General features: G+C 42.7%; 3 protein-coding genes and 4 long non-coding RNA genes across 23 annotated transcripts in view; 4 read left to right on the top strand and 3 right to left on the bottom strand.

Moving 5' to 3' along the window:
• Positions 1-32,458, top strand: part of MICAL2 (microtubule associated monooxygenase, calponin and LIM domain containing 2) — a 119,040-nt gene extending 86,582 nt beyond the window's left edge. Inside the window, exons 25-35 of the mRNA XM_032445211.1 lie at positions 2,618-2,810; positions 5,517-5,689; positions 6,644-6,718; positions 9,966-10,063; positions 12,234-13,563; positions 20,364-20,461; positions 22,770-22,862; positions 23,906-23,999; positions 27,425-27,524; positions 28,400-28,473; positions 29,248-32,458. Coding sequence (XP_032301102.1) covers positions 2,618-2,810; positions 5,517-5,689; positions 6,644-6,718; positions 9,966-10,063; positions 12,234-13,563; positions 20,364-20,461; positions 22,770-22,862; positions 23,906-23,999; positions 27,425-27,524; positions 28,400-28,473; positions 29,248-29,432 — 2,513 coding nt within the window. The 3' untranslated portion in view covers positions 29,433-32,458. The remainder of the gene's footprint in view (positions 1-2,617; positions 2,811-5,516; positions 5,690-6,643; positions 6,719-9,965; positions 10,064-12,233; positions 13,564-20,363; positions 20,462-22,769; positions 22,863-23,905; positions 24,000-27,424; positions 27,525-28,399; positions 28,474-29,247) is intronic.
• Positions 30,907-36,094, bottom strand: LOC116653552. 3 transcript variants are annotated; one of them, XR_004307648.1, is made up of 3 exons: positions 35,888-36,094; positions 34,197-34,354; positions 30,907-31,506 (listed from the first exon to the last, which is right to left on the bottom strand). It is a non-coding gene; the product is annotated as an uncharacterized LOC116653552 (long non-coding RNA). The 3 variants fall into 3 exon arrangements; XR_004307649.1 differs by lacking the exon at positions 35,888-36,094 and adding an exon at positions 35,171-35,282; XR_004307647.1 differs by lacking the exon at positions 35,888-36,094 and having other exon boundaries at positions 34,197-35,276.
• On the top strand, positions 35,366-89,546 carry PARVA (parvin alpha). 3 transcript variants are annotated; one of them, XM_015863945.2, is made up of 14 exons: positions 35,366-35,482; positions 35,640-35,850; positions 68,867-68,956; positions 69,056-69,126; positions 69,758-69,860; positions 72,017-72,157; positions 74,086-74,201; positions 79,129-79,187; positions 80,260-80,279; positions 81,624-81,685; positions 82,351-82,419; positions 84,029-84,130; positions 84,906-84,978; positions 88,455-89,546. In XM_015863945.2, the coding sequence occupies exons 2-14, from the start codon at positions 35,715-35,717 to the stop codon at positions 88,529-88,531; spliced, it is 1,119 nt and encodes a 372-aa protein (XP_015719431.1). In that variant the 5' UTR covers positions 35,366-35,482; positions 35,640-35,714; the 3' UTR covers positions 88,532-89,546. The 3 variants fall into 3 exon arrangements, with proteins under 3 accessions (XP_015719431.1, XP_015719432.1, XP_015719433.1); XM_015863946.2 differs by lacking the exon at positions 35,366-35,482 and adding an exon at positions 35,509-35,527; XM_015863947.2 differs by lacking the exons at positions 35,366-35,482; positions 35,640-35,850 and adding an exon at positions 60,382-60,513.
• A 34,389-nt stretch (positions 89,547-123,935) lies between these two features.
• Positions 123,936-264,421, top strand: TEAD1 (TEA domain transcription factor 1). 12 transcript variants are annotated; one of them, XM_015863971.2, is made up of 14 exons: positions 124,077-124,201; positions 173,753-174,006; positions 221,533-221,597; positions 224,383-224,445; positions 224,534-224,596; positions 231,456-231,467; positions 232,632-232,766; positions 232,952-232,998; positions 233,621-233,682; positions 235,505-235,629; positions 244,083-244,256; positions 255,070-255,210; positions 257,377-257,529; positions 258,515-264,421. In XM_015863971.2, the coding sequence occupies exons 2-14, from the start codon at positions 173,859-173,861 to the stop codon at positions 258,626-258,628; spliced, it is 1,302 nt and encodes a 433-aa protein (XP_015719457.1). In that variant the 5' UTR covers positions 124,077-124,201; positions 173,753-173,858; the 3' UTR covers positions 258,629-264,421. The 12 variants fall into 12 exon arrangements, with proteins under 12 accessions (XP_015719451.1, XP_015719457.1, XP_015719449.1 ...); XM_015863963.2 differs by lacking the exon at positions 124,077-124,201 and adding an exon at positions 124,626-124,733; XM_015863965.2 differs by lacking the exon at positions 224,383-224,445 and having other exon boundaries at positions 123,936-124,201.
• On the bottom strand, positions 131,245-135,259 carry LOC107314587. 2 transcript variants are annotated; one of them, XR_001555510.2, is made up of 2 exons: positions 135,176-135,259; positions 131,245-131,366 (listed from the first exon to the last, which is right to left on the bottom strand). It is a non-coding gene; the product is annotated as an uncharacterized LOC107314587 (long non-coding RNA). The 2 variants fall into 2 exon arrangements; XR_004307654.1 differs by having other exon boundaries at positions 131,245-131,362; positions 135,176-135,258.
• Positions 263,640-269,050, bottom strand: LOC116653556. The gene is made up of 2 exons (XR_004307653.1): positions 268,680-269,050; positions 263,640-268,331 (listed from the first exon to the last, which is right to left on the bottom strand). It is a non-coding gene; the product is annotated as an uncharacterized LOC116653556 (long non-coding RNA).
• Positions 269,051-279,819: 10,769 nt separating this feature from the next.
• LOC107314591 lies at positions 279,820-283,128 on the top strand. The gene is made up of 3 exons (XR_004307652.1): positions 279,820-280,633; positions 280,794-281,445; positions 282,804-283,128. It is a non-coding gene; the product is annotated as an uncharacterized LOC107314591 (long non-coding RNA).
• Positions 283,129-288,358: the final 5,230 nt, after the last annotated feature.

Below are 288,358 nucleotides of genomic sequence, written 5' to 3'. Positions count from 1 at the left end.
TCTCTGAGAACCTAAGCACTAGAAAACTTAGATACCCAGGAGCTTATGTGGGAGTTGCCACCTTGAACTTAGGAGCTAAATGTCCACCTCAATTCTTCTGCAAAAGCTTGGATTTCCCCAGAGCACAAGGGAGGGGCCCAGAAGTGCCCAACAACTCAAGGCTCCCACAAGGCTCTTTCTGCACCTCTGAGGGCTGGTCTGTCAGCCTGTGGGGTACATGTCCTGAGTTGATGGCAGTAGTGACTGGAGATGTTCTGACTCTCAGTGATGGCAGTTGGGGGCAGTGCAGCTCAGAGCCTGGTTGCCAGATCACAGTCCAGCTTCCAAAAAGCAGTGTACTCCTATTCAGCTTTACTGCGGCTGCCACAGCATGGCTCAGAGTGCAGTCAGTGCACAGTGAGCTGTGAGGCACTTTAAGGAAAGCACTTTAAAGAAAACCCAGCTGTATTTTTAACTTTCTCATTTGTCTCAAGTCATCTTTTATCTTCTCTGTGGCACTCCTTTAAAACTAATGGCAACAAAGGCTGATGGCAGTTTCCCAGCAGATGGCCTATTTGATTTGTTCGCGTTGCTGTGGCAGTACTAGTAATAATTAACAGGTGGGTTCAGGTCTGTGCAGTGTTCAGGCTTTTGTTTGAGTTGGCCACTGCTCTCCCGGAGTGGTGTTTACACAGACCCACCAGTGGCGTGTTGCTCTGCTCTGTTCCCTTTGTTCTCCAGGACTGAAGCCTACCCTGTGTGAGAGCCCAAAGCGCTCCATTGGGCTGCGTTTCATCACTGCATGGCTCAGGGCCCATTGCCAGTGCTGCCTTTTAGGAGAGGCTGGTAATACTGAGTAATGTTGTCAAAGCCTACCTTGGCTCTTGGCATCTTGGGCACCTCTGTCTTTGATACAGCTGGTTACCTAGGAGGTAACCTGTTCTGCTCTGGAGAACAGCTGCAGCTTCCATCTCTTTAAAAGTCCATGGAGTTGGTAACCCAGCACTTAGGTTAATACAAATGTCTCTCACGTGCAGAAACATGGAGGTAGCTCAGCTTCTTTCCACTGTTGTGGAATTGAGTGCAACTCCATTTATTCAGCTTAATACGTCACAGTGCAAATACTGACTGCGTAAATCAGTAAGGAGTGGTTTTGCTTCTTAAGGCAGAATGTTGAACTTAGTTCAGCATTAGTTAGTTAGCTATGGTTGGTTCAGCTATGAATGCTAGTTGATCTCTTTCAGAAAAGACTGCTTATCTAGCAGATTCCTGAGAAAGCTGGCTTCTACTACACAGTTCAAAAAGGAGAGTACCACAATACCTTAAAGAGCAGCAGAGAAATGCAGCTCCTTAAGTGAATGTGGCTGCAACTGAGACACAGTGTGGCCTGGGTGATAGGCTGAGGTCCACCACCAGCTCTGTCTGTTGTCATTAATGACACAAAATCTGGGGCAGCTGCGGGCTATTCCAGAGGGACTGGTTAACCTGAAGTGTTCACATTCAGGAACCACAGTGGGGGTGATGCATAGGACATGTACCTTCAACATGACCTGGGGAGAGCCACATGATGACAGATGGGAAGCGCCACTCGAAGCTGCCTGTGGGCAAGCAGTGGGGCTGCAGTGCAGGCCATCTCCCAGGGCACCTGCTGTGAAGGCTTGCTCATGGCATGCTTTTCCTGGCTTGTTTGCTGTGCAAGCACTGCATGTTTGAGTTAAAAGCCCTTGCAAGGTGGAAGACTAGGCTGAGTGAGGTCCTGTAATGATTGAAGGAGCTGTAAGTTAAGTAGAAGTTCTATAGATGTTGACTGCACACTTTTCTTTCATAGATAAGTTGATAAACCACATCCCAGATCTGCTTGTTTGTTTGTTTATTGCTTCCATTTATGCAGATGTAAGTTAGAAATAAATGTTAAACTAACTGTAGCAAAAGAATCACGCATGCAAGATGAACTGAGCAAAGCCATCCTCCTTGAGAATGTCATTTGTGTCTCCTGGGCCACAGGGAAATTGACAGGGCTGGTTTGCTTGTATTTGCTTGTGCAGGAGGCTGTGGATGGGTGAGGTTGCTCAGAAATTAAGGACTTCACAGGGAAAGATCATCCCCTGCCTTTGGCTCTGTGTGCTTTAACTGGGATAAGCTAGGAAACCTGTCTTTGTTCTTTGTTCCTTGTTCCTGAACACGAATTTCAGGGGTTGTGCTGCTTAGCTGCTGCCACATTTTGTCTTTTCCCAAATCAGTGCTTAATTTTTTCTGCATACACTCAAAAACAACCTTCTGAAGCGCCTTACACACAGCAGTGGCCTGAAAAGAGACTGCATGCCTCTGCCTCATGCGGGTGGCATATGTCTTTGGTACCTCCACCAGGCATCCAGCGGATGGCAGTGCAACCAAATGGAGCCAAGAGCCTGCAGCTGCAAAAGCCAAGGCTGTCCTGCAGATTCCATCTCCTTGTGTACCAACTGGAGAACCCTGTCAGGACTGTACCGCAGAGCCTGGCTGACTGGTCTCACTGCACAGGGCTGCCAGCGCTCCCAGCAACCACTGCCAGTGGCCAAGGGCCACCCAAAGCAGAGGTTGAGGTCCCTGACTCCATCTGACTCCTAACACCTCGCTGTTACCTTTGTGCCTTTCCTAGGCTTCTGCCAGCCCGTGGCTGACCAGCCTACCTCCCCAAAGAAGGCAAAGAGCATCCTGGAACACTTCAATGTGGAAAGCTGGTTCTCATCCCCTGACCCTGAGTGGGCCACCGTAAGGGTCATCCCCGAGGAGGAAATGACAGAGCACAACCTCCTTGCTGTTCGGGTCATGGTCACCAGTGATGCAAGCAGGTACTTGAAAACATAAATAGACCTTAAAAAAGGGGGAGAAGCCTGGTTTTCTCTAGGAAGATATAGCAAAATATGGTACCAAATACACATATAGTGGGGCTTAAAATAAAAATAAAAATAAAAATAATAATAATAATAATAATAATAATAATAATAATAATAAATGAGAGGGGGAAAAAAAAAGAGAAAACAGAAAAACTTCTCATAAAAACAATTGTTCTTTACCACAGCCATAAATCCCACCAGACATATGACTCACTTTGCAGGAAATATTCAAACACTTGCATCCCACACAAGAGCCTGAGTCAGAGAGAAAAACATACCCCAGTCATCTCGGGTTCAGCTGTTCTTTTCTTCCAAAACCTTCAGAAATCAGGCTGTGCTGTGGCAAGGGTGCATCCTGCAGCCCCAGTCTCCTGCTACCTGGTACCACCAGGCTGCAGCCTCAGTACCTCCCTGGTCATTTGATGGCCTGCCCACCCCTAAGTCATCTGAAACCCTACAGCTCTCCAAGAGCTGTCAAAGGAAGTCTGATTTCTATGTAAGAACAATGATATTCTGGCATTTGGGACAGGATTCTGTGGGAGTTCACCCTTATTGTAGTAAAGATTAGATTGGTATCTTCCAAGTAAAGTAGTTTTCCTTACTAACAGTTAAAGAAAAAAAAAAAACACAAAGCAAACCCAAAGCTATTTGAATTGCATACTCTGTGAGGAAGCTTACTCCAAATCTTGAAGTCCTTTAAGCACTCACTCATGGTAGTGTGTGTATAGGCTGTTAAGGGCAACTTCTTTAAAAAATGAAGTTTTCTTCTGTTCCATGTGGGAGTTTGAAATGATCTTTGTGCTCTGCCACGCATCAGGGTGTTTTTAGGGACGTGATTAATTTCTGCTGGGGTTTCTCCCCACAGGGATGTGGGAGCTCAGGGTAGGGCTTTCTGCCTGTTGGACAGATCTTGCTACAGCATGTCTGTCTGTGTCCATATTAATACCCTGAGGCCGTTTGTGCCTCACACATGAGCAGCACGCAGAGAGAGGAGCCAGTTAATCTCCCTGATCTGAGGGATCAGCTCCTTTTCCTCCAGCTGTGACAGTCCTGTGTTTGCAGAGAGGCCTCTGGTTTCTGTCCAGGGTGACACTGCTGTTGTCACCGGAACGGTGTGTGCCAGTGCCCCTGAGATCAGCCTCCTGCACTGCTTTCAGGGACCACGCATACTGCTCCAGCCAGCGAGCCATTGCCTAAAAAGGTCGGGCGAGTGAAATAGCAAGTGACAAATGGCACTGCAAGGTCTGACAGAGTGTGTAGCCAGAAAAATGACTGGCTTAATCAAACAGCTTGCAGTTCAAGCTTTAGTGCTTGTGGATAATGACTGCCTATCAAGCAGAGCTCAAAGGACAAGCCCCATCCTACTGCACTTGTGTCCTTGCCAGCCAAGGGAAACTGATGTTTTGCTTTTTAAAACGGAAATGTAGCTATCAGTATTCATGGCATGTTCTTTTTTTTAGTGTGGTGCTCTGCCCAGTGTCAGTGTAGTGTCTTGTAATCTCAACTATCAAAGACTTACATGTGTGAATAAGTGTGTGTGTATATACAAATATAGAATATGTATTTAAGTGTATGTACTATTACCATCACCAGGGAACTTGCTGACCCTCCAGCTCTTCCAGTGCCAGCTGGATCTGGGTGAAGCAGGGGTACAGGACTGGCTGCTGCTATGTATACCATGTATATATGTCAGCTTCAGACTGTCTGCAGCCAATATCTGATCTGGTTATGAGTGACACAGTCTCAAGTTATCAGAAAATGCCGCCCAGTCAGAGCCAACCACAGAGGTTTTGTTCCAGCCTCTGCTGCGGTTACTGGCCACAGCCCTTCCTTTAGCACATCTTCCTCGTGTTGTGTGGGCTCTGTCCTGGGGCCGTTGTAATTAATCTTTACTTTCTACAAGGCAATGAATGATACATAAATATGAAACAGCTTTCTCCCCTCATGCTAACGTAAGAGGGCATGAGCTCTTCATTTTCAAGTGGAACTACTAGTCATCACAATAAATCTAAGAATCAACTTAGCAGCATTGTTTTCATTAAGAATAGGCTGAATTGCATAGTGGCATGCTTATTTATGGTGGTAGGATTGCGACCACATCAGAAGGCCTGAAAGTGCATGTTTCCTACAGTTTGGCTTTGAGAGATTAAAGAAATTCTCTTATTACTGGAGAAAAACAAAACAAAACAAAAAAAGTCTAATAACTGACTGCCAAGGTCATTCTCCTGCCCAGAGGCAAGGTCACAATGCACAAACACCCTGGTTGTTTGTGTGGCATACTTTTAGTTATGTTCATCTCTGGCCACTCCTTGCACTTGCTGTGCCATCCCAGTGGCTCGCTGATGTACTGAAGCCAAGGCTGCCTGCAGCAGGTGAATTCCAGCTTCTTTGCCAAACACAGCAATCATGGGTCTGAATCTGGATAGCAGAGATATTATGGGAATGTGGATGTTTGAGCTGCGTTTTATCCACAGTAAACTACAGGGCTGCAGTAATAACAACAAAAAATGTAAAATTAAGATGTCATCTCTGTCTGCAAAGCCTCTGTTGTTGTCAGTGCTGATGCTGATGCATGTTGCACAGAAGGGGAAATGAACACCTGCATTCCATGTGCCTTCTGAACTGTCCCACTCTCTTCCTTTCTTGTCCTCTTCTCCCTAGCTCTGAGGGGGAATCTGATTTTGATGGCAACTCCTCCAGCTCTGATGTGGGTGAAAGACAGACCCCGTTGCTGGAACCCCCTGCCTGCCCAAACCCCCCACGCCGCTGGACATTGCTTGCCAGGAGCCCTGTGGCACCAGAGGAAAGCCACAGGACATCCAAAGTCATTGATGGTAAGTGGCATCTCCCACACCTGGGGAGCTGAAGTCAGGGTTGAGGGAGAGACTGTGAAGGAGAAGGTGCTGCCAATGATATGGCCAGGTTGTATTCTTTAACAATGTCTTCATTTTGGAGCACCTTTTGAGTGCTCTAACTGTTCTGCACGTTCCTTTCTTCTTTACTCATTGGTTGAATCCTAACGTTTCTTTTGGTTGAGTTGCACCCAAAGTCATACAGTTTGCTGCAAGGCACTACTCAACACAGTGCTCCTGGGACACCTGAGGCAGCAGCATCTCACACCCAGCCTGTGGGGTGTGGAGCACTCTCCCTCTGGTAAGACTTTGGGATGTTTTTAGCAGCCTATGCCATATCCGTGGCATTGACTAAGCAAGGGCAATTTTTGGAAGCACTGGAGAGCTCTGCTCTGTTTGGTTCATTTATATTTATATATAGCTGCTTGAACTATTTGTGTCCACAGAAAGTACGCTGTGGAAAGGATAGAACTAGTAGGGAGGCAGTGAGAGGTTTAGGGGCAGCCTGCTTCCAGGGGAAAACTGCTTTCTGGAGCTGGAGGTCGGACCTCCATGGTGAGGACTGCCATGTTTTAGGACCTCGTGGTGATGTGTTGGATCTGTGGAGAACCTGCTTGCCCTCAAAGGCTTCTTCCTTTGTGTGAGGAGCCTTCTGCTATGACGGAGGAGCTGGGAAACAATTTTTACTGCAGTAAAGGGCCATCAGCATTCATTCCTTCCCGCCTCCCACCACCCCCGTATGTGCATTTTTAATTGAAACAAATAAGAGGGGATTCTGCACGGCATTTTAAATTGACTCTCGAATAAAGAAGCCTTGTTTCGAGAGCAGAGGCCCCCGTGTCCCCGCGAACGGAAGCCCTTTCCAGCCCCGCAGTGCCCCCTCCCGGTCGGCCCCGTGCTGGGGTGAGCTGATGTCTCTCTTCTGCTTCTGTCTAGCGCTACAGAGAGCCAACAGCTTCCACTCCACTGCCTTAAACAAGTATCAGAGTTGGAGGAGAAAAATCCAAACGAGTAAGTACACCCTAAGAAGCAATTGCTTCTCACTTGCACTGCATCCTGTGTTCCTTCCTCATAAATGTCTGTTTCTTCATCTCCTTTCCTTAAAAAATTGTATATTGGAGTTGCAAGGTGAAGAAGTAAGGCTAAAACTCAACAAATATTTTATTTCCACTTTATTGTCCTGAAAAGATCAAATTCCCCTTTCGTGCAATTGCTTCTGTATTTACGACTGATAAGGGAATCCACACATAGCTTATTTGTCTGTGTCTAATTCATATTACATCTATTCATTTACCACTGTAGCACCCAGATAATGAAGTAACCAGCATTACTGGTTCTCTTTTGAGAGTTCCATGTGATTTGGGCTGAACCTTCTCTGCCCATGGTGCTCAAACAGGAATGCGCTGAGTTCAGTTGCAATCTGGTCTATCTGCAACTCACCTCTGAATCTCAGGGCGGTCACTCCTTGCATCCAGGGCATCTTCCTTCTGGGCTGCCCAGCCCTCCCCAGTTAAACCACTGCTGTTTGCATTTACCAGCATCTCTTAAAACAACTGTGTCTGTTAGACTGGAGTACTGACAACCTGAAGTATAAAACAGATAATATGCAGGTATCCACTCTGGGAAGAACTTTTTCACATCTGGTGCCTTCAGCTGCATAAACATAAATGCTGCCACTACAGACCTCGTGGTCCTTCTGGTGCAGGAGACTATTTTGTGATCAGATGAAGATATTCCCACCAAGCTCCACACAAACAAACCACCCCTTCCAGGAGGCTGTCCTCAGAGAGGCAGCTGTGGCAAACAGACAAGCAGAAAAACCAGGATGGTGCTGTGTTCCCTGGGATTAACTGCACTTCTGAGGCACGGGGAAGGACTTGCTGTTCTCCAAAAGCGATTCATTCATTAATTTGATTCATTTGCAGCTTGTCAATAACTGTATTACTTTACGTTGGGTTTTGTTTTTGTTTTTGTTTTTTTTTCCAATTTATTTTCCCGTTTTCCTATTAAAACGTCCTCGTGCCTCCGAATGGCACTAGGGGGAGCCAAAAGTCTTTGAGAGAAAAGCTGTAAGCTACGCGAATTTGTCTGAACCTCCAGTATGCTTTTAAAATGAGGTGTAAAGTACATTCGGCATATACTGGGAACAGAATAAAGGCAATTTCTACTCTCTGGAGGGACATTGTAAGCCATAGTTTCTATATTTAATCCACTTAATATTTAGTTACAACAACTCATATGGTCATCAGTCACATTAAAGAGAAACCTGTCTCTTTTTCAGACTTATTTCCCAAAACAGTGCTTCATAAACAGCATGAGGTATGCCGCCAAGGAAAGGAAATTGGAAATTTCTATATTGGCCAAAAGATTCAGGACAGGATATTACCTTTCAAAATCTGCAATCCCCATCTTGCATCCATAGACAGTGCTGCACTCTCATTTGTTGTCTTGGTCACGGTGAGGAGCCTTTGTGCCAAGCAGGTTTTTGCAATGCCCTAGGGACTGATCTATTTTTCTTAAAGCATGTTTTGAACGTTAAGCTGCAAATGTAGGTTCAGCATGTCACTGGGAATAAGTCAATTATCTCTGCACAACAATGAGCTAGGACGCTGTGCAAAGTGATGCTCTCACACATACAGGCCCTGTCATTGTGCACTAAAGCACTTCCACAGGAGCTGCTATGGGAGGTGCTGCTGTCCCACTGAGCCCTGGGGCTGCAGAAAGGCAAAAAGCTATTTCTTCTCTTATATGTGGTAATGGAAAAGACATGCTCTGCTGCAGCTTCTTTCTCCAGTCTCACAACCAAGTGCCTTGGGAGGACATCCCCTGGCTAGGGCAAACCTAGGAACTGCAGGAAGATCTCCATCAGCCTGCAGAGCTGAATGGGACAGTAAAGTCACAGCTCTGCATATGTCCTGGGACATGTGATGAAGGGAAAGGAAATCATGCTGTTAGTGGAGTGTAAGAACTGGGGTAGTATGAGATTGTCTCTAAAAGTGAAGATGGAGGAGCCCAAGTTTTGTTGGTGTTTTCTTGGAACACCACTACTAGACTCCGAATGTCTGATATTATTTGAAAGGGCTGTTTCCCCCTTTTCCTTCCCCTTTTCCTCCTATCTAGAAAACTCATTGCAAAAAGATGTAGCAAGACTGTGTGCAGATCAGAGTTGTGGTATCCTTTTTAATTGGGTGACAAAAGCTGGATTTATCTCAGTTCAGCCCCTTGTTGCTGGTCCCTATGGGAGTGCTTTAATGAACTCCAGCTCACCATCTCTCTCACTTTCTGACTGAGAGTTAACAACTTGTATAAAGATTGGAAACATACAGGTGAAACACTAAGAGGAAAGGACATTTGGGCTCTTTCCCTGGCTTCCCTTTTCTGAAGTCCATATGTAGGAACAGTATTGTGTGTTGGTTTTGCTCATTTTTGCCCTGCTGTAGCTTTTAATTTCTGTATAAAACCAGTGTTTGCACTGGGAGCCTTTGTTTAAGAACTAACAGCTGGGTTTTTGGAGTTAATAATTCAGCTATAGATATATTTGTCACGTCAAAACTTGACATGGTATGATCTTGGCACAGGGTACTTTTCTATCATCCAAAGGCTATTTATTATTTCTGTTTCTCAAATGCATGAATATTAGATCTGCTGACTCCATTCAGGTGCAAGTTATTTACTTGCTGCTTCTTCCAGTGATGAAGTTTTGGTTCCAGACCTTTGTCAATTAATTATTCTGCCTCATCCTAAAAATGTCTGTTTGCCAGTATGCTGCCCTTAGGCTTGATTTGAGAGTCTGAAGAATTATATCTGTCCTTACTGCTTGTAGATGACTGCATTTCTCATATCTTTTTGTGTTCAGATGGCCATCCCTCTCAGAACTTACCTACTTTTCTTTGTTTCTCAGAACTAACCAAGGCTACAGAAGTAGCTGGTTGTTTTGATTGTCTCTGTCTTGAAGGTCTGAAAGCTGTTTGAAAAGGGCTGACTTTTATAAGAAAGTTTCCCGTAACTCAAAATCTGTTTCACTTCATTCGGACACAAAGAAGAAGTTAGGTTCATTGCTGAAAATGTCAACATGTGTTATGTATAGTGTGCACACATATGCAAGGAAGGCTATAAACTTGATTACTGTGGGTCAGCTCTTCAGGGTAAAACTGTATCCAGATGACTCTTTAACTTTTTACTGTCATTCTTTAATTGTGAACTTTATTTCAGTCAAAAATAATATGAATACGAAGGTAAAAGTGTGTGTCTTTGGCAGATTTCCCTCTACTGTCTAACAAGAAGCCTGGGCTACACTGGAAGGACAGCTCAGCCAGCTGTCAAAGCAGTCTTGGAGAGGATCACCCCCAAGCACAGGTAAGAACGAGAACCGAACAGAGCAGCACAAGCCTAACTACTCTTGGGGCAAGACTACTCTTTGCTCTCAGCAGGCTGAGTGTCCTCTGCTATTTCAGATAGCTTTGGTCCTTGCAGTCAGCGGCTAAATTTGGAGTTATACTTTTGTTACACATAGGGAAAATATTTTGATGCTCTGATTGATATAACCATTCCCAAATCATGTAGCTAAGTCACTTTTTCTTCCTGTGTGAGTAAGACTTTGATTGTCCTGATGTTTGGATACAACAAACATGTGTTGTGTCAGCCAACATGTAGGCACCACCAACTTGGCCTTCTCTCACAGCACATGACTTAGTTGCCACTGAGATTTGATTTGTTCCACAGTTTCCTCCCAAAGAGCAAAGCCCAAATCTCTGATCCTCAGTGCTCTGGAGCTGGCTGTTGGTCTGTGCACAAGCTCCTAGCTTTGGACAGGAGGTGGGTCTTCACGTGGTGCATGTTGGCCAAAACTGTATGACAGCAGTGAGGGGTAAGAAAGTATCACTCCCAGGTCACTTAAACGTAACTTCCATTGCTTCGTCTCTCTGCTGGGGAAAGGAAAGCTGATCTGGTAGCATAGGTCTGAGAGCCAAGTTAAGACACAAAGTAAAGGCTTACATAGTACTGGCTCTGGAAACTGCGGGATCTTAAGTTACTACTGCCCTTAGTGTGCTCATCTCTAATGTTTACTGCTTGCATCCATTGAGCAGAAGACGCCTTTTCCTAATTTGCAGTAGGCTCTTGATTCCATACCTCTCACAACATCTTCATCTTACTTCGAGGCTCAGGGTTCTCTCTTTTGTTGTTTTTTATTAAGGATGAGGAAAGGTGGGCCTGTTGCAAGTTATTGCACCGCAACAGCAGTAGTGACCAGCAGTCCCAAGCACAGCACAGTCAGTCCCCACCACAACTTGGAGCCAGGCCATGTCCCTTGTGTCCTAGCCTGTTGTCCTTGCTCTTGGATCAGAAGTGATTGGAATTGCTTGACCTCAGGCTCTGCATTACAATAAAATCAAGTCTTCCACATCCGCGGTGCTAGCTGTGTTCCGGTCTAGGACAATAGGGCCAGGAAGGGAATATCCCAGGAGAGCAGAGCAGCACAATGCTGTCTGGTCACTGTTCGCAAGGAGGGGTGAGACCATGCTGCAGCTTACACTCATAATGCAGTACTTGGAGGCCTTTCACTTGCTCTTACAAGAGAATTTAAGAAGGTGTTTATGTGTTTATTGTTTTTTATAACATTTTTATCTGAGATCCTGGCCAATGTTCATTTCACTCATCAAACACAGCTGTAAAGTAAGGAGTAGTCACTATTACCTTCCCATGCATCTAGGAATTGAGAAGTCTGATTAATGGCTTTACCCATGTGAATTTGGGAGTCTGGCACAGGAGTAGAAACAGACATTAAGTATTGTAGCCAATCATTATCATACAGCATTGCGGATAAAATGCCCCACTTTTAAAAAGTTAAAAAATCTCTAGAATTTGTCCTTTGGTTTGGTAAAGTAGGCACTTACTCTTGTTACTGTTTACAGCAGAAGATTTCAGTGCTTGGAATAATCAATTTAAGTCTTCACCAGAAGGAAAATCATCATAAAAGAAAACTAATTGAGTTGTTTAAAATACCATCTTTCATTTTACAGTTATTTCTGGGTCACTTCCTTCATTCCAACCTTCAATATCTGAGTGTGCAGTATTGTAAAAGCAGTTGGAGAGAATGGATTGTGGCCTCATGTGCTTTCTGCAAATTCTAACATGATGCAACAGAAATGCACACAGGAGAATAGAGCAGATTCCTTTTTGGTTATTTTCCCATATTTTGGTCTCTTTCTTTCCAAGAAAAACATTAAAGGCAATTCATAAAGAGATGGCAGATTGTTAGTATGAATTATCCTATTTGTAGGCTATTAAGTCTTCCAGTAGAGTATTAGTTCTCCACCCATAGAGAAATATTATTCTTCTGTGGAGAAAAACCTTTTTTCTTAGTGTTTTGTCATTTACATACATTTGTGAGTAGATGCACACAGAAAATAAATTTAGTGTTTACTAGCATTATGTTAAGATTGAAATTGATTAAAGTATTACATAGAAGATGCACTAAACTGTATTTTTCCACTGGCACAATTATATTTTTTAATGCATTTGACAGTTGGCTTCTTACAAGAAACCACCAGAAGTTACGAGGGGACATGTCAAACCGTGCAGCCCAGAATTTCAAAGAAAAACCAGAGAGAGGCCTCGAGATGTCCATCCCCATGTGCCTCATTGTCCACTTCAGAGCAAGGTCAGAGGTTCTCCACAGATCCCTCCTGGGAATGGGGCATGGGCTGCTGATTTTTCTGAGCCTGAAGATATAGATGCTGATGCTGGGACATGTACAGGCCAGGGCTGGAATGAAGACAAAAGGAATTATACTTCTGAATCAGGAGATTTTAATGGGAATACAAAAGTGATGTCATCTCTGCACCTGAAAGAAAAAGATGAGAAAAATATGAAGCACCCAGAGGAAAAGCTTGAGCAAGAAGTAAAGGAAGCAAAAAAAAGGCCAGCTCTTCGCACAGAGCAGCTACCCAAGTTGTATGATTCAAATGGGGTGTACTTAGGTGGATCCACACTGCAGTGTCAAAACAAAAAAGTGCTGGAGATTTCAAAGGAGAAAGATGCTGAATGGAGAAGAGGTGTTTTCAAGCCATCTGGTTATCCTGTGCCTCTTTTATTTGTAGATAATGTGCCACCAGCTTTGCCAGTTGACAGGAAAGATGCTCTGAGGAGTCCAGACAAAACTGCCAAGGAGCATTCAGCTGGCCAGCCAAAATCACCACTGAGGCTTATTGCCAGTGCAATCCGGAGGTCCATTTTGGAACCTCTGACTTCATCTCCAGAAGGACTAAAGCAGGATTCAGACAGCAAAACCAAAGCCTCTTCAGAACAAGCTTTCTTCAGCTTCCCTAGTATTCTTGGCCATAGGAACACTAACAACAACAATCAGCCACAGGACCTTCAAGTAGGGAAGCAGGCAGGAGAATATTTAGGATGTGGGAGCCTTGTCTCAAGTGCTTCTAAGTTTTCTGCCAGCTCTGAAAAGATATCTCCAAGTGGTTATGCTAAGGAGGTGTCCTTCCCAGTCTACAGTCCTCACAGCAGGCCTTCCAAGACCCATAGTATACCTCAGAAATCAACTTGTGCTAGAATGGAGGATGTCCCAGGACTCCTAGAGAAGTTTACTTTTAATGAAACTCCTTCAGTGGCTCCCAGGGATGATGTATTTATCTGTAATGAAAAGTACCCTCTTGCTTCATCTCGGGAACCCTGGAACACCCCTAAGGACAGCTTGCATGACTCTGCACAGAAGGGTAGTCTTTCACTCTTTGAGAGACTAAGAAGTAAAGTTTGTGAAAGAGAAGGGAATTTCTTCACGTCATCTCTGCCTTTCAAGAAGGACCATTCTGCAGAAGACAGGCTACATTATCCTTCCACAGGTGAGGAACTGAGTGAGATTATTTATTCCTAGCGCTTAACATTTATAAGATTGATGTGCTGCTGTGTTTTATGTTTCTTTTATAGTTACTGACTACATAGGCAGACTTAATAAATCTTCCTTAAGGTTTAGGTTTAAAGCTGTTAAGGCTTCTGGTTTAAAGCTGTTGCCATGAGTAGGGTGAATATGCAAGCAGTGCACAGCACGCTGGACCCATGTTTGGTCTGCTGCTTACTTCAGATATATTTGAGACAGGAAAACATGCTGACCTAGGAGCAATAGAGCAGAATGGGACAGTGTGCAGAGCAGTTGCTGTCATGACACTGAGTGCAACATGGAGTATGTTTGATATCTTCTCCATGAGGAGCTCAGGCACTGAAGCAATTGGGCTGCAGTAATGAGCTTTGCTGCAGATGTCTCTTTAATTCTGCTTACTGCCATAGTGACCAATCTGTAGGCATGCTTTTGGGAGTGATGTGATGTCATTAATATCCCCCATTCTGTTTCTTGAGAGGAGATAGCACCTTGCTGACCTGCTGTGACCTATTTGCAAGTCTGCTTAGGCAGTTATTAAAAGGCATCTATTTTCATGTTCACTTGTAAGAGCAAGCTTAATATTAAAATTGCAGATAAGGCTAAGAAATACTGACGTGAGACCGAGAACAACTGGGGTAATCTGAGCATAGGCTCAGAAAGAATTAAGTGCAACACAGTGTAAGATGTGAAATATGAGGTAGGAGAGAGACACACGCCGTTTTCCAAAATCCATCTTTCCAGCCGCCCACTAGAGAAGGCTGCAGTTATCTAACTCCATAACCTGTTGAATTTTATTGCCATTCCTATTTGTGTCTTATTTTATGAAATTGTAACCCACATTCAGCATGAAAATTGTAACCCACATTCAGCATGAAAATAACAATCTGTATGTAAAATAATACGCATACAAGTAATAGAGTGTAGGTGAAGTTGATGAAATGTTCCCCTTGAGTTGCCAGATCCCCTTTGTGATACTCACTGAAATTGACAGAATAACTTGGGCTCTCATTCCTGAACTTCTGGATCAGAGTCTTGGAGCCTCCTTATCTTGCAACTTGCAAAACTACACTTTCCCATTAAGCCAGAAGATGCTAAGGGCTGCCTCAAGGCCACAGAGTATTGGTACTATTCACACCTGTCACTATGGTCTTAAATGAAAGGCTTATTCTGAATCGATACCAAGTCATCAACTGTAGACTATGCCAAGTTGACTTGCTCTTAACTGAATGTATTGCAGCAACTGATATGTTCCATTCCTACAAGAATGGAAAAGATTCTTGTCAGATTTGAACAATACTGTGCTTTATTTGCATTTTAAAAATCATGAAAACATGATGATTTAATAATGTGCTGCATTCTCCTGCTGTGCGAGCCAAAAGAGGAATTATTTAATTATTATAGTCACTGAATATGGGCATTGCAAATTCTATTCAGAAGAAAAAAAAAATGCAGCTTGGATTCAGCCATTCGCTCAATAATCCGGTGTCTTCAGCATTTTAGCACTGCAGCCCCCCGAACTTTCTCAAACCATTCATATTTTGGGAAAATTAAATTGGTAGAGAGCCAAGCGCTCACTCTCTGGGATGTAGTTTGCCTCGTACTGGCACTTGCCTGAGGCCCAGGCTTGGCAAGCTTCAGTCATGAAGTGCTGATGAGTTTTAGCCTATGTAACAAATCTTGATTTTTATTTGTATAGCTTACCATTGATCTTAAAAAGTTTATTTTCTTTAGAGGAAAAAAACTTACTCCCAGCACCTTTCAAGAAAAAGTTTAATGAGACTTGGCTCATTTTCCCTCTTGGTCCTTTCCAGTAGTGTTTTTCTGTCTTATTCAGGGCCAGACAGTCTCATTCTGTGCAAGTATGGTTGGTCTTTCATTACTCTGCTGATTTCTCCTTCAATGGGATGTTGGTCATGGAGTCAAAGACTGAGCTGTGTAAAAAAGTCTCTGGGATTGAGATGAGACTGGAGAAGCTCATTGAAGAGAAATCCACTGAGGATTAACCAAGTGCATAGAAACCGCACCCAGTTCAGAGAGCTCCTGAACTGAAATGTGCTTGACGGCTGGGTGAGTTATTAAGGGGATAAATCACACATGACTGCCCAGTGCTCATAATGCTCCTTTAGACATCCACTGTTGGAGAGAGACAAGAAGGACCTTCAGTCCCTCCCCCACATACGATTACTTCTATGTTATGTTGCTCATCTTTCCCTATGCCTTATCTGTTACTTCATCTGCAAATACGTGTCCAGATGTCTTCCCTGTGCTGTTGACTTCTGCATTTCAGACCCAGATGTCTGTCCAATCTAAAACTGCATTCTGTCCTTCTGTCATCTCCTGCCAACTGTTCAGCCACCAACTGAAGCCCAGCATGACGAAACAGAGATCTTAATTACTCAGCAGCAGATTGCCTGTCATTCAAGCTTATTCCTGAAGTTACATCTTCCATATGGGTAATCTCAAATTCTTACCCAGACCTGATTTGAAGGCTTTCTGGCTAATGTTTTCTTTCTGTTTTATAAGAGTTATTCCTCCTTACTAAAGTAGTGGGAATTCATGCACTGATTTCAGTGAGAAATTGGTTTTTTAAAAAATTCCTATTTGAATATACAGGTGTCCCCAAACAGCCAGGTGTTCTAATTTGATCAGTAAAGCAAGTCTGTCTGGTGGCTAACTGATCTCCTTTCAGCCCAGTGGCCCTTTTGAAATGTAAAGAAAAATAACAGCCAAAGAGCTGTTTTACTTACAGGTATTAAAAGTCTTTAACATCACAAAAACAACAACAACAAACCAACTTAGAGGGAATGAAAGCAAGGCAGTTTGTATGGCAGAGGTGCGGTTACCATAGTGTCTACCTTCTCTTGGTGATGGCTGTGTGCAGTAGCCAGCTGTCAGGTACGTTTGCAGTGAGATACAGGGTTTAGAATGGGTGATGCATGAAAACCTTCAGTGTAAATGAGAGTTATTGCAACTCAGTTTATGGCTGTGTCTTGTTTACATGGCTGATTTAATTAAGCAGAATTACTGCTTCAACTGATTAAAAACAAAACAAAACAAAAGATATGTCATGAATTCACTTTGCTTTTTTTGTGCACATTTAGATTGAAAAGGGATTATTTGCAAATATGTAAAGCTCTTGCACAGTTCATTTTATTGCATCTTTGTACAACTGTAAATGTTTATGTTTGCAGTATTTATGTCAGCTAGGACACTTTTATTTCAGTGATTTCAGACTTCAGGGAATGCTACAAGATTAAATTGCATATATGAGATCCCAAGAAAGATCTCTGAAAAAGCAGAGGTCTGGAGCCAAATCACCCTTGATTTCTGCTTGCCTTTCTTTCATCTCCTACCTCATGCAAATTCCTATCTGGCTTGGGACACTGGTGCCCTAAGAGATGTGTCCTTTTGCCTTTCTCCTCTGCAAAATACTGAAATACTCAGGGGCCACGATCAACTCCAATAACCTTATAAAAATATGCAAATCCTGGACATTTACAGAGAAAGCCAACAGATTAATGTAACATTATAAAAATTCTGCTATAAAAATAGTTCCTGTTCCAAGAATTTCAGTGTAGTTAAACCACAGTCATTTGTGTGACACAAAATTCTTCCAGGAAGCAGAGGTGAGCTGTGATGTGCATAGTTTCTGTAGTGGGGCTTCTTCTGTAAATCTCCGGGACAGTCAGTAGTGCTTCCTCGTCCTCCTGAAGCTGTAACTGTCTCAACAGGTCTTTATGACATTTCCTTCTCCATTCAGAGAGCCTCATCTTTTCAGAAAAATCAGTAGCCTGGATTTATGTGTTGAGGGGGATTTGCAGAAGTACTGTACATGAGTCCAGATGTTTCTACTGAATGCGGTGGGGGCTTTCCTACTGATGGCATCCAGTGCCAGGGCCCTTAGGCCAGAACAAAGTATCTTTAGGACTCACCCTTAGATTACTAAACTATAACGAACTCTCTGTGGAAGAAATTGTATCTTTACAGACACAGTTCATCTTGTACCTTGAGGATGTCAAATCCTGGTATCAAGAACTGGAATCTTTCTCCAGCTTTCTACTCTGAGATGCTGAGTTAGTATTTGGAAAGCATGTATGTCACTGAGACCTTCTCAGTGGCTAGTGAGCCTTAAGGCTCGAGGTATTTGAACAGAGAAATTGCTTTTATCTAACTTGACCGTGTCAATACTAAGTTTCAAATTTAAATGGCCGATTAATGTAAAATGCCCTAAGTAGAACATTATCTGAAAGCTCCTGGTCCAAATTCCCACAGCTGGCAGCAAAATTCTGCCTATTTCACCTCTCTGGAAAAAAAGGTAAATGGAAAGTTTAATGCTCGGGTACCCATAGTAGTATAGGTAGATGCTGTAATGCAGAGCAGTGGTCTTTTCAAAATTAGAATGAATGGTTTCTAGTTTTGCATAAAGCAGAATGTTCACTAGAGTATTTTCTTACTATGCTCGTTATTATTGTCTTGATGTTGAAATTTGCACCAGGACAATTTCAAGTATGTTTTTTCTGCTCTTCAAGAAAAAAAACAACAACAACAACAACCAACCAACCAAACAAACAAACAAACAAAAGCAAAAATAGTTGAGAACACAATGGCTGCCCCTTTACTACTGGAAGTAAGGCACTGTTTCACTAACTCTGTGCCCCTGAAATGAGGCAGTGCGGTGCATCTGAGAACCAAAGACATGCCTTTTTACTCCAGTTCTTTCACTATTCACTGTGTGTTCATGGGTATCACTCTCTGGAGCACCAAGATCTTCAGTTTTCCATGTTTTATCAGTGGAGAACTTCAGTGGTGTGAAATATGCATGCTGCATGTGATGGAAGTCATACCCCAACACGCACAACTCGAGCTATGGGATAACCTCCATGAGTGGGCTCCCAGGGATCACCTTCTTGGAGACTTTGCAGGTGGTGAATTCTTCAGCAGCTGCTGGTGGTGGCCACTGTCTCCCAAGACTCTGGATGCAGCATCCCTTCACAGGCTGTCTAGCTGTTTTGGAGCAACTTAAATGGCTTTTCTCTGCAGAGCAAGGTGCTAACACATGGCTCCCTTAGCTGACAGGCACTAGTGTGGCTGTGGACATGAATTTATTCCATGTCCTCATGCTCATGAGACTTTGTAACACTGCTTAAATTATTGATGATGCTCAAAGAGAAGGGCATGGAGAAGCCATTGCTTATTCCCAGAGCAGAGAGAAGAAAGGGAGCGTGTAATTGCTTGTGTGGCCGGCTCTGCCAGAGCTCCCCAGAAGGTTCACCCATTGCATATTATGGAATTTGATTTCACCATCAGTGTGACTGCAGGATCTGTGCTTGTTTGCTTGCACAAGGAAAAGCAAGATAGGTGAGTTAACTCCTCAAAAGAAACAGTGAATGCAATACCATCCTTGCCTTCCTCTGTCTCCTGCACTGGCAAGGCTGGCTGTCCCTGCTGTCCAGCCAAAAGACCCTTTGAGCTTACAGCTTCACTGAACGCAAGGACTGGGTGCTTCCAAAAATGAACTGTTCGGGGGAAATATCAGAATTTTTGTCTCAGATTTCTTGGATTTGCTGTCATCTCTTTACCTCCAGGGATGAACATCTTTCTGGTTTTAAATCAGGGTTTGAGACAAAATTGCTGTCTCAGGACTGAGATGAAGGAGAAGGCAAAAAAAGAAGAAATGTTCCCACTGAAAGAGTGGGAAGTGATTTTAATCTGAATGTGACTTGCACATAGAAAGCCAACTGTTACCTAGCAGATAAAAATAAATAAATAAACGTCGGCTTTAAATAATGTACGTTTCCAAGATGTTGCCCAGCTGTTAATCATTAACACTGTAGCAGGTTGGAGTGTAGAGACAGATGTTCCAAAAGCAGTTTTATTTCCTTAAATAAAGAGAATGAAGCTATGAATTAGACAAATTAAAAAGAAATTCAAATATTTACACCCAGTTGAAACAAGATGCTGGGAAAACAGGCGTTATAAAATTGCTGCAATTAAATGTAATTTAATTTGTAATTCTGAAAGCATGCTTCCTCTAAAGGCAGCCTTTGAGTTTTCCTTATGAAGTGCATTGTTGTGATGTATGGATTTTCCTGACTTATTATGGCATTTTAATCAACAGCTCAATGATGTGATAATATTCGTAAAGCAGGAAAATAAGTGACGTTTGTTTAGACATAATTAATTAAATATTTATGTTGCATGAGGCTGTGTGATAAAGCCTTGTTCTCATAGTCCATTTGCTTCTGATTACATTTGTGATTTTTTTATATGACCAGACATTCTGACGCCAACTATTTTACACTGAGCAGATGTCATGTAGTAAAAATGGGTGCCAGATGCTACAAGCCACATAAGGGTAATTTGTTTAAGAGCTGGCTCAGACTTCTTGCATTCAATTACACTGTATAGTGAGCCTTACACAATCATTTGGGTAATATGGCTAACTTCAGATATGCATTTTAATGAATGCTGAATGCATTCAGAACAGCATGCTACATGGAGAGGGCTTGAGGAATTAATTTATTTGTCTACAATACCTAAAAAAAGTAAAAAAAAAAAAATAAAATATATATATATATATATATATATATATGTATAATAAAAAAGATATACCAGACAGGGTTTTTGACAGTGACCAAAATCCAATTAATGTAGTGAGCCAAGCTTCCAAATTGCTGATGAGGACTCAGGGCAGGTGCAAAGTGTCTGTATATGTTAAAGAACGGCATTTTTTGCCTCTTTAATGGCTTTGTTCCCTCTTCCTAGGATGTGAACTTCCACCTGTCAGGAAACAGACTGCTGAGTATTTCACTTCTTCCTCTGATGAAGATGAATTTGAATCCAAGCCTTCATTAACATATAAGGTAACCTTTTCTTTGAAGCAAAAATGCATTGCCTCGGTTGGACTATATTTAAGATTCTTATGACTTTGTTCTAAGCACTCCACAGTTTCTTTACAAGGGGACTGGAACATTTTAACAGCAAGGGTTACATGTCATGGATGTAAAATACACTAAAAACTGTGACAGATGAACATGAAAATTTCTTTCTCCTCCTTGGATCTGTAATTCCCCCAGGTTACACCAGTGTTGACAGAGAAGGTCTTAATTGGACAAACAGACATGTTTAACTGAAACCACTTTGAAGCAGCATTCATAAGTGGCTTTAATATGTAGACGACAAGCAAACCATTGAAAAAATTAAAACAAACAGATGCAGATTTCCCATGGGGAAGTACAACTTCATTTGTGAGGCAATACAGGCAGATTGCATGGAAAACTCTATGTTTATCTTAATGAGCGTGGCTACGTGAGCTACAAAGTCACATCCAGACCACATACATGGAAAGAACGTGCTGTACACTGGCATCCCCCAGCCCTAACACAGCTCTTGTGTCTCCCTGGAGCAATGGGTTTAAATCACCAGTGAACTCTTGATACCCAACACTCATCTGAAGAAGCAGCTTTTATTGCCTGACTAGCTCATCAGATATATATTTAACTTTTTTTCTGTTGAGGGAATGTAAGTAAATGGAAGTAATAGTGAAAGGTGGCCTTTTGATTTGTTGCTTTTTGAGGGCAAAAGGAGAGGATGAGCTCTGGAGGAAGCAATGCAAAGCAAAGTGTAGCAGTGTTTGGCTGCATGTCCCACCAGTGATGCTGGGTAAGGATGCACTGAGATTGCAGAAACCCTCTGAAGCAGAGCAGACTTTGGAAAGTTATCAACAAATGTAGGAGCAACCACTGTTTAAACTTTCTGTTATCCTAGAGCACCTTCAGTTCATTTTCAATAGAAGACTTTCAGATATGAAACATTTCATGGTACATTGGCATTTTCAATTATTTTTCTTACACTGTTGTTGCCCACTCCCCACAGTTTGTCTGGCACTGTGATGGAGCATGGGAGTCCCCCAGCTCTCATTCTCTTGCCCACAATACTCTGCTCAGGACAGTGACACTGGGGAAATGGGCCTTGACACGTGGCCAAGTCTTTCAGCTGCTCAGCCATGCTGTGAGATAGCCTACAAGCAATGACCTTTAATAAAATTGGTTGTTTAAAATACCAGTTGCTTAGAAATGTGGGAGGAAAAAGGAGTAATGATCAATATTTAGGACTTCTCAAGCTCAAATGTTAAAAAAATACGAATTCTGCTGTGTTTCTATAAACTAAAGGAGTGTTACAGGAAATATGGTATTTAATAAGACAATACAATGGTGAATTAAATGAAATGCAAAACCAGAAAATAAACAAAAAAGAGAAAATGGAGATGGAGAGAGACAGGAGAAAACTGAATAGGGGCAACTGCCTAGGGTGCAGTGTTAGATGCACACTACCCTCTTACCTTGCCTCTCTAAGTTACCTCCAAGTGCCTCTGTTTATCCAGTGCCAGTGTTTTTCATTGGTAAAACTTTGTGGAAAAAAATGCTGGCACCTTCCTGACCTATTAGTTTTTCAACTTTCTTGCCTACTGTGTTCATATATCCTGTCTCCTCCTGAGTGAGAAAACCACAGCCTTGAAGCACTTCCAGATAGCTTAGACCAAGAGCAAGGTGAAGCGTTTCCCCAGCAGCCCTTCAGTGCATGCTCCCTTCCCACTCCCAGTTGCACTGCACAGGTGTGAGTTACAATCAGACCAGCTAGATTTTGGAAGACCTGTTTCTACATGTAAACCCACTGGGGTTTACACCCACCCATCAAGGATAGCATTCACGCCTCAGACTGATTTTTCTACTCCAGCAATGGGATTGAGTGTTCTTATTCCGGTGCTTCCTGCTGCCCATACCTGGCTTCTCCCTCAAATACATAATGTCTGCACGTGCCATAGGCAATGCTGCATTGTGTACAGTCCTCCCTATCATTTGAACCTTTCTGTTGGTAAAGACACTTCATGTTTAGTGTTGCAGTAGACTCTGTGAAGATTCAAAGCTCATGCAGGGAAGTGCTTGAAGATATTCCCTACACAGATATTTTCGTTTCAGTGAGGCTGCCCAAGCAACTAGCAGTGTCTTTGCTTTGTGCAGCGCAGTTGGATTAGCCAATCTCCAGAGACCTCTCTGAATCTCAGTGATACTGTAATTCTGGCAAAGGCTTGTGGGGGCATTTAATAGCATACTTGTACTTTGTTTATTGTTGTGTTGGTTAGTTTGATTTTTTTTTTCTTTCCTTTTCCAGGCAAAAAGATCTCTTAGAAGGAGAAGAAAACTGGAGAAGGAGACAAAGCAATTGATTAAACAAGAGGAGCTGAAGCGGCTTCACAAAGCACAGGTGACAGAGTAGCTCACAAATGGACATTTTTCTCCCAGGAGTGCTTGGCAAGGACGGGGATAGAAAATGTCTCCTCTGCACCCTTGCTCTTCACTGGGGCTCACTGACTGCTACACTGAAATTCTCCCAAAACATCAGGTGCAGTAAGATTCGTGTGGCTGGGCCTCACACCTCTGCGTGATGAGTTCAAGTGTGCCCCAGCAGATTGTCACAGCTTTGTCAAGCACATGAAGAGGAGCAATAGTGACTGACAATAGCAGTAGAGCACACTGAATCTGAAGGACAGAGAGAGGAAAAGGAAATATCATCCACTGAGAAAGCAAGAAGCTCAGCTATCATCCTGGTGTACTAGCAGGACTCTGGTAAAATAGAATTAGGGTCCTCTCTGCCTTAAAGGTGAAAGTGAACCTTTTAATTTGTTAATTGAATTTTTTAAACACTGACACTAAGTCAGTTCAGTTTATTCAGACCCTGAAAAATCATCATGTTTGTTGAAGTCAGAGTTCTACATCATCCTCTGTTGTATTACAATAACAAGTGGATGGTTTTGGATGGATCCATGTATCTAACCCAAAGAAAAGAACGATTGTGTTATCATTTTTATTTTGAGAGATGTAAATGATCTCCAAGTAAAATTATTTTCTCTGACTACTTTGTGGAAGTAATCAAGTCCAAACATTTTGAACCATCTTTCTTGTTTGCTAGGCTGTTCTGAGGGTTGGGTTTGGCATATCCGAACACAGCCTGAAGTGGAAAAACTTCAGTCTTATAAAGGTGTTTTGTGTCCATTTTCTGTAAGGCACCCCTGAAAATACCTGCAGTATTCTGGGGTTCTTTTAGTATCTGAGATACTTATCCACACCAAAATGTATCTAGATAGTAGAACTGTTAAATTGCTTAGGTGCCAGACGCACTTGATGAGTTTGCATATCCTGTGACTCCTCAGAGACCTCTTCAAGCTGTTTCTCTAATCATCGAGGCTATCTCTTGTCTCTGAATCCTTAAGCTATGTCTGCAACTTCTATATATTTTCAATTCTGCAGGCAATCCAGCGCCAACTAGAAGAACTGGAAGAAAGGCAGAGAGCGCTGGAGGTTTTCGGTGTTCAGTTGGAGAGAGAGCTCAGAGGAGAATCTGGTAAGTGAAGGAGTGTTTGTTCTTGATAGTTGGGGTTTTTGGTTGTTTTCTTTGTTGCTCTTTGGTTAGTTTGTTTTAAGGAGAAGGTTTTTATTTTTGTCGTAGAATTCAGTGCAAAATTTTAAATGAAGAAAGGAAGGACAGAAATCCTTATTTACCCCTTTCCTCAAGGTCTTTTAGCTCAAGCACCCTTTAGCTGAACACTGTAACATTCTTTGGGTTATCTTAGATTTAGAAATATTTGCTTTGATGTTGAGTGTGAATCTGTATTTCCCTCCCACCACCCTACTCCCATTTTTATATGCATATATTTTTAAATCCCAAAGTGACCTTAGTTTCTTCTCTGGGAAGGAACCATTGCAGTTTCCAGGAGCTGTGTCTCAGTTACCAAGCTGACAATAGTCCTTGCCTGGTAACAGAGTCCTGAGACATGAAATGCCATTCATACAATTATGGTGATGGCCATACTATAGCAACAGCACCCTGCAGTCCCACCACTCCAACCAGGTGAAAGATAATAAGAGCATCATCCTGCATGAGGCCTGAACCAACAGTGATGACCTGAAATGCGGTGCTCTCCCAGTGCTCCACAGCGCTGGCAGGTTGAAGCTGGGGAAACCTTCTGCAGCAGGGTGGGACGGGACAAAAGGGGATGAAGGAGAGATTAGTGTGTGTAAGTGACTTCAGGGGAGACTGTATTTCTGTGCTAAAAGAATTCTGGGGAGCAGACAGCCCAATTGAAAGCATCTGTTTATCTTTGTTTAAGAAAGGTGGACCTCAAGCTTTTGGGTCAGGCAGTTGCACAGCGCTGGATATGTTTTGGCACCTGACGCTGTCATCTTAGTTAGGAAACCCAGCAAAATCTCTACACACCGGATGTTTTAATGCCATATTTCTTATCAGTTATTGCCCTTATTCTAACATCAAACTGTCCAGTTTAACGAGAGTATTTTACATTTATTAGCAAGTTTCATATAACTGGCAATTCATGTTTATTTCAAATGTTACTTAAAAGTCTAGAAACAATTTCTTTTTCTTAAACAAAATCACTAATATTTATCAAATAGCACCCATATTACCACCTGTGAAAAACATTCCTAAGAAGACTGTGAGCTCTGGTATATTATTCTTTACTACTCATTTCAGTGAGAGTGGGTGCTTTGGAAGGTATAAAAAATATGAGGAACAAGAGGTTTCTAGCTCTTGGGATAGATGCAGAGTACTGGGATGGATGGCCTAGAGCTAGCTCTTGTTTTTGCTGTTTTGACAATCGCATTTCCTAAAGAAGGCTATCTGCCAAGAGATTGATGCTTCTCATTCTCTTCCCATCCTCAGTAATTGGATTGCCCTCATTAAGGTGAAAGTACAATTTTTTTCTCCCTGCTGATTGTTTGCGTGTAGGTGGCCGGTTACAAATAGGGCAGATACTGAAATGTAGGATGTTACTGTCTCTCAATAACTCTTCTGGTGCAAAAGCATGAAGCTGTAAGTTTCCCAAACAAAATGTAAGTGCTTTGTCACTTGAATTATAACATGTGTAATGATGCAGGAATCAGTGAGTTCAGTGTTCCATTTGACCTTCTTAAAAATAATGGGCATTATTGTTTAATGAATGACCAGTGTTTATTAGGTTAAATTGTATTTAAGCAGGTCTGTGCTTATGTAATTCAAGTGGTTTAATAGGTATTATTAAGGTGATTAGAAAACGATCACGGTTCAGCAATAATATTGAGCTGGAAAGGTTGTGAATAACCAAATTTAGAGACAGGCCTGCAAACACTGGTCTTCAGTGACATTTACGCAACTCTCCTTTAATAATTCTGTAAGCAGAGGATGAATGGCCCCTTTGTTAGCGGGGGTTATTCATTAGCTCCTCAGCTGAATTAGAAGAGAACATGTGTGGGTGTGAAACAACTGCCATGAAGACTGATGAGCAAAATGAGGCTTTCATGATCTTCTAATTGTAGTGACAATCCATGCATTTTTTATTTTTTTTTTCTCTAAAGAAAGAAAGAATATCAATCCAAGAGTGTTTTTTCATGGCCCTATTTCCCTTTATCCTGATTCTAAATAACAAATAATAAATAATTAATGTATCACTGCTTTGTTTTCCATTGACATTTGTGGAGGCTTATAGAGATCTTTTGCCTACAAGAAAATACAGAAATAAAAATCCCCAGGCACGTTTTCCACTGAAATTAGCATAACCAATCAACTGACTGAACAAATCACGAGGAATGGTGGAAAAGGAGAAAATTTGTGTAGGCAGAACATAGAAAAAAATCCAACTCTGATCTGGGAGGCGAACAGACATCTGCACCTGTGTGGACCATTTCTGATTTCATGAGCATCTATCCAAGGTTTCTCAGAACTTCCAACAGAGTCTAAAGAGATCATCTGAAAACCTCCATGAATAAGGAATATGAGGTTTAGAAGTTCTAGGGAGGAGCAAACTTGCAGATCCCCTCCATGTATAACATAGAGACAACTATTTTCACCTCTTTTCACTTTCCTGTTGCTTTATCTTCCCATTTCATGGTAACTTCAGACTGGGGTCAAATCCCAATAGGAAATCACCACACACTGTGCAAGTGAGCATGACTCCTGATCTTGGTACAGGGACCCACACCCTTGTGATGCTCAAACAAGCTGACCTGGACTCTCTGGGATAACAGTACCTGCCTGCAGTTCTTCATGAGCACAGGGATCATGTAGAAAGGTGGCTGGGTGCTTCTGTTTTGTGGCAGAAAAAAAGGATGGAAGACGTGAAGTGAGGAGCATGTTAAAACAAACCTTGAGGAAAAAAAATAATAACTAAAATAAATAAAACAAATTCCTCTTGAGAAGGTGGATAGTCTCTGCTCGATTAGGAGTATCACTGGACTTAGATATTCTCTTGACAAGCTTGACTGAGGATTACTGCTGGTAAAATCAACTTACCTGCTCATTCACATATAGGTTTGCAAAGGAAAAGGAGAGCAATAAGTAAGCAGGAATCCATTTCTGATTAACACAGGTAGGGAAGTTACTTACCATCTCCTCTCATCATTTATATAAACAGATTTGCTATTAACATAAAAAAAGTGTTATCAAAGGCAGAACTAAAAGAAAGCAAGTGACCATTTGGGGGAAAATAAAGAAAAATCTATTGAAAGAAAAAAAACTTGATTTCCAAATAAGCAATGTTTTTAAATCTAACACAACTTTAATTGCAATAAACTACAGCACTCAAATAACCATAAACAGTCATATACTATATGTGTTATGATTGGATATTACTCATGTAGGTTGCATAGAGAAGAAAAATAAATCTGCTTTGTGGCTCACCTAGCCTTACAAATGAGGATTATTTAAAGTGACCTCAAGTGACAAGAGCATTGGAAGGAAGCCCAGTCATGCATATTCAACTTTGCTATTTTAAACAGTTTCAGGCATGCGGGATGAAACTCAGATGCTTCATGAGTGGTTTGAACTGGTCCTGGAGAAGAATAAATTAATGCGTTACGAGTCTGAGCTCTTGATTGTGTAAGTAAGGATGAATGTTAATGCAAAAGATGCAGAGGGGATACGGAAACTTGTACTCGTAGCACATCTGAACATGTTGCTGTGAGACAGAGTTAGGAACTGTCAGAATAAACATAGAGTACAGTCTGTTTTGAATGCAGACCTTCAGTTGAGCCCTCCTCACTGTTTCCTTCTCACAGTGCTTCAATTTATTTCATTCCTATAGGATACTCAAAAAAATACAGCACTCAGATTTTCTGTCTTTATGCAACATGGCCCTAATGAACACTTAGGTACTTTCTCTTGTATAAGAAAAATAATCTGACAAATGTATCTCACAAGAGAAAAAGCAAAGGAATTCAGCACTGAGATTAAACAAGTATATACACCAAGCCAATAACAGCTGCCTCATGAGCTGCTGTTTGTAGCTGATGGAAACAATATTGGGTCATCTCTCTGCTTCATCTCTCGTCCTCTGCAGTGTGCTCAGCAGATAGCTGTAGGTGGCACCCAGATGTTTTCTCCATTATCTCTGGATGATGTGGGAATGAATTTAAAGCTGCAGTAATCATTATTCATTCTGACTGGACTCTGTTTGTGGGAGGGCTCAGGCTTGTCCAGAATGGTGGTGTGGGTACGAGCAACAAGCTTTGACATAGCTGGTCAAAGCCCTGAGTGTTGCACTGTGAGAAGGAGCTTAATTCGATGCATAAAGTGAAAGGTGGTAGTAGTACTTCCGTCAGTGTTGTGCACAGGCAATACTTTTAGCCCTGACTGCCCATGAAGAGAAAACAGTGGATAAACAGAATACATGAAATCAAGATTGAAATAATACTTATATTTGTATGGCTTTATTTAAAATTTTTATTATTTAATTTATATTTTATTGTACCCAGAGCCCAAGAATTAGAATTGGAGGACCACCAAAGCAGATTGGAACAAAAACTGAGAGAGAAGATGGCCATTGATGGTAAGTCAAAGTGGGGAACATGAGCTGTTCTACAGTTATGGACCATGCCCATCTGAGTACCCACTAGCTTTGAGGAGTGGGGAGGATGATACTTTTCCTTCTGTGCTCTTCTGAAAGGTTATGTCACCTGCGGAGCTGCAGGTTACCATTGCATTTTGGAACTGTTTTTTTGTACTTGGGTCTACAGTCTGAATTTGTCAGTATTAGAAAAGAGAGTGGGGATGACAAATACAGGCAGATGAGTGAATTCATCGCACTGAATACACCACAGTATCCTGTTGGTTCTTAGCATGTGGATTGCAAGTGACTACAGCTTTCAGTATTTTTTCTGGAAAACAGTTTCTATTTGTACAGATTCTACACTTTGTGATTGGGAATTTTGAGATTTATAAACTAATCTTGAAGTCTGGCACAAATGTTACATTAGGTTTCACACCCTGATACAGTAACTGCTGCCTGCCATATAGCATTTTATTTATGGTGCAATGCTTAGGCAACATTTGCAAATATTTTTGTAAATAAGTAGTATTCTTACTATTAATTCCACAGCCTAAGTTTTGCTAAAAGTTCTACAGCACACTTTAGGGGCCTTAATGGTCAACTTCTAATGGCTTGAAGGCAAGATAGATTTTCCCTGGACGGTAACATGAAAAATATTAACAACTATTGACTTCATTTGAGTGTAATATTTAATCCAAGTACAACAACTGTTAAAATGCAAAGCATAACAACAAAATGATCTGGATTATGACCTCTTGTTTTGTGATCTTTCAGACAGCCTTAAAAATGAGATGGATCTAAATGAGGAAGATGAAATTTTTATTGAGATGATGAAAGTGGTTGAAGAAAGGGACAAACTCGTGTCTACCTTAGAGGAGCAGAGAGTGAAAGAACAAGCAGAAGACCAGCACTTTGAAAGCATTCTATTATCAAGGGGCTGTCAGCTGAGTGGGATTTAAACTGCCATCTGCAAACGAATGTAATTTCAGCAATATTAGTACTATCTTCCAAAATTTAAGGTAATACAAATTTGAAGTCAGTTTCTTTGGAAAGGTCATTCCGTTATCAGGAGCTTTTAAAGAATTTCTGTGCTCACACTGGTGGGAATTGCTTCACTGTCACCATCAAAGATCACAAGAATAAAGATGGAACGGATTTACTTGTCTGAGAGACACCACAGTCTGTGAAAGGGAAACTGGCACTCCAGTGTTTAACTTGGAATGTTATTTTAGTGCTGAAAATAGAGTTCTTAAGCAAAAGGGTGATATCATATAGCATTTTTTGAGATGTCATTATTTTCCATCTGCTTGTCTCACTCTTTATGTGGCTTTGCTTACATTTTGGCACAGCAAAACTATGATGAACTGTTTAAAGATGGAAAGCAAGCATCTCATGTAGAAGTAAGGTTAGTTTTATTTTATTTTTCTGGTGGAAAAGTCCTTTGACTAATAACTATGTGTAAGCACTCATTAAAACCATTAAAATACAATGTCAGAGATGCATTTTCTAGGTATTCTCACATTTGAATGACATGTTAAGCATCTCTGTGTTTTGTAAAATGATAAGGGGCCATCAAGTGGGTAATTCCCCTAAGACTGTTACATACTCCTGTGTGTCACAGGTTAAGCTCTTCTATAAAGTATGCTGAATGATAATTTTAAAATACTTATCCAGACCTGCCTCATAGGCTGTATCACAAGAAGGATCATGAGAGGTATAGCAGTTTAACAAATCTCCCTTAAAATAATTCCTCGAAAGGACTGCAAAAATATTGAGTTCTGCAACAGCAACGTTTGGTTGATAATGTTGTGAGTATGTTATATTTCTTTTGTACTGCTGCTCAGAAATGTAGGTGTAGATCTTTTGCTTAAAGGAAGTGCCTGCTATCTCTTTTTGTTTGTGTTTGTTTGATTGTTTTTCCTGTAGTCGTGGCATAGCAGATGTGCAGAAATTCTTGTTGGTGTTCAGGACAACTTTATGTACTTTCTTAAGTCTGCAATTCTGCAATCTAAGATCGGTAATATTTCAGGCTTGTACATATGATGCACTTAGTGCTCAAACTGAAAAACCAAGGAGACCAAAAGACTGTTTCTTCTTCAATATCGTTTTACCTCACACTTTGACACAAAGATTTGATGTTCTCATTATTTCGTGACTGGTGCTTATTTGCAAGAGCTGCCTTCTTACAGCCAAAGCTACGAGCATTCTTGTTATGAGAAAATTAAGCTAAAGAACCTCTTGGTAACTAGCTGTAGGGTAACAGGTACACTGGATCTTGGTACGATAACTTAGCAGTGATCTTAAGTTTTTGTTGTATTGTAAGAAATCTAAATCATCCTTTTTAAAATTAAAAACAAAAGAAGTTTTCACTGTTGACCACAAAGACATAATATACCTCTGTTGCTGCAAGGACTGTACTACTGTTATGCAGTATTTATGTATTTATACTTATTTATTAGTCTGTGTAAAGAGGATAAGAGTGTCATGTTACATTTTACAGTTCAGATGTTGTCTCCAATTTTCACAAATAAGTTCATTTCTAACAGTTATTTATAGGTAAAGGTCTGCAGAGTAGATTAGGTAGCTTTATCCATTTGGAAATTATTAGTAATAAAGTATAAATTAAGACATAAATAATATCTCAGTGGGATACCTTTACAACATAACACGTTGAGCTTTAACAGTATAATTTGTCTTTCATTTGGGTGGAGAGACATAGCAGGATCCCTGAATGTATTCCAGAATTACCATCAGCCATTTCTGTCTGTCATTCATATGCTGAGCACACCTTGTTCTTCACGTTACATTTTTATTGAGATGGATTGCAGTGATTTGTTTTAAGAGTAACTCTATTCCTTTAGATTGACAGAGAGCAGAAGCAAGCAGGACAGCAATAAATATGTTCATTTTCTCTGTTGAAATCTGCTGGCATCCCTAGTTTTGTGGAGAAAATGGATGGACTGCATCAGTTCCCAGAAGCCTCATGTAATCCAGGGGAGTGATGATACTGTCTGGATCATCTGCCATTGTTTTCTGTAGGAAACAAAGTCATAATATTTTCACTGGATTCTTTTTTTTTTTTTTTTTTTTTTTTACAAGTTGTTACAGCAAACATTTTCTTAGTGCTTTGCACAGTAAGGCAGTTCAGCACAGAAGCCCTTGGTTATATCAGTTGGTGATTATTTATTCACTTAATTTGTACTAAAAGCCCACTTCTCCTCCTCTGTACAAGAGAAGGAAGGGCAGCCCCAGAGGTCCTCTGCCCAAGTCTGACGCACTCACCCAGTGCAGGTGCTGTGCTCCAAGAACCTGGGCTCAGGTCTCCCCGTGGAGCAGACAGGCCATGAGACTTCACCTTACAGCAGATATTTGTTTGGCTGCTGAGAGCCAAGAGATTAGAGGCAGGAGGAGTTGAGAGCCATCAGCATTTAATGGACTGCGTAGATATTCATTGCCAAAATGATACTTTTCTGCATGCCACCTGGTGATAACACTCCATCCACAACCACAGGTCCCACATGTCTACTCTTGGGTGGAAAAATCTGGCAGGTTACTGCTACCCTGACTGGTTCTGCGTGCCTCACAAGCTCAGATCCACAAACATATTGTGCAGGCAAAGCAGGAAAAGAATAAATTCTTGAGCAATTTAAAGCAAGTCTTTGTATTGTGTGAATAGAGGAGGCAGAAGAAATAAGCTACATGCCCTGGTTGCTGGTCAGTTTAATATGGCTGGCATGTATTACAAAACTGTCTAAATGTGTTTTGTTATGAGTGTTCTTACTGCTTGATCTTTCTTGTGAATTGACTCATTAATATATACTGGATTTGTTGGGGTATATTTTTTTCTTTATTTTTTTTTTCCAGTCCTTGGTACCTGTCACTGTTGGGTATAATGTGATGTGCTGGAATGTATTGCCATGTCTAAATGGACTGGATGTGAGCAGTTTTGTATTTGAAGAAATAAAACTGTATCTCACTCTCTGAAGTGCTTGTGAGTCATTTCCATAGTAATTTCTCTTCTCTGGTACCTACAGTAGAATAATAATGTGTGTCGGTGGGTAAGAAATTATATCAGTTTCTTAATCATATACTAGGAAGTAAATTACCCTGTGTTGCAGCCCACAGTTGCATTTTGTAGTTTAGAAATAATGACACCCTGAAGCTGGGTGGCATTCTATTCTACTTCTAACTTAACAGGTTGTGAAATCCATGAAATCAACAACTTTCTTACATAGGAATTCACAACCTAATTTCCTTCGACACCACACACAAACTGTAACAGCTCCCTGAAGACTCGAAGGAAAAGCAACCACATGGATCACTAAGAATTGGTGATTAAAACCTTAAACGCCATTTTTTCAAATCCCCACTATTTTACTTATATTAGATCATCTCATTTTGTTTCTTTTTTACCAGCAGGGAAGCCTTTCAGAGCAAGACAACGTGCTTTTCAAGATGAGAGAAGCAAGACTGGAGCTTATGTTAGCATCTGCGTTGTCATTCCCAGCTCAGCAGCTTAGAACTGCTTGATAGTTCCTCCTCTTCAGATGGCAGATGGACAGCAGCAGCTTCCTTTTGAGGTCAAGGTAATCTCTGACATATTTGAACTGAGCTTTTTCTTCTGCTGACGCATACTTTCCTTTCCATTTTGTGTGCCTGAGAGACAGGCAGGTGTGGTAGTGACGCCTCGTGCTGTGACACTCACAATATCTCAGAACAGCACAGGAATTACAGGCCTGCAGGGTTTATTGGAAGTAATACATCAAACTATTGTCTGTGTTTAACACCTCTCAGGCAGCAGGTAACCACTTAGGGGGTTTGGGTGTCCCAGAGCACAGTGTGGAGAGGAATGTCACCAATGAATTGACTGAGGCTTCCCTCCTGCTTGCTCCTTCTATCTTCAAAAGATTCTGTATCTAAAAAAAGCCAATTGGGCAAGGATTTCAGGGAATGGATTTTGTAAGCTATTACTTGCCTCAAGATCAGTCTGTTTGCCCTCAAGGTAAAGGAACGCCTTGCTGGAATATTGATGTAACAGATGCACAAAATCATGGGCTCAAGTGAAAGGCACAAGTGATGCTTATTGAGAAAAATTCCTTATACTAATTTTTCCTAAAACAGTCTCAACACAGTTAGATGTGAATGCATATGAATTTGGCCATGCACACATCGATGACTAATTGACAGAACTACCACGTGGCTGGAAGCATTAAGCACCAGAATGATGCTAGCATCTGAGTGACAATTCCCTTTGGAACTTCTAAAATATTTCATCTCTGTAGCTGTATACAATACATACTCTTTTGTTAGGTTTCTAAGCAGCCTCTTTTATGGTGCTGTTGACTGTTACTTGGTGGGGAGGTATAGTGGAGGGCACGTTCAGTAGTTAACTGTGCAGAATTGTCAGTCAAATGTGTGGGAAAATGAAAAGGGTGGACTTTGGTCTAGTTCTGTTCCTCCTCAAGTCAGTGAAGAGATTTGCTGAAAGCAGTTACAGCAATAGCAGTGGGGCACTGAAGCATCTGCCTTCTGTGGTTTAAGCGACCAATCAGATAAAAGGCTCATGCAGAGGCACACGACAGAGACAAACGCTGAACTTAAAGACAGAGCAAGAATTTATTGTATGGCCTTAACCAGCTTGGCCTTAAGCCTGTGTGTTTAAAAAATAATAGTAATAATAAGCAAAAGTACTTTGAAAAACTAGACAGGACATCAGAGCTGACCTCTATCACAGGAGCCAGCCATCTCAGGTTAAGTATATGGAATCCTTTCAGTGCTGAAGTGCTCCTTCTCATTAGCCTGGCCAACAGCAAGTATAGTCTGAATCATGTCTCTTCTACCTCAATCAGAAGCAAGAGTCTGTTCCCAATCACTCTGAGTCCTGCAGTAAAAGAAATAAAAGAAACGGGTGTGCATGGATGGCTGTGCAGGTGAATAAGGATGCATGTGAAGTGTGCTGATGTAACCAACTTTATTACCTGGCAATAGCATGAACATGATGAGGCTATACAATTAAAGTGAGCTATCGGTTGGCTCACCAGTAAGAACAAGGTGCTGACAGGGAGCACGGTGAGAGGCCTTGAGGTCTGCTCCAGGTTTCGGCAGCCTGCTTGGAACCAGAGAGCAAAGCCAAGGACACGTGGAGCAGTGGTGGCAGCCTGGGCTCGTTCTGCTTTTAACTGATGGCAGTATGGATGAATAAAGCTTTTCCCCAGGGCATATACTAACTGCACACAACAAATACTCATTGATGTCAGCTAACCGATGCCACCAGCTTGTGAAAACACAACAATTATGAGCTGATTTAGAAATATCCTCGCGGTAATTTCATTTCGCTCATTCCGCCTAAAGGACAGCACGGTATTTGCATGAAGCGTGGGTGGCTTTTTGCCCGAACTGTTAATGGAGTGATTAAGCGGGGAAGGGAAAGCAGCGCCTCCAGCTGACACCGCAGCCCCGGGTGCCTTCCGCACCAGCTCCCGAGCTGCAGCACATCATCTGCTTTAAAGAAGCTTCTCTCTAAAGCAACTCATCTGCAAATGACAGTAGTGCTAAGTCACCTTGCTTCCCTACTTTCCACAGCGGTTATTATTTTATTTTATTTTTCCGTAGAAACCTCGATGCCCGCCTCCCTCAGCCAGAAGCTCTGGCGGTATCCCGAGGGCTGCTTAGCACAGCGTGCTCCCTGCAAACGTACGCGTGCCTCCAGCTGGCACAGGGCTATCCAGCGGCACGGCTGTTAGATGCTCACACAGTGCAGAAACACCTCCCGGAGCTGCCACGTGCGTGCAGGTACCGAGTTGTCCCGGTGCTGCCCGGCCCGCTCTCAGCTCGCGGCGGTCCCGTGCCGCTTCCAGGCGGCCATCAGCCGCCGCACCGCCCCGAGGCCCGGCCCCGCTCGGGCTGCCCGGCTGCGCCCTTCCCCTGCCAAAGCTGCGCCTCTGGCCGCACCCGAGCTTTTTGCTGAGCGGGTCGCCCTACGCCAGGGCCCGAACCGACCCGCAGGAAGGTACGAGGGGCGGCGGGGCTGGAGGGCCGTCCCCCGGCGGGACAGGTGAGGGCGGAGGGGCGCAGCCGGCAGCGGAGGGCGGGCGGGAGGCAGGGCAGGAGCGGGAGAGCGGCACGGAGCTGCCTCAAATGCCTGGAATAATTCCGCTTCCGTTCAGAGCCGGGAGCGGCCTCCCACGGCTCCGGGGCCTCGCAGCCGTCTCCTCCATCCCCGATCGCCGGCCGGGCCCGCCATGGCATCGTCCCCCCAGAAGTCCCCTTCTTCCCCCAAATCTCCCACCCCGAAATCGCCCCCGTCCAGAAAAAAAGATGACTCGTTCCTGGGCAAGCTCGGCGGCACGCTGGCCAGGAGGAAAAAAGCCAAAGAAGGTAAGAAGCGCAGGTTCGCGCGTTTCCTGGGAGTTACCTCGGGACGGGGAGGAGGGTGGGAGGAGACACGGGGAGAGGAAAGGCTCGGGGGAGCGGAGGAAGGGGCTGACGGGCGGACGCGGGTGGGGTGGGCAGGCGAGCGGGGAAGGGAGGAGCGCCGCGTCGCCCTGGGGCGCAGCTCGAGCTGGCGACGCGGGGACGGGAGAGCTCCGACCGGGAGCCGCCGGGCTGATGCGGCCGTGGGGCCGAGACGGGCCGATCGGCCGGGAGGGAGCGGGCGGCGCCGAGATGGTCCCGCGGGCCGGGGAGGGCCGGGCGGGGCGGCCGCAGAGCCACGCGGAGGAGCGGGCCGTGTCCCCGCGGCGGCCCGGGGCTGTCCGGATGGCGGGCGGGGCGGAGCCCACCGCTCTGCGAGACTTGGTGTGCGTGCCCGCTGTAGCTCGCAGGGCGTTGTGTTGTGTGCGGCCCGCCGTCGGCACGGCGCTTTGGGAGGGCAGGGTCACGCACACAGCTTGCAACAGCGCTCTGATGGTTACAGTTTAACCTGCTCGTTCCTGTGCCCGGCTGGGAGCCCTCGGCTCGTTGCAGTGGAGCTCGAAGAACGCTGAGCCGACATTCGGGTTCTTTGTCCGTGTATTTGAATTAATACCCACCCGCTACTGAATCTGCCGATTTAGAATCCCGTGAGGCAGAGAACTGGGGTTTAACCTTACTCACCCAGCGTTTTTGCTGCTGCTGTTAATTTAAACTCGGTACCAAGTTAGCGGTCATTTCCAAACTGTTTTTTCAAGCTTGCAAGTCGTTTGCTTGCAAAGGAGGGGGGCGTTCTGCTCAGCAGACCGTGCTTCTGAGGTACACAGCTGGGTACTGACAGCAGCACAGCATTTCACACAGGCCCCTGTGCTGCAGATACTGCTTTGGGCAGTTCATTTACTCTGTGTGTGATGCTTTGAGTAACCTAAGATACAGTTACTTGAGATACCATGGATGATGTCAGTAGGGATTAGTCATACATTAAAACGTAATATTTAATTACAGTGCATTTTATGGAGCGTTTCATGAGATCTAAAATTTGGAGCAGAGATTTGCTTATGTTCTGTCATGTCGTGTCTTGGTTTTCATTTAAAGTTCTTCGTCTGCTGTCATCCAAAGATGAGAACACTGTCGTTCGGTGAAAGCACAAAGCAGCTCTAACTTTAGATAGCATAAAAATGTTTTTTAAGTGACAAAACCCACAAATGATTAACTGTATTCAGTAGTAATAGCTTTTTATCTTATGAAAAAATGCAGAATATTCAGTGATCTGTTTACAGCTGAACTATCATAGCCCAGAGTTCTGTAGTTTTTGGTGAGATTCTGTCCTTTTTGTTCCTGAAAACCATTCCAAGACTGAGCTGCCTCTTCTGTGCCTATAAGGAGCCCAGGGGTTGCTGGGCAGGAGCATAACGTGTTCACTGGTCTCTCTGTGTTCCTCAAAACCAAGAGCAAATCACACATTTTTGATAGCGGTTTGTATTGCATATTAAGCCTATCTCCATACCAATGCAAGGAGCGAACATAATGATCTCATTTTCTCTATATTGTGTTATGTTATCTTGTGAATTTTACATGGGGGGTTCAGGAAGGCCATGTGTGATTGTCCTCCTTAGATTTACCTGGCTTGACAATGAAGCTTTGTAGTAGCTTAATCCATAAATAAAGGCAACAAGGGAAGCCTTAAGCACAGGGTGATGGGAGCATTTGAGATACTTGATGTAAAATTTGTGTCTTTCTGGAATCTGTGACTTAAGTGCTTTGATGTGTGACTCTGACAGAGATCACACCTCCACCTGGCTGTGGGTGCTCACCAAAGTAACAGGGTTTCTTTGGTCCACAAGTGCCCTATGTAAGGTGAGATTTTTGGCTTGTTTTCTTTGGACCTGTTTCTGTGACTTGTCTTTGAATTGTACAGGAAAAAAAAAAGTGTTGAAGAATTTGTTGAGCAGTGAGGAACCAGGTGAGGCTTAACAAAAGCAAGTGTAGAGTCCTGCACCTGGGGAGGGACAACTGTGTGTGCCAGTGCAGGTTGGGGGCTGACCTGCTGGGGAGGAGCTCTGCAGAGAAGGACCTGGGTGTCCCGGTGTACAACAGGTTGGCCATGAGCCAGTGGTGTGCCCTCATGGCCTAATATCCATTGGTAACATGTACCACAAACAAAAATGGGCTTCTGCGTGCTCATTCCACCCTGGTGCCCTGCAGGCATGCACTGTGTTTCCTTTGAGGAAGAAATGTCATGATGAAAGCTGTATTGGCACCATTCTATCTCTGCTTTCTGTTTGTACCGCAGCACATCAGTGCTGGGCTTTCCTGCTGCATCAGGATAGCTGTTGCTTTCTTTCATGTCTGCCATAATGTGTTTCCAACCTCAGTGCATAGCAACTGACATGTGTGCATAATCTTCTTTCCCTGCTGCTTCTGCCTACCATGTTCCCATGTCCCCAGTGTACCAGCAGGGCCAGCTGCGCAGCTGGTGCTGGGCACAGCCTGCCCCTCTGCCCCTGGAGGAATACTGCCTTGGTGCCAGTCCCAGAAAGCAGATGGAATGCTTCTGCTGAGTGGGAGGAATGGGGAAAGTGGAAAGAAAAGCAGAGGCGACACTCACCTGCTTCTTTGTTGTCATTTGTCACTGCAAACCTTTCTAAGCACAAGGGCAGGGCTTAGAAAAAAAGTGAGGAAGAAAGTACTCAGGAGTAGAGGTGGTTTTTGATCCTTTGAAAACCAGATCTCAGGATATCTGGACGGGGTCCTCTGCTCTGAGGGTTGAAAGCATTGCTGGGTGGAAAGCCAGATAATTGCCTCTGAAACGCTTCTGTCAGTGTGGACAGAAAACCCAGCTGTTGCTTATGCCGTGATGGCAGTAGCCCTCCCAATGCAGCTCTTGGGCCTGGACTAAGCGGCAGCTCTGGCACGCTATAAGCTGATGTCCCCTACCCTGCTGGATGTGCACAGGTGCTAGAGCAACTGCTGTGGCTTTTGGGTCTGCCCCTCTCCTGCCTTTCTGCCTGTCTGCCTTTGCAGTTGTGCTCTCTGCAACCAGCAGGAACCGATCAGCACTGTGAGATGCAATTCTCTGTTAGGTGTTTGTTACTCTCTGAATGCCTACAGGTGGGCATCGAGCCACTGTATTTGCATTTGACTTACATTACGTGGGTAAAATAGCTGCAACAGAAACGTGCCTGGAGTTTCCTGCATTTTCCCCATTTCAGGAGTTTCTTAATTCTTGGCAATTCTGCAGGTTTCACACAGGATAAAACTAAATCTGTTCTCAGTAAGTTAAGGAAGGAGGTGGGCCACATGCTGCCGGTGATGTCACAGAGACTGGCAAACTTGGGCTGCAGGTTCACTGAACAGTGGATGTTGAAAGGGGACCTGTGGAGATCATCCCAAGGTGGAGTGTTCGTGTTCAACAAGCTCACGCCTCTGGCTGGCCAGCTGTGGAGAAGGTGCAGTTACAGCATCTTTTGTCAATTCTTGTTGGTCTCTGCTGTAGTTGATTAGATGCATAGCAATTATTTGGATGAAAGGTGCGAAAAGATGGAAGTGGTGAAATCAAACCAGTATTAAGCAACCAGGTGAAGAGCTTCTGGTGCTTCCGAGTTACAGGGCAGAGCCATAGTGAGAAGAGAGCTAAATACCATCTCAGCCTCATGTGCCTTTATCTCCGTGTTAACTTTTTGTTTACATCTTCAGATTTAAAATATGCTATTCCTGATACCAGGAGCACACAGAAATATTCAGTCTTCAACATGAAAACTATAACAAAGTGAAGCTGTAGAAGACGATCAAGATGTCCTCACTTTCATCCTCAGTAAAGTGAGTGTGCCATTAAGAAAATCTGTAATTGTGGGTTGGCAGTATTTTCCTTAGTGTTTAAGGAATCTGTCCTGAGGATGAGAGAAGAGTCCAAGACTCTGGCCAGAGAGAAATTCTTCGTGAGGTTCTACATCTTGAAAACCTCCAACCTAAACCCAGCTTCCTCTAAGTGTGAGTCTGCACTTCTATGAGGGTCCCTTGTACTGAATAGCTGGGATATCTTTTGTGTCTTCTGCAACTGTTAAGCCACGTCCCATGGAGGATAAATCATTGAATGTGGGACTTTGTGCCTTTCTCACTGACATGACAGTAGGGACAGTTGGTGCTGTTGTTACTTCTCTGTAACTGCAATCAAATGCTTCTTCTTAACTTAATCCATAGTTCTGCAGTCTTCAGCCAAATGCTGATGCTGCTGGTGGTGAAGTCGTTGGCTGCAGAAGCACAGTTCTTTATAAAGAGAAGTTCTACAAAAGCAGTAGTTGAGGTGTTGCTGAAATATTGGTGCTTTCCCATCTACAGCTTCTGTTCTCTTCCTCCTCACACCAGTTCCTCACATGGTGACGCTGACTTGTGTTAACTCACTGTAGGCTCTTAACTAACATGCAGGCAAAGCCTGAAACAGGTGCACATTGACAGGACAGCTGACACTGTGCGAGATGCAGTCAATGCTGTGCTGGAAGCAGCATGATGCCACTTTGTATGAGAGAGCTGGAAAACAGGTTTTGTGGTACTTTGCCATTTCACATGCAGTTCTTGCAGTGCAGGGTGGGGTGGGACTGAGGCTTCGTGTGTTGTGTGTTCCTGGTGCCTTCCCTCTCCAGCTCCTGGCAGATCTGGTGCTTCTTTGAGCACAAGGGAGCAGAAGCTTTTTATCCTGCTGCTTTTCACTGTGCTGCTTGATGAAAGGACACTTGGAACCTTGCTCTGTATTTGTGTTGTCGCACAGCTTATGTTTGGTGTGCTAATACTTATTAATAGATAACATAACTTGGTTTTAATATGCTTAGCCCTCGTGGGACTGGGTGTGTGTGTGTGCGCTGAGTGAGCCTGTGAGTTAATTCATTTTGATGACCAGGCTGAAACACAAACAAGAAATGTCTTGGACCAAAAGCAAAATCAAAGCAGCGGTCCTGTGTGGCTCCTTAGCCTTCCATGCAGCTGTCCCTTGGCAGCCTGTGCTCAGGCCAGAGGAAACCAAGGGCCAGGGGAAAAAAATAAATAAATAAATTTTAAAAAAAAAAAAAAGAGAGAGAAACAGGGATGTGAGTGGTCAGGAGTGAGTTACTGAGTTGTATTGGCAGAGCTGTATTAGGAAGATTAGCCACCATCTGCTGCTCCTAATCCTGCACCTGGCTCTGCACTGTGCCACTGTTCAGCCAAGTGATGGCCTTGCTCAGTACTGGAGATTGGCAGGGTTAAGTAACAAGACCCTGCAGTCCCACAAATGTTCTGCTTTCCTTCTCATTTTGGAGAAGCCTGTCTGAAATAACTGCACGTGGTGCCATAAGACATTCTTACTTATGTAAATTTAATACAGAATTCAGTGTAGCACGCTGGTCATGATCGAGCAATACTGTTGTTCTTCTAGACTTCTCATTTCTCCTTGTGATTTCTGATTTGTGTACATATTAACCATCGTTTACCATTATTAAGTAATTAATATCTTGTTGATCTTGTTCTTCTTGATTATTTCTGCAAAAGAAGATTCCTGGAATATTTCTGTAAGTCATTCTTGCTATCTGGAGTCACTGGCGAGTCCTTTTAGCTCCTCTGGTTGTGATGCACATGGAGCTGATGGTGCCCTTCCTGTTGCTGGCGGAGCAAGCAGTCTGTCTCCCAGCCAGCACTGGGAAAGCTGAACCTTCACTAGCAGTGAACCTGTGGGGTTCCACTGGGAAAAAGGGAATTGAGGGAGGGTGCAGGAACTGAGGGCTCAGGAGGGATTGTCTTCCTGGAATCGCGGGCAGGCTGAGACTTGGGTGCTAAGCAGTTGTGGGGTATCGTTGGCCATGTGGCTCAGCAATGAAGCAGGCATCGTTCATAAGTAGATGGACAAGACCACAGACAGCTTCGAGACTGAGTGTGCTGCAAACGTGGGTGTTGAGGTCAGAATTTCCCAGACAAGGATGTCTAAATTGCCATGCCCTACTTAGCCAACTGTGAGCTGGATTAATGAAAGGGAGAGTTTAGGTGGAGAAGTACTTTGGGCACATTAACTGGGAGAAGACAGAGATGTTTTCTTTTGTATCTGTACAGGTGGCCCTTTTGAAGCAAGCCAAAATAAGCCTCCTCACCTGGGTAACGGCCTGAATAGGTTGGCAGGGTGTGAATCCATTTTCAGTGTCTGTAAAGAAAAGCGTAACGCTTTGCCAGCATACAGCCTTCCATTAATGTTTTTCTTACCAAGTTCCTCCTTGGCCTGTCGAGTCGGGCTGGGGCCTAATAACTTTGGATTTCTTGTAACCGTAGGCAGTTCTAAAGCAGCAAACTATCAGTAGCGAGATATTGGTTTAGAAGAACACTAATGCACGGGGAATTCTAGAGCAAACGAGGCAGTGCTGTCAATGGTTCAGATTGTTCTTAATTACAATAATGACATTATAGGAGCCGCGGTTGCTGCTGGGCACAAAAGAAGATAATGATAATGTCAGGGCACTCGGAGTAAATGCAGCATAATGTATTGCAGCGCTGAATCCGCAAGATAATGCGCCTGACTTGTCGTAGGGGCGCACGAGGGAGAAGAACGGGGAGAGACCGGAGCGGTTTAATTGTAACAACGCAATTCAGGGCCGCAGTTCTGCTGTCCAGTCAAACACTTGAGCAGTTGGGGCGCTTCGCTTGTCAGCGGCAGCTCGGGGGGCGGCTCGGGGCCGGCTGTCCGTGCTGCCCCGGCGCAGGGTGCAGGTGCTCCGCGGGGCGCAAGGTGGCTCCAGCTGCCGGGGGAAGCCGCCGCCGCCTCGGGAGCCCGGGCCGCCCTTCGCTTCTCGTATGTCGTTCATGCACCGCTTCTCCCGGCGGGTTTTGTCAGACGCTGTGAGCTAAGTTGCTTTGTCTGAGTCCAGGGTAACAGCTCCGCGTCGTGACTTCGTCCCCGGGCTGAGTTGTGGAGGTGGGAGAGCTGCGGTGTGTGGCTGCGGAGTCAGAGCTTTGTGAGAAAAACACTAAGAACACGATGGGTGAGGGAGGAGCAGGATAAATTGATTAGAGGGTCAGCTTAATAAAACCTCGAATTCCTTGCCGGCCTGTAGTCTGCAACAGCAGCATTTTTGTTTTCAGTGTCTTTTAAAAGTGAATTATTTCTGTTTCCATTTATTGCCATTTCTGTTTCCAACGTAACGGTCGCTGCTGACAGCCCCTCCTTACACAGAGTGCTTCCATCCATACCCTTGTGAGCATCCAGGCATTTTTGCAGCAGGTCAGGAAGAAGCAAAAAGCTGTTGTATTACTACCAGCTGTGGAGAAACTGAGGCAGGAAAGGTTCATTGACTTGATGTGCTCATGAGCCAATCTGCAGCTTCCAAGGTGGAAACAGAGCAGTGCTTCCATTTCCTAATTTGTCTTTAATTTTGCTTCCTTATTTTCTTTAAAGTTTGTTTCCTAAATGATCTTTTGTATGCCTTGATAGTGGTTAGCTTTTTACATAAAGCTGACCTCCCTCTATCTGCATACACATATAAAAACCAGCTCACTTGGTACTTTCTTGATAAAGTATCAGGTGTTAAATTTGGAAACCTGAATCTGCCATGTTATTTAAGTCTAAAAGCATGTAGTTTTCCTCTCTGATGTTAAAGAGAGCAAAATAGATGAGCCAGAATTACTGCTACTACCTGCAGTTGATATTAAAACAAGACGGCACAAAGCCCCATGTAGAATTATTAGCTACTTGTGTTTGCAGTTTTCCAAACTGATTTTGTCACAAGTTAACTGTGGGCAGGAGTACAATGAGTAACTCCCCAGATCTAATCCCCTTGTTCTCCATTCAGACCCACACCTCTTAAGGTCAAAGAAAGCTTTGCCTGAATAAGGAATGCAACAACTAGCCCTAGTCCTAGTACATATAGGGCCAGATTGTGGGTCACAGCCAGCTTAGAAGCGCCCAGCTCCAGAGAGCCCACATCTTGTGTGAAGGATCTGCCTATTAGGCACTTTACTGCGATCCTTTATTAACACATCAAATACAGGAGGAAAAAAAAGTGTGTCTTCGTGTTTTGTGTTTCTGAGCTGAAATGATGCAAATATGGCTTCAAAAACATAGCCATGTTTTCACAAGAGCATAAAGAAAATAGAAATAATCAAAAGTTACAACTAAATTCTCAGATAGTTTGGCCAATTAATAAATCTGCAGTCACAGAATAGGAGGTCTGTAGGCTGAAGTTGGCTCTTAACTTAATGTTAACTTACATTTAATTAGCCAGACCAGATGGAAGCTAGCTAAGCTTCACATGAAGGCTTGTGGGGAAAAAGGCATAATCTTCCATTTTGTCAAAGGAACTAATACCACAGATTAAAGGTTGGTGTTCTTTTCAGAATTTAAAGAGTGGATGCACAGTGGCCAATGGCAAGAAATAGCTTGAGCACTAACAAATTAGCTTAACCCCTGGATGACTAGTAAACAGCTCTGCTTCATTTGCTTCCCCAGTTCAAACCATTGGTCTCCAGTTTCAGGAATAAATCCCAGAGAGATAAGCGTGCTTGTATTTTGTTCTTTCATCAGGAAAGTAGTCCTCCATGTAGGCAGCTACAGCAAGATGAAGTTTTGGGTAAAGTTTTCTCATACAACTGAGCAAAAATTCTTGCTGTTCAGATGCTGAGTGCTTGGGATTAGTCTGAGAAACTGATTAGTTCCTTGCTTAATGATAACCATGCAAACAGACAAGTCAAGAGGAGTCAAGAAACCATTCATGTGCTTAAAGAGTTAAAAATATGGATCAAGCCCAAGTGCACTATTACAGGGCTTGAAAATGAAAAATAGTTGAGTGAAGTTCTTTGTAAGATATACTGAACTTTAAGCGTTGCTACAAGAAGCGACTCCTCTTCAAAATATGGTAATTAAATTTGAGCAGAAAAAAAGAAAACCAAAAACTCAGAAAGAAGGGGTCAGGCTGTGCTAATTACTCAGTTGTTTAACCACTCTTGAGGGATGTTTCCCTGTGATTTCAGCAAGGCAGTAGAGACTGCTTTCTGATCTGAAGTAAGTTCCATAGTAGAAAAATACAGAATGCTAGCATTGCTTTGAAACATCCAATGCTGTCTTGTTTGTGCAGAAAGTATGGAAAGTCTGCAGTAGGTAATAAGTAATTTAACTTTGATATGTCATCTTTGCTTATCTTGCTTGCAGGGGGTATACTTATGCAAAGTCTAGCGTGGGATAGAGGGGCAGCAAACAAGCACCTGTTTTTTGAATAAGGTTTGTGCCTGAGTCTGAGCAGCTGTTTTCAAGTCCAGCACTAGAGAATTAGATTTCTAGTGGACTGGGTTGCAGGCACCTATAGGGCCGATAACTGTCTTTTCAACACCCAAATGCATACGATATCCAGATACCTGAAAAGATTCTTAAGTTCCCACAGATGTTTCTTAGTCTAATGCAGGATATTTTAAAACACATAAAATCAAGCCTTTCAAAACTTTCTGGAGCTTTCTTACATTGTGTAAAACTTTTTTGCTACTAGACCATCTTGCCTAGATTGTCACATCTGAACTTTCCCATAGCAGCCAAAAAAATCCATTACCACTTGATGGCTGCATCACTTAAGTAAAATTATGTGGATGAGATCAAGACAGTTCTTGTGAAGAGTTAGAGTATCTCACAAATCTCAGTTAATTATCTGTACTTGCTGACAGTCCCAGGAGAGAAGACTGGGGAACTGAAAGAACGTGCAAACTGCAGCCTGTTTGTGATTGCCGTGTGTGGGTCCATGTAGGGTATGCTCAGGTGAGGAGATCTCTGCTGTTGTTTGCTGTAGCATTCTTAGAGCATGGATGAATGCAGCCCCACACTGTGCAAAATGTTTGATTTTAATAAAACAGTTTTAGGGCAAAAAACCCTTCTACACTATCAGCTGAACTAAAGCACGTGTGGATTTGGAATCCTACCAAGTACTTTGATAGCTTTTTTCACGTGTATGTGTGTTAATGATTTGCTACCTTTTTTATTTCTAAATAATTATATCCTGGGGACGTAGGACAAAGATTTTTCTAATCACCACTTACTAGGCCACATCCATCTACAGTTACTGAATGGTGGCACTGAAGACACCACAGTTATGTTCCTTTTTGTGTTATTGATGTATTTCAGATACTGTTCGGAGGCAAAATACATGAAGGGAAGGGAAATAGTAAATTTAAAATACAATTGTAGTTGCAAATGATGGAAGTAACATTTACATGTCATGTGGCTCACTTCAGCCTTTGGAAAACCCAGAGAAATATAAGAGTGCACGGTGTGCTTTTTGGTGAATGCAGATATTGTGTAAATACTTGTATATTTTCCCAGACAGGTGAAACTTAATGCGGTACATCTTAACAGCAACTTCTGTTTTCATATAAATGCCCTCTGCATTTGGAGGGTATAGCATAGCCCAGTAGGATTTGTCCCAATAAGTACATGTGAAGAGAGCATTTAGGAATAGGGCCATTCATTTACCCTTGGTAGCCACGTGTTGGAGATTGTCAGGTGAGAACCACGGTCTGTTTTTTAAGTGCGTGAGTAACACCAAATTCTGTGTTTAATAAACCTCTGTTACAAAAAGCATTGTAGAAACCAGAGTTTGGGAACTGTTCTTTTCATGGAAGTACTGTGCAGTGTGAAACTTGCCAAAAACTAATGGATCGTTTGCAGGAAATTGAAATTTAAAGTGGATGAGTCAGTCTACTTCAAGGCTGAACAGTTTCCACTGAACTTAAATAATGAATGCCAAGACCCAGAGACAGCACAATCAGCTACAGCAGTTTTCTTCAGTTGCTTCAGCCAGGTGCTGTAGTGGAGTCTGTGTTTAGCAGAGTTCCCCTTGTCTTACAGTTAGTTTAGCAGACTTTAAAAGTACTCACGTACATTCTTGTTGCCATCACTGAAACCTTTGCAGAAGCAGCAGCAGCTCCAGTGGTTTTATTCATTTATTTTTTACTTCATGGCAGTTACTACAGCACATGTGTCAGAATGTGCAGTTTCTGCTTTTTGGGATTTCATCTGCAGAACACTGCTACCTTTTTTTGTATCTTCATTCCCCAGAAAAGGAGGAGGTGGCTTCTTTATTCAGAAGGGATCTCTGTTAGCTTCATTGTCTCTTAAAAGAGACAGGCTGTTTACTTTCTGGCATGTGCAAAGATTCTGATACACTTAATGAAATCAAACGTTAGGAGGGAAGAGAGAAAGAAATCATTGTTTCTGGTTTTGACAAATGGTGTGCTCAGAGCACATTTATGCAGCACCAGTTTTGGCTTTTACTTAGTACCTGGGCCCAAAATGAACCTAACTCTTTGTAGGAACTCCAGATGAAGTGTACATAGATGTGATGTGGCTTAGATTTCTTTAATGTGAGCTATTGTTCTTGAAGCCTGTGCCTGTAGAGAGTGGCTGAGGACACGAATGATCTTCTGGTGAAACCTTTGCTCAGTTCTTTGCTCTTGCAGAGAAAGTCCTGTTCTCCAGCTGGCATCTGTAGTGGCACCACATGCGTGTTTCTGAGCTGGAGAGTCAGTGTGGGCCTTGGGCCTCTGGGTTCACACAGAACTGAAGGTAGTTGATGTTTCTCCATTCATTCACAGCTGCTTGTGGGTATAATTATTTTTTCCTGTCTGACATCTAAATAGAAACATTAGATCTGGATTGTTTACATTAATTTAGGATGTCACTTAATTAGCTCATTTTTGAGTTGCAACTGTCTCTCTCTAGTTAGCATAAAAATGGATTAGCACAGGCCTGAGCAGCATAGCACTTGCACACCAGGGATGTACAGCTGGAGAGGAGTTTGAGAAGACTGTGAACACATCTGATGGCTCTTGAGAATGCTTTGCCGTCCTCTAATAATTTGTCTTTGGCAAGTCCTGGCATGCACATCTACCAGACTTTCTCCCAGTACCTTTCTTGGGTGAATTTTCCTATTTGGCAGTTGACTGCATGGAGTTGTTGGCACGTTCACTGGGTTATGTGAGGAGTTTCTCAGTTTTGCCATGAGCTTTTTAGAGATCCATCCCTTAATATGGATTATATGCATTTATTTATTTATTGGAATACTACTTTTTGAATGTGTGTTCCCTGTTTACCTTCTCTAGTGAATGATCGTGTGGTCCTGAGGACCTGTGATTTTGTGTGCACGGCAAGGCCTTGGAAAGCAGGGCCGCCTTTATCTCCAGTTTGAGCACTACTGCTGTAGTTCCATTAGCCCTACAAGTGAAGGATGGAGTCCTGCTCTCATTGTAACTCCTGGGATGTTGCACCATCCCAAGTGTTTATGTGATTGTAGAGCATCCAGGCTGAGAGAACTGATGTAAGCATCAACTCTTGGTGGTGGTTGGTTACTTTTAATCTGAGACTCTTCCCTGATGTAATTTGCCATGAGGACCTGTGAATGTGCAAGAGATGATGGATGATCATGTGTGAGTGAGAACAAGCAATGAGTTTGGGAACAAGGGGTGATGGAAGCAGTGCTCATATAGTGGCACAGATTCCTGCATCAGATTTAGATTCTTGTGAGCCTCAGTTTCTAGCTATGTGAAATGGAGCGATGATGAAAATTCCTTTTCAAAGAGCTTTTTAGATGAAAGATGTTACAGGTTTAGTGTGAATGTGATGAAAGACGCCAGAGAGCAGGATGCTTTGGCAGGAAAACAGCCACTGGGGTATGTCTGGTTTCCACGCTGTGCTCTAACATGTGTACAAGCCAGGCTGGTTTTGGAAAAGTTACACACAGAAAAACTTGAATTCAGATAAATATTGCACTTTTTTCTTTTTTTCTTTTTTTAATGAAGAGGCTTTGGGAAGAGCACACACGGGAGGGCACTGCAGTTACTGTTTCACTCTATGATGTTCCTTTGAGAAACATTCTGTTTTTGGCTGGTGAGCAGTTGGGACTCACCAGACAGGGTTAATTGTTTCTGTGCGAGAGACTGATGATTTAAATATGAATTGTAGCTTTTTGACCCTATTAATCATAGAACTGCCTGATCTATCCTGCTTACTGTAACAAAGCTCCTTTTTTTTCTTCTTTTTTTTTTTTTTTAATGATGAGTCATGAGCATATTTTAAATTAGATTTTTTAAAGAATAAAAAAAGTACCATGATTGCATCTTAAAAACATTTTCTAAGCTAAGAATGTAGCGTATGTATGTCAGCATACAGTGCAGGGGGCTTACAATAAGCTGGCTTAAATGAGGACTAGATCCAGATGAGAGCAGACTTGTGAAGAAAGGCTGTGGGCACATGTTTTGGGGAGTGGCTGGAGAATTTCTGCTGTAGGGGAAGGTTCACTGGTGGGCACTTTACCTAGAAACCAGCTCGGGTGATGTTTCTGGTTAAAGCAAGATGTAGGATTTAAAGCAAGGAACCAATGGTTGTGAAAATTAATTCTTGTATTGTTTACTCTACAAGAAAAGCTCTAACTATGCTCTAATTCATTCGCTTTGCTTTGCTTTCCAAAAGTATTTTTAGAAATTAAATAAAAAACATTAAAGTACTTCAAGAAAACAGTTGTGGGGTATTTTTACTTTTTTTTTTTTTTAAATTTTTATTTTTAATAATGCCATTAAAACTACTTCGGAGAGAAGAAAAAGCCCTCTGGAGAAGCAAGCCCTGCCCTGTGTTACAGCCCAGCCAGACAGGGCCGTTTAACCCACTCTGTGCACAGCGCTTGTGGAGCTGCAGCAGAAAGACTGGCTGAAGCCCGACGTTTGTTGCTCAGTTTGAAAAAGTGCATTTTGGAGCCTGCAGGCCTTTAAATGCGTAAGGATATTTAACTCCTACGTGCCCATAGAGCAGCCGTGCTACACAGGCCTCCAGGAGCAGAAGTGAATCTCCCCGGGCAGAGCCGGGTGGGCCGCTGCCCCCGTGGGTGTGTGAGTCAAGGAGCAGCCGGCCTACTGCGGCCATGGCCCCACTGTTCTCTTCTCTGCTCTGCTCTCCGGCCTTCCCAAGGACTCATTGTTCACCCTGCCGGCTCGCTTTCTGCCAGCTAGTTTGGTTCCAGCCTTGCTCAAATGTGTTTTTCTCCCTGGGACCGGCCGCTTGTTAATTTATCTACCAGATAAGCAGTTGCGCACAATTAAAAGCCTTCTTTGGTCCTGTTCGCCCTCACCCCTCCCACATTTTTTCCTGCCATTCTGGTGACCCTTTTCTGACTCCTGTTACCTTTTAAGAAGTGGCGGGATCAGGCGCTAGGTTGAGTTACGAAATGCTTAACCCTCTGTCTCCCTTTGCAGCCCTGCGTAAACAGCTGGCACACAACTTCTTGCAGAGCATTTTAGAGGACTTTTTGTGGAGAAATGTGACGTCTGAGTGCCTGTTTCCAGCCTGGATTGCAGCAGATGTAGGATGCGGGAGGGGTGAAATAAGAAAACGAATTTCCTTATGCTCCAGATCCCACGTATCTCCGGGAGCTCTACTTCTAGCGCTTTAAAAATGATTTTGGATAAAAAAATTCCACTGCGGGGTTCCACGCTTTATTCAAGGAGTTAAAAGTCTGGAGCTGCGCTTGATGAGCCAGATGGTCTTTAACAGTAACATTGTTCATATTGTTTAGATTATCCTGTTGCAAGTACAGTGCCTCGTTTACCTTTTATGGAAGAAAGTGTGGAAAATTGACCACAGATGTAAGTAACCAAGAATGATGGCTGAGGCAATTCTTACCAGGCCTCCCTCTCTAACACGCCTGATCCTGCAGATAAAAATAAATAGAGAAATGGGAGGCAGCATGAGAAATATCTAGTGTTACCTATTTAAGTGTTTAATTTGAGCTCTGTGAGCTACTAAAACCTTTATTTTCTTAGACTAAGATTTCTTCACATTGAGCTGGTTTTGGTCTTTCAGTGTAGGCAACCTGAATGTGGATTGGTGTCCAGGTACTAAGTAACACACCATTATAGTTTTTTTCCATCCTTTTTTTTTCTTTTTTTTTTTTTTTTAAAAAAAAGAAGGGAGGGGGCACAGGAGAAACCAGCTACAATGACCTCAAACAGTCTGTGGTCCAAAAGTCTTCATGAGAAGGTTGGTACCCATTTTGTGCTGTAATGAGGGCACAAACTCCCCATTAATATTGATTTGATTGGTATCAGAAGCAAGGGCTGTGCTAAATTAATTAGAGGTAATTCATTGTTCCTCATAATAGTGGAGTGTGCAGTCTGTGAGGCATCTTGCAAGACAGTTCCAGAATGAAATGAACTTTTTTAGATAGGTACTTCTTTTGTGCAGTGTCTAGAATTGGGAAGTTCAGTGCCTAAACAGAACAAAGCAAAAATCCTACAAATGAAGGCAATAAAGCCCTGTTTTATAAAGTCCTTTTGTCTCCTATCACTTTTCTTTCTCTCCCTCGTTTCCTTCCTCTTATTAGGAGCTGCTGTCAAACTGCATTTACTTAGGGCAAGTGGTTCCCTCCGGAGCCCCTAAGCTGATAGCGCTGCATTTGCATGCAGGTGCTGCTGGGGCAGCACTCAGCCTCTGCCTGCCCTTTTCTCCCTGCTCTGGCAAGGCAAAGAGAGCTGTAATTATAAACCAACAGGTTTACTGTGTGAGTGCCCAGAACCTGGAAATCTCCTGTTTGTTCATCAGAGCAGGCTGGATGGCTGCTGCTCTTCAACTAAATAGCAAATTGCTTTTGTTGTTAAAGGTGACATCTTCTCTTTTTGGCACTAAGCTTCCATTGAAGCCTTGAATTATCTAGGAGGTATTTTCTCTTGCCTTCTCTTGGTACTTTTGAACTTTATTCTGACAGCAGCAGTTTCTATGAGCATAGAGTGAGCAGGATCTTTTTTTTAGTGTTTTTAAAATAAGTCTTAAAAAATTTGTCAGAACAGACTCATACAGAAATCACATGAGGCCACTGAGGGCTACACAATGTGACATTACTAATGTGAAACCCTGTCAACACTTCTTCCTTCTGAGGAGCAAGCAGACTTGTGGGGCAGAAGGTTCAGTCAATTTAAGCTGCCAGTACGTGGGCCAGGAGAGATAATAGCCCTTCTTGCATTTTTTTAACATTTGCATTCAAAATACAATAAATTGAATAGGCTGCATGGAGGGCTGTTTTTCACTGTTTAACTTCTGGTTCAGCTCCCCCATGAGACCCAGCAAAGATCTGCTGGACATACCAGCTCTGGCTCTGTGCCTCAGATCGTAGGGTAGGGAACCGGGTAGCCACAGAAGTGCAGGTGGGGAGGAAATGTCAGCAGCAGCAGCACTGAGGTGAGAGAGTGGATGGGTGACAACATCCAAAGGCTGGGGGTGACAGACAGATGTACAATTTGACAGGTGACCAGCTTGCTTCACAGTGAAGGGCTGAGCCCTGGCATGTTTGTAGAGCTTATTCAGGCAGAGAAGGGGATGGACTGCAGCTTGTGTCTGGGAGCCAGCAACCCCCATGTGCTGGCCCTGGTTCTGTTCTGAGGCTGCAGGCAAATTCTCATTTTTGTATGTTTTCCATAAAACAGTGATGATGATCATTATCTGCATCAGAGTGATACGGTGTGAGGCCACCACAGTTCTTTAACAACAGGGATTTGTTGGCCCTTGTTTGTGCCCAGAGTCAGCAGATGCTTACCTCCATGACAAGTGTGAGGTTTTACTTTGTTCTTGTTAATGCCATAGAGCAACCGCAGCTATAGAAAAAGGGTTTGAACACTATCCTGGCTGCTGCAAGACCTGTCAATAGCAATTGGGCTGCACAAGTGACTAAGGACCGCGGTTCTCTGACTTATGTTGCAGTACTAATGAAAATGGGTGTATATGAAGAAAAGCAGGAGCTTTTGGGTCTGTGGTTATGTCTGGAGAGCTAACAGGAAAAGTAGGGTTAATTTGTTCACAAATGTAATGTTTCATGGAGTTTTACAACTGAGTTTGGAGCTCCTTGGGAGATCCGGTTTTATGCTTGAGCTGAAGAGTCATTCAGCTGTGCATTCTCACCTACCTTTATCTCATTCAGACTAGAAATAAATACTCAGATGAATTGAAGTTTGTATTTCAGAATAGAGTTTTAAAGCAAGGTGTAGTGGTATTATGATTTCTTTTATCAGTACTCCGCATCATAACATCATGGCTTTCTAAGGATGGATACAGATTTCCATCTAGATTAAGCTGCCAACATAAGCTTTGCAATAGCCCAGAGATTGCCCATTAGATAAAGCTGAAATACTGATCACTGCCAGTATTCTAGAGAAAGTCAGATAGGAACAGTTCTCATTATTAGGTCAGGGCCTGCTGAATAGAGAAAGGGGGAAGAGCCACCTCAGGCGGTCAAGACTCCTTGGTGCTAGATAGTTTCAATTTTGCTGTTACAAACTATCCTAAAGGCATGTGCTGACAACATGTAGCCTCTATAGGATTTAGCTGCAGGGATAGATTCCTTCTTATGCTGTTACTCACTTAAGGGATTATTTGTCAAATTCTGCAGAAAGAGAGCAAAGAGTGCTTAATCAGTTACTGCTAACCGCTTTAGTAATTCCTGACTTGGTCTCTAGAGGGTAATCTAAAAGAAGAGGTGGAAGTCAACGTGACACAAGCATTATAGGAGCTTGATTTTTATACCTTTATAGTGGTTCTTACAGGCCTCCATCAGAAAGGAAACAAATGATCTCTTTAAAGCCAGTGAGACCTTCCTCTTAAACTTGGTCTTTCAAATGATATGATGTATGTTGTGTCAAATAGATCATGAAAAACAGAGGTTTGTGGACCCAACACCGCAGTCAGTAATGAACAGAGAAAATGAAAAGAAGCTTCTTCTGCTAGTACTCATCAAGGCAGACTGTGAATCCAGGTAGGAGCCCTGTGAGGCCGCATGATGAAGTGTTAGGTCACCCAGGTACTGACCATCAAACGGCTCCTCGCATAGAGCAATGCACTTGGAACACTGATACCAACATTTCTTGGATTAAAATTCAGAGTTCAGGGATTCAGAATCAGTACCAGGACTCCACAGTAGGCTGGAAAGTTACCTTTCATCTCACTGTTCCAGAGTGTGCCTGCATAAGGAAGCGCTGTAAAGTCTTGGAGACAGGCTGTCCAGCCCACAGATGCTCTCATGCAGTTCTGTAATGGCCTGCAGGAGTCTGGAAACAGTCCTTGATTTGGGATCGCCTTATCAGCTTAGTCAGTGGTGCTGACAGTGACAGGACAGCACCAAACAATGGTGTATGTAATGGTTATATACACTGACAAGCAAGTTAGAGCACTGAAAGTGGAATGGAATAGTCTCTGTAATGGATAAGAAGATCTTTGTTTTGCTGCGCCTACATGGCAGTTTGACTTGTTGCTCTGCATCTGTTTGTGTGTGTAGGGCTGGAGGAGTGGAGCCTTGAATACAAAAGACTCAGAAGACTTTGCAGCAGGACACAAGCCTGAAACTCAAACAAATGTGTCTTGATTTGTTGAACACAGTCAGATCTGCATTAAAAAATATGAGCCCTTCTCATGAGGTACTTGTATTTACAAAGTCTTGTACCCTACTACTCCTTGTTTTTGATAGGTATGCCGGGAATTTCCTTTTTCACAAACAATGCCTGGTAGAAGCATGTTTCCGTGACTAAAGCTGTGATGAGAGCATCTGCCTTGTCTGGTTCCAGGAATAACCTACACATCAACTATGTTCTGCCAAGAACACAGGGACTGGTTATTGAGATGAATGGTTTTGGTTAATATGCACCACAAATTAGGCAAAAAGAGATGCCTATGCATTTCAGTTCATAGATAATTATCAAGAAATTGTGTTTGGAGAAAAATAATGTACGGTTGGGGAATAGAAATGTAAGCCTTGGACTTCCTATCCTTAAAATATAAATCACTGCGAGTTCCAAAGTGCTCGCATGACTCATATGCGGAGGTCATAGACCAAATTTGCTGATGGAGGCAGGATGAAACAAACTCGGCTGCATTTTTATGATACTTTTCCTGCTGCTCCCAGCGTTTTATTTACCCAAAGTAATACAATTTTCCAGAGAAGTGTAGCAGCTCTAACATATGGAACTGCTATCCAGTTCACTGCATAGGTGCAAAACGGCTTGGAAATGGCAGTGTGTCAATAAATAGCTTACTGCACGTCAGGGAAAGTAGTCTCACAGGAACCATCTTGCCAGCTTGGCAATATTCTAGGAGAGGAGATCGCAGGATGGAGTTGGTGTATTAATGCAGTTTAGTGAATAGATCCCAGACCTAAAGGAAATCCAACTCGAGTAACACGGAGACTAAATGGAAGGCAGGGAGAGAGTAAGAATGAGGGGCTTGTTCATGTGCAGGTCTATAAATCAAGGATTTTTTCTTTACACTGGCACAAACTGTGAGCCTGTTTTGGATCCCCTTGTAAATCACTCGCTGTCGTTTTTTCACTTAGGAAACAATACCATAACATGGGGCGGACTATTTAGTAACTGATTATGCTGCCTTTACCCTTACTGAGTCATATTTTTGTGCTGTGAGAGGGATCAGCAGGAGCCAGGATTGGGGTCCGATCTGCAGACTGCTTTTATGTCACTTATCTTTCGCTGACTTTCAAGTCTTGTCTCTGTTTTCAGAAGCACTGTTGAGTTTAGATTTCAAACCAGTGTTATTTACACAGAAAATGAGAGGAGAATAATTCCAGCATTAGGTCTGAAATGTCAGCATGTAACAGCGAGCAAGGCTCTGGGTGAAGGTTTCACACCTGAGTAAAGCCTGGTTTGATGGCAGGGAGTGGCTCCTGTTGTTTGAGGCTGCTTTACCAAGCCTTCAAGTGGGCTGACTGTATGCACCTACATTTGTTGTAAAGTTACTGTTTATGATGTAAGCTGTAAAGAAGTGTGCATATTTACAGCTATAACATCATTCTCTTTCCTCCATGTGTTTAAGGAAAAAAGCTCCCTGCCTGCATTCGGTAACACTCGCCCCTTGAAGGTGTGCTGCAAATAGCAATAATGTGCTGAGGGAGCTGTGCCCCCCCCCCCCCCCCAGGTCTTGTCAGCATCTCCTGAGCCACCTGTCAGTCCAGTATAGGTGATGCAATTTTGTCAGCTAATTTTTTGCAGTTGCCAGGTAGATCTGGTCTGAATTGCCCCTTTTGAATGACATTTGTCAACGCTCTCCTGTGTTATTTGGGAGGGATAATTTTACATCTGTAAATATAACTGTGATGCTTGTCCCACCTCCCTTTCATTGCATGGTCTGTTTGAGGGTGAGTGATCCACTTCTGGATTTTAGCTCTGGTAAATGAGAAAGGGAGGGGATGTTACGTTGATGTCGACATAAAGATAAAATTAAGGTGTCTGAGAAGGCAAGCTTTAGCCAATAGAACATGCTTTGGAAAGTCACAATTAAATCTTCACATTTCAGTTTTGCTAAGTGAACAGTGCACTGCTTGGGCAGCATCTTGGCATTGCTTCACAGAGCTTCGTTCTGGTTGTGAAAGTGATGCAGAGGGGCCTTAAACTGGGGCTGCTGGAGAAGCTGGGAATTTCCCCAGCGCAGTGAAATCTCAGCCTAAGGTGTGAAAGTTTCACATCATACATGTCCTCACTTCTGTAGACCGTGGAATGTGAAGAGCTTTTCGGAGAGTTCAACAATTGGATTTCAGAAAGCGCAGCAGGCCCCTGAGACCTTCAGTGACAAAGCTGTGCCACTCATGCCCCGATCCACCCTTGAAATCTCAGATGCCAGCCTCACATAATCCTCGTGAGGAGTGGGGAAGGCAGGAAGCCTGTCTGGAGATGCCTTTTCCCTGACTGCATTTATGCCGTGACAGCATTTGGTGCTGCCAGAGATCCAACCCGTAATTTCTGGGTAGCTGAGCATTTTATGTGATTCCCCATTTGTATGACTCTGTGTTCTGCTTGTGTATAACATGAGTTCTGCTTTCTCATCCTCTGTGTACGTGATTCCTGGCATTGCAAATTCAAGCAGATTAGATTTAAATTTTTTTGCAATGAACCTGCATCGTTTTCTATGCTGCATGCTCCTGAAATAGCCTGGGGGGAACTTGATAGGCACTATTTGTGTCTGTTATGTAGAGATGTAAGAAAAGATCTGATTGCTTTCTTCTTTCTTTTGTTACCTCTTTCCTGTAATTCTAATCACCATTTTACTGTAGTATTACACTACTAAGGAAGGCATGATTTCAAAAGGTGGCATGGTTGCCGTATTTGGAAGTGGTCATACTTAAAGAAAAAAGGCTTGTTGGTCTTTACAGCAGATTTTCTCCTTCTGACAGCTCGGATCATAGTGTGCAAAGCAGAGACAAATGTGATGTGATTCGCTGACCACAGGTTTCATTCATCCTTTCCTGGTGCTGCTTGCTGACCTCAAGAGAATACGATATGGGCACCACACTGCTGTGCTGCAATGAGCTTTACTGCTGAAAAGCGGTTTGTATGAAACCAGAAGTGGATGCTGACACTGCGATGTATTGCATGTAGCGAGGGAGAAAAGGACTGGGGAGATTTGGCAACGTTTATTACAGCAGTGGTGAGATACTGGGAGTGTTCTACATCGCTCCTAGGTCTCTGTCACTTTGGCATAGAGCACAGTGAGTGAGGCAGAAGCATTAAGGAACTGGCCCTATAATTTTCCTGTTAAAATCAATCAGTAACAACAGTAAGCCAAATTCTCTTCTGATATCAATCCATGCTCTTCTGTTGGCTGTGCCCACTTACAGGAGCTGAGATTGAGGCTGCTGCTTCCTTCTCAGTCTTTCTGATGACCTAACACAAGTAAAATAAAAAAAAAAAACAAAACCACAAAGGTTTTAAACTAAGACAGGGGAAATTTAGCTTAGATATTAGGAGGGAGTTTTCACTCAGAGGGTGGTGACACGCTGGAACAGGTTGCCCAAGGAGGCTGTGGATGCCCCATCCCTGCAGGCATTCAAGGCCAGGCTGGATGTGGCTCTGGGCAGCCTGGTCTGGTGGTTGGTGACCCTGCACATAGCAGGGGGTTGAAACTGGATGATCATTGTGGTCCTTTTCAATCCAGGCCATTCTGTGATTCGATGAAAAGTCTCAGGTCTGGGTTGTTGGCCTGTATGTTCAAATTGGAGGCGTCAGTCCTCGTGCAGTCAACACTTTGAAGAAGATCCATGAATGAGGTTAGGTAAAAATGCCTTTTTTTCTTACTATCTGGATTTTCTCAGAACGTAGATAATTTTATCCCATTTGCATCAAACATGCAGGTAGCTTTAGAATCCTGCATCTGTATTGTTTCTAGGGAAGCAAAATAAAATTACAAATGACAGTAATTGACATTACATGCTTTAATTAAATTTCCTCCTCTGTGAACCAAAACCTTTTAACCAAGCATTGCAGTGCTATTTCTGTATTTATTTGTTACATGGGTTAATGTGCTATGTGGCAGATACGGTATTTATCCATTTTCACAAATTAAGCTATCAGTGTCATGTTGCCTTTGAATTGTTTCCTGTATTGATGGCTGAAGCCACTTGAAAAAGGCTTCAGTCCTCCCTGGCTACGCTTCTGTTTTTACAGAGATGAAAATGGTGGGCTTGGAAGCGAGCCCTTAGGAGCAGTTGGGGGAAACGGTCGGCCCAGAGCACCGTACCCATGTGCTGCTTTATCCTGGCAGTGATGGCTGCCGAAGGAGTGGGGAGGCACAACTGCCTGCGTGATAATTTCCTTGCTGCTGCTGTTGTTAGATTATAGGAGTTAGAAATTAAGGCCCGCTTGAGTTCGTGTTTGTGGTAAGTGAAAATGGATTGCCGAGGGTATAATTAGAAATTCCTCTCCTTGGTGTTCCTGTCCCCAAACCGTGCACTTCAGAGCTGCTGCTGTTAATTTCTCACCAGGTTACACCCCTTGAGAAAACAGCTTTGCTTGAGCCAATTCAGAGCTTTCTTACCCTGCTGTAACTATACCTGTCAAAGCAGTTTGCGTGGATGCGATCTTTTAGCTTTTAGATACAAAAGCTCATCATAAAAAAGATAGCTTTCATTTACTATTTTTGTAAAGACAGCTATTTTTGTGGATGCAAAAGAAGCATCACTTTATAATTAGTCACTTAGGAAATAGGTGTAATAGACGATACAAATTGTGGCTGCTTCAGACTTGGTGAATTTTTTTAACACCTAGAAATATCTTCAGCATCCTTCTTGATGGTTCCCAGTGGAACTTGATTTTCCTGAGCTGTGTTTACTTTATGGTGGCAATCCTGCTTGGGAGGTATGTGGGACACTTAGGATTCTATTCAGAGATGAAGAAAAGAAAAGCTTGGTAAAGAAATGCCAGCTCAGTATTGTCCTGTAATTGAATGCTCGTGTTAAGCAGTTCAGCAGTCCAGTTTCCCAGTGCCAGAAAGCAATGGGACTGCAGGAGTTGGAGTGGGGAATTCCATTACGGCTTCTGAGTAGTGCAGCAGCAGCAAGGAGAGGTGCCCATGGGAATGACCCAGTAACTGCAAACTGGTGTGTATCAGACTCCCCAGAGCTGGTGAAAAGTGTGACTTCAGGAAGGCTCGGTGTCTCTTTTTTTGCAGGAGATCACTTCTGAAATGAAACCTGTGGGGGGGAGGTGTTGTGTAACATGGCTGAATAACTCTGAATGAGAAATTTCTCTTGGTTTTCCATACTTGCCCTTGGGATGGTAAATGGAGTTCAGCTGGAAACTAGAAAGGTACCAATTTCTGCTGCTTAAAAGTGAGTTGGGGGTTTATCACCTTCCTCATCCCCCCTCTAAATGGAACAGGCACTTCACAGCTTCTGAAAAGTTTTAATTTGTGGAGCTCTTCATATGAATTTGATTTTTGTCCAAATAATTGCTCTAGATGATCTTTTCTTTACTGTCTGTCCTTGGGAGGACCCATAGCCAATGGAAGGCTAGTTACTATCTTACCAGTAGTTTATTATTCTTTTGATGGCTCTTTCCTGTTCTTTCCTCCTTCCTTAGATTATATATTCTTTTTCGGTTTTAGAACTTTATCTCCTTCCATCTGAGTTTTCCTTACCATTCATTAGTTAATAGGGAAGCATTTGTAGAAAAAAGAGTCCTAAGATCAAGACCTGAATTTGCTCACATCATGCATGCATTTCAATTCTGACAACAGGATTTAAGGATGCTGTAGCTTTTGTTGACTTCAGCCTTCACCCAGACTTGGTTTCCCCCCAAAAAAAAACCAACAGAAAAAAGCTTCTTCCAGTACTGCCATGTCTGTGCCCAGACCTTCCCTATGCTTTAAGGGGAGCTGTAAATAAGAAGTTATGTGCAGTAGGAACTGACTATGAGATGAGTAAAAACATGTGCCTTAGACGTGCCATTTGAGTGTTTTGTTCAGTTATGTGACAGATAACAAAAGCACACAGTCAAAGCTGCAGCCCGGCGTTCAGAATGCAACTCACCAAGCTGCAAAAAGCAGATTTAGCTTCTTTTGCAGATGGTCTATGAGTCTCATGTGGCATCATATTAAATTATATAGGCAGTCAGCCACTTGTTCTGAAGCGATGCTCCGAGCTCAGAGTTGCAATGTGCTTGGACCATTCTGTTGGAAAACAGGCTCTAACAATACGGCTCTGAAGAGCAGCAGTGAAGGGGCCTGCAGAGCAAGGGGCTTCCAACACCTGCGAGGCTGTGGTTCTCCCTTGGATGCACTATGAGGGTGGCCTGGCAAACCTACGATGGGCTGTGGAGCGTTTTGCCCTAAAGGTAGGAGATTAGACCTGGCTCATTCAATTATTTCTTGTCTCTGTCTGTGCGGTGTCTTAGGAATATTCCTTTCTGACCTTGTATTTTTGTCAGTGGTAGCTATTTTTGTTTGGTAGCAATTTGACGAGAAGACTGGGAGTTGATTTTCTCCCTGCTCTTGTCAGGTTTCATTTTCCAGGGAGGTACAGAAGAAAAAATCCAGTCGTTTGTTCATTCTAAAGGCTATTCCCTGAAAATATTTCTGCAACACGAGTGAGTTTTAATTAACTCTTTCACCTCATGGTATTTCATGTGAGTATATGTTTCTGCTAAGTTCAATTTGGTGCACATTCAGTCCTTAAGTAGTACTGGATCCAGTGTGAAAATAATGATTCTTATCAGCTGAATATCCACCCAGGGAAAATTGTCTGCTGTAGTCCAAAATGTGTTTGAGATGGGCTGTATCATGCACTAGGCAAGTTTAATATTCGTGCTTAATAAAGTGAAAATTTGATACTACTAAGCATTTCTTAATAGGACTAGTACCATAAAAGCATTTATGCCATCAACAGCTGAAGGATGTTGTGTACTTCTGGGCAATTCTAAATGTGTTAGTGCTGTAAAAGGAAATACATTTAAGGTTATTTGGATGCTTGGATTGCATTTGTTTTGTGTTCACCTGCAAAGTGCAAAATACTGTATCACAGCTACTACTGGTATGGATGTTTTGCTGCTGAAATTGATAAACTGGTAGTGCCAGGGAGCCGTGGATGCATTTCACAGGTAGGAGTGTTACACAGAAGTGTTTCCCACATCTGATGGATTTGACAGATGGTAGCAAGGAGCTGACTGCAGTGCATGTGCACTTCAGGTCTGTGGGTTTACCCCTACAGTGCTGGTGCTTACACTGCTTGCAATTCATTTCCTGATATAAAACATCTAAGTGCCATCATCAGATGGGCACCTCAGGAAGGTGGTTTTTTGAGATGGAACATTTAGACATGGGAGCAGCTTTTGGAGTTCTGTGAAGAAATAAGCAGGATCAGAAACATGCAGGAAGGTACCAGGAAGTGCCCTTGTAGGGCAAGGCACAGGGCTGGATAAAAATCACTGCTGCTGAAGGGAAGGGGGGGGACCTTGCTGCTTACAGCATGACTTTGGGAATTGAGAGGTACAGCTGTTACTGTCCATTCTGTAACACTGCAGACAGATTTTAAGGCTGTATTTCTAAGTGCCTACCCTCCATTCTACAAGTGCAGTTTGTGTCTTTAGAAAGGAGACATTCATTCCTTAATCTATAATTACATTGCTTTCTACTCTGGACAGTGGGATTAATGATACGGTCTTCTGTTGATAAGATATTAAACCAATTAATTGTCCTATACGGTCCTCAGCCTAGGTTGGTGACAGTTGACTGATTTTCTGAGCAAATAGAGAACTATCTCTGCTTTCCTAAGCCAAACAGAGTTTTCAGTTTGTTCCAAAACCTGCCTTACATCATCATCTTGCACTTTTGTGCAACTGCATGTTAGCAGAACGCCACAACCATTCTAGTGACCACAGCACAACTGGTTAGTAATCTCCTAAAACACAGTTTGGATGAATGCTTGGCCAGCTCTAGGAGCTGCAGCTTGGAAATTGTGCTCATGTATGATACATTAGCCAATTCTCAGTCCTTATTGTTGAAATGCAGCAGTTCTGACACTTGCTCTTTTTTTTTTTTTTTTTTTTTTTTTGCCTTCTTCAAAAATAAGGTTTATCTACACAAGAAGAAAAGAGCAAGAAATCCAGGAAATCCGCAGCTAGTTACTGGTGTACCCTTACATTCCTAAGAACTATTTTGGGGTTTTCTCTTAGGAATAGCTAGAACTTGTCGAGCTGGGAAAGACTGCTTGGAACAGTTATTTGGTTTTGTCTTTTCTGCGTGAGCACCGCTTGTTGATGTTGGAAGAGCAGCTGCTAGCTGGATGGTGATTGAGAGAACACAAGGCAAGAGTCAGCCCTTTAAAATCAGCTTCTCCACAGTGTTGTGAAGAAATCTACAGCAACCTGTTGGATTTGTAGAATGAACAATTACCTCTCCTTGGTTCTGAGGTGTCTCTGACTTTCTTTTGGATGTTGATAGCTGCTGATTTTATATAACTCGAGAGATATCGACTTCTGCCCTTGGTGAGGAGAAGACAGATGCTCTTCCTTCTGTCTCAGAATTGCCTCGAGTGCCTCACATAGTTTTGAGATGTGCAATATCTCAATTAATTGGAAGCTGTAGGTGTCAAAGGACTTGTTTCAATGAAATATCTTGTCCTAAGGGTTACCAGGTGCAGACCAATTAACATCCTGCAGGAATCAAGGCTGCTACCAGTGTATCTGAGATGAATCTTTGGAGTTTTCAGGCAGGGATCAGATTGAGCACAGCACATTCTGCTGTGGTCTTGGAACAGTTACAGCGTTTCTCATATACATGCTTTGTTCTTCCATGGGGGAAAAATAGACTCATTTGAACTCCCGTGTTCCTTCATTTGCAAAGCAGTTATGTAGTTTTTCTTCAGTCATATGTAAAACACTTCTGTAGGGTAAGAGGCTTTATGCAACATCTGCAGATGCTGCTTATATATTTTAAAAGCAATATTGAGAGGATGTGCTGAAAGAATGAATGGAATGACTGACATCTGCTTTAGCTCGACACCACACTACTTGTTACCTCTTAGAAATGACAGGAAAATTCAAAGAACTTTCATCCCAAATGAAGAATGTGAGCTTCAAGAAGCCTTGTGACATGGTGCAGAAAATTGCATGTATTTTATAGGTGGCTGAATTTGCTCCCTAGTCAGCAGTTTTTTACCCACTTAGACCAGAGTCTTGTCAATCTATAGAAAGTGTTTTCCCCACTAACTGGGACAAGGAAAAGTAGAATGAAGTAGGGACTGAGGCAGCGTTGCATGCATGAAAGTCAAATTAAAGCATTTCTCTCATAATTATTTCTTTTGTGAACAGCATTTCTGCTGTTCTTTTTGTCTATATGCCGTGTTTGGTTTAATGGAGAAATGAGAAAAGAAAATGTATTCATTTTTGGAGGCTGGGTACTAATGCAGTAACATTAAAGGCAGGCACATTGTTGTCAGCCAGTTTGCATATTTATTTACTTTTACAAATGGTTGGCTTGGAGTCAGCAGTTAATGGAATGAGAATGATGTTCCTGTACAGATCATTTCCTGAGAAACATTTTCAATTACAAACATATCTCTGCTTTTCTTTCCTCATTTGTTATGTCTTGGAGAATAAATGGGGAGTAGCATTTACAACTTAAGGTTTATGTTCTGAAGACAATTTTAACAATGATCCCAACATAAAAAGGGCCCTTTGTAGTTGCAGACATATGTTTATGATGTTTTGTGCTGTGAATATTGAATTTCTGGTGGACGCTGTGTCACACTCTGCAAACTTGTAAACATCTATAAATCCATTGGATCATTTTAGTACCATGTGTAATGCAGATTTATTGTCTTTTGTGTGGATTTCTTTTGTTCTGGAGTTGAAGCTGAGCTGCCAAAATCCATATTGGATGAATTATGTATGCAAGAAAATTAGGCAGTACCATTTTAGATTAATATTTTCTTTTCCCTTTGTGGACTCATAAGATGCACACACACGAGCGTTAGAAAATAGCATTTTGGATAGCCCAGAAAGTAATTGCATAAGTTTGCTTGAATAAACAGAATCATTCTGTAAAAGCTTAAACGTGGAGGTTTTGAAAGGAGTTTCACTGTCTGTTTTTCTCTCTCTGACCATCTTAGGTAATTTGGATCTCTTCTCACATTTGCCAATACAAACTCAGAATTACTCTGCTGGAATTAAATCAGGGGATAAAAGTGGAGTATGTTGAGAGGGAATAGGAAGCGTGCTGAGCCAGTGAGTGAGTATAAACAGCATCAGCCCACAGAAATCTGTGCAGATGCAGCCATTTACACAGGTCTGTGTTGCAGTCTCTCAAGCCAGTAGAGGTAATGCTGTCCATTGTGCACAAGTGGGTGTGAAAGCAAGGCATCAGGGTCATGAGCCTTCATCAGAAACTTGTGCCCAGGAAAGAGAATATGAAACCAAACCCAATTCATCTAAATTTGGCTGAGCTACAACTGATCAGATATCTATGTCTGTACAAGAACTGCAAAGGCATTTCCTATTAGAAAACAGCACGTTTCCAAATGGATGGTAGTTTCTGGCTGCTTAAATGTATGTAGCATGTGTGTGCGTGTTTGAACGTGTGTATATATACAAATATCCAGTGCTGCTCTGGCAACATGATGTCTGCGGCTGGCCTTCCATGTGGTGCTAGTTCCAGGAAAAAGTAGCTGAAGATAGAGACGCTGCCTATAAACCCTCTGTCTGCCATAGTAGTTTACAATGTGAGGTAGTCTTACTTGTTATTTGAAGCCTATACTCCTGGAGTCATATGAGTGTCAACAAGCCTCAGATTCCCAAAAAATAAAACTCCCTGAGAATGGCACAGAAGGCACTGAATGGAAAACTTTCGTATTAAAAAAAAAAAAAAGCAATTAAAAAACTCCAAATGCATGTGAGTGTGTGCACATATATATACTTATATATATTTATACATATATATTCTTAGAGTTATGTAGCTGTATATATTTAAATCTCCCTCCCCCACCCCCACCCCTTTTTTTTTAAGATTGAGTTTAGAAGTATTATGTCGCCATGCTCCTGCAGCATTAGTGTTCAGCTCTAGGTAATAAAAAACTAACAGAATTGATCCCTTCCTGTGGTAGCCCTGGAGTAACCTAGGTTTGCAAGTACGGAATCAATTATCTGGAAAAACATGGCTGAAGCACTTATAGGAGAGACCATCTAACACTGCATCTTGCTGTATTTATTTTGTGATTCTTTGGAATGAAGTACATGTAAGTGTGCATTGGGCAATGTGGCATTTTGGAGATCAGTTAAATAATAAGATGTGTTTTATTCAAATCAGGATAACAGTAAGCCATGAATACTAAGCAGGGCAGCAAAAAGCCTTCAGTACACAAAATAAAGGAGTAAAAAAAAAACAAATGAAACTCTAATAAATACAACGTGGAGCAACAGGCTGCATGTACTAGAGGAATTAAGCCAATTTAAACCGTATGGGCAGTACTCCACTTTCAGATGTGCTCAGCTTCCAAGGGTTTCAATGGCAGTTGGAAGCATGCATCAAAGGGCAGCGTCTGGCTCAGAGAACCCACGCTGGATTTGATAGCATAGGTTTATGACCTTGTAATCCTAGAGCATCTAAAACAGTAAGAACTTAAAATAGCTGCCGTAGTTGCTGCTGATAAAAGCTCGTGGGCTCCCTGGCTGTAGGGCCAAGTTTGGTGCTGGCGTGACACGAGGAAGTCTGTTGACAGCTGATAGCAGTGGAGTTGTGCTTGATTACATCACAGTGAATTTGGCGCGTGGAGCCTCATCACAAGTCTGAGGAGAAAAGCGTCCGTTCCTTATCCAGAGGTAAAATGGAAACTTCCACACTGCCAGTCCACAGAGATTTCTCTGGGCCTTGCATAATCCCTTGCTTTAAATGAATATTCTCTCCTCAGCTCCACTTGGCATCCCTGGGCCTTTATGCCGCAAGGCTCAGAGGGATCTCACTATACTGTGCTCTAAGTCACTCCTCAAAGTATCATGGAAAATGAGGTGATTTTATATTAATTTCAGCTGCTGCAAAAACCATCCCAAACCTGTGTGCTTTGTATTAAATTACTAAATCAAGTGGTTTTCAGGAAGAGTAATTAAAACAAATTAATGAAAGGCAGCAGAAAAGTAGGTTCCCCTGCTGAAACTGTGGTATGCAAACTAGTAACCTCAGTCACATTTTTGTGGTTCCTCTGTAAGCACCTAAGTGTGTAATAGTGGTTTGTCATGGAAGTTTTTCGATGGAAATTCTTAGAAAGCGTGGTTGTGTTACTTAATACATTTTCTCTCCCATTACGTACAGCTTGATGTGATGCATATGTTCTTACATCCTCAATTTAGTAGTGCTCTTCATCTGCAGTAAATCTTCTCAGTACTGGGAAGGAAATGAAAAAGGTACTCTTGGAGCAAGGGTTACTCCCTTGTGTTTTCTGCTCTTGGGGGCAGGAGGCAGGAATGTGGAGCCAACTGGCTTGGAAGGACTTGTTTTTACTGTGCTCACTGTTGGGCTCAGTGTGGAAGAAAAGCTTTCTGCCTAGGAACCCCTGTGTGGAAGTCCTTTGTGAACTAAATAGTTCAGAACAGAAAGATTTCCACTCGGAAGTTTTCTGTGCACCGATGTTTTCATGTCTGTAGCAATTTGGAACTAAAATGGAAAAAAAAGCAAAAGAGGTTAAGAAAAGCAACAAAGATTTTCTCTGAGGAGTGCTAGCAGTTCAAAAAATTGCCATTAAGTGTAAACAGTTGCTGAGATTGTACATATGAGCCCAAATTCATCCCTGCTACAACTGCTCAGAACTCCACGGAGTTACACAAGGGATGAATTTGGTTCATTGCCCTCAGCCTTCAGTTTTAGAGGCTGTTCAACAATCTAGGGGTCTGTTATTGTCAGTGTGATTTTATTACTCCTTACAGCTGCTTATGTCAGTAATTTAGAGGTGCACAGGCAGGGTGAGTGTGTGAACTTTCTGTTTTAATATCGAAAGTGGTGGATTTTTCAAAGTAATTTTTTGTACTATTCCAAGTAATAAGCATTCAAGTAGCCATTCCCATTCCTGCCATGAATCTTACGCAGACGCCTGAATGTAGCTACACAGACCCTTGAAATGCGCATAGGCATTTCATCTGGCAGAGCACAAAACATTTCACTGAGCTTAGAAAAGGTTTGGAAAGTTTCAGGTACTGTTATCACGCCAACTAGTTATCACGGTGTTCATGTGAAGTTTATATTGCTTATTGCACACAAGATGTTATGTTAGAGAGGCAAATCTGTTTTCCAAAAGCTAATGTATGGGGCAGTAATTGGGCCACGGACAAAACATAGGATGTCTGTTGTTGCTTTCTACTTCTCTGTTTTCATAAAATCACAGAATCACAAGGTTGGAACGGACCTGCAGCCACCTGAATCTGTAGTACTTATGCAGGATGATAAATTTACTGCGCCTTAACCTCTGATTGAGACAGTTGGGCTAGCAACCATTTCTGTTGAGTATACTGGAAGGGGAATGTTCCAAGGAATGTGAGTTATGGGTCATTCAGAAGACAGTGTGCCTCTTTCCTGGCTTTGTAAATCAAGTTGCACTGAGTCCTTGATTATGAAGCACATGCAAACTTGTGCAATCACCAAAGTGGGCACCCTCCTTGCACGATGATATGTATCCTTCCATAGCTGTAGGATCAGTGTACTGGCTTGTTTGTATTTATTATCTTCTATTCTGAAGGCATGCTTAGGCAGCAAAGGAATCCTTACAACCTGTTAGAGTTTGGGTCATCTAGAGGCATGAAGGTAGTTGCTCTGGACTTTGCCACATCTGCGATGGGTACGGTAATGAACTAGTGGCAGGATTATGTGATTACTTCTCTGTATCTCTCTGTTCCTATGTCTTCAGAGCATGCATCACAAAGGCATTGATTTTTGCAACTTTAGCTGAGTAAGAACTCATCCATCATTTCTGATAATTGTGGGGTTGTCCAAAATACGAGTTCTTGATTTACTTTCTCATCACCATGTCCAGCTTCTTTTGCAGCCAATGTCTAGACTCCACGTCAAGGTAGTACTATTGAGGGTTCATTATCTTCTCCCTGCATCCTTCTGCTGTATTTCAGCAGAACAGAGCTCAAGGATGCAGGCCAGAAGCATCCCACAGCCTTCTCCAGCTGGTCTCTGACCTGAACAATGGAAGGAACTGTGTCCTGGAGGACCATGCTGCCACCGTACCTTCAGTCCTAAATAGTTGGTCTGGAAACTCCTGTGTGGATGGATGGGTGGCCAGACCTGGCTGTTCTTAAGGAGCTAGACTTAAAGCATTTCCAGAGCAAGGGTGACATAGCTGACAACAATAATCATTTCCCTCAGGTGAAATGATTCATTAGTTTTAAAGTGTTGGGACCATTAATATGTGAGTGAGCCTCTTAAAACTTGGGACAACAGGCCTTGTTCTGAAAAAGCTTTGAGAAAATTTCATTGATTCCACTACCATTAGCCCTGCTGCTCAAATGAGTAAAGGTTTGTTGGCTGAGCTTCCCATTTTTGTTAGCTATACTTTATTGCTGTAATTACACCCAGCGGCTTATCTAATAGACTCATGTTCTCATAAGGAAATTAATACAATTAATACTACTTTTAGCAAGAGTGAAATAGCAAGTAAAATTGAATTGAATTTGACCAAGCTCTTCTTTTTTTACTTCCTAGTATCTGAATTACAGGAAGAAGGAATGAATGCCATTAACTTACCTCTCAGTCCGATTCCATTTGAACTAGACCCTGAGGACACTATGCTAGGTAATTCACAACGATTTTACATCTCGATGTAAAAGCTTAATGTAAAATAAAGTGTCATGCCTGTAATTGTTTCTGATGTCTACCTTTTAAACCTTCCAGAGGAAAATGAGGTCCGAACGATGGTCGATCCAAATTCAAGAAATGACCCAAAATTACAAGAACTAATGAAGGTAATGAAAAGCATGCAAACACTTTCAATGTATTTGCATGAAAATGAAACTATTTTTAATGCTATCCCTGCCTCTTTCATTTGAAAGCTTCAGAGCTCTGTTTATGTATTAATTAAACAAAACCACATGGTGCATACGTCCCAGTGAACCAGACAGGTTAATTTTTGCTATAGCTGTGGCACAGTAACACTTTGGATTAAACTCCCAAGTCCCGATTCTTGGTCCTATCCACCCTCTCAATGTAAAATCATGCTGACTTACCTCATAGTCTTTGTAATTCTTGGGATAAGAATTTCAGCAGGAAGCTTCATTAGAATCAACTTCAACACTTTAATTTATGACAAAAATGTTAAGATACTACTGAAATCAAATGGCAGATTTCACTTCAGAAAGCAATGTGTGAGTTGTCTGTCTAGACCTTGTGGAGCATTGACTCAGCCACCTTAGAAGTGCTTCCTGAATCCTTCCTATTTTCATCTGGTAGTATTTCAGACTGATTGTACTTGAAATTCAAGCATTGCAGCTTTGGTATTCTTTCTGCTCAGTATTTTCAACATTGTACAAAATGACATGTGTTTTAAATTGCAAATGAATAGCATATAATTCTGCCAAATTTGTGTTTCCCATATAGGTATTAATTGACTGGATTAATGATGTGTTGGTAGGAGAGAGGATTATTGTGAAAGACTTGGCTGAAGACCTGTACGATGGACAAGTACTGCAGAAATTATTTGGTAAGAAAAAATTTATGTGCACGTGTTGGGTCACTTTGTCAGTAAGTGGTTCACTTGTTCCTACTTAGGAGCCTTGGTGTCATCTTACATTTATGCCACTAAGTGATATAAAAATAGCTCTGTATTATGAGACCCTTGAGCAATAGCCTGCATGCACAGTCCTCATAGCTACAGTGCAATGTATGGTGCTCTGTAGTTGATGAGAACGGCATGAAGTCTACCAGGGGTGATAGAGGGTGCTGGGTTTCTTGTCTTGGCAGCAGAATTCACTCCAATTGAATTTATTATCTGCATATGTGCTGTACAAACTTAACAGTGTTAGAAGTGGAAAGTAAGTTTAAAAGCAAGGATATTTTCAGTACAATGGTGGATGTTTTTAATCTGGTCTGGTTCCATACTGTAGTTTAGTCACATCTTGGAGTTCCTCTGGAAAGCTGGAATTTCTTTCTGATTTGATGTCTGGCTCTTAACATTACTGAGGTAATGATACCCGGTGGACTGCAAACTGAACTTCAGCTGAGAAACAGATAGAGAAAAGAAACTGCTAATACAGAGCTGGCATATGCTTTTTTAACTGTTGGCTTGAAAGCCACTTTCTTAGTTATTACAGCTCATAAAATCTCCAGTAAATTTCTTTTCAGTATCTTAAATGAATCCTGAAACATTAAGAGCACTTCTAATAAAGACTACACAGACTATTCCCTTCTTTGAATGGCTAAGCTATTGAATAGGTTGTGGTGGAATGGATATGACCCAGATTGAGCAACTTGATTCTTATGGGCAGGCCTCCAGTGACTTCACCCAAACCCCCAAAAATGCAAATCAGATACAGTCTGAACATGTGTCCAGTGATCTGGCATTTATTGATTTCAGTGGAATCTTTTCCATTATCCTTGCTTCCTTGTGGATCGAGTCTGTGCTAACTAAGATTCTGATCTTGTGAGACTGTGCTTAGACTAATTTCTGTTGAGGCATGAGAAATTCATGGAGACAGCAACTTTTCAGGCAGAATTCAGAGGCTGGCAGATTCACTTTATTTGGGAAGATACACAATTGACTCCAGCTGAGAACAAGACCAGCTTTTACCAAACTTGATAATATATTCTTTTGCAGAAGAAAATTGATAGGTGATCAAATATTTTGTGTCCGATGTTGTTATAAGGAAGCTTTTATTGCTAAATTTTCATCACTTCATAATTAATGTTGTGAGGTTCCTGGCAGTTTGACAGAACATTAGCACTATCTTTTATAGCAATTATAATGGAGATTGTTTCTCTTCCCATGTCTCTGTTAAATGCATGGGGCAGTGTGCGGGTCCTCCTGAGACAGGGCAAACATCACATACATTTTTTTCTTCTCTGTGTGTATAAGAGTTATGCATTTCCTCATTGCACATCTGTCTTCAGTTAATTTCATGCTCACACTTTCTATAGTTTAACAGAGATACTACTTTTCAGTTGATCTATCTAAACCTTTATACACTACTGTGTGGATCCAGTTCATGCCAGGCTTTTATCCAGACTTAAACTGATCTTGCTTAAATCTGTTCAAAGCAAACTATGCTGAGTTGATATAAGCCAAGCAATCTGCACTGATAATTTACAATCCAAGTCATAAAATAATTTAAAATCTGCTGCAAATTTTGAATCCAAAAGGGCTGTGATTTCACAGAAATAAATTGCCCAATGTTTTTGTTGCTTCTATGCCTCCAGAAATACTTGCTCACATTTATTGGATGCATCTTCCACCTCAGTGAATACGGTGATATTTCACTTCTATTGCACCTGGGCCAGGACATTTTTTAAACCTCCTGAATCTGAGGGAGAAACCTTGAGGTTTGGACTGATTAAACTAATCTTGAAGTTGGTGTATATCACTCCTAGGCGTGCTGGTCTGCTGTACAAGCCAGTTAGATGAGGATTACTCTCTATCCAGTAGCAATTGAAGTAACAGGTTTTACCTCTCAATCTGATGGGATTTGCAACAAATTCTTATTAGGCTGTACTGTGTCTATCTTTACAACTTCAGAAAGGTAGAGGAGAGTGGTTCTGTACACAAAAGCAAATAATTTTAAAACTAGGAAGTCTGATACCTGTTGAACATTCATCTGGCTGCATGCAATGTGGAATTCATTGGCTCTTTTTTCTTCATTTCAGAGAAGCTTGAATGTGAGAAGCTGAACGTTGCTGAGGTTACTCAGTCTGAAATTGCCCAGAAACAGAAGCTACAGACAGTGCTTGAGAAGATCAATGAAACGCTTAAGCTCCCGCCAAGAAGCATTAAGTGGAATGTTGACTGTAAGTTGTTTGTTTTCTGTGCTGTTCCCATTAGTTGACAGCTGAGAGTTTATAGCTGCTATCTGGAATTCTTAAATACCTAATGCTAAGGGAAAGCTGAGACCTGGTATTTATGGTAGGAGCTATTCTTCAGTAGGAGGTAAAGGAAAGGGCATGTACATGCAGTACAGTCTGCTCTCTTTCCTTCTGCACAGCCTCCAGTTTAAACTTTCTTTTAAGGCAAATACCATCTTTCTGCTCTTAGGTCCACCTGCATACCACCTTATGTTTTCTGTTACTAAGGGACAGCTAAGTGCATAAGTGCTGAGGAAGAGGTAGATCCAGACACTGCATTTGTATAAGATGTACAGCTTATATGTTAATATTTTTGGTTGTTTAGGACAAAATCTGAGCTACTGCTTTTGATTACAAAACTCCCTTCAATATTAGTGCCATACCCTTCCTGTTCTATTGTAATATATGTGAACTTAGAACTATCTACATAGAAATGAACAACACAATGAATATGTGTTGCAGAAAGCAGGTTATCAGCAGTGTTAGAAAATTAAGCCCCTTAATCTTTTTAAGTTTTCATCCTAGTGAACACCTGGATCAGCATGTAGCAGTGTGCCTGTTTTCTGTACCTGTCTTGAGCTGAACAGTTTTATGTCACATTTTCTAATAATAACCACTCTATGAGAGGGACAGAAAGGGCTCCAGGGAGGAAGACTGAACATTTGACATCACTGACTTTCCCCTTTGTGTCTTCCCACTGAGTTTCCTGTCGTCTTCTCTCTCCAGCCTTTCTCTCTGGTTTGGGGCTTTTTGGATTTTCTGTTATACAGCTGGATACAGGGTGTTTGGAACAGCCCGCTGATTTAACTTCTAGTTTTAAACTAATGTTTTACATGTGTTTTAGAGCTGAAGTTAGACTGCAACAGCTGTAGCCAGCTGTAGCACACATCAATGCTAGGTAAACAGATGTCTTGTAGCATTCTGCTAACATACTTCATCCCCTACCATTGGCACCCCAGCAGAATTTGACAGTGATATCGCATTTTATATGTATGGTAGGTGGTGAAATCTCTGCTGCACAGTTGAGACTTGTGCTGGAAGATAATGAATAATGTGTGAATGAATCTGATCTTGCTTTACAATTAAGTAAGGTGGTAGCTATTGGTTAGTTCTTACATAAAATAGTTAAGCTCACCATTCTGTAGCTATCAAAAGCTGTTTTGGGATACTACTCTGGGGAAGACTATAGGTGCAAAAAAAAAAAAAAAAGGAGTGTGAAAGAGTAATAAGAATTAAGATTCATTTTGATGTTGCTGTTTTGATACTTCCAACATTACAGCTTTTGATATCTCATAAGTCATGCTAGTGTTAACTACCCATATGAAACCTGCTGTGAAAAAGCTTCAATAACAAGAACTGTAACAACTTCATGAGGAATGTTTGAGTCATTGAGTTTAGTAAGTTATTGCTTAAGGCTTCTGCCAAAACAGGCTCGTTTATTATCCTGCAGACTTTGTGACACTTAAAAATGAATAAGTGCATGTTATGAATACAAAAATATCTTTCTGATAGTCCATAAATCCTTATTGAAGTAAAGGGAATAAAATGAAAGGCAAGGAGAATGCGTAGGCATCACTGAAGCTGTCGTACATGAAATCTGGGTTTTGGATTAGCTTTAGATTTCCATCTACACTAGTCTATGGCATCCAGACGTTGCAAAAACTGATGCTTTGGTGCTGACAAATATTACTGACTGGGTTGCATTCACATCATTTCTTGAGCAGAAGAAAATTGAAGGAGAGTTTCCTTAAAAGTGCCCCTGGCTTCAGGTGGGAAGAGGAAGAGAGAGTCCCATAATCCTTGCATCCTAGAGTAAAGATGCATGCTCTAGTAACATTGCAGTTTCTAACTTGTGCTTTTAATATCTATTTCAGCTGTTCATGCTAAAAGTCTCGTAGCGATACTTCATCTTCTGGTTGCATTATCGCAGTACTTCCGAGCACCAATTAGACTTCCAGATCATGTGTCCATTCAGGTTGTTGTTGTGCAGGTAAGAGAGGTGTTAAGCAGCTCCTCACAGTGTTGGGAAATTGAGTGAGGGGTTTTTCCTTCAAAAAAGACATCCAGAGTTTCTGTTTGTGCATGCATGTGTATGTCTCTTTGGCTGACAAGAATCACACGTGCATCTTCCCTGCTGACATTGCTTCAACCACAGAAAGGCAGAAGTGCTTTCCCAGATTGAATTGTGGCTCAAAATGTCATATTTTGATTGTGAAGTGGCCAGGCTCTGACATTAAAAATACATGAAGCGTTATTATTGTTGGAATGCATTTACTTATCACCCAATATGATCTCTTGAATTTCTGTTTTTCCCATTTTTTGATGATATTCTCACTTGTGTAGAGATTCAAATCATTCTTGGCGCTGAATGATGAATTGTCACTGTTTATTACATTTAGATTCATGTGAGGTGACTAAATATTCTTTTTCAGCATTGCGCATGCTAATTTAGTCTAATTACAGTGTTGGCTTTCTTATAAGCATGCAAAAAAAACCCATCAACTAAATCTTTTGTGTCAGTCTCCTTATTAGAGATACATCCACCCAAACTCCTTCTGTTATTCTGTTTACCATTCTGGTTTCAGCTGGGCTTGTGCTTGCTCTGTCTTCTTTGGCCTCTTCCCATTTTATTTGCTTTTCTTTTCTTCCAGCTAACTTTGTCTTTTCACACCATAACTGTCACTATTTGTGTTCTAACTAATGTAACGCTGAACTATCAGCTGCAATGCTCTGTTTCTCAAGTATTGCTTTCTGAAAATAGGTGTCAAATTTGAGAAAGTAACTCCTCTTGTTTTCAGGATTCACATCAGACAAATTTTGTAATTTAGGGAGGAATCTGAAGGAGAATTTCTGGTAGATGCATCAGTGATGTATTCACTGACTATCACGTTCTTCTTGGTGGGTTTCTTCTCTGTGGATGATAAAGAAGCCTAGAAAATATGCAGTTATGCATCCAAGGCTTCAGAGGAACATCATTCTCAAACATTTTCCTTTAGATTATAAACATACTTGTCATCCTGGTTTATCTCAGAGTTCTAGTAAAAACAACTTAAGAAAGCAAAGGTGTAGCAGCCGTAGCATCTTTGCGATAAGAAACTAAAAAGGAACACTGTCCTTAAATAAAGAACCAGATCTTGCATTGTGCTGTCACTCCGTATGTCCAGACCAAACTCGCATTGAAATCGATGGACATAATTCTCCTCTTGTTTAATAGGCTAATGTAGTTCAACAGCAAATCCACTGAAGTCAGTGGAGATAAACCAATTTAAAAACAATAAGTAGTGGGAGAATCTGGCTGAGTGCTTTGCCTCTTAGCTACACAGCTGTAGCTCAGGCGCCAGCAGATTGCAGAGAGAGCAGTTGCACCAAAATAACTTCTAAGTTACGTAGCTGAAGATTTCACCCTTCAGACCCAGTCCTTGACGAAAGCCAATCAGTGGAACTCCAAGGATATGTTGATTCCCATTAACAGAGGGTGAGGGCCACTATTCTTACTGTAATTGTTGGAGACATTTTTCATTTCTGTTTTATGGGGGCTGTTTTTTACTTTTATTCTTTAAATCCACCTTTTGTATCCTTTGGGGTTGGTTCTGTATTGTTCATCACCATGTATGCTTTGAACCTAATGAAAACTTTAATCAGCAATCAGCAGAATGTGGAGCATAATTTGATGTTCAGACTTGCATGCCTGATGTTCTAAACCCTCATACATTCTGTAAAGTAAGGTCTTGCCTAGGGAAGCTCAGCAGACTCTGTTAGCTGGTTTTAAATTTTACTGTATACAGTTGATAAAGGGAGTGGGAGGAAAAAAGGGAGACTGCCTTAATTCAGTTATTATTTCATTAGGTTTAGAAACACACCAAATGTAAGGGTTGTGTTGGCTGGATGTAGCTTACTGAAATAGAAAGGTATTTCTGACACAAACTGCTCACGTCCAACAGGTAATCAGCACAGTTCTTGTGAAAGCTTCTGTTTCCTTTGGCTGTTCTTTAAAAAAAACTGTTAGCAATGAGAGTGCTATGAAATATGTGCAATAAACTGGTTTGTGAAAAACTGGGACTTGGATCTTTTGTAGCTGTTTTGTTATATTGCTTTCCTTTCCTTCTAGTCTGATAGAATGAATAACTCTGAACAAAACCCAGGCTTTGTTTGGTCTTGTCTACTGAAACAACTGAGAGAATTTGTGGAGAGCTGGATCTTGCTTTCATTTTAACTTTTTTTTAGTTAATTAGTTATGCCATCCTCAAATGATCAAATGACAGATTGTGTGAGTCAGAGAGTGTAAGAATGTGTTTGCAGAGCAGTCAAGGGCAACAAAACAGCTAGCCGTCACTTATAGTACACTGATTATGCACAGCTGATGCAAAGACAGGAGAGACACTTTCCATTTCTAGACATCCTACCTCGCTTTCAGGTGTTTTTTGTTTGTTTGCTCTACGTTCAGCTACCAAATTTGGACAATATGTAAGTAGGAAGAACTTGGCCTTCAGAGGAGTCTTTCAGCTGGAAAGGAGCAAAATGCTAAACCTGTCCAAATAAGTTTTTCAAGTATCTGGCAGGTGCATCTCATATTTGGGCAACCTGGAAACTCCATTAATGTTAGTAATTTTTCTTTTTTTTTTTTTTTTTTTCCAACAATAGAACTGAAATGCAGAATTCCTATTCATATTAACACTAGTTATCTAAAATGAAATATGTTTTCTATTAACATTTAATAAGGTTTTAGGTCATGTTGCACATTTGCAGAGGGAAAGCAAAGAATTAGAAACCATTTTCTTCCTTATATAAGCAGACTGGGCACTGAGAAGTACAGTTGCCATTGCTGTGACACTCAGTCACAGGAGAGTAGTGTGGTTGGGCTTTTGCACCAAAATGCATCATTGCCACATCAGAATCATCATCAGGAGGAAACAGAAAATTTCCTTTCACTCTGCATCAAAGGAAAATATACACAAATTGGGGTGTAATTCTAATTTGAGTTAGATCGTAACTTTGAGTTCAAGTGCTTATTGTCTGCACAACCTGGAAGTGAATATAGTCCTAAATGATGCAGTTTTTCCCCAGACATTTGAGATATACTATGGAAGGGATCCCAGCTGCTGATCTATGGCTCTTCTTTCAGTCTTTAATACACTGGACTCTGCTCTGGTTTTATGTTTAAAGTATTTTAACCACATGCAAGAGATTTATTAACAGCGCTTTAAAAAAATGTGAAGGAAACCCCCTGAAACTTTATCACCTCCCTAGAGGGACAATTCAGGTTATTCCAAGTACCAGCCTGAAGTGACCGAGAGGGTGCTATTCGTGGCTTTCTTGCAAGCCTGGCCAAATCTTCAGCATGTCATTCACCCGGGGCTGCCTCTGTTTGGGGCATGCGTTATCTTTTCCAAAGCAGGGAAGAGCAATAGCTCCAGTTTACATGCCATGAAGGATTTTTCCAAATTGTTATTCTCCTTTTTTCCACATGGAAGACAAGTCTGGGACCAGCATAAATTTATTTTTCTTATTTCCTTGTATGGCAAGGAGTGAAGAATCATGAATAATTGCCTAATGTCTAGACTTTACATGCAGTCGTCAGCAATTGCCTGGCTTTTCTTTCTGTATTGCAAAATTTTGCTAATTTCAGTGAATAGAATTAGCAGAAAGAACACAAAGAGAAGCAAAACATATGCGTGGTATGTATGCCACTACCAGATGACTGTAGTCAGCATCCTGGAAACAGTATGAAATTTTTTCAACTACTTCTTTTTCCAACTGACTCAAATTGCTACCATTTGAGTTGGTTTCTGCCATTTTGTGCACAGTTTCTGAACACAGGGTTCTAAACACCACATATAAAGGGCTTCTTGCATCAGAAGAGCATTGGAGCTATGGCATATGTTATCACCATGATGACTAGGGTCTGGAGCATGGATTATTTCCATAATACATTCACAGAATCACCAAGGTTGGAAAAGACCTACAAGATCATCCAGTCCAACCATCCATCCATCACCAGTAGTTCTCACTAAACCATGTCCTTCAGCACAATGTCCAAACATTCCTTGAGCACCTCCAGGGTCAGTGACTCCACCACCTCCCTGGGCAGCCCGTTCCACTGCCTGACCACTCTTTCAGAGAAGTAGTATTTCCTAATGCCAGCCTGAACCTCCCCTGGTGCAACTTGAAGCCAGTCCCTCTGGTCCTATCACCAGTTACATGAGAGAAGAGGGCGATCCCCCCAGCTCACAACAACCTCCCTTCAGGTAGTTATAGAGAGCAATAATGTCTCCCCTGAGCGTCCTGTTCTCCAGATTGAATAATCCCAGCTCCCTCAGCTGTTCCTCATAAGGCCTGTGCTCCAGATTATCCTCCATTTTGGATAAATAATCCATAAATGGATTATCCTCCATTTTGGTTTTCCATCACAAGCAGATAGGGGCCTTTGTGTGGAGAGAAGTCAGGAAAGGAAAAGACCAAGGTGAAAAAAAGAAATGCATGAGCAGGGCAGAAAGAACAGGTAGCTTAAGACCAGGATTTTGCCAAAGATGAAGCATGGGCATCATCTGCCAAGGTATTCATTGAAATATAAGGTTTAATTCAACTCACTAAGACATAAATCTACTAAAGTACTTACATGTGCATTTAAGTGTTTCAAATATCTCGCTGAATTGGGGCCTTTAAAGAAAAGTGAGTTAAGAACAATGAAGAAAAGAAATACTTCCTTCTACAGGTGGAGTTTCAAGTTTCTTGTTACTGTACAAGAGAGTTTTCTGAAATACTTCCAAGGTGAAATAACATATTACTGGAAGTTTGCTTAAAAAAAAACCACACAACAGTTCTTATTTTGTAGATTTCTTACCTGATGGTGCTTGTAGATCACAACTACGTTTTTACTGTACCCTGAGCATTAAGATGTCCTTCTTTATTTCTTCCAGAAACGAGAAGGAATCCTCCAGTCTCGACAAATCCAAGAGGAAATAACTGGTAACACTGAGTATGTCAACACCGCTTTTGCCAGCAGTTCAGTAATTGAACACAGATGCGTCTCAGAAATTCAAGCATTTGCTGATATTTAGATTTTGGTATTGGGGTCCAGGGAAGATGATGCATCAGCCAGTAATTGCATTTTAGCCTTTGCAAGAGTTGTAAGAGCTGTAAGCCTGCATCTAAAAATACAAAAGGGTGTGGAAATACAGAGCTGGGGAACTAAAACCAGGAGACCAAGATAATAGAGGAGAGTGAAGACATTCAAAAACTCTCTATTTTCTAATTATTGTTATTTACTTCTATAGTAATTGCATTTCTTACTTATTATTGATTTAAAAGGCCTTCAAACATGTGAATATGTCTGATTCTTTTATATTGATATTTATTTGATAAAGGAGAACTAGATTTTTTGGAATGCAACATGACTTTTATTTTTTGAGATGTTTTGACTTTGGGAATGTGAAAAATGATAGTGGTAGTCTCTGTATGTGCCATCTCACCAGGCAATTCAGAGCAGAGAAGTTATTCCAAACCAATAGAAAATAGTAAAAAGAATATCCTAGTTCCTAATAGATTGGAGAGAATTCAGACTAATGACTTTTTATTAAACTTTATAGATTTATTTATGTGCGATGTTTATGTGAGAGAGCAACTGGAGCAAAAAGCCATAGTTATTAAGAATGTAGTTCAAGCATTGTCCTGGCTGGAATTGTATTGCAGGTGTTGTGATAAATGAATCTAAGGCAAAGTTTTTCACAAAATCAACATGAAAATGTCATCTTTACTGAGGCAAGGTAGGTTGATTTGGTGGTTCAGCAGTAGGAAATCTGAGAACTGGCCTTCCTATGAGACTTCTGTGAATCCAGGAGATATTGTGCTGATTTACTCCAGACTAATCCTAAGTCTCAGCTGGAATAACTTGATGAGGATTTTCTTAATCCTATGAATTTCCTCCAGTTTTCACCAAGCTAAAGATCTGACCAGATACACTGTTTTATTTTGCAGCACAGTATCTGCAAGTGGATTATGTATTTAACTGTTTTGTTTTGTTCTGTTTTGTTTTGTTTTGTTTTCCATAGGGCATTTTCAGGAAGGCATGGTAAGTTCATTTCATTGTTATCTTCTTAAGTCATCCAAAGAGTACATCAGTTCTGGAATGAATGGTCAGTTTGATTAGTTTGCGAGGATTTAGAGGATTTCTAGTTGCCCTGGCAAATATATGAATATAGCTGCCACAGGATGTTCTGACAGTTAACAAAGGGAGAAAAGCATTGAAATCAGCGTGACCATCTTTAAAATGCATTTCAGTATTTCTCATCTCATGCTAGTCTGCAAGTGGTTTATGGTTTAGCCTCCAGAACATTATTGAAATAGTATTAATGATCATAAGCTCCTAGCATAATATTAAATGGTATCTTATGGTAAACTCACTGGTGAACATGTTGGCATTCTTGTATCCATTACCTGCTTACACTTTAATAACTTAAGGTCATTCTTCAGCGTGTTTCTGAGCCAGTAAGTCTCAAGGTTTGTACTGAGACTGGCCAAATGCCTGCCCAGCACAACACAGCCATCTGAGGAGCTTAGGTGGACACCCAGCTAGAATTCAGCATTTATTTCCTATATTGTCTCAGTTGTTGCCTTACTGCTGAGTTAAAGACTGGAGGCATGACATTTTCCCATGATATCTGAGAGCAGCCTTACTTCCTATAATGTCTGCCTTCTACAAATGCTCTTGGATGTACTCAGCATTTCTTTGACGAATATCAATGTAACTTTTTGTTGGGTCATTCTCTATCACTCATGTGGTTGTCCAAATGGCAATTGCTCTTTTTCTTTTCTCTCTTTTTTCCTCTTCAGAAGGTAACCACAGTGCTGCTGCAGTCATTTTACTTTATGTTGCCCGTCCTGCTAATCATGTCCTAAATTTCATGTCAGAATAGTCCAAAAACATGTATGCAAAAGATTTCTTTACAGCTGCGTAGTTGTAAGCTTGTTGAGGTGGTTAGTAACAGTGTAGCAGTCAGCTGAGCGATATATGCATATTGTGGCCTCTGGGGAAAATTTTCCTCTGTAGTAACTCCAGATGTAAAGTCATATTCTTCTGAACAAAATAAGTTGGTTACTTCAGCTCCCTGCATCTGGCTGTGTAAAGTTCAATGGATAAATATTCTACTCTTTGCTCATTTTTGAGAAACAAAGTTATTAAGTAGTCCAAGTTGTACTTGGAAATAGTGCTTTCTCCAAATAATAGAGAATAAGTTACAAGCAGCCTGAAGCAAGAGAGAAATATGCAAAATATATAGTACTTGGAATACAAAGGGACTATACTGAGACATTTTATTGATTCCGTTGTCTTAAACAATTGTGTGCTTAATCAAGTGTTTATCCTGTATTTGGACAAATGCTTCTAAGCATATTAACATCTCTGACTGTTTTTCAGAAAGAGATGCATTTGACACACTATTTGACCATGCTCCAGACAAGCTCAACGTAGTAAAGAAGGTTGGAATGATTCTATTTTAATAAGTACAGCTTGTGTCTACATGCTTGTGTGTGTATATGTAGTGTGAGTGTATGTATATAATATAAAATACTCATTGTTTGCATACATTAAATACAATTAAACTTAATGCTGAAAACAAAAATAGAGATTTATTATTATAATGTTTCTTTTTGATAGTATTTAGCAACATTAACTTAACTATGGAACACACAACAAAAAGTTTCTCAAAGTTTCCATCAAAAAGAAGTTCTTACTTCTTAGTGTGTGTTGATTAAAACCCAGCTGGGTTGGTTGAGTTTACTGATGCCAAAAAGGTATGGAGTTTACAACTGCCAGTAGCCTGACCTGGAGGATTTGGGCTCCTGTCAGATTCGAGTGAAGTCCAATTACCCACTTCCCTACAATCTGCCACAAGATAACTTTTTTGAAGCTGTTGTACTGTAACAGTGATTTTTTATTCATATACATCATGTTTATTTTATTTCAATTTATCATTATTTTTAAAAAAAAAATGTTTTTGAAAATCTCATAATTCAGTTATAGAGCCTAATTGTACCGCAGTCTCCTTGCTCTTGCAAGTTCTATTCTCAGTGCAGTATGTGCTCTGTGTCTGGAACAGGTGCTCAACTGAATAGACCTTCACTAAACTGTTTTCATGTTTCAGACTCTCATCACGTTTGTGAACAAGCATCTCAACAAATTGAATTTGGAGGTCACTGAACTGGAGACCCAGGTAGGATTTTGTAGCTTTTGTTGAAGGAGAGGGTCACTCATGCTGTGCAATGCACCGTGCCCCCAGCTTTATACAGAAATATAACTGAATTGTTATTGATCGTGCTCTGAGATGTTTTTTCAGTGGGAAACCCTTCAGTTTTAAATATATTCGTATGAGGAAAACCCTCACCAATTAAGCAGAAAAATCATAAGGGCAGCAACAGTTTTGTACTTTAATTAGCATAAAAATTAGTTAGCAGATGCTACCTCTTGGGTGCTGCTAAGTGCTGTAAGAAGAACATGTGCCTGTTTTGATCAGGAGAGGCTCTGTCTGCTCGGTTTGATACAGTTTCAAGATGAACAGTTGTTTCCTGCCTACCTTTACACTAGCAAGTAATCTCATGGGATTACAATGGTTCTATTCAGTGAGATGCATTCTTGAGACAGAAGCTGCTTGAGTGTATAGGCAGCTGTACAGTTGAGCTGCAGGCTTGATTGCACCACAGAAATAATGTAGTGCATGGTCTTCTTTTCCTGTTCTCAGATGCTAAATTGGCTAGAAAGTAGCTAAAAGAAAAGCTTTATTCTGTGGTATGAAAAAATCCCTATATGAACAATTGCAGCAAGAGGTCAGACAGGAAGGAGGCTACCCACACTAGAAGAAAAAACTGGTGTCTTCACAACAGGCTTTATTTAATGTCTTGATATGTGCTATTAAGGATCTCTGATTTATCTGACTTACTTTCACTCTGATAGAGGTTTTTTAAAGGTAAAATTGAGTTTTAGATGGAAAGGATCTGTAAGGGCTTTCAGACAAATGTTACTGTGCTTGCATATTGCATGGAAAAAAAAGGAAGTGTTATTCAAACATGCCTGGAAACACCTGAAGCATATATCCAAAAAGTACTCCCTAAGGTGAGAGGTCGTAGTTCTGTTGGTTGAACCAAAATAAGCTACCTCAGGAAGATAGAATGATAGAATCAATTAGACCCTTAAGATCAAAAAATGCCACCACTAAGCCATGTCCCTTAGTACCACATCCTCTTAAGTACCTCCAGGGAAGCTGACTCCTCCACTTCCCTGAGCAGCCTGTTCTAACACCTACCTGGCCATCTTTTCTGTGTAAAAGTTCTTCCTGCTATCCTGCTGAAATCTCCCCAGTGCAACTTGTGGGCATTTCCTCGTGACTTATCCCTGAGGAAAGAGACTGACACCCACCTCGCTTACCGTCTCCCTTCAGATGATTGTTTCCTTCTGGTATCTCAGAGTTTCATTATAGTAGACAATGCCATAGGGTTACGAGTGAGATGCCTTGAACGAAGTCTCATGAATGCTGTTATTTTTTAAATAGAGATAAATGTAGAACGTGAAAATTATCATTCTTTATTCCTTTATTTCCTTCAACATCCTGAATTTCAATGTAGTCATCAGGCTGCACCTTGGTTGTGCTTTTCTCCGCTCAGAGAATGCATGCTGTTTGATAGCTTGAAAACTGGTTGTTCTGATTTCCTGCAACTAACAGAAGAGAAAACAAAAACGCAGATCAATGTCACTGACCGTTGCTTTCTGCAGTAACTTTATTCTGTGCGTGTATTCAGAAAACATACTGAGAAATGTCTTTTTTACAGTTTGCAGATGGTGTGTACTTAGTCCTGCTAATGGGTCTCCTAGAAGGCTATTTTGTTCCTCTCCACAGCTTTTTCTTGACTCCTGATAGTTTTGAACAAAAGGTAATGAGATTCCCTTTTTCTCTTAAAGCAAAACAAAACAAAAACCTCCCTAGCAAACATAGGAATTGTTTTAGGGATGATGCTGACTTTTCTGTATGGGTTCAGTGTTGGTAGCTGAAAACCAAAGAGAACAGGTCTGAACTGGTAACCATTTCCAAGCATTCTTTTTTTTAAATCTCAGTGTTAATACTTATTCAGAATAAAAGGGATAATTACATTAATGATAGGGCATCTAGCAAATATTAACTGATTTTGGCAACCATTGCGTGGTGCTATCACTGAGCCAGCCTCAGTGTTCATTAAAATTATACACAAATTGATGACGGGACTGATTTTTTTCAGCTCAAAGTCAAAGAATTTGACATTTCAAAAGTTTTGTATTTTTTGAAAGCATGAAGATTTATATGTACTGTGTATCATTTTAAGACTGACCACTGATGTCTGTCGCTGTCTCAGCAATTCAGTTATCTAAGATGCGCACCACATAAGCCATCATGTTCTGATTTGTAAACTTGGGGACTGTTTTTTCTATGTGTAATGTCGGTTCACATGCTATTTTTCCATTACTTTTGTATTTCTGAAACACTGTCACCACTCAGGAAAAAAAAAGAAAAAAAAACCAAAATCAAGGATTGTCTGTACTGATATATGGAGGCTTGATTTTTTTTTTTTTTTTTTCCCAGATTATAGATCTGCAGCTTTAAATGCATCTTCTTTTGACCTTTTTTAGTATGCTTTGTCTAGATCATAACAACTACCTGTATCATATCACTAGGTCCTCAATGTGTCCTTTGCATTTGAGCTAATGCAAGATGGTGGACTGGAAAAACCAAAGCCAAGACCAGAAGGTATCTATTTGATTTATTTTTTTTTTTTTTTTTTGCGCATCTTTAAAAAATCTGAGTTAAATCTGGATCTCATAGGGTTTTGCTACAACTAAATAAAGGTTAAGATGTTAATGCATTAGAGTGATGTTAATGCATCAGGTGACTGGAGGGGAAGGTTTTGTTGCTGACCTTAGCAAGACCAGGATTCCATTTCACTTATATAAATACAGGATTTAAATCCAGCTTTTCAGGCTTTATATAGGACCCTTGATTCTATGTGGTATAAGGCACTCGTATGGTTTCTGTTGTTCTTGCCATGGAGGAGCTGGATGTGCAGCTTGTGCAGCTCTTTCCAATGGTGGTAGCTGGGTGCTGCAGGTTACCTACCACCATAATTAATGTATGTGTTTTCAAGATGCAGTCTTTTCCTACCATAATATTGGATCATTATTTCCTCAGGAGTGATAGAAACTGATGCTTAGACTTCTTATATATTAAGGACACTGGAGATTCTGACACAGTGCATCAATTTCTGCTCTGTTCTGCTTTTTTTTCCATTCCTCCTGACCTCCAAATTGTGCCAATAGCAGGCATGTGCACAGAGTCATGTCTCAGGACTAAGCCTATGCTGCCTATGCATTTTATCTGCATCTATCCAACCTACTTCATCACTTCTCTTGATTGCTTAACAATCATGCTTAACTGCAGCAGTGGTGACTGTGTCACAAACTTCTGTGTTTGAAACAGTCAAAGAGAGAAGAGGAAAAGAGTGAAATCTAGAGACCCAAGTAAAATAGAGAATATCTGTGATCCCTTGTTCCCTGTGGAGGTTTAAAATTCTTACGGCATTTAATTTTGGGGGTATTTATTGCTCCAGGGGACAGCTAATTTTTCCAGTATAAATCAAGCCATAAGGATATTTCAGCATATATAAGACATTTCTTGTGCAATTATTGAAATGCTTAATATGAAACTTCCTGCCCTATGTGAATGGAAAAACACTTCTGTTTTATGTGTTGTTACATTGGGCACAATGCCCATACATAAAATTTCCAGTGAGCAAAGGAGCACTGAAAAGAATTTTACCCCAAATGCATAGACTAAATAGTCTTTAAATTCCTACACTGTTTCTTTGAGGTTCTTGGGGGAAAAAAAAATGCTGAAAAGTGCTTCAGAATATGAAAAACATATTTAGTGGAAAAAAGAATGTGGCTAAATAAATGAGTATGAAAACCAATGATTTTTATGGGGTCAACAGTTTATTTGGCTTGTTTGCAATATAATTGAAAGAGTATTATAAAGCTTTCCATGACCTTTTACTTTTAAAAATGGCCAGAACATTAATCTACTGAGTCTATAACAAATTCATTTGCACTTTGAGCTTTTCAGCTTACTTCTTGAGACATGTAAATCAAAGCCAAACTTCAGTTCCGCTTCTTGAAAATTTTAACCAGTAAAATGTTACACACACCAGTCAAATACAATTAGCAATGGAAGTAACTCTTCTTTTTCTGAGAGTGCTTTGCTTTTTGCTGTGGACCTTGCTCTGGAATTCTGTTCTGGTGATGGAATCATCTGGTAATTTTGCAGAGACTTGTGGATGTGTCTGATCATTCATTTGAAGTTCTGTATTAGGAAATGAAAGCATTGTGCAGCTTGCTTCCAGCATGAAAGAAGGAACTTCCTGAGCTATATACGAACAGTATTAGAAAGTGGAACGTGATGTTGTGGGGCAAAATGCCTTTCCTGTAGATTTTGGCTTTTTTTTTTTTTTTTTCATTTTGTAGCAAGCATTTTTTTATCTGATTTATTAAGAATCACAAAACTTTTTGGCCGTGATTTCATGACTGTGCATAATCTCATTAAGAAATGTGGGTTTGTCTATTTTCAACCTTTATCCATGAATGTCATTTTGCCATGTGCCTAATACATAAGCTGCTCCAAAAGTAATGCCTCCTATTTATTTTCATGGAAGCTACAGCAGTTACAAAAAGCACAATAAGACTATCAGACAGAGAAAATTCTCAGCAACAGTACTGTTTTTCAACATAGTCACCAACAGTTAACTGTGCATTTTTACCAGTGACAAATAACAACCTTCATGCTACGCTTGTAAAAGTCTGCACCAGTGGAGGTGACCCTCGGTGGCCACTGCTGAAACGCACCACCCACCGCCTTACTGTGCTCACTTCTGCTCTTTGGTCTCCATACGCATTCAACAAGTGTCATTGAATGTCAGTGGGTGAAGGTTTTTCCCCTTCAGTGCCAGGCACCATTTTGTCAGAGTGCCCCTTTGCTGCCATCTGTCACACGGCAACAGCATGTATCAGAATATTGGTGGAAAGGTTCAACCTCTACTGCTGTCCCACCAACATCCACCTCTGACATTGTGGGTCGATGTAATAGCATAGGATACGTTACTTTCAGGGCAGCCCTGGTATCTTTAGCCCTTCACATCATGGTTTGGAACAACATACGTAGCTTTGATTGAATTCATTCTTCCAAGTATGACCCCTTCGCCATCTGTGAGAAACATCAGCAAAGGTGAATATAATGGCAAAACTGGTAAAGTCATCTGGTGATTGCATACACAGTTTAATGGGTTTCCTTGGAAGCTTTGAAAACAGTAGGAATGTGCACACCATCAGCTTTACACCTTCATGGCTAGCTCCAAGGACTAGAGTTAGGAGACTTAGTTCCTGTACAGTCGACCAAAAGAAAGGAGCCTTTCTGGTGGGCAATTCCTAAGTCCCTATTTGAGATTAAGTATTCCTTGAAGCACTAATGTAGCCTGCTGCAGTGGTACATGTCAGTTTGTTTTATAGATTTCTTGTGAAATAATATTGACTTTCTCAACAACTTCCCTTGGAAACAGCAGGTATTCATTACCTTTTGTTCCACATGAATCCTTTACTTTAGATGCTGAGTGTCCAAGGACTGATGTACATCAGCTTACCTAAAGCATTTTCTGAAACATCTTCAAGGGGCGCTTATACACTTGGTTTTTTTAGATACTTCAGAAATTTTAGTCTTGTCTCTAATTATCATGCCAAAATGAGGCCTAGTAATGGAAATTGCAGCCCGGTGTCCTGTAATCCTTGTGTAAGAGAAAAATTGTATTTTTTTCTGCTTGATAATTTTTTTGAGATCGATACGTTTTGGCCACAACTAACAGAAGATTTAGTCCTGTCAGTATATGTGAAACTAGGTACAATTTTTATCTTGTAGGCCTTGAAAATTTGGTTGCATTTCTATATCAGCAACTTTAGGTATTTGTAACCCTAAATAAAAGCGACTGAAGAAAATGATTTTTGAGTCAGAAGTTTAAAAATTGCTTTATTTATATTTTTACTCTTTTTTTACTGTCTTTATGATTCTAATGTTTATGGATATGGATCTGGGCAGAAAAAGGGAATAGGAGAATGGGGACTTTTTTTCTGAAAAATGTTTTGGACTTACCAAGTTGCTAATAATCTTTTTCTTATCTTTTTTTCTAGATATTGTAAATTGTGACTTGAAATCTACACTGAGAGTACTGTATAACTTGTTTACCAAATACAGGAATGTGGAGTGAAGAATTCATTTGGAACATAAAGAAGAGTTAACAAAGAAAACATCATAACTAGTGTATTTTTCACCAATATTCCTCTGAGTCATTATCCTAGAAGGAATGAAACCATTTATCCGAAGAATCTTTAATTGACTACTCTTGCACAACTTTTGCCATAGGGGGTTTAAAGCTAAGACTTTGTAAAACTAATGTAAATTCTGAAAAAAGTTTGGAGGAAGGTATTTGGATATCTTCTGGGAGAATCCATGTCTCAGCAATGACTCCATCTCTACAGTTTTATAGTTTGTGGAGCAGCAATTGAAAAAAAAAAAAAAAAAAAAAAAAGATTTATTAACTTTAATTCAGATCAGCTGTTGAAGCCAAACATAGGAAGTTTCTGTACTAAGCAGTTACTTTCAGTGTTTATGAAATATACCTTTTCTAATCTCAGGAGAGGAAGAATGCTTTTCTGTCCATGATAAAATGATTGCATTCAAATTCTAAGAAATGCGCATATAGAGAAACAGTAAAATACTCTTCTTCACATCAGAGCTGAAAAGAATAGTCTTTCTCAAGTACTTAACCTACTTAATTTGTATTTTCAGTGCAGTTAGGCTTGAATTTTTTGGGTACAAACTGAAGTGGCTACTTTTTCCTTCAGTCTTACTATAATGCAATACTCTTCTATAAAAATGTATTACCGAGCATTCCACGTAAGTACACTTTGCAGCTTGTTCACTTAGTTTTGTTCATGAAGGAGATCTTTTTTTATTGTTGTTTTTTTCCCCAAGTACACATTTCCAGGAAAGCACACCTGTACGATAGTTTCCCTGTAGTATTTTTGTTATTAGCACAGTGTTAGAAATTTGGCTTAGTTTTCTTTTTCCAACTTTTCATGGTTGGAACATGGATTTGCCAAGTTGTAAGTTTAGATTTATTACTAAATATAATTTAGAATCTATCCCTTTGATTGATGTTATGGTGAATGGATTTTGTTGCCTAATGTCCAGCATAAAAAATAATACTTATTTTCCAGAAACATTCCTCTAGCCCTTCAGCTACAAAAATACTTTTATGTAGGTTGCTCTGAAAGTAATGTCTCCTATTTATTTCCATGGAAACTACAACCAATACAAAGAGAACAAAAACAGAATCAAAGAAACTCAGTGGTTAGAAGGGACCTTGAGAGATCATCAGATCCAAACTTGCTGCTAAAGCAGGTACTCTACAATAGGTTGCACAGGTAGGCATCCATAACACTATTTGATAGAGAACATTCTCAGCTGTAGAATGCTATTTTTCAATATAGTCACCACAATTAACTATGCATTTTTACCAGCAATGAACAAGAGCCTGCATGCTGCGCTTGTAAAAATCTGCACCAGTGGAGCTGACCCACTGTTTCACAGCTGGTATGATGGTGTCATTGCTAAGAAAATGTTGCCCATGCAATTCATCTTTCATTGGCTTGAACAGATGGAAGTCAGAAGGCACCAAATCTGGGCTAAATGGTAGGTGTGGTAGGCTGATCCAGCCAATATTGGCAATGTGTTTCACAGTCTTCAGACCAGTATGGTGTCCAGAGTTGTCATGTTGCAAGAGAAAGGTTGCCAACTTCTCTGGCCTTACTCTGGATGTTCGAGCCTTCAGCTTAGTCAGTGTTATGATGTAGCTGTCAGAGCTGACTGTTTGTTTGAGTTCCAGGAAATAAGGAAGGCTCACCCCTTTCCTATCCCAAAAGACACTGCACATCACTTGATCCGTGTGAACTTTTTCATGAATGGAGAATTCACATGTTGCTACTTCATGGGCTGCTGTTTTGACTCTGGCTCGTAGTGGTGATGTCACATCTTGTCACTGGTAATGATGCAATCCAGGAAACTGTCACCTTCAGCCTCATGTTGGTTCACTGGGTCCTGACAAAGTTGCATTCAGCTTTTTTTCTGTTCCTCTGTGAGCATTCATAGGACATAGGTGATACAAGCTTGGTGATACTCTAATGTTGCCATCATCATTTTCAGTGCATTGAAGCCAGCATCCAGCTGCATACACAGTTCCCTGATCGCAATCTGCCAACTCTTGTGGTTGAGCTGATTGGGATGCAAGAAACAATTAGTGCCAGTTGGTGCTATTTTTTCCCACATGGAAGAATTCAGTTCCCCCCCTTTGCTTCATCATTCATGTCAGGTGCCATTTTGTCAAACTGCCCTTCTGCTGCCATCTGTCTTACACAGCAAAATATAATGGAGTATTGGTGAGAAGGTTCAACTTCTACTGCTATCCCACCACCATCATTTGCCTCTGATGTTGTGGATCCACATAATAAAATAGGAGGCATTACTTTTGGAACAACCTTTGTAGATCAAAACTACTCACATCTATAAAGACTCTGCTACAGTGTAAGGTTCTTTGGTCATTTTATGTGTCTATAAAGACTACTTTTTTTTTTTTTTTTTTAATCATGACCAACAATGAGCTGTTATCTGTTTGGTTTCAGTTTATCAAAGACAGAAAAGAAAAACAAGAATTGATTCTTTGCTTAGACAGCTATCAAACATCAGTTATATTTCCTTGAAGAAGCTCTAGAGGCTGTCTGACACAAGTATAAATCATCAAAACTGCTAAGAAGTAAACTAATCATGTATTAGACGCCTTCATGTCAGTTATAGCTATTTTCTTAAGTATTCCAGCGCACCACGGCTTCTAGGGATACTGGCTTACACACTAACAGTATTTGGTTACCTTGGTGTTTTTTACTGAGTTTCTGAAGTTAGAATCACAGAAAGTAACAGTTGTTTGCATTTTACACAGGTAAATAACTGGCCACTTTTACCTCTGTGCAAATGAACTTTTTCATTGTACCTTTAATATTTCTGATCTTTCTGAGAAACTAAACAATAGAAATTAAGCAACTTTTTTTTTTTTTTTTTTTTTGAGGAAAATGAGGTGGGGCTTCTCTCATTTAAACCAGCAGTAATTTCAATGTAGTTTACTATCTATCACGTAAGTTTTCCATTTGCAGAGCTAGATGATAGCAATTGCTGTAGTTCCTTAACAAATGCATAATGTTTTTTCTGCAGATCCTGTTTGGTTGAAGCACTCTTTCACATCTGAGCAGTGCCATAATGTTTTGATCGTCCTTGTTTTCAGGAGTGCACTTTCTGTAAAGAGGAGATTTATATATGTGGAAGGGAAAAAGGTTAGGAACCATGAAACTGTTTTTTCTTAAACTTGAAAATACATATTCCTGTGCTATATTGATAGAACTTTACTGGAGATTTTGAAGTCTATTCTACCTGTATGTTCAGTCTTTAAAATAATAATAATAATAACATTAAGCTGAGATAGAATTGTGAAATTCTAATATCTATAGCTGAAATGATGCTATGCAGAGCCATAGAAACATTTAACAGTGTCCAGCCTCTGCACAAATTCCCGTCCTATGTTAAGAATTTATGTAAGTTTAAATTGCTATTTAACCAAGAGAGTCCTACATAAATATAAACCCATATGATAATTTTAACACATTCACACAAATAGTGTATGCTGCCGGGTAGGAGTGGTCACTGCATATATATGACAATGTAGATTTAAATAGCTATCAGATAAATATGAAATCTAATAGATTATATCTAATATTTATTGCTTTGATACAGAATATTATAGAAACATAGAGTACTACTGTAGATAGTTGGCTCTTCAACAATTGGTGTAGGCCAGCACCTTCCTGCAGGGAAGTAAAATGTTAAGTTAGTTGGGCCGTATTCTGCTGTCATTTATGATGCTTTTGTTCTCAGAAAACAGCACTGTGTGTCAGTGTGCAAATGGATACAGAATTTCTCTGAGTTTGTGTTAGAATAGAAGTTGTTTACATTTTAGGTCAGTCCCTGTTTTATTTACAATTGGTTTAAAATTTGTTTTAATAGATCCAAATCAATAGATTTAGCTAGTATAAGACAGCAGCAGTCTCCTGGAGAGGCCCGTTTCACTGATGGCTCCAGAGGGAGCCTCTCATCTTGAGGATGCTGTCTCACACTTTGGCTGGGTTTCTAAATCCAGGCCACTGCCTTAAGATCTCATGGTGGTTTCTGGGTGTCATCCTCCAGACTGGTGTGTCTGTGTGTTGTGCTCTGTCACGCGAAGGCCCACAGTGAGCTGAGCCCACTGAAAACCAGCAGATGTTAGCCTGTTTTGAGGAACAAAAAGGCAGTAAACATTTCTGTTGCTGGGAAACTGCCAAAGGAACTTGAAATCCATCTATTTGCCATCGCAGCAGTAAGGTAGCCAAGTTTGTTTTGCAGTTGGTGGTAGGCATTCCCTTTCTATCAATGGATTCTGATAGCCACACAAAACTGGGTCATTTTTTTGTTTTGTTTTGTTCTGTTTTGATCTCAAAAAGGAGCTGTAAATTTTTATAGTATGTCAAAAAGTCATCATTAAAATCATTATCTAATATCCTAGTATTTTATGGGCAGCTCCCCATGTTTCTTTCACAGCTGACTGGCATTAAGTTGCCATCAAGAAAAGGTCCCAGAAAAAAAGGGTATCAAAGGAATCCTTGTGTAATTTCACCTGATACGCACATCAGGCTCACGATAGGGTTACTGTGTGTTGACAGTGGACCTACTTGCTTGTTGGCACATAAATCAGTGTCATTAGATCAACAGAGCACTTGGTCTTTTCTGTTTATAGAGGGGGTTACGGTATTTAGGAATGGTTTACATTCGGGCAAACTGTATCGATTGACCTAAGTGCTACTTGGTTGACCTTTGTTCTTTCTCATTTTCATAAAATATCTTTCACAATTCCTATATGTTTAGTTTTGCAGACATCTTTCTGCAGCCCACAGTGTTGTAAAGCAGAATGGCTTTTAGAAATGGTGGAGTTTATTTCATTAGATACAAAAATATATCATATTTAATACACTATATTTTAGCTTTAGGTCTGGTTTCTGTTGTTCGTGTCTTGTAAATCAGCCATTGCACCTGGCCTGTATGTATGTCAAACATTCAGAAGGAGAACGGTGCCTTGTAGACCTCTTGCAGGATTTCCTGCACTGTTACCTACTAGAGCTCTGCCATTTTGTTATGAGAATTAGTGTGGGTTTTCTCCTTGCAGTTAAAAAGCCAATAAAGGCGGAATAAGTTCTTTGTAGGAAGTTATAATTAATTTAAAGCGTGATTATTAATTTTTTTTATTGTATCACAGGAAAATGAAAATAGTGGCACTAAAATTACAGAAGTAAATGCATACCTCAGCATCCACAGGTTTTCCAAAGAGCTTTTGAGTCATTTGACATTTCCTAGGGCTAATGTTTTGTATTTTGATGATACTTTCTGTGTGCCTATTTCTTTTAGTAATGGTGAGATCTTTTCCTGTAAAATAGATCAATGTACACACTGTGCAGCAATGTTTGTGTCATTTGAATACAGGTTGCTAAATTTCAAGTGCAAATTTGAGGGGGAAAAAAACATTTGCAAAATTCACTTTGCAAGGTGTCTCACAATAATGCTTAGTTTGAATGAATATGTTCCCTTCAACAGAAGTTAGTAGCTTTCACGGAATATGTTCTATGTACTCTGTAAGTAAGCAACACTCCATTGCTCATATTTCCTGTGGCTTTTTTTCTGAAACATTTGTTATCATGCACAATAAAATATCACCTGAAAATCAATACTGTTGTTTTGGGGCTGAAGTATATGACGTGTGGAAAAAAAAAAGAATTAGGAAGGCTGTATGGTTTCATGTTCATATAGCTTCCAGACCTCTCTCTATGCATCCAACCTATTCTCAGTTACATCTCTGTGGGTGTACTCAGTGTTTATTATTATTTTCTGTGGAGGCCGGTGACAGCTGAAAGTGGGTTGGCAAAAACAGCCGTGTAAACATATGCTTGAATGGATTAACAGCAGCAGGTCAGGAAAATGCCGTATTTGACTCAAAACAGCAAAGTGTGCCTTTGCTTTGATATTGCTGTGTTGAGCTTTTTAGTTGGTATTTTGCAGCTGGTTGTAGTGCAGAATTTTGCAAGGTAATTTTGTCGACTTCAAATTTAACAGGATGTGAGTGGAATGTTAAAATAGTCAAAATTAACTTGTGCATTTCAGAAAATAACTGCATTTAAGATGCTTTTGATGTTGATTTTTTACAAACATGTTTTTGTTGTGATCCTTTAATGCAGGAGCTTCAGTGCAGAACTTGGAACCAGTCAGAAATATAGGCACGTAAAGTGCCACAGATGAACGTTTTTAGCCTCTGAATTACTGGAATGAATCCAGAAGCAGGTGTTTGATCTTTAGTCTGCTTGTAAAGCTGAAACTACCAAAATGACCTGCCTAATCAACAGGGAACACTAAGGACAGCGTGAGTTTTAATGCCATTCTTCAATCCCAGCCCCATTGCTCAGAGCTGGAAAGAAGTGTATCTGCTTTGAATCCACAGTGCTAAGCCACACCATCTGCCCTGACAGCTTTTGTCCCAAATTTTGTCCTGAATTTTATGGGTTTCACCCTGAAGAGCAAAACACTGTAGTACAATAAATAGGAGATAGTCTAGCTACCTCAGTTAACTTCACTGGTATTCACCCTGAAAGTGAAAGACATGGAGTTTTGCACCATTCTGCACCACTTGGAGTTATTTCTATTCCTCCTTAGAAGAGTTCTATGTTCATTTAAGGAAATGAGCATTTTTTCCCCCTGTTGGCCCTGCACTGTCTGCTTTCAGTTGAAGGTGCACTTTTGTATATACAACTGAAAGAGGGAGAAAGAGTAGAAGAAGGAGCATAATTGATACTTATATTCAAACAGTAGAAAAGGATTTAGGGAAAGAATATATCTTTTGGACCTCCTGTATTTTGGTCTATCAAAGGGTGCTGGAATGCAGAAACATTTTGAAGAGGGACCAAAATTGACATTACCTGTTTCAGTGGAAAATTACTGCTGATCTTTGGTCATGCTTTAACTCATCTTTTCTGAGACTCTGTGAGCAAAACAGCCCCAAGACAAGATTTTCATACCATACACAGCCTCAAAGCCTGAATTAGGTTTAAATGTCCTCACCAAAGCAAATGGCTTCATCCCCTGCTTTCTACCCATGCTCTAGCCATCGGGTGAGCTCACCTGGGAAGGTGAATACAACCTCCAAGCTGCATTTAGTGAAATTGGAAGACATGATTGCATTTTGTCTGTCCAGCCAGTTGAGGTTTCTTGAGCCTTCTCTGAGTGCAAGTATCATATGAAGTGCTACATCTCATTTCTGGATTCCAGTCAAATTAAAACTAGAACTACTCAGTCCCATTGAGGTTGGGTCAGCTCTGAACATGTGCAGGCATAAATGCTAGGGAATTTTTAAATGAAAATCAAGGGTGAAATTTAGATGCCTTCGGGGAAGGTGGTGTCTGAACAGATTTTTCAGGATTGCAACCTTGGTGCCTCTGTTCTGTGCGAGGAGCTGAAAGTCTGCCTGGGGCCATACCCCTCTCATGGACTGGGGAAGGAAATGAAGAGCATCTTCTGCTTCCTTTCTGAGATCTTCATGTTATGATAAACTGCACAGGCTGTTTTCTGCTTGGTTTGGTTTAGTTTTATCGGATACAAGCCTGAAAATATCCTTTAACTATTTCTCCCTCTCCTGGGTGTTTGCAGTGTTCCAGTTTGGTGAAAATTAATACAAAACCAGCAACTTGGGGCTCTGAAAGTCTTCAGCTGTGACTAATCAGCACCATTCATTGCTTAGGACTTTTGATGCTGGGAGGAATGAATGCTGCTGACTGTAGTTATGTCTCTGAATGATTAGTCCATTGGATCACATGCCAAATTTATAACTGTTATATTAGTTGAACAGTTGAGGACTATTAAATTACATACAAGGGGTGGGGTGAGGGGAAATTGCTGTGACCAGGACTTTTTGTTTGTTTGCTTGCTTGTTTTTTTACATAAATTTTTCCTTACTGGGTGGCAATATATAAGTAATAGGGGAATACAGATTTTCCTTTGCACAGTCTGACATTTGCAAGGTTATGAGGATTGTAGCCCCGATTCAGGAAAACGGTGAGTTAACCTTAAGTATGTGAAAAGAAATCCTTGTTGCTTCTTTGAGTCTATCGGACCTGGAATTGGATAAAAATTCATATAACCGTGGGAAGCCCCACTCTCATTTACACTGAGGTCTGAATTGTATTGTCTTCACAGCCTAGCACAGTCCTATATAATTGCAGCCACAGAGCCATTACCTTTAACAACTGCTTTCCTCAAATGATCTCTAATAGCCGCTTTGTAAGTTACCTCTTAAAAAGTACATGCTTCTTGTCCACCCTTGTATTCATTAATAGTTTCACCTGCACGAGGCTTGAAAAAGCAAGATAATGTATATCTTCTCTTGTGAGGCCCATAAATATCAGATACCTTAATCAACTTAGTTAGTTAGATTGCTGGAGGAATAATTTTGCCCATTGAAATGCTGCAAGAGCCATCAGCTAGGAGGAAATGGCCAGCTCTGTATGTGTCATTTTGACTTTCCTCTACATGGTAGTAACTCAAATAGTTTGCAATTGTAACCACATGTATTTTAGAGTACTGAAGGTGTCAGTCCTGGATTTATAACACTTCTGTATCTCCAGATCTTTCTGAACCATTTGCAGTGAGGCTTGAATTGATAGAAAGAACATCATTAATTCAGACCTTTATTCCTAACTACATAAAAACCTTCTACATCTACTGACTGAAACCTGCACTCAGTTCAAACAGTGTCATAACATCTAGCTTCATTTTTCCTGTGTTATCAGGACAAATTAACCCATTAGCTGCACGGACTCTATTGTGAGTCAGAGGTATATGACTCATGTGGATAGAACACAATTCTATTCTGTTTTTAATTAACTTGGCCTCCACCCAAATCCTCCTTGCAAGTGAAAAATACCAGATTAGCTGAAGCCTACAATACATTTTTATGGTTTGTACTAGACTTACATGTGTATTTTTATGAGACAATACTACAGAAGGAGATACCCATGAATGTGCTGGCTAAATAAATAAGCAACAGAACTGCATTATTTGACAGGCTGTTACAGTATTCCAGCTAATCTTGTTTATTTGCTTGGTTTGTGAACTGCAAGAGAACAAAGTAAAAAAGAAACACAAAATTTGAGCACATTGAGAGATTAGTCTTAGTCTTGACTCAGTTTGATGGAAAATGTGTTTATTGTTATATTTTCAATGGAGGAGCCAAAAAGAGTGCAATATTAGATGGCCTTTCCCTCTGTGATTTTCATAATTATGCTATTTAGAAACTTCTATTCTTTCTCATATGTGAAGATTGAATTGGTCAGGGTCCCTCTCAGTACTTCTAGTTGTGTCACTACACTTTCTCTTAAGAGAGCAATACCAGGCATAAATGAACTCCTCAAATGTAGATTGCAGAGAGAGTAATGTGAGCCACCACTGCGTGTAGCTTGTCAAAACAGAAGCAGTAGAAACTGCATTTATGCAATTGTAAAGGAATTATTTAAAAATAATAATCAAACAACAACAGCTAAAAAGCCACCCAGCACACTAGTAACTGCCCGTGCCTCTCTGATCCTCACAGAAATCAAGGACTGAGTCTTACTTAAAACTAAACTTCCTGCATGTCACTGTAGGGACTCAATGCAAATAAGAAGCAGGCACAGCGATCCTTGGAGCCTTCCCACAGCACCACCATCTATCTCTAAAGAAATCAGCTCAGAATTAAAACAGAGGGTGACAGGAAGGAAGAGAAAAGTATCTTTGTGTGAACACTTACTTCATAGTTTTAACATGCTCATGTAACACAATGAGGGTGGGCCAGCTGGCCATATAATAACCTAGACTGATAAATTAATCAGAAGTATGCTCCGTGTGCTACCAACTGTCCTGTGACTAATAAGTTAGTTTTCTACTTTGGCAGGTTCCATGGCTTTACTTGTAGCATGAAGAGAAGAGCTGGAAAGAAAAGGTCAGATTTTTAAAGGGGCATAGTTCAAGGGGCTCTGAAATGAAAACTTGTGTGTAGACCACTTCTTCTCAGTCTCTGTAGTCCCACAGTTTAATTCCAGTTTCTTAGGGCACTTAATCATTATATGCCTTTAGCTCTGCCTGCCACAGTTAGTCTTGATAAATCCCTAACTGGTCTTCTCATTGACTAAGTGGTGACATTAGGGCTTGCATCAAAGCAAAGAAATTTGAGGCACGTTTCAGACTTGACTTCATTTAGCCACAGCTCTGTGTCTAGATTGGGAGATTTTTCTGTCTTGGAGAGATGTTGTCCTCCCATGCAAGAAAAACAGTCTGACAGTGAATTTGCTACAGTATGTACTTCCCAGTCACCTTGGGAAGTTATCAAGTTGGTAGTAAGCAAATCTTACCTATAAATATTTTGAACAATTACACTGCTTTTCAGAAACATGTATATTTCTCAGCTGAAAGTTTTGAATGTTAAATTCTGGAATTCCATTGCTGATAACAAGACCTTGCTTTTAATTCTTCATTAGTCATGGTCAATTTTCTATGCCTGTAATTTTTGAGCTTGGATTACCAGAGCTGTCTGGATTTTTGTTTTACGATTACAATGTTCCCTCATTGAACAGAGCTCCTTTATGCAATTTGCAAAGTACTGTATGATACACAAGGATGCAGAGTGCAATATTAGTGTAAGATAATGATAAGTTAGTATAAGATAATGATTGGTAAATTTCTGTCAGTTAGGTCTGCCTCCTTTTGGGGAGATATTTACAAGAAAACCTGCATCAAACTTCAGGATATCCCAGTTGCTCTGTGCACTCAGTAACAGAAAAGATTCAGGGCTCTCCATCACTTTGTGGTTAAGGAGAATATGTGTGATTGTACTACTGGAAGGAGGAGGAAACTCGGTGAAGTTGTACCTTGATGTGAGGAGGAGAATGATCTTGCTGGGGCAGCACAGTCCCATCTCCTGTAGTATTCCCTTTCCTAGCAGACCCATAACTGTCTGTCTGAGCACTAAGCTCAACCGTCTTGTGTTGCTGGGTCTTTTCCATGCACCTTAAAACTTAAGACCAAGAAGTTCTGCAGTCATCTGTTCTGTCCTCTAGTATGACACAACCTCACCCAGTAGTTTTGGTATTGAGACTATAACTTCTGCTGCTACTTTGTCCTCTTTGCCCGCAGCCCAGTTACTCAGACAGATCTCAGAAACAGGGAGTTAAACCACAGTCAGTAACACCAACAGAAAAGTTATGTTGGCTTAAGACAGGAAAAATTTTCCATTAGGTGAATTCCCCTGATTAAAGAAAAACACCAAGATTTGTTCCAGGGAATCAAGACACGCCTGTTATTTAAATGCAATTGCTCTTTTATTGCTGGCTTATTAAAACTTACTATTCTCTATTAATCAGCATTTCTTAATTAACATAAAATTCCCAGGGCCTGGTACAGTTTCACCACCTGCAATCCAGTGCTATCCTGTTCATTTCTATTTAGACTACATATTGCTAGAGCATGTTGGATTATATTGCATGCTGCAATTCTTTTCAGGGAGGACTGTGACCCCTGGCCTTGATCTTGGCTTTCTCTGGTACGGAGCACTGTGAGTATCCTAATTTATTTATAACTTGGGGGGAACAACAGAGGCTGTCTGACACACCACGCACTTTCTTTCTCTTTGCACTGTAATTCTCAAATGTGGCTCAGGAATTACAGGGAGAAAAGCTTTGCCATTTGGAAAAAAAAAAAAACCTTACATTTTAATCAATTTTAAGCAACCAGCTAGTTCAGTCAGCCAGTCCAATTATGTTGTAGATTGAGCAAGACTCTGTATTCAGGATTCCCTTGAGCTGCTCTTAGTTATGAAATGAAAATAAGAAATTAAGTCAGTTATACTCCATTGACTTCTTCTAATCATACGGCTTCCAAGACTGTATAGTAGTGTCGCTTTGCCTAAATTAATATTTGGCATCTCGCTGCTGCAACTAGGATTTGCCACTGGTTGAAAGCTAAACTGGGAATGCTCATTCCAAATGACAAATTACATATGTGCTTGCCTCTGGACTGGATTTAACCCTTTCAGCCCTGCTGATGGGTACATGCAGCCCAATACTGGAAGAGCTTCATCAGCTCTCTCATCTCTATAAGTTCCTAGGTGCTTGCCCCCTCCACCGGCTGTTTCCTCCTGGACTGACACAGTTTCATATGAGCCTTTCCATCAAGGTTTTTTGTACCTTAGTTTAACCCTCCAAAAATGCCCATCTCCCAGACTTCCCTTTATTAGTTCATTTATGGCCTACCTCATCTTTTAGGTGCTCTGTCCCCTGGTTATGTTGTTGATTGACCAAGCATCTGAAGCATTTAGATTGTGCAACTGATCATGCCATTGTCTCACCAAATACCTATTTCCCAACCGACCTTAAGCACTACGTCATTCCTGTTACTTTTCTCCAGACAACCTTAAAAGCTTTGAATGATTTCTTTGTCTTGCTGCACGTGACAGCTGACAGAGCTTCTTATTTCTATCATCAACCTCTCACATTTTGTGGACCCACTTTTAACACTGACCCACTTTTGTGTTGCTGCAGTTTTCAAAGGTAGGCTTGAATGAACATGCACCATTCTACAGTATAAATCTACAAGGCCTTCTTCTTCTCCTCTAAAGATTATTCCAAGGGAAAAAAAAAAAAAAAAAAGAAATTACAAATTCTTACCCAGCAAACTGCCTGTGGCTACTGCTTCATTCATGGCTGGTCAAATACATGCCTGTTCACACAGACTGCAATTTAGGCAGTGCACGATATGGAGAGCATTTTTCTGCCCTTTACATTGCAGAACAATATTAAAGCAAAAAAAGTGCTAGGAAAACCTCAAAAGTGCCTGAGTTGGGATACATCCCAAACACTTTTGTTTCTTCTGTGGATTTGTAGAAGTCAGAAGAGGAAAAAGAAAAAGATATCTAAATGTGCTGTCATTCATTTCCCTCCTTTTAATTCTATGACCCTGTCCTTTTGGATTGCTGTAGTCTTTATGTACTCTTTCAGCCCCGAGTTGCAGATGCATACCACTTAGCATACAGTGCCATGGAAGCATATTGTTGAAAACTGTCAGATTGTTGCAATGTGAAAACAGGATTTGAGGAATTAATTGCACTTAAAGATTATGTGCAAAAAAAAAGAAAGGTAAAGAAAGCAACAAAAACCCAAGTGCATGGAGTTGGCACATATTAAGGTTACTATTTGCATATGCTGCAAAGTTAGAAAACAAAGAAGTTGCACTTCTCTCATGAAGCTGAATTGCACGTGCGTGTCTTTCCACATAATACTGTTGTGTTTTCCTTAAGCCCACGTGAAATTGAGTGATAAAATCTGCTTTTATACTATTAGTGCTATACATACATGAGGGCAGCTTTAGACACTGGTACCACACTGAAGTTTCCTCCTTTATGAGATAAAAGTTGTGTATCTGTGTGTTTAGAACAAAGTCCTCCCTGCTCCGCCTTTCTGTAATGTTTTTCTCTTTAGTAAGTTGTGCACTTCCAATACTTCACATGCCGACTCTTCATATTTATTGCACCGGCAGTGATAGTCTTTTCTCAGCAGCACTGGAGCTGGGTCAGGCCAGGCTTCCAGAAAATATAAATATTTTGTATTTTCTGTTATGTTATCCTCTGAAGTACTTAGATTATGTGGTCTGGGCAAGTAAGGAACTCGGAGATCATAGTGTACCGTATTAAAATAAAACTGTCTGCAGATGTATTTTGCTCCATGTAAGTTAGATCTTAACATTTGAGAATGATTTAAATATTTAGGATAGCATGAGAATTAAGTTCAGAAACAAGATCAAATCAGCTTACCTTTTTGGGCACTGAGCCTTGGTAAATATTAAAAATAAAAATAACTCATTTCATTTACTATGTAATTATCCACATTTTCTTGAATGGAACTGTAGCAAAGATCACATTTCTGGCACATTTGGGAGCAAAACAGTTAAATTGCTAACAAATAATGTTTTGTAGTTTGTATGAGAGCCAAGAAGATTAATGAAATGTTCATGAGAGAGTCTGGCAACTGGCCACATTCCTATGGGAACATTGCTGCACTGAGGTTTAACGGAGCATGAGGGACATTAAGAAACAAATGTGTGGGAGTTTTAGGGTGAACTGTAAATGATCAAGAATCTAGTAAAACTAGATACCGTCTATTTTGCCTTTGAGGCTTTCCAGGGGATCTCTGTAACATTTCTCATTCTTATCTAAAGTCTGCAAGGAAGAGGAGCAAAGCTCATCCTCCTTGGTTTGGGTTTTTGTTTTGTTTTCTTTCTTTTTTCTTTTTTTTTTTTTTCCTTTTCCAAAGAGCAGCTGTCAAACACTTGAGCTCTGCTGACTTCTTTGAATGTTACAGCAGATGTAAGCTCATTAAACAAATGGCTACAAGAAATAAGTCTTTTAGCCCGACTAGAGTTTTTGTGTAGAAGCTCCTCAATTTAATGCTTAATCTGCCCGCCCGCCCAAATCTTGCATATGCTTTTAATTGCAAAAAGCTGTGTTAATTTCATTCTTTTTAGGCAAGGCAAGAAGAAGCTGCACTGCTATAGTATTACTTCTGTTTCTGCTGTGCCTCCACCTCCCCTGTCACGGCAAGTGAAATACATGGTGGTGACTGTATGATCCACTAACATGCTATATTTCTACTTACTTAGTGATGGTTTTATTTTATCAAAGGTAAGGAGACAAGCTAAGGTTTGTTTGTTTTTTTCTATTTCCAAAGTAAAACTCTATCGGTCAGATTGCTAACAGCAACCTGACACTTCTTTTTTCTGAATGGGAAGCTATCAGTTTCTCTGAGAGCAGCAAATTAAGAGATGTATCGACTTTACTGTATGCTTTCTATAGGTTTTCCATGTTATCTAAAATAATCATTAATAATCATCTTGGATAGCAAGTCTGAGCGATTAAATTGAAGGAAACCTGTGTTCTTACTTACCTTTCCACTAGATGGCAATGGTACATGGTAGTTACATGGATTTTACTAGAGGAAATCTTTAAAAACAAACATTTTATTTGAGGCTCGACTATCTCCTTCAATGAGGACAGTCGTGTTGTTATCACATGCTGAAACTCTGCTGTCTCAGCAGACACAGTCTCAAGTAGTAAAACTAATTTTCTTTGCATACCCAGACTTTTCTTTGCAATATCCAGATTTACAAGTAACACAGATATGGTTAACGAGCCTGTTCAAGAGCATATACAGCACTGTGAGAACTGGGCTGTCTTAACACACCGAAGTGTGTGCTAAGTTTCTACTTTTCTGCTGGATGAGGCACTGTTTGGATATTAAAACCAAGAGACAAACCAATCCTTGGAAACATTTCATGGACTTCAGCAGTGTTACATTAGGGATGGATTTGGCTCAGGCCTTTTGTGTTACAAAATAAAGAGTGCACACTACTGTGTGAGGAGGGGAGTGGAATATTCTTTCTTTGGTGAGTCAGAACAGCATCCAAAATTGGAATCCTTTGTAAAAGCTGCCCCAAAGTCATTTGTGGGCACTACATGCTAAAGGAGATGATGTTAGAGGCAAAGGGTGAGGAGGGAAAGAGAGGCAGTAAAAGATTTTATTTTTTTTTTAATGTACACAAAGATCTGAAGAACTATGATGGAGTTTTGGACAGATGGGATACCTGAATGAGGCTACTGGGACTTGCCATCTATGGGGACAATGTGAGGCCTGTCTGCAGTTCAGGACAGACTGTGGTAGCAATGCTTTTTCCTACAACCTTCCCACTTGCTGTGGTGAAGATTAAACTGTTCTGCTATGTGATGGCTCTAAGTGTTTTACTTGACTCCACAGGGCCTGCTTCTAAGGCTAGATAGAGAATGTACAGGCATGAACACATCTTGATGTAAAGAGAACCTTTGATGTAATCAAGAATGTATATAAGCATAGAACATTTACCTTATGCTTCTGACTGGAAGGTTTTTGATGGACATGTTAGCCCAGGAATAGTGACAGCCAAACCTGCACAGCTAAAGAGTTAGCTACTGCTGTAATTCTATTTCGTACCATCACTTCACCATGTTACTATTCCATTTAGATATGCTTCTGGGTGCAGCGATGAACAAGCCATAAACATCATTATCAGAGAAAGAGTTTGTGAAGTGTTTGATTGGTTAAGTTCATCACTTAGGACCACTTGTGACTTTGGGAGTGAGGTGTGGACAGTAGGAATGTAAGCAGAGGGTTTATATGGCTGCTTCTTCAGACTAGCTCTGATATTCTGGGGGAAGGTAAAGTGCTGCACTGGCATGTTTCAGCCTTGGAGCAGGCACACGTGGTGCACTGTGCACATACCTACCTCTTTCAGATTTGTGCAGCACTTAGAAGAACCTGGAACTGAGTCCCTTCCACCTGAAACCTGCTGAGTTGGCCCTGGGTGGGATGATTATGCCCAGCGTGGAGTCCTAAAAGAGAAATCTGGACATAGAGTGCCACTCTTTTGGAGCAGCAGAGAGGCTTGCAGAATCCCAAAGGTCCCATTGTGCTTTTCACAAGCCTCAAAGTTGCAGCTGTATTAAATCAATGCATGTAGCTGGTGAAAAATCATTTGCAGTTGGAAGACATGGCAACACATCATGTTGTTTTTTTGGTTTTTTTTGTTTGGGGGGGGGGGGGGGGGGAGGGGGGGAAGGTTTTACTTCTTAATTCTAGTTGAGAGGTCTTTGCAAAAGTCCTGAAATATTATCAGACATAATCAATGTTAATAATATGATCAGGATCAGAGGACATTTTTGAGAACAGAGCTGCTGCTTCAGGAAAGAAAAATAATAAAAATCACATTATTATTATTATTATTTTTTGTCAAAATGGCATCCCATTTTTTGCCATAGAAGAGTGGACTTTATTACCTGCTCTAATAGGCCCCACAGGTAGAAGCTCTGTCTCTGTTATAAGAATGATGTGAGGGGTTTGTGTGTGTGTTGTTGTTGTTGTTTACTTTATCTTTCTATTGACTTGTGACTGCTAGTGAAAGGTGCTGGTTGGACATGAGGAAATGACAATTCTCACTGTTTCCCCCTGGCATTACCAGGTTGGCGCAGGCAGCTCTGCACAGAAAAGACCACATGGTGTGTTACTAATGACTGGACACAAGCAAAGGAAGAAATCTGTCTTTCTTCAGTAACTGAGGAAAGGAAAATGTGCTCCAAAGAGTGAGGAATTTTGTTCTAGAATACTTTTCTGTATTAGCAAAAAGGCTGACACTTCTTGCAGGATCTGTTTCCTTAACCGTGGCAGAGCATTGCTCTGACACCACAGTCAGCGGAGTAACAGCACCGTGCTTAGGGCTGCCGCTTTCAGAGGAAGTCAGGAAAATGCTTTTGACCTCTTGGCTCAGCTCGACGTCAGGGGGCTGTTTGCAGCCCAGCCCTTCCAGCAGGGCTCAGCTGGCGCTGAGGAACCAGAAAACTCCTTTCTGCCTTTTCTGGGAAGTTAATTTCATTTTGATCTTCAGCTCTTTACCAAAGCCAGTCTTTTTTTTTTTTTTTTTTTTTTTTACATCATGCCCTGACAGTTTTAGGTACCGGACTATATAAGCCCTCAAGCAAATCAACTGTAGAAATTGCAATGGACAAGCCATACTCTTGGAGCCATGTAAAGCACTCCAAATAAAAGTCTTGCATATTAAAAAAGACAACAAACTTGTACATGTAATTCAGCACCAGGGATTTTAAAAATCTGAGTCATTATTTTGTATATGTATCAACAGCAATTCTGCCTTTGATTGGTGAGTGCTGCAGATGTAGATCCTTGCTTTTGGTTTTACCTTGTGTTTGACTTGCTGGAAATGGTGACAGTTGTCAATGTTGTGGTGTATTGATGGTGTAATACACAATGAAAACATTGTACCACACGTAGCCAGAGTCCTTGTTTGGTTGTGTTTTTTTTTTCTTCAGCTCCACTGAACAAACTGGGTGAGCAAGCCTTTGGTGTTAATTGTGATTGAGGCATATTCTGTTTGCTTACTTTGTGTATCTCTACAAATTCAGTGAGTTTAAGAAAAGGAACTTGCAGGCTTTCAGCAGAATATTTGGAAGGCTGGTTCTGCCTGGCCGTGGCACAGAGAAGGATGGACATGGAATTAATTTCATGGTGTGAAGCTTTGCCATGTGCGTTCTGTTCTAGCTCATTTTCTTCTCATTTTACTTCCAGAAGTTGAGGCAGAAGGTGGACTCAGTTCTCTCTCCCTGAGGACTGGTTGGAGGAATGACTCTGGAACATAGTTACTCTTGGTAACTTGTTGAACTTGTAACATAGTTATCCCTGTAGAAGGCCCTAGATACTGTAGCACTGAATCTGTATCAGACCCTAGATAATGTAGCAGTGAACCAAGTAGGAGTGTGAAGGTTTCTTCCCAGCAGGTGTGGGACCTGAGGTGCTGCAGGAAGGCTGCAGCCCTGTTCCCCACCCCATGAGACTGCGGGTCAGTGTGTGCAGGGCTGCCTGCCGCTGCCTGTGGGCATCAGGCAGTAATGTGTGCCAGCTATTTATCCCTACTGGGAACTAGAAGTGAGTGTTACTTCTACAGCAGAGGGTTCCAAAAGTCATTTTTACTAATTAATCATGAAAATGAATAAGAAATGTGTTCTTTCCTTCAGAAGGCTCTAATCCTACTTGACCGAGTGGTATTAAGCAAGCCTATCAAAGAGAATGTATTTTTGAAGCAGTCCTTGGGGCAAAATTAGAGCTTCAAGAATAAGGAATAATGAGGGATGTAGGGGAGAGAGGCTTTTTTATTTTTGGAACAAGTATTAAAGAAGAGCCTTTGCTCCTGAGTCAAGTTCCCATGCTTTTTCATTATGTTCTTTGGCTGAAGTGGTCTTTAGATAACAAATGTGTCAAGCTGTTCTGTCTCACTAAGTTAGAATTAGGTTATGTCTGTGCAGAAGAAAGTTTTGGAATAGCTGCAAAAACAATTACCGTGCTGCTTGATTCACTGATGATGTTAATTGTAAATCCATATTAATCTGGGGCTGGGCAGGAGTTGCCAGAAGGATTCATTTTCTATGTACCATGACAGATGCTTGTCTCTCTAGGCTTTTTTTTTTTTTTTTCCTGGTGCTGTAGACTTCAGATATCTGCAGTGTTTTCTGAAAGCATAAACAGTAGCCCTGAGCAAAGTTACAGTTGATAGGAAGGTTGCAATGGCCTGTATAAATCTCCTTACATAACTTCAGCTCTCGTAAAAGTAGCTCATAATATTCATGATATTTTAGCCCTGCTTTGGAAGCCCTTGAATATTAGCACATAGGAAACATAGTACCAATAGAAAGGAAGCCTTAAGGTCAGTGTTTGTTACTTTTTCTTTTTTTCTTGAATGTGATCCTTAACAAGGGGCAGATATAAAATGCAGCCTGGGAGGGAGCCAAGAACAGAAGATGTAAATGTTTCTTCGCTGTGTTTTAAAATGAAGGTGGAAGGCTGTTCTTTCCAGACAGATTCCATGTCTCTTGTTGTCTACAGGAGTTATCAAACCCTGCTGCTGATCCAGGGAAAGCCCTTTGTGCACAAAGTATTTCTCTGTTTGGGGCTGCACATTTCTGAAAGCATTTCAGATTTGCAAACTCTTGCGTGCAACTGTTCAAAGCTGCTTAGATGTCTGTGAGTTGTGCTAGTGGTGATGAATGCATGGAAAATACTATACAGTGATTGATTTTGCCTCTTATAGATGGTTTGGCAATTTATCATGCCATTGTACCAATATATAAACAAGCTTATTGACACAGAGGCAATGTGTGTGTGCTGGGGGTTGATTGTAACTTTGGTGTGGGTTCCAGATAACTGGTGTGACTTCAGCATGACCACACTAGCAGGGCCTGAGCCAGAGGTGTGTTATGCAGCTGCCGAACCAAACAGGGAGAGTGGGAGTGGTGTTCCGTAATCCCAGATTTCCTGCTTGCAGGAAAGGGCGCTGGGACAGAAACAGCTGCTGAAAGATTCCAGCAGAGTACAGAGACAAAGTAAAATATTCCCTGTCTGTGGCAAAGCCCATGTGAAAAATTCAGTGAACTCCAGTTTGTTGTTTAAAAATGATCGGCTCCATGACTGCAAGACCAATGAAAGTACTGATCAGTGTGAATAGATCAGTCCATACTCACAAATATCTTACTAAGCTCTCCACAGTTCAGGAAGATCTTGCTGTTTCAAAACATGTTTGAATTGCATTTTTGCCCACAGCCATAAGAGCCAAAATATTTAGGGGAGGGAAGTGATTAATGAACAGAAAAGGTTGGGTGGAGCTTTATGTCACAGAAGTGAATGAAGATCACTGATCTTCCGGGCCCTTCTGTATCTAGCACAACAAAGTAAGCACTTAACTGTTCCTGTGAGGGAGACTGTACAGCCTGTGAAAGGGTCCTACGAAGTGTGCTCTTACTCAGAACATTTATGGCTACAGTTTCTGATGCCAGTTGCTTGGCATAGCAATTGATGGCTCGTTCATAAATTGGATGATTCTCCATTACCCACTAATTAGTACTTGTAAAGGTACTTTGTGAAATCATGAAGTCTTATTCTTATAACTTCACCATTGTTTATATGGCATTCTATATATATAAAGAGAGCGATGTAAAACTTGTCTTATAGTTTCTCTAGTGTAATGTCTGTCCCTGTAACTAGAAGATATCTGGAGATGGGGAAAGAAGGTTGTCAAGTGGTGTCTGTTCTTCCTAGTCTTAAAATTTGGAGTCAACCAGGGGTTCAGCTGGGGCTGCCTTAGCTCCCTCCAGCACCCAGTTACTTGGTGGCAGAGTGGAATGTGTCCCTGCACTGGTAAATGACAAAAAAAAACATTAATTATGGCAATGCTATGTCTTTGGTGGTTTCCCACACTCAGATAAGATCCTCATCTGTACAGTTCCAAGCATCTGACTGTGATTTCAGTTAGTAGATTATGTTTCCCTCCAGTTCTTGTGAATGCATTTTCTATAGATAATCAAAGGAAAAACAGGTTTTCCTTTTTTTTTCCTTTTTTTTTTTTTTTTTTTTTTGTCTTGTTTCTTCATCTCTCTTTTGAACAATCAAAGCTAATATTTCTGTCAATCCCTTGAGTTTGTTTTGGGTCGCTTAAACAAATTTCCAAGTCTGTAACCTTCTGCATCATCAGTACCATCTGCTCAAGAGTGACATTTTCATCTTGGCAGCCAAAGACCTGGTGTTACAGGCCTTTACACTGTTAATTACCATGAAGGGAAAAAAAAAAAAATAAATAGAAAAGCCTTTTGGAGCAGAAAGGAAATGTGAAGATCATACTTTATTTTGTAATTTGTTTTACATTTTGCATAAGCATTCAAGTATAGGGTACTATTGTCCAGTAGTAGCTCACCTTTCAAATTCTGTTCAGAGCTGACCATTGCCTGCAGTGAGACCACTTAAAAAGGATTTTGTCCTCCAAGGACCATACAACTGGAGGGTAACTGAATGGCAATCTTAACTCAGGCATTTTGCATGGATCGTTTTCCTTCTCTGGAGTCAGTGGCTTGAACTTCAAATCCAGGCAGGTCTGAAATTATCTGCAAGGGTCATCTCTGGCACACCAGGTCCATAGGAGAAATCTACAAGGTTTGGGTGTGCACGTAGTTAGTGAAGAGCTTTCCTTTCTGTACAATGTCCGCAGGTGTCAGTGTCAGGTGGAAACCTTTGGGAATGTCTTCACCATAGAAAACTGCATCTCCTGAAAGTTTGATATGAATACTTTTTAGCTAAAGGTCCCACTTAAACCAAGAACTTTGTACCCGAATATTTCTGTAATGACTAACTCACACAGATGTAGCACAATTACAGCCAGGTCTCTGTTAGTTAACCCAGCTTTCCCGCTGTTACATTATTTATTAAGATTGTTATTTCTTGAATTGAAATTTGAGATACTTATTAACACATGTTACAAGCTGAACAGATGGCTATACGCTTCTAACTCCAGAAAATATGTTTTATGCAGTCAATACAGCTGTTCTGACATTCAGTGGAGTCATAAAAACTGAGATAAACTAAACTTTGCTAACATTTATGTTTTTCTTAATTTTTTATTTAAAAGTCTCTCAAATGTAAATTTGCATTTACCCTGCAAGAATGCTAACTCTCGAAAGATGTTTAATGTGTTATAAAAGATCAACACGAGGTAGGGAGTAACCACAGACCAACCCTGATGACCAGCCTGCAGGGCAGTGTTTTAAAAACAAGGAGTTCAGCTTACAGAATGGCTCGTGTTGAACAAAGAGATGCAGCCATTATGAGGACAGAAGGTGGGGATGGACAGGTTTTCTTGTGATCCAGAACACAAAGTAGTGGCAGGAAGGACTGAGTCCTTTGCCACACTGAATGCAGCTTCTGGATCAGGGTTGAGCAGCAGAGCCCAGAGCCATGTTTAAAGCCCATTAAGTAGTTTCAGAAACAGCAAAAGGGCACTACTGAGGGAGACTTGTGGCAACAGGATGTAGGGATCCAGAGAGTCTGTTCACAGTGGCCTACGCTTCTTGGTAAATGGAAGGAGCATTGGTAAATTTGCTGTGTTTGATGTTATGATGTTAGTCATGCCAACTTGGTACTTAGTATCAACATTTTTGGTAACATTAAATGCTTTTATTATTTTTTACATCGAGTTTTATGGGGTTTCTGTCAACCAACTGCAATAACAACATCATATTAAAAAGACATGTTTGTTTAGTGAATAGAGTGCCAGGAAAGGTCCTGTGTTGGCTGCCACAGGAGCTGAAGCTCCTCAGGAGCATGTGTTGGGGGTTAGCAGCAGAACAGGCCGCCTAGCCTTGCTCCCAGGATGTGCTCAGCACACACCAGCACAAAGCATTAGCATGGAGGGTGTGCATCTCTCGTTGACAGGTGAGATAGGGTTAAACAAAAGGATTAAAAGACTTTTTCAAGTCAGTCCACCAAATGGTCCCAGAAGCTGGGAGTATAGCCCAGGTTTCTGCAGATCTCGCTAGCATACTTCACAATTAGGCTGAGGATTTTTTTTCTGATAGAATCTGCTAAGAAGTGCACTAAGACCTCTTTGTGTGTGATTTCAATAAACCAGCCATGCAACTCCATAGGGAGGAAATACGCAGTGCAAAATTATGGACTGCAGCCCTCGTTATACTACTCACCCAGACCGCAGCTCTGACCAACGGCTGCTTCATTGACTCTACCAAAGGGAAATGCCAGTTCAAGTCCAGCTCCTTTGGGGCTGTTGTCTCTGTCACAAATGTGACACTGCAAAAAGCTGACTTTAATGCACACACAAAATGAAATGTCTTTTTTAATCACTGAAAGAAAACTGGGAGCAGAACTGGCCTGTAAAGGTAACTGAGCCTTCAGGGGAGGGCATCTTGTTTGAGTGCCACAGGTGCAAGTGTTCCAATGCTTCTTCTCTAGGGCAGCATTATGACATTTAAAACACTCAGGTTTGAAACAGTCCACTTCCATGGAGAAGGGGAAGGGGGATGGTGGATGAACACTTGACATATACTTTGCTTTTGGTCTTAGATGCTGTAGCTGTTAAATCTGGAGATTCATTGGAGTTGTCATGAAGGTCCAAGGTCCCTTCCCAACAGTTGTTGCTGTAAAACAAATAGGGTCTACTGTGCTCAGAAACAAAGGCAGAAGCTTCGTTTTAAAATCAACATCTTTGAGGGGAAAGGCGAATCATAGTTCACAATTCAGCTTAGGAGGGCAAAGCAGGAATATTTGTTCATGCTGTAGCAAATACAAAAGACACAAACTTAAAAGGTATCCGAGATAATTTACTTCTGTTTGCTTTTCTTCAATATGTTGTTGGAAAATGAGCCAGTTTCAGGAATGTAGCTTTCTAATTTTCACCACAAGAGTAGGTAAACTGATAACCTTTGCGAAAGTATAGAACAATGCTCTGAGGATAAGAGTAGACTGCACGGACTGACACAAATAAATTATCTCTTTAGGAAGCATAACCCCTTTTAGCTGCAGAAGTGCAAAAGATTTCATAAGATCTCTCAGTCTAACCCTGCACTGGGGCAGGATCATGTCCTCCCAGGCCACCCTGGCATACGCTGCTCCCTAATTCTCAAACCTTCCTATGCAGGAAGCTTCTCTGTCTCCCTTTAGACTGCTTTGGTGTCTCACCATTCTAATGCCACGTAACAGTGCAGAGATTCAGAATGTTGCTGCGTTACATTTACCTAGGGACAGATTTACACTTATGTGACAACATAAAGGATTGCTAAAGTGGGATTCAAATTCAGTTCAATTTAAAGACCTTTTTTGTATTGCCAGAACAATATGAAGGGCCCACTAATGTAAGCTGAAGTGAGGCTCTCAGTTTCTGATGATATTTCTGTCACTTTAGAACTGGGAAAATTCCCAAGGACAATGATGGTGATAAAGAGTGCATAAAGAAATGTAGATCACATATTCCATCCCTCTCTCATGTTCTTGTACAGTTCCAAAATCCAAATTGTCTGGAAGCAATCAAAAGGAATTGTGCATTGATGACAAGAGAGTGCAAGAGAATCTGAAACCATTAGTCACAGTTAACACATATACAATAGACTTTTAATAGAATTTAATAGATTATTCCAACGCTTTCTGTACTCCATCTTCCTCAGCTTAACCTCTAAGGAGGGCTTTCAGATACACCTATATCACTGCCTCACATGGTACAGCCCGTGTCCAAGTGAAGCTGTACAAGGCCCACCTCACAAGGTAAGCTCTCATTGTCTGCATTTCACCCTACTCTCTCAGAAGGAACAAAACTTTGCTGGAGAGAGCAGATTGCATTCCTTTTCTCTTTTACTGAAACCAGTGCAGACATTTTCTTCTCCTTCCCTTACTTAAAATCACCTGTTGACCTCCAGGCCTGCATCTTATACATTCACAGAGCAACCTTGTAGCCTCCCCTCCTCCATCAGCCCATATGTTTGAAGCAGCTGGTTGCTCTGATCTGTGATCTATTAACCAGCTGCACTTGGCACACACTTACTGAGGAGAGAGGCTGCAGGTGAGGGTGTGCCTCTGAGTGTAGCCCCAGGCTGAATTCAAGGCACGCTGTTTAGCAGTGGCACAGTACTGGGTGGCTTCTGTCTGTGTGTGACACGTGCAAGGTATCTCAGTGCAGTAACAAAAGATGAAGGGGCCTATGAATCTGTTTTGTTATGCGATATGACAAAAATTGATGGGAAGGCATCTAGTCTTCTTCTAGAATGGCTATTTTTAAGGATGTTTCCTCACTCTGCAAGTTGAATAAACCAGTTTTGCAATCTGCTCCAGGCCCCGCCCGGCCTAACCCTGGCTAGTTAACCTGTAACAGACTGCAAAACTGGTTTGAGTCACACAATGAAGAAAGAGACGTAAATTAGCCGTTAATAGTTTAACTCTCCTCACCAATAACTTAAGCTATCAGTTGTTAATAGTGGTATCATTGAGGCACAATGCTTGCCACCCAGTCATTCCTTTGCTACATTATAATGGCTTCTTTTATGGTTCTGGATGTTAAAAGCTATGTAGAAAGAAGTAGAACACCCTTCTCAGTACTCCAGCCTGGATGCCTGATTCATATTTTCTCATTCCCTTCAAACATGGGTAACTGAACAATTGGTATATATTCCTTTCCTCTGGCGTGAATTCCTGAGACACCTACAGGTTAGCCAACAGTCACCTAGAGAAAAGACACCCAAAAGGTATGGACAGTGCCTCATACACATAGAGTGTTAATGCTTGTACGTTAATGAAATAATTTGATGCCACACAAGCTTATATTCCCTGTCTTTTTCCTATAACGCGTGGTCAGAAGAAACATGCCTAGCCTAGTTATACAAAACATCAAGCCAGTTTCTCTCCTGAGCCCATGGTCCAACCTTCTGGTTTTGGGTATTTCCCATTCCCTCCAAACCATTTTCAATCTTGCTTTCTTTTATTGCGAAAGGGAGTGGAAATAATCAGGAAGTGTGAGGTAGAGAAACCCTAATGGTTAATTCTAATCCAGATGAAACCAATTTTGCCTGGGACACACTGCAACCACAAAACTGATGAATCTCCCTCCTCTGTTTGAAAAGTTGTACTGGTGACCATGCTCCTCCTGGTCCCACGGGAAGGGCAGGCTGTGTGCTATTTCAGTTCCCAGATTTGGCAGCTGCATCCACCAATGGCTTGCTCAGAAAAGCTGGAACTGACTCACTGTTTTCTTCTGCAAGGAGGGAGAACTCACTTCTGCTAGCTATTGCTTTCTTCATGGGGCTTGGAGGAATGCAGTTGTTTCAGAGAAGGACAGATTTCTTCAGCCTCGATTGGAGGCATTAAAGCTTGTATACTTGGCTACCAGGGAAAGGCAGTTAGCAGCTATGCCTACTTCTTTCTATAGCTGCTGTAAAGCAGGGAGGTCTGCTGCGATTTTGAAAAACATCAGCAGATGTACCTTCAGCAGGTCTGCATTGCAAGAGGGGAAGACCTCCTGCTAAGCCAAACAAGGTGTCTTCATGCTGATGTGGCTGATCTCTAATTGCTTTCCTAAAGATTTCACTTCTATCTTGTTCCAGTTCCTCTAACTTACCAGTGGTGTATCTCATGTACCTGCCTTTTCCTATGTGTTCTCCCTTGCAGTCAGCATGAAGATAAAACTGTAAGTTTCAAAATGCTGTATTGAATGTTGGGAGGGGGTTATTCTGTGGAGTATTAGGACTAAGGCCAGTTAAACCACCGTGGGAGAAGTGTTCTTGAAAAGGAGAAAGGTAAAAGTAAGTGTTATGACCCAAATGAGAGGAAGGCTCACAGAGCTGTTGTGTGCTGAGGGGCTGGAAGGTGGTGGTGTACCTGCGGAGTTTAGCCAGGCACCACTGCTCTTTTCTAATATAGACAAGATTGTATTAAATTTTAAAAATACCCAAGGAAGGGGTTACAGGCCTCTAATTTTGTTTAACTGCCACCTTGTTCTTCTTACTTACTTGCCTTTGGCAGCTAGAAGTGACTCAAACCCTCCATCATTGCCCATAGTATTATGTATGTAAGGCCATTATTGTTATCAAATCAAACTGCTTCCTTTTGTATGTGCTTGGAAGGAGCTTGACATTGCTGAATACTCCACTGCAGCTAAGAATGCAGCTAGTCTAAGTTTTAGTTCTTTCCAATGGCTATTGATACTGGTTCTGAAATACATCTAGTTTATAAGCTCAGCTGTGGCCTGATTTTAAGTGAAACTCAGTTCTCACGATGAATTTAGAGGACATTGTGTTAAAAGAATAAATAAAAAATATCAGTGTTTTCTTTTTTTTTTTTTTTTAAAGCCATTAATTGTACTCGTTGTGCATTGGGGAATACAATGTCTTAGCATACAGAAGTTGTACCAATTTGGTTTTGGAAGATGACTTGTGGGCCACTTGGGAACTGAACTCCTAAGCCACACAGGAGATCAGAAGCCAAAGCCGATAGAGTGGGGCAGAGGAATTTTGTAGGTAAATCAGAAAGAAATACTGCAGGGTGGTGTGGTAGATGTGTTTGCATTAGGAAAGTGTTATGTGCTGGAGGAGGTACTGAGTTCTGGTGTTACCTTAGCTACTGTGAGGATTGCTTTGGCTTTGCGTAACAATTTCCAGGCAGTAAAATGGAAGTACTAATGCTTGGGGCACAGGGGTGGTGTGAAGATCAACTGCTTGGTGTTTATAAAGAGCTTTGAACATGACAAATGTTATGTAAATCAGTAAATGCTGACAGACATCATCCACCTGGGACTGATCAGGAAAAATAATAAATTAACTAATTTTTCAGGCTTTAGAGGGTAAAAGGAACACATAAAACATATGGAGCTGTGCAGGTGGCAGAGTAATTGCATTTGTGAAGTCACCTAGGATGAAGTCACATGTGAAATGAGGTTAAGATTCTTTGTGTATAAGCGTTTGCCCATTACAGCATCTCACTGTTCGATGCACTTATCCCCAGCTATTAGTGACCATCTGAGGAGCTGTGTAGGAGCTCTGTTTGGCAGTGACGCCTAGCATGGGCAGAGGGCTTTGCCCCTGTGTTGTGTGGCACACAGCTACAGGCAGAGTGCTTACTGACTGGGCTGTGTTGTGATTAGCATCACTGTGTTCCTTCTGCTAGGGTATTTTCTTCTCTCGCCTTTGGGAGGTGTTCCTCTTCCTACTGGATGCCTGTTTGAGGTGATTCCCCATTTCCACACTGGAAGTAATGCTTGCTGACTGGCTGTCTGTGGGATGTAACGTGTTATGGGTGTAGGAGCAGAAAAGCCAGAACAAAGAGAGTATTTGCAATCTGTGTTAAGATTCACAGCAGTCAGGCCATCCGCTGGGCCTTGCAAAGCTGCAAAATTCTAACAGTGTTAAACATTAAAGTTGTTTTAATATCAAGTAGCTAATGCTGTGAGCTCAGCTACTGCTTGTCATTACAGAAACATGGCAGAGAAAAAGCTGTGAGAGGAAATATTGTTGTATACCGGAATTATCAACGGGCATCAGTTCTGATTAGACTCTGTGGCTCCCACACTTTCAGATGACTTTTCCTTCTGTTTTCTAAGGCTGTCTTCCTAGATATGGGCCAGTTAAGAAGTATTTGTTGTTGTCCCTGGGAAGGATGAGGAAAGGTTGGGATTTACATGGTGATATTTACTGCTACGAATTGGGTAGTGATGATTCCAGAAACTCAGTTCAGTAGCTCTCTTCTAACTATATACCCATACACCACTTATGATTTCCCAGCAGTTTTAGGGAATTTTTACTTCTTTCATTACCTAACCAACTACAAATTACTCTTCATGAAATTCCTACCGAAAAGCCACGTAGGCCTGGCCTTCAAGCATCAGTTGCAACAAGGAATGCATTACCTCTCTTTAGATTTCCTGTTATACTCATTTGAACACCCAAATAGTCGAGTTTAACAGGAAAGACCAATATATTCTTCAAGAGTTCCTTTCCTCCACCTCTCCTCTCATGCTCCTTCTCCCTGCCAAAAGTAGGAAGACCGAATCCTGCCAGGTTTTCATCATGTCTGGAACAGTACAGAGCTCTCTCAGCTTCCCAGTTCTGTCCTGAACAGTGCCTGAACTTTGCAGGTGCCTGGAGCAAGGTTCTGTGTTATACTAGAAGAATATGCGCTAATAAAACAAGGAGGCAATGGGTACCTTTTGCAGGTAGATGACATAGAAGAGCTCAGAGCTCCTGAGCTCAAACTTCCTCCTTTTAGTTTTCTCCCGCTTTTGTTTACCATGTGTGATTCTACCTGCATTATGAAGAAATGGATAGATAAGTGTGAAATAAGGGTAACTGTGTTCTAACTGGGCCTTTGGTGTGCCAGCTGGCCTGCCTGCCTCAGTCATATACTGGGTAGCTGTCCCACTTCAGGTCAGATTTGGTTTTGTATCTGTCAGAACTTCCAATGATCCTTTGGATTCTGTGTGGGTAAGGAGCATTAAATCTCTGTCTGGCAGTTTTTTTTTTTCACCTCAGACACCGTCAGTCTTGGTTCACTGGTTTAGGTAGCTTTTCCCCAAACATGCCCTTCTCACATGACTTTTTCAGGATCACACAAGCTGAGGCATGCTGCTTTGGTGTGACAGGCAAGCAGCCTTTGTACTCCTGCCCTGGGGCAGAGGGGTTGGTGGGAAGCACTGCTCACCTCTGCCAGAGGCTCTGTGTCACCTGAGCACCCACTCACACCCAGTCTTGGTTATAAATAGATGGCTCCAGGTGCTGCACTAAGCTATGAGTTTTGCAGTCTTAGCAAAGTCAATTGTGGAAGCAGAAGCAGCAGAAGAAGCCATTTGGACCCTTATGTAGTGAAATTTTTTCCAATTCTTGTTTTAGGGTGGTGTTAATGACTGCTGTCTTTGCTGCTCTTTCAAATTTGGCTGTCAGGTTGGTTAATATCATTACTGTCACACAATTTGCTTATTCCTGCACAAACAATGCCCAGGCCATGGTTACAGAAGCTGGAGCTGTGGGATGCTTTGTGGTGATGGCAAAGTGTCCGTGGGCTAACCTGGAAGCAGCTGCATTACAGGGGTCAAAGACATGGGCTGCCTACAAATAGGAACTCTACAAGCCTCCAGGCAGAAGCAGGAGGGCTGCTGTGGGGTGTGCTGGGACAGACCACCATCAGGAACCGTGCCGGTGTATCCTCACTGACTGCAGGAGTCCTGCTTAGAAATAATTTGTTTTGGAGAAAAGGAAATCTGTCCCCTGCCTCTCTGAAGAAATCAGCTGCAAGGTGACGTGTGAATGGCCTTGTAGGACAGATCTCAGGGCAGAAGGTGCTTTTATGATTTTGAGAATCATCCAACAGAAACCTCTAAAAGTATGTAGATGGATGTTACGGTTCCTTTATTATTATATTATTATTGTTGTTGCTATTACAAGTATTATTTGAGTTGCCTAGATAGGTATTGTGATTTCCCAGAACGCTTATCCACCTAAAATTATTGAAATCAAGGAGAATTAGACACCAGGGTACTACAGAGGGTTAAAGACACCTACACCTATCTTCAAGCATCCCAATACCACCAAAGGCCTGGGCCGAAGTGAAGAGGGGGAATCAAACAGGCCATCTACAGATTAAACAGTCTGAGAAGTAATTTTGATGAATGACAGAAATGTGGGAATCTGAATAGGATTTTTTTTTCTCTCTTTCTTTCTTTCTCCCTGCGCCAGGAAATGAACTGTAGCACTACAAAATTTGTAGCGCAAAATATTTTTTAAAAGCCCAGCCACCCAAGTGGTTTTCACTGTAATTTGTTTCAATCGGCGGTGCGAAGAATTATTGCTATCAGTAGAAGGAATAAGCCGCTGTGCTTACATTGTTTGCTCTAAAGCAGGACAAGAGCCGCACCATTTTGATAGTAGTGATTTCATCAACAGGAGAAATACACAGCCCTGGACCCTGGTCGTGTAATTTTAAAAAGCTCTCAGTTTAGCTTTAGAAATAAGCAACCAGAATGGTCTGAAATTATATATTTCCACTCTCTGCACTATTTTAACTCAGTTGGGCTCTGAGGCTATGGTCTGTGTCAGGGCTTCCTCTCGACACAATTATTGTAATTCATTATTAAGTTGTTATTTGTTTTCATTCTTTCCACTGTCTGGTGCTTTACAAAGCCCAGCAGCTAGATTTATAATATGGAGAGCTCTGTTCCATTACATTACAGCTTCCCCATAGTATTTTTTTTTTTTTTTTGGCACTTTCAACAACACAATGATTTGGGTATTTAATTCCTTACATTCTATAGATTAACCCAAATCTATGTGTTGCTTTTAAGTATTTCCTGAGCTTAGCAGTTTTCCTAACCTGAACTGCAATCCAGGCACAAAGTTTTAAAATTATTTCAGTGCCTATAGCCAAAATACTGTGTCGAAGCACTGTCGAACTTGGGTGTTCGTTCCAAGTCCAAAATGGCCTCTGGATCTCATCTTGGTGAAGTCCATCTTGTTTTCACCTGCCAGCAAACTACTCAAGGAACACGTGAACTATTCTACTTGCTGCATGTCCTCGGGTACCACTGCATCTCTTGGTGAATTAAAAGCATCATCTGTCAGCGTGACTGGGAAGGGACTTAACAGTTATGAGCCCAGTACCTGGCACAACTAATGGCGAAGACTGAAGGGAACTGCTGCTCTGTTGTTGGGCTCCCTAATGCCCCCTGCTATCACTGGTCATGGTGGTTCCCACAGTCAAGGCTCAATTCAGCCACCATCTCATCTTTAAATACATTCACACTTGTTTCCTCCCAGCTCTCAGCAGGACTTGCACTCAAACTTCTTACTGACAAATCCAAACCTTTATTCTCTAATCACACATTTTCCTTACCTTACTCCTTCCGTTTATAAACCGCTCCCATTTCCTTGCTGCCATCTCCTCCTATTGCTTGTTTCCTACTTTCTTCTCCCAGACTACAGACTCCCCCCTCCTCCCTCCCAGGGCTTTCCTGTTTACTCCTTTCCTTTTTCAGGTTTCTCCATTAATATCCCTTTTATTTTCACTTTCTTTTTGATTCCTCCTGCCTGCCTTCGATAGATGCAAATATTTCTGTCTCTCTCCCTTCTCTCTTCTGTGTCTCTTCCCCCAGACTCGTTCCTTGAAGCCTTTGTGTTGGTGTCCTCTTGAAGCTCATTCTTTCTCTGTCTTAATCTATGTTCCTGTATTCTACGCTTGTAATTCTCTTTGCTAGCCAAGATAAGCATTTGTCCCCAGGAAATGTCCCTGTCCAGGCATGTCCCTACGTCCCTTTGTTTTCTTCAGCTTTTGTAATTCCCAGCGCACCTGTGTGCCTGAAGAAGCCATTCATCAACACACAGAGGCAGGCAGCTCATCAGAGTGAGCTCTCTGTGTGCAAATGTGCCTCCAGTATCTGTTCTTCCTTCATCCACAGAAGCTCTTGCTGGCATAAAGACGGGGCTGCAGGACATCGACCAGTCCCCTCCTCGCTCCTCACCTTCTGTCAGAGCACACAGACCTCTGTATCTGAACTATGTGACTTTCTTCTGCTGGAAATGTGCTTGGATTCCAGGTATGTACGTTTCAAAGTGACTGTTGTTCTGGTATGGTATGGTATGTTATGGTATGGTATGGTACGGTACGGTACGGTATGGTACGGTGTGAAATGACAGCCCAGAGGATGTATGACACTCTTGCAAGAAAGATCAACACTTGTCAGAGTTTCCCTGCCTTGGTTTTCAGAAGCTGTCATTTATTTCTGGAGCTCACTGGCCTCCAGGCTTACATTCAGCCAGTGCCATGATTTAGTCTCCACGCTGGTTTGCTGTCCATCTTGGCCTCAGGTTTTGCAGTTTTATGGTACAGTTTCAGGGCAAGGCCTGCCTTCATGTGGGAACTGTGGATGTGTGTGAGTGGGTGACCTTCAGCCTTCCCTGAGCATCTCTCTGCCTATGAGAACACCTGTGTACAGTTTGAGTCAGAACCAATCAGAGTTCTGTGAGCTGTCCCAGCTGCTCACAGCTTACAACAAAATGCACAGGCAGCAGGCAAATTTAATTATTACTCTTTGAAGAGGTCTGAATGGCAAAAGAGCTACAGAGCTGTTGGTCTGCAGATATGGGCAAACAGCTACAACCGGGATAACTTTTGTTGGTGTTTATCCACAACCATGGGTGTAGAAGCAAACTGCATTTTTATTTTCCACTAGGAGAGCATAATCAAGCAAGCATTCATCCGTTGTGAGAGCTGCTAAAGGTAAGATGTTTTCCAACTGTCCATTATCCTCCAAAGCTGCTGTTGTCCCCCGCTGTGCACAGAGCTGTGATTGTGGGTTCTGCACTGGCACAGGAGGCAGAGGCGCTCTTGGCACTTTGGCTACAGGCCTCGTGGAAAAAATGTCTTGTTCATGTAAAGTGCTTCCACATTTCTGTGCATGTGGTGAATGTATTGGACGGAGTTTTATTGCTAGTTTAATTCTGCTGATGTGCAGTAAGAAACCCGTGGTGTTCAGGAGGAGCAATGTTTTGTCTTGTCTGTTCCAGCTTTGGAACAGAGTCGGTATGGTTTGGGTACACTCAGGAGACTGTGGCTTTCCTATGGATGTATGCACGGTGGTTGAACTACAAGTTATGGGGGCACTTAGATGCTTACTAGGCAATAGCATTAGAGCTGTCTGGAAAGAGGGAAGAAAAGAGAAAAAACATTTATCTGTGTGTATGAGGGGATTTCTCCTAGTTGGCTTTTCAACAGAGATGGCGGGGGGGGGGGGAAAAACCCAGCCTAAACCATGTTCTTTCTTCCATTCTCTCAGTTCTTTGACCAACGCCTGCTCAAACTTTAGCTTTGTTTGATATTAATCCTTGTTGTGCACTGTTGCCATAGGACTGGGTTTAAGGAGATTTCCACAGTGCGATCAGTGGGAACACTGCAACTTCTTGCATGGCCCATAATGCGTGCCAGTCCTGGTTCACAAAGGTAAAAACACGAACTGCAGCCTCTGTGTGAGCTGCTGTGTGAGTGGCTCATTTTCATGAGTCTATCTTGGATCAGTCATGGGCCAACATGGTGGCTGCTACCAGCATGGCTGCCCTATGGGACTGCTGCTGGTGGGGCACGGAGCAGGCACGTCTGTGCTGTTTGCAGACACAGTGGGCATCTTTTCATGATATCATACACAAGTAGCAGGCAGAGTATGTGCTGTGAGCTCTGCCAGAGCGTGCTGTGTGGCCACCTGTGGTGTGAGCATGTTAATGCTGCCTGATGGCACCCACACGTGGTGCTGCTGTGGCCATCGTGTGGTTTTCCTGCCATCTCTGCGAGTGGTTGTCCTGCTGGGCAAACTTTCCAGCATGGATAGAAATGATAGAAATGTATGTTTGCACATCAAAATAGGCAATTTATTTGACAAACAGGCAAGGAGGTGTCCAGTTATCCCTTTTTGCTTATGCAAATACAAGTTTTCCCAGGCACAACAGCTGTGCCAGCACAGTGATTATTTCCATACGGTTATCAGATTGTTATCAGGAGGGGACGTGCCTTGTAATAATGCTTGGGAGCATTTCTGGGGCATGGCTGGTGCCTATGCGGGAAGTGTATGGACAGGCTCACGGCAGTTGGGCTCACAGCTGGAGCGGTGCAGAAGGTTCAGCACAGCACCTGGTGCCGGGGCTGGGGGAAGGGTTGCAACCGGTGGCCAATCTGTGTCTGGAGTGATTGAGGCTGGGATGTGCACGAAGCCTTCCTGCCCTGCCCCTTTGAGCAGCAGAGCTCTGCCAAGCCCTGGAGATACAGGAGACATTAGGGCATGGATTGAAGCTCCAGTGCCTGGCAGGGGCCCAGCTGTGTGGCAGCACTTCGTGCCTCAACTTGGGGGGGGGGGGGGTTGGTGGAAGTTGCACTTCTACCAGGGCCCAAAGCAAAGTCAGCTCTTGTGGGTGTTGCAGTAAGGGGTCAATACCTTGCTGCAAATTCGTTGCAAAATGTTTGAGACCACCACTGCAATCCCGTTCCGGACCCCACTGTGCACTCCTTTGCCAACCCCGTTGCGAGTCCATTACAAAACAGTACAAACGGAGTTGCCTAGCACTGTGGACCCCCTTGCAGGGCCACAGCTGCACAGTACCGCAGACCCCTTTGGAGGGCTCTACCGCACAACGTTGCGCATGCCACTATAGGACCCCCCATTGCGGGACCCGCACAGCATTGCGGGACCTCTCATAGGACCTCCGATGCACGGCGTTGCGGGACCAGTGGTTCCAGCGGTTCGGCACGCTGTAGCACACGCACTTGCAGGACCTGTTGCACACCCCGGCAGAGGCCCCCGGCGCGCAGCACCGCCCGCCCCTCCCGCGGGCTCCCCTATGAGGTCAGCTCTCTCGGAGGCCCCGCCCGCCGTCCCCCCGCCTCCCGCCCGCCCGCGGCCGCAGGGGGCGGCGGGCCGCGCTCCGCCCCGCGGCCGCCCCGCTCCCGCGTTCATTTCATTCCTCCCCTCATTCCGCGCATTCTTCGCATCGCTGGCGCCGCGCAGCCCGGCCGGGAGCCCGGCCCGCCCCGCCGCCGGCCGGGCAGCAACTCAGCCTCCGAGGGCTCCGTCCGCCGGCCCGCGGCCACCTACCGCCGCGGTATAAATAGCCGAGCGGCGGATCAAAAAGGGAAAACAACAAGAAAAAAAAAAAAAAAAAGCAGCCGGGCGCGGGGCCGCGGACGGTCCGGGGCGGCCCGGGGGGCGGCGGGCGAAGTTTCGCCGGCGGTGCGCGGAGGTAAGCGGGGGGCCGGCGCCCCGCAGGTGCCGGGCGGGCGCGAGGGAGGGAGGGAAGAAGGGAGGAAGGGAGGCGGGCGGGGGCCGCCGATCGCGGGGGCAGAAGTTGCGTCCCGCCGAGTTCGTGCCGCCGCGGGGCCGCGGCCGGAGCTGCAACAGGCGGCTGCCGCCCGCACTTAGAGCCTGAGTCACCGCGCGGCAGCGGCGCGCACACACACACTCATACACACACACACATACACGCACACACTCGCACACACGCCGCTTCGCAGCGCTCCGTGCCGCTTTGCACCTATTTATCCGCGGGAAGTTGGCGGCTCGCGTTGCGCTGCCCCCGGCCGCGCGCAGCCCCTCGGGGGATGGAGGCAGCGATGCCGCTCTCGCCGCCGCCGCGTCTCCTTGTCCAGAGCCGCCGCTTCGCCGCACGTTCGAGTGGAAAATTTTCGGGAGTCGGCAGCACCGTAGTGTCCAAAGCAGACAAAGTCGCGGTCGCGGCAGCGCCGAGGAGGCCGGCCCCGGAAAAGTTGCTCCCGGTAGGAGCCGCGGGGAGCGCGACCCGCGGGGCGGCCGTGCCGGGAGCTGCGGAGGGGCCGGGCCGGGCCGCCTTTGTTCGCAGACGGAGCGCGTTCAAAGGAAGTGGCGCTTCCAAGGGGGAGGGAAAAGTTGGACGGCGCGGCTTCTGCGGCGGAGACGGGACGGAACGGCCGAACGGGGGCGGCGGGGGAGGGTCGGGCCGGGGAGGGGTCGGCGGAGCTCCCCGCCGTTACCGAGTCGCCCTCCCGGCCCGGCCCGGCGCTCCCCGGCCGCGCTTCCTCCGCCCGGAGCGCGGTCGGGCTGCGCCGGTACGGGGTCGAACTACTTCGGAAACAATGGAACGGCGGCCGGCCGCGTTCCTCGGGAATGCCGCTAAGTTGCGAGAAACCGGCGGCCGCCTTTGATAGCGGAAGCGAGGAGCGTTCCCGGAGCCTCCCGGGCTCCCGGTGCTCCGGTGCTGCCGCCCGGGGCGAGGCCGACGCGGCTCCGGTCGCTGCCGTTCCCGACGGGAAGCGACGCGGCCGAGCTCCGGGAAGGCCGGGTGCAACGCGGCCGTACCGCCGCCGAGCGGGAGCCTGTTTGCTTCCCCTCGGCGCCGGTAAAGTCGGCCGGTTAGCGGGGTGACGGAGCCGGGCGAGCGGATAGCGGGACGTTGGGAGGCGGGCGGCCGAGCGCCGCTCTCTGCTCCCGGCGTCTGCCGTACGGAGCGCTGCGGGATGGCAGCTGGTAGGGAGCGCTCGGGCGGGCGGTACCTGCAACTGGGTGCGGAAACGAGCGTGGTTACCGTTACGTTAAGGGCTTCATTGAAATTAACGTACTACCCCGGAATAGGAGCGTGTGTGTGATGCGCGGTGCGTTCTGCCCCTATAAATAGTTGGGGAATACCGTTACAGGGAGATTGGGTTGTACCGCGGTAAGACGGGGCTATCGAGAATGACACGGACCTGTGGGTTAAATTACTTGTTGGGGCGGGGGGGTGAGGGGGCGGCATGTTTGTGTGTGTGCGTAGTTATCCGTGTGGGCACGCGCTTTATTTGGGAACAGAAATGCGGGAATTAATACAACGAACGTTCCTAAAGCGGAGCGTTTTGTGCGTGGATCCCATTTTAAGCTGAAAAGTTCTTAAGATCGACTTTGTGCAGTGATTTTGACCAAAGGTCAGCGTTCAGGCCGCAGTTACTTTCTGCTCCTGTGCCAAGCGGTGCCTTTTCACCCGGCGCTCCATGCGGTGAGCTCTGCAGGGGAACTGCCGGGTCTGCTGCAGGCTTCTATCATTTGACCGAGCAGAAATTCTGGCTGCTAATGATTTATTTCTGCTTTTCTTCTTAGAAGTCCTCGAATACTTTTTGGGAAATGCTTTGCTGCTGAATGCGCAGTAGGTGTATTTTGAGCATCGATTTTTACATGGACTGCTTTGGTGAAGTAAATCTCATTTGCTTCTGTACTCAGGAGAGTCTGGCAACAGCCCTCGAGTGGAATTATGGCTTTATATGCGGTGCTGAGCAGGATGTATGCAAGTAGCAAAGCAGGGGAAGAATGTTGGTTTGGTATTTCTTAAAAAAAGCCTCTGCCTAAAGGAATTGGGTGGTTTTTTAGCTGTTTCATTAAAAAAGAACAGCAGAAACTTAATTATGAGCCAGACCCTCGTGTGTCTCCAGCTAAAAGGACAGTGCATTGCGATGTGCCCGTGGTAACTTGGAGCTGGCGTCTGGTGGTGGGGGTGCTGCATGGAGCCCTGCCGTTGGGTATTGCTCAAGTGGGTTTCAGGCTTTGTTTGGCCACGCCTGAAAAAGTTAAGCTCGTTAAGTCACATGCAGAGGAAGAAAGGATTCTTCTTCTTTTTAAGCGACCCGCGTAGATAACGCTGTCAGCAGCGGTTAAAGATTTAGTGCAGGCATAAGTGTAAGAAGGGCTTCTGGAGCTACACAGACATTGCAGTGTGTTTTGTTTAATAAAAACCGAAAGGTAAAAATATGAAATCATGTATTGTGACATGACTGTAGTTTTTAATGTATGAGTAGCATGGCTACAGTGTTAGAACAACTTTAGTAGAAATAACCTGATTAGATGAGAAGATGTCTGAGGTTTCCAAAATGAGAAGATACTGCGTACGGTTCTGAATGTATCTGTGAGATGACCTTCGGGATACACACGTGCATCTCTGTTTTTCCACCCGCTATTTCTTGTTGATGTTCCTGTTGTATCTCAGCAGAGATGGTTTAAAAACTGCCTGTTGTTCTGAAGCCGTCGCCCTTACTCAGAAAGCAAAGATTTGCTCGACCCAATCCTTCCTCAGGTTCAAGTGACGGAGATGACTCATACGAATAAACATTCACGGGATCAAATACGAAGATATTTACAGTGTATGCTTTATGTATGCGATTAGCATGATATCTGATGCCTAAAGAAGGACACGGCTGCTGTTCTGCATCTTTGATTAAAAAGAGTATCAAATCCCATCTACGTGCTTTCCTTGGGTTTTGGTAAGGGGAGACTCACTTGCTGCCTTGCTTCTGATCTATCTGAAACTTGCGGGCATGTTTCTGTTAGAAGTTTGTTGCTGGTTCCAGTTGTATGTGCACACATGAGGTGCAGGCCGGCTGCTTGGAGCTGCCTGTTGTGAGTGCCGCTTAGCACTTGGACTTCATGTGGAAGGCACTGAGTTGGCTGCAGTCGGGGTGCAAAGTGGCTCTTTAGATGTCATTTTGAAATCCTCTTCGGAAGGAGCTGCTTTAAAACGCGAGAGAAACAGTAGCTGCTGCTTTCTGGGAGCTGAGATTTAATTACCACGTTGTCCCCGTGCGGCACCTCGCTGGTGGTGCCCGGCTGTTCTGTATTCCTCAACTACGGTCATCTACTATTTAAAAAAAGGTAAATCAAAACGTTAGAGCCAGTGGGAGGTAAATCATCTCCCTGAGAGGAAATGCTGGTGGGGGCTGTGCGGCGGTTTATATAAGCGCTGCGTAATTTACATTGTATCCTGTGATATATGGATGGATTAATGGTGCTATTTATTGTAAAGCCGGCCGACTCCGAGCCATACTAAACACACGTTTTTAGAAGAAAAACCTTGACAATAAATTCCCACTTGCTCTCTGTTCTTGCACACAACTCCTTTTGGTTTTTGCGCGTGGAACAGGGATGGAATAATATTTCTTGGAATAATGCTCTGCTGGGTTTTAATGGTTGCTTATTTCTAAAGCCCAGGAGTGAGAAGTTGCGGGCTGCAGTCCTTTGAGGCAGCACCTTGAAACCTGCCTCTGCTTTGTCATACAGAGCTGTGGCAGGACGTGTCCTATGCCAGGCCTGCCGGGTTGTGGTGTAAAATGTCATTGCTGCCTTGGGGATTGCCGTGCTGTTGCTGTGCCCCACACAGCCCTCTGTGTCCATTTAGCAACTTTTGTGCTATCTCTGGTTATTGAAGTTCCCGCAGAACTGCATTAATTTTCACACTAGCTGAACGAAGAGAGGAGGGGAAGGAGGTAATGAGCCAGGGTCAGGGTCTGGTTCCCAGCAGTGAATGTGGGGCATCTTGCTGCAGTAGTCCATGGATGTCTCAGTGAGCAGCCCACCTTGTGCTTGGTCCCTTATTTGTTATCTGGATTTCTGTATGTCCATCGGTAACTCAACGAGAATGCACGGAACGCACGAGGGGTCAATAGGCACTCATCTGGCTGGGCCATGGCTGCAGCCCCACATCCCGCTCTGCCCAGCATGGTGGGTTGGCAGCCCATGGAAGGTGCACCTACAACTTGTCCTTCTTTGTCTCTTAGCCGTGTAGCAAAACGGTACGAATCCTCCTGCTGCGCCTTCCTGAGCCTTTGTGACCCTCATTCAGCAGCCATCTCTGAAGTTGTGAGTCACAGATAGGCAGAGTGGTGTGCTGGTTGGTGGGTCAGAAAGTAGAGTGTGAGGCTGGGGGAAGGGAGGCAGGCCTGGAACTGTGTGTGGAGCTATTAAAGCGCTATTGACTGGGAATCTAAAACAATGACGAGTGCTGTTGTTTTTACAGATACATAAACTGAAAACTGCTGCTAATGATGGGAAATGTTAATTATGTGAGAACATATTGAACTTATATTCTCTGGCATGAACTTTTTTTAAATGCATCAACTGTGCTGCCTTTTATGCGCACAGCTTTCTAATTATCATAATTCAGTACAGCTCTGGCTTTTGGAAAGAGTTCAAGTGCAATCTCAACTTAACATGAAAGGAGAGTGGGGTTTTTTTTTTTGGGCTCTTTTTTTTTTTTTTTTTTTTTTTTTTTAAACAGAATGTTCAAGAACAATTTGAAAAGATAATCTCCAAGTGCTACGTCCTTAGCTGGGTCTAACTCAGAAAAGAAGCCTGTTCCCATAACTGCCTATCAAAGCAGAACATGTTATTAGAACTGTGGGGTTTTTTTCCCTCGTTATGTCTTTCACGCTCCTGCAGCACACAACTGAAACCATCTTTGCAGAACTGAATGCCATCTTGATATATCCGCGGACAATTTCAACGTTGCCAGTGTTTCAAATGTTTCAGTGGGTTGCTACATTGTTAGCAAAATCCTTCTGTTACTGTGGCTTTTGTTTTATTTTATATTTCACATGTAGTACGTAGGTAACAAAGATTTCATTTGCTTAAATGAAGCGAGAGGAAAAATGTGATGATTCTTCTGGCATTAAGCAATGGTGTTTCTGTACCGTATTAAAGCCCTGCTGCAAATCTTCCTTATCTGTCAGCGTTGACACCTTGCCTTCGTGGAGCTGGAGGGAGTTGTAAATACCAGATAAATGCCAGTTCTTTATAAAGCTTTCGCAAGTTGTTTTTGTGTATAAACGAGGGGAAGGTGGCTTTCATGTAACTCACACTTGAATTTTGGTTTCTCTGATGTTTTTTCCATGCGATCCAACGGTTAGTTGTTTTTTCCCTTATCTTTTCCCCGTATTTCCTGTCTTCCAGCCGAAAAAGAATCAGATTATTATTATTGTTATTTTTCATACTTGTCCTTTTCCCTTACTACAGTGCATGCTGCGTTTCCAAAATGCAGAGAAAGCCCCAGTGAAACAAAATGACTTCATTTGAGCTGGCACTTAAGAGCAGAATTCACTTCCATAGTGCTGAAATAAAAGAAGCCAAGTGTTTTAAATAGCCACTCCCCTAGGCCAGAGTGTTTTTAGAAAAGCTCATTGTCTAGATTAGAGCTGCAGCAGTATGCCTGCCGCTGGTAAATCTCCCGGAGCAGACAGCTCCATTTCTAAAGTTGACATCTGCTTTACTCTTTGTTCACCTGTTAAAAAATAATAATAATAATAATAAATGTAAATAGATGAGTGTGCCATTGCCCTGGAGCTCTGCAAAAAAAGAAATAGTGCTGCTGACAGTTTGTCACATCGTGCTCCCAGTCTAAGGCTGCAATAGCCTATTGTTATGCCAGCAACAGGCAACAGAAGTTGTGGCACCATATGGCTGGTATATGCGTCAGATAAGCTATCTGTTAATTTAGCTTATCAGTGCCGTTTTGATATGCTTCGTGTTTGAATCACCAACCGGTATGGCCTTGGGTGTTTTTGGAGCCAAATTATGCCTTAGCATTGTAGGCATCACAGTTATTCCCTTGGTGGAATCTCTTTCCTTTCGTTTACCTCTTGGTGCCCTGACCAGCGGTGTTTATTTCTGCAATTAGCTGGCGTGTTTTTTCACACGGTTGTTGTGTCAGGAGACTGCAGTTCAGGAATGACGCTTTGGTTTTGAGGAGGAAAACGTCGAGACAAACTTTGGAAGAAAAGGTAAATTCATAGAGGTTTAATGGGTCAAAGCTTCTGTTATATGTATCTCCATTAAAACATAAAGTGTTTGGAGACAAGCGTTTACTAACGACACAAGAAACCTCACTAGTGCTGGATGTCCTACCACCATGCCTTCCTACTTTTTGTCCCAAAGCTGTTTTACAGTTGGTTTTTTTTTTTTTTTTTTTTTTTTTTTAAGGCAAAGCTCTGCAAAGAGATGCATTTTCCACATTGCCGATTTCGCTTTTATTCTTTCAACAAGTTAACCCGAATGAAGTATTGCATCACTATATCGGGTGCACATTGATCTCCAGTTTTATTTTACTTTTTAATTTCAGTTCATTCCACAGCCAACTGGAGGCCCAGTAGAAGCCTTAAAGACTCAATGGGTGTTCTTTCATTTCTTTCATCTTTTTTCCCCCCCTTCTCTCCCCACCACCCTTGACTCCTTTTTCGGTACTAATTTTGTCATGGGGAAAAAAGCTCAAAACAAATACAGTTTTCCAGTCAGTGCTGCAGCGATGTCCGTAGGGTTGGGTCTGCCCACGCTGCTCTTTGACCTTGCTGCACATTCTTCTTTGTCTTTGCCCTGCAGGCTCAGTCTTGCTGTCCCTTACAGGGCACCACATCCATCTTCAGTTGTTTGCATTCCCCTCTTTCCTTGAGTGTGCAGTTACTTTCTTGCTCCAGGGCTGCCCTCAAGGAGGCTCTCCTTCCTGCACACAGTGGAAGGTTTTTGTTTCCTTCTCCATCTTGCCAGACCCTTCTTATAGTCTGTCTGACTTGTTACTGTTGCTTACGGATCTGAGCTTGCTGTCACATCTCTGTGCCTGTATCAGTGCGGCTGCTTCTTCACCCTGTCTTGTAGGAAGAAAAGACCGCTTGTGATTGTACGACTTTCATGTCTGGGGTTTTTGGTGACCAATAAAAGGGACAGATTGTCTCTCAAGGAAGAGACAGTCTTCTTACAGTCACCTTCTGATTCTGTTTGCTGACATGAAGCAAGACCCATGTTGACATGGTTGCTGTCAGAAAGCAAGAAAGCTTTCCTGCCTGTGGCTTGGCATCTCAGGCTACTAATGGAGGCCTGTAGTTCCTCTCCAGGACAGGACGTGCTAGCATCTGTCTGCTTAGAGCTAGGTTGCAGACCACCTAAAATTCTGAATGTCTGAAGTTCAGATTTAAGGCTCAGGTGTGTTTTGTAGGCAGGGACAGTTGAATGATGGAGCAGATTTTGTCTTCTGGCTTGGTGCAAGTTAAACATGTGATCTCTTAACATAGCGTTTTTTTTTTTTTTTTTTTTTTTTTTTTTTTTTTTTTTTGTGGTAAAGAAAGCAAAGAGGAAAGGGGAAGAGAAGTATTAAGAATTCCCATTCTCTGTGAGGCATTTGCACACCTTCCTGGGAGATATTTTTAAGTGCTGACAGTGAGAGGTAATTTTTGGTCAATTATGTTGTCTAGGTATTGTGTATACTAAATATGGGCATCATTGGACCAATGGGGCCATTAAAACATACCAAATCTGTATTTATTTAGTACTATAAGGTGCATCTTTCATATGGCTTGATTTATTTTATTTTCTTTATTAAACTCCAGAGCCTGAGTGAGGTTTTGGCTGATTTGATATCTGCTTGACTTGGCTTTCCTAACCTCTCATTGGTTCCAGTCATTGTTTTGTGACTGGAATTTCATAACTCCAAATAATGGACGTTTTTGTTTTTTTTCTTTCCACTTGCTGTTATTTATGTACAGTAATTTCTTTTTCTGCTTCTTGGCATATTTACTATACGCTTACCAAGCAGTTGTAGATAAGCAGTTATAAAATATGCAGCTTCCTGTGCCAATTCAATTTAGCTGCTCATGTTAGCAATGTTTTCTTGGTGGTGGAAAAAAATGACCCATAAACAACTCGATCTCCCCAAATCTCTAAAAACAATACCAAACAAAAAAAGGATAATAGAATTATCAAAGTTCTTGGTTGCCTGGTAAATCAACTAATATTCTGGCCTCGCAGATTTTGGAAACAAATTAAAGAAGCCTTTTTTAGGTAGCAGGCTGCTTTTAATGGTCCTTCTGTATTAAGGAAAGTACAGTATTGTAGGTTATTTATTTCTGGGCATGCAGTACAGGGTGAAGAGCCTGCAATTCAGCTAGCAATGCCTCTGTGCCCTGAGGTAAACTCTATTTCACAAAGGGAATTTTGATTATGGTCTACTGCTCTGTAGCATAGTGGAGGCTTCAAGAGGCAAGTGGTAAATGCTACCAAAGAAAAGCTGGATTGGAGCCACTGACGTCATCTAAGTAAATCTGCTGTAGGACTATAGCCATAAAATGACTGCCAGCCACTGAGCGCACTTTGGCCTTTTCTTGTCAACTGTTTTAACTGCTTTCTCTCTCTTTCTTTTTCCTCCAAGCAGTGTGCATTTTTGTTTCTTTTTTTTTTTGTGTGTGTGTGCAAGTTGTGTGCATGGTGAAGCACAGAAATGCAAGTATTTCCCCCCGGCTGCTGCCCTGTGTACGTGCTGTGTGAGGAGCTGCAGAGTGCAGCTCAGAAATTAAAAAGTAAACCAGTACTTTTCCATACGTGAGCCTAGCAGAACTAAGCTTCCACCTCAAGCCATGTTTTTCGGCACAAGAGCCTGGCAGTTCAAGTTACAGCATACTGATGAGATTTGTGTTGTGGGCAAAAAGCGTTTGGATGCACTGGAGGGCACGCTTCCCTGGGGACCAGCTAGCTGTGTGAAAATGGCCGGTTGTGAACTCTGAGATAGCACCAAATGTGCCTGTTGATGAGGGTTTAAGATCCTGTCTGTTAGCCACTGCTTTAAGCTTGAGCCCTGGAGCTAAAGTCACCCCTGAAACAGAATAACTTTCTTGTTTTGGGCATCCAAATGTGTTGTTAACAGCCGAGCTTCTGCTGGAACTCTTAATGCATAGTTAAAGAAACCATGTGCATTTATAACAGCAGCTCTAGGACGCCTTGATTCATATGGCAGTAGATACAGCTGCACCTCCAGGTACAGCTACAAATGCAGTTGGTGTCTCACCTGTCCCCAACCTGAAGCTTAGGGGTGTCAGCATTGCAAGAGGAGTCACTGCTTTTTGTGCTGCTGGGTTGAACTCCCTGTCGGCATTCTCTTGACATGAATTTCCAGGAATTTTAACGTGCTCCTTTTAAAATACGGAGTGTGCAGTAAAGCACACTTAGAATTATCAGTCAGCGTGTCCCGTGGTAACTTTTGTTTTCTTGATTTATGTACTTTAAAAACTTTAAAATAAAAACTAAGCATCACTGTTTTTGAAGTTTGAGTCTTATGATCAGAAATATATTAAAACCAGTATCTTATCCATGAATCATTAGATGAGTCAGTTCCTGAAACCACTGCAAGCCTCACAGTTCTTGGCTACAGCTGAAAGCAGGAAATCCAGGCTTCAATAACTTCCTTTCCCAGTACTGGCTATGGCAGTGTTAGTGGTTAGTATATGCTGCTTTTGTAAGCAATAGGAAGATGTATGTCTGAGGAACAAAGGCACTCAAGTCAATTTGCTGAAACTGTTTATAATTTGTGGTCTTGATTTGAACGTCAGGATACATCGGCGTATGCTACATTCTGTGCTGCAATGCATTTTCCAGCAGTGAAACGCAGAGTATGAAACAGAGGGAGAGCTCTATGGCACAGTTTTTGGCCAAAACCCATCTAATCAGTTTACCAGGAAAAGGAGCGGTGCGTTAGTGCTATCATCCAACCTCCTGAGCAGTTATAGCAGCGAGAACCCAACGCATAGGAGTAAATGTAACGTGTTTATTTAGCAGCTACTCGTCTTGTGCTTGTGAAACAAACTATTTTTATTCTGTTTCAGTGCTCCAAGAGAGCTTGAAAAAAACCCAACCCAAACTTGGAACTTGTAAAATAAAAACACATGATTTGTTTTTCAGTCTCCTTTTTTGTAGTGAAAACTGTTTGCCTCCTCATAATCAAGGACACATTGATTGTCTCAGTGTCAGTGAAGCATTGTTGGCTGCAGAATCTGTCTCTTTAAATGTGGAGTGCCTGTACTCTCTGACATCTGTTCGAGAGGATTTACTATTTACCTTCTTGTGCTAACTGGGCCAGATTCAGGTTTGGTACAATGTTGATCTTAATGTGTTTACAACTGGGAAGTATTCAGCTCTTTCTGTTTTTCTTAAATACAGTGAAAGATAGTTTGGTATCTTGTACTTATTATTTGGTTAATTTAACTGCCTAACCAGCAGCACATAAATGCCAAACCTATCTTTGATTATTCTTTGTGTTCTTTCCTCCAAAATGTTGTCTAATTATAAACTGAGAACGAATTGAGCAACAAACTAGTTAGACAATGCATTAAAAATCAACTTTGGACAATGTTGACTGAACGTTATATGCAGTATTGATTAAAAACAAATACAGAGTTCTTCTTTTAAATACCCACAGCAGTTATTATTGCATGTTAGGAAGCTTTTTCTTTTTTGCAATGGATAATATGTGAAACTGCTTTATTAACACATGCTGCAAGTTGTAGTCCTTCTTGGCTTGTGCATTTCAGTGTTGGTAGATTGGCCTTGAAATAGCTAATGGCCCTTTATGGAGGGTTGGAGCAGAGGAGAAAAGAGTATACCCATATCCATACATAATACAGACTTTTCTCACCTTCTTCCTCTGTCTGTGCAACTTCATTGTCATGGAGAGACCAGGAGAGGGTTGGTCCCTCTCTCAGACAGTCATTGGAGCCTGTAAGGGACTGACTTGAGTTCTAGTTGAGGTGGTCCTTTGGGGAGAGGAGCCTGCTCTCCAGGATGGCAGGTTTGTGTCTGTACTGTTTTCATGGCGCTTTGTAATGGCCTATGCCTGCTGCTCCTTTCTTCTCATGGCACTGGCCCACGTGGCCATCATTGTTGGCTCATAGTGCCCATCCTGGGTCAGGCCTCTGGACTAGTTTCATCATAAGGGAGCAGAAACCTCCTGTGCCCCAGCAGGTGTCCAGGCAAACTGCTTTGTTGGCTGTGTGTGAGGGGAGTCACAGCACCATTTTCTCTAGTACAGAACATTAGTAGGGATGTCAGTGTCGGGCATTAACCTTCTCCAAGACCCCACTTTGCTGTTTCTGGAGGCAGGTTGCCATCCAGCAAGGGAGCTCAGCATAGAGGCATGTCCCAGACAAGTGTGGATCTGTGCCATTAAGCTTGCTCAGTGCAGAGCATCATGTGAGCACAGCAGCTTGGGCTTAGCACGGTGCAGCTATATAAACATCTGGACTCTTTGGGAGGCAGGCTGGCTTGACTCATCTCCTTCTCTGCTGCATTTTAAGAAAAAGGAGTGGCATTTGAAGGAAGGGCTCAATGTTTGCCTTCAGGAAGGAGGCTCCCAGGGAGGCACGTATCTTTTCTTCCTTCCTCTTAGCTGGCTTAAATGGTGCTTTATCCACAGATGCTGCTGGTGTGCACAGTGAGAAGCCTCACTCAGGTGTTCTCTCTGCTGTAGGGAGCCAGATGCTGATGCTCCAGGGGTTGCAGTGCTCAGCATCACACCACCTATTGTGGATTAACTTACTGCTTTGTAATTAACTTCTTGTAGTAACAATAATTACCATAATTAACTTACTGAAATAACTAAGATGTTCTTTTTGGGATAGGCTTTTATTTATTTATTTTTTTAAAGGGACAATTTTAGCACTTTAGCAGCAGAGAATAGCAGTGAATTTGCCCAGGATCAAAGCATGTGTAAAAGTCATCGTTCATCTTTGTGACCGTGAGAAGTACAATTTTCTATTAATTAATGTTAACGGATTGTAAAAGAACAGTGAAACTGTTTCAAGTGGAAAAAGCATCTGAAAGTTTAGAAGCAAGCTATGGTCATACTTGACTTTATTTATTTCACTTGTAAAGTGTAAATGACTTCATCTTGTTTTCCTAGCTAAGCAGTCCTGATCATGGGTATCTTAATACGTACGATCCAGAGATCCATTTCTGTTAAGTTTGTACACTCCAAATGTGTATGAACTGAACATCTTTCTGTTCCTATTGATCAGAGAAATGTCCTGTTGCTTTAATGTGCATTTTGGTTTGGAATTAGAGGCCTGAGGCTTTGAATTGCCTACTGTCTGTAGACCAAGTCATCAGTGGCTGGTGATTGATTCGCTAATTAAAATCAATTTAAATGGATTTGTAAGCCTCATGTAACAGATTATCTTATTAGCAGGATGAGAAAGGCACTGTGATCTGCAAGGAATGTGTCACTTTAGACAAAATATAGCACAATTTTAATGGAAGAATTTCATGAATTGCTCCTGCCGTAAGCTATCTATGCAGATGAGAGCCTTGTTTAAGCCTTAATTTTATGAGTCTTCCTGTTGAAGTTTCATTGGTTTTTCCTTATTTTTGTTGTTGTTATGACTGTTTTCCAAAATACTTACGTTTTAATGTGTGTGTGTGCATGCTTGTGCTGATGTATGTATTCATGGTTACAGAGCTGTATTCAGTATTGCCGTGCTTCAGATGTATTCTGAGCCTTGAGACTCTTTCTTTAACATTACCCTCACCCCATTTTTAAAAGAAGTCCACCCCAACAAAAATAGTATTCTAAATGACTGATAACGACATGTCAGAAAGAACATGTAATGCTGTTTAATCCACACTGCACTTGCATGGACTCCTAGCTTAGTGTGTATATATGCATGTGTATGTTCTGTGATCAGGCCACAAGAGTATCTAAGCAATGGACTCAGCAAAACTGATGGAAATTCTGGATTTGGTTTCAGACAGCACTGCTTTTGTCGCCAAATCATTGCCTTGCCCACAATGTCTCAGTAATGTGCGCACTTGCCAGTCTGATTTGTATCCCAGGCTTCTGCTGCAAAGAAGATACAAAATGGTGCATGCTTTTGTGTAGGAGGATCACTTAATGTGCATTTCTTCTCTTGTTCAAGGTCTGGGTACAAAGTCTGGGTGATGGGGGGGGGGGTGGGGGTGGGGGGGGGCAAATTAAATTTGGTTATGAGATATTGGAGTATTGAAGTATGGGGTATTCATTGAAGCTGGTTTCACTTCAGATTTCCTTTGCTCTATGGAATAAATAAAAGACTTTAAAAATATGTAGTCATAAATTGATGATTTGAACTGAGTTGTTTTTTTTTTTTAAGAACTCTGTTTAAAAAAACAAAAGCAAGTCAATACTGTGTAGCTCAGAAACACAAGTCATTTAAGAAGAGTTCTGTTTATTGGATAATCCCACTATCGTCTGCAGTGTAGTTTACAAGTCCTTACCCAAAAGAAGGTCTGGCTCGGGATTGACACAGTAAAACCAATTTTATCTGGGATTTGATGAGATTAAGTGCACTGCCTGAAACATTGGGTGCTCTGAAAGTAATGTCTCTTACTTATTTTCATGAAAACTACAACAGATACAAAGAGCACAGTAACTCTGGTGGAGTAAAGTTTCAGCTACAGAACACACATTTTCAACAGTCACCACCATTAGCTGTGCATTTTTGCTGGCAATGAACAAGAGCCTGCATGCTGTGCTTATAAAAACCTACTCCAACAGATCACTGTGCTCACATCCACTGGTTGGTCTCATGGAAACATCCAGCAATCACTGATGAATGTCAGTGGGTGCAAATTTTTCCAAATGGGGGAAATCAGTGACACAGCTTTGCTTCATCTGCACTTCTATGTCAGACACCATATTGTCCGAGTGCCCGTGTGCTGTCATATGTCACACAGCAGCAACATGGAATGAGATATTGTTGGGAAGGTTCAGCACACCACCAACATCCACTTCTGATGTTGTGGCCAACATAATAAAATAGGAGGCATTACTTAAGGAGCAACCCTCATACAGCTGTGTAATTTTCTATGATAGAAAGTTTTTCATTGCGTGTGGAAAATTGAGTAAGATATTCAGGTGATGTGGTTGTAAAGCCTGTGTAATACCTACTCATTTGACTCGCTAGGCCACTTATTGGTGACCTTTGGTTTACTCTGTTGTTATCTTTAGGTGTTCTCTGGGTTTTGACTTCAGAGGATGGTGATTCACCTCATGATTTGTGGGACTTGTTGCCAGCTTGCTGCCTCCAGCAAGAAATTTGGAGGACTGTTGGGGGAAGCTACTGTAACAGGAGTCTCTCAGGGCACTCGTGCAAGCCCAGTGCTGTCTGCGGTGCCAGCCCCTTTCTTCCTCTGAGCCTGCCACTGGTGTGTTAGTGCCGAGCTGGGGGGCTGCCGAGTCTCTGGAGTCTGGGAAAATAGAGACTGGCATTGGAATCTTGGGTGTGATGAGTTATTTCATTCTGGATGCAGCCCTCAATTCTGAGAGACAGTCTTCATGCCCTGACTTACTTTAGCTCTCACATTAGCATGCCAGATTGAAATTAGAGTAGTCATGCAATAATTATTTTGCGAACCTTTTGGTTTGGAACGGAGCAGAGAGACTCCTGAATGTAGAAGAAATATGCTGAGTTGTACCATTTTCTTTAAAACATAGCAGAGACTGAGGCGGGACATAAGCAGGATGTAGCCCCTTCAAACTTGCAGAGAGGTAAACACCAAGGTAGGGGGCCTGGGTCATGGCTGCCAGCCCTCTTTCTTTTTACTTCTGAATACTACATGGAATTGCCTCGTCTTTTACTGCAGCTCCAGTTCCTCAGTTGTGGAATCACGGTTTTAATTACTTGACTTTCTTCAGCTGAATTTCTACTTGTAGGGTTCTGGCTAAAAGGAAAGGGACATTGTTGGTGAATAGCTTTTAAGTAGCGTGCTTCGTAATGCTGCCCTTATGACTTGAGGGAATGTTTTCCATTCCACATTTGTCTATAATGTGAATCTTAGTAACGTTCATCTCGTATTCAGGCTGTAAAGCTTTCTGTGTATGTTGCAAACCCTATGAAATGGTTTTTATTCCTGTGAATTATAAATAGTCTGATCTGCTCAACTATCAGTTTCCTAAGCACAGTTTTATTTTTTCATAATGGAACGTGGTTGTGGAGCAGGGTTACATGAAATGCAATTGAATTGTACAGTAATAAAATTTCCATGGTGCTCTCTGAAGGTCAGTGGTATGCAATTAATTGCTGGACTGATGATGGGTTCTGTGTAGGAAGTGTTGACGCCCCAGACACTAAATATAATAATTAAGCTCAGGGGTCAGCGTCAAAAGAATAGAAAACATGTGACTCTGTCATTAACACCAAATTTGTGCTGATACTTGGTTTAACAATACTATAATAGATGTAGGTTCATGCTTGCGATTTATGACTTGCTCAGAAAGAGTTTGTTAGGAAGCTTGGAGGAAGGGGTCCAAATGAGGCTGGCTGGATACGTGGTTGGTTTCTAGCTTTTTGGTAAGTCAGTCTGATTAAGGAAGGCTTCAGTCTTCAGAATATTGAGAGAAAAGAGCTGTGTCCTTTGAGGACTTGTAGGGGGAGAAGCTGGCCATCCACCTCTTGTGCTTAAACCCAGGCAGTTGGCATCTCCTTTGAATAGGGGAAAGGAGGAGTTTCCTCTGGAGAGGAGAAGTTATTACTAGGTATGGAAATTCAGGTCATTCTTCTGAATGCCTGGTGTATCTCTTCCTGTAGTTACTCTTCCTAATGGCAGTATCATTTGCTACCCACCAAAGAAGGCAGCAAAGCTTGGCTGGATAAGGAAGAATGCGTATTTAAAACATACCTGATTGAGAATTATGATAAATATTGGTCAGTTCCGTATCTCCAATTTTAATCAAGTAGATGCACTTGGAACTCGCAGATCTCTTTAGAGAAAATTCCAAAGATAGCAAATGCTCTTGTTACTCCCTTGATTTCAAGTGAGTACTGTTTATGAGAGGGTCAGTTGGTGTTAATAGAGAAAGACTGGTTTTCCTTGGCTTAATCCATTCTTATAAGAACCATGGCTTGCAAAAAGGAGCAGCTCCCCGTGGAATGCTATTGCTGTTGAAGGCATTGACATGTGTTGTGATTCCCCGCGGGTATATACTGTGGGAAATAATGAATTAACATTTCAACATAGGATGTGGAAGTGTTCATAGATTGTTCTGCGGAACAAAAGTGATCTTTAGCTGTTCAGCATTCCCCCTGTAGACTAAAGCTAAGAAAACTACCGTAGATTTAAAACAAACAGAAAGGTTAAAAATATTCAGCAGTGTGCACGTATGTGATGATTATTACTAACCTGTGTTTGGTGTTGCTGGATTAGAACTCTTCTAACCCGGTGACTTGAACATGCTTGTGTTAAGGTTTGTTTGTTGTTAGCTCATGTTGGAGTACTTGGGGGGCGGGGGGGAAATGGGGGAAAAATCCATCCCGTTGCATTGGATGTGTGAATTAATATTTGGGAAGTCCTTTCTATATACCTTTGTAGGAAGTACTGTCAGTATGAATGGTTGTCTCTGAGATAAAGGTTTCCCATCTTCTTCACTTTATGCAAATTTGTGTAATTGGCTTGGAATGGTAAGATTGAGTGTAATTAAGTCTCATAATTAATTAATATGAGAACCTATGCAAACACGGCAGAAGTATTTCATATTTCATGATTTGTTCCCTTCTGTAAAATTGCAGTAATAATACTTTGTACTTAATGCTGTAAGCAATAATTGGGTAATAGTTATAAAGTGCTTTACTATGAAAATGTATGTAAAGAACCATTTTTAAGTGGTGAAATTGATGCATAGGCCTCAGTCCTTGCAGAAAAGCTTCTGCTTCTGTGAAGTAACATGCTGGAACTCGTGTAGGACCAGGAGAGCTACCAGCTGGTACTGAAGGCCACTCACAGAACTGTCACAGCTTTTTGATATGCTATTCTGAGTGCTTGTCTTTGCCTTTAAGTTAAGCAACAGTTAAGAAATCCTTAGTTAGAGGTGTAATTGCAGTGATTTAGACTTCTCACTACACTCACAGTCAGCAAACAAGCAAAACAATCATATACATAATTTAGAACATAAAATCTCTGGGCGTGTTTTACAACCAACTGTTAATAGACTTTCAATGTGCGCAGCAGTGCCACATCTATGAGGATAATGCACCTTTCAGAGCCCCCTGGATCCTTTTTTGAGAACAACCTGCCAGCAGCATTTCTTTCTCCTTTTGTGGTTGTAGAATTGAGCACAGGGGTTGACCTGAGCGTTCGGTCCAACAGCTGGACACCAACTGCAAACTGAGGGCTGCACGTGGATGTCTTTGCAGCAGTCTGCGCAGAAGGAAAACCCCCAGTGCAGCCTCGCCAGCCGTTTGGCTGACATGTCCACAGATGCACAAAGTGGGGAAGTTCAATCAATCTCTGCTGGCTGGTGTGTTTCTGGGAGTAATGCAGTTCTGATTGTTCCCTAGAAAGGTACAGAAAACCAGGAAGCTTGGCCAGAATGGTCAGAGCCGAAGCCTTTCAGTGAAACCACAAATGATATGGCTGCTGAGCCAAGCAAAGGCAAGCAGTTAAAACCTATGCCTGCACCATACTTTTATCAACTTGTTGGCTTCACTGTACCAGCTTTGCAGAATTGAAGAAGGGCTTGCAACAAGTCTGGAATAAGAAGGACAACCTTAAGTAATTAGTCTTCCAACTGTGCAGCAAACCGTGTGCCTGGCAGGAGACCGGCCCATCCGTACTGCAGGAGAGGATCTGGTACATGAAGATGGCTTGCAGGTGGTCTGACAGCCTTGCCTGAATGGCTCTTGGAGATGTTCCTGTCACAGGACCAGTCAGGCAGGGTGAAGCGCTTCATGGTGTAGGTCCAGCACTCTTGTGGTATCCTGAGTCCAGTAGGGTTGTGATACATGTAGCTACTGCTGACCTCAGAAAGAAACCTTCAGAGCTGACATAACATGGGGAATACAGGAGGGGTGTTACGGAACATGGCTCCTCCAGATGTAGTACTGCCAATATTTAACTGGTATAAATATAAGTTTGGGAAATGCATAATCTTGTATAATGTTTGGCAGAGAAACGCAGTATTCTCTTTTGTTGTTAGCTACATCCTTTTCCTGTGAGGGCTTATGAGAATGTTTTCATACTTAGCATGTTTCCTCTCCTCACTATAGTTCATCTGCCAATTTGACCCTCCCAAGGAAAGTAAGCTGGTTCTTTGGCTCTGATTGTCAAATAGACGAGGGGAGTGTCATCAGGAAGAGAGCAGGCAAATTACATTTCTGCTTTCTGCAGAACCAGGCTCGGATCTGTGCAATGCGGAAGGTGAGAGTCAAAGGCCATTTGTCTGACTGCACCACTGCAGCAGGACGTCACATACATGCACTGTCCCTTTTGTAAACTTCTTAAGAGAACGTCAGAGTGAACTGTTGTTTGTAACGAAGCGGTGGCAGCTGCCACAGAGTAAAATCTGCAGTTGAATTGCCGAAGTATCTGAGACTCTTGCTGCGCCCTTCATAAAACTGACTGAAGAAACTCACATTTATCTCAAAAGTGGAAAGCTTGGCATGATGCCCCCGTAACTTTTCTCTGGCAAACCTGAAGCAAAAGTAGCTCTGCTTAGCTCAGTAGATTTGAGCTCACCTAACCCTGTTTTGAGAAAGGCAGAATGAAAGAAGGGGTGCAGAAAAAAGGATAAAGTGGTGTGGATGATTTCTTCTTGTTGTTTATTGTGTTTCTTTTTTTTCTTTTTTGAGATCTCCCTGGCATGTTTCCAGTACCCCACGTGAAAGATGGATATTTCTTGACGTGACAGCAAAGATAGAAATGTATTTAATGATTAAGTTAAGTTTGTTCCTATTCAGTCTTGGCTTTGCTGAGCTTAATGCAGGAGTCACATAACTACAGGAGACATAAGAAAAAGAAATGCCTGGCAGTCCTCCCTACAAGGCTGAATGTGAGTCAGTATCTAAGAAGGCTTCTCAATGGAAAATGAGAAAGTAGTCTTAATAAAAAATTCAAATTATTCAGATGAGCTTCTTGTAAATTATGCACATAAACAGAATAGTTGCCACAGTGAGAGTCATTTTCTAACATTTTTGGCAGATACTAACTTGAAAATAAAGACTTAGGAGGTAATTATTATTATTACTACTACTGCCATTTGTTTGTGCCGCGTTAGCATTAAGAGGCCCAATTAAAGCATCTGGAATACATTGTTCCAGACTGCGCTTTGATGTCAAGACATGTTCCTCACTCATGAAAACTTACTTTGTAAATTGACAGGACATGCAGCAGATAAGGATCCTTGGCAAGGGAAGGGTCGTAGTGAAGCCCTGTGAGAAGACCGAATTTTAAACCTGACCTGCGAAATTTGAGTGTAGCTGTCTGACCAAAAGCTGCATCCCTCGTGAATCTGTTAAATTCATTGCAGTTTTGCATTTCTGCACTATCAATGCCTGTTTAGAAAGGTTAGGCTGGACTTTAATTAAGTAAATCTTCAGGAAGAGGTTGTGGGACATCAGGGATTTTCTTTTTCTTTGCTTTTTCTCTTTAGTGTGTTTTTGTTTTTTGGTGTTTTTTGGTGAATGACATTCACTGGTTTGTTTTTATTTTATTTCTTTTGTCTTTCATGGGACTGCACCTCTCTCTCACCACTTCTTGCACATCATGGAGTGTGTAGGTGCAGCATCCAGAACCAAAAGAGGAAATGTGCTGATTTTGGCAGTTGATCAAAATGACCTCATTTCTTTGCTATTGGAAGTTTGTGTGCTTTTCTGGCAGGCAGCACAGCTGAAAATATGATTGCCTAGTTCATAGCTTGTCTTCATTGAAGAAAATGCTTGCCAATACTTAAACGCTTTATTCAAATCCCATCTAGTAGCAGAGCATACCTGATAGGCATACGGAACTGGGTAGCCTGGTCAGATGGAGCATCAGACTGGGAGGTCAGAAGAAATGGGAGAAACCTTCCACAGTTTGGGGATGAGGTCCAGTGCCTTCTGGGCTCCAGAGCTGCACATAAGAGAGAAGCAGTGGAATGGGACACCTGTGACCGTACATCTGGGGCTCGTGTACCTTCCCCATGCTCACCGGCTTTGAGAAATGCTCTGTGCTTCCCTGAAGTGCAGGGTCTGCCATCCCAGCAGCTGAAAACTCCACAGGGAGCTGTCATTCATCAGAGCAGTACTGCCTCCCTCTCCTCAAACAAGGCAGGAGACCGTGGAAAATTCTGGTGAGTGATGCAGGTGTATCAATAAATGAGATGATTCTATGGATGTGCTTGTCCAGAGGCTGATGGGGATGAAACCTGTCAATGCAAAAGGACACAGTAATCTGTTAGCTTGATTTAACGCTGGCCTCCAAGCTGGCCTTCTTGCTTTGAAATGATGTAGGAAAGTTCAGTGATAATTAAATGTTATCAAAAGTTTTTTTAAAAAAAAGAATCCCCCAAATAGTTAATTATTCCAGGCAGATAAAGTAATAAAAATCTGCAGGGAAAAATAGCAATCTAGATTTGAAAGTTGATGATGTGATGATATCAGAGGCACAGATGTATGTGTACATTACAGTCTCTTAGAAATATGTTATCTTCCCAGAAGAACCTGACTGCAAATTCCAGAAATCTGCTGTTACCGCTTTCCACCCGTCTTGAAAATGTTTTGGGTGTGTCTTATGCCTCAGAAGAAGGTGAGATTGGTGTTGGAAAGCCTGGCTTTGTAGAATGTGAGGGCCACTGGAATAGTTAGGCAAAGGACTTGAGCAACAGCAGATGTCCCATTTCACTTCCCCAGGTTAATTGCGTAAGAGTTTACTTTTGCCCAGCATGATTGATTCTCTTTTTTTTCTTCTTGATGTCTGTGAGGTTATAACTTTTGGCAACCCACTAACTATTTTGATTACTTTTGGAGACTGAAAATAAAGTGACAAAAGCAAGCCTGCAGATATATTGATGAACCATTATCTTGCAAGGAGCTCTCCATTGCAAGCTCACAGAATCTGTTTGAAATATTTGAGAAATCCTGCATCAGACTGAACACACAGTCTGTAATTATATCAGACTCTTTATAAAGATATTGCAATAAGACATCATTGCTCTTGGGACACAAAACTGCTTTGTCATGGTATTTGTTTTAATTTAAATGCAAAGCTTTGAATTCCAAGAACAGGTTCTTGAAAGCTGGTTAGACGTTTGTCTGGTGCTATTTCAGGTGTAACTGTAAACAGAAACCTCAGCTGGGGACGACAAACAAAACACCCTGCCCAAAAGTGTTGTCAGGTTGACTGAGAGTGACCCTAGATCTGTAAACTAAACAGAAGCACTCTATTGAAATATATAACTTATTGTATTGCATGCTCCGTATGATATGGCTACGTGATGTTTTTGAAAGATAAAAATCAGATTATCTTCAACTGTGTCACCAGATGGTGTGTAATGGGCAATAGAATTAGGGATTATGAGACTGAACTTTCACTCTTAGGCAACCTGACTTGACAAAACCTGTGTGCTTTATAAAAACAAAATGCTCAGAGACTGAATGGATGGTGGAATTACTTTTTCCTATCCACAAAAATTCTCCTTCCCCAGAAAACAAGTTTGTATACGTAGCTGGAGAACAGAGCATGCAGTCAATGAAACTCCTACCTTGCTCTTGCTACTCTTTGCACTTCTTTTAATGTTAAAACCAAAGTTGCTCTAAAAAGGGCTTTCTTCAGCCTTGTTGAAACTTTAGCCTTGCCAGCATTCTTTGTGGTAGCTGTACACTAGGAAGGACTGAAATAAAACTATAAGAACATGATTAGCCCCTTAAAATGGAAGGCCAAGCTGTAAGTGATCTGGAGAAGACATGAGTAATGTGACTTGTTCCCTGCCTTATCTACCTGTGCATAGGATGTGGACCTCTGGGCCAGCAGAAGCCCCAGCAAGGATGGCGGGAATCAGGGCCTGTACCACTGAAGCAGGGAAGCAGAGTAGGACATCTGGGTGGGTGCATGTTCTCCTCTCTCTGGGTCTGGCTGTCGAGGTGGCCAGAGACTGTCACTGGGAGCAGTGCCAGTGCTCTGAAATGCCCCATGTGCTGGGTAGCAGCAGTACTGCCATCTAGTTCAGAGGGCAATACGCCTACCTGCCTGACCCCTGCTTCAGGCTGGTGTTGCTTCAAAGAGTTCAGTAGGGCTGCTACTGCAGGCTCGCCAAGAACAATGGAAAATATGGATTTATGCCTTTGTTTTCTAACAGCCAGGAGGCCTACAAATAGATACACTTGTGAAATGCATGCAAATTTAAATTCTGGAGAGACGCATTTGGTTGCAAGAGAAGTGCTGCCTGCCTGGAGCGCTGGCAACGTGGTGCCTTTAAATTGATGCATTAAAGGGAGACATTTAAATAATGCAAAGGGGTAAACTAGCCTGAGTTATGTGTGGTTTTAGCTGGGTGACTCTTACCGCCTTTTATGGAAATCTCTCATCTAAATTCCTGCACAATTATCCCCAAGGGCAAGTATTAACCCCGTAAAAGAGAGGATATCTACAGTTACACATCAGACATTACGTATCTGTGTGATGGCTGTGGTTGGCTTCGGCCAGGGATGGTGCTTTGTCGGAGCTGATGCTGGTGGCTGGATAACAGGAAGCGGGGCTGGCTTCCTTTTCCATGAAAGAGAGGGAAACTCTTCAGGCGTAGTGATTAACCCGTAGCACTAATTAAGCACTCACATCATTCTGCAATAATGAGGCACCGTTTTGTAAAGGAAAAAAATAAAACGGGACCCGTGGGTTGAAGGCTGCGGGGCTGGCCCTGCTTTGTGTGACAGAGGCTGCACCATGGGGCCATGTAGGCACCACCATCACCTCCCTGCCTGCAGTGCTGCCATAGGCATCCCCTGCTTCCCCAGCAGCTGGGTGGGCTGTGGCACTGCCTGAGGGACTGCTGGCCCACCTGGTAGGGGCTGTGAGGCTTACAGAAAGAGGCTGTGTAAACTGATGCATGCTGAGTATGGCAGGCCTATGGGAAAGTTACTGACTGGAGTGCTGCATGGAGAAGTGAGTTACTGTTGTGTTATCTGGTGCATGGCTGCTGTTCTCTCTCAAGCTGGCTGCCTCTGGCCACAGCTACCGGATCTCCCTTGGATTGATTAATCAGGTGAAGCTGTAAGTCTGGGCTTGAATGTCTGCCCTGGCCTCTGTGTCTGTCCAAATCGGTGTCAGGGAAGAGCATAGCTGTGCAGTGGGAGAGGTGAGCCCCACACTGCTGTCAGGCGGCCTCGACAAGTGTGGTTTGGAGCTTTGCTTGGGAGCTACTGAGGCTGCGTCCGCTTCCATGATCCCATGCGACAGCTCCTGGTGTCAGAGAGCAGCACCGTGCCTTCCTGAGTTACCAAGGGATGACAGATATCTCCACTCTGACATACAGGGTGACACCTCAGGAGGGGTGAAGCTGGAAGGAAGCCCTGGCTGAAAGTCGGCCAGAACTTCACAGCCACAGCCATGCCCTGCTGCCCTTGGGAAGGGGCCTTGTAACTTGCTTGGCCTTGCGCTTGGTGGAAATAGGGAGGAGAGAACTCTCTGTCAGGGGCCAGGTAGGAGCCGCTGCCTTCTAGTGACACCTACTTGGTCTTTGGAGGAGTCACTGCCTTGGTTTTTGTTCTGGCTTCTTGTAGCCCTGATGTTAGAGTCCAAAGAGACAGAGCAGCGATAATGCAGAGACTGCAGGTGGTTTTGAACCAGTGTATTTTATGTCACTTGCTCTTCGTTCTCTTTAATTAAGAAGTTGATTTCTATGGTAGTTAGAGCTCAGCAGCTCTCTTCTATTCTTTTTATTCTGTTTTCTTTCTCCACAACTGTTTTTGTTTCTCAGGAGGTAAGAACAGATAGAAATATGTAATTATTATAAAAAAAATTCTTTGAACTTATAAAATGCAGGTTCCTTAAATTATGCAGTTAAGGGATAAAGAAAATCATGGAGCAATTTTAACAAATTGCCCTTAACTGGATTGCACAAACAAACCTCTCATAAGAAATCTTAGAAAGGTGTGTTTGAGGGTGTAATCTTAGCTTGTGGCTAAGTAGAGTTAAACTCGTTTTTCAAGTTGGTTGTGTATAACTTTCTCATGCTAAAGATTGTGAGCATTCCAGAAGGAAAGCAGTTTGTCTGTGACACGAATTTGATGGTAACTGTTGATTATTTCCAGTAATTTTGGCCCCCGATCCACATACGATATTTTATGAAATGACTTTCCTTTAGATCTGTGCTTTCATCATTCGAGTTGTACAATACAAGTGTATATAACTTTTATAAACAGCCAAATAGTGCAGTTTTCAAATGAACCTGAACGTACTAGTTCACTGGCAGTCTGCTCACACTTCCAAGAATGCTCTTCGTCCTTCCCAGATGGAAAACAATGTGTGAAATACAGTCATACCAAGAATTCCCTTTTCAGTGAACGTCACTACCCCAGTCTTGGGTTCCAAGGGCCTAGCAAGTTTCTGCATAGCTTTGTAGGATGGCCAGTGGGTTCACCAATATCCATTACTTTTTCCCTGCATATACTATTTGTATTGGAATTTATGTAATGTATGCAAATAATGTAAATATTAGAAGAACTACAAAATATGAACGTAAGGAAGGGTGATACCTGCAAAACCATTCTGCATAACAGCCAAGCTTATGTGCATAAGAGAACTGTTGATGCTCTATTACAATTTAATTTGTTAATGAAACAAGATGGACTTAGCTCCTACTACACCTCTTTGGATGTTTGAGGCTAGGCACAATTAATTTATTTGTACTGTCTGTGTAGGCGTATTCCAGCTAATGTACTGTAAGAGCTTTTATCTTTATGTTCCTAATGAAGAGGTGCAGGTTTTTGGCAACTGGACAAGGATTTTCTGATGACTCATCCTCTCTGGATTGTAAAACACTTTCTTGTAAAATTAAGAAAGGAGTTTCTATTAGAAGTGAGCTCAACCAGAATAATTTGTGTCCTTTGCAGTCAAGCTGTGAAAGAGAAAGAAGAAAGGCGTACCTGCTTGTATTTATTTTAACTATAATTGGAGTTCTGTTGAAAAATAAATAGTATTATTTGAGAGGATGTTCTCATGGAAGATAGTAAAGCATCCTTGGAGTCAATACACTGTAGGCTATGTTGTCAGATACCTTACTGCATGGCCTGTTGTCACTGTAGTGGTTTCTTGATCACCTTGGTCTCAGTGCAGTGCATTTCTAGTGAAGGAGGAGCAGTTTTCTTCCACAGTAACTCGTACTGTTTGGGTTGTTCTATTCAGCTCCTTGCTATCAAGGAAGAAACATAGATTCCAGGACTGGGCAGAAGCAGGAGCATGAGCTGGATGGGAGTACCTGAGAGAGGAGCCGAATCTGTTTTGGTTTAAAGTTCAGAATAGCTTTCCATTTCAATGACACGTTTGTTAATGCCAACAGGGAATATGGTCCAACTGGAATATATGATTAATCTGTTTCATTTGGGATTTAGGAGTGAAATCCTACTTTTCATGAAAAATTATCATTTATATCAAAATACCTGTATATGTTCTTATGCACTCAAACTCCTGTGCAGACATCCTCACACACTTGTCTTCTTTCGTTCTCCATGGGAGAAACTGGAGAGTCTGTGTGGTTGAGGGCATAGCCATTAATGAGCTGCTGCACCCCTTTGTGCTCTGTCACAGTTCTTCTGAGTGAGTTCTCAGGTGACGAAGCTACTGCTCCCTCTTATTAACGTGATGTTTATTCAATCCAGAGTTGATTAAAATCAGGGATTTAAATTAATCACCATTTAAATCAGCAAACAGAGCGCTTTGATTTAAATAATTAAGTGTAGTCTTGTCTTGCATTTTTGCTTTCCAGTTACTTTCCTAAACAAAGGCTCAGTTTTACTGGTCAGTATCGTTTGCTAACCAGAGCTTTTTATTAAACAGAATTGGGTTTCTTTAAACACTTGTGCACAGATTACCATGCATTTATTCACATGCCACACGTTTGCATTCTTATTACACTAGAAAATAGCAAATCACCTTTCTTAACAGAAATAATAGATTTAAAAAAATTATTGTGATTTGTGTGTAGCAAAATTTTGTAGTTTGAATTCAATTACAATGGACAGAAGCAATATTCAAAGAGTGCTTTAGACTAATACCTTGGTTTTGTGTTGGTTGGTGCTGGACACCACATACTTCAAGTTTCTTGAGCTGCACATCTCAATTTTATTAACAAATGAAATGAAGAAAACAAAGTTTCGTGCTTTCCTAATTGTTTTCTTAACTTGCAATGAATTAATTATGAACTGAACTTGCTGAAAATTAAGACAATTGTTGCTATATCTGTAAAAAAAACTACTGTTAAGGAGGGAAAAAAAATGATAGTGTGTTGTAGATGCCCAGACAGTGCCAGATATCCACTCAGTGGTTTAGCTTTCTCTAGTAAAAGTAAGAGATTAAGTGGTGACATGCGTACAGCTTGCATATAATGAAAAATCACAAAAGCATTCAAAAGAAAGTTTAGATGAAGATAAAACATAATATAGGTTATCATAGCTTAATAGTATTATTTAAATGACCAATGATGCACTGAATAGAAGGGTTTGTTTTTCAGTAGCGCCTATTTAAACTTCTTTTAAACATCGTCTTTTAGATGTACGCTGACACATTCCTCATCTGTCACTTAAAACTTAGGATTCCTATTGTTGTATTCACCGTGGCACCTACGTTGCTTTCCCATCTCTTTTGGCAACAGATTGCTGCCCGTGACAGTCTCACATGAACATTTTGCTCTTCTGACCCATTGTGGTCTGTGTTCTGAAGGTAGCGCCAGGAGTTGTGGGTGGAGTTGCAGAACAAAAGATTAAAGGATTATATATTCTTAACCGCTGTATTGGAGCATGTGAATTAGTGGGTCGTAGCTACCGCACAGAAAATAAGAATGCTGATTGAGGGATTTCAATTAAGGGATGTAAATCATAAAGTTGGGTTCATCTTGCCCTAAATTACAGAACGACACTCAGATTCAGATAGTACATGCTCCAAAACATTATTTAAATGTTCTCTTTCACTGATTACTCATAAAAGGGCTGTTAAGACAGCAAGTCGGTAATGCAGCTCTTGGGAATTGCAGTATTTGGTATCATCAGGGAAGCTGTGCAGCAGAGATGGGAGCTTGCTCCATTTCAGATGTCTGCATTTTCTGCTGTTTCTTTCCTAATTGTAAATTTTTTTCCTCTGGTAAGCATAGCTGGGGCATGAGAGATTAATGAAATTTTATTCCAGTTTATCTGCGTTCAGTTGTTTTATCTGTTAAAATATGTCTCTAAAGGTTAACAGTCCTTTGGCATTTTCATCTTTGCTCTCTTGCTCTGTAGGAAAAGTTAGTGGCTTGCAAGTGCAGCAAGTCAAAGATAGCTGGTTGTATTTTTCCATATCTGCAAAATGATACGTATCTAGATTCATGTCTGCTGCTGGAAGATTTTAAGTTTCATGTTAGATTTCCATATGTTTCAAACTGATAGTTCTTGAATCCCAAAGCTTTAATTTTGCTTTGCCTCCACACAGCTTTCAGTCAACAAAAGGCCCCAAGTGCTGCACACCCCCTGTGCTGTGGGGTTGCTTCCTGCCCCACGCAGCCTGGAATAAAAGCTTAGGACAAAAGGCAGCGGCATGGGTGCCAGTGGTGCTTTTGTGCTGAGGCTGAAGGAGATGGATGCACGCTGGGACACGGACGCTGCCTGTGCCAGCGTTGCCCGTGTGCCTGCAAGGTCCTCACTTCAGCTCTGCCTGAAACCTGCTGGGTGAAGTCTCCTGCTGAGGCCTCCTACCACAATCCAAGGGTAGGTTTTAGCAGTCACACAAACACTGGGCTTCCAACGAGTGAAGCTGGCCACCGAAACACTCTTGGGGACCTGCTACCACAGTGCCTTTGTCAGAGACAGCCTGGGGTCTCATACTGTTGAGGACTGTGCTTCGCATTTGGGAGTTTTGTAGGAGTACTCATGTCTCTAACATACTTTGAATAGCCTCTACCTGTAAGGGAGTTCTCTTCTACCTGAAAACGTGGAACAAGGAAGTGAGCCGATTTTGGGGAGCACTTCTTCTCTCCCAGATGAGATGCTCTGATTTCCTATGTGATCACTTTTTAAAGTGGACTTCCAGCAGCTTTCTATTAGAAGACAAACTATTTCTGGAATGCAACACCTGCACAAAGAAAACGAATTACCACGTGCCAAAGCTGTTGGGTAAACGCAGTGCTGTGTGGGTAACTTGATGAAAGTTGTGCAGCAAACCATAAACATCTGCAAAACATTTGAAATTTTGGCCCAGGGTTGGGGCTGCTTGAATTCTATGGCGTTGGTTGTAATTGACTGTTCCACAACTTGTCATTATTTGTGTGGCGAGAGTAGAGAAAGGTCTGTTTTATTAGAGGTGTGAGAATGACTGATGCTCTTTACCTGCATGACTATGGGATGCACATGTTTATCTCCTCCTTCTGGAATGCATTTACTTATCCCTGTATGCTTCCCTGCATGGCTCAGCTAGGAATGGGAATGGGGCACCAAGTCAGGCCTGAACTGCAGAAATGTGTTGCTTTTATTTTAATTTATTTTGTAATTCCTTGGGGAAGCACTGAGAGGATTCGAGTCATTCAGTGAGCTTTGTTCAGCTGAGCTGAACTCTGACAGAACTCGCCATGTGTGCTTTTAGTGAACTCTGGGCCTAATCCTAAATCTTTTGAGTTTGGTGACAGGCCGGAGCGTCCAAGAAGTGAATCATCGGCTGCGCGTTAGCCGCCACGATGACGCCGTGCGGGGCATCGTCCCCTGGCCTGCTCTGCGAGTGACTGAGTGCGGTCTCACACAGGAGTTGGGACTGGGGCAGATCCAGCCATGGCTGTGCAGAGCAGGCAGATGGGTGGCTACGTCGCCTGCTCCTTGCCCCCGTGCCAGATTCTTAATGGCCTCTCCTTCCTGGGAGGCACCGAACTGGGGGTCGGACCCTGAAAAGAGCAGAGTGCCCGGCCTGCACTGCTTTTCATAAAAGCTGGCATCGAGCACTGGTGCGGAGCCTCTCTTCTCTGGCGATGCTGGGAAGGACGTCGCCTTCCCACACTGCGCGCCGTGTTAGCGCTGTTCGCTTTGCAGGGCTTACAAAACATTGTGAGGGAAAACAAATGGCAAAACCCCCAACCCCGGTTTTACGGATCCTGTGGGGGAGGGGCCGTTCCCTTTTTAAAGATTCCGTTCAGACATTGTCAAAAGAAATAAATAAAGCAACATCATTTAAAAGCTTTTGGAACAATAGTCTCTTCCACTTCCCTCCCTCATTGTGAGCCCTGGGCCCAGCTTTTGTTTATTTTGTGTTGCCAGCCTCGCTGTGCCTGATTGGTCGGTGTCTGATTTCATTCCTATGGGTGATGTCAAAAGCTGACCCAGAAGTTCTGGGCGAGTTTGCTTTTAGCTTTTAGTTGTTGTTTTTGTGCGTGTACCCGTGTGCACAAGAGCACTTTTCAGTCCTGAGAGGATTCTGTTACAGGCTGAATATTATTCAGCTGAGAAACTAATAAGGAATAATATTTGTGTCAGGAACTGCACAGCTTGTTTCCTACAAACACTGGGAATAGCAAACAGTTCAGGCACCGTGAACTTACTAAGTTGTAATTAATGTTAATTATAGTTCTAGCGTTACCTTAAGAATAAAGGGAAATGTGAAATCTGTATCAGGATTTCATATGCCGTAACTGAAAATCAGGCTAATTAGTTGGAAAGGCTTTGCATTCGTTCACGTGTAACAGTACTACCAATTATTTGTTTAGCTGTAACACCCATCTTTATTTAACATCATTTTCATCAGTTGTCAAACTGACAGTTTAAATAGGAGGCTCTTGCAGAGGTGTGCATAGCACCAGCAATACAGGGTGTTTATTTTTATTCAAAAACAGGTGGTGTTTAAGCATTTTGGTTGGGGTTTTTCTTTGTGTGCTGTATCTGCAAATACTCCTATCTCAGTTAAACTTTGTTTTCCATTTCTCCAGCCTTAACATTTGGATATTTTTCCTTCAGCAGCTTCTGACCCTCTCCCGTGTTTCTCTCTGTTAGATAAGTAAAGATGAGCGTTACTTTATAAGGACATAGTTTCATACCCTCGTCCTCTGTTAGCGTACAGTCGAGTTGCTTGTATAAACACGCGCAGTTTTGCTTACTTCCCAGTTTGTTCAAATGTCAGTGTAAGGTTCTTGAGTTGTCTTTGACCCCCTCTCACCTCCTGTTATCTTTTCACCTCCTCATCCCCTTGTCCCTAGGGAGCGGCGTTTTGCAGCCTCTCAGCCACCCGCAGTAGGAATGTGTGGGTCCATGGGGGAGCCTATCACCATGCTTTGTATTGCACAAGAAGGTGTGCTTAAAGTCTCTCACAACACAAAATACCATGTTTCAGCCTGGAAGAGCATTGTAAAATTTCCTTCTCTGTCTCTCTCTTTCTGGCCGAGGTTCATTGCTGTGTCAGATTTTATAGGAAAACATAGTTGATCAGGATTTTCTTTAAGGAAAATGAAATGTCCCTCTAGCTTTGCCATTCTGTGTCCAGCAAAACATCCCTCATTCTTGCCCACAGTCTTTTGTGAATGGTCAAGGCAAACAGAACTCTTACCCTCATCCTCCTTGGAAGCAGGAAACTTTGAAATGTGGATGCTTCAGAAGGAGTCCAAGGTAAAGGAAAAATTCAAGTTTCTAGCACTTTTTTCCCCTGAAAAATAAGTCATTGCCCAGATTCAGGCACGTTATTTCAGTGCCTGTAGCTTCCATTTATGGGAGCTCCATGTTCTCAGCAGATGCCGCTCAGTCCAGCAGTCTGCAGCGTCCCAGGCTGTGACTGCAGCTGGCCCACCTATCGTCTTGGTGATTGTTGGGCTCCTGTCCTCTGCTGGGAGCTGCTAGACCAGGGCCCAGAGCTGGCCTCAGTGTGCCCAGAGCTGCTAGATCAGCTCCAGTCCATGCCCCGGCTTCCCTCCCGGCACTGTCACAGGTGGCAGCTCTCAGAGACGGCCACTCCGTGCCCACTGGCCGAGAGCAGACCCTGCTGTACGAGTGGCATGAGCTACACAAAGGATTTTGCTGGCTGATGCTGCCCCCAGCTCTGCTGGAAATACTACGAAGGAAAAAATGATTTTATCTGCCTTCTGAATCTGTTTTAAATGCTGTGCTTTTTTATGATTTCCATATGATTCTTGGGGATTTAAACATCAAAAGACTCAGATTATCCTAATTGGTGTAAGAGGTTGAAAAGGTTTTCTTCGTGCTGGACTTAAGTAGGGTTCCTGCTTGGCTGCTTTGTGCTGACTTAGTCCTTTTGTGACATGAAAGGCAGTTGCAGTTAAGCAGATTCCCTCTTTTTTTTGCTTAATAAACTGAAATAACTATGCCGTTGAGCATTAAAGCGCAGAAGCGTGGTGCATTTTTAAAGCTTCCAGAAATAGCCTGCGATGCATTGCAGAAATGAGCAAAGCCATACTTGTAGCAAAACACACTCGGTAACGGGCTCTGGATCGGTTCGAGGGCTGATTTACTGCCAGGTCTGTGCTTACCCTCCACTCCATAAACTATCTCTTAGGGATGGGGAACGGGAAAGACTTTTTAAAAACTTTTCTGAGCAGAGAGGAAAACCCCCTAGATTTCAGAGCTCGGGAACTAGCTGTGTGAGGTTTTGCTCGCAGTAATTACTTTCACTGTCGAGCAGAAAACCACCCTTTTATCTTGAGGGTAGTTTTTCTCCAGAGAAAGATCATGCCTGGGTCGCTGCTCGTGCACAATGGCGCACCTCCCTGCGCAGATGGCTGGGTGCGGGGCTGCTACCTGCCTCAGCTCTGCCAGTGCTGAGTGCAGGGAGCGCTCCCCAGGGCCCAGCAGCCCCGCTCCAGGCTATGCAGTGACTCTTGGCACGGTGCCCCTGCTTTGGCACGGCCTGAAACCAAGTCCTGAAACCAAGTCTGGATCCACTGCATCTCTCCACCCTGGCTCCCGTGCCTGGCACCTGGGTTTTAGTCTGTGAGTTCCTCTACAAAGTGGATTAGAAGTTCCCCTCCTTCCTGTACTTTGGCGTCCGGGTATAAATTTCCATATTAGATGGAGGTCTAAACTTTAGGTTAGGCTCTAACTTTTGTTTACTTCCTGGTGAATTACTGGGTAAACACTTGAGGTAAATGTAAGCTCTGATGCTTCAGTCATTGCTGAGAGCCTAACGTACTGATTTGTTTCCCCTCACCTTGATTTTACACTCAGCCGAGCTTGCTGAAGGCACTTGGGGTGAACCATGTTTAGCCTGCTCACCACTAGCAACATCCTCTTAAGAAAATGTGCACCAGAATCTGTTTTGGCACAGAAAATACTGTTTTGCTTGCAATACGTTTGTGGTTTTGGATAAAATGACAAGCAAGAGTAGAACGGGAAAAGGAAGGTGGGAGAGTTGGGTGTCTGTGCACACAGGCTAGATCTGCAGCATTTCAGCAGTTGTTTTGTTGTGCTGTCGCTCCTGAGCTATCTCTGTAAAACATTTACTTCTTTTGCTTTAATCACACCCTTCACCAAATGTTTGCTTTGCACATGAAACGAAACCATCCTTAAGACTGTAATGAAGCCATTAGTTAGCGTTTGTTTTTTAAAAAGCAAAAACCAAAATTAAGTTAAACATTAAAACATCAATCAAGATTGAAAATAATGGCAGAGTTACTAATGTGGAGAGCTCAGTGCATATCTTAAATTGAATCTGCAGTGTTCTCCACAGATTTTAACTGCTTTTGGCTTCTGCGACCACAGGTCTGATGTCACAGCAGCCTCCTAATGTGTCTAACAAGAGGCAGTTTCTATTATCTGCATACTGTTCTTTTGGTTTCCACCTGTAGTGTGTGTGTGTAGTTGCTGAACTATTCCTACACTTACCTGTGTATTTACTTGTATATTCAAGGCTTGCTTTTTCCTTTCACCTCCCCTTCAGGAAAGTAAATCATTGAAAGGGAAAGAGTACCAGATAGGAATGGATAATTTATACAGCAGAAAAAGTAAATACAAAATAGAACCCTACAGTCATTTATGCAACAGCCATCTTCAAGAATGGAAAAAAAGAGCAGAGTGGAAAAGCAATTGGAATTTATGTGAAACTCTCAGTGGGCTCATAGACACAGATAAAGATTCAGTGCTAAATGCCTGGAAAGAACATTTCCTAATTTTTGCCTTAAGAATAATTACTTGCAGGACTTTAGGACATTAGAATTGTGGGAGAAAAGTTAGAAAGATGAGAAAGGAGAAGATAGAGGGATACAGATACTCAGTTTTTGGCATGTTTTTCATAGGAACAGTTTTCACTTACTAACAAAATACTGCGCACGCTGTCCCGAGTCTCTGGGAAAGAAATCCCAGCCTTTTACTGTGAGGCTGAGAAGGCTGACACAACTTCAGAAGCCTTAGCAAGCTTATAAAGCATGCCTGGGAAAGTCCCTCATGCAAATCATTCATAATCACATTTGTCCAATTCTGAAAGCCAAACTCCCTGAAAATGAGAGCAACTTTGTTGGAATAAGATGCAGAAATTAAATGTTCTGTGCTCCACTGTGAGTATGAGGTCACTGATGAGCTCTGATATTTTCTCCACTTTGTGGAATTCAGCTCAACATATTTCACAGCTGTGTGTTTGTGTATGATGGTGTGTATGTGTTTGTTTCTCCTTTGTTCCTTAATATTCCTGTGTAATCAGTTCACATATTAAGAAAACTCTTGATGCACTGCCAACGCTGTGTGCCTCAATAGCCATTTCTTGGGCTAGGCAGAGGTGCAGTATGTCTGATACAAAGGCTATTTGTGTGGGGTATCGTGTGTGTCCTAGGCTGCTTTTTAAGTGTTGTATAATCAGCTGAATTCACACTGAAACTGGCAGGGACTGTTCAGAACCTCCTCTCCCTGGAGATGCCTGGTGACGGACAGTTGGTGTCCAGATTCTTACGGTTGCATAGTGCACACACAATTAGCCTGGAGTTGCTGCTGGTAGTCTTTTACCAGGCTTTGTTATGTGGATGAGAAGAAAGAGGAGGCCAGGCATGTGATGTTGCAAGCTGAGGTGCCCATTCCCTACTTGGAATATGCTGAAAGCCTGAGGGGAAGGTTTTCTGCCAGTTTCTTCCCAAAGTAGTGGAGGGTGCAGGGCATTAAGAAGCCACTTGGGCATCCTTATTCTGCACCACCTGGTCCCAGTGTGCAGCTCCACTTCTGGCTTTGGTGTGAAATCTCTCTGAACTCGGAAGATGCCAAAGTGAAATTAAGGGCTGCAACTGGATCAGTCCTGGCCATGAGTTGGTATGTAGATGATGGTGAAGGCAGGAGCCTCCTAGAAGTTCCCATTCATGTTTTAGGAGCTGGAAAACATCATTTTTGTCTTTGAGACTTCACTCTTTGTTTCTGATGTGGATTGCTCTGCAGCCAATTTTGTTTGGTATCACCAAAGGTCACGTACACTCTATTGTCTCCCTTGACCTGCTAAAATATCTGAAGTCTTTTGAAGAAAGGAGTTCTGGATTCAAGGACTGAAGGCTTGAGGATTATTTCAAAATGTACTGTAAATGTGTTGTAGCAAATCCTCAAGCCATTCTCATTCTTTTACTTCTGTTTTCTGCATCAGTTATCAAGCCGTGATGCTTCCATCCAGGGAGTGGGGAGCTGTGATTCAAGTTAATATTCTGTCCTTTGAGGGTTTAAGCTTTTTTCTCTCAGCATGGCACCTGGGAAGGTGTGTTGTATTGAAATTCTGCCGTCTCCTCCTTCATTTTACTCTTTAGCTGATCCATGGTGGTTTCTGACGGAGAATCACACCTTGTTTCAGTCATTCAGAGTTACTGCAGTCCTTGAACATCCTTCATCCTTCTCACAAGCCTTGATAGGTCAGCAGTCCTTCTGACAAGGGCTTTGTTTTTGAGGAAGGGGACACGTGAAATACAAAGTATTTTACCCCAAGTTATGGTTGTTTTTGGTTGGGTTTGGGTTTTTTTTGGTGACTGAGGAGTAAAGAAGATTGCACCACCTCATTCAGGCACAGATGGAATCTAAAAGATTGTCTAATTCTGCCACAAGTCAGTTCTTAATTCTTTCAATAGCAAAATGGTTTTCTGACCCTTTTGTACTGTGAAGCACATCCCTTTTTTGTGCTATTCCTCTGCCAACAGGAGTTTGCTTTGCTTGCCTGCTTGGACTTCAGGACGGTGCGCCTGTGTGTGACTGCTGGCCTGGATTAAATGCAGGAAGATGGTGAAGATCTTCCTCTGTGAAGGGTGTGTTAGAGATTGAAAGTCAGAAAGAATTCTGCCCTTGCAGTACCTGTTGTCAGTGCTGATGTGCTGCAGGTATAATTCTGGAGAAAGATCTCCTCTGTCAACTTGTTACATATGGTGCTCTTGGTGCATAGGGAAGGGTCAGAATGGCCTTAGGTGTCCTGACTGTGGGAGGTGTGTAAAGGCATCCCAGGGAGGCCTTGGAAACTAGGGAGCCATGGTGGAGACCTTTGCTCCTTTTCTGTGAGTTTTTTTGAGTATACTGTTGGGAACAAAACAGATCTTAAGGCCAGAGCTCTCAGCTGATGCAGTCATTCCCGCAGTGTTGTGCAATAAATAACCCTTCTTCTACATGGACATCAGTAGCTGGCAGTCAGGATTTTGCTAGGTTCTTCTATCTTCCTGACGCAGCAGCATGCACGTGTGGGAATCAAGACTTGATGTACCCATTTGCTGCAAAATCCTGGAGGTGGCATCTGTGACAGCCTGCATCAACAAACGTGGCTCTTGACCCTGTGATAGCAGCAGGTTCCATGGTGCTTGGCACTGCCTGCTCTCTGCCATCAGCCAGTGTTTGCAAATCAGTCTGAGCACGCAGTTCTGCGACTTACAGGGCTCTGCAGGCCTCTGGTCCTGGAGAGCCTGCAGAGTCAAGGCCCAAGTCCTCTTCAAAGCAGTAGAAAGCACAGCAGATGAAGTCTCAGCATGACATTAATGTCTTGTATCTGAAGCACAGCTTGTAAGCTGTGCTTTTGTACTGAGTTATGGCCTCTTAAGAGGCTGGAATGCAGGCATCCTGCTCCATTCACCTCCATGACATGAGATACCATCCTGGGGAGCAAGGTTCGGGTCCCCTTGATGCATGCTCACCCGGGCTTGGCTCTGAAGCTACAGTTGTGAGGGTCTCTTTGTACAGCAGTGGCCTATGCCTTTGCATGGGAGCAGCTCCCATCGTGTTGTCCTCATTTCTGGTCCAGCCTTCAATGCCTTTCTTCATGAAGGCTCTAGAAGGGTCCTCAGAGGGCATCTGTAGTTGGGCCCTGCAGCACAGAGCCTGGACTGCCAGTTGGTCCACCATGGCACAGAAGTGTACAGCATTTGTTTGGGTGCGTGAAAGGCTGGTAAGGCCACAGCTTCACAACAAACAGGCGGTATAGGCTTCTGGTGGGCAAACTGTATCGCTTAGGATTTTGATACCCTTTTGTATCTGTCTGTAACAGTCACTTATGACTTTATGGTCTCCCAGCTGGATTAATATGAGGTTATATAGGCAGTTCATTTATGGTGGCCTTTGAATGACACTAAACACATGAAGAGGTTCAAAATGCCACCAGATGCTTGTGCTGGGCTTGCATAAGTTTCAATTCTTTGGTTTCAGATACGTGCTTATCTGTAAGCATACGTGTGACTGACTTAAGCAAGGCTAATTTTCACATCTGCTTCCTCCGTGCAGCCCATTGCCTATAGGGCCCTGAATCTTTTTGGGGCTCACTTGTCTGTCTTGCAAGTGGCCACTGTCACTACAGTGTACAAGATTGACAAGGACATGTCTGCAGCCGAGCCTGTGGTACATCATTTATGTGTAATTGCTTCTATCTGGTTAAAAATTGTTACCTGTTTGAGTTAAATTTCCTGATGCAAAGCAGAACAGCTCATAATGTTCACCCTCCATCTGCTGTCATTTATAATTAGACTGTAAACTCCTCAGAGCAAGAGCTTGCTGTTCCTCTGTGCACCTACAGTGCCAAACACGCTGCGGCCTTGATGTTAGTTGAGTTGCCATTAATAATAAATAGAGAGTAAAAGGAGAATGTGTAAATGCATCCAAACGTGTAGTGGCGCTTTTAAGTATAATTGTTATCGCTGGAAATCTCTGCGTGGCTGGCAGCTGGGCTGCGCTTCCAGAGTCCCTGTATAATTGGGATTTGCATGTTCTGCTGGTCTGCAGAGCCTGCCACACAGGGGTGCTGCCTGGCGTACCGACACAGGAGCACAGGGCATGGCTGCCACAAAGGGAAGGCAAGCTGGGTGCTTTGCCTTCAGCCTGCACTCTGTGAGACTTAAGGATGCCCAAGCTCATTAGATGAGGATCTGGCCCAAGGTTAAGTAACTTTCAGTAATTAACCTGTAAAAGCTTATAGTGTGATCCTGAGCTGAGCGAACCTGCAGGGTGCACACACACCGGGGGCTGTGCCCTGGGCTTTGTAGCAACCATGGTGCCACAGAGTGCTGCTGCAGGGCCTGGAGCTGGGAGCAGAATCCCACAGGTACTTGTCTTACCTACTAATTTCTTGTGATCAGTCCTCAGCATTTGCATGTTCTCAGCTTTGTTTCCATCTGGCTTTGATTATTTATTTGGTTTGTTCATATTTGCAATAATATTTGTTCTACTAGGCTTTTCCCTTGCCAGTTTTAGAAGCAGCGGTACCAATTCTGAAAGCAGGATATTTGGGGCTTGTGACTACATTCATGTAAGTCAAGCAATTACTGCTCGTGGTGTTAGTGCTATTAAATACCGGAGGTGGATAATCTGGGGAGAGTCTATGGGAGAACCTTGGTACAGGTTCTACTGCTGTGCTGTCATGACTGTGAGCAGTGCAGCCTCAACTGAGAATTTCTTAATTTTCCCTGATTTTATTTTATTTTATTTTATTTTATTTTATTTTATTTTATTTTATTTTATTTTATTTATTTTATTTAACTTTTACCCTTCAGATGTGTGGGGTTTTTTTGTTTGTTTGCTTGTTTTCCCCCCGCACCCCTCAGTAAATTGTTCCCTTCCATTCTGGATGTTTTATTGATGCTCCCTTCCATTCTTGCTGTGAGAATTCTTTGATTTCACGTTCCCAGAGAAATGGTGTTTTAGTTTGAGTCAGCTGCGAGGAGAGGTGGAAAAGTGTGGAGTGAGAATAAGAATCATTTGGTAGATGCAGCTGCAGAACAGAAATAAATCAAGGTGGCAGAAAGGTGAGTTTGAGAGGGAAAGAAAATGGAAGAGTTTGTGACATGGCTGTTAAATCCAACTATCAAATTGCAGCGGCGGTGTCCAAAAATATAAATTACTTTCCCTTTTAAAAAGAAAAACATATTAGTAAAACAGCATGTAATACAGCATATTCCATGCATAGCAGAAAGAAAACCACCTTTGAGCTCTGACAACAAATGTACTCATTGTAAAAGCAACAGTCATGTTGATGTAAAATTTCACACGCTTATCTACTATGACATCTGTCTGTGGTGCAGTGACATTGAGCCAGGAAGTGCTGTTCAGAAAATAATTCAAAAGTGAAAAATAAATGTCCTTGGCTCTAAGTCACCCATGTTTCTCTACCAAGAAACACGCTTACTTCTACTGTAATGTTCATCAGCCATTTTTTTTTCTTATGCTTTCAAATAAGATTTTGTAGGAAGTCATTTGAGGAAGCTAACTACTAGTCTAAGAAAGCCCAAGTACTTGCATTTCTCTGGGTTGTTTCCTGGCTCATTCACTTTCCGGGTCATTCTTTTTTGCCTGGGTCACTCTCTCCCTCTACTTCATACTCATTCAGTGTTAACAAAAGTACTCAAATGAAGTACATTTAGCTAGGATTTTCAAGGATTTTACTGTCAGTAAGTAGAAAAGGGCCTGCTTGGTTTTGAAGGCAGTGGGTTGTAGCCTGATTGAGCACAGGAGATCATGCAAATGCATAAGGCAAAGCATAGAAGGGCTTAAAGTATCTGACTAGTTACTGACAAGCTACTATCATGTAGCTCCTCATCTTAAGAGGAGAAGATTCAAGAGGACTATAATAGTTAAATTTGTTTGTTTCAAGAGAGGCACCACTAGCAAGTTCAGGATTGATAGCTAGGTGTCTCAGACCGGAGTTTTTTCTGGCTGAATAGTGATGTTTAAAGTCTTAGCTATCACCATGAAACCACCCTTAGACTCTAATTTGAAATGTAATGGAGAAGCTGTACTACAAGCATTCAGTTTTCCCAATGGCAAAAAGACCCACTGAGTTAATGGAACTTTTGTGTATCGTCAACATTGTGAAAAACAGAGGTAATTTTGAAGAGCAAATGTGATTTACTGTAACTAAGAAATATGAATAGTCTGTTAATATTTTTCTGAGCTTGACAAAACATTTTGTCTCTCCTGAGGGGCATGGCATGACTGTGACTGTGGGGTTTACTAAGGTTAGGCACAGACCTGCTCCCATGCACCCAGCTAACCCAGGGAAGCCCTTGTGTCCTGGTCTCTGCCTATTCAAAAGGCATCTCACACTTTGTCAGGGCAGCTTGTGGGAGGCACTTGGGGCTACCAACAAAGCAGGACATAAGAAAAGAACACGTGCAGGGTGTTCTTTAGGCAGAGTGAGAGGCAGGTGATGACTGCCCGTGAAACCGTGAATGGTGAGCAGAGGTGAGGAAGGGCTGCTGTGGGAGAAATGACAGTGTGCTGTGAAATTGGTGTTTCTGTTAGATTCAAGATCTTTAAAGTTCAGTCAAATTATGAGCATTAGATGTCAGGCTTTGTACTTTTTGTTTGGGTCTTTATATGTGTGTTTTGTTTTCTGCTGCCTGGGCTGCGTCATCTCTTCTTTGACTCTGCCGGCGTCCAGTGAAATCACAATTTTGATGGTTGCCAGCAAAGTTATTTTTGTGGAAAATTGACACCTCCTGAAGTAGGATTAAACTACAGTGAACAAGGAGTTGAAATAGACTGGAAACATAAGTCAGAGCTTAAGACAGAAATTGCTTCCTCAACAGGTGATAACGACAAAAGAAGTGCAGAATAACCACATAACTATTATATTGGGCTTTGAAAATGCTATTGCTGGTCATTGTAGCCTTACTTATGTTTAGCAATTAAAGGCTGCCACAGTCTGGGATTGTTTCAGTGTCTCAGCAGGGGAGTATTTTCAGCTCCTTTCTAGAGGCTGTGAGTCCTGCTCCAGAAAAGCTGCCTTACTTCTCTGGAGTATTTGAGATGTTAGAGGTACATTTTTCGTTATGGACAAAATGCAAGCTTTAGATCTGCCATTATCCATAGCAGACAGTCATTATGACACAGTGACGCTGATTCCTGTGCATTTGCTGTGTGATGGCGTTGGAGGCAAGTAGGAGATGGAAAAAAGTGGTTGGAGTGCAAGTGCTGTACTAGTAGCACTCATTTCCATACATGGGAGGCTTGCTTTGCCCCACATAGATAAACAGCTCACACTTAAAATGTAATTTGGCAGGTAATTTGCTCATAACACTAATGTTAGCTGTTGGAAAACAAAAACACTTAAAATAATTTTGACAGCTCCTGCCTTTGCAAACAAAATGATTACTGTGATTTCTTTCTATCCACAAAAATACAAGGTGGGGTTTCCAGTATAGGCTCGTGATGTAGACAAGCCACTGTACAAGTTGGGACTAGTTAACATCCCAGTAGGACCCCAAGTCTTGTCTGATCTCACACGCTGGTTTCTGACATGTCTTTATATTTAGAGTTAGTGAGAAGAAGGCTAAGAACCTGGGATGAAATCCTAGCCTTGCTGAGGGCTGTGGTGCTCTGATTTCTTTTTTCTTTTTTTTTCTTGCTCTTGTGACTGTCCTGTTGCCAGAACACCACAGCCTTTCCCAAAGTGCCTCCCAGTATTATCTCTCCTCTACTTCCAGGCTCCTCTGGGGCTGATAGGCAGTGCCTTACTCCAGCCAAAACAATTGCTAATGGAGTTGTGAAGAGCTTCATTAAACTTGGAGCAATTATTTGTATGTATAAAATGGCTTTGTGCTGGCAGGATCAGAGCCCAGGGCTGTATTTCAGTAGTAACACCAAAGCAGAGTTAAACTGTTTTCTCTTGATTCTATTAGGTAACATTCAGGTGTGCACAAGGCATCTACACCGTCTGGTTTTTAACTGCCAGCAACAGGTAGCTGCTTTAAAGGGTGATACAGCTTATAAATAATGCTTGGCAGAGTTTCTTAATTTGTAAAGATGAATTTTAGCAAGATTTAGCCATTTCAACATAGGTTTGAGAAGCATGTTTCTGCCTTTCTAATTACATGAGGAAGTGTTTGAATAACATCTGCAAAGCAGAGGATAAGCAGACTAAAAGGGATGGAAGGTGCCAGCCGCTGGAATCCAGGGGTGTATTTGGCCAGTTGGGTGCTGCAGGCATTAGCTGCAAAGCTTACCATTTTCCTGCTTCAGAAATGGAGGGCCCTTCATCAGATCTGTATCAGAAAGGGTTAATCTTGTGGCTGTTTCTTGTTTAAACAATCACACCTGAGTAAATAAATGAACCTTTTAAGTTACTGTGCCTGTTTTGTACCTTTTTAACAGAATACTTAAATCATTATATAAAATATTTTTTTATATAGACGAAAGTCTTACATTACATATGAACCAGTCAGATGTTGGACCACCCTTCAAATAGCATTGGTTTTCCCTTTCCTAACTGAACTTACATAGAGTTGTCCAGGCAGGTGGCTTTCCGCCCCTTCTCCCACCTCGCTCAGAGCTCTTAGAGTGAACACTCATGTTTTTGCAGCCACTGTGGAAAAAATACTTTCATCCTGAAAACAAGTTAATCAAGAAAGAGGAACATCTGATATTGGAGTAGAAAACCGGTTACTCATATAGCAGGAGTAAAATAAGAGAGCCATGAGCATGAAGGATTGGAGCTTGTTTCATACATGTCTTTGTGACATGGCCAAATAAAAGCCAGTAAAACCAGAAGAGGCTTAGGGAATGGGGAGAATGAAGAGTTTCAGGGCTACATCTAGACACAACAGCTGGCTTCCAGGTCTGTTGTATGTATGAGCAATGGGGCATGTGTGGTCCCAGCAGGAAGCCGGTAACATATTAGAGATCAAGGGCTTACCTTATTCTAATATTTATAATACTTTTTTTTTTTTTTAATCAATCTTTTGTCTATTAAAACTAATTGTCCTGATAGATATGTGTGCTAGTTTTCTTTCTTCTGTTGGCATACACGGGCAACAGTATGAATTATAGCAAAAAACCTAACACCTCTGTAAACATGACCCAAGTGAGGTGTAGTGGCTGCAGACCTTGCCCTAAGGGACTATACTGTGGCTTCTGTTTACAGGTCTTGGGGCTGGAGAGCTTCCTTCTGCGACAAAGCAAGGCTGTTCTACAAGAGCAAGTGTAGAGTCCTGCACTGGGGGAGGAATAACTGTATGTGTTGGTACAGGTTGGGGGCTGACCTGCTGGTGAGGAGCCCAGCGGAGAAGGACATGGGTGTCCTTGTGTGCAACAGGTTGGCCATGAGCCAGCGGTGTGCCTTTGTGGCCAAGAAGACCAGTGGGATCCTGGGGTGCATTAAAAAGAGCGTGGCCAGCAGGTGGAGGGGGGTGGTCCTCCCCCTGAGCTCCGCCCTGGTGAGACCGCAGCTGGAATACTGTGTCCAGTTCTGGGTTCTCCCGTTCAAAAAAGACAGGGATCTCCTAGGTTTCCAGCAGAGTGCCACGAAGATGATTAAGAGCCTGGAGCATCTGTTGTATGAGGAAAGGCTGAGTAACCTGGGACTCTTCAGTCTGGAGAAGTCTGAAAGGTGATCTCATCACTGTTTATAAATATCTAAAATGTGGGAGTCAAGTGGATGGGGCCAGACTTTTTCAGCGGTATGCAGTGATTGAATAAAGGACAACAGGCAAAAAAATTAATCATAGGAAATTCCATACAAACATGAGAAAGAACTTAACTGTGAGAGTGATGGAGCACTGGAACAGGCTGCCTGGAGGATCATGGACTTTGCTTCTCTGGAGATATTAAATGCTGGATACTTTCCTATGTAACCTGCTGTATGGAACCTGCTTTAGCAGGAGTTTGGACTCCATGACTTCCTGAGATGCCTTCCAACCCCTGCAGTCCCGTGATTCTGTATGAAATGTTGTGTGGATTTGGTATTTTGCACATAGGCATGGCACTCTCTGTCTTCCTGCTGGTTTTCTGCATAACTCTGAGCAATGTAGCTGAAGGGAGGAAAGTAATGCTTCAGTTCCCTTGCTTGAATCAGAAAAAATTCTTGTGCTCTTTTCTGCAGGTGCTCTGTAGCTGTTGGTGATCCAACTGATCACGTTGTTCCCCCACAGATCTCAAAGATCCCAAAGAAACACCTATAGTCGTAGGTTGTGTTGTATCCCAAGTGAGAAATGGGAACTTAACTGGTTCTGATATACAGGATTAATGCTTTTGATAGGAAGTATCATTGGACGCAATTGTTTGATGGCCAAAAAAAGCCCAGCACCTGAATTTCTTCTGGAAGTATTACAGACAGAGAAAAACTCTTCTTTTCAGTAGCAGAAACGAATGGCTGAATTAGCCTGGCCAAGTTTTAAAGGAATGCTTTATCCTGGAAATAGGCTGCTTCTCTCTCCTGGTGCTCATTTTTTTCTTAGAGGGAATAATTGCTGATAAGTAGAGCTTGTAACATAAATGCAATGAAGTCATTTTGAGCTAATGATTTTGCCATCAAATGCTCTGTAAATGATTTAAGTTTTAATTCATTTACGGTTTATTTTACCGTTATATCCTTTCCTCATAAAACTATATTAAATATAAAATTGCTTAAGTATATAAACATAGTTTCCTTGAAAGTCATGCCATTTGAATGCCTCAAAGGATCAGAAGATTCCATACATGCTTAGATACTACTAACTTACAGTTAGTTACTGTACAGTTAATCTGTACAGATATACAGATATCCAGAATGTGAATTGATTTTAAAATAAAAAGTTAATCTTTTATTTAAAAAAAAAAAAATAGGTGTAATCATATTGCCTGACTTGCATAAATACCACAAAGATACGTTTATTGGCAATGTGGAAACTTCAGTTTTGTTTTATTAGGAAAAAAGAAGTTCAGCAGCTGCTTCAGTGAACACAGCATGCCACATGCTGCTTCAGCCTGTGGGAAGTCTCCTACTTTAAGCTTCTTTTCCTGGGGTGCTCTGTTAGGGAGAGCTGGAAGCAGTTTTCTGTATCCCCTTGGAGATGTTGTCAGAATTGTTGCTTCTCCACTTTGCTGTTACCATTTCCTTATTTGAAAACGGTTATCTTCTCACATCAGTCTTCTCCAAATTCAAACAAACCCAATTCCTTTCCTAGTAGGTCATGCTTTCTAGATCTGATAACTTTCTTCCCCTGGATCCTCTCCAGCAGTTCTTTCCTGAAGTCTTAGCACTCCAGCTGTGGATTTGCACTGCTGAACAAAGCAGAAGAAAATCCCATGGGCCTGTTACTTTTCAAGCCTTGGGAGAGAATTTGCCATCTGCAAATTTAGAATTAGTTGGTTTTTACTCATCTGCTCATTATTGTCTATGTTTATAAAATGCTTGTTGGATTCCCGATCCCATTGTTTTTATGGAGCTGAAGCAATGATGAAGTTGTTCCCAAATAAAAAATATTCTTAGAAGCATAATTAACCACTTCAGCTTTTGAAATCCTTTCATCGAGGATTAAAGTCTTTCTGACAGATCTGTTTTAGAAATATCGGGCTAGTTGTAAACGCTCTTTGGTATCCTTCTGCAGCTATTCATAGCCGGTGTGGGTAACTACACTGGTTCTTACTTACCTGGAAACTCTTACAGCTGGCACTGCGGGTTGTCTTACAACTACCTGCACTCGGTTTCCTTCAAGCAGACAGAAGACTAAGGAGACACAGTTGGTTGTTGTTTGGTTGTTGTTTTTTTTTTGAACCAAGAACGTATTTGGTCTTACTTGTATTTCTGCACTGGTACTAGCAGAATAGGAAACCTCTTCCAGTGGCTTTGTATGTATGCAAGTGATTCCTCCATGTAGGGCACCCTTCAGCACCTGTGCACTGAAATTCAAGATTAATTGTACGTGCAGGAAAAATGATTTGACATGTGGAGGATGGTAAATAAGATTCAGCTCAAATGACTGCTGAAAACAGTGTTTGTGTGTTACTACTTCATTGCATAAGTACTGAACAACATGAAACATACTGAGGTCTTAGATCTGCACTTGTCCTATGCTTCTGTGAAATGCGATTGATCTCAGCTGTTGGTCTGTGAGCATCAGCTTTCTGGGCAAGTTCACGTCTGTGTTGCTCATAAACTGAGTGCATCTGAGAATGTTCTATGCTACCAAATAAAGCATCCTCTTGATAAGACGTTCCAGACTGCCGTTTGGTTTTGGTTAAATTCATTGGTTTGATCTGCTCTGTAGCTATCCTTGTTTGTCTGAGTTTCACATTTTCAACCACGTAAGTAGTCCTGTACCTCATGAAGCTGTATCAAACGGGTATTTCCTATAAAAACATATTTAGAAAATAGTTTCAGCATTACTAAATAGAAAATGACGTGTTGTTTGGGAGGGGAACGTACCTTTGTCGCCTGTAGCAAAAAGTGACTTAGTAACTACAGGAGAAAAACAGAGATACTTGGAATTGGCTGAACTGTGTGGGATGGAAAGTAACCGCAAGAAAGATGCATTCAGAGTGGCAACTAAAGGAGCTTACCTGCAGGGGAAGCTGACTTAAAATAAGTAACAGAGGGACTGGCATTACAAGGCAAACTGAAGAGAGACCTCTGGAAGCACAGCAGCATGTCTTAGGCAACCTTAGAAAGGGCAAAAAGGTTAGCCAAAACATGGTGATATCTAAAAATTATTGCCATTCTTTTAGTTGTTGGTGGTTTTTTGGAGAGCATGCAGGTGTTTCAGTTTTGCTAAGAGGAAATCCAAGCATGACGTTGGTTCTAACCAAGTTAGCATAAATCAAATATAGAACTCTTCAGCCTGGTGTGCCCTGTGTGGGAAAGGAACATTTTTGTTAGTTTGTTTTTGTTAATTGCCTCCAGGAAATTAACTCTCCCTCCGCTAGGATGTGCTATTATGAGGTTTGAAGTTTGTTAATATAAGGAAGGTCTTTTTTTTTTTTTTTTTTTTTCCCTTATTTTAATTGGGCTGAAAGTCCATATTTCTTCCATGAGATTTATAGCTAGTTAGAAATGTGCAACAAAGCTCTTCTATTGACAGCTTGTATTATTTTTGATAATCACATTGAACTGCAGCATAATAGGTCTGAAATTTTTCATCACAGTTGGATCTTTAGAATTCAAGCTAAGGACGAGGTGGAATTGCCTTTTGATATATCGAGCTGGGCTGGAAGTGATTAAATGAGTAGCTCATTATTTCCCTGCAATAAGAGGCAGCCATTTAGTGAGTGCAGTACCAGGTTTTCTCAGTCCTCTAGCTTGATGTGCAGTGTCAGTGTTCACCAAAATGGAAATGGCTAAAAGAACCTTCAGAGAAGAAGAGCGTTTTTTGGGGGGAGAGAGATTGCTCTTGACCCTTGTCATAGAGAGTTTCTGGAAGAAACGTTCACTTTGTTTTAGAGGCTGCTATAGTAGCTACTAATACCTCAAGATGATATCCAAGTAGGTAAAAAGGGATGAGAAGAGAAAAGATAGCACAGTAGTGAAAATCCACCAGCAAACACAATGCAAGATCTAACACGAATATCAAGTAGCATTAATTACTTTTGAGCCTCTCTGTTTTCCTCGTATGCATTTTAATTATTATTTTGGCACACTATAATAACAAGGGCTGGTTTATAGGATGATAATAAGACTTGGGGCTATGACTGTGGCAGATTTTGTAAGCAGAGCACTGCTGAGCTGCACGTGCTGCTGGTGGTTGTGCTGCGCATTGCAGGATGCGGTGCCCATGACTAAAGGGAAGGATTTCTTTCCCAGTCACCTTCGAGGAGCAGCCCAGGTAAACAGTTCTGCTCTGTGCTGTCTTCTGGCAAAATGCTGAGCTGTGGTCTTGAGCATGTGAGGTCACTAAAATCTCCTGTAGCCCTTTTCCTGAGCGCTGTGGTAGTAAAACTGAAAACCTGCTAATTATCCTAGTCACCATGTAATACCTCTCATTTACCAAAAAAATCCCCCTATATTTGAAGTCTTAAGTAGAAATGATCATTTTTGTCAGTTCTTGCCCACTATTGTTGTGCTTCTGTTTCAGCTACAAGGTTTCAATATTACAGTGGTTCAGTCTTCTGCCTTCAGCCTTCTGCAAATTGTAAAAGACTGTGCTTCAGTGTTTTACAAATATTTCCATCTCCCTCTTTGCAGTGAGTGCTCTTTGGACAATAAGTGCTGCATTTGAGCAGACTTCCCTCCTGTACCTCATTTGTGCGCACAGCTCCCTGTGAATCCATCTGCTGCCTCATTATCAGTTAGTAAAAGGCATTCAAGATGCTGTGATCAGCCCGGAGATTAGCAGTGGGTAGAGACCAACAATGTCCTAAGCTGTGCTCAGATGTTCAAACCAATGCTAAGTTCAGGAATGCCTCCTTGTAAAAAAACAAAACAAAACAAAAAACCCCCCAAAACTCTGCAAATAGAGAAAGTGAAGTTCTTGGGAGTTTATCTTACATGCGCTCATACTTCTGGGCTCCTAGTAGAGCCCAGGGCAGTGGAAATACCCCATGCTTTAGGAGTTGGACCAGTAACGTCAGTTAGTGAGACGTTGAGACTACTCCCAGTTTCCCTAGTTTCTGCTGGTGGTTGTTTTTTTTTTTAGCATGGCCCCATGGTTGCTGATAGACCAGACTGTCAATATTTGGAATATCCAGTGACTGGCTGATTGGGTTGGCCTGGGTGACAACTGCTGTTAAGATTTCTTCTGTCAGGGAGTTCTTGGGCTCACATGTTTTGTCAGGGCTGTTGCAGTCTCCGTCTTCCCCTTCTCCTCCATTAGCTATTTGCCATTCTGTTGCTTCTTACCTGTTGGTTTAGGCCTCTCCTTCTTCACCTGGCCTTCTGAGCAGCTTGTAGCCATCAGTAGGCACATTGCAGTCATGGGAATCATCCCACCAGGTTTCAGTGACTGTGACTACATCATGATTTTCCAGTAGCACTGTGGCTTCTAGCTCCTCCTGTTTGTTTCTCAAGCTGCACGCATTGGTGTAGAGGCATTTCAGCTGGGCAGCTGGTCTTGTCACCTTCTTAGAGGATAACTCCTTAATTCCTTTGGTATTTACCTTTAGTCTCCCTGTTGCCCCCCAGCACCACGTCCCTTTAACTTAGCTGTGCTGTCCTGCACCTTGTCTTGGGCAGGCTCTGTCACCCTCCTCACCCTTCAAACCTAGTTTGAAGCGCAGTCACTGAGCTTGGATCTTTCTCCCCTTATGATCCAAGTGGATCCCATCAGCTGCCATCAGGCCAGATGCCAACTAAACTGCCTCGCACTTGGAAAAGCCAAAATTCCTGCAGTGTCAGTAGCCTCTTAGCCATGTATTTATCAGATCGGTTTTCCTGGTCCTCTCAGTGTCCCTTCCTGCCACTGACGGGATAGAGGAAAACACCACTCATACTCTGGCACTGTCCATTAACCACCCTGTTATTTTATGTATGTTTGGGATGTTTTAATGCGTTCAGGGAACTAACTGGATTTTTAAGTGCGTGTACAACAGATGTATGTGTGTTTTAACACTCCCATCCATTTAGTTAGAGTCACCAAACTTCTTTTTTTTTAAATGAAGCTGTGTTATGCCTAGACATGCTGAGCCAGATCTGTTCCTGGTGTTATTTCACTGGTCGGACAAAGAATTGCACCAGAGATGAATTTGGTCTGGTACAGCAACTTTTTTGCCTGGAGCAAATCTTTGTAGCAGAGTTGTATTTCTCTCAAAAAACCTGAAAGGAACGCTGACAGATCTGCAGCTCTGGTGGTGTGAGCAGGTGCAGCGATATTAAATTATTTCTTATTAAATAGGTTCAGCAACTTGAAGTTTGTGATTTTGTTCTGCTATGGTTCTGTGACAGAGACTTCTCGAAACAGGCAGAAAGTGCATCTTGTAATTCCTTTCTCTGGTATTATCGTTTTAGAGATTTTTGTTCTCACATAGTTTCTGTTCTGGTTGTATTACTAATTTGGGTAAGATTGGTTGAGAAGTAGAATCCAATAGTGTTGCACTTCTCATGCTACCTTTATTCCCATTAATTCTCAGCTGCTGTTAGATTAGAATTAAAAGTAACCTGAAATGTTTTCGTGAAGTTCCATGCCCTTAATGCCTTGTGGGCTTCTCTGTTTGTTTTCTAGGTTTATTTCCTTTAAGACTCCAAGCTTAAGCTTGGAGACCCCAGCCATCACCATTGAGCCCAGCAGCTGGAGCGGCAGCGAGAGCCCTGCCGAAGACATTGAAAGAATGAGCGATTCTGCAGATAAGCCTATTGACAACGATGCAGAAGGTGTCTGGAGCCCTGACATAGAGCAGAGCTTTCAGGAGGCTCTAGCTATCTATCCACCGTGTGGGAGGAGGAAAATCATCTTATCAGATGAAGGCAAAATGTATGGTAAGTGGCGCTCGGTTAGCCTTTGGAAATAATTGTCCCCGTACAAGCCATAAAGGCCAGCTTGTTTTTACATGCCGTTCCTGGCTCTGATTTGCCAATTACAGAGTAAATCTTGATGAAATCTGTGAAGTTGAGAGAGCTCCATGGGGCTGATGTATCGCTGGCACTTGGAAGCAATGTTGGTACATAACTGTGTCCTTAATGAATGCTGTAGTTTGCTTAGAATGTTTAAAAGAAGCTTTCAAATGTGTCATTCCTTGAGCACAGAAAACAGTTGAGCATTTTTCATTACTTTTTTAATAAATGGTGCGGAAATAGAAGTGGAGAATACAGTGGCAGGATCACATGGCAGAACACGCAATGTTAAATTGCAAAGTGATCAAGTTCTTGTCATGTTCAGAATCCTCTTGACAGAAGAGGCAAGTTAGGGGTGCTTTTGTGCCTTTCATTACATTCCCCCTCCCTCCCCCCCTTTTCTCAGCACAGACTGCTATAAATCAGATGACGTGCTGACAGCATTCCATAAAGACATGCTCTTGTGAGGGATGCTGACATCTGCACACACTAGCCATAGCAGTGTTGCTCTCGTCCCGCTCATCCAAGCTCTCTTACTCCCAAGTCCTGGCTGCCATTTCTTTTCCATTTTGCAATTTTTTCTCTGCGGGCTACAGAATGTCCCTCCGGTCCCTCGCCCTGCAGCAGCTGCCAATGGTGGCCATGCCCTGGGGGAGCCCAGGGAGAGGTGACCTCGCTCCCTACCTGGCCGTGTGTCCCGAGGCAGGCAGGGGGCCGCTGGCGCAGCCCCGAGCAGATGGTGCTGCAGCTGCCACCAGCTGTGCCCCCCCCCCCCCCCCCCCGCGTGAGGTCATGGAAACAGGGACACTGCTGCTGCCTCCGGCTCTTTGGGGCCGGCAGCGGGACCGGCCCCCCCGGCCTCCCTTTGCAGCTGCCATGTGACCCTGGTGGCCGCACGAAGTGTCGGGTCTGGAAAAAGCGAGTTGTGATGAAGCATCTCAGCTGCCCTTGGCAGAAAGTTGCTGGGCCCTGGTTTCCTGCCTGGGTGTTTGCTTTTTTTTTTTTGTTGCTCCCCCCCACCCCCCCCCTTCCTTTTGTTTTTACTTTTTTTCCTCTCTCTTTTTCCAACTTTCCTTCAGAATAGGGGAATATAATTTCTCTTGTCATCCCCTCAGTAATTTCTGCTTGTTTTGATTGCATTTTGTTGTTACGTTCCTTTGGCAAGGGGATGATTTGCTTAATTAGAAGGTTGTGCTCTTTCTAGGGGGACATAAGCATGTATATACAAACAAGCTTATTGTGTATTTGTGCTCAAAAGATCTACTTAGGCTTGAACAGCCTCATCAGCTCTAATAAGGGCGGCTGCATTTTCTTAAATCAGGATTCACAGCGGTCACCCCTGAAATCTGATATACGGTGTTCTAAAGCATTCTTTGTGACATGGTATAAATTAAAGAAATTAACATATTTCTCTATTCACGTTGACAGTCACTGATTTAATTTAATGGTTCTTTAATACCTAACCTTAACATGTGTTAGATTATATATATATAGGAAACTATTTATGCATATCTAATTGCTGATTACTACTGCTAGCTAATAATACCATAAACATATATGCGTGTCTCATTTCTTTATGCTCATTCTAAATCAAATCATGTTAGCTTTCAATCAGAAAAAGGAAGTGTGTTTATTATGCTGCAAACTTGACTTGGAGCATTGTCCTGGTCAGGAAAAAAAAAAACAAAAAAAAAACGTGTTAGGAAGTGTGGGATCCAGAATTAGTAGAATTTACACGCTGACTTTGCAGTGGATGAACTCATGTTTTCATTCTTCAAGCTGAGTAACTGCTTTGTAGTGCTGGAGGATTTATTGAAACCATGCTAGGTTTCTGAGGACTTTATAATAGAGTCTTATGGCCCTGAGAGCATAATTGTTCTCCAAGGATTTTGAAATCAAAACAGTGTAAGTGTTTTAGATTCTGTGTGGCATAATGAAAATAATTTAATGCCTTTTAGTGGCATACCAAGTTTATTTCACTTACAAGAGAGACGTTGCAATATCTCTAAGCTTCCATAGTGTTGGGGGATATTGTAATATGTCAGTAGTTCATGAACCATGTAAGACAAAAGGTCAAGAGAGCACCGTTTCATTTTCTGACTGAAATTGCCTTTAGATGTAGGCACTAGAACAAATATGATCTTTACGGAGGCAAACACAATGATCACTCTGTGTGGATTAAGTTAAGCAATTGTACTTCTTTTCCTTTGGAGATGAGCAGTGAGTTTGCTCGAAGAAGCATTGTAAGTCTTTGCCTTTGATTTAATGAGAGCTTTGTGACATTCACGTAACCAGAAGCTGGTGTTTCTTTGCCGTTCTTTGTGGCGGCTGGAAGCACGCTGGTGGATGTCCCTCACCTCCCCAGCAGCACGAGTCACCGCAGCTGTCTGCTGCAGCTGTGATCTGGGGCTGGGAAGGAAGGAGAAGGGAAAGGAAGGGAAGGGTGGGAAGGGTGTTTCCTTCCTTCTTTCCTTGCCTGCTGAAAAAGTAACTTAGGGCAGCAGACAGCGATGGGAATGAAAGATTGTCTCAAGGACCATTGGGACCCTATGGCTGGAGAGGGAAGAAAGAGGGGGGAGAGCGTGTTGTGGCACTTTGTTGCTCTGCAGCACCCTTAGGTTGTAAGGACTGAGCCGTGACCCGTGTGAAGCTGTGAGCGTTTTGAGCTGCTGCCTGATGTGCCATCAGCACAAGGGACAAGTGGTAAGGTTTCTGCAGGAAGGTGCTGCCTGCCTTTCCTTTTTCCCCTGCAGTGTACATGTGTGCTCAAGGTGATCTGAAGTTTTGGCTTTGCTGCTAGTACCGTATTGACTAGTAAATGGAAAGGAAAAGGGCGAGGAGGGAATAAATAGAGGAACGCTTTAAGCAGGGTTGGGAAACACATCCATAACTTGATGCTCTTACTCCCTATGGAAGTAGTTAAGCTAAGCTTGATGAAAACTCCTCTCTTAGGCTTATTTTCATTTGTCTTGCAAGATATTGGTAAGGTATTTTTCATTTGTGTTGTGTAAAGAAACAAAAACAAAAACCTGATAAACTGCAAGTTTCATCCACTAGAACGAGGTGGGACACCCTGTGACTTACATCAGAGCAGAATTTGTGTTCTTGCCTATTTACATGTAGTAAAACTAGCCCATTAGAGGGCATTGGCAGTCCTGCATTTGTACTTTGCTCAAATTGTTGGTCTTTGGCTGTTGACAGTTCAGTTACTCGTAGCAATTCCTGTGAACTCACTTGTTGGCAGGGTATTTGCCTGTGCTTGTCTTTGCTCCTGGGAGAGTGCTTTGGAAAAGATGAGAAGAATGAGAGCTGCTGTGAAATGCAGCCATACTTCTATCCCTGTGTAATACTGAAGTCATCGGAGTTACAATGGGAATGGGTTTGGCCACAGGTGCTTTTTCCATACCTAGATGCAGCTTCAGTGCAGCTGTAGGGACAGTGCCAGAGCAGCATACGTTTTCTGTAAGTGCAGTGCCCACAGATGTGCAGCCAGCAGCATTGCTAACTTAGCCTTAAGGTAGCAAAGACAACTTTTACCTTTAAGACAAGGAAGGAGGTTGCTGTCATTTGCATTGGAATATGTTCAGCTGCGTAACAGAACTGCTTAAGAGAGCATTAATGATTACTTAAGAAGGAAGCTCTGTAACATGTTTAGTTGCTTTGCAAAGAGGACTAGGTGCTATTTAACACAAGAAGGTGCATAGCAGCCTTTCAAAACTATTGTATATATTTGTTAGGTCATGGATAAAATCTCTTTGCTTGAATTACCATGATAGTAAAGGAAAAATGATACTTCCTTAAAAATTTCTTTTCAGATGATAAAGACTTCTGTACGATGAGTAATAATAGTAATTTCAAAGCACCTTGTATAAAATTGAATACTGAACTTTGAACTGATGCTTCAGCAAAAGAAATCCAGTTCTAGCTTTATGAAGAAAAGAGTAACGTGTTACAAATTATTTTTACTATTGGCTTTTAATTTTAAAAGTTCCATACAAGTTACTGCTCTATAAAGACATCAGTACCTTATAAAGTTTCCACAGTATTAATTATATTTGAATGCGAATAAGGTATTTGGAATGATGAAATACCAGATGTGGGGTATCAGGTTGCACGTTTATTCATCTGATACTGCAGTGGTTTTATAGCAGTAGGCTCTTTTTGGTTTTCTTTTGGTCTCACAGCAACGTACACAAAATGCACTGAAGATAGGGCTTCTATTATGAAAGTTACTATTTGGGTTTCTTAGATTGTAAACAAGTCTGTCTAGAAACATCCCTGCAATCCTGTGATTGCACACAGTGTTACGTCATCACACAGCGCATGCATGAAGGCAGGCTGCAAGCATGTGCTGAACAACTGACAGTCAGCTAAAGGTGAAGAAAATGAAGGCCTTAAGGTATGGTGTCTGTTTGAAAAGTTACTACTTAAATTACTCAGATTATGAACAAGCCTGCCTATAAGGATTTCTGTAATCCAGTAATGTTCTTGCAACATTATGTTGTGTTTGCAAGAAAGCAGCCTGCTTGTGTGAGATGAGCAGTTGGCACTTCTTCCATTAGAAATGAAGGGTTATGGGGCTTACTTCTTGTCTAGGATTTCTGGAATGTGGGAGAACAAGGTTTAATCTTTCTGTTTGACTTTCAAGAGTAAAACAGCTGAGCTTCAGCAAGATGGAGATTCTTTATTTTTATGGCCCACCACTGCCATTAGTGTGCCCCGGTGGTGCAAGTGGTAGGAATGCTGCGTTGCAACACCGGAGACCCTGGGTTCAAATCCCCCCTGTGGCGCAAGTGGTAGAAGTGCCACTCTGCTACACAGAGGCTCGAATCCTGGGGGGTTGGACTTGATGATCTCTAAGGTCCCTTCCAATCCGCATGAGATTATGATACTATGATATGATGATAAGTGGTTATTCTCATGAGAAGATCTAAGTGGACTGTGCATAAGGGTATCGACTCCTACCTGGGGAGCAGGCGGATGAGAGCAGGCTGTGGGAAGCACTGTGTCTGGGAGCATGAGTAATGTTGTGCAGGGTCATCCGTGGCACTCCTGCTGGCTGTGCTGGTTCAGGAGAAAGATCGTTCCAAAGGAAATTGGAAGTAATACAGGCAAGTTTTGCTGAAGAATTATGCACCCAAAAGAGCAGGACATCCTTTGGAAGTGCTTCCTAGCATTTTGCTTTCTTTGTTCGCTGTACCAAGTACCTTGCCTTCAGTCATCAATTTAAATACGGAATTACAGAAAGTTGTAACTATCCTGCTTGTGGAAGACAACATCAAATAAACTGTATGGATGGTACTCAAGTTTTCTAGTGTTCAGTATGTACCCTTGTACCTAGGAGCTACTAGCAGCATTAGTTCTTGCTTGGAACTAAGTGGAAGCTGGAACGGCGGGTTCAGATCAGGCCTTTAAACACTTAGGAGTCATTAAATGTCTATTCCTATTCAAATGTCTATTCTAAGTGGAGCAAGAGGATGTTTTTCCTTTTTAACATTGTTCTTTTAGTAAAACCCCTGTTCAGATATGACACATGTTAGAATGAGAGCACTGATGTAATGCAGCCTCCCTATAACATCCAGGGCCTGTTCGGGAGAATGACTAGTACAATTTAAACTAGTTCACTTTTCCTCAAGCTCTGATTTCACAAGATAGACTTGTGATCCTGTAGTTGCAGAGGCTTAGTTTTGCAGCCTTAAGAAACAGAGTTTTCCTACTAGGGAGGCAGGTAAAAACAGCCTTCATTAAATTGTTCTAGTGTGCTAGTTGATTGTGTAGTACAGAGAGCTTAAGAAAGTTGGAAATCCTACACGTAAATAGCATAAAAGAAAATGTACTCATTTCTTTGAGCTAATTTCTTACAGAACTGTGATTGCTCCATGCATGACAGAGTAAATATCACCTGTTTCAGACAGCCTGAAGACAGTTTGAACTGGACAAGTGAGAGCCCCAACACACTTACGGTTTCTAATGGTCTGTTAGTTTTGGAATCCTTTTTGTTATACCATTATGAAGTTACGGTAGAAACGTCTCCTCTTTTACCAACTTCAAGTGCCAGCTGAGTTATCTTGCACAATTCTAGCAGGATCCCACTGATCCATATCTCCCATAAAATGCTTAAATGAGGGTGAGAAAGGTGAGCTATATTCCTATCAGACACCACTATTCTGAGCGTCTTTATAGAAACAGAAGATTTAGGAAAATTTAGAAACTGTTATTTTTATACAGAGAGAAACTTGGATAATGCAGAGAGTGCTTTGCTTGGCCAAGTAACAAATGAAAAATGGTTGAAAATTGGCTCCTGCACCACCACCGTGGTGACTTGTACCAGTATCCAAGAGCTGCTGGAATTGGAGACTCCCCACCGGCTGTTCAAGGCAGGCAGAGCTGGGGCCACTGAGATGAGTGGTGAAAGCCAGGCATCCAAACCATGTTAGGAGAGAAACTTCATCCTTGTCTTCTCCTACTCCCCTAGTAGATTTGCACGCTACGGGTGTGATTACAAGTAACATGATGGGGAACAAGAGGCAGTGGAAGCATGTAAAACTTCTTACAGCATCTTTGGTTTTCTGGAGGTGTGCAGTTTCCAAGAGAAGTGGGTTTATGTCCTTCCCTACACCTCACAGGAGGAAGCACGGATAACCGTTGGAGAGTAAAAAGCAGTGGTTGTGACACGAGTCTTACACAATTCCCCAATGGTCATGCTATTCAAAATCAACATGTAACTGTGTCCTACAGGGGATTCCTCACAAATGCATGCAGGATTTTTCTGTGATACCCTTGAGAAACTGTAGTCATACCACTGTATGAATATTTTCCTATCTTACAAACAGTTTAATGTGGGATGCTTGGCCTGGAACATCAGAGAGAAGCACTCCAGTGTCTGGGCTTCCAGATGATTTTAGTCTGACCATATAGTTTAAAGAATTGAACATTAATGGATTAACAGTTTACAGGCTTTTGGTGGAAGAAATGATTTAGCTAATAGAAAAGCTTCCTCTGAAGCTTTTTTTTTCTTGGCTTTTGTTCTAGGCAGACTAAAATTTTTACAGTGGATGATTAAAGCGCATGTTTATGTGAGCAAAAAATGACACAAATTAGGGGAAGGAGAAGAGATATGAGCACAAATATGCTAATACTATGTCCCAAATGCTCTTTTAAATGTAGGGAAGCGGCATGGTTTATTGGATGCACTGTACAAGGGACAACAATGCATCCTGGATACACAAGGAAATTGAAATCCTGAGAGAGCATTGTGCGCCATGGGAGTTGCTGGGGATGTCAGTCAAACACCATTGCAATGTTACCTACGGAGGGCTCAAATAAGCACTGTTAATAGAAACTGTGGTCAACACACACATTCTCTGCTGTGAGAAGTCAGCGTCACTATCGCAACTGCTTAATTACAGCCTTCCTACAACAGCTATCTCCAACTAGGTCAGGCCTCCTGAGGATTTTCCTGGTTATAGGCAAATTTTATGCTTTGACTGAGGTCTCTGGCTCATTCTGGAAGAAATAAAAGCAAAGGCACGATAAATCTTGCATTCACACGATCTGCTAGGATTTAGGAACTTGCCTAAATTTTGTAGTTAGCACAAAATGATGTCTACTTTCGTAGGAGGGCACTAAGCTTGCCAGACATTACCATATGTATAAGCCATCAAAACAGATCTGAAGATCAACCCAATTCTGTGGTTGTCCTTCTCAGAAGAAATAAGGGCCCAGATAGTCAGCAGTGCAATTAGCTCAGGCTGAATGTTGGTTTTCTGCAGTACAGGAAGCAAACTCAAGGTCTGAGAGTTCTGGGGTAGGGGATGGCATGGGATATGCACTAGTGGATGTTACAGAACATATTCCAGTATTCTATGTGAAATTAAGCGAGCTGGATTACAGTAAATTCACATTTCAAGTTTATTTGCCTGAAATTGTTTATATATTAACATCGACTGGTGTTTGGCTGGCATAGAAAAGAAGAGCATTACTTAAACAGAAATTATAGCTTAAATTGTTAGCAGTACTGTGGGTGGTAGAGAGGGCAGACGAAGAAAGCACCTTTAGCCTCTTGGACTCAGCATCTTCAGGAGTTTGGCCCCTGAAGTAGCAGGTCACTATGCTGTCTCAGATACTGGGAAAATGTTCCAATTCTGTTTGGTTGGAGACACCAGACTTACACTTTGTGGATATTGTTGACAATAGATAAGTAGTAAAATAATTTTCTGTAGTAAAAATAGTCTTTCAATTAGTTTAAGGGATGCTAGAGTTACCAGATCACATGAAGGCATTTAATTCTTAGAACAAGAATTGCATTTTCATTCGTTTAGTACTTCCGTAGCCTGTTAGCAATAAACCTTCTAGCACAATTAATGATGAAATAAATGCTAATAGGTACATACATACGTACATACACACGTCTGTGAATAAGTGTATGTGTATATAATCAGTCCCCTTCCACCCCAGTGAAATTTAAAAGACCTCAACAAGGAGGTCTGCTCAGAACTAGCCACCGCCTGGCTGGCAGCCTACCTTCTCTGCTTCGGTGGCTGACTGCATCCCACCGGGTGAGCTCTCTGCAAAGAAATGCTGTGATTCATATTCATAGCAGTTATTAGGTAGGTATGTTGGCATATATTTAGATAGGCGAGGTATGCGGGCATATATTGTATGTTACATGTTTAGAGTGCATGATGTATTTTTAGCTATAGGAGGTCTAATCACCAGAGGCTGTGAAGTGCTGAGGCGAATTACTTGCTGTAAGGGATAGCGTGCGGAGGAGCCACCCGCAGAATTTTCCATCCTGTGAGGCAGTGACAAAAGACTCCTGGGTCTCTGTAATGGGTTTGCCAGGGGAGATGGCAGATGGGGCACTTCAGAAAGCCCTGTGCCCAGCCCTAGTTGGCTCTGGCCTAGGTGGGACTGGGGTGTGCGGTGCTGGTATCAGTGGTGGGGCTCTGGTGTGTGTGGTTAGTAGGCAGGGGGGTGAACCACAGCAGAGATGCATTAGGGCTGGAAATACTGAGCAGAGGGACAAGTGAAGTAAGAATGCAATGAGAAAAGAGTCCTATTAAAAATATGAGACAGGAAGTTTTACAAGCTGCCTTTACTCCAATGAAGAAAAGAGGTATAGAGGGATTAAATAACTTGTCCAATGTCATCAAGAGCTTTATAGCAAAGCAGGGAATTGAGCCCCTCCACCCCACCGCCCCCCCTGCTGCCATCTACGGTTTAATGCTGAAGGGGCCCCTTTCACAGTTTATCCAGTGATCCTAAGGGAGCTTAGGGCCACTGTGGCAAAACCATGTTTCCTGCACCACATCCTGTGCTCTGGGAGAGCTGGCTGCATCTTCTTAAATGTCCAGTCTGCATAATGTGACCACAGGATGCCTTGCACCTCTTGTAAGGGAGTTGGCTAAATGCCATTTTATTATGATTAGGCATTTGTTTAATATAGCAGTGCCTTGAAACCAAACATGAAAAGTCCTCATGGTGCTTGTATAAATAATGGACATCTATAAAGAGCTTAACTTCTATATGGAGAAGAGAGGGGAGGTGGGTGGAAGAGTGAGGCAGTATTTAGCCCAGTGTTGATGCTGCATGAGATGATGTGAAGTGTGGCCCATCCACAGAGTAATATAGGGACTGGTGAAAATAAGATGATTTAATTTTTCATAACATCGTTACTCAAGGAACAGAAAAGTATGTAGCTTATCCAAAGACATAATCTAAGAGGTCTTTACTCTGTGCCAAGCAAAAATTCTGCTATTTAATTACCGATTTAGAAAATATCCTGGGCTCAATTTCCTCCTCAGTTACACTGTTATAAATCTAATGGAGTTGTTAAAGATTTATGGCAGTGTAACTGAAGGCAGAATTGGGTCCCTTATGCTTAAAACTTAGTTTGCCACATAAGTAATAATTTCTGTTTTCTAGGCAAGAGTTTAAGAATCTTGCAGACCTCTGTTTCTGTAAAAGAAATATGAACTACAGCAGTGTGGGTGAGTGATTAATGGTGGAAGGGATGTCTCGGGGCAATCTGAATTGGCTGGTGTGGAAAATCCATGTGCAATTCAGATTTAGGATCTGTTTGCAAATGCCTCATAATTTAAAATGTCAAAGGAAAAAAAAAGACCAAACTTTAGGCCTTCGTGTGGTAAATTAATGTGATGCTTGTTCAGCGTGCAGCAAGCTTTGCTTAAGTAATAGCCTCATATGAGGTGTGAACTCATCTCCTTCCCCTTGATAGGGACTTAACTTCAAAACTGATTGTGACCCTTGAAATCCTAGACGCATTTAAATCTTTAAAAAAAATAATCTCTCTCTTGATTTTAAATAAGTTAATTATTTAAAGCTTTAAAAAGGGAAAAAAAAGAAAAAAAAAAAAAGTTGCTTTCTTTATTCAGGTTTTAAGAAGTCTTGTGTTAGCATAGATGTGTCTGTTGGTTGGTTGGCACGTGAGTTGTGCCCTGTACAGAGGTGCCTGGTCTGCACAACTGTTGCAGATCTTCTGTGTTTCACTAATGGGCAATGGGCAATGAGGAAAAAAAGCGCACACTTACAAGCTGTGGATGTTATAAGGCAATGCCTCAGGTCAGAACTGCGCTGATGTCACAAGGCAATGCCTCAAGTCGGAACTGTGTTGATGTCACAAGGCAATGCCTCAAGTCGGAACTGTGTTGAGCCCCACTACTGGGGACTCCTGGTAGGAGCAGCCAAGGCAATAGGTACGTGGGGCTGGGTGGCTCTCTGTGGCCTGCTGGCAGGGATTGGTGGTTCCACCTGAACGTGGGCTCACTTGGGCTTCTGGAGCCTCACAGAGCAGCTCTGCAAGCTGGAGCTATGCTGGATAAGGCTTTGTGTTACCTCTGATAATGTGACAGTGCATTATAGAAATTGTGTAGAGTCAGAATACACAATATCCCAACATGTAAGCCCTGCAAAATATCATAGACCAACATCTCCTCGGGGTAGCTCGTTCAAACAGAAACGTGGTACTAATGCCCAAGGCCTCTGTCGGGGAACTGGGAAAGGAATCTGAGATTTAATTTTTCTGAGTGTTGTATGCTAACCTTTTGTAAGATGTAAGGCAGAATAATAGGTTAGGTACGTTATATATTCTTAAAAGTGATTTTTCAATGGCATTTTTATTGGCTGTGAAAGCAGTAACTCTGGGTAAACATAAATCATTTCAGTGTTTAGTGCAGTCCTGGCTCTATGCGCTGATTAATGATACCTGTGGCTCCTAAATATGCATCTTGTTTGTTTTTAAAATACTGATCGGTCATTAATTACCTGAAAATTAGTTCAAATTTAACCGAATAAACCACCCCGTTGTCATTTCTGGAGGTATTTTGCAACCTAAGCAAAGGCTCAGGTATTCCAGATATGATAGATGTGCAGATTGCATAAGACATTATGCATTGCTCACTCTAAGATACAGAGTCCTGTCTGCCCTTAAACCCTTTGTTCTCTTGGCTGAATGCAGTTAATTAGCAACCGTCTCCATAGCAACTGCTTCATAGTCCAAAAACATTGTCTCGTTTTTGCAGTTTAGCTTATCACACTGTTTACCTGAAGGGCTTTTCACTGCGTTGAGTCTCATTTGAGTTGGCTGCATGCCTGCTCACGGAAGTGAATTGTCAAGATAGAAAAACACCATGGCAGTAAGATGCTGAACAGGGCCCTGTGTGTGAAAGCAAAAGCATTTAAAAAGTTCTGTGGAAACAAAAAGTTGAAGTTTGCAATGATTTACGTCCAGTTTTATAGCATGTGACTTCTCAGCAATACGGTGCCTTTTAAAACAGAGAGCTGTGCTTCTGGGTCTCCTTTCCAGCAGATTGCTGCTCCCTGCCTGTTCCCACTCTGGCCTTGGAGGCACAGCCCTTTCTGCAGCCCTGGCCTCTCCCTGGGCCATCTCAGAGCACTCCAGCTCACACTGAAGGGATGCTGCTGCAGCTGTTCAACTGTGCTGGGTGCTGCGGGGCCTATTTGTCTCCCTTTGCAGTGACTGTTTGAAGGGAAACCCACCAGTGTTGATTCCATAGAATAAATTAATTATGGAAGGAAGTAGAAGATCTATCATGGTAACACAAACCTCAATACTCTGATCTGACAATAGTGTCTGGCCTAAAGGCGGTATGCTCATGGTGAGGGAGGCCACGTGAAAAGTGCCAGCATTTTCCTGTTTGATGGACATTTTGCTCATTCATACTTGTTTAGTTTGCTTTTTGTTTGTTTGTTTTTATTTCGTGTGTTACAATGTGTTGGAAGCAGTCTTTCCAGAGATTTGAGGTGTTTGGTGCTCTTTCAGGACTAAAAGCAGAATGGGTGCAAACGCTGCCGGTGTGGCTGGTATACTGTTATTCCTATAGAGTGGCTGGTTGATAGAGGGTTATTCTCTATTCGTGTTAATGTCTCGCTCATACTATTCCAGTCACTATCATTATTAGCAGTATTTGAATTATAGCAGTGCTGGAAGTCTGCAGCAGGATAAAGGCTCCATTGTTGTAGGTCTTGTGCACACAAGACGAGATGATCTCTGTTCCAGCTGTTTACAGTCTGTTTTAAGACCAGTAGCATAAGTGGGCTTATCACATGAATAGCAGAAAGGGAAAGAAAATGCTCAAAATGATAGGAAATCCATGGTTACATGGAATAACTGTTAGTTGGGTTTCTTTCAGATACCCGACGTTTGTTTCTTTTCTGCCTATAGTAGAAAGAAAATTTAATGCCCTTCTATTCCCCAGCAGGTTGATTGGTCATGTTCACAGGTCTCAGGCAAGCTCATCTTGGATGAACGCAGCAGAATGTCTGAACTGTCAGGGTGTTTTCCAACTCTTAAAAAGGTGTTCAGTGTTGTCAGCACCTTTGAATCTACAGCTCGGCTCTCCTGAAGCCAGACCTGCTCTGTATCTGTCCAGAAATGGAAAACTCAGAGCGCCTGCTAGAACTTGACACTGTTTAATCAGCTTAAAGTAGATCTTGACAGATGGCAACCCAGTGGGAAGGACCTCCCTTTTTGAAAATGTGGGCCGCATCCTCAGCTTGTGTAAACTGGAATTGTTCTGCTGAAATTGATGTCCATAAGTTGTCAATTGGGTTCAGGTACAGAGATGAGATCAATCTGTTTCTAAAGTGACTATATCCTTTACAGTCTTGTTTTTGTTGACATGAAATCCAGATGAAAGTTTGGCTTGCTTTCCCAGAGCTGCAATAAGTCTGAAGAGCTTACAGCAGTGAAACCTACTGTAAATTGTTTGTTTCAAGTCACTCAGATATGAAAGTAAAGCATCAATAATTCATTCTAGTGAGAGCCAAAGCTATAAAGTTGTGTAAAATCATCTATTACATGGTAACCTTATAAAGAGATCTTTGATTGAAAGTTGTGAGCTCACCTAAATCTTTTCCAGGCAAATTTCTTGCTCACATGAAAGCTCCCATATGTTTAAAAGCTGCTGCATTCTTACATTTTAATGTTTCCCATTAATTGCTTGTTTTTAATTGGAAACGTGAAAACAAAACCTGAAAAACAAAACTGACTGCTCACTTATCCCACTGCATGGTATCAAACTGACAGATTCATTAAACCTGTAAGAAAATGAGAATTGGAAGTGAATTGAACTTGCTAGAAGCAAAGCAGTGTTTACAATCTGCTTTCAGACTGGCTTTTCTGTACCTGCTATTTTTTCTTTGAATTAAGCCATCCTTGTAATTTAAGAAGATACTGCATGTTAACCCCATGCTATAGCACACTGCAAGGCTTTGAAGTTCAGTGACTGCAGGCTGTGTATTAAGTGCAGAAACAAAGCAGTAAGCAAGAAAGCTAACATTAAATACAGAAATAAGAATGATTTGAGTTGTTGCTACAGGTTGCTGAAGTTGGGCTATGCAAACAGTTGTGAAGACAGATTTATAGGGCAGGTGCTGAGCTATGGGGGACAGCATGTCTGTTCCCACCTGCTGGGGGTACACAGTAGGCCCAGCTAAAGTTGAGTAGGTATAGGAGACTGGGAGGCAAATGGTATCTGGTGATGTGGAGTGACCAGCAGTTGCTGCCTGAGGCCAGAACATACTTCGGTCTGCTGACATTGAGCGGTTGGTTGCCTTGTTAGTTTTGATTTGTCATTTGTTTGGCAATTTTGTATAATCTCATGATATGTCCCAGATCTTTCCAGCTCTGTAAATCATGCAATCTGTGACCACCGTGATGCTGCTGCCTGCTGTACCATTGCTGCCAGGACCCCACCATAGTCTCACCAGGCACCCCTGTCTCAGCAGCTGGGGGGATGTCGCTTCCCCAGCTCTTATCCCTGATACTGTGTAGGACCAAGGGGCAATTCAGGACACCCCTTTCCTCAGCTGCTTGCATCAGAAATCTGTGGGTGTAGAGTCCAGTTCTGTGCTTCCAGCAGGCAAAAATAACCCAGGTTTCTTTATTGTCAAGGAAGACTCATATGTTCCTCAATAATGAACTTGCAAGCCTTAGTAAATGCTTCCAGAGTGCTCTTCAGTGGCTGGAGGACTTTGCTTGTTTGGAAACTATCCATTAAAAATAGCCTATTCTTCTTATGTATCCTGCAAATTAAGGAAGGTATGGAGAGGACCAGTGGGAGTTGGCTCGCGTGTAAGCCTGGAGAGAGACACGTGACATTTTTGTGAAAAGAGTAATATGACAGGTTGGCCTATGGTATGCCTCTTATCAAAACACCTAAATTACCTGAAAATTCACTGCTGAATGAGTAGATTTGCAATACAGTATGTAATTCCAGGTCTCATTATTTTTACAGCACTGGACTTTATAACATGCAGTGTGAAATACTCTGCAATTGTCAAATTGCTTGTGCGAATTGTAAGTTGTGCTGGACAATCAAATGAATTGATGGACTGGCTATCACAGGCAAAAGTTGATTTCTAAGCTTGTGTAGATTAAACTGTAAAAGATAACCCAAGGTCAGAAAAATAAAGCCAAACAAGAGCTTGCTTGGAAGAAAATTGTCTGGCAGGTTCATAAGAAGAATGATGCTAAAATGCAAAGTAAAATTCTCCAGACAAAAATGTTATAGCAGGTTACATGTTAAATGCCAGGATCACCAATGCATCTTGACCGGAGTTTCTTCGGCACCGATGAGGTGAGATTCTGGCCTGAAAACCAACTCCTCTGGGAAATTGCATCATGAAGATTTTGGACTACAGCCTCTGCAGTTGGGAGAGTGCTGACGAGGATATTTTGCATGTATTCTTACTGTTTTGTTCTGGGACATCACAAGGCAGGATTTCACGCTGGACAGAAACTTGGCAGCATGAGTCTTCTATTTCACTTCTTGAATGTAGAAGACCACTCTCAGGCAGAACTATGTGGCCATGGCAGGTTGAACTGAGGCCGCAGTTTATTTTTCCTGGCATTCCCTACAAATAGGGGTTATATGTATAAGGGTCCTGCACGCATGAGAAACCCTACTCATGGCTGCTGCTCTGCCGGAGGTCCTTGTGGGCAGCTGGGCACACGCGTGGATTCACGTGAATGCCCCTGGAGAGCCCATATGAAATCAGTAACTTGTTGTAAATGTAGACTCAAATGCGTTTCTTGACAAAAGAATAACTGCTTAATATGCAAGTTAAAAATTCTGTTCAGGGCTCTGATATGCTTTAAATGTTAAGCTGCTGTGTCTGATAAATGGGAGTGTGTGCGTGTATGCGTCTGACCACTTTGTGTGTGTTTTAACATAATGGGTTTTATTAGGAACTCTGGGAGAAATCGTCAAGGAAGAGGCATGTGACCACTCAGTTTATTTTACAGCACTGCCCTCTTCTTTGATAATCTAAGATACCAAGGGCTGTGGTGTTCACACAGAAGACTTTTCCCTTTTTTGAGTGACACTAATCCTGTTCAGGTCCTGGGGCACCCATGGCATCAGGGAGGGCCCGTCTGTTCCCTATAAGGAGTAAAGGCCTGGGGAGATCTCAGAAATTGGGGTGAATTTGGCTTATGTTTCTTTGCTGTAAGTAGAAAAGAGAGTGAAATGGTCACGAGAGAAATGTAAAGCATTTGGAGCTGAAGTGATGGAAATGTGGCATTGCAGGTTCTTGACTCTAGGTAGGTACAAAGCAAGCAGAAAGATGCCCATTACTATTTAAAGCTCATGGTAATATATCCTTTGCTGAGGAGAGTAGAAAGCTTAAGAGTGTACCATCGAAGCCCATTCAACTGAATCATCCTCCAAATACAAGGAACAGAGGAGGTGTAAGGACTCAATGCTGCAGCCCATGCTCAGGCAAGAAGTCCTGCTCAGGTGGGCTGACAGGAACAAGAGGATTTTTTCTTGTCTCAGTAATGGAAAGCAAGTGACTTTATTAGAGCTGAAACGTTTGTTTAAAGATAATAGGTTTATATAATTGCTTTGTCACACAGATTGTTTTTTTAAATCCCTCCACGGTAGTTCCTATAATTATGGCTCTGAAGTTCGATGAAGTTATTTCTGAATAGCTGTTCCCAAAGAAAATAAGTCTTTTGCTGCTAGTGATGTTGGCGAGGTAGTGTTCTATCACTTTGCACATTTTTATTAAGCAGTGGATGAAAGGCAGCATAATTTGAAAGCCCTGTCATATCTTTGATAAATGCTTTCTAACATTGCCGTGTTTTGCCCAGTTATGACAGAACCCATTACAATGACATATATTTCAGCTGTCGTCGCTTTAGATCTGTATACACTGCAGGAGAAAAAGTGTTTCCTTTGCTCAAGGAAAGACCTGCTCTGCAGGAGGGAAAGCCCCATCGGTGTAGGCTTGGGTGGGCCCCAAACAACAGACCCCAATGGGATTTCTTTGGTATGTTTGTGGGTCTAGTTTTGATTTGGTTGTTGTTGTCAGGTTCCTTTTTGTTGTACAGCTGTAGGAGGAAATTAGGCCTGCTGGCCCTACCAATCGGACCTGCTGCAATGTATTTATTCATTAACTTGCTCATTTTTCAACTAGCACTTAGATTTGAAAGAGAGGGTGCTATAGGTTTCTTGCTGCTCAGTTTAAAGCTTTTTTTATGAGCCATTTCCACAGCTTTTCTACCAAGGAAAATCCATGTACCAGGTCATGGACAAGCTGTAGAATCTGTCTGAACTTAAATACCGACATTATTTGAAAGTCTGCTGCCAGCTATAAGAGCCTTTGCTTTTTGTCTACTTTCACGTAAAAGTAACAACGACTACTTTATTTTCATCTCACCACTAATTTTAAGTTTCTTAATAATATTTGTTGGTCAGTTTTGGCAGAACACAGAGGAAAGCCCTGTTTTTTTTTTCCCCCTGAACAGTCATTTCTTGAGGTAGAGAGCTTTTGGCACGAGGAGAAACTAGATCAGATATACTCCAGAAGGACTTGTATATAAAACTAGAGCAAATTTGAAGCACAGTTCTTACTATAAAAACCAAACAAACTGGAGTTGATGAATGAAATTGGCTGGTTAAAAATTTAAATTGATTTTGTCCCTTGAATTATACATAAAAAAATACCATGTGAAATGCCATTGTGACAGGAATTGACAGTGAATTCAGCTCTGGATCAGACTTCACATCATTTGAAGTAAAACAGAGATATTACTCTGAGTGATTTTGCATTTTAAGGATTGTTTAATGGTTACAATGAAGCCTTGTCTTTAGGGTTTTATGCTGTAGCTGTTTCTTACCCACGCCTTGTAGTTATTAAGTACAGACAAGCTGCTGTTTGTTGAAATGACATAATGTATATCAGTGTGTGTCAGTGAAAAACATCAAAAATAGGCATTTCTTCTGTATAATACATTGACTGCGTGAAATCTGGAACAGTTTCTCCTTCATCTTTGGATGTTTCATGAGCAGTGCATATGTCGTGAACAGATTTCTTTAGGTACCTGTGGGCTGTCATTTCTAGCTTCTGACAGATCTTCATTTTTAGAGAAGTGGAACTCCCCCATTTGTGTTCTGCCATATGCTTTCACTTTATTCTAAGCTTTTCATGTTTAGCACACTCATTTCATCCTATTGATCAGCAAAACAACTTGGAATGACCACCTCTTTTTTTTTTTTTAAACTAAAAATGCGTATATTTTGCATTTCAGTATCAAACAATTTTGCTTGCTGCGTGGTGTTTGGTTTCAGACACCTTTTACAAGTCTGTAATGAAAGGCTTAAAGCAGTGCTGGAACTTCATTTGGGGTAGTTAGGTGGGATTTTTTTAAATGTAAGGGCTGGAAGATCAGCTCTAAGCACTTAGGCGTGCATCCTGCTTGTGGTGTGACTGCCAAACATCAAGACCCAGTAAAAATAAATATATGGAAGTTCAGTGGTTCTAGTACTCAGATTAGAAATGGATGGTACAATAGCAGATCTTTGAGCCTGAGCTTTGGGCCCAAGCAGCTTGTGGCCACGTAATTTTGGTCTGAATGACTTAATTTGAAGGCAAAATCCACATCTTTTTCTCCTGAGGAAGGGAGAGACCATGTGGGATCTACCCAGTAATAATGCAAGGAAAACCATATGCCCACGTGAAATAACACCATGGGATGCTTCTTGCCCTTGGGCAGCAAGTCCTTACCCGTGGAAAAGAGACAGATGCTCGCGTTGTGTAAATTGGTGTGATTTTCATTGGCAGGCATGAGTGCATACCCATTTATACCACACGAGGATGTGAGATCCTTTTTCCTCAAGCTCCTTCTAGCTGTATTTCTTGACATATACTTAGATATCATCTAAGTGCCGACACTGTCTAAGGCTGTATTGAATATCAAAAGGCTTCTCCATCTCAGATGGCAGCTGGGAGACTGGAAGAGAGTAGTGTGAAAGTGTCCTTAGGCTGTTGCAAGCTGTGTGTGCGTTAGCAATCCATACGTGCAGAACAAATACTTCTGACCTTTTTTTTTTGTGCTAACTTCTTGTAATTATGAAAGCTCAGTGACTCATGAAGTTTAGCACTATGTTTAGCTGACATTCGAAAACTGAATTATAGATCACCAAGCAAAAGAACTGATCCGAGGAAAATCTTGTTTCCACATATATATCTAAGGTAGCAACAATATGCAAAAAAAATCCTAACCGCAGCCTGTCTGTGATTATTTATTTTTGTGGCAGTGGCATTAAAACCAGCTCAGTAAACTGGGCTGAAAGAAAGAAATTCACAGACATTACTTAAAAATGCCAGTTCTCAGGATGCCAATGTTGTGTGTTCCTATGAAGCTGATGAAAGGAGCCCATGCACTGGAGCTGGTCCTTGCAGTTGCCTATCTGCAGGTTCTGTTTGAAATGTTTCTGTGTACTCATCTCACCATTTTCAATACAATGTTGCCATGGAAGTGAGGCCTTAATTTTAACTCCATGATTTTTGCATCAGATTAGCTATCAGTATCTAATTATAAGGGCCTCTGCGCTACTTTACTGCATAAGACACTCCTAATAGGAATGGTTACTCTGACAGATTGTCATTAATCTGTCAATAATGAGATTTTTCCATTTTATGCTTAGATGTAAGCTCTTTGGGCAAAGGATCATCTCTTTGCTGTCTTTATACAGTGCTTAACACAGTGGGGTTTAGGTCCACGATGGGGCCTCCACCCCCCTGTCATATGTACTGCTCATAAATTGGGTTTTGGGTTGAGTGAGATGAGAGGAATTGATCACACGAGGAAAAAAGTTCCTTAAAACCCAGGCAAACAAGCTGAAATGTTGTCATTTCTTCCCTTTGAGCAGACTGAGCTTTTCTCTTTATGGTGGTTAGCTGGTGCAGAGGGCATGGCAGGGTCTTGTGCATTGTACTGTGGCTACTGTGGGAAGCATGGATGCTGCTGAGCCAGCCCTGACAACTGCCAGGGCAGCAGTGGGTGACTCCTTGCTCCCACCTGCCAGCCAGGTTCATAGTGTTCAAGCAGGTCTCTGGCTGGCAGGCAGGGAAGGGGATCGCTCTGCACCAGGCGTAGCTGTTGTGGCCGTGTTGCGATGGGTTGCTGTTTGAGAAGAGCTTAACAGCTCAGTAGAGACAAAAAACAAAACAAAACACAAAAGCAAAACCAAACCAACCAAACAGCAGTTGGGCTAATTTGCAATCACAGCAAAAGATGTATTTTCTTTAAATTACTGAAAGATTAAAAGCGTTGATAATGGAAGAAATCTTACCTGTGGCACTTTCGGTTAGCTGAGAAAAGCTCAGCCTGCGATTAAGCTGCGGAGAGGGAGGAGAGCACAGATTGCATTTCAAAGGAAAATTCAAGCAACACATTTGCAACTATTAATGTGTGTGTGATTGTTAAAATAATGATATTTATTATGGTCTAGCCTAGGGAGAACCAGTCAAAATGGGAGCCTTGTTCTGGAGGCTGTAGATGATCATGCACAGTAGGTGGTCCCTGGCCCGAGGAGCCTGCAGACTGGATAGCCATAGCTGGAGTGGGTGATGCACCAGCTCGGCTAAGGAGGGGATGATGGCAAGAAACCTGGCTGGTTTGGCTCTGGTTTGCAAGGCCCTGGGTAATACCTGTTGCCCTTTTCACCTTCCAGCATAAGCCATAGTTATGTGATGGCTTCTGTTTGATCCTGATTTAAAGACAGGCAAGCATGCACATGTGAAGAATCAAGAGACTTTTTTTTCTGCTGATGTAGGTTTTCATGGTCATGGTGGAGGGCTGTTGTGACTCACATTGCAGTTGCCACTCGTTTAGTTCCTCATTTTGTCTTAAGAACAGAAGGATTTTACTCCCACTTACACAGATATAAACATTACCTGTGATTCAAAGCAGCAGTTGTTTACTTGCTGCTCAAATGTTTTTAGTCGTGTTCTGCCTATTTTAATAGGTCTGTTCTGCTTGGACAGTTGTGTCTATGACTGCTCACTGTAGTAGGGAGTTACAGATTTCATTGGAGAGTGATGCCAGTTTTCTAGGAAGTGTACCATTTTGAAAAGCAGCTGGGCAAAACCAAACCAACCTGGTACTAGAGCAGTCTCACCTGTGCCCATGTCCATGCCTGCCATTACGTGGAACTGGTTTTCATGTTGTCTTAGAAAATGAGATTTCTAAGTGTGCATTTGCCACTGCCTTATTATACTCCTTCTTCAGACCATGTTTATCAGTTGTAGGGGCTTTTTTTTGGCTGGATAGTTACAGCTTAATCCAATGGGGTCTGGTTTGGTTGGACAGGGGTGAGGTTTCTCCCTCTTCTCTCCCCACAGCCCTTTCCCCATCCTGTGGACTGTGTGGAGCTGTCTGTGCTAACCTGAAAACCAATACAGTCTTAGGTCTTAGGTTGTATTTATAAGCAGGGAGCTGTGGAGGCTCAGGAATTCCTGTCCTTCATCTTCACCTGCAGAGGGACACGTCTGTGCTGGCTGTAGCATTGCACAGGAGAAATGAAGGGGTTTTTCCACCCTCACCACCTGATGAAGAGGGGAATAAAACCAGCCCTGTAGTTTCTGCCTTTTCCCTCACACTGTGATTGCTCTGCAGAAAGCAGAGGCCCCCTTACCTGTTCTATCCTCTCTGAGCTACAATTCAGCTAGCTCTAATTATTAAAAAATAAACAACCCCGAAATTGTTTAAGAGCTTTTTGTCCCATAAGTGGCAATGAAATAGCCACTGAACACCACCAAAATAGTCTCTTCTATGTCTGCCTATCCTGGCAGCAGCCAGAGATCATCATTAGTGGGTCACTGACATGGATCCCTTAATGTAAGTGTTACATTACATTAACAAGCAAGTCAACAATAATATTAGCAATAAATGAGAAATTAAATTCCTAGTCATTCATCCCTCTGGGTTTCCCAGTGTGTCTCTTGTGTGTGTGTGTTTTTGGGTTTTTTTTTTGTTTTTTGTTTTGATCCTAAGCATTTTGAAGCAAGAAGTGTCTTTATTTTGTGTCTTGTGGCGTGATCCCAACCCATTAAAATGGATGACACTACTGCTGTTTACTTCAGTTAGCAATTACTGTAGAAAGAGCACATGGTGTGATTCAGCAATTAATCATAACCATACACGCTAATTTTAAAGAGAGGGGGATGAAAGCAAACTTTCCTGCTGAACTGATTATAATTCAGATTGTTTTTCCCCACAGTTTTTTTTTGTTTTGTTTTGTTTTGTTTTTTGAGCAAAAATCAGATAATTTGCATTAAATTAATCCAGAAAAGTAGAAGTATTGCAGTATAGGTAGTAAGGGAGTCACCACTGCTAAGCAGCAATAAAAGACTGTGTTTTGTACACACTGCGAACATACTGTGAGTGTATAACTAGGGTTTCTGGCTGCTAGTTTAAACAGAAGATGTGGCTACACCCTAAAATGACAAGGCAGCCAAGGTAGTTGGGTTGTTTTGCCTGGATTTTCTGTTGATATGTATATAGTGGAGCACTGTTTTGTTTGTATTTTTCTGATTACAGCAGTAGATTACTACCAGTATGCTCTGGAAAATTGCTTATAGGACTCTCCTGATCAGAAATCACTGATTATGGGATATTATCTGTAGTGCTTTTAAGGTTAAGACTATTAAAGATCCAACTGAAACCACCACCTCACTCCTTTCAGGACTAATGCTCTGAGTAAACCTGTCTTGTTCCAGAAAGGTTAATCTTTGCTTCACTTTTTCTTGGTTTCTGTCTTGCCAAACCTATTCACTGAGTTGCACTGGTGGCCTGAGCATTTCTAGTTTTACTGCCTCTCCATCCAGACTGTATTTGCAGTACATTGTAGGCACAGCTGGTACAGATTGCATATAATCAATTATGGAACATTAAGTTCCATACAAAATACAGCAAATACAACACAGCAAAAAAAGGGGAACCTTGATGCTGAGCGCTCTCAAAGTATATCCGTATAATTAAACACTCATTAGACCCTGTGTTAGAACCATGGGGGCTGAACCAGGTGCAGGCTGGGTGCTCCACCTTTAGGACTTGCTCCCTGTGAGCAGCCAGGTTGTGTTTTCCTGCTCAGTGTACGTCTAGGAGTTTGCAAGGATGGTTCAGTTTGCCAGTCCCCAAAGACAATTCTGATGGTGGCATTTAGTTAATTGTCATTTAGGATGACTACTTCATTACTGCATGTATCTGTCTTGCCGTTAATTTGCAATACCAACCCCGTTTGTGGCTTGATGGATGTCAGCACACACTCAGAAACTCAAGAATACCACCTGCAGTGGTGTTGCCACATGGCTCCTTAGGAAAGGCTTGGTAGTGTCCTTCCCCTCCTACAGTGCTCTAGAATAGGACTAAGGGCTGTTCAGGCATGGCTGAGCACCTTGACCCGTTTTCTTGTCTTGTGCTTCTGAGGTAGATGGAACAATACATCTCCTCAGCAGCATTTGTGGTGTGAAGTTGGCTCGGTGTAGGAATTTGTTTTAATTACCACTCAGTCAATAGAACTGGATCCACATTACAAAATGGGACTGCAAAATGAAATCTAGGTTGTTAATGAACCCAAGTCACATGTAAACTGATGTATTTTGATTAATGGTTGAAAATGTGGGTCCTTCCTCAGGATTGTGACACTGAAGCATGTGAGATGAGAGGGAAAATACTTAAGTGGAAAGTAAGAGCTTGTAACTATGTTGGAAGAAATGAACTTTTTATGGGGAGCATAAACTGTCAATTCTTCAGGTTAGAAACTGGCAATAAAATGGGGCAAGTTATTCTGTCATGTTTTTGAACCTTACCTGGAACATCTAAAACACACCTAACAGAAGCAGTATTAAACTAGGCGAACTTACTGTGGCAAAATAGGAGTACTCAGGGACTCGTGACACCAAATACTGAAATGTTCCTTCATGTCGGAACTGGGAGGATGTTGCTTGAATTGTTTTCTCTGAGTATAAACTTCTCCTTGTGGCTTTGTTAGATTTACCAACAAGTCTAACATTATAAATATTTATCATCTTTAGATATGAAAATTTTAAGTATCATATTTAGTCTCTAAAGTCTTTCTTCCAAGGAGTTGTTATCCTCTTTATTTTTCCATAACGCGCAGATTCAATTTTTTTCTTTTCCACAGCACTTACCCTTGAGTGTCATAGTAATTTTACAACCTTTGGTGGAGCCTGATGAGTTCTTTGTCTTTTTGTTGAATCCATCTAAATGCCATCACTGAAGTACTGGTAATTCTGTCTTCTAGTTTTCAGCACTGCTGTTGCAGTGAGGTCAGCATAACATTTTCCGTGCAGGTCATAGCTTGCTGACCAGTGTGGAAATTTATGAATTGCTGGAATTGTGATGTCAGTTAGTAATAAATCCAAGCAGATGTAAAGTTTTTAGCTTGTATAGCATATTCCTTCAATCAGAATTAATCCAGCCTGTGTTTTACAAAGTTAGGCAGGGCTGACTGGAAGCAGTGAAGTGGGTAAAGCTATAGGAATATTGGCTTTGTCATCTGGCCATTCTATCTTTGTAGGCGGTCCATTGCAAGAGCAGCCTGAAGCCTCCCATTATGGACATCTCATGCACTTTATCGCTCAGATTTGTACTGTTTTGTTTCAGAACAATTGCTTATCCCACGATCTGATTGCTATGGTCTTGCTTAAATTGACTTTACTGACCGTTTCTTACAGCTGTTCCAAGTTTTCAGTGAGTCATTAAAAATTGCACATAGGTCAGCTACTATGAGAAAACAGTTGGTGTTTATTAGTATTTGCCCTAAAAATACAGGCACGGTGTCTTTAATAGGGTTTTGGCCATACTTCTTTCTGCTGTGCCTGGGGGTTCTGCTCCCCATGGTTCCTGGACTTACCTCCATATTAAGATGCATCCTCAGAAGCAAGCATTAATCTCTGTTGTGCCTCAGGTCCAAAACAGAGAACCGCGCTTGAGTGTACACGTGTGAATTTATTGCATGGGAAATGAACATCAGATTATGTCTAAGTGGTTTTGAATATATACAGGGAATTCCTGAGCACTTAGTCGTACCATAGAGGGCAGTTTGAGTCAAACTTGTTTTGTCCCTATAACTCCTGTTTGGCTGTCTGTTAAGCACTGAACAGCAGCGTTCTCTGCATGTGGTCTGCGGATGTCTGGAGATCCATAAAATCGCAAAAGATATTGTGAGAGGATTGCAAGTTTTTGAAACTAAAGCAATCCAGTCCATGCTGATGTTCCCACACTTGCAAGGAAGGAAAAAGAAAAAAGAGTGAGGAAATAAAAGTGGCAAGTGATTACTTGATTTTTAGCATCAGTTGTATTAGGTGACTGTATTAGAAGTGAGTCTGTGTGGCAGCATCACAAAAGCAGCTCCTGGATTTATTAATTTATTTTATTTTATTGAGAAACCCGACTTTTCTTTGGTGCTGCCAGATCGAGGGAGGTGGCTCAGGGCAGCCTTGCTACATGCTCATATGCTCCTGTTGTTCCTCTGAAAGGGAACAGCAGACCTGGAAGGGGTTCAAAGTGGGAAACAAGAAGAATCAAAGAACTTCCCTGTGATCAACTCTAGCGCAAGCAAAGACTCGGTCACCTCTTCAGTCCAGAAGATGTGACTCAAGGTGGGTAGGGTTAAAGCCTGCAAAATCAAGTTGCACAAAAGAGAGTGAAGAGCAGCTGTTTACCATTTCTTCTGTAGTAATCTTCAACTTTATGTCAGAGGGTCAAAATGGAAAAAGGGAGATAACATTCCATACAGAATGTAGTTTAGCTAGGAAGGTTCTTGTGAAATACAGTGAAAGGTAAGTGCTTACATAATGTCAAAAAGCAAACAGACAGGAGAAGAATCCCTCGTTGCATCCAGAGGCACCAGTTCTGGCTCAGGACACTGCAGAGCTGCCAATGATGTGAATGTGGGAGTACTCTCGTCTCCACATTTGTGTACTCTGTGGCTCTGGGCTGACTTTGGCCTGGCCTGGCACGGCATCTCACTCATCCAGGACCGTAATGCTCTTCAGTGTTTTGTCTTGCACAACCTGTGTCCTCCTTGCTGTTTTGCTCCTGATCTTCCAGCCGTATGGCTTTCCTCAGGATCCTCGTGCTTCTCATTGCTTTCCTCCAAGCCCAGACATCCTGTGTTTGTTAGAGATTAGAGAGGGTGATGCTGGGGCACGTTCCCTGTCCCTGGAGCTTGTGGAGTGCTTTAGAGGAAATTCGTTTTTCCATAGAGAAGCAGCACACTGTATAGATGTCAATAGGGCTCTGGCAGCGTTTGAATTGCTTTGATTTGCCTGCTCTATGTGTGCCAAAATTTATTTAAAAAGAGGAAAATACTGGTTACTTTATCTGGCACAGCTGTCAGGCTATTCTTACTTCTCTGCTGTGCCTTTCGCCTGCCCATTACTTCTACCTGTTGTCCCTGATTTTCTATGCTAAGGGAGCTCTTTGAGGAACTGTTTTCAAAAGCCTGTACTATGTAATTGAAACCTCAAAGTAACTGCAAATATTGCAACTCATAAATAATATAGCTATGTAATTATAATGCAATACTAATTCTTTTTAAAAGTGCCTTTGTGTCGACCTTAGAGTGTGCTGTGATTATACACTGCATAAATATTATGGTATGAGAAGAGTCATTTTACAACTGCTGTGTCATCAGGAGCTTTCAGGATGATGTTTACAGTAAGAGGAAACAACAGTGAAACAAACTGGCAATTACTGCGTATGCTAATTTTTGCTTTCTGTTTGCAATAGATTGACAGAAGTATCCATCCTTAGCATTTGCAAGCCATTTGTATAGGGCTCAGTTTTGCCTTTTTGGCCTGGAGTACCTTCAAGCCTCGTACCATTCAAGCCAGATCATTCCTTGTGGGATTGGCATTGTATGTAACCAAAGTAGAATTACTGGGGGCCTGCAAAGAGAAGTGCCTTATAATCATATGGTCTGATGACTTTACCTAGCTACAGCGCTGCAGATCTGATCGTCATGCAGTGCTCTGTGCTTTCAGCTTCATTACTGTAACCACTTCACAGTCCTAAGGGTCATTCATCTGAAAGACCTAACCATAGCAGAACAAAGAATGGGCCAATGTAACAGAAAAGAGAGAGGAAGCCCGAAGGGTTTGTTGATCCAGAGTCACAAGAGGCTGGCTACCTTCAGTTGTGGTTGTTTGGTGGAGGTCATGTAGTACTGGACTGACAGTGCAGCCTCTCAGGCTCAACTATGGAAGAAAAATGATGGCTACATTACGGTAACAGGAGAAAGTGCCTTAGGAGAGACTTCAGCCCCTGCTTCAGGTCCATTAGAATAAGGTCAGAAATCATGGTTTGGCACTGTAGCTGTTAGGAGCTATTTTGATATTTCACCTCTTTGTATATGCAGAAGTTCATAAATTCATAAAGGGGCTTTTGAGAACTGGCCTGTTTGATTCCTGGGACCCGTGGGAAGGGGTTGCTGCCTCTTCAGAAGAGCGGTTGCTGCTCAGCAGAGACTCAGTAAGATAAAACTGTAGCAAATCAAAGATCTGCAGGGACCATCACTGCAAACGCAGCACAAAAATTGCTGCAGTGTGCTGCCTGGAAGACATACTTGTCTGGTTTATCTCGTTTTTCACCTGACATCGACTCTCGCAGCAGCTGAGAGGTGGCAAAATTTCATCTGCCTTGAAAATGAGAATGTGTTTTGCTAGTGAGTTGCAATTGATCCGATTAGCTGAGCATGTTTAGGGTTTATTATTACATTTGAAAAGTTGTGTTTTTCAGCAAATGATGAGAAAGCAGGGATACAAATTACCCAAAGTTTAAACAAAAAAACAAACTCCTTTTCTCTTCAAAGTCTCCCTGAGTCCAAAAGTGCCCAGAGCTGTGGTGGAAGCCCTGTCCTTGGAGATACTCAAGGTGAAGCTGGATGGGACTCTGGGCACTTGATCTGGCTGTGGGTGTCCCTGTTCATTGCAGGGAGCTGGACCAGATGGGTTTTAAGGCTCCATTCCACTTATGATTCTACTTTAACCTTCTGTGCTAGATTTGAGTTGTAAATAATTACCTATATTTTTGTGACTATCCTAATTAAGCCTAGGACATAAATTTAATCACAAAGTAATTGCCTTTAGTTTCGTGTTGCAATTTAGCTGCACTGATTTTCCTGGTTGTGGAGTCCTTTCTGGAGTGATGGTAAACAGCAGAACAGTATCTAAGCAAAACATTAACAGGTTGTAATAACACACGCTTTCTACTTTGCATCACCCCTGCGGAAGAATTTCAATAGGAGAAAGGATGTTCGGAGTTTTGCTTCTGCTTTTCAAAGCTCATTAATCCTGGAAAGATTTAAGTCTTTATTTTTGAGTATATATATTTTTTTACTTGGCTTAAATATACTGGAAGCATGATGTGAACCACAACAATAATAACAATAATAATAATAGTAGATGAGGAATAACAGGTTGTGTAGCTACAGACTACTTTTCTTTGCAGATGCTCTTCTGGGTGTTGATGCTGTTTGCTGGTCTCTGTGATAGGGGGCTGCTTTCAGCTGCCCTGAGGACTGAAGCTCGCTGCTTAATTTAGCTAGTGAAGACCTACAAATTAATTTCTAGCTTGATCATAATTGTAGGTCCTGCGTACCTGATAGAGAGCTTATGTTCATGGGGATTATCAGTTATCTGCCTAAATCCGTGGAATCTGATCACTGTGTTAGATCTGATCCTCCTCAGGCACTTCCATGTTTTACAGCAGTGTGACTTTGTTGCCCTGTTTGGTGGAATTACTCCATATCTAAACCATAGGAAACGATATATACAGAAATTTGGTGACTGCTGAAGTTGGTTCAGAATTATTTTACCATTGCATGGTTTTCCCTAGTTTTTGCAAATTTTCAGTATGCTTTTTTACAAAGGGTAGAACTATTATTCTAAATATGGTTTGTATTATCATTTCTAGAGAAAGCATTTTAGAGGTGTCTTCAGCCTTGTGTTTTTAGACTGCTTCAGTGTTCAGCTTTATATTCGTAATCAGTAGCTGGCTTTGTTATGTTTGAGATCTAAGAGCAGCACTTGAGCAGAGTTTGCAGAGCGGTTTCTGACACCACATTTCTCCCCTTTCATCATTAGTGGAATTGACTGATGTCTTTGCTTAGCAGAAAGACTTCCGTGCAGTGCAGTGGACTGAGGCACCTGGTGGGTGTTGGTTGGTGGGTGGGGGGAAGGACCTGCCCTGGCTGTGCTGCCTTGGAGAGCACCTGGCTTCATAGAGGAGGGTGCCAGAGATGGCTGAGCTTGATGTTGGACTACCACTCTGCTGCCAGTGCACCCTACTGTTGGACATGCAAGTACTGAAATTATGCATTCTTGGTCCCGTGGCGTCTGGCTGGAACAATTGGGGCACTTGTTCGGCCATCCGCACACTGTCAGACAGCAGAGTCGTTTAATGCGGTCAGCTGAGCTGCATGTCCGCACTGTTCTTTAGGCACTTTATTTTATAGTTGTGCACACAGAAGACAATTGAATCAATTAGCTCCTTGTCTTGCGAGCAGGGCACAGCTTTCCCAAAGAGCTGCAAGGGTGTGTCTGAGAGCGAGAGACAAGCTGGAGATTTCTTTACAGCAGTGCGTGGGCTGGTTTCAAGTTACTCCATATTTTATCATCTCCTGTTTGCTGAACCTCAGTGATTGTGCTCATTCTCTGTGCTTCTTAAAGGTGTAGGTGCTTTGAGCCACCCCAGCCCAACATGAGGAAGGAAGGGTATGCTGCGTCTTCCCTAGAGCCCGCTAATGGTTTTCACCTAGGGACGTGTATGGGGAGCCAAAAACACGTTACAGATTAACAGTGCATAGATAGAGGGTTTGGGCAAGCAAAAATCTATCGGCGGTGTATCTTGTGTTACTGGGCTTATCTTTCCTCCATTATTCTTCAAAGAATAACTCTGTGCTTACTGAGTTCTTTCTCTTAGTTTTTTGCAACTAATAGGGGGCAATTTAGTAGGAAGTGCTGCCATGTTTTGCATTCCTGGAGTTTTGTCATACTTGTCTTACACTGATAGTGTTATCTGTGTACTTTGTACCCAGTGCTCTGCGATATGGAGCATCCCCCATGTTGTGCTAAATGCATATACAGGAAAGGTCTTCTTGAAAGAGAGAGATTGCACAATCAGACAAAGCTACAGTGGGTTAAAGATTGATAATACATTAGCTAAGTCAACCCTGAAATAGGGAAATCCATTATCCCCATTTCTTTCTTTTAAATTTCATTTGATTCAACATTCTTGTTTTCCACTGGAAAGTCTTGAGAAATAGGTATCTCCTACTTCATCTGCAGCATCTCATGTAAGGCTGTCAAGAGCTTGCAGTTTCTTGAAGCTCAAGTGCTCTTTATTAATTTGGCCTGTGTCAGTGAAGGCTGCAACTATGATTTAAAAGCAGCAGCCATAGAGATGTTGCTAGTGACTTTCTGTAGCAGTGAATTCACAGGTTGGCCGTATGCTGAGCGAGAGATTGTTTCCCTGCTCTGGTGCTGAGAATTGCTTGAGATCCTTTGGCTGAAAACACTCCAGGCAGACGAACCATTTTATCTTCACAATTAAACAACAGCCAACAAAGAACATCACAAACAGTATTACTGCTCCTGACAACTGTGAAAGCGGAGCTTCATCTGCCTCCTTCTGTCCAAAATACTGAAGTCCAAAATACTGAAGGTGATACTGAGAATTCCTCTATTAGCCAAACATCTAGATAAGTGTATTATTGTACTGGGAGTGCAGATACTCTTCTACTCTTCACATGTATTTTATGTGCCTTTTGTTACAACTCCGATCTTTAGATTAACCATCGGGGCTTGCTATTTGTTTTCTTACAAACAGCGGTTTTAGTTTTATAAAGTGATAAATTAAGGTTCTTGTTTTCCATGTTTGAAATAATGGATGCGAGGAGTTGGTTGTGACCCTGGGAACAGCCTTCTGTGTCTTCACCTTTTCTTCTCAGTCCCAGAGGTTTGGCTGTACCTTGTCTAAGATGTAATTTAAAGGGCATGTTTCCCTAACTCGTGTAAATGTATTATCCAGACCTTACCTGATTGTTGGAGTAGATGGAGACTTCTTCCTGTAAAACAATACTAAGGTGTAAAGAAGAGCTTGATACCTTCGTGTTAAAACTAGGGAATTCAACACCAACTCTGTAGATCCTGCTATACAGGTAGCTTTAATCCCAGCAGTGCTAAATGCAACCAGCTTCTAAGGCCACTTTTAAATTTCATATTCAGTTGGTAAAGAATCACTTAATGATCTTCATGTTCTTCCGTATGGAACCAAATAAATGTGAAGTCGTACCAAAGATGTCAAGCTGCATTCCTGGTGAGATACCTTCCTAAAGCGATCAAGGTTTTTCTGCTTCTTGCACTAATCATTAATAACTATGCTGTTGTCACAGCTCAGAAACTTTCCTATTGACACTTCAATCATTTTTAAAGATCTTGAATGTTCGGCGTGTATTAAAGTAACCTTTTGCACTCTATTAAAATTTAAGAACTGCTAGATTTTTAGTGAATGCCCAAGCAACTGGATCATGAAAGCATTACCTTGTGCCAAGGGCATGATGCAGAGCACTGATTCCTTTTTAACAAATAATAAGAAGTTTGACTTTTCATTTACACATTCTGCCAATTGCTAACAAGTTTCCATCTTGTTCAAACACTGGATTGATCCTAAGAAATTGAAAATATTGATTTAACCCTCTGCCTGATTTGTGCTGTGGGCACCTGCTAGTACAGTCTTAGCACATTACAATTGCTTGGCCGTAATTCCTCAGGGGACCACTAATAACTACCACATTTGTCTTTTCATCTTCTGAAATTATGCTAGCGGTTGTCCAAGTCAATTGTGATTCATTTGATACTGCTCTCCTTCAAGACATATTGCAACCAAATAGACTTGCTCACCAGTAATATATCTGATGACATAGTTAGTTCTAGTTAATTGACAGAATGATTCAGGCTTTTATGGATGGCATTAATTGGTCCCTGGTGTCCGTGCAATAATTGACCAGACAGTGTAGGCTACATTAGCTTCTCATCCAGTCAGAACGGTGGTAAGATGAGGTAAATGTGGTACAAATGATAAAATGGCTATATTTTAAATCAAACATTTATAAACTATAGAAGTGGGAGATTGTGGCATCCGAAGGGTCTGAATAATGGAAATACATAAATGTCCACATTCAAGGGCTGCATTCTTTTTTCGCTGTTTCCCCCACCATCCAATTAACGCGTGTGGTAAGTCGCATTTGGATGCCTTAATGGACTCTGTTTGAATCGTGGTTTAGTGTGTAAAGCAAAGCAGACAGAAGAGCTGCTGGTGCTGTTTCAGCTTCTGTATGTGTTTATATAGTACAATTTTAAGCCGGGTGTTAAGTGTTGGAAGTTCAAGGTGGTACAGCCGCCTGCATCTGCAGCAGGTCCTTGTTTTATTATAATTTTTTTTTTCCTCAAAGAAAAGAGGATTTGTGCCCAGAATATGCACAGACATAAGAAGTGCGCAGTACAGGACTAAATAAAAGGCAAAATTTGTTAGAAAAAGTGAGAGAAAGGAGAAATGTGCAGTCAATGCAATGTTGCCTTGCTCCAGTTTTACTGGAGGGGGAATCATCCAGTGATTTATTGACCGTTACTTTTCTTACTGTTTTGGTTAAGAAAAAGTTGAGCCAGGAGAGTCTTGTGGGTGTAGCCATTAAACTCCTAAACTCCCAGCTATGGAGGAATGTATGTAGGTCGCTCTGAAAGTAGTACCTCCTGCTGATTTCCATGGCAGCCACAGCAGATACAAAAAGCACAGTAACACTATTTGATGGAGCAAATTCTCAGATTCCTGTACCAGTGGGCAACATCAGCCGTTGTCAACATCATTGACTTGCCGTAACTCTTTTCACTATCCTATCCCTTCTGCTAAATCTTCCTAAATTACATTGTTGTTACAACATAGGCCATACATTCCTTCGGCATCTAGCTCTTATAGGGTACAGCCCTAACCAACAATAAGCACAGCCATTGCCCTGCTTTAATTCTTATGAATTGCTGAGTGTCCTGAACCTCCCACTGATTTCACTTTGCCAGTGGGAATTGAGGGCATTCAGAGATTGCTGGCAGACTGTTGTTACACCATCCACATGCTGATTGCAATGTCTCCACTTCGTTGTGACTTCTTCACAAATCAATCTTTCCAATCTACTTGTAATTTACTGCTCTTTCAGATGCCTTCAACATGCTGGTATTTTTATTTTTATTTTTTGGAACTGAATCCTGTGTGTGTGTTGCAGGTTGTGTGAGGTAATAACATAAAAAATGGGGATCCAAATCTTCTGGAACATGTCTGTTTCCTGTGAAATGTATCCATTTCATTCTTCTTGAAGACTTATCTACGCGCAGATGACTTTTTTGCTAGGTGATGTGGTGTGGTTTCTTTGGTGGTGAAAAGAAACGTTGGGTGTTTATGCTTGAGGTTCCTACATGGCATAGTAGGTGTTTCTGCCTTATTGGACATAAGTGTATAATGTGACTTGGTTTAGTGTAATCTTCCTGGGAATACAAGAGGTCTTATATTTCCATACACCGCTCTAAGATACGGTCTTTGAAAACACTGGTTTTGCGCAATAGGACATTATTTCTGGATAAAGAACCCTGCCCACTGTTTAGGTCAAATATAATGTAATCTGTTACTGGAGGTATTGGATTTTAGGTTATAGATAGCAGCCTGAACTTTCAGGCCAATGATTTTTTACTGAGCCCAGTATTGAATGCTAGATGGTTTTACTTCCCACATTTTAGGGGGGAAAAAGAAACAAACAAACAAAAATAATAATAACTTTTAAAAAGGGTACCTAGAATCTTTGAAATTGTCTATTCTCTTAAAAATTCTGTCATGCAATACATATAAATAACAAAATTCATAACATATAAAAAAAAAACATCCATGCCTCAAGATGCCACTGACAACAGCTTCAACATAACCTTTCAAATTGCAAGGAACAAGACTGACCTTAAGGGGTGTCCTTAAGCATGGAGATTAAGCGTGCCTAATTTATATAATTTGCAATGATTTTAAGCTTCTCAAGTTTGAATACGCTATAACAATTAGTTAATATACCTTAGTTAACACAATTGCTAAAGCCAAATTAACATTTTCTTCAAGTTCTACTATCTCAGTGTTTTCAGCCATGAACATTTCAGCATTTTGACATATTAGTCCTTTCTATTTAATCTTAAACCATTTTAACCCAATCATAGTAAGAAGTGTGTATTGAGTATGTAAACCATCAGCTACATTAAAAGACCAGAAGCAACCAGGAGTGGTTTTGTTATTTCTATCCACCAATGTCTCTAACATAGCACCATCCTCAAGCTCAGTTTCTGTTGCCTCCTCTGCTCAAACATGTGAAACTATGAACGTAGACGAGGGCATTTTCTAAAAGAAGGAAAATTCTCGATCCACTTTGCTCTCTGTTCTTTTCCTGTGATCTTTATTGCTTTTTAAATAAAAGGATAGAGGATTTGGATGCCAAACTTAGCTGAGAAGAGTTTTCTTCACCCATGGCTTGCAGTTGTGCTCAGATGTCATAAGCAGCTTGGTTTTAAATTCATGTTTGAATTCTGCATTGAAACAGGACTCTCCCTTGAACTTTTCATTTGTCAGCAGCTCCAGAGCTGTCCACAAGTCTCTGTCTGTCTCAGTTCTCCCCAGTAATTTGTGCCAGTACTTAGCTCAGTGTTAAGCAAACTCGAACGAGGCGATGCTTTTTAGGGTATGTCATAAAGGCTTCCTTGGTCCTGCTGCATGAAAAAGTACTTTGGCAGCAATGCAGTAAGAGCTATAAATTGAGGAGGTTGCATTGCCAGGGTGGTCTGTTGGTAGAGGATAAAGTTTGGTAAAGGAGACCATGCAAGGGCATTTTCTGTTGAGAGATCTGGATCCTGCCGCACCCCCTGTCCTGTGCTGCACGTGCGTTGCCATGCACCTTCCCAGTGGCTGTAGGTGGCTCCATCTGCTTTCTCTCCTGTAGTGACACCTTGGTTTTCAGTGTTCTCTTAGGATTTTACCAGAGTGGGGTCTCAAGCACTGGCAGGTGCAGCAGACACACTGAGTGAGTTTATTCAGCTCTAAGAGGGTGAAGAATCAGGCAGTTCAGCTTCAATCGTAATACTGCAGCAAGACAAGGACTTGCCCTGTATAGATTTCAAAGGGTGTCTGTCATATTGACTTAAGTTTCTGGAAATAATTGCGTTTGCTGTTTTCTCTTTCTTGAAGCCTGCATGCTCTGCACCTTGAGTCTGCAGCTATTTACAGGCTGTGCTGTACAGAGACTTGGTTCCTCTATTCTGAAGTATGAATATGTAGCATGACAGTTTCTGAGGGACCGCTTTTATTACTCAGATCTATACTTCTTTCAGAAAATGCTATGGTGTAACTGCAAGCCAAGTGTCAGATGCGATCAAGAAAACAGTTTCAGGGGTTTGTTATGATACTTCTAAGATGGTCTTCTTCATATCTGAGGATGTTGGATCTGAGCTCTTTGGGATGACCAGAAAAGGGATATGAAGACACAGAAACTATTTATTGAGATAGCGGGCATAAGCTTATATGATAACACTGCCATACAATCATCTCTTTTGCTGTGGCTGACACAGTGCTTCCCTCTGCCTTCATTTTGGTTTTGCTAAGCATACCTCAGACGTGGGTGCCGTTGTGCCTCTGGTCCTGCTGTGGTTTTTCTGGATGGAACTGGGCAAGAGGATGTCCAGCTGGAGTGAGAGGTGCCAGCACGCCTCTGTTTCCTTAACAGATATTCTCTTTGGTTCGTTGTTTTGAGCAGATCTGTTTTCCTTGCTCCCACTCAATAGCTTGCTGCTGGTGTTCTTCCAGATGTGTGACAGAAGCAAAAGCTCTGCGTTGGACTCGGCATCTCCCATGTAGATTTCATCTTCAGCAAAACACTCAGGTTAATGTCACTTAACAAAATGCCTGCACTGAGACCGTGGCTTTCACTGTAAATAAATACAAATCTGCGGGGACTACTCAGTGTCAGATGGTTACATTGCTCTCTTCATTTCAGCACTCGTGATGATCTTTGCATAAATTCTGTTTCCTCTTGTAACAACAAATCCACTTGGGAAATAAGCTCATTCCCTTGAAGAAGTTTTTCTAGCTTTAATTCTCTTCCCATTCTCTTCCAGTTAGAGCTGAAGGCTGATAAATTGCCTTGAAAACTTAAAAGCCTCATGCCTGAGCATACAGCAGTTCCATGTAGACATGAGGCAGACCCTTCTGCCACCTCTTGAGTGTACTTTTAGCATGGGTTGCAGTCTCTGTGAGCACACTGCTGGGTGCGAGGCCCTGCTGCCTGTAGGTATTGTTACAGCAGGACAAGTCCATCGCAGCTATCTGCTGGCTTGGCAAGCTACTTTCGCAGCTACAGAAAGAACTCGGACTTGCTTTTCCTTTCATCTTCTGCGTTCCTTTCAGACCTCTGTTCTCACCTTCAGAGCCGTCAGGAGAAATGTGGCAGTGATTCTTCCCCTTCTTTGATTGACTCTCTGAAAGGGAAACATTAGTGCTCTGCAGCGCCAGGTTTTCTGAGTGACACAGCGCAGCGTGCCGCAGGGACGCAGCTTGAGGTATTGCTGTTGACATCAGTAAGATCAGCATTAGGCCCCCGGGGAGTGCTGCAGCACAGTCTCCCACGTGGCTTCAAAAGAAAGGAAAGGAAAGAAAAAACTCAATCTCTTTAAGGCCAGGCAAGGGGGCCACACATGTTTTAATGATAGATACTTTTTAAAGCTTGTTTGCGTTTGGGTGATAATGTACTTTAGTACAGTTGGGGAAATGAGAAACTTCGCACATGGCATCTGGAAATCCTTGTGGCTCACTACCCTCCTTGACAGCCGTAATGTGGCTATAAATTTCTCCCAACAGTAAACATATAACTGCATTGGCTGTACCAGAAACAGCCTTTCATTTTCTTTCAGATGAATGTGTTGTTTTACGTCTCAGCCTTTTAATAGCTCCATATAAACATTTGTGAGCCTCTGAGGTAAGTAAGTATATTTTTCCTTCTTGGTATTATGTCTTATGGAAAACCAGCCTGTGGCTCAGTTTACCATCCAAAGTGGGAGGTGGGCACTGATACGTTCATGTGCGTCTCACAACAGATGAAAGCTCTTGTGAGCTCCTGGGAAGTCTCTGCAGCATCAGTTTAATCACTTCATGTATATGTTATCATAAATCTGCTCGGTGTCAGGCAGAACAGCTTTGGCAATCTGATGGCCATTTCTTTACATCTTTGAACGTCAAAACCCTGTTTTGTGCTAAAATGTTAGCACTGTTGCCATTGCCAGAATGAACTTGCTGGTTGCTTTGGTGAGCAAGCTTTTATGACCATACACGCGCTATACAGTGATCAAAAGCAGAGTGCTGAAAGTTTGTAAAATGAATTGATCCGGAGCCAGCTGGGCTTGACAGAAGTACAGGTATGGTGCCGTGCGTTGCCTGTTTTTTAGCACAGGGCAGGACGATTATTTCTGGGTTTGCATATGCAGAAACTTGTAACTTAGGATGGGATGATGAGTGCATTGTGGAAGGTACTGTTTTTCCAAGGGGCCTTTGTCTCTGTCAGCAGAACAGAACTGGCTATACAGTAGTAAACACTTGAAAAACTTGTTTGATTTGTTGCTCTCAGCTGCTGACCAGTGCAGCTGAAGACTCCTTTGCTCTGTACTGCAGTTTTCTTGTGTCAAGGTGCATCCATTCAGCCCCTAGCCAAGAGCGGGATTAAGAATTAGACACGAAGCCAGGTTGCAGCCCATTACTTAGTTATCCAATACAAATAAAGAGAAGGTTTCCAAAATGCATGCTTTTTAGAGAAATGCTATATAAAGTGAAAGTATGAACTGTAAAACTAAATAAAATTATGATTTACTGTGGAAATAAGTTAGTGGTAAAAAGACTATTTATAACTGCAGTTTTCTTCTGGTTCTCTGGCATGCAGTACCCCTTAACATTATTTTTAATAAAACTGCCCTCCCCATCATCCAAAGTAACCACCTTAAGTACAGTGATTCGAAAAGAAAATTAGAAACGTTACTGTACTGTAATGTACTTGGCAGATACACTAAGCAGAATTTCTTTCTGATTCTCCAGGGTACTCCTGCTGATTTTGAAAGGCACCAGTGAAAGAGATGAGCAGTGGTTACATGGCTGGCAGCGGGCTGATGGGCTCGCTGGTGGCAGTGGGGCATGGGGCTCTCCTTCTTTAGGCTAAAAAGAACTGAACTATTCCAGTTTTGGGTCCAGGTCTGTAAGAAATGAGTTGCTTGCTGGCTGAAGCGTGTTGTGGATCTCTCTTGTGGGTTCATAATTGGAGCAAAGTATTTTTTGTACTGTAGCTAGAACTACGTTGTTAGCTATAAAATCTCCTCAAAATGTTACTTTATGCTTGTGAAATGACTTGGAAACCAAGGTTGGTGTTGGATGTATCCCAGGCTCTTTCATATACTGGTCAAACGTTTCTGCACTTGGCCCATCTGCTGTCAGAGGCCATCATATAACACAAACTGCAGTGTAAATACTCTGGATGTAATGCAAATTTAAATACCTCTTTGCACCTGCTGTGAAAACAAAGCATCTTAACTGCATGGGACACAGACACCAAGTAATTCACGGGCTAAATAAACAGCTTTTGCAAAGAGCTGCAGGAAATGCCAGCGCTGAGTCTGTGGAGGTGCAAATGAAGGTCCTCCCTCCTGCAGCCCTGGGAGCCGTCCTCAGCACTGACTTCTTCAGGCAGCCTCTGGATCTGCCCACAGTCCACATCGCTTAGCAAGGGAAGTGACCTGCTCCCTTAAAATCTCATTACAGTAAATGCTGAGTTGAGAAATCATGTCACAACTCTTCCCATTTCTAATGTCATCAGTGGGAGAAATCCACCTGCTGAATGCTCTGCTTTGCTTTCTATTAATGCTGCAATGGGGCACAGTGGAATATATCCCCAGAGTGAGTGCAGTCTGCCATTACTACAGCAGAGTAGTTAAAGGCATATTTGACAGTAGACAGAGAGGTGCTTTACGGAACGTACTGTATTTTCTGGATGCTGCCGACTGCCCGCAGACCGGATATGTGAGCCTTGCAGAGAGAGAGACCTCCGCTCATTTACAGCTCCACACCTGTGTCTGACAGGCAAAACCTAATTGCAGTGTGCAGGAGGGGGGAGAGAGTCTGTCTGTGGATGTTTCTGGAGTTTCTATGCGTATTATCCAGTTTGTGTGCACTGGCGTGTTCATCCAGACTTCTTTCAAAGTTATGTTGTATAAACAATATAATGCTGTTCTTCAAGGCGAGCCTTTCATTATGTTGCTTTGTGCAGCCATTTCCCAGGCTTTTAAGTACCATCAGTGTGTGCAATATGAGTCCAGTCAAAGGAAACACAGCATTTCCAGCAGCTGCCTCTCACAGTTCTTGAGTCACAGGCTCGTGCTCAGAACCTCACAACACATCAATGTACAATTTAAAGCAATTTTTTTGGCCTTTTGGATCATTCTGCTCTGAATTCAAAAGATTTTTTAGTATACGGAGATTAGAAATGTGTAAGCATTGAGACATACCTACAACTTGAAGAGGTTGGAACATTGCAGTCACGTAATATTAAGCGTGAGCAAGAAAAGATGCTGTTTAGTCACAGTTATAACTGCTTCCTTCTAAAATAAACAGTAGGAAGCAAACAGGCAGACAGCATTTCTCCTCAGCAAACGAGAGCTGCTTAAACAATTGTAATTCCTTCAAAAATGAACTTCATTTTGCCTAAGAGTACAAACAGAAATGAAGCCACCTACTGAGAAATTGTATTTTGCTAATTTTTATCTATTCTGATGCAAATAGTGGTTTTAATCCCCTTAACTCATCCATCATGCATGACAGGTCAGCCAGCCCATTGTCTGTGTGTTTGAAGGATTCCTGGCCAAACCAGCCTTTTGGGGGTAGTGCTGGGCAGAGTCCTGTTTCCGAACTGCTCGTGTCACTGCAGAACTGCAGCTACCGTGCAAAATAAGGCAGTGGTTCCATATGCGCGTGGAAGTCGTGCAGGGTCTTTGCAGATAGATTTCTGAGAGTTCCTGTCATAGCAGGGGGAAGGAGAAGAAAAAGAACGTCAGATTAAGGACATGGTGGGTTTTATATAATCCACTAAACATCTGTAGCTGATCCAGATAGATGGCAAAGGTCAAGTTTGGGGATTTTTTTCCTATGGGGATTTCTTTGTGTATTCTGAAACCTAAAATTGCTGTTTGTTTCGAAATGCATTTTTGATTGCAGTAAAATACAGTTTACAGTAAGTAGAAAATAATTTAATTACAAGGGAGCGAAAATTTCCATGTGTTTTTGTAACATTTAAATTTTAATTAAACGCGGCTTAGAGTGAATTATAAAACCTTCTTTTGTTGAGACAACTGACACCGACCAAATCTTAATTAATGAATATTCAGAGAGATCTCTGGATCACTCTTCGTTCTCTTTGAAATATGTTCTGCCCGTGTTTTGAAAAACCCAGAAGAAAAATTAATAAACATAGCTTATATGGAATATTTCCCAGCGTGAAGACCTGCCAAACGGAATCCAATGCATTGCATTAGTGTCAGTGAAGATTTCTGAACCAGATGTGTGGATGGGCTGCCTTTGTTGTTTTGTTTAAAACTGAGGCTGGAATGAAACCAGAAGGTTAGGACTTGACATGACGAGAATGTCATTCCGTGCTACCATGAGGTCATTTCCCTTTTGCTGTATAAATTAAGTTGCAGTGTTGCTTCAATCTGGAATCGCTTCGTTGTTTTTAATGCAGCGCAGAAAAGTCCTTTTCTTTGGAGGTATCGTGATATAACTTCAATGAGTAATTGCAGTGCTTGGCTCATTAGCATCCAAAAGGATTGTTTCAGTTATTTTATTTCTTGGATCTTTTTTTCCCCACCGTCCTCTTGGACAACATGGTAACAGTACACTGTGCAAGCAGTTAATTTGTGTATAGTAATACTTAAGTGGCTTACTGTAATCTGATGCGTGTGTCTCTGTGCACACACAGCACTCGGGCAGCCCTCGTAACCCTTTTAGAGACCCAAGGTCTTTGTCTCATCCTGTTCCAGTCTTGGGATGGAGGCTTTTCTGCATGGTCCCTGCCTAAATCCAGAGCCTTGATTTGGGAATGTGTGGCTACAGGAGCTAAACAACAAGCTCCAGAAGATATCAGATGCTTGGTTATTTTGCTTTGCCCTCAACCTCATTCCTTGCCCTCCAGCAAGTGCCCATACAGAGAGGTGGAAAACCACTGCCTTATGTCAGTCTGGGGCCAATGGTTTTGCTGCACAGCGAGGGAAAAGCTGCACCTGTTCTCTCCTGGGGGCCAGCGGAGTTGTCTCCTGCTTTATGTTTACTAAAGGCTGCCCTTGCAGAGTGGCCCCATACATCTGGGGCTGGTAAATGGTAAATTACCTAAGTAAGGTGTCTCATCTTTACCTTAAGGCATCGCATGCGCTTACACTGATGCTTAAAGGGGGAGAAGCAGAAGGGGGGAATGAAGGAAGCATTTGCATGGGCTCATTTGGCGATTAAAAATACATAAGTGAAAGAATTGCCATGAACTTGCCCAAAGGGCTGTAATAAATAACATCCTGCCTAAGTCGTGCATAAATGTGCTCTATGGTTTTGCATGAAATGACTGTGTTTGTTTTTAGGGTTGTTGGTTGAGTTGGGTTTGTTGTGTGTGTGTGTTTTTGTTTTGTTTTTAGTATTGTTAACAGTTGGAATAGAAATAGGCTTATGTTTTTGTAATTGTGGTAAACGTATTTTAAAGATTGCTGTCTGATTAACTGTAAATATTACCGGTTCAGAGGTTAAAAGCTGTTGTTGAAGTCATTCAGGGAAATCCAGCAGAAGTGTAAATATGGCAGAAAAAGCTAAACAATATGGCAAAGGAATATTTGCTGACTTAAGAGTGCAGGATCAACACCAATATTTTTCCAGTGATGCTAAACCTCTTGTAACTGCTAAATTGGATTTGTAGTTGAATGAAGTATCAGCTGCTGTTGGACAAGCCCATAAAGGCAGGACGGCTGGCCTTTTGTAGGCAGGGCTTAAAGGACGATTGATATGTTTTAGCACTTTTGGGATTATTGTGATTAGGAGGAAGCCATTCTGAATGATAGAGAAAAGGGTGTAAAAAACACAGTCCACAGCTGGTGAGCAGCATGTGTTTGCTATAAGGAGAGGTCACGACTAGTTGATCCTGCTGGTTCTGGCATTGATTGACAGTCAAGAAAACTTGATATTATGAAGCGGACCCTTCTTTTCTCTCTCTCTTTTTGTTTGTCTTAAAGAAATGACGGGTCTGTTGCATAAAGCCAAAGTATTTTCAACATTTAGAAGGCTCGCAGGTTTGCAAGCTGAATGTTCAGGGTCCCCACTGCAGATTTAGGTTGTTAAAACATCATCTAGAAATTAGTATTCAGCCTGGAGCTGTAAGAACACCGAACAGGAGCTACAGGAACAGCGGAGCTGGGTCTGTGTTTGCTTTTTTCATAAGTGTTAGTCTTGACTAAAACCCTCTTTGTCATAGAGCAGGAAATTTATGCTAAGCGTGTGGAAATTTCAAGTTTGCTGAACTTGTTGACTGTGATGCATCTGGTGAACGTGGGGTACTCGGTGAGGAGCAATGCGTGTAGAACAAATCTGACCGTCAGGAAAACAGTTTAATCGTTTTATTTTTATTAAACACCTGCCCCAGCAAGCATGCAGGCTATTTCATCTTATCTCCTCTGCCCACTTGGAAATGTAGCTCATTTAGATGATAGGGGGGTGGGGGGGAGGGTTGATTTTGGGTTTATTTTTTCCCTACTTTTCTTTTTTCTTTTTTTTTTTTTTTTTCCCTTTCATTTGAAGGAGCCATCCAAGAGCTCGCAAATGCACATTTAAATAGTTGGATCCCTGACTCTTTTTAGTGGGGCTGTACCTCTTTCAAAATTTGAGTTTAGCATACCACACAGGAAAGAACACAAGCTTGCCAACTCCCGCTGAGCGTTTTTTCAAGCCTGTGAAAAGAATGAATTATTCAGCAGTAAGCATGCTTACAGCTGGCCATTTGGGAGCTTTGATGTGCGAATCAGGCGGTTGCATGAATGCCCTTATTGTCATGTTATGTGTACACAGTGTGTGAATTATTGAAAATAGTGAGGCCTGAGCCTCATCTGGTAGAGATTACAGTGCAGGCATGCTGGGTGAAGGTCTGTAATTGAAAATCCCCAGATGCTGTTTATTTGGCCTGCGTCACGTGGCCCCGTACAGAAAGCTTGTCTGAACAAAATGCTGCCCGCCTGGAAGCGCCGCCCAGCCCCCCAAACCCAGGGTGCGGGCGACTTAAACACCTGCCCGTAATATTTTTAAAAGCTTAAATTAGATTTGCCTATAACGTTTAAATAGAGGATGCCTTACTTAGGGGGTTTAAACTGCTTAGCCAGTTGTTGACTTACTGAGCTCTTTTATCTACAAGAGGCTTTTTGTTAGCCAATTTAGCTTTCGAGCGTCTTCGGAAAGCGGCACCGGCCAATTTTAGGGAAGCTCTCCCAAAGTTGGGAGTTCTGCCGGCAAAAGGCAGCAGGAAGGCTTGGCTTCCTCGGGGACAACAGCTGCCTCCCAACGGAGGAAAGCCTTCACCCCAGCCAGCCTGTACCCCATGTCTGTGTGCAGACCCCCGTGTCAGTTGGGCCCTGAATCCAGCCTGGACAAAGGGATGCCGTGCTGCTGGCTGCATACACACGGGCCCTGCCTGAGGCCTGGGGGCACGCAGGGGGTTCCTGATGGAGCCCAGGTCCTGACAGAGCTTTGCCATGCTGGAAATACAGCCATGAAAGTGACTCAGGAGGTGAAATGTTTGTTTTAAGAGAAGTTGAGCACATAGGTCTGTGTCCAGGCTGTGTGCTAAGTATATGAAATATCTGTGTCAAGCCACAGTCTTGAAGAATTTGTGAAAATCATAGGATGCTGTTATTTGAAAAAAAAAAAAGAGAGAGAGAGAAATAGGTGTTGCTGCTTGGTCATTACATACAAATTTTGCTGAGTGTGGAAACTTTATAAATCAGCTGTTCATTTCCCAATGGCTAACCAACTAAATTTCCCATACTCTTCTATTTTTATTACATTTGGATGGTGCCTGTTACTGGGAGCTGGGGACAGGAGCTTGATTTGTGTCATTAGTGTTCTAAATAAAGCCAGCTGCCTGCCCGCCCGCCATGCAATGATGCCACCACCTCCCTGCATGGGATTGAGCAGGGACACCTGCAGCCAGCACCCCGCGTGGCTGGGCTGCCTCCACAGCCCACTCAGGGCCCTGCCTGTAAGGTGCCCCTTTTGCACACCAAAGGGTGCATGGAGGCTGGCACTCAGGAGCCTCACAGAGACCTTTATGGGGGCTGATGCTCAGCCTCTTAAGGCTGCTTTTGGAAATAATGGTAGCGGGGGAGGCTTCCCTGTACAAGGAACCCTCTGTTAGAGCAACAACTGCCTCCCGGGGGGTGGGTGGGAGCCTCCCCACTCAGCAGCTGCTCCTACTTATTTAGGAGGAGAAGAGCAGAAATGTCAGTCCTCCTCACTGCCTGAGAGATGTCTGGGATTGCTCTCCTTCGTTTGGGGTGATGCTCCTCAGAGCAGGCAAAGGGAGCCTGGGAGCCCAGGTCGGCTGTTAGCCAGTAGAAGCCCTTTGTCCTTCCAGCCATGGCTGAGAAAGATGTTGTGTTGTGTAAAATGAATCTTCCCCCATGTCAGCACAGGGAGAAAAGCGTGTTTTGCAATTGCACTGATGGTACAGGAGGGCATGACAGATAAAGAGGGAATTTAAAAGCAAAACAAACATTCAGAAAAGCCCATATAAAATGCTTGATGTTGTCCTCTCCCAACCCTGTGAAGATCCCTGGAAAGGACTGCTGAGCAGGGAAGATATTTTATCTGACTGGTCACCTCCCCACACCTCTCTTTCATACCTGAACCAAATCATTTAGAGCAGGAGTCTGTCATAGTAGATGACAAGGAGAAGGAGCTGAACATTTACAGTTCATAAACCTGACCTCTCCTCTTCTACTAGGCAGTTTCCCAGATATATATGTGACAGGGAGAGAGCAAAAGGGTGTGTATGGAAAGTATTTCCACAGCTGAGGCCTTCTTAGAGAAAAACAGATCTGTTTATTAACTGACATTTTTCACCCGAATGTTTTTAGTGGCCAGTTAAAGAAATTTTTGAGCCTCTTTTGTTTCAAGGAAAGGAGAGAGTGTTTTTTAGGGTTATTTGTCCTCCCTTTCCTTAGAATCCCCTTCTGGCCTTGCTGGGTCAGGAGATAAGATCTTTTCTGTTAGGACTCATCGCAGCTGGTAAAGAAGAGCAGCAGTGTTTGGTAGATAACACAAAGGCTGTAAGCTTTTACTTGGGGCACCTATCTTGTGTATATCGGGCAGTGCTTACGATTGTGTTTATGGTATTTTGGGAGTCCAAAACAGATTCCATGTCTTTTCAGAACATTCTGGCTAGGCAGAAGATACTTACTTCACGAAGCTTTTGAATATCCCCTGCTCTGGCTGAACAAGGTGCATATTTGCATGTTGAAAATACAGCTGTAGAGGAAAAATAGGGCTGCTGCCTTGATCTCTTTGCACGGTTCCTTGTAGAGCTCCCTCTCCCTGTCACACTGTTCCACCTTGTATTGACTCTTGAGCCGGACCTCACCTTAAGGGAAAGCCACAATCTTGTCAGTCATCTCCTTGCTGGGCTGGAGCGGGGCTGGCCAGAACCCTCCTGATTCCAGCCAAAGAGCCTCATGGATGGACTGGGGCCTAAGTGCGGACGGCGCTTACTGATATTTTTGAATAATGCAGTCTAGACTTTCAGTGCTCAGTGTTTTTTTATAAAGCTGCTTTTCCTGTTAAGTGGCTGCCTGGGAATCTGAGCTTTCTTTTAAAAATAGTTTTTTAGCTCTCTTGACTGGGGAGAATACTGTGAAGCCGTGGGAAGGTTTAACTCTTCCTGCCTCAGCCACAGTGAGGGCTGCACGGGGCTGCTGGAATGAACGGAGTTGTCTGGAGTGACCCACGCTGTGACCACGATTCCTCTGAGTCTCAGAGGGCCGTAGAAGGGCTGCTGCTGAGTTTGCAGGCTGCTGCCCCTTTGGGTTTCCCAGCTGCAGGCAGTCGAGTGCGTCCTCCTGTTTTTCTGTTCATTTTTGTCTGCTCATGCAGTGCTTGTTAAAGGGGCAGAGCAGAAGCGAAAGGTTTCGGAAGACTCTTGCCCAAAGCATGTTTAGTATTACATGCCATCATCGTAGGCCATTTGCTCTTCCTTCTTGTTGCCATGGCCTCAGGATTTTGATCTCTCCCTCAGTTCTTTTTCCCAGATTGTATACTTCTCCATCAAAGAGCTTTTCCATTTAATGCTAATGAAAGGTAGAGCAGCTCCATTTCTCTCCTTTCTACTCTCCCCAGCTGTGTTCTCATCCTCTTTAAAACAACTTGGTGGGCGACAGGTTATTTTCTTAGCCTTCCCATTTTCAGCTCGCTGCTAAATCAGTTTTCTCGTTTTCTACACTTGGGCTTTTCCCCTGTGCTGAATGCAAATAGCTCCATAACTTAGGACTTGTTAAACAAGTATATTTAAGTTATTACAACTCAAGAAGAAGTAACGTAATATGCAGTGAAAATAAACAGGGCACCACATAAAACTTGGTTATCTTCCGTGTCAGCAATATTTAGGAAGGAAATTATTTGGAAAGAAAATATTAGTTCGTATTAAGTAGCGCAGTGTGTGACTGAAGAAGAGTCAAACAGCCATTTTAGACACTTGGAAATACTCTATGTTTCCAAGGGAAATAGAGTTCTAAATAACAAACCACCGTGTTGATCAGCCATGCTGCAGCAGGAACTTCTGCACCGCAGGGTTACCGCTCTTGTGCATGGTATTAAGGATGTGATTTACAACATGGTGAACTGAGGCAACGATTTCAGTCAGTGGAAGAGGCGTAGTGCTCCTCAGCAGAACGGGAAGATTTCGCTCTCCTCCTTGAAGAATTAAGTTGGAGAAAATGCCAACACAAAGCCATAGTGTCAGGCTGATCAGTGCTTTGGGTTGAGCGGTAAGTGGTCTTCACAAGATCCAGTTGGACCTGGGGGGCAAACACTACCTGGTGTATCTGGAAGATAAACAGGGAGAGGCCAGACCTTGTGTCAGCCCATGGGACAGGTGGTCCTTAGCCTGAGACCATCCTGGTCAGTGGCTATAGTGCCACCTCTCTGCTTGCCAACAGCTCCAGGTCTTCTGAGGAAAAATACCATAGCCTCTGCACATGGTTGGTGGGGCATATATATATGGTGTTAAGGAGATGGATGAGAAATACTGTCGAACAACAGAAAATTATTAATGAATAGTTTGCAAAGGAGAAGCAGAGTAGGCACAAGAAAAGGCTGGTCTCGTACGCATGCAGCTCCTATGTTTCAATGTCATGTTTTGATGGTGTTTGTGGATGTGTTGCTGCTTGTCCCTTACCATTCATTTTTCTTTGTTTCAGGTAGGAATGAATTGATAGCCAGATACATCAAACTTAGAACAGGGAAGACACGGACCAGGAAGCAGGTAAAATAACCCAGTGGGGAAGTGTGAGTTTCGGTGAATAACAAAACATGGCATTTTTGGCTGCAGTGGCTGCCTGTGCTTCAGCTCTGACAAAATGGTGTGTCGACTTCACCGACTTCATAATTGAATACACACTTTTTAGAGAAAATATTTTAAATTCCAGATTTTTTAAAGGTGCATCATTTCAGTGAAAGCTGAAGGTGCATTTCCTATTAGTCTACATGTATATGAGGTTATTGTCCCCTGTATTTGGGGGAAAAAGAAATCAAAAGTCAAAGCAGAAGCATATAGCATTGTTCCTTTTTTCTCTATAAGGATAATTACAGAATGTAATGATTATTTTGAGATAATGAATAACCAGTAATAATTTCTAAATGTCCAGCAAATTCACCGATACAATAAAGGTTGTGATTATCGGCTATGAGAGGTGAATGAATAAAAATTATCTAGCGAGACTGATGCTAATCATGCTTTCAGCTCGTGGGCAGTACTTGCTACAGGATGAAATAATAATAAAAAAATTCCCCACAGAGCCTTCAGGCTCCTGGTCTGTGACCATGGCAAGATTTCATTCATCAGCGACTCAGAATATACCTTGAACCAGTCTTAAGTCATTTTTAGATGATTATCGCATAACCATTAACTTAATAGTATATGCCTAAATCCTTTAATTTATCGTATTCATGGGGCTCAGCAGCCTTACAGAAGGCACACGATCTGTATGGTTTGTGTGGTGGTTTTTGAGCCCTTGCACTGTTTCAGAATGCTTTGCAAATTGCAGAGTCCGTTCGTTTTCCCTAACGTGAAGTTTGAGATTCCACTCCATGTGTGTGGCAAAGGAGAAGGCAGCAGCTCATACACTTGCATGCTATGCGTGTTTTGTAAAGCAGAGAAAGGTGACACTGAGTCAGCACACATAAAGATGGCCTGCTGCCAACCCTCGTGCTTAAAGCATTTTGAGCTGGGTGATATTTTGCCCCGGGTGGTGTTCTTTGTCAACTGGGGAGAAAGCATATGTATGAGGGGTGAAAAAAGCTATGAGAAAGGAGAGAAACTGCAGTGCATGGAGAAAAGGAACAAACAAAAGATTGGCAAAGAAATCTGTGAACAAAAGGCGAAGGCCCAAGCTCTGCCCTGTGTTATGCTCATGCAGACTCCACCAGTTGGGAGCTGCACTGGTGATCTTAAAATGGTATCAGGATTTGTAATGCAGACTGGGCTGGATGCATGTCCAGCATATGCTGGCAGAGCTGTGGTGAAACCAGGAGGGCTGTGGTGGCTTGCACATGGCCTCTGTTCTTGTATGTCCCTCTAAAATGTTTCATTAATCAATTTTCACAAGTGTCTCAAAGACTTTGTCATTAGTTCCAAGTTTCAATTGAGCAATTAAATGTTACAGTTGTGCTTCCTGTATAACCTTTAACACCACTAATATCCCGCTGAAAGCAAAACAAGTGAACACGTGTCAAAACTTGGTCTACGTGTTCGACCACAAAATTGCTTAGTAAGCAATAGTATAATGCTGAATTACTGCAGTCTGGTTCCTGAGCTGCTTCCTGGAGAACTCTCTGAAGGTGGCCTTCAGGGGCTGCGCTCATTTATGCATTGTTATTTTCTTCTCTACTAAAAATTCAGTCTCTGTTTTGTTTTGTTTTGTTTTGGTGTGTGCTATTGTCATGGAATAACCTTACAGAGGGAGGAAATGAAGCTTTGTTTCTCCTTTTCTTTTGCCTGTGTTCTTTCCCAGACAGGAATTTTAACTAACTCAGGAAAACTGTATGACACCTGGTCTGGTATGCCCTGGCTCAAATCAGACTAAAGATTTTTCTTTAGCAGTTTTTTCCATCACTGCAGTTTTTAAACCTTCACATAGAGGTCAGGGGGATGCTGAGCAGTACCAAGCAATGTTGGACAGCATCACTAAACCCTCAGCATCAATGTCAAGGATTTCAGCATGTAGCAGAGTAAACAGGAATGTGAATCAGGACCCAGACCCTGCACAGGCAACAACTTCTGGGCTATGAAACGGTCTCTTGCAGGGCAGGGATTACACGTATTTCTGACCAAAATGCAAAATGTAATAACGGGCCTAACCTAGACGTTACACAAGCTGATGCCCTGTTACTTGTCTCTGCTTACATGAACATTCTGTGGGCAGATTTGATGCTGAGATTGCAGAGAAAGGCAGAGTGGTTTGTGTCGTGCCAATATTTTACCATTTGTTCCAGAACTTGGAGTGTGTCAGTGGGGCCAAAACACAGGCTGAAGCTCCTTGCTGGAGCTGCAGAACACAATACAAGTGAATGGACGCAACTTCTTGACGCCATTACGTCTTCAGCCGAGTGCCCAGGGGTCAGGGTGGGCAGCTGCAGCCCTGTCCGAGAGGTGGAACTCCTTTGGGCTGCGTCCTGCAGAGTGTGGATGGGGTCGGTCCCAAAGCACGCAGGCTGCAGCCAGCTGCAAGCTCTGTCCTCCCTCTTGTAGCTGAGCACGCAGCCCAGTGGGTGCACGTCTTTTCTCCTTAATCAAGTCACTGCAGTGATGACCAGTATTGTTAAGCCTCAGTGCTAAGAGCTGGGTATCTGGCTGGGAATGTGTTATCTTTAACAACAGAGCTTACTGAAGGTGCAAATAACTCAATTCCCTCGGTAAAGTTTTTTTTTCTTTTCTTTTTTTTTTAAAAAAAGAGAAAAATAGATATTTTAAATTTGATTTGCTTTTTGTTTTTCTTTTGTTTGTTTGTTTTTTTTCTTCTTTTTTGTTCCTATAAACCTGAACAATGTAGGTGTCTAGTCACATACAGGTCTTAGCAAGAAAGAAAGTTCGAGAAATTCAAGCCGCCATTAAGGTACGTTTGGCTTGCCCAGTTGTAGGGGGCTTTTCATCTCCATGGTTACAGGCTTTTCCTTTGTTTCCTCCCTTCCCCTACCCTGCAGGTGTCTAGTCACATTCAGGTTCTTGCCAGAAGGAAATCTCGTGATTTTCATTCCAAGCTGAAGGTATGCGCTTTTCTGCTTTTGGGCTTGTGGTTGCTATGCCTGTCCCTTCCTCCTCCCCGCGGTGATGGGCGAGCTCCTGGTGCTGCCGTGCCTGTAACCTCCTTTTCCTGCATGTGGTAGCTGTCTGCGTCTCTTTGTGTTTAATCTCTGGTTTCTGCACTAGCATCCACATTAAAAACGTTGTCTTAACACTGTCCAAATGCAAAGTGAACTACTCTTTTTAACCGCTCAGCACCTAAACCTGATTTTTAACCCATCCGTTCATTTTTGGTTTTATTTTTGAACAGCTAAGTGCTACGAATGTATTTCCATACACGAGGTTTTTATGCAGTTGTGTAGGTGCTTTTTCTTTTTTTTTTCTTTTTCCTTTTTTTTTTCAGATAGGGAAATTGTTTTCTGTTCCCAGATGATTTTTTTTTGTCTCTGTTTTTGAAATGCTATCAAGAATACTTAAAATAGATTGTGCCAGAGAGCACGGCTTATCCAGATTGCTCTGGCTTCCAGAGTGCAGTCTGGTATCACCTGAAGTTATGTACTATTTGCAAAATTCTATGAAATTTTATTTTTTTAAGGTATAACGTTGGCATTTAATCTTTGGAGAGCCTCAGTCAGGGCCCTGTCCAGGGAAAACTAAGAACGTTTGCTTAATCTGACGTGATGAACTGTACGTGTCCCCATTTTCCCTGGTTTTCCCTACAGTATATTCTAAGGCTAAAAAGAAACTCTTGGAAATATTTGATGGGGGTTTCTTGGATGACTTGTTTTTTCAAGTTTTCCTGCAGAGATCCCAGGACTCATTTTGCTTTCACATTACTTAAAAGTGGAAGAGGGGGGTTTTGCAATTTTTGCCGTGCTTTTTTTCTTCTTTTCAAGGAAAAGAAAAGGAACTTGTAAATCTTTTCCTTCCGTCCTTTTTTCTTTTTGTTGATTTTTATTTTCCGTATGAGAACAAATCACATTTTTGTTCTAGCTGAAAAGCAGAAAGTTTCAGCACGTAATTTCATGAGGCTAAGTGGTGAGCACTGCAGATGCTTACCACGGTCCTGGAGCTGCAGCGTATAAATAACAGCCTGGCTGTGTAACAGGCCTTCTTGACAGAAGCACTGGGTTTTTCATCCGCAGTGGGCAGCATGCTGGCAAGCTTGTATGGCTGTTGGTGGCTGGCTTTTTAGCTGCACTGGCTGAGCAGTTGGGGTTCGTAAAGAACAACTAAGACAACCTAAACATACTGCTTTTTAACCGAGGGTGCAATAATACAGAGATATGTAGCATTTTAAGCTTAAATTGTCAATCCTTGATGCCTAAAATTACATACGTAAGGAGGTGGCCTTACTGTAAAAGGTGCTCAGCACCAGCAGCTCTCAGGGTGTTTTGTAGGGCTGATGAGCACCTAGGCTACAAACACCAGGAAACCCACCTAGCTACCAAAATGCAGACAGAAGCCAAACGTAAACATTGGATTTGCTCTTCTAAAATATTTTCTCAGTGCTAAAAATAACTTAAAAAACAAAGACACTTCCAAAGCAAAACACATTCTTAGTTGCAGCACCTGCTATCAGATTTTTGTCAGAGCTTTCCAAAGGAGCAAGCAGCTAGTTACCGTCTAGTAATATTTGAGACCTCTGCCCTAGGTGGTGTTTGCAGTAAGTAGGGCCCCCAGGGGATTTTTCATCTTGAGGAGTCGCCTGAAGAAGGAAAGTTCTGTCAGGGCAGTGAGGTACCTCACGAGGCCTTCAGACCCCCCTGCTTGTTCCCAGCCATCAGCAGGTCGCAGCTCTCCCAGGGCTTTTGTTTTGAGAAATTCATCGATATGTGAGGAGCCTCCTCCCACATCCATGTCCCTGCTGCTCTGTAGAAGACATTTGCTTCAAGGCTTCCTACAGCTGCTCTGCGAGGATGAAGAGTGTGCAAGTGATGTGAGGTTGCCAGCCCCTCCACTTAGAATACTCTCCAGATATCACTAATGACAGAATCTGCCCCAGTCCTTCCCCAGCAGGCCCTGCTGGCCAGTGGCAGTTCTTCCTGCCCCTGCTACCTCTAGGTAGCCATCCTGCTCACATGATTTAGCCCTGCAGGAGCCCAAGCACAGCCCAGGTGACTCTTCCGGGACCCCCAGCGTGAGGGGTGCCTCCTCACAGTACCTTTCCAGAGAAGTTGCAGCCTCCCCTGCACCCTGCCTGTGTTTCTCTTCCTATTCCTTTATTGAAACCATCCATCTTTTCCAATGCCCTTTGAAACAGAGAGCATTTGCAGATGCAAAAAAAACCTCACCTTCTGTTCATTTCACATCAGTGATGTACTTCTCAAGTGGTTTTCGACATGGACTGCTTTGGCAGCAGTTCAAAGTGCCCCATCAGGAGCGCTGGGAAGGTGATGGGCTCTCGTCGTCCTCAAGCAGTGCTGCCTGCATTTCCTCATGACAAGACAGCCAGACAGGAGATAGACAAGGGAAGAAACTACTTCTGGCTCAGGTCACTCTCAGCTGTTTAAACAGTGAGCTGTCTCTTCCTAGTTGTAGAGCCCTGTAAAACTCTGAAGTGCTCCATTGGTGGTATGTGCAGGAGAACAACTACTAACTGAAAATAACAGATGCATCTGATGTTAGATTTCCCACCTACAGCATGAGAAGAAAGCACCGAATGGGTGAAATTTAGAGATTCTTCATGCCAGGCTCTAACTGTAAGTTCAGTCAGCTCTGACCTGATCCCTTTCTGTCTCCCGTGTTTCTTCCTCTTGCCAACAGGCCTCCCAGCTCTGTGCACCTCACACTCATTCACAGGGAAGTTGATTGCAGCGAAGCTGTGTGCCAGTGCTGCATTAAGTGAAGTAATCATGAGCAGGGAGTTGAGGATTGCTGGAGCATAGCACGGAGGCCCTTGCTCCCCAGCTGATGTCCTTTACTAGCAGGTTTTTTTTTGCAATATCATTTCTAATTGATCTTCTGGGATCTGGCCAGTCTGTCCCATTGACCTCAGTTCCTGATCTTTAACACTGAAAAACAGTGTAACCAGTAGGTCTTCTTTTCCAAGTACCTTCTGGATTTATTTTAGACCAGGAGATATTTATGTCTCTCATTGGTTTGAACCCCCCTTGTGGCAAGGAGAAAACCCGTCAGATCTTCTTGTGGCTGTCTTCTGAGAAATCCACGTGGATGGAGAGATTTCAGAGCTGTCTGCGTGACATTGGATGTATCCGTTTATGGCATTGGGTAGAGTATTACTGAAGCTTGACTAAGTGAAGAAATCTTGGCTTCTTGTTGTAATTTTCCCTTGGTCCAGTGAAGTCCTTTTTTCCCTGGGGACACGTGCCTGCAGGCGCTGCAGATGGATGGATCCTTAGCCTGCAAGGAGTTCTACCTGTAAGCGCAATTGCTGCATTCCAGGACCCCCAAATGAGAATGCCCTGCTGGCCCTTCCAGTGATGTTCTACATTGAAGTTCTTTTCCAACAGGAAAAAACAATCCTATTTTAGGGATTTTATCTTAATTTTTTGGAGGTTATTAAATTCCTCCTGAGGTTAGAGAACTTTCATCTCATGAAAAAGGAAGGAGAGACTGAGATAAAAGTGGTCCTTGGAGACAGATCTGAAAGGCGGCTCCTCTTCATGACGTTTCCTCTTGCGCAGCAGAATTTTTAATTTATAATATTTTTCCTTGTAAAATACAGCAGCCTATAGTGTCAGGTTGCAACATTTCCCACCTTGACACTGGCAGGGAGCCCGAGTCACTCAGGAGAAAAGGTGGATTGGAAGAATAAAGGTCTTCACAGCAGGACATACATCTATCTTAGACTTCCATTTCAGATATGTTTTTTTATAGAGCAAGATTAATTAGACAGAGACAAAAAGAAACATTAAAATGCCTACAATTCACACACATATTACATGTTGTAAAATCCATTATTCTACATTCCACATCGAGAGATAAAAAGAAAATATTGTTGTCAATTATAAAATGCTAAAGATAGCTCTATACTTTTTAAATGAACAATGATAAAAGCCTTGAAAAATTCCCTTTGATGTGAATGGAGTCTTCAGCATTTTGAAATACAATAAGATGGATTAATTGCTACTCATTAGGCAGCAAGTTGGGACAGCTTTGAATGCGCATTCTCTTCTTGGCATTAGCTATTGCCTGGCTGAAATAGCCAGCTTTTGTATTTACTCCTGTCTTCTCTAATAATAAGCAAATTGGAGATCAGGGCTAGAAACACTGAAGTGCTCTCTATCTTTTGTCCAGAACAATTGTATATTTTCGTGATTTGTTTATCTTTTTTGAGCTACGGCTAATTATTGCAAAGGTTATTTGAATCAATGCAAGATCTGAGCAGAAATAACATCTGCAAAATTGCTTATTAGGATAGTATTCTACGCTAGTGTTACTGTACTGTCCATTTTGTAGCATATTGTTGTTTCTTATGTCATATTTTTTTTCCGTACAAAAGTTTTCTATTTTAAATATTTGTGCAGTTTTTAGGCTTTCTTGAATTAATACTGTGTTCTGTTATGCATAATTTTTCTCATGATGTCTTAGTTTTATTGTTTTGTTTTGTTTTTTCCCTAAAGTCATAGACAACATGGTATGCAAAGCCCCATTTATCATTCTAGGATAACAGCTTTTGGGGTTTTTTTTTCTTGCTGTCTTGATTGAATTGTTCTGCTGTTTATGTTAGATTACAGGAAAGTCGAGCACAAATCCCATTGTGCTTGTCACGTAGAACACTTGTTTCACGTGGGATTTATGGATATTAAGAATTATAATTGGATGATACTGGGGCATTACTCTTATCTAATTTAACTGTGTCTTTTGCATTCCTAAACTAATGGGTGAAAAGTAAAACTCAAGGGCCTGATTCATTAAAAGTTGCTTGGTCTCCTTTCATTAGGTTTTTAGAGCTTACCCCTTCCTAAAACAAGGTGTTTGCAGCTGCAGCGTGGAGCAGTCAGCTAAAGCAAGAGGTAGACCCTGTTCTCCATTATGGTGATAATGTTTTAGGGATTTGGAGGAACTACTCCAGATTTTCTCTGGTTGTGCTCTAAATCCACCTCAGTAACATCTCCGATTATGTACTTCTGTAAGGAGAGGGAAGACAGTAGTCAAAGGGTGCAGCCTTCTACTTACTACAGCGTCATTCCTGGGCTTCAGCAATCCCATCGGAGCCCATAAATTAAGTAGGGTCAAGCCAGGGCAGGGCCAGATGGGACCTATCTAAGGAATACCTTAAGCTCTGGTGGGATTTAGTGATTTGGTGGGAGATACTGTCCCCCCACAGCTCCTGAATAACCTCACCACAGTACCCTGCAGCCTGCTGGGCCAAACTTTCATTTCACGTACATCACTGTAAACCTCCTTGACCAGAAGGGATTTATTTCAGCTTGACACAGCAGCACATGCGTGTAAAACCGAGCCCTTCTGTCTTGGACAAGATAGGAAATCCAAGTCTTAACTCTTTGCGGTCATTAAAAATCCCACAACGTTTCTGTTTAGAGTAGGGGTGTTAACCCATTTGTCCTGGCCAAATTCCAACCTGGGTAATTACTGTAATCTGCCTGTTTAAATTACCCCTGCCGTTTTAATTGGATATATTACTTCTCTTGCCGCCTAAACTGTGATGTAATACCATTGTGTGTTATTAATCAGTTACCAAGTTTCATCCCAGAAGCAGCACACTGCAGTGATAGGTGGAAAGAGTCATTCCCTGCTGGTTGCAGACGCTGTCTGCTGCAGAACAAAAAAAAACCCATTCTGTTTGTTTTTTAAAGTCGTAGGCAAGCTGATATTTCAGTTCAAATAAGGAGCTTCAAAATGTGTTTTTTTCCATTTCTTTTTGAAGCCCGTGTAGTCTGCTGGTAATACATGCTCAGCCCACCACCTGGAGCTGGAAGTGTTCTGTGCTAGTAGAATTCAGGATCTCTTAGCATTTGCTTTTGATTCTGAATTTGATTTCTCCCATATTTCAATGTAAGTTACGGTTACTTTTAGATAAAATGATCTACTGATTATACATGGGTTCCTAAACTTCCAAAAGGTACAACTTCCCATTGATGAATGTTGGCTGAGTGTCTTGATGCTCAGCAGGGCTGGCAGACGTGCCACCATGGGGAAGTTTTATGGAGTCCATGAAATTCCCCAAGACGAGCCCTCCTGCAATGGATGTGTGCTGAGCTGGCACCTCTCCGATTTGCTTTTTCTCCATCCTCCTAACATGTAATCAAAAGACCAATCAGTGGCCACCACCAAGTGCAGCAGCTGTTACAAGGAAGGCATGAAAGAGCCTGTAGTAAGAGGTCCCATGCCAGAGCACCCCTCACACCTTCCGGCACTGGGGTGGGCAGGGCTGGGCTCAGGTGAGATGATCATGGTTAGAAGGGAAAGCTGCAAGTTGGTGAGGCGGCCAAGTTTACGTAGCACACAGCAACAGGACAGAAGTCGCCCTGCAGATATCGCATCAGCTGCAGCATGGGGCTCCCAAGGTTTAGACAGGTCAGAAGGCAGCGTGCTGCCCTGCCACAGGTGTGAGGGGGCTGCAGCCCCCCTCCCTGCCCCACTGCTGCCAGAGGCTCCTCTCCTCTCCCAGCTCAGGGAGACGAGTGCAGCAGCAATCCCCCGCACCTCTGTCAGCAAGTTGCACATGGGGAGCTGCTGTAAATTGTCCCCAGAGCGTGGCTGGGTTTTTAGTTTGTTATTTTTATTTCCTTTTAATGAATCAGTCCCTTGGTGAAAGTAGCACGTTTGTTTAAATTGGTATTTAACGTTGAGCAAAGTGCTCACCCTTTGTCTCTTACTATTTTGTTCATATTTTTGCTAAAAATCTGCTATTTTACACAAGCATTTTAATAAACTGTTTGTTGTTGTATCCAGGTAACAAGCATGGTAAGTATTCTAACTAAACCAAGTATTATGTACCTTAGCTGTGCTTGGCAGAATTTTTGGCTAGCTTTTCCTGTACTCTCAGCCTGTGCTGTTTCTGAAGGAGCTATTCAAAGGAAGGACTGCTCACCTATCGTACTGCTCCGTATAAGCTGTAGAGAGAGCATATGTGCAAAGTCATGTACCGTATATAAGAGCATGCGTCTCTTGCCAGCATGCGTGCTACTTTGCTTGTGAAGTAAAACCCAAAAGCCAACAACATCCTTGCCTAATATTGCTTGTGTTCCTTATTCCTAAGTCACGTACCTAAATGTTAGCACGTATTAATACAGTACCTCCAGATGGGGAACCCCACCATTCCAGATAGCAGCAGTCTGTTGGTTACCTTTTGTATCTGAACTAAAATACTCCGCTGCGTTAAGAGGCATTCCTTTTCTGTTCTGTGATCATACATGATGGGCAGCGTCTAGAATTCCAAATTTAACACAAGTAATCACCAACTCTATTCCTAAATTTGTTCCTATATGCTTGAAAACAGCAGAAATTCTATGGCTGGCTGTTTTCTTTGGGATCACTGTCAATTAGTAATGCACCGCAACTGGGAGTTAAAATTGTAATCTGGATTGTGGCGATCCGGTTTTAAAATTACTTGTTTGAAGGCAAACACTGAGCTGGGTCTAAACGTGTGAGCACAAATAAAATCTGTCGTCGTTTACAGTCGGTCGCAGTCCTGTGTTCTCGTTTTACAGTGTAACGCTAAAGGCAAACTTCTCTTAGATCTAAATGATAGAGCTCAGATCTCAGCGACCCCTCTCCGGCAAGCAGAGCCGGAGCAGCAGACTGACTTAGTCCAGCCTGACTTAAAACCATCAGAATCTGCCCAGATAAACAGGTGGGCAGCAGTTTGCTCTCCCTGAGCTGCTTGCGTGTTGGCAGAGCAGACTGTGAGAATCCAGGTCTACCATGCATGTCTGAGAGGAGGTTTTGCCTTCAGGTAGTCTGAGTGTTAGCCTCCGTGCTGTATTATTTTTTTTCTTGCATGGTTTGCTATTTTTGCATTTTCTGTGTGGCTTTTTAAGTTTTGAGTTATGTGCTTGTAGCTGCAGTTATTTAACATCATTTGTTGTGCCAAATGTTTTAAGACTCCGTGTAATTGTCATATTAAAGGATCAGACAGCAAAGGACAAAGCACTCCAGCACATGGCAGCAATGTCATCAGCTCAGATAGTCTCAGCTACTGCTATTCACAACAAGCTGGGCCTGCCAGGAATTCCCCGTCCTACATTTCCTGGGGCACCTGGGGTAAGTTGTTAGCTGAGTCCTGAAAATCCCTGTATTCTCTAACGCTGTTCAGTAGAAATCTAAGGCTGAGTGAATGGATTAATGCTTTTACTTGTCTTTGCAAAAGGAATCGTGCTTGTTCAGAAATATCCCAAATCTTTCAACAGAGAAAACAAATGTGGGTCTATTTGTTCTTCTTCTTTCAGTTTTGGCCTGGCATGATTCAAACGGGGCAGCCTGGATCCTCGCAAGAGTAAGTCTGAAAGCTTGAGTGTGTTGCTATGTGCAGCGTGGGGTGCTTTGCTGCCGCGGGAAATCAGTCTTGCAGTAATTTGCGCATGTTTCAAAAAGAAGGAAAAGTGGGAAGAAACTTGCAGGAATGTGATCTCGTATTTGAAAAGTTGTAAGGGATCACATCCCTCATCAGCCATGAGGAATGCAATCCTGTATCCCTGCATGATTCCATGAGGAATGCAATCCCGTATCCCTGCAGTGGCTCTGGAACAACATCTCCCAGCCTTGTTGTTCATTTTCTCCCTGCCTCATTTCCTTGGGGTCCATGGGAATCTTTGTGTCCCACTACTTAGATGCCCTCTGGATTTATTGGGAGGCAAAGCATCTGCAAAGTATCTGCATCTGCTGGGATGGTTGCTGCAGGAAGGGCAGGAGCATGGACAAGCTCCTCACTTCAGCACATTGGGTATATGTAGTTCTCATGCTTCCCTCTCTTGCTGTTGCCTCTTTATGGCTGTTACGTATGCTATGTAAGGATCAAATATCTTTGTGGGGAAAGAGCATTAACTGTGTGTATGACTCTAATGGGATTTACTGTGGATGGCATGGTGTATGATTTTTTTTGTGACATTTTATTCCAGTGTAAAGCCATTCGTTCAGCAGGCCTACCCTATACAGCCATCAGTCACAGCTCCCATTTCAGGTAACTTTTATTTCTTGTCTCCATTAAAAAGAGTTGGGTTGTGTCCTGAATGTGATGTTTTACCTGCTGACCCGGACAGAGCCACTATTTCATTTCTAATGACCCCAGTAACCAAGCCAAACAGCAGTCTCTAACAAATAGCAATGTGCTGGTGATTGTAATGAGGGAGAATCAGTGAGTTTGGGGGTTCTGTGTCTGATTTTTACATTTTAGATAGCAACTGTTAATACATATGTGGGAGTTGCTGTGATGCGTGATGTCTAGCCCATGTTTCATACTGCAGCAAAATGCATTGCCAAAAATTAATAGTAGGATGCATGTATGTATTTTAATAGCTATAATAATAAGTCTCCATTTATTTTTAATTGGGGCTAAAAACTGTTCAGAAATTGTGTGTACCCTTAGTCTGTGTGTCTGTTACTGGTAACTCTTCTCCTCCCAAAGGTTAAACGCTGCCTGATATCCCTTTGTTAGGTGCTTAATGCCTACTCTGACTTCCATTGTTTATACTGGTGGTGCCCTTTCCATGGCTAATTCCATTCTTCTTTTCCCAAAGTTGGTTTCACATCTAACACCAGGAAAGAGAGTTATTTCTTTGCAGGTGACAACCAACTTTACATTTCCTCTGCCAAACTACACCACGCTTCTGACTCTTAGCTGCAGTTTTCTGGCTCCCCTCATACTGTGTGTTGTTTCTAACTTCCTGCTATTCAATACTTGTGACTGTCAGACACTTCAATCTTCCTTTATCTTCTGTGTTTTCTTTCAGAATGGCATTGTTAGTATTTCTCATCAGTCAGAACTCATGCATTTGCTTCATTAGAGTTCCCGTTCACATATGACTGGTTGTTGTTGTAATTCCTTGATTCACACAAGCCTCAGACCCTCTTTGTGTAAATCTGAGGGTTGGATCCAGCTCACAAACTCACTAAGAGATATGGACACAAATTATCTGTGACCTTTCCATGGTTCTCAACCCTGTTCAGGATTTTTGTGGTTTTCTAACCTTTCTTGTGTGTCTCTCAGGATCAGCTTCTGCCTTCCAGCTGCAGCCTTTCTCTTCCTCCTTTACCGTTTTGTTTTCTTCTCATCTAATTTTCCACGATGAGGAGCAGGAGATAGCATTTATTCGTTCTCTTGAGGTGAATTAGAGATGGTGGCTAACATCCCTTCTCTATCTAGAGCATGTCATTCCCTCTTTATTATCAATTTAAAACTTTCTTTTTAGAGTATGATTCAGCTCTCTACAGTAATTATTTATTATTATCTGTAATATAATGATGCCTAAAAGCTCCAAAAGAAGCTAAGGACCCAATGTGCAAATACATAGTAAGAAACGGTTCCTGCCTTGGAAGGCACATACACTAGATGGGAGAGAGGGATTGAGAGTGGCAGAAGAAATAGGCAGAAAGAGAGGTGATTTACTCGTAACGTGTGGCACATTAGGAGCCAGAAATGGAGGCCAGTTCTCCTGACTCCTGAGGCAGTAATTCCCCTGCTTGTTTGCAGGCAGGGGTCAGCATGAGGTCTGCATGAAGTATGTGTAAATCTCTAAAATCTTGTCTATAATTTTAACAAAAATTCTGCAGTGAGTTACAACCTAAAGCAAACAGTGGGGCGAACCTTTTATTTGTACTGTTTTTAGCTTGTTGGATGGGACCTCTTTTTCTGTGTGTTTTTCTGTGTTGTCCTTATTTTCATTCATTATTTGTTAAAATGAATGTAAGTGACCAATGAGCTACCTGGTTATAATTTTAATTCAAAAAGTACAAACTGAGGAATGATCAGCTGCTTGATGAAAATGGTTGTTCTTTTGCTTTAGGATTTGAGCCTACGTCAGCTCCAGCTCCGTCGGTCCCTGCGTGGCAGGGCCGATCGATCGGTACGACCAAGCTCAGGCTGGTGGAGTTTTCAGCTTTCCTTGAACAGCAGAGGGATCCCGAATCAGTAAGTGCTGCCCTCGTGTCCACTCAGCTTTGGCTTTCCTCAGTTCCTTCCCACTCGGAGTGTGCTTTCCAGGGCTAAGCCCGGTGGAATGCACACCTGGTATTGCTGTGTTCCCTACTGCTCAACGTAATACTCCTTTCTTGGTGGTACCACATTATCCTTTCTTGCCCTCTTTCTCCATTTGCTGAAGAGAGAGGCCTGTCTGAGAGCAGGCACGGTTTGCCGTGCCTCACTGTTAACCTACTTTAGCAGCTGTACCAAATTGCATCATGTTTTTGGCAGCGGTTCAGTGCCTAACTGTAAGTTACAATTTAATCTATTTCCTAGCAGAAACAAAATCAAGGACTTGCTTAGAATTATGCACGGCCCTTTACAGAACTGATGTTAGGGTCCATCCTCTGGGTGTTCTGGGGATAGTTCCTTTGGGTTCAAGCCTTCCTAGTACACAGCATTTGTCTGCATTGCTTCTTTTTTTCTTTTTTGCTTTTCTCGAGATTACCTTTCCAAACATGTGGTCATTGGATCTTGCTTGATTTCGTGCCTTAGGATCCAGTCTAAGGGGTTTTTTTAGTTTGAGCTTCTTTTTCATTTCTTTTTTTTTTTTTCAAGGAAGGTTTTGGTTTATAATTCTTTATACTGTACCTGCAGGGGTTGTTTATGTAGTTGGCTGTAACGTTTTATTTATGCCAGTTAGCCATGAACCTTGATATTCATCATCACATATTTACCACAGACATTTGTGAGTAGCCTAGCACAGTTTCTACTGTGTCACAAAAAAAATCAAAAGAGCTTCTTTCAGCTCGAAGCTGAGAATTTTTATTGAGATAACTTCTGAAAAGCAAATACTGTCATGAATGGGTGATATAGACAGGTCATTCTTGTTCAGATGCCTGGTAAAATACAGTAGCTTGGAGCAGAGAGAAGTTATCGCTTGCTCTTTGTAATTAAGTACTGGAAACCATAGCTTTTATGGGCCCTGGCCAGAGGTGTTATCCAGGGAGTGTTTACCCTGCATAATGGAGGCTGGAGACATAGCCCAGAAACCCTACAACAGAGGAATGCTCCTGGCAGAGAAACACCCCAACGGAAATATGCCATATCTCAGCTATTCATACACTAAATATGTGGCAGTGTGCAGGGCTGCTGAGTGTCCCGTTTGGCCAGGCTCAGTTAGTGCTGAGGAAGGCGGTGTCTGCCAGCAGGTACTGTTGGCTCAGCTCTTGCTGGGTGCGTTGCTGCTGCACAGCTTCACTGAGATCCCACTGCTGCCTGGGAGCAACCAGGGATCAGCCTAAGCTGTCAGGCAGTCCAGGTCCTCTGGGCTGCACAGGGCGGGCTGCAGCCACAGTCACCCTGACTCTCAGTATCAGGAGAAGTGTATAAGGGCTCAGGCAGTGAAGGAGCACCTTCTCTGCCTGAGTCCTTATACAAACCCTCAACCAGGCAGGGTTTGTATGTCTGATCCAGGGAAGGCAGCATCCAGGTTTCCCTTTGGGCAGCCAAACCAAACACCTGTGGCTGGGTGCCATGCAGTGTGCCCTGCTGATCCCTGATCCCTGCTGTACCCAGACTGCTCTGCCTGGGGATACTGCATGCATGCCTGGAGTGTGTTGGCAGACAGGGTGCAGCATGCACTGCATGTGGGTGAATGGCAGCTCAGTGCATCCGAGTTACAGTTCTGCCAGTGCCTGTGGCAGTGCTGCTGGGCACAGGAGCTTCTCAGATTTCCTGTGGGTGTAGGCTGTGGGAAGGCAGTGGATAAGGGATGAGGGCCTGAAACACAGTTAGCCTACATAGCCTCATAGCTGCTGTGAAGCCTTTTTTGGAGTAAGCTCGTGTTATTTGGAATTCCGGAGGGTGCAGAGAGGCCCACCGGTGCTTGTCCCAGCTTGCAAGCATAACTACTGCAGAGCACATTTGGGAAATGCAGGAGGGGTAGGAGAGAGGCAGAAGCATGGAAGTACCCAGACTTGTTTTTAAAGACTCAGAATCACATGCTACAATGCTGCAAAAATGCAACACAAAGACAATTCTGTTGTCTTTCATGGATAAACTCCAGCGTGTATCATTCTCTATCCCTGCTCTGCACGTGCCGCCGGGTGCTGAGGGCTGCGCAGTGGGCATGCGGCTGATTCTGCCTGACTGCTGTCCTTGGGCTGCTGGTGTGCTTCACCATCATTATTTAGCTCCAGTTAAGTATTCTTTTGATCAAAGAAATTTCTAATGTTTTGCTTGGGGGGGGTGAAGAAGGGGCATGACAGTTCCTCCTTCCTTCCTCTGAAAACCAGGTCAGAAAGGCTGATAGTGGTGAGGACAAATAGACCGATTCCTCCTTAAAATGTGACCTCAGGCCAGGGCTTGATGACCCTAGGAGGCCTCTTGCAGCCTGTGTTCCTGTACAGCAATTACAGATTCAGATGTCTGCCCATGCTGACTCCTGACGACTTCAATGGACATAAAGGCCCACCCACAGAGAATTCATCATAGGAGTAGGGCATTAAGCATTTCTGGGGTTCTTCCAATGGCAATTGATGGTTAGAAGTACAAAAGCCTCTTGATGTCAGGTAGTTACGTTAATTCCAGGTGGGCATTCTCGTGGGTCAGAAACATGCTTCAGAGAGCCCTGTCACTTCTTGGGGGCTGTTGACTTCCTTCCCTTGCCTAGCTACAAAATTGCTCCATTTGCAAAAGACAAAAATACAGGGAGGGAACAATAAACATCCCTCACTGTAAGTCTGCGTGGCGGAGGATCATCTGGAAGGGCGTAAGATGGCACAGTTGCAGAATCTTGGAATACAGAATCTGCAGCTAAGGATGGGTAAGATTGCTCCTTCTCTAACATGAAAATCAATTCAGTTTATAAATGTCAAGCTGTATTTCCCTTTTGTGGCATTTTGTGCTCAATCACAGTTCTTAAATAGTGCTTAGGAGCTGACCTGGTACATCCAAGGATTCGTGTTCCTTTTTGTTGCCAGCCCTATGTAAGTATGCTCTCCAGGGTTGATAAATTCATGCAACCTGATGCTTTTTCAGGGCAGATTTTATTTAAGGGAAGCTTTCTATTTGTACTGTAGTAGTTCTGTGAAATTTTAGGACAGATGCCTACTCCGAATATGCCCACGTTCCCCAAATATACAAACTGTGTGTACAAACAGAAGGCTGGTACACAGATAGATACAGCATTCAGAGACTCCAATGCTGAAAGGAAAATAATTCCAATTTCTCGAAGGTTCATTCACACCTACTTCCAAACCAGGAAAATACCGTGCCACCTCCTAGAATGAAGCCCCTCTTCTCTCTGCCTCTTCAAGGATTCTCACTGCCTCATGCACTTCAGGCAGCTTTCTATCTTAGGCCTGGAAGGAAATTTGGTAGGTCCACATTTCTTCAAAACGTGTTTTGAAAAGTGGTGAAGAAATAAAATATTCTTGATGTTTTCATTCAGGTTTTATTGTTGTTGTAAAGGGGCTTTGTGAGCCCGGAGAGAAATATGCCTGAGAAGCAGAAAGTGAAAGCAGTTGCGAGAGGGCTGTAAAAGCAGCCCACCATCATTAGTCAGATGCAGTAAAATCCACCTAAGTTAATCAAACCACCTAAGTGATGAAAAATCAGTGAGGTCTTTTCAAAAGAAACCGTCTACCTTTGAACAATCTCCATCATTAAAGGCATTGTTTGTCCTTTCTTGATTCCCCATAAAGTGTACAGAAAGCAGCTCAGCATTTTGGCCATAGCGAAGTCCTCAGTTAGCATCACTGTGAAAGAAAGAGGAAGCAAAGGCACACTTGGACGAACGTTGTGGAGTCCAAGTTTAGAAGATGGAAGGGCTGTGCGGTGCGGTGCAGCACACCTCCATCTCCATAACATGTTTGTCCTCGGGTATCATGTCATTATGCGCTCACGTGCTCCTTTTCTCCTCCCTCATTCTGTGATGATGCAGCGGCCCTTCTTTGATGAGCTGCTATTCAGCAGTTTGTTTTCTTCTGTTGTTGAAATGCGTGGCCCTGTGCCGTGCTTGCTGAGCAATATCTAAACTCTCCTCCCAAGAGAATTAACAATTTCCTCCATCTGCATTTCACAGATGTATCGGTGCAGTCGTCTCTGAAATTGACGGGCACTCTTGCTGACATCTGACAAACCAAGAAGTTCAGGTGCAAAAGAATGAATGGGCCTCTGATTTTGAGGGTCCACTTTGTTTTGTCACGAGCCTGATTTTTCCAAATACTGAGCATTATTGAGAGCTTCCTATATTCAGCTGTAATTTTCCCATCTGAGCTCTCAGCACTTGTGGATCTGGGACCGTGGGGTCTCGGATCAAGCAGGCCAGAATAGGAGGCTGCATCTGCAGTGCTGCAGGAAAGCAGATGATCTGTGAGCGCTTTGCCCGCCAGCAAGTCCCGGCTGCACACTGGGACGCCTGTGGCAGAGCGTGTGAAGTGCTGGGCAGCAGTACTGTGTCGGGCTGGGGGCTGTGCTGCCTCCCCAGCAGGGTTCTGCCCTGCTCAGCTCCTGCCTCTCTATTTCTGCAACTAGAAAGCTGTCTAAGGACTTTTCTTAGGGCTCATTCCTGATTGAACCCTGAGCAGAGACAGACAGGAAGCTGATGGGTGGAGGTCCTCAAGAAACAGGAGAGACTGTGCATTGTGTCATAACACATGAGCATGGGATGGTCATGAAAGTGCTAAAATCCCCAACAGCGGGACTTGGTGAAGTCTCCGGTTATAGGATGAGAGCATTATAAATACAAGTCCCAGTCTGCTTCAGTGGAGGACAGCAGCAGTGGCGATTAAATATCCGCTTACCGGTGTTTTGGTAGAAATGAGAACTGTTGGCAGAGCGAGTGACTTTCTTACACCAGCAGGAAATTAAAGAGTGTCAGATGTACAAGATAGAGCGAGACAGCATCACTGTGGAGGGCAGGCTGCGGGTGACAGCAGCACATTGACTGCTTTCTAATCAGTCTGCATTGCCTGGCCCCCTCCTTCAGTAGTGCAGTGCTGTGCAGGCCATGGGCTTTGAGACGGGGCAGACCAGGATCGATGCACGGGGCCCGGCACTTGAGCAGCACCGGTACCTCTCCTTTCAGCCTCAGAGAGCTGCTGTCCTTAGGCTACATCCTGCTCAGCTGCCCGCAAAACTTCTGTTTCACAGACAGGGCTGGCTGTTGCCTTGGTGTATAAGTGCAGAACTGGGGAGGAGGTGTTACAGATACACGCACTGGTGGATAGAACAAGTGGAGGTAATTCGTCTTTGTTCTACTCCAGCTAAATCTCTGCCACCGGCAATTTGTCTCGGTTCTTTTAAATTCCTAAGTGGATTATAATTTTTCTCGTGGTATTATTTGACAACAGTCATATTTCATGGCTTTACTGCATTCTTTGGATAGTTGGAATTTTTTAAGGAAGGGAGCTCAGTAAGAGGCAGCCATCTCCAGGGCATGTTGTGTAATGCAGACGCTGCAGACAGAGTAGCTGCAAACATTCTTTGTGCATTTTTATGGAGTTTTTATCCTCAGAAAACACAGGATCTGACCTATGGCGGTTGACAGCAGCTGAAGCACATTGCTGCCTCGCTGCTGGATGCAAACCCTTCCGATGCTGTGGCATGAGCAAATTTCTCCACACCTGATGTGCCTCCATGACTGGAATAGGGAGTCTGAGACAGTGGTGGATTCTGATGATACTGAGGACATTTTTAAGCTTTTCAGACATAATGGGCTGGTAAATATAGGCATGCAGCTTAGCCTCTTTGCTTCTATTTACACACAGATTCCCACTGTGAAGTATGTATGAGAACTACAGGGACATTTCAGTACCCTTTTGCCCTGCTCCTAATACAGTATCGTTCATTAGTTTGTAGAAATGTGCCACATTTAATTAGGTTAGTAATGACTGTACTTACTATAGGAATTGCAGCAACAGAAGGAGAAAATAATCACACATTGCAATGTCAAAATAAACATTTCCGTCCTAGGAATGTTGTCAGGTGATGTCATACCATCTGTCCCACTGTACCCGCACAGAAATGTTGCTGCAGCAGCATCTGGTACTTTGGCGAGCTCAGCAGACAACTGTGGTAGCTTTACAGCTGCCTTCAGCTCTGCTTTTGTATTTAAACAGCATAAAGACTTCTCAAGACTGTTCCGTGTTCCTCTACACAGGATTTCTTTTATTGACATTTAGATACTGAGCAAGTTTTGCTGCGCCAGCCCTTATTCTGAGTGAGAGAGAGCAGAAGTGCCCATCCCCAGGGAGAGCTCTCCTGGGCAGATTAAGTTTGCAGGGAAGGGAGGAATGTTTTGGCTTTGTTTCTCATGGAAGGCTGAAGTGCTCTCCCTGTGCCTTGGTCAAACAGGGCGTCCATCAGCAGCCATGTTAGGTGACTCATCCCACACCCCTGTGCCTACATGTTGCTCCCGCTAGCCTAGAAGAGCAACAGGAGCATGCTTCTGGAGCCCTGAGGCGTGGGACACCATGGCCTTTTGGTTCAGTGTCCTAAGCAAAGGTTTTGATCAAAGTTATTCTGTAGGAAGCAAAAAACATCCAGTCTGGCTTTTTGTCGTTCAGTCACAGTGCTGCCAGCTTAATGTGTGTCAAAAAATAGAAACTGGAGACGTGGTTCCTTCTCATATTAGTTTGCTTTTCTTGGTTTTTTGGTTTTTTTTTTCCAAGCTGAAGGGTTTCCTAAGTTCACTTTTTCCACTACTGAGCAAAGTAAAATGCTGCCTCTGACTGCAGACACTGCTGTGATAACCTCTCGTGTTTACCAGCCAGACCAATGATTTCCTGGGTCCTTGTGTAAATGATCAACTTGTGAAGCTAACCAGGGCACGCTCCCTCCTGCACACACACATTTAGCTCTCATCCATACGTTTATTTCTCTGCCATGTGTGTTTCTATGGTGGAAACTGCTTATTCAGACCATCTCTGACTCTCCGGGACACACTGGGCAAGTTCTCTGTGCATAAGGGAAACTGAGACGGCATTATTTTGAGGGAAGCCTGCAAGGAAAATCCATGCAAATGGTGCTCATGTGTCTGATACACTGAGTTCAAGACTTGCATGTGCAAACACCTTTGCATGCTGTTACACTTTCCATTTTTTCTTTCACGAGAGGGACCACCTGACTCTGTAAAAAGCATAGATTTTACCGTTATGCTTTTTACCACAAACAGGTAAGTGTTCCCTGATTCTGAATTCAGATTGCACTGTGCTTGAAGGTTGTCAAAGAGATTACAATTTCCTAAGTACAGAAATGTTGCCAGTCCGTTTCCTTGTCCCCAGAGCCTTGGGCATCTGCTAGGAAAGGCCCCGCTCACACTGAAGGAAGGCTATGAGAGGATGTGCAATTAATTTAGATTTGTCATTTCAATTTGTTCGTTCAGCAGGTATGTTGTAAACAAAATAGCCTAAATGAGGTCTGCTTTGGAGTTTTAAATAATTTATTTGTGCTTACCAATTGGGAATTGCCCCGTATATACAGCATCTGTTGGATATGACAGAGTTTTCAAGTATGTTCATTGACAGCATATCAGTTTTGCTTTAATTGAGTTAGAAAAATCTTTTGTGACCTGCGTGTTTAAAATCAGTTTTAATCTCACTGCTCTGCAGCTCCTTCAGTCTGCTTGCGTGATGCTGCTAGCACCCAAAAGAGCACATTGGTCTGAGTGGGAGCTGTCTTGGGCTCTCCTGGCCTGAGGAGGTGAGCGATGAGTTGCAGGGAGATGAGGTTAAGAAATGGGGAAATGGAAGCAGAGTGCATATTTTGGCGCAGAGAGTGGTCTGTGGCACTCACTCCCTAGGGCTCCCTAGGTGAAGGTTGGCTTCTTTTAGTACTTAGGTCAAAACACTGGAGGGTGTATGGCGAGTTCTGCTCATACAGTATCAGCAACGGTGAGTGTTTGGCCTTCTTGCGATTGTCATCCCAAGATTTAAAGAAACTCCTATTTAAGTGCTGTTAGTGTATGCTATAGGTTGAGTTTTGTCATTGTTTCTTCTCAGTAGACAAGCAAGAAGTGTGTAGGTGCAGGCTGTTGGGACGGTAGCAGAAATCTGGGTTTGAAGGACTTGGGTCGTTAAAAAGCATGGCTCAAAGCCGCAGAAAGAGGCTTTCCTCCAGTGCATATTCATCTGATTATGCCCTGCAGTGGGCTCTTCAGCACCTTGCTGCCATTCGGTCTTTCATTGTAAATTATTCCCTGGAAGATGGCCATGTTTGGTGGCGTGCAGAAGGGCCGTGGGGTTTTGAAGCTGACCCTTGCTCACTAGGGGCTATTTCACAATCACTGAAGTTCTTCATGGAAAGCATACTGCAGAAAATCAGAGTCCCAGGAGTAACGTGCGAGTCATTGAGTCCATCAAAGCGCGCTTCCCTCGGCAGGAACACACGCAGACCTGTGGCCTAATAAACCTCTGTTCTTTTTGTACAGCGCTGATTTTCCTGTTTCTTTTTTGCAGTACAATAAACACCTCTTCGTACACATTGGACACGCAAACCATTCTTACAGCGACCCGTTGCTTGAATCGGTGGACATTCGTCAGATTTATGACAAATTTCCTGAAAAGAAGGGCGGTCTAAAGGAGCTGTTTGGGAAGGGGCCCCAGAACGCTTTCTTCCTCGTAAAATTCTGGGTGAGTAAGACCTTGACACCGAGAGCCTTTCTTGGCAGCTTGGCCTTTGTTTAGTGCTTAGCTTCGGGGTGCACGTGGAGGTGTCTTCTCTTGTCTAAGAGCGTAGATAAGCTGTGTATCCTTCTGGTAGGGTGCTGTCCCAGAGCCACTCTCGTTGGTAGCTCCACAAGTCTGTGTCGCAGATGACATGCGGGGGCAGATGCGTGCCTCAGCTGCGCTCGACACAGCTGCTGAACAGGAGCAAACAGGTGAGTGAGCACTTGTTTGTAAATGGGGAACTGCCATCTAGTGGTCTGAGAACAAGCAGCGAAGCAATGAAATAGAGACTGCTTTTACTGTTTCTGATGTAGAACTCTTGTCAAATGCGCATAATACCAGGATCAGTCTGCACTTAGCAAATAGGACCACGAAGGACTTGGTTCAAGCATACTTTGGGCCGGTTCTGAGCTTGTGAGAGTTACAGGGTTTTTCTTAACATGTGTTTTGATTGCTAGAGTGCATCCGCTTCCCCCTTGCCTGTTTGTTAGCAAGCTGTGGGACTCTGCTCCAAAAATTCTATGTCTCTGCTCGTTTCAGGCAGGAATGAAATCAGAATTTGAATGGAAAGCTGAGATGTTGCAAAATATATTGGTCTAGTTTTAGTAAATTTCACTGATATACCAGACCTAATTTGTTGCATTTGTTCATCTGAAAGGATCACCAAATCTCAATAGGACAGACCTTATTTATGCTTACACTTTTCCTTTGCATCAGTTTGTTGTTTGTTTGTGATAGGCTCTTCTTCATAACAGATTTTGTTTTTTAAAGCCTCAGTGAAAGGGGCACATTCAGGGACTAATTACAGAGTGGAGAGGTTTGGTGCTGACATTAGAAAAGGTGGATCTGGAAGCACTGCTTATGGTATTGGTCTTTCTCTGTTGAAGTTTGTCTTTGTGATCTGAAATACTGTCCAATCTGTACGTACCCTAGACTTCACGTGCTGCCAATAGTTTCTGTGGCACCAAATATGGGAACTGAGAATGAGGGAGACTCTTCTCGCAGATCTGGGTGCAGAAGAGAGAAACCACTGAGTGGGAGCTGTGCTGCAGCACAGGAGAAATACATGGAGAAAATTATGGAGCTTAAAACTAGAAATGGGAGCTACAAACTGAGTGTTTGAGGGCCGGCTGAGCAGAGTCCAGAAGCAGGTGGTAGCGGTGAACTGGAAGCTGCAAGACACCAGAAACCGGGAGCCTGCAAAAGGCAGGTGAGAGCGTAGAGTTAAAAAGGGATAAGGAGTGGGAAGCGGGAGCATCTGGGGTAAGGAGTCTGCGGGGGATTGTAGGATGACAGCACACAGCAGAGATGCCTGTGTGAGAGCTGGGAGCAGGACAAGCGTAAGGACAAAAGAAATATGGCGGCAGAGAGACAGCAGTTGGAATTATTGTCTATAACCACTGAGTTCGTTTCCTTGCAAAACTTGGGCTTGAACTGAGGCCCATCATCTCACCAACCCACTTTGCTCAATAAAATACTTGCGAAAGCCACTGGCACAGTGAACCTCACCCCACCTGTCTGTTCTCAGTTGCATGAGAATGACCAGCCTGATCTAGCTGTGGATGTCCTCTCATCACAGGGCAGTTGGACTTGAGGGCCTTCAGGGGTTTCTTTCAACTCAATTGATTCTATGGTTGTAAGCCTTAGACTACATCGGGCATGGAAGCAGCAAAGACCGGTGCTGTATTCACCGATGTGCAGTACGTTGCTTCTCCGTGTGGAAATTGATTTTCAGGAGGGCTGAATGCTCAAAGATGTATCTAAAACCAGTGGAGAACTTCCTTGTATCATTCAGGTCAGTGTTGTACTCGTGGCCAATAAGTTCAGCGTACCAGCTTTCTATGGTCGATCTCCTACAAGCATTGCTCAGCTTTAACCCTCTTAAATCAGTTTCACGGCATCACAGTGATGCTGTCCCTTTACCTTGGGTCATCGTAAAGAAATCAAACTCACTGGTGTCTATTTTTAAAAAATATATGTATACCATTATGAGAATTTTAACAATTCTAAAGTTCAGCACAGGTTCTGAGTAGCGTGCGGGAGGCAGGGACTTTGACACAGCGAATAATGACAATAATGAAAAATATTGTGTAGCTGCTCAGTGGGCGAGTGTGCAGTCACGTAAGTAAAGACTCCATGATGCAGTTCAGCAGTAAGGATGTGTGGGAAACTTCAGTCCAGCATTTCCTAACCTCACGGTGCCTTCCAACTTCACAGTCTTTTAATACAATTTTGTGTAATGTAGAGATTAAAAAACGCACAGTGCTAAACATCCTGCTGAGTTATATATTAAGAAAGTGATGGGAATGCCTTCCTAAGCCATGGCCTTAAAATAGGCCAGTGGATTTTCTTTCTCATTGGGCGTGCAAAGGCAGAGGGAGGGTGCCGGGGGCAGCATTCGGGTATAGCAAGCCTGATGGTGAATGCTCTTCTAGGAGTAGACTTCACACCAGTGCCCCCACAGCTAGAAACATATATATAAGAAAAACAGAAGATGGCTGTGGTGAGTCGTGAGAATTAGATCCTAAACTGTCAGCTCACTGTCTTTCATTTAATTTCTTTCACCCCAATGTGACATTTCTTCTGGGAAAAAAAAAAAAAAAAAAAAAAAAAAGACATTTGCCATTTTGGAGGGGAGCCTTTAGAAACTGTTCTGAAACAGAAATCTGTTACCAGTTTGTATCCGAAAAAGGTTGTTGACAGTCCTTTGGACCCTGATTGTAATTTCCAGTTTATTAATGTTAAAATAGATTAAATTCTGTATTCTTGTCCTTTCTTTTAAATTCAGTATCCACTTCTGAAGCAGTATCCGTTGTCTGCATCTCGTCCACTACCACCTCCTACTCTGAAAAGTTCAACTTCTCCCAGGTTCTGTTCATTGCTTATTCACAGTATTTCCCCTCTCCCTTTGATTAGCTGTTTCTCACTTGCCATCGTTTTTGTTGTCTTCTCCCTTTATTGCTATTTTTTAGCCACTGACGGTTTGCTTGTCGGTGTAAGCCAGTGTTCAGTAACAGTCTGGGCTTCGGTGGGTTTTGGTTTTAATGTGAGTAAAAGAGGAATACAGAGTTGTACTGGGTAAATAACACAGGTGGGAAAGCACTGCAAGGGGGCTCAGGAAAAGAGAACCGAGGACTATCAGTGAAAAGAGTCAAGGGAAACCGGCGCAGGAAAGCGGTTGGATGTTGTTGCTTGTGGAAGTGTGAAAGCAAAGGTGCGGATGTGATGCCAGAAGGGATGGTGAGCCTGTAAACAGATTTAAAGAAAGGTCAGCCTGTCCCTGGAGGTGACAGAGAGGATGTTTTGTTTAGACATTAAATCTAGTGTGCAAAAGAAGGATGGGAAACAGGGAGACCAGAAAGGAACGTTCGCGCTGAGAAATGACCGAGGCACAAAGTAGCTTAACTCTGGTAGCTGGGAAGAATATTCCTCTTGCTCTTTCCCCACGTAGCTCTTCTCGAGGGTTCTCGGCAGCACGGTTGCCTTTCAGTTTTTCCCATGATAGAATTAATAAGGTTTGATTACAGAGTGGGAGGGGAGGGTCTGAGATCTTGCAAGAAGACATTTGGTAACTTTGGAGTTGACGTTGCAAAGCATTACATGTATTAAGTATGAAGCCAAATTGTTTTGCTGTGCGGAGGCTTAATGGTTCGCTCTGATTGTATCTCCTGTGAGGTACAGCCTGATGCTGGGAATGGGAAGGCTTCTGGCCTCAGTCCTGGTGACACATCTGGATGTCGCACTTTAAGGCCTTTTCCTACCTACCTGCAGGAGGTGTGAAAGGAGGAAATTTCTCCATTTACGTCACCCAAATGACCAAGCCCACCACCCTGCTCAGCAGTTCCTAGGTCTTTTTTTCTTGTACCTTGATTGCATTGAATGTTCTGCTTGTGCCAGGCAGTCACTGGGAATTAGTTGGACTTGTACTTACTATATTATGCACTCAGTGCAGTGAGTAAATAAGGAACAACACACCGACAATATAACATGGGAAGTTTGTGTGATATGACAGTGATATGAAACTGGAGATTACAGGGATATAAAATGAAAACAAAAGTAAATGTTCTTAAGTAAGTGGGAAAGTAATCTAGAAAACTGGCAAGGAATTCAGAGAGTTTAGCGGAACCTTTGCCTGCATGCAGGGTGAGTGCACAGCCTTTCTGTTCACACTGTCATTGTCAGAAGCGAAATGATCCCGATCAGTGTAAGATAAGCAGGTATGATCTGTGTCATCTAATCTTAAGTCAACGTGCTCTTTGCCTGGTTTTTGTTTAAGGTGTTACGATGACTTGTGGAAAAACCCCCAAGTTTTCTGATCTTTGTAATTGTCATCAGCATATCTGAAAGCTGAGATAACATACGTTGCCCCTGTTAGATTCTTTTATTGGCGAAAGTTCTACTCACATAGTTTTCTAATTGTTTAAAATGCTTATCTGCCACTATTCATGAATTATCTAACACTAAATAATACACCTGGGCCTCCTGCAAAAGTAAATGCTGTACATACGCCTCCAGCGTTATCCTGAAATGCTTCTTAAAGCATGATCGCTGGCCCTGCCTTCTCAGCCCCCAGTGCTCTGTCCACAGCTCTCCATTTTCTCTCGCACAAAGTTCACGATACGCGTCTCCAGCAACAAGCACCTTCAGTCCGACTCCGCTATTATTTTGTCACGTGCATCTCCACCGGCACAGGAACTGCTGTGGGACTTAATTGGAGTCTATAACTAGTGTTATCCAGCACTAGCTGATCCGGTAGCCACTTTTTACTGAGAGCTTTTAACACTAATTCATCAGTGCATACCTGTACGTTGCAGTCAAGATTAAATTCGTCTTCTGTTTTAGATGATTGTTACTCTCTCGCATTTTGCCCTGCTGTCTGACTGCACGACTTCTGTTGCCCGCAGGGCTCACGCAGCGGGCTCCGTGCCTCTGCTGGGATCCTCGGTGCCAGTGTGAGCACAACTTCCGGTGCCGCGGCCGTGGATTTTGTGTGTCTTGACACTGACAGGTGCTCTCTGCCGAGACTAAACTGATTTCTGCAGCTCTGGGCGTAGACATGAGAAACAAATATAACTAAAAGGCAGAGGAACATTTTCAAAGTAGAGACACGTGAAAAAAGGCAGCTGATATAAATTAATATTGCACTTTCAGGCTTTCCACCATTCTGAGCAACTGACGTAATATTTTAAGTATTTGCAAGAGCTCGAACTATTCTTCAAACTGAGGGAAGCTTAGGTTAGAGCCCAGTGAAACTCTGAAAAACTCGAGCTCATCTGAAGATGTGTGGATGATATTAATTGATGTTTGAAACGAATGCCTCTATTTGCAGGAATCTGCAATGCAAACTAGGAGTCGTCGAAAGTCATGCATATTATAATTAGGGCAAGCTTTTAAAGATGCTTTGAAGTCCTAAACATTTTTGAAATTCAAATGCGGTATGGAATAAAGGGATCTACACAATAAAGGGGCATTAAATTATGTCCCCCAAATTTCACTGTTTTATAGATGTAAATATATGCCATAATTAGCGGTAAGTAACATGAGGAGGATGGCTAAGTTTATTCCTATTCTTATTCAAAACAGCTGTGGCATGAAAAATAATGCTCCTTCTCTTTGTGATACAGTGGAACAAACAATTTACCCATGTAATCAGTGTTCAGAAATGGCTTGCGCCTGTGGTTGCCTCCCACCCCCTCCTGAATGTGTCCCCATGCGCCTCCAGCAGTCTTAAAAGGTGCAGCCATTCTTTGTGCCCTTCGTCCACACACACAATTGTGGCTGCTGCCTGTTGTGTTTGTTCTTTCTTCTCGCTATTTCTACATGCAGTTTGTTTCGCACAACCTTGGATTTCCCTCCATCCACACAAGCGCACGCATGCACACTCGCCAACTTTGACCGGCAAATGGTCTGTGGCTCACAAATGGGAGTTGTAACGTGAACGGTGCTATGGCCAGCATGCAAATGTATGCCAAACGAATTAGATATGGAGGAAAGCAGACATCCATTTTCTTTTCAGCATCACAACCCCATCGGTGCAGGGAGCTCTCGTTGTGCTCGTGGAGGACCCCGTCAGCAATTGATGCGAGGGCATTAGCGCTTGAGCCTGGATAATGAGCGGAAGGGCCGAGCAGCTGGGGAGCCCAGCAGCTCGGTCTGTGTGTCCAACATGAGCCCAACCATGTGGCAGACCTGGACGCAATTCCTGAGCTGCAGCATAACGCACGCTGAAACGTGCCAGCACCCCAGATGCTCCCCTTGGAAAAAATTGCTTCACAATTTGGAATCTCTGCTCTTTGATCAGCCTTTGGAGAGGAGGAGGGGAGGCACGATGTGGTCATATGAGTAACACACCTCCCTGCAGTCAGCAGCCGCTCAAACCTGTATGTCGTTAACAGATGACCTTCTGTGCTTAATGTTAACTACCGAATGCCAGCGTAAATTATTCTGGCCCTCTTCACATCTCACTGTTTCCAATAGGTGCTGTTTTCCCTCTACTCAGCAGAAAGAATTCAAACTCTGTATTTTTTTCTGGAGTTGCTTTTTTGTTAGCCAGAGCTGTTATTATTAAACAGGCAGTCTGCGCGCCTGCCTTTAACACAGTCTGAGAGCGCTCGGGAGGTGGATAGGAAGTATTTTGCTGTTGTTTTCTAATGTTTTTCCGCTTTCTGTCGGTTGCAGCTAGCTCTGTTTTGGTTCTTGCTCTGGCACGCTGGCAGAGGCATCTCCAGCCAGCATGTGAAACACTCAGTGCTCTTAATGCGTAACATTTTCAGTGCTGCCCTTTGACAAGCTACGTTGCATAAATGAATTAATACCGTTCTTAAACAGCCATGTCCAAAAGGTACCGGAAAGCTGTGAACTTTTGCCGCCCGATGCATTCAGCTAATATAGAGCTCTGATCTTAGAAATAATCTAGATGAGTTTTACTTTTGAAAATGGCCACACTGAAAAACAAACAAACAATCAAAACCACCCAGAAGCCGACTACATTTATGGTTTTTAATTATTGGGTTTTCTTTTTCTCACAAATTCTATTGATCTCATATTTTAAATTATTATTTAAATGAGAATTTTTCAACGAGTAACTGAACTCTTGTTCATTACGTGGGATCGTCCCTCCATTCTGAACGTTATTTATCTGTATGTGCTCACAAACCACAAATCCCTGCAGCCAGGTATCGGGGCATAGCTGCACTGGAAGCTGCACAGAAGGGAAAGATGGTTTACAGCCCAGGAAGCCTTGCAACCTTACATCTAAAATGCACGAGAACCGAGATGGTGAGCACCAAGGGAATGAGGAGACCAAGCTGGTTCTCAGGAGAGGCTGCAGGCACACTGAAAAATAAAATGTTAAGAAGGAAAACTGAGGTTAAGTTATAGATGCCAGTTTGGGTATTATTACATTTATCTAGTCTTGCCTCTCCTGTGTGTAAGACGGGCAGTAATTTCTGCATGCAGACAACAGGCCAACTTGGGCTAAGCTTCCACGTCAGTTAGGTGTGTGGGCCCGTTAAAAAATTCCTAAGAAACGGCAACTGTACCATATTTCATAATTTTTTGAGCATTTTACCACCATCAGGGATATCGGCATCTGCCTTGTATTTCATTTAGCTTTTGTGTAGCTTCAGCTTTTTGTCTTTTAATGTCCTTTCATGCAAGATTTAATCTGTCAGAAGACTCTTCCCCATGTAGCAACTTGTAGGCTATGACAAAGTCGTGGAAAAACTTCTCTTGGAAAAACTAAGTAGATGGAGTTTCATTAGTCATTCACTACAAAGGATGTTTTCCAGACCTGAAATCATTCTTGTAACTCTTTTCTGAACCTTTTCCAATTTTCCTACATCCTTTCTAAAATGCGGACGCAAAAACTGGAGTCAGTATTTTAGCGAGGAGCCTGCTAAACCTGAGCGCATAGGGGTAGCACGTGGCTGTTCTCCCTCTCAGAATGACATCTGCAACTGTCATAGCCACAGCAGGCGTCTGTTGCTTTGGTCTGAGGGATGCATCTTCACGTGTCCATTATGTGAGTAAATGGACCGCTTTCTCTGGAAGCCATATTTAAAAAGTCCTTTGTGAGTAGTTCTTATAATTTAAAAGCTTTGTATTTTACCGGTGGCCATCTTCCCTTCTCTCGAAAAGTAGGATAGAAAGGTAATGAAGATCGACAAAGTCATCTGGAATCTGATTTATTTTCCATGCTAAGACTACTTGAAGTGACACACCCTTCTGTGCAACCGTACCTGCGCCTTCATAGTGCTCGCGTGCGCATCCTCTAGGGAAAAAATTTGAACCCGTGCTGAAGGGCAGGATGTCTTTAGTAGGTGAGAATAGAGAGAATTCTGTCACGAGAAGGTTTACGTTCAGGACTATTCACTGGTGGCAACTCTTAAATGTTTTCATGGTGGTGTTACACTTTTTGAAGGAGTCTTAAAGCTTCAGCAGTTGGTAGCTTGTTAAACATCAAAACTGCTGTTTAAAAGGAAGAGGCATCTTCCCATTGGAAACACTTCCTTTGCATGCGAGACTCCCTAACCAGAGGACAAATACAGATAATTTGTGTCTGGTTTGGGTTTTTTATTTTTTTTTTTCCAACAGTGTTGTGATTGTGCAGGAGTAAATCACGACAGTCGAGTGATAATTTCAAGTGTTCCTCATTCAAGCTTCAGAGCCTCGGTGTCTATTTTTGGTGTCTACAGGACCGCTGGTGATTTCAGCCAGAGCTGGAAGCACTGTGGGAGTGATCAACAGTGTGCCAGATGGCCCTGTGTTGCTTTCCAGGTTAAATGTCAAGTGTTTTTTTGGTTGTTTTTTTGTTTGTTTGTTTGTTTTTTGTTTTGTTTTCTTTTGGTGGGCTTCAAAGTAAGATAGAAACAGATGAAAAGTTATTTTGTAGCCCCTGTTAGTAGTTGTTATGGCTGCTTGCAATGTAAGGTCTATGCAGTTATTCCTTTTGACAACGTAAAATTGTGAGGAGCATTTTGTTTACAATTTCTAAATTTATTTCTGATACCTTAAAGGGAAAGAAAAAACATCGTGTGGTAAAACTGTAATTGCAGGAGCAACCGAAATAATTACTTTTTAAGACAAGGGGATATGTCACAGCAGTATAATCCTTTTCTCAGAAACACTTACTCTTCAGGAATTCCTGCAGAGCAGCTGTGAGGTGGTCGATGGCTGCTGCAGTTCTTCATATTTAGATGTAACTGCAAACCAGCTGCAATGACAAAATGCTTATTTGCCATTAGCTCAGGTCAATGTATGGCAGAGCGCTGCGAGTCCTGCGTTAGCTGTACGTTAAACGCTGACTGCTGACCTCGTGCGACACATGTTCGAGAAACAAGGTGTAATGGTGATAGGATTTCTTTCTGTTATGCAAAAGATGTGACTATAAGGCTGTTTGTGTTACAGCGTGTAAGCCTCCAGAGACTTCTCCGCTGAGTAATTTACCAAAGCTAGCCTGAAATAATATTAGACCCACGTCTTCTCCGTACCACAGAGCATCTCAGAATTGCTATTATCAGCATATTGCCTCAGAAGGTTGTGCCACAAATATGGATTGTAGACACTAAGTAGAATTAATGAGCTGTTGCCTAGTTAAACATTAAATAGCAGTTACAAACAGCCTGAAATGCAGCGAAGGCAGAATTATAAATGCTCCACGATGGCCAGTAAATAAACACATTTATTAAAGGTCTCCAGTTTTGTATTATTTCTGTTTTAGCAATGAAAAGCAGTAGGAACAAGCCAGGCTAGAGTTGTAAGTGAAACTGCTGCAGAAGAATATTTCTGTGACCAAATATGCTCGTTTCGGGGCAGCTGTAAGCTCTTGTGATTTCCTAAAGGTTGTGCCGCAGTAGCTGATGGGCTGTTTCCACATAAAAAGAAAACCCTGCCCACTCTCTCCTCAGGCACCAAAGATGTCAGCAGCGCTAATACCTGAATCAACAGATCCAGCTGCGGATATCTCTGGTCTCTGCCTTTGTCCATCTTAGTGCTCTTTCAGGTTGAAGGCTTTGTGAAAATGATTTCGTGATGACGAAGAGCACAGCGGCGGCAAAGCTTCAGTTCTGTTGCAGGCCTGGGGAGGCGGGATTCAGCATGCGACCAGTGCTCTTGCTTTGTAACCAAATGAATCACGCTGTGCACAAGACTCGGACATAAATAATTAAAGGGAATGCTGTTCCTCACTTGATCCTGCACGTCTCAGTCTCTGGCTCTAGATGTGAGAGGCAGCTGGGTCGTTATTCAGGCCGTAGCGAAATACTGAAAGAAATCAAATACTTTCGGTACTATTTTATTGGTCCAATAGGCACGGCTCAGTAAGCGCACTGATAACGTGAAGCCTGTGAACTGCGTCATGCAGCTCAGTGAAGTTAAACAGCTCTCTGAATTGGGGCCATATGGCTTGACAGAGTTTATTAGAGATCGATTCCCAAGTTGCACAGCCATCTTCCTTTGTAGCAGCGATTTCATTGTTTAAGGAAAGGAAAAGGACTTCCTCTCTTTGCCAGACAAGAAAGGTCACCTGTAGCTAAGAGAAATACCGTCCTCTCTTTTGTTGTTTAGTTTGAAGAAATTGCTGCTTCCCGAAGGTTTCTACTTCAATGATTTATGCAGGTTCTTTCTTTGATATTGTCCACTGCCATCGTAGTCACTACCGCACTCCCTTTTCCCTCCCCTATTTCGAAAACCAGCGCAGTGTGAACTTCAGTTTATACTTCCGAGGTTATCAAATGAAAAATAACATCTGCGGCATCTTTTGCTTTTTCCGCAACAGGCTGACTTAAACTGCAACATTCAAGATGATACAGGAGCATTTTATGGAGTCACCAGTCAGTACGAGAGCTCAGAAAACATGACAATCACCTGTTCCACCAAAGTCTGCTCCTTCGGAAAGCAAGTAGTAGAAAAAGTAGAGGTGGGTATCGGGGTGGGCTGTGGTGAATCTCTGGTTCTTTTTGGTTTTTACTTATGTTGCTTCTGCCTTCCTCTTCCCAAGAGAGTGTTTTCCTTCCCAGGAAGGTTTGGGTCTGTTGTAAATCGCTGTGTGTCCAGTGACACTACAGTATATAACATTCTAGTTCCCTGTTGCTTGGAATCCTTCTCCATTCGGCCCGCATCTGACATCAGCGCAACCTCCTCTGTCACAGCAGAAAAGCGTTGAAGAAAAAATGCTTTTCGCTCCCACTTCCAAACTCTCATCCAACCACGTGGCCTGTTTGGACAGTCCTGCAGTGACAGAGGATGGTGGTCTGTTTTTCTTCGCTACCTACAGTTATCTTACACACAGAAGGGCGTAATTTTCATGGTCACCGGTACCTTTAAATGGAAAGGTAAATGTTTTCTAACATTAATCGGCCTTTATGTATTTTGGACTTCTCTGTTCTAAGCCCCCAGAGTGTATGGACTGGTCAAGTTGGTTTACTTGGTTTACTGTGCAACAATACTGTATCCGATTAGCTTATCTTCTCTGCACTAAGCCCCTCACCCACATCTGTTGCACGCAGAATAGTTTTTGAATGGGCAGTTAGGTTGAGCATTTTATAGGTGTATTAGTCTCATGTCCTCCTTATACTGCAGAAGTTGCTCTGAAAGTAATGCCTCCTAATTATTTCTATGACAAACACAACAGATATGTATAACAGTATTTGACCGTTTGATCAACCAAACCCTCAGCTCACCGGTCAAGAACAAGAGCCCGCATGCCCTGCTCGTAACATTCTGCATGGCTGTCTGGAATGCCACTTGGCTTTCACAGTGTTGTTACCATTGCTGCAGTGCACCTCCTTCCACTCACTATGCCAGCGTCCACTGTTTCATCTCTGTAAACGATCAGCGAGCATTAATGAATGTCACTGGGTGCCTTTTTTTTTTCAAGTGGAGGAATTCAGTGACACCGTGTAAGGTTGAACAATATGAAGATGGTAACAAAGATGATTCTAATATTCAAAAGGTTATTTGTAAAGGAAAACTCACCAGTATCGATGCCTTGGCTGGAAAAGCTGGGGCAATCTCCACCAGGGAGCAGTCTTCAAGAGATGCTGCGTCGGTGGCGGTCAGCCCTTAAATGAGGTCTTAGAGGAGGTGCAGTCGAGCTTCACCCGTTCCGGGAGCACAGCTAAAATACTCTCACCTGTGCTTCCGCAGCTGACCCAACACTTGCCTCAGCTGATTAATCGGAGGTTCAGGCCGTGATTACCAATTTCCCATACACAATTCTTTGCTGTGCGTGCACTTCCGTGTCATACACAGTTTCGTCATTGCCCCTCTGCTGCCACCTGTCACACAGCAACCACATGGAATGGATTGGCAGGAAATTTCCACCTCTATCGCTAACCTACCGGTATCTGTTGTGGACCGATCTAATAAAATAGGAGGCGTTACTTCCAGAGCATCCCTTGTATATGTGATTCCTGTGCGTGGTGGCTATAAAAAGTTTTCCATCGTTTATGGTATTCTTTGCTTGGAGGAAACCAAGAAATCCCACAAATGAGCGAGGAGAACATAGGAACAATTGGTTTCTAGGCAGCAGGAGTCCAGGAACCACAGGAGCCCTCCTCCAGCCCCTGTCAGCCCCTTTTGCGGTGGCTGACATAAATCAGTATGGTTTTCTTATGACTGCAGCTTTGCATCTCTATGCCATTTCCAAGTTGCATATTAAGTAAGTCATGCAGTAATATGTAGCTGTTTGCTTGTATATATTTATACATAAATACGTTGGCGGAATTCTGTTCTTCACAGCTGCTTGTCTCAAACACCGCTGTAAAATCAGTCATAACAATCTCATCGTAACTTTTCCACTTTATTCATTTTTAATGGGATTGGGTTTACTGTGTGGAATCTTCTTCCCAGCGTTCAATTCACAGGTTGGAGAACAGATTGTGCGGTAACTTTTAACCATTAGAGGCCTTTGAATTTTTAGCAAGGCACTGTATAGCACAGGTCGGGGGGAGGGAGGGGCGTTTGTGTGGCTAAACCCACTCTCTTCTGTATACACAAAGAAGGAAAAAACACAGACGTAGCATTCGTGGTTCTGACCTTTCTAAAGTGACTTGACTTACTCTAAACGCTTTTGTTTTTTCAGACTGAATACGCAAGGTTTGAGAACGGCCGATTTGTGTACAGAATAAATCGCTCTCCGATGTGTGAATATATGATCAACTTCATACACAAGCTGAAGCATTTACCAGAGAAATACATGATGAACAGCGTGTTGGAAAATTTTACGATTTTATTGGTATGGATTCGCTCTTTATTTTTCATCTGTAGAATATTCTCAGGCACTGTATGGCTTGCTTAACGTGCAATGTTTGGAACCACTTTCCGAATCCCTTAGTCGTGTTGCCTACTAAACAAATAATCTCAGTGAGTTCAGAATAATACCCTTGGAATCATGCACTATAGACGCCAAGGATGAGAAGGATAAGCTGGCTGAGAACATGAACAAACATCTCTGTTGTTTTCCAGATATTCAGCTTACCGCTCTTATTTTCAATTCAAGTCTCCGTTTGGTTTTTGTAGAGAGCCCGAGGCAGTAACTTGGAACCACCCCATTCATCTAATGTGTTCTCACTGAGATGGCAGTTATAATACTGCAAATGTCAGTGGCGTTAATTAGATCTTGGGCATGGAAAGCATGCAGTAATGATGAGGATACACCCAACAGGTGATCTAAAGCATGAAGAACGGTCTGCGTACTAGCTTTTGAGCCAATGTCATCCGGCTACCCTGCTTTTTCAGCATGGCTTTGCAAAGCCATTCTTAACACGTTCTTATTGCATTTAGAACCACGCAATGCTGCTGCCACGGTAGGATTCAGGCAGGACCGGCGGCCGATAGCAGCAGGGAAGAGGCGAGGCAGCAGCTCAGAGCCACGCAGTGTGTGAGAGAGGGGCGTGCTCGGCTCAGTTGCCTTTTGGTAACCAAACACAAGGGGACAAGGGCGCGCTCTCTTTGTTGAATTGGGACTGAAGTTGGTGTGGGTTGAGGATGATCGAGCCAGTGTTTCACGGTCAAGAAGCCAGGGCGGGACGAATCTGTGTGACCCCGTGTCAGAAGCCTCTGCTGTGTGAGTGCGGTCACGGAGGTCAGCTTAAGAGAGAGAGGTCGTCTCAAACAGTGACATTTAAACGCTGCCTAAATTTAACCAATTGTTTCTTCTTCTGGCTCTGGGGTTTTCAAGTGTATGATACATTGTCCACCTCTTCCTTCCTCTCAAATAGGTTGTAACGAACAGGGATACGCAAGAAACCCTACTCTGCATGGCTTGTGTATTTGAAGTGTCGAACAGCGAACATGGAGCACAGCATCACATCTACAGGCTTGTAAAGGACTGAGCGGTTATTTATATATACAGTTCATTTCACTTCTTTATCAAAACACAGACTGTAAACCTCAACACTAAGTGGCAGTGCCTCTGGCCCAACTTTCACCCGCATTTTTCTAAATCCCGTTTTAGTGAGTCATTTTTAATGTGTTCATATATAATTGTAGCTGTGAAATTCTGGTACAGTTGTAAAAATTATTTCTAAAATAAGTGTTCTTCAAATTTGTAAACCACAGTTCTTTGGGAAGACTGTATTTAAGAACCGAACGCCTCTGTCTGTGGAGGCCTATTTTTAATTCTGATAGAAAAATGTACGACAGAGCATTTGCCATGGGGAAAAACTGACAGCGTTTTTAAGGTTTTTGTTGTTTTGGTTTTTTTTTCCAACACAAAATACTTGTTTTACAATGCGAGTGAAATTGAAATGAATCTTTAGCTATAACTGTAAATGAGTACACAAAGTTAATTACCTTTATAGAATTATCTTTGTAACTAATTAGGGTGGATAGACAGTTATAATTCACTAAATTATTTTTTAAAATGGAACCTTTTTTTTTTTTTTCTGTTGGAAACCAAATGAAAAAATATAGCCTTAAGAAATGCCTGTTTAGAAACAGACAGGTCCTAAAATTAGGCAAATTTTGTATTTTTTTCTCAATGCTAAAACTAATCTTCTAATCCATTAAACTTTCAAACAGGTATTGCAGAGAAAAAAAGCGTCACCCTTTACCCCTAACATATCTAGTGTATTTTGAAAGATTATAAAGTTGTATTGTACTAATATGAAAATTTGATTATTTAATGAAAAGAAGATGGCTCATTTTGCAATAAGTAGGTAAATACTGAAGATTTAGACTCACATTCTACGTAGTCTTGTGTGTGCAGTTATATTTTATGTGGACAACTATGTTTTCTAGTTGAGTGAAAAACTCACAACTCTGAACAGATAAGTGGAAACATCTGACATCGTTGCTACAGCATTGAGTAATTTGAAACTGAAAGCCAAACACTATAGTGTTTGAGAGAAGAATGCATACACTTCTGAAAGGATCAACAGCTTTAATATCTATGAGATGCTAGGAAATCACAAGCAATATCAGGCAAAGAAGTTTGGAAAGGGGAGATTTTTTTTCTCCTCTTCCTTTTTTATCATGGTGCTTTAACACTTCTGTCCAGTTCTCTCTCCAGTTCGGACTGGCAAAGACCTTACCTGAAACAAACGTGTACGTACCACGTGGGTTCTGATGTCCTTTTTGCATTTGGATTTGTTAGCGCTCGCCCTTCTTCTATATCGTGCAAGACTCCAGGAAGCGAAGTGCAGCTGAAGATATTTTAATGGCGTGCAGATTCAAAACAAGGATGTGGGCGTGACCGATTATATGAGGGTACACACACGTGAGATAAGTGTTCTCATAATTCCTACCTGAGTCAGAATGTTCCTCAGTTTCTTTTCTTCTGCACGCCCAGCACTGCCCTTCAGCTGCCCGGGCAGCAGTTGTTGTTTCAGCAGGTGCCGGGCCAGCAGCGGGTCCTTGTGCAAAGCATTTGTGTGAAAGGCTCAGGACCGCTTGGCCAAGCGCGAGCCACCTTAAAGGTCAGTCATGAGGTATCAGCGAAGAGCGTTCTGGGGAAGGTGTTTTGCAGCTCTAGATCAAAGAAGTTATCATTTAACAGATCCCAGCTCACCGCCCTTTCGGTGCTCGTGCATGTTTTATATCTAGAATTTACTCCTCGGCAACGGCGCCGTAGTCTTTGAAAAAGTCTCAATTTCTGGATTTTTTAAGAAATTATATCGTACTCTCTGTCAGAATTTCCAGTAACTGAATTTATCCAGACCAGAATATCACCTAGATGCAGCAGCGGGTCGTTGCGGACTCGCCATACAGACATCTGTGGGGCAGGGAGGCCGCTCAGATCCCTCAGCCTGCCGCCGATCTAACTCTAGTAGGCGAACGATGGCCGTGATGTCTAGCTGTGGATATTAGGGCTGATGATCTTTCAGTTTATATTCTGTGAACAGAACAGCGAAATATGTCCACGTTAGGGTCTCTTAACACTCATTTTAAACACTAACGATCACATCAGGAAAAGCACTGCATTGTAACAGCCTAACGGTAGCCCTTTATTCTAAGCACTTGGTGTTACAAGTCAAAATCTACTTTTTTTTTTGTTTGTTTGTTTTATTTTGCTCTAAAGTTGTCTTTTATTTAGGGTTTTAATTGTGGTTTTTGTGATTTTCTGTTTTAATAACAAGTGAACTCTTTGAGGCGTATCGAGCGTGTAAGTCAATTTGCAAAACCAGGTACAGTCTTTTGAACAGAATCTGGCACACTACATATGTCATAATTATAGGGTATAAAAAGTCACAATGTCTTTTGGTGTTCACATATGTAACATTAGGGAAACTACTTCCTTCGTCTTTTCTTTACACTTCTGTAAATGATCCGTACCCTGTATATGTTAATTCTTAAAAGCCTTAATCCTTCAGCTGTTCAGTGTGTGGCGTGAAGTCCAACAGGCTGCCTGTAAACTGTGAGCTCTTTTGTAAGCTGGAAGTATTTATCTCGTTACTGTTACTTTTTGTAGGGATCTTTTAATTGAGAGCTGCCAAAGCATTACAATATGCAGTGCCTTAGCGTTATATTAGAAATACCTTTAGCCTCTTAACATAAAATTGATACGTTGTTTTATTAATTGGTTCCATTTTTAAATGAACTGTATTTTTCCCCCCGCAGAATAAGCTCCTCGACTGCTTGGTGTAAACCGACCCTCAGTACAAGTCAGTCCCCATCGCTACGCGATTAAATGTCTATACCAAAAGGAAAGGTTACAGATTCATAGTTCTCCGTGAAAAGTGAATTGTATTAATAATGCTGCCTTTTAAAATTTCATGACCAAATAATTAATCGTGACTCTTCTGCACTCTAGCGTGAAAGTGCCTTTGGTTTGAAATTCCAGCTTAGAAAAGTGCTGCCATAATAATGACGATTTGTAGAGAGACCAAAAATATTTAGTTATCACCGTAATGCCTTTGGTTTTTTGGAATATGTTGAAAATACAGGCCTCCATTCACAAAAGAGCACCATTTATAGCGAGCTGATTTTGCGAACGATCAACCTGCTGGAGAATAATGTACCGTTCGCCATTTCTGACAGCACTACAAACCAGCTACTGGTTTGTCTACAATAGAAAAACAAAAACGGTTCGCATTTATATTCTCCTCATCCGGCCGTGTATCTGCATAACGAGATCCACGCGCTGCTGAATTTCAGACGGTGGGCCAATGTGACTTTTATTGTTCTCCTCTAATAATATTTCAGTGTGTGCAAGGATTTTTTGTTTAGGTGGAAGACTTTGTTTACTGAACCGTGCACGCTGAAGGTCAGGTGCATAAAACAAGATGAAAATGGAGAACAGCCAATAGCTGGGGTACACGCGACGGTGGGGTTTGAAGCGTCGAACTGTTAAGTGTGAGCGTTGTGGATGAAGGTGCTGTCGGAGAAGTTCTAGCCAGCGCTGCTGAAAACACAGGGTCGCTTTGTTTTGTTTTTCTCCCGTACGATGTCTTGGTAGAAAGAAAATTAATTAGCTCAATTAATTAGCTCCTCTGAGAGAATGTGTCGGTATTTGATATCTTTTGTGAACGGGGGCCGTACCGTGTACGCTACGACTTAAATCGGTGGGAAGAGGATCGAGATTTTAAGAGAAAGACGTTAGAAAAAACAAATATCAGCAAAACCAAAAGCGGTCAGAGGGATTATATAGTTGTGAATACGATTTTAACTTGATTTTTAAAGTACTTGATGATATCTAAGATAAACTTTTTATATATAGAAATATTGTGACACTGTGTGGTAAATCTCGTGATAATTCAAATTCCCTGTCTCCAAAATATTATTTTTGTTAATCCTTCAAGGTCTAAATCTCACTCACCTCCATAAGACGAGGAATCCCGTTGAATTCAATGAGACTGAGGTAGGGCAAAGACTATTCCGCCCCACAAGCTGAGCGAATACTTTGGAGTTATTACCAAACATTTCAGTCTTACTAACCCTTATTTGTGATTAAGTACACTTCCGTCTCATTAAAATAAGCATAACGGTACCATTCGGGGCTGTTAAAAATTGCTACTGGCAAGCGTAGTTTTACTTACTTGAATTCCAAAACCATTTTCTTTAGGTACTGCACCACTATTTTGAAGGAATTGCAGATATTATGCCTGTTTCTCGCGTTCCCTTTCCGCTGCGGCTACGGCTCAGTCAGGTCGGCAGTAGCTTCTTCCGTTAAAACCTATACGGTGTAGGCTATTTTAAGTAATGAAGGGTGTACATTACTGTTGAATGTAAGTAACTGGCCAGTTCGAGGCAGATACAACATTTGACATACTAATCCATATCTATTTATTTCTCCAACGCAGCTCCTAGGGCATACTTGCTTTGGAAGCGGTTCCCTTTCCAGTGTTCCTGGATCATTCATACTGAGAAATGTTTTCTCTCTTCTTTACTTGACCCATACTGATCCGCATACCTGGTCAAACAGAAGATGTGACGATGTGATAACAGAGTCCAGTTTTGTATTTTTCTCAGGATGATATCCGTTCCCTTCACCACCACCCCCCCCCCCCCTTCTCATGACAAGATGCTTATTCCCCTAAAAAAGAACAAGGCTTGATAATTCAAAATACAAAACACGCTTTGGAGATCTTTATCTTTTTTAGCTTTTCAGGTCATTCTTGCTGAGGTCATGTAATTAGTTTAGTGTGTGAATTAAATCTTAAATGCACTCAGTTGACAAAAAGGAGACAGATTCCTGTTACCTCCTTTCAGAATACGTGTTTTTGTTTTGTTTTATGGGCCTCTTTGATCCAGGCTCATGACTGCAGACAAAAAATACAATATGTGCCTGAAAAAAAGAAAGACAAGAGAATTTTATAACATTGAAAACCCGAATAGCCTTTAATTCTTCAGTGCATTTTATGTAAAACAGGTTGGGGTTTTGTTCTGTTTGGGTTTTTTTTTTCCTTTTTTTTTTTTTTTTTTTTTGGTTGCCATGTGCATTTGTTCACATTTGTAAATGACTTAATGGAATTCTCACTTTATGTTTATTTGTGTAATGTGTATAAAATGGGTTTGTGACTTAAGCATATTCATATATGGTCAGTGGTTACTTTAATATTGTACTGCTGCCGGTAACTTTTGATGTAGAGCTCGCCTTTTGATGATGAAGTACCTCTAGGTTAGACAGGGAGGGAATGCTCTTTGGATGGATCAAAAAGCAAACGTTCTCTAATGTTTTCTTCACATATTTGCCGAAGCTTTCAAAAGGAGTTGCAGTCAAACCTCTTGGCAGTACAGTATTCTTGTATTTGTTATTGTCTGTGTGTAGGTACTGGTACCTTTTTTTTTTTTTTTGGTTTTTGGTTTTTTTCCATGTTTTGTTTAAAATGTTTTAAGTGTTGGCTTTAAAGTGACTTTATCTTTAGTATGATAGTAATATGAAAATTATAGGTTTTGTGTGCAGAGAATTTTTTTATAAAGTGCTTTGTAAAAAAAAAAATTAAAAAAAAAATGTATTCTAGCTTTCGCGGTACATATGTGTGATAACTTTAATATCCATGACAGTTAAGTGCAATTATTTCATCACTCTAAAAATGCTATTTTTGTGTCGGTTACTGCAGGTGTTTTCATGTCTTTGCAAAGTGACACATTTTGATGCCTTCTTGATAAAGTGGTAGAATTTTTGTAGCTTTCTAGAAACTTTGTATTCATACAGTATCGATTGAAAATAAAGAAAATGAAAGTGTTCTGTGCATTTATCTTTATCTCCCACGTCCATCTCTTTTTAATGCAGGGTGCGGCTTTCAAAAGCACTTACCAAAGTAGCACGAGACCAGACTTGTGGGAATGTCTGCGTGCTTACCTGAAGACGCAGATGGACATCTAGCACGATTCGCAGGTACCTGTAGGGACGGCACAGCTGGATGTGGTGCTCTACACTGGGTCCGTGCGCTTTCCAGACCTCCGGCTTGTGTGGCTTCCTAAAGAAACGGCAGTGGGTTTTTTGAAACATGATTTAAATCGTACTGTGGAAATGAGAAAAGCCCCCCGACCTCCCTGTGCCACAAGCGGGAGCGATCTATTCAAAATCTTACGTAGCGAACAGCGCCAAATACATCGTTCACATGACAACCAGGACTGGCAGGAACAGAGTAGTTAACTGGGGTTGTGGTGAAAGAAATTAAAAAAGAGAGTAAAGAGGGATATATCCTACAGCGACTGGAGTCAATGGAAGCATGACCAGGACTTGGGGGGAGGGGGGGAGGGGGGGGAGAAGGAAACATAGGAAACATCTGGCTATCTGGCTCATCTTCTTTAAAAGGAGAGCAGTGGCTTTTGAATACGCCACGCTCCCTCCCGCACACCTCAGTTCTCCTTTTGTATGGCAGATGTTGCGCTGCCATTTTTAAAATGCCACCAGAGCTCACCCTGTATGGGAAATGAAGGGGTTGAGAACAACGCGCAGACATGGTCTGCTTTGACCCTGTTTTCACTTCCTTGTTCCCCATTAAGAATCTAGGTTCAGCACTTTGAAGTGGCTTAGCTGTTTCAGAATCAACCTGCTCCTTAATTAATTTAGGTTAAAAACCAAAAACCTACCTTTATGAAAAAGGCCACCCAGCACTGCAGATTGTCGGTCCCTGAGTAACGTCGCACCGTTCACATACTCACCGACCGCCTTCAGCAGACACAATAGCCTCTCACTACTTCAGCACGGCTTAGCTTACATGATGACAGCATGGCAGTCACAGGATGCAGAAGACAAACCAGTTGTCGCGTGCAGTTTTAGGAAGTGCTGCATGACGAGCTCCGAGCGGGCTGCAGACTGCTTTTTTCATCTGTTTTTTTTTTTCCTTTCGATTTTTTCCTCCTCGAGATGCAGCCAGTTTGACAATAGAGGCACGGAACGCATGTAATGCTCGCAAAACCGGGAGTAAAAGGACAGTTCAGAGCTCAGCAGTGTGTTAGCAGATGTCTGTAGTTCCCCACACACTGCTCTAGTTGTTCATCCCAACCCTGTGCTTTCACAGCCTTACCATTGTTGTCCGGGGCCCTTCGAGAGAGCAGAAGCAGCTGAACAATCTGTCACACAAAACAGCAGTAGCTTAGCAGCGTTTGTAAATGATTACCTGCCTTGTAGAGAGGTGTTACACTCAATTGGCTAATGGTTGTAAATTGTTATATGATTGCTGTTGTTTTGTAGAGCTGGAGCTGTGCTGAAGACACTGGAGGTGCGGTGAAGGTGGGAGAGGCAGGAGGGAGCGGGGAGTGATTGTACGAGGAGAAGATTGAAAAGGAAAATTGCAGAAACCCGGAGCGCGAGTCGGGGAGGGCGGGAAGAAAAATGGAATGTTACTTTTCAGAGAGAATGAAAACGTGAGCAAAGGAGAAAATAGGAAGAAAGGACGACAAAGATGGTTTCGAGGCCAACAAAAAACAAAATTCCATCAGAGGAAGGGAGATCTAAAACAGAAAACGCTACGGCAAACATTCACCTTTACGTGCGTAAATAGAACTGCCTTTTTTGCTCCTAAATTGCTTCTTATTTGTCCCTCGTATTACTGGGACGTATTTTCTTAAGGTCTCTCTTTGGGCTTAAAGGGAAAGGGCTGCAGGAGGCCTCCCTTGTATTAGACTTGTTGCTTTCCTCACAGGGAGCTCTACAGGAAAAAGCCCCCAAATCTCAGCGAGGTACCCAGTGGCCTCCCTGGTCGATGGCGAGTCATCTCCTTGGTTTCATTTGGAAAACAGAGTGAGAATGCAATATCCAGAACATCATCCGAAACTACTGACTGAGCAAAGACGCTCCAGCACGAGCGGCTGATCTCAATTCATCCAGCAGCGGCGGTTTATCAAGCCGACTGCCTTCTACACATACTTGCTTGGGGAGGGGGTGGGAGATGCACACGCACGCACACACACTGGGGTCATCAGAGCAAACGGTGCCAGAGCTGCGTTATGTCCTTTTTCATTTACACGGTTCCAGAAGGAGACCAGCTCACTAATACTGCTTACCTTGCAACACACCTGAACGCTCAGCTTTCCAGATCTCCAGCAAAGGCAGAGTATGCAGAGATTTACTTGCCGTTCAAACAGAGAGCTGAGCTGTATGTGCAGCCAGCCGTGCCGGCAGGCCAAGACACCACAAACTGATTTCTTTTCCTGCCCCAAACGTGTACATTTATTAGGCGTATATATAGATCCTTCTTTTTCTTTTTCATTGGCGGAGCTTAAAGAATAGGAGTTTTTCTTCCCCAGTCTTTTAAAAATTCCTTTCTGCTAAGATCATATGTTCTCTGCAGCATTATCGGAGTTTACTTTTTCCAAGGTACTTGTCTTTTCTTATTCTTCCACCTGTGAAGCTGAACTCCATAGCTAACGTTACGCTTGGCGAGATGTTTAAGAACTGCATTCAGACTTACAGCCGTTTCCTTTAGTTCACTATGAGAACGCTTCATTTGCGATGAGCTCTACAACAATTAGAGGGTAGGGATAGCCACATCTTCTTCACGATCGGCCTCACCGTCGGTGTTTTAGTGAAAACTAATACCGGACAGTGAAGTACTAGAATCAGCCACACCGCGCACGCACTGTACCATTCCACAGCACGGAGAATCTGATTACTTAAACATAAAATATTTGCATTGGTTTTACTTTGACTATATTGTATTTTTAATAGGTTTTAATCTAAGCTTTGTCATTGGAACACCACAATGAAGAAACTTGGCAGCGCAGCCTACCTCCACGGTTGCCAGCAATAACACAGCAGCCGCAACACCAGTTGCAGCAGGGCAGGCGTTTCCTTATCTCTGCCAGCAATCTCCTCGAGGGAGGTGGCGGTGAGCAATGTTTGGGAGGTGCCCCGAGACTCCCTCCCTGCTGATGAGCTCCGGATAACTGCACAGGGGCAGGTAGCCAGGCACAGAACCGAGCGCGCTCCCAGCCTTTGGGAATGACCCGCTGGCTGTAAGCGCAGGATGAGAGGTCAGTCCTGCTCACGCACGCGCCTCCTGATCAGCAAAAGAACATAAGCAAAAGAGCAGAAGTGAAATTGCACATACACAACTGTGGTTTCAGCCTAGCGTTTTTTTTCCCGTACAAAGCAAATGTCTTCCCACATCAACATCGGTGCTGGAAGCGGTCCTAAGGTAATGGCTGCTCGACAGCAAGTGTAAGGGCTCAAGAGCCGCAAACAGGAGACAAACAGGGCAGCTCCGGGGCGTCAGGAAGGCTCTGCCCGTGTCCTGCACTAGGCCGGTGTGGTTTCTCAGGTAGAACTCTCTACGCGTGAAAATGGCAGCACCAAGGGGATAGTCCAGGTACAGTGATGAAAGCCAGCGTGAAGATGCTCGGGTGCTAATGGAAAGGAAGCATTAGGCATGGGGATTAGCCATCATCTGAGGATGAGGTTGTTGAAGCAGGAGATTCGGGGCAAAGGCTGTTTCACAGAACTACATAAAAGTCTTGTTCCATTATCTCCGTTCAGGCACATTAAAAAGACACAGACGGCATAAATCTATTGAATGCAGCTGGAAAAGTATCAGTGAAAGAGAAATGAAGCCCGACAACCAAACTGTGGCAGGTGTACAGGGTACTCGTTAGCAAGGCCTGCAGTCCGGTGGAAGGGAACGCAAACATCAGGTGGATCCTGAAATGCTGAAAAGAACCGGCAAGACAAATCAGATGCAGAGCTCCGTGCATTCGGGAAGCTGGAAAAAGAAGTGACCGCAGTCAGAAGTTACTGCAGAACTAGGCCATTTTTGGATCCGCCTATGAAGATGTATGAGAAACCTGCAGAAGCGGCAGAAGCTGAATTCACAGATAAGACAGATCAGGGAGGGTGTGGAGAGTTCAAGATCAGGACTGCCAACAGGTTCACTAAGAGGGAGGTAGGGAAAGCAAAGGGAGAGAAGCCACCGGGAGAAGCGTCACTTAGCGGTCTAGATGTCTACATAACCTCTACGTCAGAAGCACAGGAAGCTCCCACACATTCCAGATTTTCACCTCAGAGCCTCTATAGAAGCATCCTGAACCGTTGCGGATGTCTAAAGAAGGATGTAGCCCGAAGACAACAGCTTGACCTCGAAGGGCTCTCATTCCTGTCGCCGCAATCCAACCCAACAGAGAGCACGGGGTGACCGGCGGTCTCGGCAGGCTTTCCTGCAGTCCTTTCGTGACCGCAGCGTGTCTCAATCTGTTTGCCTGCAAATACTTGGTATAATCCGGTTAGATAAGACCATTACCACAGTACGTAACCTTTGGACTTTGGCTTCAGGCTTCTACTTTTCCTTCTGGAGGGAGCACATCATATTTCACTGTCTATTTTATTTCTTTCTCCCTTATTACAGTCATGCTCAGTACGCTACACGGATCGATTTTCCCGGGGGCACAAACAAGCGGATAGAATCTAGAGGATGTTTAAATGAAGGGGATCATTTCAAATGGTCTTTGAGTTAATAAAAACATATAAAGATAAACAGGAAACATAGATATACATATAGGACATATAGGTAGTACAAACAAATCACGATCCATCTGTCCAGGGTGCTCTGTCCATAGGAGCACACTGTGCTAGGATATGTTCAAAAACAAAAAGCCTCCGTTGTTCATCTTTCCGGATGCACTTGCGATCTTAGCTGGGGAAAAGGACATTTTCCGCTATCTCAAGTGAAGGATGGGACACCAGATAATGTATCGTGCCTGATAGAAAGAGTTTATCCTAAAAGTATACCTAAAAGGCACAGTCTTCCTCCTTGACTTACTGAGTCTGAGTTGACAGAATATGCACTTCCACTGTAGGCTCTACTAATTAGCACGAGAGAAAATAACTACCAATTTAAAGATGCCGGTGTCTCGCAGGCAGATTGGGTCACGGTAGTTTTTTAACGGCACGTCTCATCTCTCTTGCAGTATTTCTGCCAGCCACCGACTTTCTTTGAATCAGCTTTAGATCTGAAGGCCGTTTGCCCTCCGTTCTCTGGACTCACGTTCAGAAAGCACAGCTACAGAATTTTTCACAAATTACTATGACCAGCGACTGTTTCTGAGTCTCCTTTGGAGGTGGGTCAAATATTTACTGTCTAGTCAATGCAAGACTGAGCAGGACCCTCAGCACAAGGTGAGCAGAATTTGATGAGAAATTTAGTTTCACCCTTTTATTGATTTATTTATTTATTCTGTGTCTTGTGCAAACAGCTTCTACAAAATAAATAACATAACCATTCACCCTCCTCCCATTTCTCTCTACTGTCTGGTGCAGAAACAGCCTGATATTAGGGAACAGTTCTTCTCTATCACCTTAGTCTACATGTACTTTTAAGAAGCAAATGTAACATATCAACAACTTTTCAGTTCTCTTCTAAAGGTCTGCCCCTACCAGCAAACCTACCTATCACTTCTAATTGCTAAAATCAATTAAACATTAACCCAAATTCACGCTTAACACATGGGAAACCGTGCCAGTTACCGCAGCGTATTGGCTTCTTGGGTTTTGCTGAGACAACGAAGTTCACACTTTCCAGAAACATCTAATTGTTACTTCCGCTTCAGGTCAAGGGCTTACTCGTCCTTATTCCTTCACATCGCTGCCAGTACACAAGCCATATATTCTCTCGGCTCGGATCCAAACTACCCATCAGTTGGCCTGTGATGTGCCCCAAAATAATGGAGGTGTTATCACACCCAGAGACCTCAATGTACCCGCGCTACAGTGCAAGTGGAAATTCAAAGAACCGAGTTACTTTCAAACCTCGCTCCCAACCACAGTTGAAGGTTGGTCACTATAGGAAATAGACTTCATTAGTACTCAGTCAGTCTACTTTTATATTTTCTGCACAAGATCGGGACTATAGCAATACAAGACAGAAACATCGCTGTGCTGCGGTACGTTGGCACGAGATGGTTTTAAAGCTTAGCGAGGCACCTCAATTGAGTTACGCAGTTCCAGGGAGACGGGGAGCATATAGAAACCATCTGAGTCCACACAGAAAAGTTATTACTCCAAAGGGTTTTTGCTTACCAAATAATCTGATCTGTGACTACTGCAAAATGGTTTTCCTGCTCTCTTTGAGCTGAATTTCAATATGTGCTTGCATGAAGAGCATAATGAAGCACATGCCTACGGCAAGTGCACTTTAAAGCAATGTCCTTTATTCCAAGAGACATTTCCAGGAAACTCAAAGCAGTGGAATAAAGCACCTCGGGCTTTATCACAGAGTCTTTCTGGCGCGCCGCTTTTTGCTCAGGGGCTGACACTCGGACAGACAGGACCGAGCACAAGCACAGCGGATCTGCCTGGCTCTTGGCCACGCAGGAGAGCCACGCCTCGCCGCAAGGCAGACGTGACGAGGCCTGAAACCTGATGGTAGCGCACGGCATTTTAGAAGAACTGCAGCGCACAACTCCAAAGGCCAATTCCTTCACTTGCCATGACTTTACATAGGCAAAGATATACACCAAGTCTAACTGTCCAAGTTATACTGCAGGAGCTAACAGAGGGATTTGTCATTCTCTCTGTTCAAAAATCCCACCCTTGTGAAGTGGGACATCTAGAAGCAGAATTAAGGCATGCTGCTCATTCGTGCATGGCTGGTAGCTCACTCTGAATAGCTCACGTGCAGCCTGAGCATAGTCTTCCAAGTGAAATGGCATTTTTGCCTCTTTGTGAAGCATCTTTCCAAAGCGAGGGCCTCTCGCATCACACGTCGTCCAGATGAATGCTCAGTTAGGGACGGGCAGCTCTTCAGGCCCAGTGGGACTGGGCCACCAAAGGCAGCAGCTTGTTTAAGGGGCCAGGCTCATCGGCATCTCTTAGGCCTGCGAGATATCTCTGCCGCTCCACCCTGAGGTTCAGGGAGGCATCACTAGTTTTTCGGCCCTGCTTTTAGTGAATAACTCACCTATTAGCATCAGGCGACGCAGCGATTTTCTGTCATTTGGCCAAGCTGCTAATATTGTCATTCTGGCACACGTTAACAAGTACAGACAGGTCTGGCTATTAGTCATATTTCTAGAGGCAGCTTTTTTGTCCTTATACTCTCTTTTTCTTTTAGTCTTTTTCATTGTGACTGGGCTTCAAAGCCCTCAGCAGAAACAGCTGTTTGAGCGCTATAAAATCACATTGCTAAATCGGGGCTGTTTTCCAGCTTTACACAAGTTGTAGGTCAAAAGACACTACTTTCTGCACTGAGAAAAGCTACAGTAAGGAATTTCAGGCTAAGAACTAAGTACGTACTCCTGGGGCATGCCTGAACTGACACTGCCCTGCCAGATCCGATTTAGTTTCTATGTACGTGCCCCGTACTCTTCCATGTTCAATCTCCAACGTGATATAATGGGATTGGCTGTATGGCCGACTCAGCAGCCACTGTACACACAAGCTTTTCAGTACTTTGGCACATCTTCTCTGGTCACCTAGCACCATTAAATGTATCCTAGAGGTAACCTGTACGTTACTGGAATGCTTCAGTAACATGCATTTTTTTCTGTGGGGCTCTTCTGAGCAGAAGCTTGGCTGGCAGTTGCCAGCGAGGCTGGCTGCTGAAGTTTGGCTTCTGTAATGTTCAAAGTTCTCAAGCCTTACATGTGTTGTCATCTTGACTTAGACGTCGCTATACGAAAAGTTTCAGTAGAAACTCTTGAAATGAGCTCTGTTTCTTAAAGTATTAGATCACTACCCTACCATACCTATAGCTGCTGTTTGCATTACAAGTTCTTCAAGGAACATAAAGAATAAACCCACTCATTCCATTTTCTCAAGTCAGGCTGACTTGCAGTTGTTCTGTTTTTTGTTTCGTTGTGGGGTTTTTTTTTTTTTTCCCCTAAAGGAATGGGAACAATTAATTACAGACAACGGAGCATTGAAGCTTTTTACCAGCACCGAGCAGCCCGTGCCGCAGAACGGGAGCGTGCGTTCAGGCAGCAGCTGAGCAGAGCGCGTCCCTGCCGCAGCCCGGCCGCTCCTTTGTGGCCCGACAGGCCGCGGCAACCGTGACAGCAGGGACCGCAGTCGGCAGAGCAACAGATTGCAAAGCAGCCGGCGATACCGGGGCCACGCTTATGTGGCAAAATGTGCTACGATACCAAGAGGCGAGCTGCCTGCCGCACCACGGCAAAGCAGATTGCATAGCATTAGCGCTGGTGACAACAGGGCGCTCATTGTGTGGGACAACAAGTCACACAGAGAATGTGCCAATGCGATTGGTCGGGCCCACTTAACATATGCACAGCAGAGTGACATATGGCAGTTGGTGACTTTCCTGCCACAGATGCTGAAGGGCTTTGTTTCCATACAGCGAGCGGTGCAGACCCGGGACATTGTTTCCCTTTTGGTGGGGAGCCGCGTGAGCTCCAGCAGCGCGCAGCCCCAGCCTCCTTGCGCCGCAAATTGTCGGCGCCCGAGCGCCTCTGGCTGCGCTGCGCCGTGCAGACGCTCCTACTGAATCGCCGCCCAGCAGCCAAAGCCACGGGCACGCTGAGAAATACGTTCCATGTTGAAACGCTGCTGAGCTAAACTCCCTTCTCTGTTCGTTCTGCCCTTCTCGTCGGTTTGCTACACGGTTAGATAATGCCACAGCCTGAAACAAGCTATTTGTAAAGATGGTCGCTTTTGCATTTGAACCTTTGTTTTCTCTAGCTTCTCTCTATGAAGGATACAAATATCTAATGAGATCATAGTTGATAAATAGATTGCTTTTACAGCACTGTTAAGCAAATGTTTAAGTTGATTTAAAGACGGACAATACCAAGTGCTATCTTCTTGGCCACGGGACAGAGACAAATGGAAAAGAGGTTCGATCGGCTTTGCTTTTATGGGGAAAACTTGCAGGAAGATTTTGTAACCTCAGTGTGGGCCGTAGGCAAAGCCTGTGCAGAAAAACCTGTGCAAAGCCATGAGATGAAGATAACTGCAGTATCAGACCAAGGCTAAAATACAGAGACCCACTGTCTGCCACCAGCACAACCACTGCAAATTGCTTCAGCTTTGTGTGCCTCAGAAATAAAGATGACACTCACCCCAGCACAGTGCTTTGGGATCGCCTGCTGCCTGCAGCACAGAAGGTGAGGTAAGAGCTGACCTTGCAACACCAGACCATTTCATGCTGGCTGCAGAAGATGCACGAGACATTAATAGGAGTTACAAAGCTGAGGACATAAGGGTCAAAGTGTTACGTTTTTAAACTTTTTGTATATAGACACACAAGAGGCCAACAATGGAAATCAGGTGTTAATTAAAAGCCACCTCCTGCATGGAGATAGGAGTTGATATGCATTCTGTCCACTCCAGATTTCTGCTTGAACAGACCCTGAGATGGAGAAGCAGGATGAGACACGGAGTTGGCAGCTGCTGCCATCTCCCACAGGGGAGCATCTTCAGAGCCGCCCAAGGGGCTGCAGAGCAGCCACACTCCAAGTCAAGGGTAAAGTGACTCGCTCCTACCATGCTGCAGAAGAAGGTGGCCAAAGAATGACCGTGAGAGCTGAGAGCACTTGGAGATCATCAGAGGACTGACTTAGGTTTGCACTGAGACCTTCAAAGTGACTTGTCACAATGGCCCCCGCTGGCTTTTTGAGTTTCAGTATATCCATGCATAAATATGAGCACATGTGCATCAAGTCTGATTAGTTCTGACTACATCGTGTGTACTCTGTGAGCACCAACCATCCGTGCAGCAACTGTCCTATAAGTTCAGGCTGCATCAGACCCTTCGGACCTGCACCGTGTCCATGCACACATTTGCAGTGCTCATCCAATACCTCCGGCTGGATGGCTCATTTCTCAGAATGACCACTCTGTTACAATGAAATCTCAGAGAAACAGCCCTTAGCCCTCAAATTAGGGCTGAATAAAACAGTAGCAGTGGGAAATAACGTGAGGTGCATTTGGGGAAATCCGGATTTGCAGCAGTCCTGTCTCTGTGGCTTTGAGGATAACCTGAGGAGTTATTAATCAAGAGACAGGGATGTGGGTTTTCCCTTGAGACTAGCTCCCTCCGCAGCCTTATTTACAGCACCCAGAACGCAGAACATCTTTTTGAACAGAGCAGAATACAGTTAGAAGAGACCTACAAAGACCACCACACACAGCTACCCGATGGCTTGGGGGAGAAACAAAAACTAAAGCATATTGTTAAGGATGCTATCCAAATGCTCATTGGACACTGACAGCTACAGGGCAACAACTTGTTTCCCCATCTCCGCTCACAGCCGTGCGCTCAGCTCGTGTGCGGCCCCGCAGCGCCACTCAGCGGCCCGCAGCCGCACGGGCAGGGAGCGCCCGGGGACCCGGTCTGCGCCGGAGCCGGCATGCCGCAAATCTTTACGCTGCGACGGGGCGCTTCTCTGCAATACATTCTCCTCGTCAGACGAGGCGAGCCAGGGAAATCCCACAACGTATATTATACAGGAGATCAGATTAGAGTATCACAGCGGATCCTTCGGGGCTTAAATGCTTGAACGCGCTGTCAAGCTGATAGCTTGCTTAACTCCCTCCCCCGTGCAGTTGGAAGACCTGCTGCGAAGTGCTCGCTATGTTACTGTGCAAGACACCGTACCCACTGGCCACCTACGTCAGCTCTCACCTGCCTGGCACACAGTACAAATTACACTACTAAAAGAGGGAGCTAAGGCTGTGCCTACGAGTGCAACTGTGCTCCATCAGCTGCATTAACAGATAGGAGGCATCTCTGCACGGCACGGCCTTTCTGCTCTGGCAGCATTAGTTGTGCTAAGTGTAAACTGCAGCTAATGTGCAATTGAGTTAGCACAAGCCATTTTGCAGAAGGCACCATGAGGTATCATTGTGCTGCTTAATGTGTAATGCATCAGTGCCTATGCGAGCTGAGAGCTGCAGGCATTGCCAAGGCAGGCGATGATTTTAGCCTAAAAACAGATAAAGGCAACTTTTAGCACTTAGAAACTAAGTCACTGTAACAGTTGATGTTACAGCTGGGAAGGTTATTGCATTGAAAATGGGAAACAGAAAAAACAGAGAAGAGATAGTTGTACGTGAAGGCCTGGGTTTGCATGTTGGATTCCACAGGGGAGCGTTCTCCAGGAGAAGCTGGCTCAGTGGCAGTCAGCCCTTCAATAGGTTCTAGAAGAGGCGCAGCCAGTCTTCACCACTTATAGTCACACAGCTGAACTGCTGTCACCTGTGCTCCTACAGCTGACTCTGTGCTTTCCTCAGAGGATCAATCAGTGGTTCGGGCCTTGACTCAACAGTTTCCATACAGCCATGAACCCCAAAATCAAGGGATTTAATGTTGAAAACGAACAATTTTAAGGAATTTCCTTTTACCTTTTTTTTTTTTTTTTCCCCCAGTCTACTAGGCTCATGAGAATGGAGAACATGGCTTCTAATGTTTATAATTCAAGGCCACTGCCTTCTTCAAATCTGTCTCTTTGGCCAGGCTTATAATTTGAGCCGTACCATCGGTCCGTGGGTATTGTCAGCACCACCTAGAGAGACCATTTGCAGAGACTAATAACCCCACGCAGCAGACACAGACAGCCCCCTTTCTCCCCAGGGCAGCCACCAGTTTATTGATGAGCGTCTTTTTAGCAGTGTGGACTCAGTGGTGAGAGCCAGAGCAAGCATCAGGCCAGAGCCACAGTGAAAATACAGTGTGTTTATGCAACCGGCACAGCTACACTGCTGACAGCATTTGTAAGGAAATGCAGCACATTTTTCCTACTCAGTGAATAAAGGATTTCTTTTTTCTATAATTGGGCTCAGTGTCTGCAAGAGTCACGATCATTAAGCTGTCATAGTAGCTCCTCTGCAGCAGCGGCATACGAAGCTGTGGAAGTCCCACTTTGAGATCTGCAGTTGTGTACTTGGAAGTTGCTTTGCTTTTTTGTGAAGCAAGGGATTCCATATTAAGGGTTTTGGATTGGTTTTTTTTTCCCCCGTATTGTGTTTTCAGAATCCTTTTGATTTTAGCCACAATGTTACATGCAATTAATAGACATGTTTATACCATGTTAACATTAAGTAAGAACCCATTTATTTTTTAGGAAATATTGGAAGACCGCTGGCTGATGAGAACATTGTGCGCACAGTCGTCGAGTTTTTGACTTACTTGCATCTTAAAGGTTATTGAATATCTTTTAAGAACGGTTTCATTTAGCAGAAGCACTGGAGATCTATTTGTGTTGGCCTTTCTCCTGTGACATCGGGGACTAGTCTTGAATGTACAAGTCTGCTGCCGATTTGCCTGTATTTCTGGGAGCAAGGGTGGGAGGAAGGTGAGGAAGTCAGTTCTACTTGAATGGAGGTAGGAACGCATCTGACTTTAGGAGTACAGGCAGTCCTGTCAAAAAGCAGGTGAATAATGTTCTAGTGCAAGGGGTTTGTATTACGATGTGATTACTCATGGCAGCGTGTAAATTGTGCACGAGCTCATGATTTTTGGAACAGTTTTGTAGGAAACATGTACTTGAAATGTTGGAAACACAGATTTCTTGAAATGCGGGAAAGTCTCATAGGATCAGGTTCCTTGCAAGATCTCGAGAGCTGTCTGGGCAGAGAGGTTCACAAGTTCTAACATAATACACTAAGCAGCTAAATGCACGTATTACAAATATATATACACACACATGCATTTATCTATGTATGTATTCTCAAAAGCTGACTTCTAGCTGCTTGAAGAAATCCACCAGCTTGTGCTTAAATATTACCTCATTCAAATATGTCTCGGTAATAATAGTCCAAAAAACAGAGAAATGTGGAATTGTAAACATATTTCTTTACTGTCTAGAGCTTTGGCCTTTGGAAATTCAAAAGTTCTGAACTGTACACAAGTATTATTTGTGGCCAATTTCTGTAAGTCTTACTGTAATGATCTTCTTTTCTTTCAAGCGTGTTTTATATTTCCTCATCTCAGCCAGTAATTCTGCAGAAAGCTGGAATGACGTCTCAATAATCTGCCTGTCATAAAAGTACACTTAAACTGTGTTTTGAAAACTGTTTCACAGTAGCAAAGAGAAGTCAGAAAGATCTGTTTCAGTCCAAAATTGGAAATCAAAACAACAGAGAACCCCATAACAACTCCTAACCCTTTTGTGTACAGTTCAATTAGTTGCACACCCCTGTGTATAATATTTTACTTGTATTTAGCATTGGATCAACGTTCCGTTCAGATCTACTTTTTTTCCTCTCTGATGCTGCTGATGGCTCTGTGAAATGTACGTGTAGCAGCGTGCAATAGATACATTCACAGTGATACCATTGTAAGAACTGTAAATGAGTGGAGTCCAACTTTCAGGAGTTTAAATTAAGAATGAAACTGTCATGAGAAGTGAATGTGATGATGGAAGTGTGTACAGAGTACTCATGTTGTCTCCTGGAGAAAACTGACATCTCACCTAAAGCATTTGTGTTGATGTTTGTGACACATGAGTGTAATCTCAAGTGACGCTGTACGGGACTGCTCACTAAGCTAAGATTCAGATGTTTCCAGTCAGCATTTTTCTGTGGCACATCACTGACCCACCGGGGAATCTGTCACATCCGTGCTCTTGTGTTTCCACTATGTTCAGGTTGAACCCAAAAAAAATAGTGTTTTTTTTAAACTTTCTTTTATTGTATTGTATGTAATTGTTTATTTATTGTATTGTAGTTTATGTTATGGGTTTTTATTTTATTTTATTTTATTTTTATTTATTGATTTCTTTATGAAGGGGGGAAGGTAAGGGGAGTAGAGGCCGCATGAAGCCCGGGCTGCTGGAATCCGTTAGGTCCGTGGGCGTTCTTTGGGAGGGTGTCGTGAGACGCAAAGCGAGCCGTCTGATGTAGGCACTGTGATTTAACTTACTTATTAATGAATTTCACAACGAGGTGAGGAGAAGCGCATTTCAAACGGGATTCGATAGTGTAGTTCAAATCCTTAGATCAGATCTGCAGTCCACGTGTCGAGCTGTCAATTCCCCCGGCCGGCGCTAACGAGGGAACGACTCCCAGGTGCCGCGGGGCCGCGGCCGCCCGGGCTCAGCTGCGCCTCGTTGGCGGCCGGGGGCGGGTTCCGGCCCGAGCGGCTCTTAAGCTCCTCCCGAGGCCGCAGGGAGCCATCAGACGGCTCCGGGATCTCATAGAGCTCGGAACTCTGCGTGGGCTCCGCTTCTTCGTCAGGTTTGTGCGCTGCTGGGGCTGCTTTTGGACCGAGGCCTTGGATTTGGGTGGGTTTGTTTGTTTGCTTTTTGTAACGTTCTCTTTGTGTTGTGCCGTTTTGTTTCAGGTTGCGGTGGGACGTTTCCCGGTGAAGATGAGCCCGATCCGGTGAGCCGTTCAGGTAGGAACGGGACCGCGGACGCGGCGAGCTCCGGGGAGCCGTTCGGGGCCGTCCGCCCGCAGCGGGAGGCCGCCGGGCTCTCGCCGCGCACCGCCCAGAGCTGGAGCGGAGCTCCCCCGGCTTCTCGGGGCCGGGTTGACGTAGTCGTCCGGCTGCCGGCGCGTTTTCGGAGCGGGCCCCCGCTCCGTTTTCCGAGTCGTAGCGGGGTCCCGGGGCTTTTTCTGCCTCCTGGGGGGTTTTCAGCCAGGGCTTCGTGTTTTCTCCGTCTCGTCGATAGGAGCGAGTGGGACGGGGCTGTATTTTCCCAGTCTCGGCGTGGTTGGGAATGCGAGGGTGCAGCAACGCAAAGGACTGGTGAAAAAAGTTCTGTTGTCTTGAAGGCCGAGTGAAGGCTTCAGCGGAGCATATCGTCAGGCCGAAGCGTCGAGCGTTTGTGGGCCGCTAGGTAAGCTATTTGTATTTTGTTCGAGTTTAGCGTCAGGCCGCCTTTCGGCCGCTTTAGTTTCACCGCTTGCCCTTTACTTGTAACGTAAGGATCTCGTTTCCATCAGGGGAACGCGGCGGGACGACTCGCAGGACTGGCACGCAGTGGAGGACGGCCGCGTTCTTTTCAGGAGAGACAGTCGAGGGACTCGGAGCTTTTTGAGGTACGTCTAAGGATGAAGGAAGAAGTAGGGGAGCCCCGGGGCGCCTCTTGTGTGTCGTGGCACTGCCGGAGTTGCTTTTCTCGGTCTAGGAAGGGCTCGCGGACAATACACAGACCGGGGCGACTGGAAGCGCAGCGGTCAGGAGACGGTGGAGTTTGAGATTTGACGGGGAAGACGCGAGGTAGTAAGTAGGTTTGAGACGGCGGAGTGAGCGAACCGGCTTCGTCCTCTCGGAGGACGCGGTCGGCTGCGTTCGTCGGGTCGGAGCGTCGGAAGGCGTTCTGCCGTCGGTTCTCGGCCGTCACGCCTTTCTTCCTTTGTTCTTATCAGGGCGCATCCCCGAGCGTCGGAAACAGAGCAGCAACGGCAGGAGATACGCACGGGTAAACGAGGAGGTCGGGGATCATCGCAAAGAGGAGAAAGGAGGTTAAAGCGTTTTCAGTATTTGCTTTGGGGGGGTAAGTTGACGGCTAAGGGAAGCTTTGGAGTTTGCTTTCAGCAAATGAGAGGCTAGGGAACGAGTGCACGTGTCGTTCTCGAGATCCCCGCTTTGTAAAATAGGGGACGGGAGAAGGCAGAGGCTCTGATGGCCTTCGGTCTTGGCAGCGACTGCCGAAGCTTCGTTTCTGGGGAGTATGAGAAGGAAGAGTCCTGGAGGAAGGACGGCTTCCTCTCACGTGTGTAGGAGCCGGTGAGACTTAGTGTAGGTGAAAGGAGTGTCGATGTTTGCGTTCGTGAGGTAGGAAAAGGCCTCAGAGATGTTCATGCGCAACTGCAGCTTAAGTGTAGTACTCTAACAAGGCTCCAGTCCATCTCATTTTTGAGCACCGCATCGAAAGGGCTTGTAAACGGATGCCGGGACGCGGAGTCAACGCCTCTCTGGGGAGCCTATTCCAGTGTTTAACTATCGTTTATCTGGTGTTTTGTTTTGTAGCTTAAAGGCACCTCGTGGCAAGCGGAGGCCTTTTTGTGTCGTATTGTCAGCAGTGAGAAGAGAGTAGTCAGTAGTCCTGTCCTTATGGTAAGCACCTTAGAGATACCAGAAGAGAGGTATAAGGTTTTTCCTGTATTTATTTATGTATTGGTGAATCGTTATGGGCTAAGAGTAGGCGTGCCGAGGAAGGCGGCAGAAGCGAGTGTGAAAGAGTTCTGTGCCACGTTGTCTGTGTTCTTTCTTGCAGTCAAGGCAGGCGAGGACGGAAGGATAGCGCGAGTCAGCGCGACCTACAGCGAGGGAGTGAAGGAGAGGCCGCACAAGAGCAGGCCGGTAGGTGTCACCTTTTATTGTCGGCACGGTGTCGGGATAGCGTGCCGGGGTTGTGATTTGTGGTATGTGATTAGTGTGCGGCTGTGAGTAGGGGCAGATCCCGGTGGGTTCCGCCAGGGGAAAGGATGCCGGACGGTGTGCAGAACCTCGGGTGTCTTTTTGCGGGTTAGACGAGGGAAGGGTGTAGGTTGTGTTGGGGTGGACTATGTCAGCTGTTCGTAAATGTCTAAGTGTGGGAGTTTGGTCGATGGGGTCGGGCTCGTTAGTCCGCTGCTTGCGGTAGAAGGGGGCTCACGTTTTCAGAGGAGTTCAGCGGCTACGGTGTTTGAAGCGTAGGAGGAATGATGTAATGGGCTTATTAGAGTAGTTGGGGAGTGTCTTTGTCTGGGGTCGTTGAAGTAACGTTTGTATGGTTTGATTCCAGGTCGAGCACAGTAGCGGAGCGTTCTGCAGCGGAGACGGGCGGGCACCGCGGCCCGGCTGTCGCGGCATCCCCTCATTGGAAGAGGTTCGAGCGGTCGGAGGAGCGGAGTCGGCACGGAGACGATGCGTCGGCGTGGAGTCGGGTGAGTGTGTTGTGGCTTTTGGCGTCCGGGGACAATGTTTGGTGTAGGGTTTTTTTTTTTGTTAATTATTTTAAAGTAATGTTTCTTTTAAGTGTTGTGGTTTTTGGAGTTTTGTAGTTTTTTAAAGTTCAAGTGCAATTCTGTTTTGTTCATGTTTTGGTTTTTAATGTAGCTTTATGTTAAGTTTGCTTAGTGTAAGGTTCTGCTTGTTATTGATTGTAAGGTGTTGTTTCAATTAAATTTTTTTAAAATATGTTTTGTTTAAATGGTTAAGAATAAACCAGCAGAACCTTTAACTAAGTAAGCTTAATTTTAAGCTATATTGAAAATCAGAAAGTGAACAAAAAAGGATTGTTTTGAACTTTTAAGCAACTTAAAAACTCCAAAAAAATAGCACTTAAACTTTAAAATGGAAACATTACTTTGAAATAATTATACTTTTAACTAAACTAACTAAACATGCATTTCAAAAGTTTAAAAATGAAGAAACCAAAAGTTTGAAATCCTTTCCTGTACTGAACACTTTTAAAAATGTGAAATTTTGAAAAGTCAAATTTAGTGTTCAGTTTACTTTAATGTTGGTTTCTTCATTTTTAAGCTTTTTTCATGTTGGTATGTTTAGTTGTTTAGTTAAAAGTTTTATGTTTGGTTTAAGTTTCAGTTTAAATATTTAAACTGAAAGTTGAACTTTAAAATGGGTAAAACTTGAACCAAAAAATAAAAACCTAATAAAAAATACACAGACTAAATCAAAATGTGGAAAACTAAAGAAAACACTTTAAGTTTTTGTAAAGTGTTTGGATTAAGGTTTTCCACTTTTTGATTTTGTCTGTGTATTTTTTATTAGGTTTTTATTTTTTTGTTCAAGTTTTTTTTATATATAAGTCCTTCCTCAGTTTGGAGCTTTTTTTGCTCCAAACTGAGGTGGGACTTATATATATTATAATTTTTTTTTGAAATCTAGACCCCAGGGTGTGCACTATCTCTAAAGAGATAATAGTTTTTTTCTGGCCAGGGAGCTGGGCAGCACTCAGTAACAGTTTGAGCCACCTCTGCGACAACTATGCTGCCACCTCTAGCACTCCTGCCACCTTTAGGGCCTAGCACTGCTGCTTCCCACTACCCCTCCCTCTGTCCCCTCTCCCCCCTTCCCCCCTTGGGGCCCCCCCTCTGACCCCTACGGCCCCCCTGCCACCCTGAGTGGGGTGGGAGGGAAAGGCCCCCCCTTGTCCCCCTTGGCACTACCCCAGAGGGGGGAGCGATGGGGCAGCCCCTCCCTGGTGAAGGGGTCTTTTCCCTGTGACCCAGACTGGCTCCTGTGTGGTGATGACTGGTGGGTGGTGGTCTTGCTCCAACAGGAATGAGATGGACTGAGGAGGAGCTGAGTTCTGTATCCTGATGAAGAAAAAGACTTTGCTTTAATACAAGCAACAAGAAACATCTCTTTACAGTGACTCAAACTCTATGCCTTAAGGGGTTTAGAGGAACTTCCCAGAAAAAAAGGTAACAAGAAGTTGACATATGTACAATAAATATATTTAGACATACCACAGCCATTACTTCTCAGTAAAACTTAGTTAAAAAACCAAGAACAAACTTTAAATACTATGTATTTAACTATGTACACGATGTATCACACAGACTTAATTCAGTCAGAGTAAAACGGCCAACAGTGGTGTCAGTGTTTGTATGTCAGCAGATGTATTTCTGGATATGTGCATTCCTTCACCTCAAAAGGAATGCCTGCACACACAGGTACATGCAAGGTCCTCACAACACAATAACAGTGACTGCCTAGTTTGACAATACAGTAACAACACAACCTTTCCTTTTCCATTCTTAACATGAGCACACTTAGAACAGTCTCTTGCTTCTCAATCAGGACACTAAGCTAATTCTTTACTGTGTAACTCTGTAACTCCAAAAGACAATTTAATTCCTGTGAACCCTTGTCCCAAACACAAATTCACCCCAAACACTCACTGTACAAAGACACCACACTCTGCAGTGTCCACTTGAACAAACAAACATAATATAACTGCACAGGGGTTCCACCATACCTAACTGCACAACAAAAAACCATTTAGATCTTTGACTCTGAAAATAATAATTGGTTACACTTGCAATCACTTACCTAAGAATCTAATTCTGCTACCACTCAAGAAAAGCATGCAGGTAAAACAGGAGACCAAATACAGTTTGACTTCAGATGCTGCATCCCTAATTACTGAACTGAAACAGAATTACCATGAGGTTCACAGGAAAATCTACACACTACTCAAAAAACACATTGGTGGGCAACTGAGGCATTGTTCTCTCAGAAAAACACAAGAAGGGACTTATATTAACAAAGGAACTCTAAAACATATATTACTGAGAGAAAGTTTCAGAACAAAATAAATATTTATATATAGTTAGTTGATTAGACAATCAAAAAGCCAAACCAATTGCAAACAACACATGACTAATACCTCTGCAGGAGTTTGCCCTGACTGACTTCAACTGTTCAGGCTGGAAGATGCACCCAGATGCTTTCTGAACTGTGTCAACCCTGGGCTGTGAGTGCTGCCTCAGAAAGCCTGTTCCCATATCTCACTTTTCTTTAAAACAAGGTTTACCTGCAACTGGGAAAAGAAGCCAACCCCCACCTTGAAAAAGCACCCTTGGAGCTTAACTTAAGTTAAGTTAAAAGTTACTTAAGAACATTGAACAAAAGGGACTTTGAGTCCTTCCTTGGATGCCTCCTGAAAGCTAAATATCTGCACCTAAACCAAATACAGCATCATTGGCAAACATACTGAATATGTACACCTTTGACTCCTGAGTCCTGATCCTTTAGAGAAACAAAGCGACAGCTTAGGAATCTACCCCTGCAAAGAAACCCCTGGCATCTGACAAAGGCCTGTCCCACAGCCTCTCACAATCAAGTCACATTCTAACAAATGCTATAAGCCTATTTCGTATGACTCTAAGTCCTTGCTTACCTATTTGTGACAGATATACAATTAGGAAGGACTGTTGAGAGACCTGGACTTGACTTAACAAACCACTTGACCTGAGAAAAATCTTCCATACCTACTCCAAACAAAAAAAAACATACTTGGAACCAGACCACACGCACACTCTAAATTACTGGGATGTTCCTCAAAGCTGATTAATACGTAAGATCCGTTACTATAACAACCATTACATAACTCAAAATGAATGAGACAATTAAACTTCACAGATGTACTGATCTAATAATGGAATGCAATAAAACCTATGACATTAACCCATAAGATACACATTTTGTCAATCTGTGGCATTTCACATATGACATTTTCTACATAATAACATTATGCAGAATCATTATGGACACCCAAAATGTATGGGTTGCTGCTAAAAAGCCAAAAACTGCCAAACCAAAACCAAACAACAAACAAACAAACACACAAAACCAACAACAAAACACCATCTTTCACACCCTACCAAAAACACATAATGCAATTGCCGAGTGCCTGCATTCAATAAGACAGCTTCCAGTATTCATACCTGTCCTTGCACTATCTTCCATTACAAACTGAGGCACAAACTCTCCCTAACCCTCGCTTTAACCACTGGGCCACACTACACAATTAAAATCCTCAACCAGCAAAGACAATACACAACTACATTGCTCCTTTTTAAAATAAAGATCAAACAAATAAAAAACCAATAATCCTTACTTCACAAGAGCTTGACAACAACAAACAGTATTAGATCATGTGCAACTATAACAACCTCACCTAACCCTTCTCCTGCAGTTGAATACATACAATACTGATTCTTCACCAGGCAGCAAGCAAGGAAAATTCAACCTTCTCCACTTACTGTTCCCACCTGTGGTAATTAGAACCATGCTACACTCCTTACCACGCTGATTTAGGTTACCACGCTGAAAACTGAAGCCTTCCTTTCTGCCCCATACCTACCCACATAACATCAAACTAAAGCTTTATTGTTTCTTTCATCTCAAAAAGAAGACAAAATTAACATTGGCACACACACACACACACACACAAATAATAAACAAACAAACAAACCAAAAAATTACTTACCCGATTGAGGTTTTCTCTGTACTATGCAGGTACTTAAAGACTCGACGCACACAAAAAACAGCAGCAGAAGGAAACAAAGACAGAGAAGGTCACGTCTTCAGAAGTCATCTTTGTAGCTGCACCGGTCTGCGGCAGACAAGACGTCGCAAAAACAATGCTTCTCTGTCTCCAAACATGATATAGGCTCACACAAGAACTCTGCAAAGTAGGACTCTCCCGAAAGAGATCCTTCCTTCGTGGCGGACAGCCTTTAAATGAGGCTGAAGAAAGGAGGAGCCTCCCCTCGGCCGAATCCTCTTCACCTGCGTTCCCGAGCCCGACCCGATCTCTTCTTCCGGGTGCTCCGTGCTCGCTTTGAGCCCTGACTCTGCAGTTCCCTTTCACTCATGCGAATCTTACCGCTTACGCTAGAAACTATTAAGGCTGAGACACAATGGCCTCCAGAGGTCACACGGAACCGCTTCCCTGGCGAAACCTGAATTGCTCATCCTTCTTGTACACTGGAATAATGCAACAAAAATAACGTACTGTTGGAAGTATAACAACAATGCTGACAAATAGATAGCCAACAATTATCTATAGAAAAGAACCAATTCACACGCCCACAGCCTACATGGAAAATGCTAAGGCTTGCAAACCAAACGCCAAAAAAGAGCGATCTCCAAAACACGTGCTGCCTTAGCGGCGGACGGCCCAAAAGTGAAATCTAAGACAAATGGAGTCGAGCTTCATTTCCTCTGCCTACCAGCCCCCGGCTGACCAGACGCTCCCCTCGGGTGGTTAAGCGGACGTTCGCTCTGTGATTATCACAATACTTCTCCTATTCGCTTCTCGGAAAGATTCCCCAGAGATGACATCCTAACAACTTGCCTAGCCTAGCAAAAACACACAAGAACGGGTCAAAAAAAACATTGGGAAGAACACCTATTTCAACAGTGGGTACGGCCTCTCCAATCCACAAAAGCTGAGGGAAATGTGTTCATTTATCTAACAGGAAAAAAGGCCTTATTGCATGCTTCTGGCACTTGCGGGGAGATTATAAACACGAGAGGAACGAGTCTTTCATGTGGTCAGTGTGTTACATGCTCCAACGTGATACAAAGCACAGCGAGAAGAGCGGCACAAAACAGTCCCGGGCTGCGGCAAACCGGAGCGAGCCCAAACGCGGGAGCTGCCGGAGATGCAAAAACCGAGAAAAAAAGCCGCTTACCTCCAAAAAAACCTCAACTGGGACACAAACTTCACTAATGTACCTCTCGCCTCCGCTGCCGACCCTAAAATGAGATCTCGGAGGGGGTGGATCCTCGCTCCACCCCTTCCAGTCACTAATCTGTATTGCGTACACCTGAGCTGCCCTGGGTTGGCCCTGCCTTCCCACCAGGTGTTCGATCACGGCTTCCAGCTGAGCCAATTTTTTAAAATTGCCCTACAATTTCTTTAATTTCGAAACACAAACACCATGTATGATTCCATAAACACTGAAAGCCGTTTCAAGGTGAAGAGCGAACCACTGATGTGGTGTCACGGAGTTCTCTCTAGAGCTCGCTCCGTGACAGCGGAAACAAACGCAGGGAGACAAGGAACAAACGCACCTCCCTTCTCGAACTGTGCGGTGCGGCGCGGCCCACAAGCGTGCGCTGCGGGAGAGAGGAAGGGCAGGAAGATTGCGAATGGGTCGAGGAAGGAAAAAAAAAAGGAAAAAAAAAACCAAAACGATACCAGAAGAAACGGCAGTTTCATAAACCCAATATCACTGCACAATAACGAGAGAGTTTCAACAAGGAGAAAAACGAGTCCCAGTCTCTCCGGCAGAAGGTCGGAGAAGTTCCGACCGCGCCGTCTCCTCGCCGGGAACCGGGCGAAAAAAAAAACCCCGTCCCCGTCCCCGTCCGACCTCCCCTCCGGTGCCGCCCCCTCCCACTCCCACGCCCCCAGTGCCCAATTAAGGCGGTCACCAAAAAAGAGAAAAAAAAATGTCCCCTTCACTCCCGTTATCCCACAAGGTGGTGTGATGAGGAATAGCAACACCCACCAAATAACAAAACCCTAACGTCAGGTTTCTGATCAGGACCACTTATGATACAACTTCTCTTTCAGCTTCGGACAAGTCTCCGTTGTACCAGTGATGCGGCGGATCCTCCGGTGATCACGTCAATGAATACACGTACAGTTTAATACTCTTCTTCTCACTAATGGTCTAAGAAACAAGTCCTAACATTCACACCGCTAACTTGCCTTGAAGTACAACACCACAATTGGTAGGACCGTGCAATGACACCAACAAAAACAACCGAAAAACCGGACTTAAACCTTCTCCATGGTGAAGTTTAGCCAACACGAGCTATTAAAAAACAAAAAGGTCACGTTACTGATGCGCAGAAAAAAGCAACCATTTATTGTTGCCTTATTTTTTTCTCATATTTTTTCTCACACTCTGGCTTCATTGTGGAACAGGATCCACGTTAATTGGAAGCATGTAACTGTACACAGCTGCTGAACACACACTGTCTTCTTCATGTATTCTATTATAAAAACAGATTCTCTCGACAATGGAAAAAAAATCTTATTACTAGGCTGTCAATTTGGTACAACTTCTGTCGAACTCAAAATACTATTCTACAAGAAGTTAGAAGAATTAACTATGTCTTTAACTGCAACTCATCACTTACTCTAACAGAGACAGATGACAGTAAGCGCGGATCTATTATATCTGGCAGTACCTAAAAGTGAACTGGCTTGTATCACGACTAGAGCAAATCTCAAACCTACATTTGATCGCTACGTTTCTTTCCAGAGAAGTGGCTGAGTGTCCGTGAATGGTTTCTGATGCTGCGGTG

This window comes from Coturnix japonica, chromosome 5 (genome assembly GCF_001577835.2).
Source record: "Coturnix japonica isolate 7356 chromosome 5, Coturnix japonica 2.1, whole genome shotgun sequence".
In the NCBI taxonomy this organism is placed as follows: domain Eukaryota; kingdom Metazoa; phylum Chordata; class Aves; order Galliformes; family Phasianidae; genus Coturnix; species Coturnix japonica.
This window is presented reverse-complemented; position numbering and strand designations above follow the sequence as displayed.

Bases quoted from the DNA above. Each gene is read 5' to 3' on its own strand.
- PARVA (XM_015863945.2), top strand. From the start codon at position 35,715: ATGGCATCGTCCCCCCAGAAGTCCCCTTCTTCCCCCAAATCTCCCACC. The intron at 69,127-69,757 runs GTAATGAAAAGC...TTTCCCATATAG, and splicing joins AATTACAAGAACTAATGAAG to GTATTAATTGACTGGATTAA. The intron at 81,686-82,350 runs GTTGGAATGATT...TTCATGTTTCAG, and splicing joins AGCTCAACGTAGTAAAGAAG to ACTCTCATCACGTTTGTGAA.
- TEAD1 (XM_015863971.2), top strand. From the start codon at position 173,859: ATGAGCGATTCTGCAGATAAGCCTATTGACAACGATGCAGAAGGTGTC. The intron at 174,007-221,532 runs GTAAGTGGCGCT...TCTTTGTTTCAG, and splicing joins AGATGAAGGCAAAATGTATG to GTAGGAATGAATTGATAGCC. The intron at 221,598-224,382 runs GTAAAATAACCC...TGAACAATGTAG, and splicing joins AGACACGGACCAGGAAGCAG to GTGTCTAGTCACATACAGGT.